This window comes from Phascolarctos cinereus, unplaced genomic scaffold (genome assembly GCF_003287225.1).
Source record: "Phascolarctos cinereus isolate Bilbo 61053 unplaced genomic scaffold, phaCin_HiC Scaffold_5;HRSCAF=322, whole genome shotgun sequence".
Taxonomy (NCBI): Eukaryota; Metazoa; Chordata; class Mammalia; order Diprotodontia; family Phascolarctidae; genus Phascolarctos; species Phascolarctos cinereus.
The window spans coordinates 246,410,370-246,692,541 of record NW_027555958.1 but is presented as its reverse complement, the minus strand read 5'-3'; the positions used below and the strand labels follow the sequence as shown (position 1 = coordinate 246,692,541).

The following is a 282,172-nucleotide window of genomic DNA, read 5'->3' as shown; positions in this document are numbered from 1 at the left end:
TATCTGTGGTCAGGCTCCAGCTCAGAGACAGTCACCTCATTCTGGTCTCCCCCAGTACGCACCATCTGGGGTCTCCCATCCGTATCTTTGTACTGGATTGTGAAGGAATCAAAGTCTCCCTGGGGGATGGTCCAGGAGAGCTTCAGGGAGTCTGGGGTGGCCTCTGTCACTGTCAGCTCCCCAAGTTCAGGCTTCTCTGTGGGCTCAGGGGCCTCAGTAGCTGGCACTGTGGGAGCAGGAGTTTCTTCCTCCTGACTTCTCTCATATGGGGCTGTGAGAACAAAGACACAAAGAGAATTAATTGGACTTGGTGATTTCATTAATAATGAGCCTATACCCCGTTTTTTTGTTCTTTTTTTTAAATTTGGTTAGACAATGGAGTTAAGTGACTTGCCCAGGGTCACACAGCTAGAGTTATGTATCTAAGGCTGGATTTGAACTCAGGTCCTCCTGAATCCAGGGCTGGTGGTCTATCCACTGCGCCACCTAGCTGCCTGTACCTTGTTCTTCTTTCAAGGATATAATCTCTGCAGAAGTTGAAAGGAATTTCTCCATCTCATGTCTAGATTTCCTGGCCTACAGTCAGTCACTAAATTGCCTTAATTAGAATCTTTACATTGGACCCTGAGGAGTTCTGCATGATTAAAAGTAGTGTCTGAGACACATGAACATGCAGAGCTTCCAGTCACAAGAAGACAGGTCTGAGCAAAGGAGAGAACAGTGGAGGTTCTGGTTCTCCCATGATCTGCTTTCATTTTTGACTGAGTGCTAGAGGATCTGTGGAGTTTAACATCTCAGGTGAGGAATCAAACTGGTCATGTGAGTTTCAAGGCCCAGGACATACAGGCAGGAGGCCAACCTCAAAGGGAGACAAACAGGTCCTCATTCTGAGCCTCATCCCTGATGATTCTATTTTCCCTCACTTACCAGTTTTGCCATTGACAGAGACTGGGCCCACACGCTGTTCATCATGGTAACCATAGAGATTCATCTTGTATCTTTGGTCAGGCTCCAGCTCAGAGATAGTCACCTCATTCTGGTCTCCTCCAACACGCACCATCTGGGGTCTCCCATCCGTGTCTTTGTACTGGATTGTGAAGGAATCAAAGTCTCCCTGGGAGATGGTCCAAGACAGCTTCAGGGAGTCTGGGGTGGCCTCTGTCACTGTCAGCTCCCCAAGTTCAGGCTTCTCTGTGGGCTCAGGGGCCTCAGTAGCTGGCACTGTGGGAGCAGGGGTCTCTTCCTCATGTGGGGCTGTGAGGACAAACACACAAAGAAGATAAATTGGATTTGGTGATTTCATTAATAGTGACCTTCTACCCTGTTCTTCTTCCAAGGATTTCATCTCTGCAGAAGCTAAAAGGAATTTCTCCATCTCATATCTAGATTTTGTGGTCTACAAGAGTCAGTCACAGAATAGCCTTAATTACAATCTTTACACTGGACCCTGAGGAGTCCTGCATGATCAAAAGTAGTGTCTGAGACACATGAACATGCAGAGCTTCCAGTCACAAGAAGATAGGTCTGAGCAAAGGAGAGAACAGCAGAGGCTCTGGCTCTCCCAGGATCTGTTTTCATTTTTCACTAAGTGCCAGAGAATCTGTAGAGTTTAACATGTTAGTAAGAAGAATCACAGCAGTTTCAAGGGCCCAGGACATAGAGATAGGAAGCCAAGCCCACGGGGAGACCAAAAGGTCTTCATTCTGAGCCTCATCCCTGATGATTCTATTGTCTCTCACTTACCAGTTTTGCCAATGACAGAGACTGGGCCCACACGCTGTCCATCATGGTAACCATAGAGATTCATCTTATATCTGTGGTCAGGCTCCAGCTCAGAGATAGTCACCTCATTCTGGTCTCCTCCAACACGCACCATCTGGGGTCTCCCATCCATATCTTTGTACTGGATTGTGAAGGAATCAAAGTCTCCCTGGGAGATGGTCCAAGACAGCTTCAGGGAGTCTGGGGTGGCCTCTGTCACTGTCAGCTCCCCAAGTTCAGGCTTCTCTGTGGGCTCAGGGGCCTCAGTAGCTGGCACTGTGGGAGCAGGGGTCTCTTCCTCATGTGGGGCTGTGAGGACAAACACACAAAGAAGATAAATTGGACTTGGTGATTTCATTAATAGTGACCTTCTACCCTGTTCTTCTTCCAAGGATTTCATCTCTGCAGAAGCTAAAAGGAATTTCTCCATCTCATGTCTAGATTTTGTGGTCTACAAGAGTCAGTCACAGAATAGCCTTAATTACAATCTTTACACTGGACCCTGAGGAGTCCTGCATGATCAAAAGTAGTGTCTGAGACACATGAACATGCAGAGCTTCCAGTCACAAGAAGATAGGTCTGAGCAAAGGAGAGAACAGCAGAGGCTCTGGCTCTCCCAGGATCTGTTTTCATTTTTCACTAAGTGCCAGAGAATCTGTAGAGTTTGACATCTTAGTGAGAAGAATCACAGTAGTTTCAAGAGCCCAGGACATAGAGATAGGAAGCCAACCCCAATGGAAGACACACAGGTCTTCATTCTGAGCCTCATTCTTGATGATTCTATTGTCTCTCACTTACCAGTTTTGCCAATGACAGAGACTGGGCCCACACGCTGTCCATCATGGTAACCATAGAGATTCATCTTGTATCTGTGGTCAGGCTCCAACTCAGAGATAGTCACCTCATTCTGGTCTCCCCCAACACGCACCATCTGAGGTCTCCCATCCATGTCCTTGTACTGGATTGTGAAGGAATCAAAGTCTCCCTGGGAGATGGTCCAGGAGAGCTTCAGGGAGTCTGGAGTGGCCTCTGTCACTGTCAGCTCCCCAAGTTCAGGCTTCTCTGTGGGTTCAGGAGCCTCAGTAGCTGGCACTGTGGGAGCAGGGGTCTCTTCCTCATGTGGGGCTGTGAAGGGAAGACATGGAGAAAGGATAAGTCAGACTTAGGAAGGAGTTCACCACTAGTGTTTTCCTCTGTCCCTTCTATAAGCAGGGTATGATTCTCATGTGTTTGAAGAAAGTAGCAGAAATTACTTGATTTCCTTCCTAGCACTAGCTATAATGGAGGTCAAAGGAAGATTTACATGTGATAGCTGCTATTGGAGATGGAAAGAATAATGATAATGAAGGATGAGAGTAGAAATACTGGATCTATTTTGCTTCTGTTTATTTGTCAAGGAAAATGATCTCTGGACTAAGAAGGATGGACCAATAATGATTACAATGTAATTAAAACCCAGGAAAAGTGAAGAAATGTTAAGAAAATATCTGGCTTCTCTCAATGAATGCCATCAGGTCCTGATGAAATATATATCCTTCTGAACCAAAAGAACTCGGTGGATTTGATTTATGGGCTCTTGTCAGTGATATGTGAATAACTACAAGAGAACCCAAGAAGTCTGAAGCACTGTAGGTAAGCAAATATACCTATTTGGAACAAGGAAAAGAAGGCCAGTGAACTTAGCTGATTCCTGAAAAAAATTACAGAATGCAGTTCTAAAAGGAAGGTCCATGAACATTGAGAAAGGGAAGTAAAGAACAGGTTATACTAAACCAACTTTGTTTCATTTTTCATAATGTTTTTAGATTGTTAGATCATAGGTATGGCATGTCTGAATTTTAGCAAGGCATTTGATGCAAGGTCTTTCATGATATCAAGGGCAAAGTAGAGAGATGGGGTCTCAGTAACGGGGGATTCAGAGCTTTATGAATGACCAAACCCAAAGAATAGTAACATCAGCCTGATTGAGATCTCCAGGACAGTGATTTAGAGATTTGTCCTTGGCCCTGTTCTTGTTCAACATTTTTATTAGCGACTTGGATGATCATCAGATTTGTAGGTGATGCAAAGCTGGGAAGTTTAACTCACATATTAAATGACAGATTAAGAAAACATGAGCTAGGCTCATTGAAGTTCAATAGGCTAACCAGATGAAATTTAACAAAGATAAAGTTATATACTTTTATTGAAAAAAATAAATTGCACAAAGACAGGATGGGGGGATGGCTAGACAACAACAGTGCATGGGAAAAAGATTTAGGTGTTTTAGTGGACCACAAATTTGATGTGAATCAACAATGGGATGTGATTAGTCAAAAAGCTAATTCCCTCCTACAACTATAGTAGAAGAAGGGTAGGGTCCAGGAAGTAGACAGTCCCATTGTACTCTCAGACCATATCTAGAGGATAGTGTTCAATTCTAAGCACCACAGTTTAGCAAAGTGAGTGACAAACTTGAAGATGAAAAGTTGTGAGAGAAAAGGAGAAAAAGCCACATGAGGCTAGATGGGGTCAAAGAATTGGGAACATTTATCTTGAAGAAGAGAAGATGTAAGAGGGATAAAAGTGCTTCCTCAAGTGCCTGAAGGGCTTTCACGCATGTGGAACCAGAAGGCAAAAGTAGGAGAAATATGTGGAAATTGTGAAAAGGGAAACAACTTCCTAACCAGAGCTGTCTAAAAATAGAAAGGATGGCCTTGGGAAAGAATGGGTTCTAAATCCCTAAAATGGGTTGATTACTTGTTAGAGAGGATACAGAGGAGTGCGCTGTTTCAAGTACGAGTGAGATTAGAAGACGGCCATGAGATTCTATAATAATAATAGCTATAGGGGGCAGCTAGGTGGCGCAATGGATAGAGCACTGGCCCTGAAGTCGGGAGGACCTGAGTTCAAATCTGACCTCAGACCAATCACTTGACACTTACTAGCTGTGTGACCCTGGGCAAGTCACTTAACCCCAGTCACCTAAAAAAGAAACAAACAGAAAAACCAAACAAATAATAATATCTATATAAATACAATGCTATTTAAATAGCATTTATATAGTGGTTTAAGGTTTGCAAAGTGCTTTGCAAATAGTATCTCATTTGAGCCTCACAACAATGCTGTCAGGAAGAAGCTATGTTTTTCTCTATTTCACAGATAAGGAAACTAAGGCAGACAGAGGTTAAGAGATTCATTCGGGGTCATGCAACTCGTAAGTGACTGATGCTAGATTTGAACCCATGCCTTCCTGACTCCTTATAAAAAGCTTCAATCATTGTACATCCTAGTTGTGAGTCTGGATGCTAGCCAGTCATGGGATGGAATCTAGGGAAGCCTTTACACTGGATTGTAAGGAGTCATGCCTGGCCAGTGTCTCAACACATGTTCTGAATAACGGAGCAAACTTAGACCTCCCAGGATGAGCAGCTTAATGGGAGAGAGAGCAGCCAGGAAAGCAGACATCACAGCAATGAAGTCTCCAGCTCTCCAGTAATCTGATTCTTTCTCTACTCCACTCCAGAGAATTTCTAATGCTTGTTGTATAGGTAGGATGAAACAAAATGGGAACTGTGGCCATAGACAGGGGTCAAGAGAAGAGGGGACAAGCATACTGGACATCACAATTTCAAGAGACACATAGACATGAGGCTTATCACCAATGGGAAGTAAATGAATTCTCATTCTGAGGTGATCCTATCCTATTCACTCACCTGTTAGACCAGCGACAGAGACTGGGCCCACACGCTGTCCATCATGGAAACCATAGAGATTCATCTTGTATCTGTGGTCAGGTTCTAGGCCAAAGACAGTGACCTCATTCTGGTCTCCCCCAACACGCATAATCTGGGGTCGTCCATCCGTGTCCTTGTACTGGATTGTGAAGAAATCAAAGTCTCCCTGGGAGATGGTCCAGGAGAGCTTCAGGGAGTCTGGGGTGGCCTCTGTTACTGTCAGCTCCCCAAGTTCAGGTTTCTCTGTGAGCTCAGGAGCCTCAGTGACTGGTATTGTGGGGACAGGTGTTTGATCTACATCTCGTGGGGCTGTGAAGGGAAACACAGAGAGAGGGAAAGCTAAAGTTTGGGAACTATAAATTTAAGTATAAATTTGTCCTCTACAAATTCATGTTACATAATCTCAACTGGACCTTCACCTCAGTATGACAGTCATTTAATTCCTCCTTAATAGATTCTCTATCCCATTCCTCCTGGAGGCTGCTCTTCTCCAGCCTTCCATGCCATCCCTTTCTCCTTTCCCTCTTAAGTGAGGTCCTTGACCATTCACAATGAGCTTCCTCTTCTCCCTTTCTCTAAATCTCAAAACCCCTTGACATCATTCCTCATTCTCCAATTTCTAATAAAGCAGTGACTCTTTTCCTGACCAAGTCATTTGTTCGCCATCCCATTCTCTCCTACTTTCTTCAGCACATGGTTCCCACAATCGTTCTATCCCACCCGATTTTCCATCTCTTTCTATCTATTAGTTACTTCCTTACTGCCCACAAATGTGGACAAGTCTCCTCCATCCTAAAAAAAAAACACAAAGAAAAGCACCAAACAAAAACACCTCAATAGATTATACCATTCACCGGAGCTACCATCCTATTTATATCTCTCCTCTGTTGCAAAAACTCCTAGCCAAAGCTGTCTACCTTTATTTCCTCTCCTCTCACTCCTTTCTCAGCTCTCTGTAGTCTAGTTTCTTCACTCATCACTCAGCTGAAACTGTTCTTTCCCCAAATGGTCACTTGATGAACACAATGGCCTTTTTTCCATCCTCATCTTTCTCACCCCCCTGCAGCATTTGACGTGGTTTTCCATGCTCTCCTCCTAGAGACTCTCCTTTCTGGGTTTTGTGACCCTGCTTTCTTTTGGTTTCCTACCTGCCTGACTGCTCCTTCTTGATGTCCACTAACTGATTCATTTTCCCATATCATCCTCCCTAACTATGCATGTACAGAAGGCTCTGTTCTAGACCCTCTTCTATTATTTTTCACTTGGGGACCTCATTAACTCCCATAACTTTAATTATCATCCCTATGCAGCAACTCCCAAATCTATATACAGAATCTCCTGAATTATAGCTACATGTCTTTGACTACCTATCAGATATTTCAAACTAGATATCTCCTAAACAATTTAAGCTCAATATGTCCAAAACCAAACTCATCTTTGTCCCCAAACCCAAATTCCCCTATTTCTGTCAAGGCTACTACCATCCCTCCACCAAGACTGACAATCTTGGTGTTATCCTTGACCCCTCATTCTTCCCCTCCCCACACATCCAATTAGTTGCTAAATCCTCTCATTTCTACTTTCACAATATCTCTTGCACCAGAGGACCTTTAGAATGTCGTGCCTCAAAAAGAAATGAGAAAAACCTAGAATGGACAGAAAAGTGGCATCAAACACTAAAGGGAGCGAAACTGATTCTCACCCTGAATGTTCCCACCCTGGGTGCTCTCCCCCTTTCCCTTCCTTACTCTCCACTCCCCTACCCCCACCTTGCCACTGACCTGTTATACCAGTAGTAGAGATTGGGCCCACACGGTGTCTATCATGAAAACCATAAAGATACATCTTGTACATGTCATCAGGCTCTAGGCCAGAGATGGTGACTGTGTCCTCATGTCCACCAATATGTACTACTTTCGGCTGTCCATCTCTATTCTTGAATTGGATCACAAATGAATCAAATTGGCCCTCAGGGACAGTCCAGGAGAGGTCCAAGGAATCTGATGTGGCATCTATCACTGTCAGCTCTCCCAGGCGGGGCTTAGGAGGGGGTTCAGAGATTAGAACTGTAGGGGCTGGAGTCATTTCCTCATCTCTTTCTGGGGCTGACATAAAGAAGGAGATACAAGCAACGTGTTAACATACCTTAAATACTCCCCAGCCATTATTTCTGCTTGAGAGGGGATCCTGGGACTTCTCACGCTAAGAGGATATGTTGACATCAACACATTTAGTGTTACAATTTGTATCCCACAACCAGGAAATACTCCCTGCTTAAGAAGACATAGACATAGACATAGACGTACACATAGACATAGTCATGGACATAGACACAGATAGATAGATAGGTTGAACATATTGTGATAAATGAATGTAATGCAATACTGTTGCACCATAGGAAATAAAGTATGAGAGAAATTCAGAGAAATTTGGAAAGACTGCATGAACTGCACGAATTGAGTAAAGTTTTCACAACCAAGAGAACAATACCCACAATGAACACAATAATGTAAAGGAAAAAATGCTGAAAATATAAAAACTCAGTCATGAAAATAATGAAGAATATTAACCCCAGAGTACTGATAATAACAGCTAGCAAGCATGATACAGTGCTCTAACACTTGTAAAGCACTTTACAAATATTATCTCATTTTAGCCTCACAGCAACCTTGGGGAAAAAAAAGTATTATTATTATCCCCATTTTATAGATGAGGAAATTGGAGCAAGCAGAGGTTTAATGACTTATCTAAGGTCATACAGCTAGTAAGTGTCTGAGGCAAGATTCGAAGTCAGCTAGGTGGCACAGTGGATGGGAGGACAGGACTGGAGTCAGGAAGATTCAAATCCAGCCTCAGATACTTACTAGCTGTGTGACCCTGGGCAAATGACTTAACCCTGTTTGCCTCAGCTCTTCATCTGTAAAATGAACTAGAGAGGAAAATGGCAAACCATCCCATATCTTTGCCAAGAAAACCCCAAATGAGGTCATGAAGAGTCAGGTACAAAACAATTCAACAATAAGAAAAAACTTCCTAACTCCATGTCCAATATTCTACCTACTGTGCCACCTACCTGCCCTGACTAATGATATTTCCTTTTTCATGGTAGAGGGGTGGTAGACTACAGGTGAGGAATGAGGCACAGGCTGTCAGATGTGTTAAAGTGTCAGCATTTTTTGCTTAACTATATTTCTTTTTTAAAGGAGAAGGCTTTATTGGGTAGGGAGGTATTGCCACAATGTAGAAAAAGATTTTTTTTTAAATAATAAGGCATTTTATTTACAATAATTATTGTAAATAATTGCATTTATAATTTTTTTAAATTTAAAGATACACATATTCCTTTAGAACATGGAACTAGGGGGTTTTCTTCTGACTTATGGACTCAATTCTTGGAGAATCAATTACAAATTATGCTTGTTGACATTCCAGGGGTCTTTGGTTGTTGCCTGATGCCCTGATATACTATGAACATGGTTACTGTTCACCTGTGTGAACTGTAGAAGGGGATACTTGACACCAGGCACCCACAGCTCCACAGCTCTGAAGACCTTCTCATAACCTCTTTGAGAAACAGCCTTTCCTTCTTTCCTTCCTGCCTCAAGTCAGGATATCATCCTCTCTTCAAATTCAAGCAGATTGGAGGAATCTCAGTCCTCAGAGAGAAGCAGCAAATGGATCTATGGCCCCAAAACACAGTAAACTTACAGGAAGCAGAATCAGAGACACAGGGACAAAGACCTCTAAGGAAGAAGCCTCAGGTTGTCCCTAACCTGCAAAGCCTGGTCCATAACCGCACCCAAGTAGCCACCCACCTCACTCCTTACCTACCTGTTACGCCAATAACAGAGACAGGGCCTATGCGCTGCCTGTTATGGAAACCATAGAGATTCATCTTGTATTTGTGATCAGGCTCCAGGCCGGAGACAGTGACTTCTTTCTGGTCACCTCTGACACGTTTCATTTTAGGTTGTCCATCTCCGTTCTTGTACTGGATCACGAAGGAGTCAAACTGACCCTCTGGGACGCTCCAAGAGAGGTGCAGGGAGTCTGGAGTCGAATCTGTCATGGTCAGTTCCCCCAAGCGAGGTTTAAAAGGGGATTCAGTGGTTGAAGCCGTGGGAGTTGGGGTCTCCTCCTCAGGGGCTGATAAAGAGATCAGAGAGAAACTAAAACTGACTTTGAGAGAAGGGGGTGGCTTACCCTGGTCACTCCCTCTTTTCTTTAGGCATACTGGTATAGCTGCTAGAAAGAAATACTGAGAGCCCGAAACAGGGAAGGATATCACTGGATTTTAAAGTCAGTTATGGTTGATGATCAGAAAAGTCTTTAGGTTACTCTTAGAGGAGTATGGCTTAGTCAGTCTCTGCCACATTCTGGCCGGGAGATGGGGGCACACTCAAAATTCCTGGCACAAACAGCTCTACTACATGCTTATCACAGTTGAGCAGTGAAAAATTCACGTGTCAGGTGTTTACTTCCCAGCACCCTTGCCTGCACTCATCTCTGCTCCCGGGTCAAACTACAATCCAACTTGCTCCGAGCTTGGTGTTTAGCCCCAAAGGAAAAAGTGCCTAGCACATAGTAGGTGATTAATAAATGTTTATTGACTGATTGATTGTTTTCTGTGGGCATAAGTAATATGGACACAGCATACACTGGACACAACAATAAATGAGGGCCTGGGACCTAATTAGACTTGACAAAATAGTTAATGCCCGCTAGGAAAGAAAGTAAATATTATTCTGAGTCTATTCTACTGATTGTGACTTACCTGTTACACCAATGACAGAGACTGGGCCCACACGCTGTCCATCATAGAAACCATAGAGATTCATCTTGTATCTGTGGTCAGGCTCCAGGTCAGAAACTGTGACCTCATTCTGGTTGCCCTCAACACGCACAGCCTGGGGTCTCCCATTCCTGTCCTTGTACTGGATTGAGAAGGCATCAAAGTCTCCCTGGGAGTTGGGCCAAGAGAGCTTCAGGGAGTCTGGGGTGGCCCCTGTCACTGTCAGCTCCCCAAGTTCAGGCTTCTCTGTGGGCTCAGGGGCCTCAGTGGCAGGCACTGTGGGAGCTGGAATCTCTTCTACTTCCTCATATAGTGCTGAGATGAGGAGATACATAAAGATAAGTTTGAGGATAACATCAGCTCTAGGAACTTTTCATGTTCCTCATATGAGAATAGAATATTTCTCTCTCTAGAGAATATATGGTGAAACAGGTATTTCTGCAACAGGATTTCATTTCTGTGGGAGCCCAGGGACCCCCAAGTTCTCAAAGGGGAAAACAGAACTGTGAGGTACTGGAATGCGATGAGATTGATTCCCTAATTCTTCTTCCTTTACCCTTGAGAAGACTTCTTATTGACCATTCAAGAAGCAGGGACCAGAGTTACTGTGATCAGACTGTGTCTCTCCTCTACCTGTCACATGGGTGAGTATGGCATACTGCAGGAGCTGATCTCTTGGACTGCCAGCTGCCATGTGGCTCAAGCCCTAATCTGAGGTAACTGAGATCAGTGAGGGAGATTAGGGCTGTGGAAGCAACCAAAAGAGGAGCAGAAGCAGGGGAAAGCCCCCAGTACTGGACCATCAGCTCCCTAAAAGTCTAGTGGATCAGTGGGCCAGAGAGAGACAGACTGAGCCCATTTCCAGCACTTCCCCAACCTTTCTTGTTCATACTCTGAGGTCCAGAGCTGGGCCCCAAACACACACACACACACACACACACACACACACACACACACACACACACATACACCCTTCACCTTTTATTCCCTTTCCATGATCTATAGCTGATAGCAGTTCAGACCCCCACCCCAACCCTCACCTCTGCCTGCATTGGAAAGCAAAGACAGGACAGTTGAGAGGAGTTTTGGTAAATGATTTGACAAAGGAATCCCCATGGAAGAATTCAACAAATTTCCTCTTCATTCTGAGTGTGCCTCATAAACTCTGTAGCCACAAAACCTTGATTACCTGATAAATGAAAAAGGTCATTTGACAAGAGAAATTCTACGTGCAGGGTCAGGGCGAAGGCATATATTTCCTGTTTCTAAATGGTTCTGAGCAATGTTTCACATTGTCTCATAGTCTAAGTTCTGAACCTAATCAGGATGGGTTCTAATTTGTTCAGTTATTCACAGCCCCACACCATCATGCCAGGCAACTTCAAGCATCAGAAAACTGTGCCTTCATCTTGACCCAGCATCTTCCACATGGCAAACTGGGAGACTCAGTTTCACCTCTGTGATTCTCTGTTCCGTGAACACTGAATGGTCTGAGGGGTAGTCTCTCTCAAGGGCAAAGGAAGAGAAAATAGGGAACTCTTAGTCCTGTGTGCTCATACATAGATATCATTATATCCTTGTGCCTCACAATTTTATTTCTCTCTGTGGGAATTTTGGGAGTTCCTTGGCTCCCATGGAGATCAAAACAGAAACATCTACCAAAATGGAATTTTTCGAACCCATCACTAGAACTATGAACTCTGGAGTCAGTCATAGCATGTGATTTAGGAAAACTTTGTGTTGTGTTTTGATAAGTCCTATTTATTCAGTATCTGACAAACATTTTTATCAACTGGCAATATCAAGGGACCTCCAGGGTGATCAGCTGAACCTAATATAGGAATTGGAAGCTCAGCAAAAGCCCCAACTCTCCAAAGAGCTACTTGAGTCCTAGGAGATCAATAGAGCTTGAGATCTCAAATGTAAGTGAGGAAAACTGGAAACTGGATCCTAAGAGGCTAAACCAAGTAAGGCATAAGGTCAATGATAAAGAAATGAAGACCTAGTCTGGCTCAGAGACCCACCTCTCAGGATCTGTTTGCTTTTACTCACCAGTAACACCAATAATGGAGATAGGGCCCACCCGTTGTCCATCATGGAAACCATAGAGGTTCATCTTGTATTTGTGATCTGGCTCCAGGCCAGAGATGACGACCGCATTCTTGTCACCCTCAACATGTACACTCTTAGGCTGTCCATCTCCATTCTTGTACTGGATCACAAAGGATTCAAACTGGCCTTCCGGAATGGTCCAAGAGAGGTGCAGAGAATCTGAGGTGGCATCTGTCACCATTAGCTCTCCCAGGTGGGGTTTAACAGGTAACTGAGGGGCATCAGTGGCGGAGGAAGTGGGGACTGGAGTTTCTTCCTCTCGTGGTCCTAGGATAGATATAGGAAGGAGAGGATTGTATTAGACAGAAAAGATAGGTCTACCTTTTCTGAACTTGGTCACGATTTGCAAAGAAACTGAGTCTAGCCCTACGACAACTCCCTTCACTCACTTGGAAGGCTGATGACAGATAAGAAACTCACTATTTAGTGGAGAAACTCTAGCGATTTATTTATCAGGTATCTATAGTGTAACATAACAGCACAATGTAACAAATACTTGTCTAGGGCCTACTTTTTCCAAGCACCCTACTAGGGGCTGAGGAGATAGGAAGTTTAGATGAGACATGGCCCTTGCCCTCAGGAATTTATCATCTACTAGGGATATAAGACGGACATAGATTAGATACACAACAGGACATGCTAAGTGCATTTGAGAGTTAAAAGACAAAATGCTACCTGATATTCTGGGGGGATCTTTAGAGGACAAAAAGACATTTTAGAGATAATCTAGTTGAACCCCCTTAAGTCAAGGGAGATTAAGTGATTTGACTAAGGACACACAGCTAGTGGTAGAACTGGGACTCAGTAAGAGGGGTGGCTTTGAAGTCAGAGGACCTGGCTTCAAATCTAGCCTTAGTCACTTTTTACATGCGTGAACTCGAGCCCTCAGTTTCTTCCTTGGTAAAATGGGCAGAGGGGACGGGAAAGGTTTGTATTAGATACTTGAGGTAAGGGCCCTTCCAACTCTAAATCTACAATCCTAATGAGATTCCTCTGGACTCCTGGTCAAGGGCTTTTTCTCCTAACCCCTCATTGCTTCTCTAGATAGAAGCAGTGAAGTTGCAGAATTCAATGTGCGAGAAGAGAAACTCAAGCCCAAATTCCCTATCCTGGCATTCAAGGCCTTCTGGAATCTTGATCAAAACTACCTTGCCACATGTATCTCCTCACCCCACACTCAGGCCAAACAGGCCCATTTGTTATCCTTTGAAAACATCCTGAGTCTTTGCTCACACCATTCTCAATGTCCAAAATGCCCTTTCCTGTTTCTACTCATTGAAATTCTGTTCATCTTTTCAAAATCCTGTTCAAATGCTTCCTCATCCATCAACATCCCATCCCTTGACACCCACAACCAGAAGTGATCTTTCTGTCCCACAAATTCTCATAACACCTAATTAAATACACTTCTTTTGCACTTTGCACATCCTATTTTATGCTTGATTATTGGTGTGCATGTCTGATATCGCTCATTTTGCTATAAGCCTCACGAAGAAGCCAGGGACCATGCCTTATTTATCTTTATTCCCCCTCTTGTTTGTTGAAGCTAGACCAAGATAAAGAAACCAGCATTCACTGAATTGAGGAACTAGCAAGGAGTGACAAGAGGGTTCATAGGCTCTTGTGCCAGAAGAAAGGGGGTAGGAAGTGCTAGCAGTCTTAATGACTCCCGGTCACCTGTCATAACAATAGTTGAGAGGGGGCTCAGCTGCTTCCCAGAGTAGCGTCCATAGAGGAGCATCTTGTATCTGCGATTCGGCTCCAGGCCAGAAACCACGACTTCATTCTGGTCTCCTTCCACAGGCACCATGTGAGGCTGCCCATCTTTGTCTTTGTATTGGACCACGAAGGAGTCAAAGGATCCCTGCTGGACAGTCCATGATAGGTGCACAGCACCACTGGCCACAGCCACTGCTGTCAGTTTCTCCCCCAAGCGAGGCTTCAGAGGGCGTTGAGTTCCTACGATGCCTGAAGCTGTTGGGCTCTCTGAGAATGAGAGAGAAAGGAGGCTGAGTTGTCTCCAGGAGGCTGGGTAACTTCAGAGAACAGGAGAGGTAGAGGCTGGAGGCCAACACATTGCCTGGATTAGGGCAGAAGGCTTTGGGGGAAGTCTCTGTAGTCAAGGGCCTAAGGGAAAGAGTGACTGGGAAAGGGGAAAGCACTAGGCTTTCCTAAATCATGCAGAAAGGTGAAATGGGAGAAGCTCCTATGCTCCCACTCAAAAGTGGCACCAGCAGAAAGGAAAGGGCCACACTATTCCTTGCCAAGGAGCCAAAATTATAGCAACTATACTTGCATCCAGGTCCCAGATTGGGAATAGAGGCTAAGCATCCATGTTGGGCATCGATACAATATTATACTACACCATATTACACTATACTATACTATTCTATATATCTCTGTCTTCATATTGGACCATAAAGGAGGAAGACTGGCCCTCAAGGACAGCCCAGAAGAAGAATAGGCAGTTCATGGTGGCTCCTGTCACCCAGGCAGGAATCATTTTTGACAGCTGATGCAGACTTCCATATTCCTTCCAAAATGACCTCCATTCTACTCATTTCTTGTTCTGGGTTAAAATATAGACTAACTAGGTATACCACACCTCCATTCTACCTCTAAACAATAACAATATTAGTAGTTAGCATTTACATAGTGCTTTACAAATATTTCATTTTATCCTCAAAATAACTCTGAGAAGTGGGTGCTATTATTATGCCCATTTTAGAGATGAAGAAACCAAGGCAAACACAGTAACTTGCTCAGAATCACATGGTTAGTAAGTGTCTGAGTCAGGATTTGAACTCAGGTCTTCCTGACTCCAGGCCCAACTTCAGGTCTAGACTTGGTTTGGTTAGCTAGTTAGACTTCAGGTCTAACCATTACACCACCTAGTTGCCTCAAAGGCCTAAAAAGGCCGTCCCAGATGCAGACAGATGAAGGTGTTACCTACTCTGAAAGTCATTCGCTGGACAAAGAGACTCTCCAGCTTCCCTCTGGTATCTTACTTCTCTTCCACTCAGTAAGTTCTTGCAGCCAAGTCTTTACCCCACCTGCGAGAGCCCAGTTCCTTAGCAGGGCTTCTTGCAGGTCAGCAGGGGATTGGGGGGTGGGGTGGTTAGCTCCTTCTTTTCCACCCCGGGTCTTGGTCTCTGTATTTATCTATTTCCTTCCTCCCCATTTTCCTTTTCCAGGGCTCTTCCCTTCCCAATGCCTAGAGTACTGAGAAGGGCTGAAAGAGAAGACAAAGGAGGCCCTGACAGGGAGCAGACGCTAGATACCGGAGACAAGAGCTGATCTTACAGCTGGCTATAACTCCATTCCTTGTCTACTTGGACCCTAGGAACCTGAGACCTCGGTGCAGACCAGCTAGGGGTGCAGCTGCACCTACTGATGAGGATGCATTGAGAATTAATTTGGGGGGAGGAGAAGGTGGTGGCAGGAAGGAAGAGGCAAACAGGGGAACTGATCAGGTGTCTGTTACGAGGAGAGTCTTGGGGCCTGGGAAAGAGCTGGCCGGCTGCCTCCCTGGATACCGAGGGCGCTGACGGCATTGTTGTTGTTGAGTTTTTTCTGGCGATTGAGAGCCCCCAGGGGCGGGGGAGGGACTGGCCGGAGCCCCAGGAAAGGGGAGACATCTGGCCTGGGCTGGCCTGGGCAGTAAGCCCTCTAATTCTTTTGGTTCCCAGTTTCCAAAGCCCTGTGGGAGGGAGGAGGAGGGAAGCAGGGAGATGTGTGTGGGGGTGGGGGAAGTGTGTGTGTTGGGGGTGGGAGGTTTGGCCTCTGAGCAGCTAGAGATGGGACTGACAGACAGCTCTGAGAGAAGGGAAGGGGGAGGGCAAGGGAAACAAGGGGAGGCCCTGACAGCTCTACCAAAGACCCCCAGCTTCAGCAGAGCCAGAGCCTTCCTCTGCAGCTCCCAGCGCTGCCCTCACTCCAAGAGAGTGTATAACGTGATCACCTTCCAGAAGGGGGTGGGGGAGGCAATCCCCATGCCAGAGAAGTGTAACCCTCTTCTACACAACACAGTTTAATACTCTCCTGGCCTACTCTATACTATACTGTATTATATTAATCATATTACTATACTATATTTTACCATGCTATACTACATTTACTATACTATACTAATTATACAATACCATACTATATTATAGGAGATAGCTAGGTGGCACAGCCGATAAGAGTGCTGGGCCTGAAGTCAGGAAGGCCTGAGTTCAAATGGACTTCAGACACTTACTAGCTATGTGACCCTGGGCAAGTCACATAACTTCTTTTTGCCTTAATCCATTGAAGAGGGAAATTGCAAACAACTCCAGTATCTTTGCCAAGAAAATCCCAAAAAAGGTCATAAAGAGTCAGACATGACTGAACTACAACAACAAATATTTTATATTATACTATACTATATCAATTAAACTATATTATATTATACTGTTATACTATTTTATACTATATTTACTATACTAATTATATAATACTATACTTATTATACAATACTGCGTTATACTTTATTATGCTAATTATACAATACTATATTATATTATAATATATTTGTTATATTAATTATACTATATTATACTATACATTATTTACTATAGTGTTTTTTACTATATTTACTATAGTATTATACAATACTATATTATCCTATACTTAACTATACTATATTAATTATACTATGTCTATTGTAATATACTATATTTACTATACTATACTAATTATACAACACTACATTATATCATGGGCAGCTAGGTGGCACAGTGGATAGAGTGCCAGACCAGGAGTCGGGAAGACTCATCTTCCTGCATTCAAAGCTGACCTCAGACACTTACTAGCTGTGTGACCTTGAGTAAGTCACTTAACCCTGTTTGCCTCACTTTCCTTATCTGTAAAATGAGCTGGAGAAGGAAATGGCAAATCACTCCAGTACCTTCACCAAAAAAACCCCAAATGGGGTCACAAAGAGTTGTATACAATGGAAAATGAACAACAAATACAAAAACATTATATTATACTATACTATATTAATTATACTATACTATATTTACTATACTATACTAATTATATAATACTATACTATACCATTACTATATTATGCTACTATTCTAGCCTATCCTATAAAAATGTTATTTATGTTAACATGAAGTGGGTTTGTTGTTATTTTTAATGAATAAATATTTTAAAATTTTATCATACTTAATTTTAAATAAATAAAATTAAATAAATATTGGTAGATATAACTTACATAAGCAAAAGCTTTTTGAGGACGTCAATAATTTTTAAGAGTCTGAAGTGGTCCTGAGACCAAAAAGTTTGAGAACCATTGCCTTAGAAGAAAAAGTAGAGGAAAGGAAGGGGTGACAGGTGTTGCAGCAACCACAGAAATGAAAAGAAAGCAAATACAGAAAGAAGTAGGGAGGAACAGTAGGGAAGCAGCATTGATGAGGGCCAGTTTCTCCCACTCACCAGTCTTTGCTTCAACAGAGATGGGCCCATGGTGTTTGCCATCTTTGATGCCAAAGAGAAGGAACTTGTACTTCCGGGAATGCTCTAGACCAGATATAGTAACCTCATCCTGAATGCCCTCTGTGGATACCACCTGTGGCTGCCCATTCCTGTCTTTGTACTGAACCTCAAACGAGTCAAACTCTCCCTCAGTGACAGTCCAGGAGAGGCGCAGAGAGTCTAGGGTCACATCTGTTACTGTCACCTCTCCCAGATGAGGCTGTGTAGGTAATGGGCCTGGAACAAGGAAAGAAAAAGAAAATGATTACACCCTGAACAGAAGGTAAAAAAAGTCGCTACTGGTCTCCCATTGAAGAGCAAATTAAATTTTCCTAAGATGGGGTGGGAGGTTGGGAGGGTGAGTTGGCTTGAGAGAGAGAAGCGCAGCCATCAGAAACAGGAAAGCCAAGAGGAAGACGTGAAACAGGAGCACAGGCCAGTTTGGAAGAGAGGAAGAGCCTGGAAGAGGGCCAGAAGACAGTGAAAAATAGAGGCTGGATATGTCTTTAAAGAGATTAAAAGAACATGGATTATTTGACCCCAAAAGAAAGGGCAAAAACAGGGGGTGTCTTAAATACTTCCAAGCCTCACAAGATCACAAGGAGGAATGCAAGAACCAGATGCATTAAATCACCAGGAAATACACCAAGTTGGCTTTAGGCAGGATTTAGGTTAGATGGGAGAAGGAACTTCTGATTGGGGAAAAGGGAGGCTCCTCTCTGTCTACTCTGAAGGAGGAGTCATTCTGCCTAGAGCAGCTGGCAGGGTGAGATGGCTTTAGGAATGAGGGGTTTACTTTTCCTGAAGAACAAGGGATTCTCTGCTTTGATCCAGACCCTGGGAGGGCGGAGGACTAAAGACACAAAGGAGACTAAAAACACAGTGGTGAGAGAGGGAAATGGTGAAGATTAGGAAACAAGAATGGAGGAGAGTGGGACCAGGGGTATAAGAATGTGTCTGGGCCACTTTCACTTACTTGTTGTGGCAATCACAGAGATGGAGCCCACTTTTTGTTTGCCTTGAAGCCCATAAAGATTCATCTTGTATTTCCGGGAGGGCTGCAGGTCAGAGATGGTAACTTCATTCTGGCCAACTTCAACAGGCACCACTTGTGGCCGACCATCCTTGTCTTTGTACTGGACCACAAAAGAGTCAAACTTCCCCTCAAGGATGGTCCAGAGGAGACGCAGGGAATTCTGAGTCACATCGGTCACTGTCAGCTCCCCCAGGCGAGGCCTGGGGCTCTCAGTGACCAGCTGAGTCTCCTCTTCCCATTGGGGAGCTGAAATAGAGATAGGAGCTATTGGACCCTTTTTTTCTGCTTTAGTGGAAATTATTTTGATTTTTTTAAACCAGGTCTTTAAAATAATTATGTTATAAAATTATAAAATCCATCCCATGGGCAGGACACCTGAATGATGAGTCATCAAAGAAAAGCTGGAGAAGTAGATAGAGCCAGAAAAAGGTTTGGTCAGTCACTGAGCTCAGAACCAGTCATCTCTGTTTGGTAAGTGAGTTTGGAGCTAAGAAAACAACACTGAGTGTCATCCATAGAAAGGCTGATTTCTGACACAGAAAGAATCTAAAAAGTAATTCATTGCCATTGAAAGGAACTAATGAGAGCAATTCAGACAGATTTCAGAGGGGAATGATAGAAAGATGGTGTCCACCATGAAGCAGTCCACATGCCTGCTAGTGAGACTAAGGCCCATATGCTAGTTTAAAACAATAAGCAAGACCAGTCTTAATAATTAGCTACAGAATATACTTCAGGTAATAGAAATAAGACAAAGAGAATTGGGTCAACAATAAGACTTTAGGGTATTAAAGGGTCTAGAGCCATAAAGACCTCGAGCAGGGAGTGAAGAGAAAATGGCAGCATTTATATAGGATGACCTGAAACCCAAGGGAAAAATGAAGGCCCTCTCACTTACTACCTATGTAATCTTGGACAAGACTCTTCACCTTTCTTTATCTTCTGTAAAATGAAGGGGGTGAGCTAGATGTCTCTAAGGTTCTATCCAACTCAAGCGACTGGCTCAAAGTCACACGGACACAAGTAAATGAGCTAAACTCCAAATCAGGTCTTCTGACTCCAAATCCAGTGGTGTTTCCACTATATCTTGAGGAATTCAGGGCACTTCCTAGAAGCTAAATCTAATGGTAGAAATGTCAGGAAGGGTAACTGTGAGGTCAAATAAGTGAACTATAACCTAAGCTGCTCTAAGCAACTGGGACTAGAGCAGAGTTGACCAATCATATGCCTTCATACTCAATTCTCCAGCGGCTTTCAAGCTCCTTCTCTACAGTCAAGAGAAAAAGCCTGAAAAAAATAATCATTCCTTCTATAGGACTTAAAATGCTACTATCTACACAGGTATTTAAATTATAAAAGAAGATGTAAAACAATGATTTGCTAAAAGTAGAATTTCAGGCCTCATAGTGGGAGCTATGTGGGGCAGGGGACCTTTCCTGGCCCCTCCAATATTCATCTATCTGCTGCTAAAGCTGGCCCTGTAATCCATATAGTAGGATTTCTGCCTTTGTGGAGCTGTTGCCCTGAGAAGCTATGGGAAGAGTGGAGATGCTATAGTGTATGTGGGAGAAAATCTTCCTCCAGACTCCATAAGAGGCAGACACGGAGAGGCTGAGCCAGAACAAGAGAAGAGAGGTTAGTGGAAAAGAGATGTTTTGGGAGAAGACAAGCAAAGTTAAAAAAAAATAAGAGGAAAGGTAATTCTAGAGAAAAGGAAAGACAAAGAGCAGGAAGAGATGAGGGAGGAAATATAGGACAGGAGCAAAAAGACTCCATAAGCCAACTAAAGTAGGAAAAATATACTGAGGGAAGGATGGGATTGAGGAATTAGTAAAGAATCTTGGAATTAAAATAACAAGCAAATTCAGAGTCTGATAGGACCTTCCAAAGATCTTTTCTTCTCTGTCTACAATCCATCCATACTACCTTAAATTCAACCTATACTGGCTAGAAGTCAAGAAAAAGGGATGGTCTAATTCATCTTGGAAAACATTCTGGGAAATGCAATTTCATGACCTTTCTTTGATCCTTTGGACAAACCAACAAAAGTGAGTGAGGGGGTGGGATGGAGAGAGAGGAATATGGAAAAGGGAGGGAGGAGTTGAGGGCTGGAGAGAAAGTAACAGAAACCAGACACGAGGAGGTGACTAGGGCCTGAATTGGGGTTTTAATTGTGGCAGGGGGATAGAGAATCAGTAAGTCCAGGAGAAATAGAGGAGTCAATGAGTACAGCTGGACACAGAAGAAAATGGAAGAGTGATGAGGATACAATGGGGAAAAGCTAAGGAGGAATGACTTGGGCAGATTTGGGGGGAGTCAACTCCCACAAATATGGAGAAAGTGAGTAGTTTTCTCTACTGAGAAGTAAAGATGAGGGATTAAAGCGAGAATTCAGAAGGGGATATCTTGGTTAAGGAGGCCTGAATATATTGGAAGGAAGAAGAAGAGGAGGCCAGGAAGGGGTAGAGAATTTGATGATATCTGAGCTGAGAAAGCACAAATGAGAAAAAGTACAGAAACAGACTAGGACTAAAGAATCTCCTGGGACCTAGGGCTTGCTTGGACAAGGAGCAAGGACAGAGTAGGGGAAAAGGAGCCGGAATCAAAGGAGGTAAGAGGCCCATAGAGAGAGGAAGTCTTGCCTATTCTTACTTACCTTGCATGGCAACCACAGAAAGAGGGCCTATACAACGTTTGCCATGGAGCCTATAGAAATTCATCTTATATTTCCTGTTGGGCTCTAAGTCAGAGGCAGTGACTTCATTCTGGTCTCTTCCAAAATGCATGGTCTGGGGTTTCCCATCCCTATCTTTATACTGAACCACAAAGGAGTTAAAGGGGCCCTGGGAGACTGTGCAGAAGAAGCTCAGGGAAGCTAAAGTCATATCGGTCACCATCAGTTCTCCAAGGCAGGGTTCCCCAGGGGACTCAAAGGCCTTTCTTTGTGCCTGGAGTTGAGGAAGTCTATCCTTTTGGGGGCTGGGACAGAGCAAGACAAAAAGTGAGACTGAGCATGAGGTTCCAAGGATTGAGGAGGAATCAGTTACTGCATGAACATATAGAGATTTCTAGGAAGTCCCACTTGCCTGGTGCCTGATCCACCTGCTATGATCAACTATGTATGACCTGTGCTCACAGGTGGGCAGCTAAAGACAGAGATACCATCTAGCACAACAGATGGAAAAACAGATATCCTGAAATCTGGAGAGTGAGGCCAGGGTGTCAGAAACTTGCAGAGATTCCTCGGCAAGATGGTCATGCTGGCCATGGGGTTGGAAAGGGAGAGTGAGAGAACTGAGGATCTACGGGGTTTCATATTGCATCCTTGCTTCTGCTTACCTGTAGTTCCCTCAGCAGAGAGGGGACCATGGCGCTTCTTGCCAATGAGTCCATACAAGATGAATTTGTACCTCTGGCTGGGATCCAGTGGGGAGACAGTGATGGAACGCTCAGGCCCCTCCACAGGAACCATCTGGATCTGCCCATCCCTGTCCTTATACTGGACCAGGAAGGAATCAAACTGGCCCTCAGGGACAGTCCAAGAGAGGCGAAGGGAATCAGAGGTGGGATCCGTTACCCATAACTCTCCAAGGCGAGGTAGAGCTTCTGAGTTAGGGAAAGAAGCTGCGAAAGGGAGACAAAGAAAGAAGGAATAAGGTACAGGTCACAGGGAAAAAGTCTTCTCCCTACTCCAAACACATGCCAGACCGAGGAAATAAAGGAAAAAAGGTAATAGGTTTCTTGTCCTTCCTTCTACGGCAACTAGTCCCTTTCCTTTCTGGGGTCATTTCTTCACAGGAAAGTATCCTTGTGGCACTCCTCCCACCCCTTCCCCCATAGACTCTCATTTCCTCAGCCCTATCAGAATAGGGAATGGGGAAAGAGCCTTGTAACTTCAAGGTCTAAGGCCCTTGGACTGCTGTCTGTTTTCAAGCTGTTCCCTTTTCAGGCAGCTGCCCCTCCCATAAGACCCTATGTATGCCATTGCAGTGGATGGGTGCTCTGTAGATGTTAAGTGACTGGAGTTGAAGGGATATCTGGGAGAGGGGGGGAACAAGAAAAAAAAAAGTAGAATGGGAAGGTGTTTGGGGCTAGAGGGTGGCCAGAAGAAAGAAGCCCAGTCATTCACACTCACGTGTCTTAGCCTCAATAGTGAGGGGGCCATGGCGCTTCTTGCCCACAAGCCCATAAAGGATGAATTTGTACTTCTGGCCAGGATCTAGAGAGGAGATGGTGACCTCATGCTGGAGACCTTCCACTGGTACCACCTGGGGCTTTCCATTCTTGTCTTTATACTGGACCAAGAAGGAGTCAAACTGGCCTTCAGGAACAGTCCAGTAGAGGCTGACGAAGTTCGGGGACACATCTAGGGCCTGCAGCTCTCCCAGTCGAGGCGGGACAGAAAGTGCCCTGGGCTCATTAGCTGTGGGGATAAATTACAATACGCAATAACAAGAGTTTCTCTTCTTTTTCTCCCTTGTCTCCCTCCTCTCTCCTGGACAGCTCCCGCCTGGCCTGGACAGGCCTTCTGACTAGGACCTAAGAGGTCCCTTCTTCTCTAGCAATGACCCCTCATATTCTCTACTTCTTTCTTTCTCCAATTTCTTAATTTCAGTCTTCCTAGGAATCTTTTTTTTTTTAATTGATTTTCCCTCCTTTGGAGCTCCCAGGATCCCTCCTATTGGGTAATAAGCGGAGACACTGGTGGTTTATTTCCTTGAGAAGGTTTCAATACCCTTCTCCATTTCTATCCCCCACCCCTTACCTCTATTAGTTTCAATATCTTTCTCCAATATTTCCTTTGGGCATTGCCATCACTGATGGGTTTAAAGTCCCTCCGTTTTTATTCTTTTCCTTACCCATTCCCCCAAAGGGTACCTGTAGTGAGGTTGGTCCGGAGGGGTGGGGAGAGCAGGCCACCCCACACCCCATAGAGGATGACTGTGTAGGGGGTGTGGGGCCGAAGCCCTGACAGCCTGGCTACCCGCAGGTCCCCTGGCACCGCCACCTCCTGGGGCATCCCTCCCCACCCATGAAAGGGTTCCACCCTCAGCAGGAACTCGTTGAAATGACCTCGCGGTGCTGTCCACTGCAGGCCCAGCTCTCTCGGAGCTAGTTCCACTGCCTGAAGCCCGCCCAGTGCTGGAAGCCTTAGTGTAGGGGTAGTGGGGAATGTGGGGAACGGTTGGAGGGAGTGAAGTGGAGGGCATCACTGGGGCTTGAGCCCCACAGAGGCCTCTCCTCTCCCACTCCTTGCAAGAGTTTCTTGGGGGCAGGATCAGACCAGGTGGAGAGTATAGGAAAGGAAATAGGGGAAGGAACTTAAAAGTATGAGGCCTCCAACCTAGAGTCACGAATCTCCAAATTTCTACCCCCTTCTTCTCTCAAGGCCTCAATTCATCAGCCTCTGTCACTCAGTTTTCCTTTCCTGTTTCCCTAGTACTTGTTTTCTTTTCCCCCTCTCTATTCACCTTCATCTTGCTCTTTCCCATTCTCTGCCTTTCAGTTCCTTTTCTCCTCTCTGACCTCTGTCACTCAGCTTCCCTGGTACATCTCTCTTATACTCTTTTCTTCTCTATCCTGTGTGGAAGAACCACCCAGTCCTTCCTGTCTTCTGTCCTTCAGTTCTGCTCTCCCTCTCCCTTCTGTCTGTGTATTCTCTCTCTCATTATTTTTCAGTCTCTCCAATCCTTCAGTCAGAGGATTTAGAACTCGAATGAATCTCTAAGATTTTCTAGTCCAGAGAACGTTGTACACAGTAACAGCCACGATTTATGGTGACTACCCTTCTCAGCTAATTTCTAACAAAGTCGCATGATGGAAAATGCTATCCACATCCAAAGAAAGAACTATGGAGTTTGAATGCAGATCGAGGCATGCTATATGTTCTTTTTTTCCCTTTTGTTTTGTTTTGTTTCCTCTTTCTTGTCGTTCCTTCTATTGGTTCTAATTCTTCCTTACAACATGACTAATGTGAAAATATGTTTAAAAAAAAAAAGATCTCTTAGTCCAAACCATCATTTTATAGATAAGGGAGCTGAGGTCTGAAGAGATTGAGTAACTTGCTCAAGGATGTAAGAGAATCAGAATTTGAACTCAGATCCTCTGAGTTCAACCAGGGCTCTTTCCTGTATACCCAATTACCATCTTCTTCCTTTTTGTCCTTTAGACCATCACCCAGCTCTCACTTTTCATGTACCATCTCTGACTCTCTCATTTCTTTCTCCTGACATCAGCCCTACTGTGCCCCCTTCTTTCTGTCTCTTTACTCCCTTGTCCATCATTCCCCACTGTGCTGAGATTTCCACCCCTCCTCTGAGGCTCTGTCTGAGGGGCAGTCCCACTTCTTGGCTCTCTGGGCAACTTGTACCTAGAATGCCTTGGTGAATGAGGGGAGCAGTGGGCTACCCTTCAGGGAGGACCCCACGGTGGGGAGTGGAACTGGCAATTGGCCCTGCTGAACCTTTCCCAAGCAGCTGTTTCTTGTGGGGCCTGGGCCATTCAGGCACCAGCAGATGAAGCAAGGATTGGGCAAAGGTGTTAGGCTGGGCTCTCCAGGACACAGCGAGCTCACCTGCTCCATCGGTGCCTATCACCTTGAACTCTACCAACTCACCTGGGCGCTGCAGGATAGGCGCCTGAGCCCCCTGGGTTGTTGGCGGTGGGGTCAGCCCTAAAACAGGAGTCTCATCTGTGGCACCAAAGGGGCCTAGGGAGGATTAATGAAGAGGAGGGGAGAGAAAGAGAGAAAGATAAAGAGATGATAAGAGTAAATACTAGAAAATGAACCTGAGTCCTTTGGCCTCCATTTTCCTGAGCATCATGCCTCATCTAAGTTGCCCTCCTCTGAAAAGACCCTTATTTACCCAGAGACTTGTGCCTGTTCCCTGGTTTCCTTAATTATAACCCAGATTCCCCTACTTCCCCTTTGTTCCCACAAGATGTCCAGGTCCTTCAGAGTCCCAAGAGGTGAGAATACCACCAAGTGCATAGTAGGTGCTGAATACATACTTGTAGAATAAATGGTATCCCCCATTCTCCTAAGAGGCTCTTGTGCAACCTTCATTCCCCCCCAAAATGTCCCTCCTATCTTCCCAGAGGACCCAGAAATCAGCCTTATCCACCTCACCCCCAGGTACCCCGTGGAATCTGGCCCTTCAAAGACCCCCATATCCCCTCAGACCCCTCCCAACTGTGCGTAGGGGGGATCCTGGCCTCCATTAGTGCTGCAGTGAGAAGCCTGGAAGAAAGGAGGAGATGGTGGTGTTAGCGGAGGATGCAGGAGAGAAGGAGAGCAAGAAGGGGTTGGTGGGAAATGTTCCATCCAGGACTAGGTGACATCTGTGCCCTGTGGGGAAAGAAGAGTTCCACCCTACTCCTCATAGCTGCCACAGCTCCCTCCTCCAGGCCCCAGGTATTGCCTGTGGGAGAGAAAGGTGAGAGGAGGGCAGACCAGCCAGCCTGGGATAGGCAGATGAAGAAAAAACAGTAGTTTCAATGCCACCCCAATCAAGGCTAATCTCTTCCAGTGGTCTCGATTTCCCTCTTTTGGTTCAGACCAATCTTGCAGACAAGTTACAACCAGAGATGGACCTGAAAGGCTCCCCCTTCCTTGGCTCATCCTTCCCAGGGTGTCTGCACACCATCGTCCCTGTTCTCAAAGTCTGCTGGCCACACTCCCCTAAAAATCAGAACAGGGTGCTGCAGGACTTGCATGAAAACTGGCAGCCACCTCAACCACGTGAAATTGCCTAGACCTTGTGTTTTTGTTTTTGTTTTTTTACCACAGGCCTGTGTCTGGGCCCTGCTGGAGCCTTTGCCTACTGGAGGACGGTTTGGGGGGGAGGGTATGTTTGTTGTAAGGAGATTCTGGTATCGCTGAACCTGGTGTGATACAGAAAGAAGGAGAAGGGAGTAGGGAGTGATTTGAGGGGCAACTGGTAAACTTGGGCACGGCCAATGCACATTTCACGGGTGTGTAGGCATTTTACAGTTAGAGGAGAAAGATCTGCACTGCTGGGTAAGCAACTTCTGGGTTGAAAAGGCAAGATATGTGGATGGAGGGGGAGGTCCCCAAGGCAGACAACACACACTACCTGTAGTGGTGATGAAGGCGTAGGACTTGGAGGCCTGCCCATCCTGGACCCCATGGACCTCCACATGGTAGGTAGTACCAGGCCTCAGGCCAGGCAAGCGGGCCGTGCGCGTTGCCCCTGGTACTGCGAGTTCCCCACTGGGCCCTTCCATAGGAGAGAGGGGCTGCCATCGCAGCACCACCTGCTCAAACTGGCCACGGAGACCATCCAGGGAGACCAGCAAGGCCCCGTCAGCTGAGCTGCCCAGCACTTCAGGTTTGGGGTGGCGAGGGGAAGGGCCAGGATGTAATGAGGGGAGGAGGGGGTAGTGCCTCCCTTCCACCTGGTCCACACCTTCAGGGTTATGGCCATGGATGACTCTGGCAGAGTTCGGTTTCCTGGTATCTGGGTCCAGATTGGCATTGGGCCGGGGCTTGTGGGACAGTGATGATGGGGGAGCAGGGAGCCCCGTTGCCCGGCGTTGCAGATAGGTATAGATGGAGCGGGCCACTGAGGTGTAGGTCTGGTTGCCACGGAGGGGGTAGCCAGAGGCCCGCAGGTATCGCTCCACATCCTGCACGGAACCCCAAGAAGGACCTAGCTTTGATGTGAGGTTCCGCAAGAACCGTGGTGGGGGTAGCCCCAAGGGCACCTCCCTGGGCTTTGGATCTTCCTCTTCCACAGGCCGAGGTGGCCGGGGGTCCAGTCGGGAACCTGGTCGGGAACCTGGTCGGGGTTGGGGTCGGGGTGGGGATCGAGGGGGTGGGGCTGGGGGACGGGTGTCTCGGTAATTGTGGTGGGCTGGTGCTGCCAGGGGGCAAAAAAGGAGGGGGGAAAGAATGAATCAGTGGGTTGCCCCCACCCCCCAGGTCTCCCAACCAATAAACTCTCAAGTCCCTCCCTTCTCAACCCTTGCCATTAGGGTTGAGAGGCCTGTCCTCCCTCAGCCCGTGCCCCACCTGGAATGATAAAGGAAAGAAAGAAATGTTATTGTTCCCAGAGTCCTTTTCATTTCACACCCCCCCCACCTCCCACCCCCACCCCATAATCTGATGACCCCTAGAAAGAAAAGAAGTCAGTGGATAGATCCTTGAGTCTGGAGGAGGGAGAGGGGGTGAAAACAGATTAGGAAGAGATTCCAAAGGAAGAAGAAATTGAGAGCCACAATGAGGCGGGCTTCCCACCTGCCAAAGGGGAAGAAAAAGAAAGAAGATCCAGGGATCTGTTAAGAGACACCATGTCCCCACCCCTGCCCATATCACCTCCCCCACCAATTTGCTTCCTAACCGGGGTGGGGTCAGAGGTCTCCCCTCTCTTAAAACTAACCAATCACTGACTTCTAACCCTGACTGACCTGATTTCAGCCCCTACCCAATCCAAATTCTAACCTCTGTGACAAATCCATCTCGTACAAAACCTAGGGTTTTGCTGGACCTTTCCCTGCCTCTCAAAAGGACTACACCTAAACCAGGCTACCCAGAGAAGGTGAGACCTATACTTCTGCTCCCGCACCTCCCTAGAGACTTCACCAGTAGTCAATTTTTCCTGAAGTCTAATTAATATCCCTCTTGTTGCCTCTGCTTTCCCTCTTATCTTGCTATACAAATGAGCCAGTGATTGATTCATAGATAGAATATAAGCTTTTTGAGAGCAGGAGCTATTTCATAGATGAATTTGTAGCTCCAGTGCTCAGCACAGGGCCTGGCACATAATAAGTACTTAATAAATGCATGATGATTGATTGTTTAATGGGGTCTGAAAGAAATTAGGCAGTGAAAAAGCACATGAAAGGCAATGTGGCTTAGCCGTGCTAGACTTGGAGTCAGGTTCAAATCCTTCCTCAGATGTTTACTCATTGTGTGTCCCCTGGGAAAATTATTCCTTTTCTGGGCCATAGTTTCTTCATCTATAAAATCTAACTGGACTTATGGTCTCTAAAGTTATGATTCTATGACCTAAATGTGATTCCCTCTCTCCCTTGACCCTCTCACATTCACTTGGCCAGATGGTACCTGTATTGGCCCTGACAGAGGCTGGGTAGCTGACAGCTCGGCCCCTCTCAGCAGTGACGGTCACCACATACTCCACACCAGGCATTAGCCCAGTCAGCAGGGTTCTGTCTTCCTCGGGTGCCACATCCAGCCGTACCCGCTGGTTGCCAGCACTGACATAGGACACCACAAAGCGGTCCACTTCAGCTTGTGGACGTAGCCAGCTTAGCTCCATAGTAGTGGGAGTCACAGCTGTGACCCGAAGATCCTGGGGGCCATCGATCACTAGAGGGCCCCAGAAGAGAATGGAGGAAGGAGGGTCAGGTATTTGGAAGCAGAAAGACTCTAAGTTCCCTCAGCCCCCAACTTTCAAGAATTCAGTCATTCTGCTCCTTCCCTCCACTCCATCATTCCCACTTCCTTCTTGGATGGCATGCTCCCCAGTTGTGCCCTCCCCATTTCAGCTCCATCTCCCCCACCCCAATCCCCCAGCTCTCACTGGTGGTGATGGTCTGGGAGGTAGGAGGTCCCCAGTTAGAACCTCGTAGGGCACGGACGGTGACCTCGTACTCCTGGCCTGGGGACAGCCCCCTCTGGTCATAGGCTAAAGCCGAGCTGGGGACCCGAGCAGAGAAAGGGTGGCCTAATCCCTCTGTCTGTAGGAAAGAGAGGGCCAGCACATGGTCAAGGTAGGGAGCACCTTTATCCTACTACCCAAAGTCATCCCTGCTTTTCCTGTTGGCTTAAATCTCAACTCCACTTAACTACAGAAGGTAGGATGAGGAATCTAGCAAATTTTGGCATGATATTTACTGGTAAGCAGAGTTGGGGATTTTGGTTCCAATTTTTAAAAAAAATTAGGAAGAGAAAAGTGGCTGGTGGGAGGAAAAGAATCAGTTCAGTTTCCTGTTCCATGGCACTCTGCCCTGATTCTTAAGGACATCCTCCAAGAATGTCTGTCACCCTGACAGTCCCAAGAAGTAGTGGGTAAAGAGGCAGCATGGCAGAATGGGTAAAACACTGAACTGTAAAGTCAGGAAGACTTGGGTTTGAGTCCTACCTCAGACACTTTTTAATTGTGTGACCCTGGGAAAGTTACTTAACATCTCTGAGGTTTCCCCATCTGCAAAGCAGAGATAACATCTGTCTCATGGGGCTGTTTGAGGATTAAAAAAACAACATATGTAAAGTGCCATGTAAAGATTAGCTATTACTATTAATCCCACAACTGTAGAGTATGGTGTCCTACTTTCAAGGCCCTATTCAAGTGCTGCCTTGTCCGTGAGCCCAGCTGCCTCAGCCCTCAATGGTCACACCCTGGAACATGTAGAATTTCAGAGCTGGCACCTTACAAAGAAGGAAACAGAGGTCTGTCTCCTCTGAATTTCTGTAGCATTTCTCATGTACTACAGAATCATTCACTGATATTCAACTTGTATTGTTATTTATTTTTTCTTGTATACCTACTTCTTTATCTAGAGATATAAGCTCCTCAGGGGTAGGATCACATTCAGCTCCCCTTACACTCCCAGGATATAGCACAGTGCTTTACATATAGTAGATACTCAAAAAGAATTTGATGACATTGACATGATTCACCTACACATCAGGAAAACACCTGCTAAAGTCACCCGTGATATCCTTGTGAATAAGATAGTAACGTACAGGTCTGGTGATTGAAATATGGAGTATCCATAGCTGGTAGAACAGCCATACCCAAGGAATGTCAGCCCGGAAGGACCACCTCTAGTGGAATGTTTCAAGGATCTGTCACCTTCAGCTTTTTTGTCAATGTCTTGGGCAAAAACAGATGGCAAGCTTTATCTAAACACACAAAGCTTGACGGAATAGCCAGTACTAGAGATGACAGAACCAAGTTGTAAGATGGAACAGAGGCACAGTTATGACCAATGGGTAGAGTTAAAAAGACAAAAATTTTATCCCAGGTGAAAGATGAAAGAACATCCTGGAGCAGAGGATAAAAGCACTGGACTGGGAGTCAGGAAGACCGAAGTTCAAACTGAATCTCAGATATGAGTTGTGTGACCCCCTGGCAAGCCATTTAACCTCTGCCTCAGTTTCCTCAATTGTAAAATGGGGATAATAACACCACCTGCCTCCCAGGGTTGTTGTAAGGATCAAATGACATAATTAAATAGTGGCACAAAGTAAGTCCTATATACATGCTTATTTCCTTCCCTTTCCTGTTCTAATAATTGAGGCTTCCCAACAATGGAATGAGTAGCCTCAAGAGGTTACTGAGTTCCCCGTTACTAGGGGTATTCAACCAGATAATAAATTATTGTCAGGATTCTGTTGCAGGGAGATGATTACCAAGAACCTTTCCAAACCTAAACTCTAGGATTCTCTAACTACCAGAAATAAAATCCAGGTGGAAAAGAATAAGGGCTTGGGACCAAATAATGGTAATGCTTTAGAAGAGCTGATATCTTCTCTAAATGTGGCTTCCCTCCCTCTCCCATCCATCCCAAACCCACGCGCTTTATGTTTCTTACTGTAGGGGTGAATCGAATTTCATAGGCATCCACAGGTCCTGAGGCCCTAGTCCACTCAGTCCGTACAGTTGTTTCTTCCAACAAATGCATCCTCATCCCGGCTATCGGAGGTATCTCTGCTTGGAAGAATAGGAGAGAATTAACCATTATTCCCCCTATGTCCCTTCTCCTTAGAACTCTACCCATCCTTATGGAATCCATGAGCAGGACAAAAAGGGGCGGGGATAGTGTTAGACCCTGAAGCTAAGGAGAAAAAATGCCTGTCCTTGCTTCTAGGGCAAGGATAGGATAAGTGGCTCAAGTTAGAGTAGGACCTGAGGGACCTATTCTCTAATCTTCAGTTGTCCCAAGCCCAGCTCCTACTTTTCTCCATGGATGTGAGTGTTCTTACCCTTCCCTCCTAGTTGGATGGAAGTGATTGAGTGAGGACGAGATCCTTGCTAAGGCTCTGCCTAGGAACTAGGGTCCCACTCAGACTGAAGCACTTCACAGTTCTGGGACCCTATGCCATCTCCTTAACTCCTCTGACGTGACTTCAAATGATTTTGAAGCATTAGGGCAGCGAGAACAGCAATAAGAACAGCTAGCATTTATATAATACTTTAAGGTTTTTAAAGCACTTTACAGATATCTCATTTTATCCTTACAACAACTCTGGGAAGTAGGAGATATTATTATCATCCCTATTTTACAGATAAGGAAACCGAGGCAGGATGAGGTTAAATGACTTGCGCGGGATCACACAGATAATTGTCTGAGGTAGGTCTGAGGCAGAATTCAGGTCTTCCTGACTCCAGATCCAAGGTTCTCTATCCACTTTGCTGTCCAGCTGAGCGTGGAGTCAGGAAAGACCTAGGATTGAATATCATTTCTGACACTTAAGAGCAAGGTGGCTTTAAGCAAGTTGCTCAGCCTGTCTGAGTCTCAGTTTTTTCATCTTTAAAATGGGGATAAGAATACCTGTGGTACATCACAGGGTTATTGTGAGGATCCAGTGAGATAATGTATGTAAAGTATGTTGCACACTGTTAAGTGATATGTAAACATCAGCTATAATAGCAATAACAATATTGATTGTAGGATGAGAAGGAGAAAAAGGAGAATAGATTCTATGAGGTAGGCTCCCAGGAGAGCAGAATCTGCCAGCTCCAGATTTTCAGCCCCTTCTGTTGCCCTGGCTTCCTACTTTCTCTGTTGGCTCCTTTTATCTCACCCTCTCCTGTCTTTCTTCCCTCCAATATGCAGGCTCTTAAGAGGCTTTTGGCATTTGGGGATGTGATTCCTCCCTAGGTCCTCCCAAGCAGTGTTCTACAGCCCTGGCTTCCCCCATCAACTCCCTTTTCTTCTCTGAGGACCCAGACACGCCCTCCTCCTCCCCTCCCCCCTCTAGCCCCTAGCGTTTGGGGCCCCTGGACTCACCCTCCCCACAGTCCTCTCCGGCATAGCCGTCTTGGCATACGCAGCTCCCCTCCTGGCACAACCCACGACCCCGGCAGGCCCCGGGACAAGTCCTCGTGGCACAGTCAGGACCTTCGAAACCCTCGACGCACACACATTGGCCAGCTCGGCAGAGCTCCCGTGGTCCGCAGCCCCCGGGGCAGCTTCCGGCCACCGGCTCCTCGCGGCCACAGTCCTCTCCGCTGTAGCCTTCCTGACACACACAGACTCCCTGCACGCACCGGCCTCTGCCCCGGCAGTCCCCAGGGCAGGTGCGGGTACCGCAGGAGGGGCCCGTGTAGCCAGCGGTGCACACGCAGTGGCCATTTTCACATCGGCCCCGACGGTTGCAGTTCCCCGGGCAGGTCCGCAGGCTGCAGTCTTCTCCTGTGTAGCCCTCCCAACAGTCACACACCCCATCATGGCAGACACCTTGGTGGCTGCAGTCCCGGGGACAGCTTCTTATCCCACAGTCCTCTCCCGTGTAGCCAGCGTCACACACACAGAACCCATCCTGGCACTGACCCCGGCCGCGGCAGTCTCCAGGGCAGCTCCTCTGCCCACAGTCTTCTCCAGTATAAGCCCTGTCACATACACACACGCCGTCCTCACACCGCCCTCGGCCTCTGCAGTCACCTGGGCACCGACGGATCCCGCAGTCGTCACCCGTGTAGCCAGGTTCACAGACACAGTGCCCATCCTGGCACCTGCCCCTGCCTCGACAGTCCCCTGGGCAGGCTCGGGTTCCACAGTCCTTGCCTGTGTAGCCAGACCAGCACATGCAACGGCCATTCTCGCAACGTCCTCGGCCTAGGCAGTCCCCTGGGCAGCTCCGAACCCCACAGTCTACACCACTGTATCCAGCATTGCAGACACATGCCCCATTCTCACAGCGACCTCGGCCTCGGCAGTCCCGAGGGCAGGCTCGGCTCCCACAGTCATCCCCGGTGTAGCCGGGCCAGCACACACAGCGCCCGTCTTCACAGTGCCCACGTTGGTTGCAGTTCTGGGGACAGCTCCGTACCCCACAGTCATCTCCACTGTACCCAGGTTCACAAATGCATTCCCCATCCTCACAATAACCTCGGCCATGGCAGTCACGAGGGCAAGTCCGGGTACTACAGTCCTCTCCAGCGTACCCTGGCCAGCATACACAGCGCCCGCCCACACAGCGCCCTCCATCGCCACAATCCCAGGGGCAGCTCCGATCTCCACAGTCTTCTCCACTGTATCCCGGATCACACACACATCTCCCATTCTCACATTTGCCCCTCTGGTTGCAGCCTCGGGGGCAACTCTTCGCTCCACAGTCTTCTCCACTGTACCCTGGGTCACACACACACTTTCCATCCTCACACCTGCCTCTTTGGTTGCAGTCCTGGGGGCAGCTTCTCATCCCACAGTCCTCTCCACTGTACCCAGGATCACACATACACTTCCCATCCTCACATTGGCCCCTTTGGCTACAACCCTTGGGGCAGGTCCGGGTCCCACAGTTTTCACCAGTGAAGCCAGCCCTGCACATGCATACACCCTGGACACATCGGCCTCGGCCCCGGCAGTCTCCTGGGCAGGCCGGCAAACTGCAAGATGGTCCAGTATAGCCTGAGAAGCAGACACAACGGCCCTCCACACAGCGACCTTGGTCGTTGCAATCATCAGGGCAAGAGGAGGTGGTTGAATGGATTGTGGGATCTGAGCAGGTGGGACCAGTCCAGCCTGGCTCACAAGAACAGGCACAGCGGCCCAGGTCAAACACACCATGCCGGCTACATAGGCTCCGCACATCTGTCTGCCCTGTAAAGATAAGAAGTCACAGAAGAAAATCGGTACATGAGTCTTTCTTCTCCAGATTGCATTGGCTCCTCTGAGATTCCTCCTATATGGCCAGTTTTTTCTCCTGTCTACTCTTCAAATGCCCCTCCTCTCACTAGCATGCCCTGTCCTCCTCACTTGACACCCACTGAGACCACTCACCTGTTACGGCCTGGGCAGCAGCAGGGCAGCACCCCCCGTGGCATTGCTCTTTAAGACCCTTCACCAGCTCTTCTAGGGCTTCAAGCTTCACTCTCAAGGCCTGCACCTCAGAGGCTGGGGCAGGAGGTTCAGCACCTGGGGGGCAGCCACAGTTGGCTGAAGAAGGCAGGTTGATTCTGTGTGTGAATACCACCTGCTTTTCACCTCCTTCCACTGTATGTTCATAGAGCTTAGGGGATGATCCTCCACCTCCAGGACCTGCTGTCCGCCCGCCTGGACGGGGTGGGAGTCGTGAGGCTGTCCCATTGGAACGTGGAGGGAAGGGCCCAGCCCTTGCTACCCCCAGCAGCACCAAGAGGACAAGGCTGGGGACCAAGGAGTCTCTGGTAGATATCATTCAGGGGCCTATGGGGAAAGAAGGCAAGTTGTTAGGGTGGCTTCACAAAAGAACCAATATAGACCCAACTCAAACTGGACATTACTACTACTGTTCCCCATCAGAAACAAACACATAAACCAAACACCTGAGCCATATGAATAAAATTTAGCCAGTACAAAGGCTATACCAAGTGCCAGGCAAATGACAACCAGGATCAAAATTAGGAACAGAACTCAACATCAGCATTAGGGACATAGCCAGGGTTAGGATTAGGCAGAGAGAAAAACAGTTAGCTAGGGATGGGGGAAGGAATAGGATTAGTGCTTAGCATAGTGCCTGGCACATAGTAGGCACTTAATAAATGACTATTCCCTTCCTTTCTTTCCAGGGCCAGAGCCAGTGCTCTATGGAGAGTTATGGTTAGGGCTAGGACAAGGGAAAGGCTAGGGACCACTTAGGATCACGGCCTAGGGTAGGCACTAATGTAGAGTTAGGGCCAGGACCAAGGGTGAGGTCCAAGGTTAAAGATAAGGAAGTAGTTATAAATAGATACAAAAACTGGGGTTATTAAAGAGATAGGGCGAATGACTAGGTAAGGGCAGGGAAAATGTCAAGGCTTAAAAACAGAGCCAAGATTATTCTAGAGCCCAGCATCTTGGTTAGGACCAAGGACAGGGCAAAACAAATTTAAGAAGAGAAGCAGAACTATTAACTGGAGATGGGGAGGAGAGGACAAGATCAGGTTTGGGATTGGGGCATAGCTTGGGACAAGAACAAATAAGAAGCTAGGGGCCAGAGCTAAAGCTATAAAGTAGGTTAGAGCTAGGGTTAAAAATGAAATCAGGCCAGGGCTAGAGGACTGAATAGAAATGAATAAGACCAGAAACGAAGAGTATTGACATAATGAGTCAAGGAGCTGAATAAATATAGGACCAATATTGGTGACCAGGAACAAGATAGGGCTTGAGTAAAGGGTAGAAAGAAGCTGTAGGGCCAAGGAAGAGGAATAATATGGCTAAGATTTAGGACTAAGAACTAAGGAAAGGATAGGAGAAGAGGAGGGAGCTTGCTAAGGAGCTGGGTAGTACTATAGCTGAAAACAAGAATAGTTTATGGGGAATAAAGACCTAAAGAGTGAAGGCAGAATCCAAGGTAGGTGGGAGACAGAGGAAGAAAAAGGAAGACTTTCTCTAGGTTGAACTAGAGAAGGGTTGGGGAAGGACAGAGAAAGGTCATACAGAGATAAAGACTAGGGTATCTTGTGACCTCAGGTACATGCAGTTGAAGGAATAAGGGGACTAGAGCAGTAAGGGAGGGAAGGTCTGGGGCAGCCTGTAAGCAACAGCAAAGGACCATTTACACTTTCTAACATTAATTCCTTAAGAGAAAGTGAGTGTGGTACACAGGCCTGCCCACAAAGTCTCCCTTGGTGAGACTGACAGCAGAAACAAGAAGGCAGAGAAGGGCTCCTCATCTCTCTCTCTAAAGAGAGGTACCCCTGGGACAGCTAGGTGGTGCAGTGGATAGAGCACCGGCCCTGGATTGAGGATGGACCTGAGTTCAAATCTGGCCTCAGACACATAACATTTACTAACTGGGCAAGTCACTTAACCCCATTGCCTAGGCAAAATAAATAAATAAATAAATGAAATAAAGAGAGGTACCCGAGAGAGAAAATCGAGACTTCAAAAATGTCTCTTTTATCAATTCAAAAAACATGGTCAAACAGCTACAACAGTGTAATATGGTGCTAAGCAATAAAGGAGATTATTTTGGCAAAAACTAGTCCCTGGGTCTCTGGACCCCTTCCTGCCAGGCCTATAATGGGAGGTGGATTCAGACGTACAGAATCATAGAACTTAAATAGAGCTGTTGGCAATGACAGCCAAAGATGCTGTCAGATACTCGAATACTTCAAATACTTGAAACCAGATATCATGTCTCCCCTATGTCTTCTCTTTCCCAGGTTAAACATCCCCTATTCTTTCAACTAATCCTTATCATATGAACTCAAGGTCCAGAGGAAAGCAGCCCAAATGATGAAAGACCTTGAGTTTCTGTCACATGAGGATATGTTGAAGGAACTGAGAAGATTTAGCCTAGATCTTTCCCAGAACTGAACACAGGACCACAGATGGGGACTCACCAGGGCAGAGTATAGTGGGACTTATACTTATTCCTAGAAACTATGACTCTCAGTACCACCCAAGATTGCACCAACATTTTTGTCTTAGTTTTCAACCCCTTAACTTGACAACCTTTTTTGTTCCTTTCTCCATATACCCTACCCCAAGATCAAGAAAATAATTTCTTCCTCGACCTAGTCTGGTGCCCACTGTCTCTCATCCACATCCAAGGAGGTCTTTGGGACTTGGCATATGCTTTCTACCACAGCTGATGCTCTTGATAAAGTGTCAACCACTGGAAAGGAGAGGCAAGATTGTTAAGTGGGACTAAAAGTAGTGCCCTCTGCTCTTGACTTTATTGGACCCTATTGCCAAAGCTCAGGGTTGGGGAGCAATCCCCCTCACTCCCTACCCCTGGCTTACCAGAGATGGAGAATAATCCCAAATCACTGGGGGAATCCTGTCTCTTTCAGTATTTGGGTAGACCATAGTTAGAAATATTCTTGGATCACTCATTTTGGCCCTTCCTCATGTAAATTTTCTCTGTAGTTCTGAGGCATCCCTCTTATACTGTGTAAGTGTTGGGGAGGAGTGACATCCCCTTTCTTTACCTCCTTCTCTTTGTTGGAGGGGCCCAGCAAAGGAAACCCATCTGCCCAAGTTGTGACTCAGCTTCCCCGGTATTTACAGTTCATGGCCAATTCTGACACTTTGCTCATCAGGGACAGCAGCTCCCAAGGGGGGGTAGAGAGAGGCTCAAATCAGGGCCATTCCTAGTCCAACCCCATCAAAAATCTGTCTCTCTCTCTCTCTCTCCCCCTCCCCCCCTTCCCAATCCCATTTAGGACTAAGAGAGACAACCAGGTATACCTGGTTCCCAATAGCAGAAGCAAGATAAGTCAAGAGACTCATGGGAATTAGAACATGGAACCCCCCTGTATCCCAGAATAGGCAGGCCTTATGGGGATCAAGCCAGGAGTTAGAGTGAGATGCCTCAGTCCTAAAGATAGAAGCAAGTGGTTCACTGGAGCAGAAATCTGGGGGGATCAAGACTCCTTTTCCAGAAGAGAAATGGGGTGATAAAAGAAAGATCTTCAATGGAAGCAGAATCTGAGGGAGTTTGAGGTAGAATTTGAGTAAAGAATGGAATAAAATTGCCTAGACTAGGCTCTTGATTTGCCAAGGAAAGTGGGACTTGAAGTGGGGAAGGAAGGGAAATGAAGGGAAATGAAGGGAAATCAGGGCTGGGGAAGCTAGGGTGAGGCTGGAGGATCCGGGAAGCGGGGGTGGGGCCAAGAGAGGAAGGAGGGGGTGGAGTGGTGAGTGCTGGACACTTTGGCCAAAGCAGCTGCAGCATTTCCGAGTTGCTTCCCAGTTCCTCTTAGTTCCACTTCCAGCTGTTTTCTAGCCATTAAATTCTTTCCAGGCAAGATAAGGGGGCCCGCCCGCCCCACCCGGAGCTGGCCATGGGGGGGGGAGGGTTGGGTTGGTGAGGGAGTGGAGCGGAGCAGGAAGGGAGAGCCTCAGACAGACAGGAGCTAAGGAGAACCCTGGAAGGGGGATGAAAGGAAGACCGAGGATCCCCTTCACCCTGAGGGCATCTCACTCAGACTTGGTCCCAACCCCACTGAAGCGTGAGTCATGAGTTTAGAGTTCTGGGTCAAGAGCAAGATTTTGGCATTCCCTCCACCCAGAGTCTCCACTCCCTTCCCAAAGAATCAGGGGATCCAGCCTGCTCCCCCCCCACCCCCCGCCTCCTCAACCCTGACCAATTCCTGGCTGTTCCCCAACTCAGCTTCCTTATGAGAAACCAGAACACCACCCCAAGTTCCACAGACCCAATTTTTCCATCTCTCCCCAAACTTAGGCATCTGGTCTCCGCTACCACCAGCTACCTGCCTGGAACCCAGGCATCCACCCTATCCATCCCACAGCTCTTGCTACTTAGCTCAGAAATCCAGCTATGCAGCTAATCCAGCCTCTGGCTCATCGCTCCTCCCAACCTTACTAGCCTCAGGGAGCCAGGTGTTCTACCCTCAACCTTTAATTCCCTCCCATTCTCCCACCTCCCTCCCCGAACCCAGATCCCTGTTCCCTCCTCTGATTCCTTCACAGTTCTCAAGCATTCTTCCACCCAATACCACCCCTTTAGATTTTCCCTGTCCCCCAAAAGCCCACACTTCTATCAAGAATCAAAGTATCCTATTTGCTAATTTTTGCTCCTATTACCTCCACCTCTGACTGAAAATGCTTGTTCAAAGAGGTTCTCTTAGATCACTAGGCTTAGTACAATGGTCAAGGGAGCACCTCAATTCCCCTTTCTTTTTCCTCCCCCAGTAGCACCTCTAAGCAGTGAGGTCCCTCCCTTACCTGGGGGAGCAGGGAGGGTGGCTTGAGGCTGGTTTCTTGAGCCTTTGCACCTGCCCTGCTCTCCGTCCTGAAGGAGGCTGAGGGAAGAGCAGCAGGAGTTTGGGGTGCCTCTGTAGACACGTCACTCTTCCCTTGGAGCAGAGGCTCCCTAAGCTGCGTCCGTCTGTCTCGGCAGCGACAGAAAGAAGGAGGGAGCCTGGCAGCAAGCAGGGGGAGGAGAAGAGGATGAATAACATTAGGTCAGGGAGGGGAGAGGAGATAGGGCAGGTCTTCCCTCCCGCTTTCTCCTCATCCCCTCCCTCAGCTAGCCCCTCCCTAGCCTCTTCTCTTTTGTCTCCCCTCTCCTCTGGTGAACCCCTTATCTTTCACCCCCACATTGAAGTCTTCCACGAGTCCTCCTCTTCTCCTCAATCTTTCCTGGCCCCAAATCTATCCCCCATACTTATATATTCATGCTATCCTTTGCTCTTACTCTTCCCACTGTCATTCAATTCAATTAAACAAACATTCACTATTCCTCTCCTTTTCTCAATCCCAGTTTCTCACTTCCCCTCCTCTACTCCTTTCTCTTTTTGGCATCTTTATCATCCTATAATTTCTTTCCTTCCAACTGGAGGTTCTCATCACATCACATTCCACCTTTACCCTGTCTTTCTCTTCTTTACATTCTTTCCTTCCTTGTTACCCCCCTCTTTCCCTTTCACCCTAACCTCTCCCCACCCAGCCTTCTTAGCCCAAATATGTCCCTCTCTTTCATCTTTCTTCTTACTAATCATTCTATACCTGTTCAAGATTTTCTCCATTTGGCTGACTACCCCCCTAAACACTCTCTCAATCTCTCTCTCTCTCTCTCTCTCTCTCTCTCTCTCTCTCTCTCTCTCTCTCTCTCTCTCTCTCTCTCTCCCCTTGACCTACAATTCCATTTCCATATCTCTTTATATTTTCATCTTTCCACCTCGTGATCCCTCTTCTCTTTCCCCTGTCCCCTCTCCTCCCATTTTTGACTCTCATTTTTTTCCAAGCTGTCTTCCCCCTTCGCTTGTCCTTTCCACTTCTTATCCTGAAACCCACACTACTTTATCTACTTTCCCTCCTCATTTTAGATGCCCCAGAGAAATGGCAGCTGGCATATATGCATTGAGCAAGTCCTGGGACAAAAGCCAGGATATGTAGCACCTGGAAAAGAAGTTGGGACTAAGGAATGACAGGGGGAGAATGACTAGGTCATGAAGGCTTAGGGATGGAGCCAGAAACTTAGGTGCAGATTAGGGTAGCCTGAATTATGGAAGGAAAGAATGGACAGCAATGAGCTTGGGGGACACAGTGCCTAGGTACCCAAGGAAAACAATAATAGCTAGTGTAAATACATACATACATACATATGCATATATACTATAAGGTTTGCAAATTATTTACAGATGTTGACTCATATCATTCTCACAACCCTGAGATATAGGTGCTATTGTCCCCATTTTACAGGTAGGAAACTGCGACAGAGAGGTTAAATGACTTGCCCAGGGTCATACAGCTAATAAGTGTCTGATGCAGGATTTGAACTCAGGTCTTCTAACTCCAAGTCCTGACATAGGAATTGTGGGGAAAGTTGTGACAGTCAAGGGCTAGGGAGCAGAACATCCAGAGCTTAGGAAAGCTGGTACGTGAGAAGGCTGCTTACACAGCCCAGGTCAGAACCTGTCTCTCCAGACCTTGTGGGGTTTCTCTGGCACCATTTTACCAGTTGCTCAAGGCTGGTTCTAGGTGATGCTCTGAGGTTTCCATAGGCACAGAGGCAGTAGTGGGAACACAGAATGGGGATCTTTTCTCATGACAGATTGGGGTGGGGTGGGGAACAAGCCTCCATGCCAATGCTGTTTTCTCTTACTCCATGTAAATATCACATAGGACTTAACATATGCTTATGTCAGTCGGTGCACTGCGTGTATTCACATGTTCATGTTTCTGCTACACATGCGGCTACCCCATATGACCATATGGTCAAATCCACACGTACAAACGTGTTTGTCCACGGGTTCCGGTCAGAACATTCACGGGTACCTCCAAGGACGTGGCTGTAGTCTTGTACCCAGCTTCCCGTGTTCTAGGACATGTGCTTGTACCAGCCTTCTCGTGGGTGTCCCCGTGTGTGTGCCGTGGTGTCTGGGTGTGGATGTGTGTGGATCATTTTTTCCTGGCTATGATAGGAAGGACGAAGTCAGCCTCTTGGCCAGTCCCAGCCTCAGCGTCTTCTTTCCTGCCTGACTCGACTATCAGAGCCAGGGGGCAAGGTGACAGCACTTCCCTTCAACCTTTCCACCCCCATACTATTCTGAGCAAAAAAACAAAGCTCAAGAAGGCAGTCTGGAAGGTGGATTGAGGATTGGAAGCAATATAGGGTAAAGACCAGGTTAGGAGTACCATAATCTTGGTTGACAGAAGCAGGAATTGGGAGGCAGGAGAGGTGGGATCTGAATATATCAAAAGAAAACAATGCCTGAGACAGATGGGATGAAAGATACCAGAGACCATGAAGGGATTTGGGGAAGACACTGTAAGTCTAGGGGACAGAGTACCTGGGAAGAGAATGGGATTTTATTGCGGGAGAGAAATTAAAGATGGAGAGATAGGGAAAGAATGACCAAGTTTCTAATGGATAGCAGGGTTTGGGGTAGGAAGGGAGTCATAGGCTGCAGAGCAGAGGCAGTGCCTCTGAGGTTGAATGCCTGGGTACTTCCAGAGCAGTCACTTCTGGGGTTTGGGATCTGGGCCAGTGGAACTTCCCAGGTGGTTGCTAGACTAACTGGAAGTTGGAGGGGGGGGTGTAGCTGAGAAATTTCATTTTTGCAAAGGACTTCAAGAAATCTCTCTGCAGTAACCTCAATGAAGTAGTCACCCAGCCTTCACTTGCAAAGAGAGCCCACTATTTTCTGAGACAGCCTATTCCACTTTTGGACAGCTGTGATTGTTAAGAAGTCTTTCCTTAATATCAAGTTCAAATCCTCTCTGGGTTGCATGTCTTTGGGGGGCCTTGGTCCAGGGCTCTCCACCCCTGAGATGCCATTGCTGCTAATTTGTTCCCTCCCCCAGACCACCAAGAGAGAGGAAAGTCAGACTGATTGGTATGGAGAAGCAGAAGAGAGAAGCAGAGATAAGAAAAGTGAAGAGATGTTAGAGGGAGAAAAGAGCACAGGGACAGAAGAGGGAAAGGAAAAAAAGAGAGGAACAGGTGCAATAGAGAGAAGGAAGAAGGAAAAGGCCAAAAGCGAAAAATTAAAGGGGAAAAATCCTCCAAAAGGAAGAAGAAATGGTGTGAGATCTCCTAGAGGGTGACTACTGAGATAAAAATAAGGGACCAAAATTGAAAGTGAAAGACTTAAGGACTGAGATGAGCCTGATTAGCAATGACAGAAATATAAAATTAGCTTAAATGGAATGGCTTCTTTTGGGACTGACCCAGGAAAGGGGCCTGGCTGGGGGTGGGGAGTCTGACCCTTATTTTACTTTTTAAAAAAGCAGTTTAAAACTGCTGGGAAAACTGGAAAAGAGTATGGCAGAAACTAGGCATAGACCCAAATCTCACACCATATACCAAAATAAAGTCAAAATGGGTTCAGGACTTAGATATAAAGGCTGATACCATAAGTAAACTGGGAGAACAAGGAATAGTTTACCTATCAGATCTATGGAGAAGAATTCATGACCAAACAGGAGATAGAGAACATTATGAAAAGCAAAATGGATAATTTTGATTACATTAAATTGAAAAGTTTTTGCACAAACAAAGCCAATGCAACTAAGATTAGAAGGAAGGTAGAAAATTGGGAAAGAATTTTTACAACCAGTCTTTCTGATAAAGGCCTCATTTCTAAAATATATAGAGAATTAAGACAAATTTTTAAGAACACAAGACATTCCCCAACTGATAAATGGTCAAAGGATATGAACAGACAGTTCTCAGATGAAGAAATTAAAGCCATCTATAGTCATATGAAAAAATGCTCTAAATCATTATTGATTAGAGAAATGCAAATCAAAACAACTCTGAGGTACCACATGACACCTATCAGATTGACCAACATGACAAAACAGGAAAATGATAAATGTTGGAGAGGATGTGGGAAAACTGGAACGCTAATACATTGTTGGTGGAGTTGTGAAATGATCCAACCATTTTGGAGAACAATTTGGAACTATGCCCAAAGGGCTACAAAAATGTGCATACCCTTTGATCCAGCAATAGCACTTCTAGGGCTATATCCCAGAGAGATCAAACAAATGGGAAAAGGACCCACAGGTACAAAAATATTCATAGCAGCTCTTTTTGTGGTGGCAAAGAATTGGAAATTGAGAGGATGCCCATCAATTGGGGAATGGCTGAGCAAGTTGTGGTATATGAATGTAATGGAATACTATTGTTCTATAAGAAATGATGAACAGGCTGACTTCAGAAAAACCTGGGAAGACTTATATGGTCTGATGCTGAGTGAAGTGAGCAGAACCCAGAGGACTTTGTATACAATAGCAGCCACGTTATGCGATGACTAAGAATGTTAAACTGCACCCTTCTCAGCATTACGAGGATCTAAGACATCTCCAGAGGCCTTGGGATGGAAAATGCTGTCCACATCCAAAGAAAGAACTATGGAAGTCGAATCGCTCTCACTTAATTTTACCTTAAGTTGAATTTTCTTTCATCTTTCTGATGGTTCCTCCTATTGGTTTTAATTTTTACTTACAACTTCACTAATGTGAAAATATGTTTAATGGGTATGTAAATGTAAAGCCTGTGTCAGATTGTATGCCATCTTGGGGTGGGGGGAGAAAAAGGGAGAAAAAAAATTTCAACTCAAAAGCATATGGAAAAAAAAATTTTAAAAAATAAATAAAAGAAAAGAAAAGAAAGCAGCTTAAGATACAGACTCAGTAAGATAAAGTAAAGGAATTGCAAGGAATAGAGAGAAAAAAGATTAAGGGAAGAAAGGGGGGCAGAGATAAGTCTAGAAAAGAGGAGAAAGTGACAGAGAGGGGCAATTTTGGACCCTTAGGATTCCCTTAATCTAAGGAAATGGGTGTGGGGGAGAATCTCAATTTCGTGACAAATGAAAAGTCACACAATTGTTTTCTTCTCTGCTGTGAGGAGGGTGGGCGCTCATATTTACCAGAGGACCAGGGTCGCTGTGGCAACCACACATCTGGGCCCCGGAATCCAGATGTGGTGTATCCAGAGGCCATAGCAGAGCGATGAGACAAACACTGGGCGCCTTAGTCCTGGCCCCCACAGCTGGGAAGGGGACAGGGGATTGGAGTGGGGAGGGGTGGGTTGGGGGAGCAGGAGGGAACAGAAGTGAAGGAAAAGAAACAGGGAAGAACAGGGAAGAGAAGACAAAGAAATGGACAGGGTGAAAGACGATTCACTGAGAGAAAAAAAGAAATTTAGGGGGGAAAAGGGGAGAGGCAGAGAAAGGAAAACTGGTAGGAAAAACAGAGGAAACAGAGATATGAAAAGGAATGGAGAAGGAGACACTGACAGAAGAAAATGCAGGATGGGAGGGAGAGGGAAATCAGAATATCAAGAAAAAGCAGGGAAGGTATGAACTTATCAAGTGATAGGGACTAAAAAGAAGAAAAAGGCAGGAGGGCTGGAAGGAGAGAGAGCACCACAACAGCCAATGAATGTGGGGTGAGGGAACTACACAAGGGGAGAGGATCCCACGGAAGAAGGGAAAGGGGGGGGAGGGCGTGTGCATTACTGCTTCACCTGGCCCGAGAGGGGAAGAGACTTGGTAGGGCCCTGCCCCAGAAAGGGATGAGAATAGGAAGAAAACTAATAAAGTTGTTGTGTGTTCATCATGGGTTAACGCTAACACCCCCCACACTTTTCGTGTACCCTCAAAGTGCCCCCTCTCCCTCCCCCACAGCTTTTCCCTCCAAAAGAACCCAACCCTGATCACTCCTTTCCAAGGCCAACTTCAGTCTGTCATCAACTGGGTATCTGGTACTAATGACTGGGTGAGGGGACAGGAAGAAAGGAAATGGGTTTAGGGAAAGGAACAATGTAGAGCCTAAAGAGAGGGAAGTAAAAGAAGGAGAAAGGGAAAAGAAATGGAAAAGGGAAAAGGAATACAAGGGAGAGTGTTTGGAAGGAAAAGGGCAAGGGGACTATGGGAAAAGGGGTGAGAAGCCAGAGAGGCCTTTCTGAGGGAAAAAAGGTCTAGTTCCTGGGAACCCCTGTTCCAGGTTGCCATGGTTACCCAATCTGTTTTCACCCCAAACATGTATTTTTTTGGGGGGGGGAGATGACGCAGAGGCAGGGCCTGGTTGGACACGTGAGGTCCTGTCCCTCCCCTGTAGACCTGGGCTCCAGTCCCGGGGTGGCCCATGTCCAGTCCTATGGGCTTCCAGCCCAGCCCAGCCTACAGGCTCTTTCTGACCTAGGATAATTCAGCAGGGTCATGTCTCAGGGGTGGTTCATAGGAACAATTGAGTAGAGACCCCCCACCTCCCCATCCCTATCGAAGTTCCCTTTCTCCCCCCTAAACCTCCCCTGACTATATCAGGGCTGACAATGTATTTTGTACCACCCAATTCAGGTCTTCCCTCCCACCCTACTCCTGGGGTTCCAAATCTCTCTGAGTTGAAGTACAAGCCTACCCCACCCTACTTCGAATCTCACCCACTACCCTATAGTGGCCCCTCCTTCCGAGGCATAGATCCTTCTGGCCTGTTTTTAATTGTTTGTCTAGGCAGAAAGGCCCAGGTGACTGTGGGTGGTTGGTGGCTGCAGGACAGGCAGGACCTGTCACAGTGTAGGGGCCCAATAGCTGCTGGTCCCGAGGGGTGGGGAAGTCCCCATTCCATCCTGTTTATACAAACAGTCCAGGGCCGCGCATCTATCAGTTTGTCAGTTCTGAGGACACCCTCTCTTCCTTTCCCCACACCCTGGGTTATAGGCTAGACATAGCCCACAGAAGGGGGGAGGAATGAAGGGGGGTAGGTGATGACATTAGGTCTGTGATGATACACCCACCCCACCCCAGATCCAGCTGTCTTTCTGTTTTCTCTCTGGTTATTAATATAACCCTTGGAATACACTTTTCCCCTAAAGCCCAAATGAAAACCCAGAAAGCACTATTCCTCCACTCCCTCCTAACCATTTATTTAATAATAAAAAAAGAGAACACACAAACTTCAATCGCCTCCCAATTATCCCTTCTCCTCTTTTTTCCCCAATAACCTCCCCACAAAATGTAAAAACTTTGGTCCCACCTGGGGACTAGCTTCCTCCCCTCCCTCCCCCCACCCAACACCAGAGAAATAGCAGAATAAGGGGTATGTGCAGGAGCCCACAAAAAATGGAGCTTACCCAATATCCCTCCCTCAAAGGACATAGGGACTGGGGGGATTGGAGAAGAGCTGAATCTTCTGTACAGAAAAGGGAACTAGGTAGAGGGGACAGTCCCACCCCCAAATAAGTGCCTTATTCATGCCAAGCCCTGGATTAGAGAAATGGAGGGTACACCCCACCACATTCTCAGCTTTAAGTCAGTGCAAGCTAGAGCTGTTAGGGGTGATCGAGGTAGAAGGGCTGGTGAGGAGCTTGCCTAGAAGAGCTGGGTGCTGGAGGAGGCAAGGGGTTGCCTGAAGCATTGCCAGGAGGAGGGGGGAGGCTGCTTTCGAAGGGAGGGGGGCACTGTGGAGCTCTTGATGTGGATGACCCTGGTGTCCATGACCTCACATTCGATCTGCATCATCACCTCATAGTCCCCTGTATTGCCCCGGCCCGACAGGGTCTCTGTGGGAGGAGGGAGGGAGGAGGTTAGGCACTCAGCAATTGGAATTCGAATAATGGAGGGAACAAACAAGAATGAGAAAGAGGAAAAGAGGACAAGCATGTGTGGAGAGAGAAATGGGACAAAACAGAAGGCACATATACTGAGTCACAAAGGTTTTATGAGAAAGACAAGAAGGGAAAAAACAGGTGAGTGATGCTTCCGGTACCCAGCCTGGTACCCAGGCTCCTGCTGTGCCCCTAAGTCATTATTCTGCTCTGTTCTTTCCCCAAGATACTACTCATTTTCCCCTTAGAATCTCATGTCTGCCCAATATTTCTGTTGCCCATTTTCCCCTCACACTTGACAAACTAATCCATTAGGCCCTCTGATTTTGAAGTCTATTCCCACCCAGTTCCCTCCTCTAGAGGAAAGAATTACCATTGGGGGCCATGGCTGGCATCACCAAAGACATCTTTGGGCGAGAAGTCTTGTTGTGGCTGATTGCTGGGAGCAACAGGTGATCCTGGAGAACCATAATCATACATAGCCATTCACTGAATGTCTACTATGTGCAGAGCAAATGAGAAAGGAACAGGCCAGCGCTGGGGTGTCCCGTCTGCTTCTGCCCTCATCTGCCTCCCTTCACTCCCTGCCCCTCTCCCCAGAGGCCCTATCAGACCAGTGGAATGAATGCAGAAGCCCGAATGTGACAATGCAGACCGAGTATGAGGCCATACGCAGCAGTGTGCCTCGAACTTGGCACTCTTACCCTGGTCCTGCCCCCTCCTTCACTTGTGAATAGGGCTGAGACACTCACCCTTCGGAAGGAGACGACGTAGAATGTGTCTTCCCGACGGTCAATGGCATCTAGGAACTCTGGCTGTGGACGTCTGGGGTGGTGATACAGCTGCAGCTGGCTCACAGAGTCCCTGGTGAGGGTGGAGAGAGGACTGGGAATGACAGAAGGACAGCCCAACACAATATTCAAATTCCATCTGAGAGGATGCAAGGGCCTTCCCTTAGTGGCAAGGGCAGACACACAGCAGCTCCCACTCACCTTTCAAGGGGGCCAGAGGGCCGAGGAGGGACTGACCAGGCTGAAGGTGGTTTCTTCCACTGGTGAGACTTCTGCAAAAAAAAAAAAGAAATCTAAGGATACAGGGATGGGCAGAGGGACAGCAGCAGCCCCCAGGCAGCCCCTTGAAGCTGCTACCACCCTGCCCACACTCAAGAGTTCCTGTCTCCAGTCAAATTCCTAGGTCTTTTCCACACTACATGCGGTATTCCTACCCACCCAGAGTTCCCTCATCATTCAAATTCTACTCCCATCTCTCCTGCTTCCCCTCTGCCCTCCAAGATCCCTAGATGCCTCCCACCTGGTTTTCTAAACCACTGCTGCTTGGCCCACTAAAACCTCCATCAGCACATCCATCTCCTACCTGTTTTTCCCTGACCTTCCGGGGCTGAGGACTCTTCTTTCTTCCACTCTGGTGTCGCTGGACCCAGCCACTAAGTTCATCTGCAAGCCTAGGAGGAGTAAGCCAGGGGTCAGATTGAACACCACCCCCCTGGCCCTCCCTTGGAATAAGAGTCCTTGAGAGATTATCCCACTCCAGCACGCCACTTCCTCATCACTCCCCTCACAAAAAAATCAACACACACACACACACACACACACACACACACACGCACGCACGCACACATGCAAAGTCAAGGCTACAGAGTAAAGAAGCCTAGAACAGAGAGTCAACTTTCGAAAAGGGCCAATGAAGAACTTAGATCTGGGAACAATGGGGATGGGCACATGATCTCTCTCAGAACAGGGGAGCCTATTGCTAGGAGGAAAAGAAAGAGATGAAGAGAACACCCAAGAGGGCCTCTGCCCCCCCCCCCCCAAAGAATCTCCCTTACCGGAGAGACTCAGTCCGGTTGAAGTGACGACAGTCAGAGGAGAGGAAAAACTGGTCTAAGTCTCTCAGCAACAGTTCCTTGGCTCCCTTGGGAAAGGTTGTTAGGTTCCTGGAGCAGAGCAGGGAAGGGGAACACAGCTGTGAGCCTGTCACAATCCTACCTCCAACATGAGAGACGGGGGATCAGAGACTTCTAGAACGAGGAGAAGGAAAGAGGCAGAAGGTGGCACGACTAATACTCAAGAAGAGACGAGTAGCTTTGGGCAAGATAGTTTTCATTCTCACTCAGTTGACAGGGCTTCAGTCAATTAACAAACACTAAGCATCTAGACATACCACTGTGCCAGACAACGGGAACACAATGACAAAAATAAAAGTCCCTCCCTTCAAAGAGCTCACATTCATTTGGCAGTGACATATACATACATAAGTATACTTTTGAAATAAATACAAGGCAAATTTTCAGGGGAAAGCACAAATGGGAGAGGGGAAGAGGGGTCAGGAGAAGTCTTGTGCAGAAGATGGTACTTAAACTGAACTGGGAAGAAAAAGTAGAGACTGAAGATGTGGAGGTGAGGGAGGAGCATTTTCCAGGCATGCCAATGAGGAGCATCTTGCTCTCATCTTACTTGAAATGTGACTGGCCAGGGGGCCTAGGCTGTGATTCCTTGTGGCCCAGCGGTGTTCCCTGGGTGTCCTCCCCAGGAATTACCCCTTGCTCTGAGAACTCTAGGAGGTGCCTCTGGGGCCAAGACTCTTCCTTGCCCATCGGAGGTGAGGCTGGAGCTGGAGGTGATTCATTGATGCTAGGGAAGATAAGAAAATAATAATAATGATAATGATAAAGATAATACACATTTATATAGCACCTGAAGATTTACCAAGTGCTTTCCTTACAGAAAGCCTGTGGAGTAAGGGGAGTAAGTATTATTATCCATATTTGACATGTGATAAAACTGAGAGTCACAGAAGTTAAATGAATTGGCCACCATCACAAAACTAGGAAGTGACAATCCAGATTAGAATCCAAGCCTTCTTTAGGGTCCAATTTAGGGAAAGGATCCAATACCCCACTGACCTCTCAAACCTTCCTGTTCTGTATCTATCCCTTGTTATAGCAGATTTGAGAACCATGATGACCTATATCATTAAACTTGTAAAGGACAGAAGATGGACACTATCATTAGCATGAGCAAAAAGGAATTAACAATTATGCCTGAGACTCCTATTTAATTAAATCTAATTTAATTAAATTCAGAAAACAATCATTAAGCCCTTATTATATGTCAGGTAACTATGTCATATGCTAAAGATGAAAAAAGACAAAAAAGAAATCAATTCCTGCCCTCAAGGAACTTACATTGTGTGGGAAAACTTATCTACAGATATATCAATGTAAAATATATACAAAGCAGTTTCAGGGATAAGAGGGAACAACTGACCTGGGAATGGGGAGGGGTAAAGGGGGAATGACTAGAAAGGCACAGAGGTGAAAGATGATGCATGATATATGTAATCAGAAAGTAAGTCCATTTGGTTGAGGGAGGGAGGAGCAGGGCAGACAAAGGGAAATAGTGGAATGGGAAAGGCCAGTGGAACCCCAGCTGTGAAGGGCTTTGAATGCCAAACTGAGGAGCTTATGTGAAATTTTAGAGGCAAAAGGGAGCCCCTGGAGCTTCCTGAGTATGTGAAAGGTGAATGAAAAGGCAGCCAAAAGAAGCCTCCAAGGTACACAGGATGGGCTCTGTCCCAAGGCAAGGGAAATGGGAAGCCTCAGGCCTGTTCCACCTTGCTCAATTGTACAGAACACAAAGCGAGGGGGAAATGGGGCCCTTACCTCACAGGCCCAAAGTTGAAGGCGATGAAGAGGAGGAAGACCATGACACAGACGACCTTCCTATTCCCAGACCCAAACTTTAGTTCACTGTTCTAGAAGGGCAGAAGATAAAGGGGGAAGAGTTAAGTCACCTCTGGGTTTCTGAGGCTCCTCTGGGTTTCCAGGCTCCCCTGGGCCCTAGGACCCTCACCTCTGCCAGCAGCCCCTCCAGCCGTCTTCGGAGAGCTGCATTCTCACGGCGGAGCTGCTGGTTGTCTGCAAGGACCACTTGGAGCCGAGCCTCCAGCCCTTGCAGATATTCCTTCTTCTTCCTCCGGGACTGGCAGGCTGACTCACGGTTCTTGATCATCCGCTGCTGACGCTTCAGCAGCTTTGCCTGGATGTGTGTGTTGAGAGTGAAAAAGTCAGGGACATTCCCTTCTCAGAGACCTCCAGTCCTGCTCCCAAGTCCAAAGAGCAGACCTTCCCAAGACCTCTGACTGACTTGCTTTCTGGCTTCCCTACCCTGGCCACTGGGGGGAGTCTCTCTTCCTTCTCCTGACCTCTCTGAGGGAAGAGTTATTCCCCTAATTTCCCCTTGTTCTGGCTCAGTAGACAGAGTGCTGGGCCCGAGTCAGGAAGACTCCTCTTCCTCAATTCAAATATAGCCTCCAACATTTACTGTGTGACCGTGGGCAAGTTACTTAACCCTATTTGCCTCAGTTTCCTCATCTGTAAGGCTGGAGAAGGAAATGCCAAACCACTCCAGTATCTTTGCCCAGAAAACCTCAAATGGAGTCACAAAGCGTTGGACATGACTGAAAACAACTGACAACAACTCCCAGTAAGAAAAATTCTTACTGCACCTCTAGCTTTTCTTTCTCTACAGCTAGCATAGGGAATTTCTCTTCTGACCCCCTCCTCAAGTTACAAAGCTCAACCCTGTTGTAATAAAGGTCTTTCTTTTTGGCCCTTCTCTTCCCTTCCTCAGAACCACTGCCCATGTGGTGGCAAAGAATTGGAAATTGAGAGGATGCCCATCAACTGGGCAATGGCTGAGCAAGTTGTGGTATATGAATGTAATGGAATACTATCGTGCTATAAAGAATGATGAACAGGCTGACTTCAGAAAAACCTGGAAGGACTTGTATGGACTGATGCTGAGTGAAGTGAGCAGAACCAAAAGAACATTGTACACAGTAACAGCCATGTTGTGTGATGACTAATGACCCTTCTCAGCAATACAAAGATCTCAGACATCTCCAAAGGCCTCATGATGGAAAATGCTATCCACAAAGAAGAAAGAACTACGGAGTTTGAATGCAGATGGAAGCATACTATTTGCTATTTTTTTCCCTTTGTTGTGTTTTGTTTCCTCTTTTTGGTGGTTCCTCTTATTGGTTCTAATTCTTACCTACATGACTAATGTGAAAATATGTTTAATAGGAACGTATATATGTATAGCCTATATCAGATTGTTCGCCGTCTTGGGGACGGTAGAGGGGAGGAAGGGGGAGAAAAATTTGAAACTCAAAAGCTTATGGAAGTAATTGTTGATAATTCAAAATAAATTAATTAAAAATAAAAAAAAAACCACTGCCCACCATGTGCCCTCCACTCCCTGACAGTCTTGCCTCCCTCGACCCTGCATCCCTAGGCCAGGTGTCCATCCTTTCTGGCCCTATTCTCCCACTGCCCTCCTGGTTTTTCTTCCCATCTCTTCCCTATCCTATGTCTCATCTCTAATTTTTTCAACTTCATTTTCTTACAATAGATTTTCTCCCTAATCTGTCACCCTCACTTCTCCCTAATACTTACATCCACCTCTGGAGGACATAGAGTCCCAGGCATGGGAGCTGGCACAATGCTCTTCCTCTCCAATCGGGGGGTGGGGGGAGCTGGCCCCTCCCCCACAGGTGGCTGTACTTGAACAGGGCCCTGGAAAAGGACTACGGAAGGCCCAGATGGGACTGAGTGGAGAGAAGGAATAGAAAGAGTAATGTAAGGTAGGCAGCCTGTACTTTATTCTGAGCATTCCTAGTTCAGGGGTTCAAGAAGTGGTGGCCTTCCTGGATTCAGCCCTGGCTCCCTTCTTCCATACCTGGTGGAGGCTGGCCTAGGGGCTGCAACAAGACTGTGGTGCTAGGAGGTGAATTTCGGGGAGGCAGTGGGACATTTGTCACCATAACAGGCTTCGGTTGCAGTGGTGGCTTCCGATGGGGTGGGGCCTTTCCTAGGGAAGGGACAAAAAGAAGAGTTATCAGGAAGGCAGGCCTTTTAAACCGGGAAACTCGGGAGGTAGGATGGGCATTACCTGAGCAAGCATCAGGGGCTGGACCCACATTAATTTGGACTGATCCAAATGGGGAAGTCAGGACATCCCCTAGAAGGCAGAGTTGAGGGGCTGGTGATTCTGTCTTTACTCCTAACACCTCCTCTTCTACAAGAGGCTGCAGAGAAAGCACAGAGCATAGGTGTAAAGGGAAGGGAAAGGAGTAGGGGGGAGGGGGAGAGCAAGAGGAATGGTTAGAAGATATTCTGGTTAGGAAAGAACTTCTTATACCCAGGGTGGGGGTGAGGGTGTGGGGGTAGTAAATTGGGTGGGGAGAAAGTAAGAAGTGAGGCTTACCTTACTGGGGGATTCTGTGGAGAGCAATGAGGCCTCTGAGCTAAGAGGGGAAGAAGGTGAAATGGGTTCTGTCTTGGTCTGTGTATCTGCAAGGTGGGAAAAAAGAGATTTGGGGGGACGGGTGGTGTGGTTGGACCTACACTTCAGGAAAATTACTTTGGTGGCTGTGTAGATGATGGATTGGCGTGGGCTAAGACTTGCAATCATTTCAATAGTCAAGGTGTGAGATAATAAAAGACTCTGCTAGAGTAATGGCTATGTTAGTAGAGAGAAAGAAGAGTACATACAAGATATTGTCGAAATAGGAAAGATAAGATTTAGCACTTGATTGGATATGTAAGGTGAGTGAGAGACAATTATGCCTTATTCTCTTATAACTTATCCTTTCCATTCCCATCACTGTAAATCTAATTCAGATCCTCATCACCTGGAATCCTGTAATAACCTAACTGGTCTTCTTGCCTTTAGCCTCTTGTCCTTTCCCCTCACTCCACTCCCTCAACTCTTTAAATAAAATCTACTCAGTACTCTACTACTACTACCATAGTCTTCCTCATACACTGCTTTTATCAGCTTCTTCTCTGATCACAATCTTTCCACTGTTTCCCACTAGCTACAGGATAAAATAATAATGACAACAGTCTGTATTTACATAGTATTTCATGGCTATTTAACACTTTTACAAATATTATCTCCTTCTGCCAATCTAGGCCCTTCACAATTCAGTTCAACTCAATAAACATTTTTAAGGCCACAACCTGCTTACTCAACTTTATCTTCTGCTACTTACCCATCCAAACCCTACATTCCAAGCCAGGCTAATGCTTCATTGTTCCAAGAACACACTGTGTCCATTTAAACCTCTGCTCCTTTGGTGATACTGCTTCCCCTAACTAGAAAACCCTACTCTTTCTTCTCTACCTGCTCCAAATTCGCCCAGTTTTTCAGGATCCAGACTAAATTCTACCTCCTCCAATGACATTTTTCCTAGCAATTGCACTTGCAATAAGGGGGGCTTCCTTCCTACAAGCACTATACCTATCCTCTGAACCTGGCACTGAATCATAAGATCCTGTGTAGTATTACTTCAGTGCATTTTCTTCCTTGCCTATCCTAGTCATGTGCTACTACTTACACCATCACTTTACCTCATTCCCATGAACCTCTAGGTTGGTTTTTGCCCAGACATCAATGTTATACCATGCCATACTCCCTACCATTTTCCAGATCCCCTTTTTGTTTCATCTTCCCTAGAATATAAGCTCCTTGTGGGCAACAACTATCTTGTTTGCTTGTATTTCTATCTCCAGAATCTAGCAGATAGCCTGGTACTTAGTAAGCACTTAATAACTATTCTATTTTGACCTTTCCTTAAAGACTGTAAGTTCTTTGAGGGCAAGGAGGGGCAGGTTGCACTTTCCACAGTGCAAGGCACATATTAAGCCCTCCATTAATACTTCTTGAATAATCAATCATGAGGGAGACAATATAGATCACTTAAGAACATTTGCAAAATAGTACACAAATGGATTCTGTAAAGGCTGAAGGAATGCAAAGTAAGATGAGATTCATTACCTGGTTGAATGTTTGGAACATGGATTGGGGAAGGGAGAACAGGGATAGGACATCTACATCTCTCTGGTCTTGTTTTCCTAGACATAGCCCTAGACCTTAATCTCCCCTCCCTGATGGTCCTCTTTTCTAGTTGTCTGCCATCCCCTACTTCTTCCTTGCCATCACACAATGGGTGCCTAGAGAAGGGGAAGAAAAACCAATGACTACCTGAGGGGTCATCTGGGGTGAGGCCCACACTAATCTGGATAGCTCCAAATGAAGGTTTCAGAACATTCCCCAAGAGGCAGTGTGGAGGGCTAGGAGATTCTATCTTCACACCAAGTACCTCTTCTCCCACAGAGGCCTGCAGGAAGTGGAAGGAAAGACAGAGTAAGTCAGATGGAAGAAGAAGTAGGAAAGAAGGCTCTCATACTAAAGATGAATAGCACACAAATAATGTGTGAATGAAACTAAGAAGACTGTTTGCCATCCAGAGTAGAAGGGAAATGAAACTCTCACCTGGCCAAGGGGCTCCGTGGAGAGAAGTGATGACTCGGAGCTGAGAGAAGAGGAGGAGCAAGGGGAAGAAGGTTCTGACTTCACCTGTAAGTCTGGAAGTGAGGGGTGTGTGGGAGGGTGGTGAGTAAGACAGAAATGTCTAAGAGGAGAGCTAAAAGTTTTTGGGAGGATGGAAAAGTAGAGGGGAGAAGGTGGAGTCTTTAATGAAACGATCTTAGAAGCCTCAGGGTAAGGGGTACAAAGAGGTATCTGAAGAAATGGAGGAAAACACAAGGGTTTCTGGAAAATGGGTGGGGGCAAGATATGGTACCTCCCCAAAAGATGATGTCTTGGGAAGAAATGGGATGTGGAAGTAGCTGGAAAGCAGATTCAGAAATCTGGGAGGAGGTGGAACACTAGTAATTAAACAGGCTAAGGATAAGAAAGATGGGGCACAAGGTATCCTTCACCTGGGAAGATGGGCAGTGGGTCCCATGGGGGCTCAGGGGAGGTGATGTCCATGCCCATGTCCAGGGAGCCGCTATCAAACTGTGTGAGGATGAGAGGAAGAGGCATGAGAAAGGAAGAATCCCCAGCAAGATGAGATCTGCCCCAGGACTGCAATTGTAAGCTCCCAGAGGTATTATCGGGGGCTAAGGGTGATGCCCTTGGGTAAGTTACTTCCCCTCCCTTGGCCTGTTTCCCATCTGTAAAACAAGGAGGCTGGACCAGACTCCTAAGGTCCCTTCCACCTGTGACATTTTGTGGCACTTAAATTTACCGGGACATCTTGTTCCAGACATCTGAAGAGCTGAGCTTGCTCCTCAGTCACTTCATCAAGGCAATTATAGAGGGTGCGGTCTGCAAGGGTGAATATGACAGCAATTACCCCCATCCAGTCTCAGTGGTATCATCCACACCATACCCCCCCCCCGCACTCCCTCCCAACATGGTAAAATCCAAAAGGCTCAACCCCCTCCTCGTAAAAGTGGTACAATCTCTGACTCTCTCTAGCCCCCTGCACCTTCCCCACGGGGGGTGGGGTGGGGTGGGGGTGGTTCCTCACCCGTTTCACGTGGAAACAAGTAGAGTGGAACAGTTCAACGGTTTCCACTACTGGCATCCCACAAGGAGGATAACCCGCAAGGGGAAAATAGCCCCCCTGTCTCCGCTCCTAGATAGTTCAGCCCAGAAACCACGCCCCACCCAGGTTCCCGTAGATGGTAGATTCCTTAATGGCATTCCTCATACTAGCCCCTTGTCCCCTCCTCAAAACCCTTCATGGAAACAACACGCCGTATCCTCCTCCACCTCCCCCGACCCCCTTCCCCGCGGACCCCAGTCCTCAGCGCTGAGCAGGTTGTCTGCAAAGAAACGAGCCGGATCGGCGATTTCGCTGAGCAGTAGCAGTTCCGCCGCCATTTTCCCCCCGCCCCCCAACCCCGGAGCCGGTTCGAAGCCCCACCCCCTCCCCAATATAGACCAATCATAATGCCATTATGAACTTTTCCTCCCCGGAAGCCTATCTGGCCAATAAAATGTTCCAATGCTTAGTGGATGAGCCAATAGGAGAAAGCTTCGGGGTCTCGGAGTAATAGCAGGATTAGAAAAAAATGATTAGGAAGGAAAGACTAACTGGCATCGCGCATGTGTAGCATCCCTCAGGGCTAAGAACCTCATTGAAGCAAATATTTTGAATTATAGCTGGGGCATCTTGGGAATTGTAGTCATCTTCCCCCTTAGAGAACATGGAGGAAACCGCAAGGGATTTGGGGTTTGGGGGTCTGAGATCTTGACCACTAGGTGTCCCAGGTATGGGGCTTCGTGGAGGTTGTAGTTTTTAGGTGTCAGAGGTCATTTCCTCCTCAGTTATCTTTTTTTTATGTGACTTCTTGGTTCCTCTGACATATAGCATGTAAAAACACTTTGTGAATTGTAAAGCACTATTTTTTCTTCCTCCTCCTCCTCTTCTTCTTCTTCTTCTTCTTCTTCTTCTCCTCCTCCTCCTCCTCCTCCTCCTCGTCCTTCTTCTCCTCCTCTTCTTTCATTTTCAAAAAATTCTGAGTTGGAAGGGACCTTAAAGGACAAAGTACAACCCGAATCTGTAATTAGAATCAAATAAAAATCCACAAGCTTGGCTTGCAGACCTTCAGCAATATAGGGATTCACTGCCCATGACCTGGCTTCCCTCAAGTCTCAATTAAAACCCTACCTTCTGCAAGAAGCTTTCTGGGTGCTCATTAATGCTAGTGTCTCTTTATAAGATTATCCCTAATGAACCCTGTTTGTACATTGTTGTTTGCATGTCTCTGCATTAGAATGTAAGCTTCTTGAGGACAGGGACTGTTTTTGGCTTTCTTTGTATCTGTGCTTATTGAAATGCCTGACACATGTTAAATGCTTGTTGACTGAGCTAACTTTCCTACCCGAGCTGCCTTCTAACTCAATTCTATAATAATTCCCAAAGCAGCCACTGGGCTACTTTTGGACAACTCTGATCTTGAAAATGTTTACTTATGTTGAAATAAAATCTACCTCTCAACAACTTCCACCTATTGCTCCTTAATTCTGCCCTCTGGAACCAATTATTGCTCCTTATGACTGGTCTTCAGATACTTGAAGATGGCCATCACATCCTCTCAATCTCCCCATAAGTATCGTTATCCCCACATTGCTTCTTCTGTGTGTACCCCACCTCTATTTGTCTTGGGCTTTCTCCCCACCTCTACTGTCTTTAGGCTTTCTACCACCCCTGGTCAGTCTGATCTGACTTACTTCTACAAATACTTATCAAGGACCTACTATGTGCAAGTACAAGTTTATAGTCTAAAACCTTCGAAACGAGCCCTACATAAAGGGAAATGGAGAGATGCATGTTGAGAGTAAAAAAGCTGGAGCTTATAGCAAATCAAGAACTTCAAAGAACTGGAGTAGAGGATGTTACCAGGTAAATAAATATGTAAGTAAAAAAAAAGTAGATTGGTCATGTGGCCAGGGCAAGGGATAGATGGATAGTCTGAATACTCTACTGGCATCTTCTCCATGTTAAGAGAAAGAAAAGAAGGCCCTACCACATTTTGTGGACCCCTTGTGGTAAACAAGGGAAGACATGAAGAGTGGCTCAGGATGGGTAGACATGGATGTTTGTGATCTGCATTACTGCGTGTATGTGTATGTGGGGGGGTGGGTACTAAATCAATAAGATTGCAGATTCTCTTGAATATGTGCAAGGGTCTATGGATACTGACAACAACAAAACAAAAAACATAGCACTACTGCATGTCCACTGATATAGAACTAAAAGATCATTTGAGGAGGGAGAGAGGACTAACAACTAAAGAGAATCTGGAAAGGCTTTGTTGGACATAGCACCTAAGGCTAATCCTTACTATGAAGTTAGTTATTCTAAGAGGTAAAGTGGGAACACATTCCAATTATAAGAATCAGACATCCTGTGTAAAGGGATAGAGGCAAGAGAAAGCATGTTGAGTTCACAAACCAGTTAACAGGCCAGTTTTGTTGAAATATAGAGTTCAAGGAGAGTAATATAAAAATATAAAATAAGTCCAGAAATGTTAGTGAAGCCAGATTCTCGAAGGATTTAAATGCCAAGCTAAGGAGTTTGTACTTTCTCTTAGGGACCGTTTAGGGAGCAACTGAAGACATTTTAAGCAAGGCTATATATAGCATGGTCAGACTTGTGTTGATCTAGAAAAGGGAACCTGAGAAATAGTGAAATAGCTACTCCAAAGAAGTATGATGAACAATCAAGGGAAAATAAAGGATTTTATAGAGCAATGAAGGTTCAGGTGAGATCAGACTAGATAACATAAATTTGCCGTAGGATCAACTGAACATGTGACTAGGAGTAGACAAGAAGAGTGATAAGATGAACCCAGGGCTAGAAAGTAACAAATCAGGAGTGGCAATGATTCAAGTACAAATTAGTAGTATATTATTGAACTGATTGTGATCGGAGGGAAATGAGACCAGAACACAGAATGAAGGGAAAGAATGGAAACTGAAGGGAGGAAACAGTATCTCTCCAGGCCAGCAAATAGGAGAATTGGGATATGAAATGAAACCCAACAAGCCTTTTCTCCTCTAAATCCATGTACTCGAAAGCCTTCTCCTTAACAGCACAGACCACAAATCACATCATTTCTGTTCTCTCTTTTAAGTTCTAATTTTTAATTAGCCAAACATCTTTCGGAGACCCCGAGCCAGCCCTGCATCCTGTTGTCTCCCCCTGATCACCACCCTCCCTAACTCCTCTCTGGCAGCCCGGTTTCCTGGTTCCACCTCCAGCACCCTCCGAAGGTCAGCAGCAGCTCCATCCAGTTCCCCAAAGGCAGCCCGGGCCACTCCCCTTCTGTACAATGCCTTCACATGTCGTGGGTCCCGTTCTAGTACTCGGTCACAGCTCTGAGCTGCCAAGGTAGGCTGCCCTAGCTGCAGCTGGCAGGCAGCTAGATTAGCATGAAGAATGGTTCGGTCTGGAGGGCCAGGTGGGGGAAGAGTCAGCAGCAGCCGCAGAGCTCGGCCATAGCACCTCGCAGCTGCCTCAGGGTTCCCAGCTCTGAACAATTCTGTGCCCCTAGCCCGCTCCTCTGAAGCCAGCTCTTCTTTCTCCCTGACCGACAACTCCCAAGAGTCCTTGCCCAGGGTGAAGGAGGCCAGGGTGATCAAGGCAGGGGGCTCAGCTCCACCAGGGAGCAAGAGCTCTGCCTGTTCACCTGAACACATGGTTTCCAGGCATTTCTCCAAAACCTCTCCCCAAGGACTGTCTCTCCATGGCCCTGATCCCATGGTTAGTTCTGTCCAGCCTTCAGGCAGACCCACTCCAGGGGGAAGCCCAGATACTAGAACGTGGCATTGGGAGCCCCCCTTGGGTTTGTCCAAGCCCTGACCCTGGACCATGATCCTCTTGACAAAGCTTCCATCAGGGCAGTGCCAGAGGATAGGAGACTGGAGTGGCTCAGCAATCTGATTGGTGGATTGGTAAGGCTCCAAAGGATCTCCTCTCATCCCAGCAGGAACTCTGTCAAACCCTTGAGGAGCCTCTGTTTGAGGAATCTGTGAGTCTGAGTCTGCTGCAGAACGGGTTTCAGCAGGCAAGGCTCCAGAATTCAGCCCCATGGGTCTGTCTTCTCTGAGGTGGTCAAACCCCTGCTGAACTTCCTGCTGTTGCATGATGTCCTTCTCTCCTACTAGAATGCCTGAGGACAACTTCATCCTCTCCATCTTGGGTGGGGATTCCAGGTTGAGAGACTGAGGGGTACTCTTTAGGGGCTCGGTCTCAGATCTGCATCTAAAAAGAGAACCAGAGTCATGAATGAATTCAGAATACACTCTTATGCCTCCTTCTGGGCCATGAGCATCTTTTCCTCAAACTCTCCTGCTTGTACTAGCTCCTGCTTCTCTGAAATAACTAGGCTTTCACCTCCCGGTCCAACTTTGGACAGCCTGGAACTACAAGTCCCAGAATTCTCTACGATGACAGTAGCCCATCCGCACAACGGCATGCCGGAAGGGCCAAAAGTCGCAGGGAAAGCCAAGGCGATACGGCCTGGGAGAGAACTGGGGATGCTGGGTGTCCCCACGCAACAAGGGTCTCTACCAAGGAATTTCCCCTGGGTCTCACCTTTAGATGGGATGTAGAGGAGGACTGCTGACATCGCCAGTTGCTTCCCCCCACCTCCCCCTGGTTGCTTACCTAGTGGCTTCCTGGTAACCAATCCAGGACCTGTGAATCTTCCCGTAGTTACATCATCGTGTGCTAACGTCATTTCCTTGGCAACCGGGAGCAACTTAGACCAGCGCCATCGATCACGCTAGACCGAAAGCTAGAGAGGGGGAGGAGCCAACAAGTCAGTGCCAAAAGTTAGAAGATGTTCGCTTTAGTTGTATAGCTGGATGGGGGAAGAAATGACACCTTACTTGGGTCTCTCTTGTTCCTAGTCCTGAGCCCCCTAGCCATGCACAGAGCCCCATTAGAGGTCTGCCCATCATGGCTCCCAGCCCCTGCACCCCCACGTGGCCCTCATACTCAACCCAGTACTTAGCACAGTGCCTGGCACGTAGTAGGCACCGAATAAATGTTAGCTTGATGAGTGACTGACCCCTAATTCTTTCTGTGTAGGCCCAGGGTCTTAATTCAAGGAGGGGCATTGTGTGTAAGTCTTCACACCTCCAGTCTGCAGCCCTACATCAGTAAGGCCTAATCTTCACCCTGGTAGGGACATACCAGCCCTGATAATTGATCACCCAGTTATGTTATCATAGACTTTTAGAGTAGATTGCGCCTGGCACAAGTGTTTAATAAGTTTTTAAGTGTTTAATAAATGTTAATTGATTGACTGACTGATTATAAACCATCTAGTCCAAGTCCATATTATACATGAGGAAACTGAGGCCCAGAGAAGATAAGGGATTTGTCTGCATCGATAAAATAGTACTTGCAGAACCAGGATTTAATTTTCATCTCTGTGTTAATAATTCTAAAATCTATTTGTCCAGCTTTGATCTGTTTTGTATCTCCAACTGTCTATTGAATATCTTGAATTTGTAGACTTCTTAAACTCTACATGTCCCAGCTGGACTCATTATCTTTTCCCCAAACCCTTTTCCTTTCCAAACTTTCCTTTTTACTGCCCAGGGCACCACTATACTCCCAGTCACCTAGTCTCGAAACCTAGGAGTCATCCTCAACTATTCTTTCTCACCCCCCCCATCAGTTGCCAAATCCTGTCATTTATACCTTTGTAACATCTCTTGTATATGACACTTTCAGTCATCTGACATGGCTACCACCCTGATTTAGGCCCTTATCACCATATAACTGGACTACAGAAATAACCTGCTGGTTGTTTTCTCTGCCTCACAACTCTCCTTACTCCAGTCTATTTTTTACTTACCTATCAAACTAATCTTCCTAAAGCATAAGTTTGGCCACGTCACCTCTCTATTCAATCAACTCCAATGGCTCCCTATGATCTCTATTTTTTATTTTATTTTTCACTTTTATTTTTTCTCAATCACATGTAAACAAAAATTAACATTCACTTTAAAAAATTTTGAGTTCCAAATTCTCTCCCTCACTCCTTCCTCCTTGAGAAGGCAAGCAATTTGACATATACATGTGCAATCATGTAAAATATTTCCATATTAGCCATGTGGCAAAAGAAAATGCAGGCTAAAAAACCAAAAATAATAAAGGTTAAAAAAGAAATGGCAGTATTTCAATCTGCATTCAGACTATTATCAGTTCTTTCTCTGGAGGTGGATAGCATTTTTCATCACAAATCCTTTGGAATTGTATTGCTGAGCTACAAACAGTTGATCATCATACAATGTTACTGTTACTGTGTACAATGTTCTCCTGGTTCTGCTCATTTCACTGTGCATCAATTCACGTAAGTCTTTCCAGGTTTCTCTGAAATCATCGTGCTTATAGTTTCTTATAGCAAAATAGTATTCCATCACAATCATATACCACAGCTTGTTCAGCCGTTCCCCAATTAATGGATGTCCCCTCAATTCTTTGCCACCACAAAAAGAGCTTCTATAAATATTTTTGTACATATAAGTCCTTTTCCTTTTTTTTTTTTTATCTTTTTGGGACATAGATCTAGTAGTGGTATTACTGGGTTAAAGGGCATACCCAGTTTTATAGCCTTTGGGCATAGTTCCAAATTGCCCTCCAGAATGGTTGGATCGGTTCACAACTCTAGCAACAATTAGTGTCCCTATTTTTCCATATCTCCTCCAACATTTGTCATTTTCCTTTTCTTTCATGTTAGCTAATCTGATAGGTGTGAAGTAGTACCTTCAGAGCTGTTTTAATTGCATTTTCCTAGTCAATAGTGATTTAGAGCATTTTTTTATATAACTATAGGTAGCTTTGATTTCTTCTAAAAACTGCCTATCCATATCCTTTGACCATTTATCAATTGGGGAATGACTTGTATTCTTATAAATTTGGCTCAGTTCCTTATATACTTGAGAAATGAGGCCTTTATCAGAGAGATTTGCTATAAAAATTTCTCCCCCGTTTCCTGCTTCCCTTCAAATCTTGGCTGCATTGGTTTTATTTGTGCCAAGCCTTTTTAATTTGATGTAATCAAAATTATCCATTTTATATCCCATAATGCTCTCTATCTTTTATTTGGTCATAAAATTTTTCCTTACTCATAAATCTGACAGGTAAAATACTCCCATCTTCCCTAATTTGCTTATGATGTATCTCTTTATGTGTAAATCATGAACCCATTTTGACCGTATCTCGGTATAGTTGTGAGATGCTTTCCAGTTTTCCCAGCAATTTTTGTCAAAAAGTGATTTCTTGTACCAAAATCTTGGATCTTTGGGTTTGTTAAACACTATATTACTATATTCATTTGCCACTGTGTATTATGTACCTAATCTATTCAACTTATCTATGGCAGTATTTCTTAGCCTGTGCCAGACTGTTTTGATGATTATCACTTGGCAATACAGTTGACATTTCATACTGCCCCTATTACCTCTAGCATCAAATATGAAATACTCTGTTAAGGCCCTTTTTAACTTGGCCCCTTTCTACTTTTCCAATCTTATTCTTTACTCCTTACTCTATACTCCATGATTCAGCAATGCTGGTCTCCTTTCTGTTCCTCCCATATAGCACTCCCTTTCCAGATTCAAGGCATTTTCACTTGCTTTTCTCCCATGCCTGGAATTCTCTCCCTCCTCATCTTTGTCTCCTGGTTTTCTTCAAATCTCAGCTAAAATCTTACCTTCTGCAAAAAGTCTTTCCCAGTCCTCCTTAGTCTTAGCACCTTCTCTCTGAGATTAGCCATTAATTAATCCTGTATGTATCTTGCTTATACATAGTTATTTATATGTTGTCTCTCCCATTAGACTGTGAACTCCTTGAGAACAGGGGCTTTTTTGCCTTCTTTGTATCTCCAGTGCTTAGCACATAGTAGGTGCTTAATAAATGCTTGTTGACTGACAGACTCCAAACCCAGTATTTTCCTACTGTGGAATGTAACATACTTATTTCTGAATGTCTCTCTCAATGTCCTTACTTTGGTGGGTCTATGATCATACTGATATTGATATTGGTATTCTCTCCAACAATGTAGATCATAACCTAGCCATACCTGCCCAACCTGGGTGACCCTTGCGGATGTCTTCCCATATATCTACAACAGGAGGCCCACCCAATATGCTGGTAACTTTCCTCTAGATTTTTTGACATTGAGATGATGCCAGTGAAAGAGGACTGACATTTTTCTAAGCATATATTTTTGAGGTGAAGTCCTTTACGCTGTTGCTTCTGTATAATTCCTCATGTGTTTTGATTACATTCATTATGAGCCATTTGCTTTACCCTTTAGGTATTTCTCAACTTCATTTCTTCAGAGATTATGACATGAGATGTGTGTGACATTTGGGGTACTACAGTAGTGGCAGTTATCCAAATCAGCAGGGTGCTTTCCATAATAGGTTAAATTGTCCACCAGGCAGCACTCTCAAACTTCCAGCTTAGAAGCCCACTTTAGCTCCTCTCTGACAAATTGGTAGGTTGTAATATTCCCTCTGGCCACCAGTGTTCTCCACCTGCAAATGCCTGGGCCATTCTCTAACTGATTAGGCATATATCATACTCTTTAAGGTGGTTCTGAAGAGTTTAAACCCATATTGTCTGTTCAGAACCTAGCAAGGGGATGCTATGAAACACTGCTCAAAACTTTAAAAAAAGTATGAAATCAGCAGTTTACTAACTTTATATATACTTTAAATTAACAGCAGTGTATTAACTGCAGATATACTTTAAAGTTAGCAAAGCACATTATGGGTGATTTCATTTGATCCTCACAACAATTATGTGAAGTAGGTGCTATTATTATCCCCATTTTATAGATAAGGAAACTGAGACACAGAGAGGTTAAGTAACCTGCCAGGGTGACATAGCTAGTAAGAGTCAGCAGCTAGATTTGAATTCAGATCTTCCTAACTCCAAGTCTAGTACTTGCTATTGCACCTAGCTGTCTGAACAGTTGCCTCTGTTCTGCATCTGGACTCTCCTTTCTCCAGTCACAACCCCTCATACTCTCAGAATTGGAATTTTCAACATACTATAGCCACATAGTATTGAACATAGCCAGAAGGGAAGGTTAAACACTCCTTCGTGGAGCCTCCATATATGTTGCATGGCAGTTGGGAATTCTAACTTTCAAAATCAGCTGCTGTTTGCCCACAGGGTTAAACTGCCCCTGAATCTGAAGGGCAGAAGAAGCAGAGAAGAAAGAAGCCAACCCTGGGGGCTAGTGACTAATTATCACGCCCTTTTTGTTCTCTGGCATGGCTTCTTGCAAGCCAGAAGCACCATACCGCTTCCAGTGGGGTCATTTATTCAGTCTCCCTCTGTGGGAGCTTCCATAATCTTTACTGATGCAGAAACACCCGTTACTATGGTGGAATTCCATGACTCACAGCCATACAATGACAAAATATGATCGCTAACAACACGGGCCTTTGTTTTAGGGAGAAGCTTGGGGTGAAAGCACTGCTCAATTTCCCAAAGGTATTGCCTCTATTTTTATTTGATATAGTGGTCGAAATGCTAGCTATAGCAATTAAAAAAGAGAGAGAGAGAGATTGAGGGAGTAAGTGTAGGCAAAGAGGAAGTGAAATTATTTCTATTTGCAGCAACATGGTGGTTTACTTAGAAAATCTCAGAATTCCTATCAAACATTTAAAGAACAATTAATTCCAATACTGTATAGACTATTTGGGAAAATAAATGAAGAAGGAGTCTTACCAAATTCTTTTTATGATACAAATATGGTGTTGATACCTAAACCAGGAAGAGTCAAAATAGAGAAAGAAAATTATAGACCAATTTCTCTAATGAATATAGATGCAAAAATTTTAAACAAAATACTAGCAAGTAGATTGCAGCAACTTATCACAAGAATAATACACTATGACCAGGTAGGATTTATACCAGGAATGCAGGGTTGGTTCAATATTAGGAAAACTATCAGCATCATTGAGCATATCAACAACAAAACCAACAGAAACCACATGATCATCTCAATAGATGCAGAAAAAGCTTTTGATAGAATATAACACCCGTTCCTTTTAAAAACACTAGAAAGCATAGGTATAAATGGAGTCTTCCTTAAAATAATAAATAGCATTTATCTAAAACCTTCAGCAAGCATTATATGTAATGGGGACAGGCTAGAAGCATTTCCAATAAGATCAGGGGTGAAACAAGGATGTCCGTTATCACCACTGTTATTCAATATTGTACTGGAAACCTTAGCTTAGCAATAAGAGAAGAAAAAGAAATTGAAGGCATTAGAATAGGCAAAGAAGAAGCAAAGCTATCACTCTTTGCAGATGACATGATGATATACTTAGAGAATCCTAGAGAATCAAGTAAAAAACTACTTGAAATAATAAACAACTTTAGCAAAGTTGCAGGCTATAAAATAAATCCACATAAATCATCAGCATTTCTATATATTACCAACAAAGCCCAACAGCAAGAGATAGAAAGAGAAATCCCATTTAAACTTACTGTAGACATTATAAAATATTTAGGAGTCTACCTCCTGAAACAAACCCAGGAACTCTATGAACACAATTACAAAACACTTTTCACACAAATAAAATCAGATCTAAATAATTGGAAAAACATCAGTTGCTCGTAGGTAGGCTGAGCTAATATAATAAAAATGACAATCTTACCTAAGTTAATTTACTTATTCAGTGCCATACCAATCAAACTACCAAGAAATTATTTTATAGAGTTGGAAAAAATTATAACAAGATTCATTTGGAAAAACAAAAGGTCCAGAATATCAAAGGAAATAATGAAAAGAAATGCAGGGGAAGGTGGCCTAGCAATTCCAGATCTTAAATTGTATTATAAAGCAGCAATCATCAAAACTGCCTGGTACTGGCTAAGAAATAGGGAGGTGGATCAGTGGAATAGGCTTAAATATGCAAGACACAGTAGTCAATCACTATAGTAATCTATTATTTGATAAAGCCAAAGACCCCAGCTTCTGGGATAAGAACCCACTCTTTGAAAAAAACTTCTGGGAAAACTGGAAAAGAGTATGGCAGAAACTAGGCATAGACCCAAATCTCACACCATATACCAAAATAAAGTCAAAATGGGTTCAGGACTTAGATATAAAGGCTGATACCATAAGTAAACTGGGAGAACAAGGAATAGTTTACCTATCAGATCTATGGAGAACAGAAGAATTCATGACCAAACAGGAGATAGAGAACATTATGAAAAGCAAAATGGATAATTTTGATTACATTAAATTGAAAGTTTTTGCACAAACAAAGCCAATGCAACTAAGATTAGAAGGAAGGTAGAAAATTGGGAAAGAATTTTTACAACCAGTCTCTCTGATAAAGGCCTCATTTCTAAAATATATAGAGAATTAAGACAAATTTTTAAGAACACAAGCCATTCCCCAACTGATAAATGGTCAAAGGATATGAACAGACAGTTCTCAGATGAAGAAATTAAAACCCTCTATAGTCATACGAAAAAATGCTCTAAATCGTTATTGATTAGAGAAATGCAAATCAAAACAACTCTGAGGTACCACATGACACCTATCAGATTAGCCAACATGACAAAACAGGAAAATGATAAATGTTGGAGAGGATGTGGGAAAATTGGAACGCTAATACATTGTTGGTGGAGTTGTGAAATGATCCAACCATTTTGGAGAACAATTTGGAACTATGCCCAAAGGGCTACAAAAATGTGCATACCCTTTGATCCAGCAATAGCACTTCTAGGGCTATATCCCAAAGAGATCAAACAAATGGGAAAAGGACCCACATGTGCAAAAGTTGTGCAAGTTGTGGTATATGAATGTAATGGAATACTATTGTTCTATAAGAAATGATGAACAGGCTGACTTCAGAAAAACCTGGAAAGACTTATATGGTTGATGCTGAGTGAAGTGAGCAAAACCAAGAGGACTTTGTACACAATAACAGCCACATTATGCAATGACTAAGATTGTTAAACTGAACCCTTCTCAGCATTACAAAGATCTAAGACCTCTTCAGAGGCCTCGGAATGGAAAATGCTGTCCACATCCAAAGAAAGAACTATGGAAGTCGAATCGCTCTCACTTAATTTTACCTTAAATTGAGTTTTGTTTCATCTTTCTGATGGTTCCTCCTATTGGTTTTAATTTTTACTTACAACTTCACTAATGTGGAAATATGTTCAATGGGTATGTAAATGTAAAGCCTATATCAGATTGTGTGCTGTCTTGGGGAGGGTTGGGGGGAGGAAGGGGGAGAAAAATTTTCAACTCAAAAGCATATGGAAGTGATTGTTGATAAATCAAAATAAATTAATAAAATTAAAAAAAAAAGAAAATCTCAGAATTCAATGAGAAAAACATTCTCTTTCCCTCCAAGTGGCTCCTCTGAAGGAGCTTAGCTGGATCAGTTTCTACCACTAAGGTGCTAGAGGCTCAACTGCCCAATTCCAGATTAGCTTGCTAGTGTTACACAAACCCCACAAAGGTCTGACCAAGTACCTTCAATCCATTCAAATACACTTCCTATAAAAATCCATTTCATCCAACGGCATTTAAGGACTTCTGAGCTTATCAAGGACTTTTCATACTCATTCTAAAGCTTTTGATTGATTGAGTCAACAGAGATGTTTTCGTGTAGTTATGGCACTTAGGTGGTAGTGGTTGGAATGCTGAGCCTGGAGTCAGGAAGACTCCTCCCGAGTTCAATTCCAGTCTCAGACACTTTCTAGCTGTGTGACCCTGGGCAGGTCACTTAATCCTGTTTGCCTCAGTTTCCTCATCTGTAAAATGAGCTGGAGAAGGAAATGGCAAACCACCCTAGCATCTTTGCTGAGAAAACCCTAAATGGGGTCATGAAGAGTCAGACACGAACAATAGAGTGCTATCAGGGAAAGCCTAACTTTTATATATGTAAAGTAGTAGGAAATAAAATAAGCCCACAAAAATCATCTGCCTTTCTGTATATTACTAGTAGAATCCAGTTTTGTTAGAAATAGGTAGGTTACTGGTTTCCTCTTTTTATTCCGTAGACTCAGGAGTCTCTTCCTCTTCACCTTTGCCTCATGAATCTCCTAGCTGCCTTCAAGCATCTTCTGAAGAGCCAACACCTTATAAAAGGCCTTTACTTTTGTTAGTGTTTCCTCACCCTGCCCCCAGAATTACTTTACAAATATGTATATGAGCACACACATATATATATATAGATACATACACATGCATATATATGTTTATACTTTTTCATTTTCCCGTATGTTTCCTAGTGGCATATCCAGTTTAGCTGATGGCAATGTCTATTGAAAGCCAAAGACAGTCTGGATATGGATTCACAGCTCCACAAAGATCCCAGCAAAGAGATTATATTGGGCCCATGGGAAATTGTTTGAGTACCCCCATGAATAAAAGAAAAGTACTTCCAGTAATCTGGAGTTGCGAGTTACCTCTTTACCCCATATACTCGTTAAGGTTGACCTCACTTTCCCCAAGACTCTATATGTACTCATGGGACAGCGAATCACAGATTTTTGTGAGGAGGAGTGGTGTTTCATAACAACTGTTCTTACTGTACCACTTTTCTAAAAGCTGCTTAAGGCTAGTTGACCAAAATGATTCTCAATTTATAGCTTTGGTGAAAGCACATCAGTGAGGGTTCAAATTAGAGAAAGATATCCTTGACCCTTCAGAGGCATCCTTAGAACCCTGAGGGAGAGGTATATCCTGAGAGATGGGAACTGGAACAAGGATCATAAGAGCTTATACTGGGTACACATTGATGTGAGTTATTAAGTCTTTCAAAGTTGTTTTCCTTTATGGTGCTGTGATCATTACATAAAAAGTTTCTATGATTCTATTTCCTTTACTCCAGAACAGTTTATATGAGCTGGACTAGGTTTTTCAGTATCTGTCCTTTTTTGTAATTTTTCCTTTGCACAGTAATATTCTGTTCCATTCATATACCATAATTTGTTTACCCACTTCCCAATTGATGACCTACCACTTTCAGTTCTTTGTTGCAATTGAAAGTTCTTCTATAATTTTTTTTTGTACCTATGGATCTTTTCCCTCTTTCTTTGATCTCTTTGAGAGCATATGTCTGTTAGTGGTATTGTTGATTTGAAGGGTATGAACAGATTAATCCCTTTTGGGGTAGAGATATATATGATGTAGCTGACCATGTAAAATATGAATGATAATATGGCTTAAAGGAAATTTAGTTTTTATAGAACTTGAAAAGAATTATTACAAAATTTATTTGAAGGAATTGTCATGAATGTCAGTGGAAATAACAAAAAAAAGAATAAAGGGAATCTTAGCACTATGAGACTTAAAATTACATCATACATCAGAGATCATCAAAATTCTTTTGTGCTATTTAAAAAATAGAAAAGACGTCAGAGGAACAGACTAGATAGGCAAGACCCAGAAGCAAACAGGGTAACCTAAACCCAAAAATACGAATCACAGAGGAAAAACTCCCTATTTGATGAGAACTGCTGGCAAAATTGAAAAGCAGGTTGCCAAAAATTTCACTTACATATTCCATAAACCAAAAGGAGCTCTAAGTGAATAAGTGATTTTAATAAAATGAACACATTTAAAAAAACACTGCTAGAGAGGAATGGAAAGAAATACCTTTCAGATCTATGATTTGGGGAGAGAATGTATAACTAAACAAAGGATAGGAGATATAACAAAAGATAGAATAGACAATTATAATATTACTTAACTAAAATGATTTTGCATTAACAAAGTTAGTGGAACTAGGATTGAAAAAAACTGTTTTGGAGAAAAATCTTCACATTGATATCTCTGATACAAAGTACCTGGTATGTAGAAAATGTTACATGCTTTTTTATTTGTAAAGATGTGATATCTGAATTTGTGATAGAAATATATTAGACCAATTTCCCAAAGACATTCTAGCCTGATCTTTTTCTGCTGTTTAATTTTTGCCCAGCTCTTTGCAATGTCTAATAATGGACTACTTTTTGGAGTGATTATGGATCTCACTGAGGAAACTCTACAGCGGTTCAAGGCTTGATGCTGTCAGCACAGGACTTTCTTCAAAACAGAGAACCTCAACATTTATGCTCTGTAGGGTGAATATCCCCCAAGGTAGTGGCAAGTGGACATCTCTAAGAGGTAAATGTCTCCCTGTTATATGCCTTACTTGATATTAATGAGCAGAGGGTCAAAGTTATGTGTGGTTATGTTTTTCAAGAACTCTTGTATGATTTCGACATGTGTGTAGGAGGTGCCTTGTCAAAAGGGAGCTTTTTAAGGCAGCATTTTGTTCTACCAAATAAAATGCTTTTATTTGTAGTCAATAAACAGTAAGTATGATAAGATCTGGCATTCTCTACGCCTTTCAGTCCAATGGTGTAACTATAAAGATAAGATCTGTTGTAAAACTTTGTTTGTGAAAGTCTACTTGGTTGTTTTACGATTGTACATGTCTAACCTACATCTGATTGCTTACTACCTCAGGGAGGGAGCAGGGGAGGGATGGATAGAATTTGGAACTCAAAACTTTAAAAGAAAATGTTAAAAAGTGTTTTTAACATGTAAGTGGGGGAAAATAAAATATTATTTTAAAAAAAGAAAGTCTTCTTGTTCCTTTCTCGTTCCTACATTAAGAATGCTCTTGTGTGTACATCAGTGGCATTAAAAAAGTTGTAGAAATGACAGACCATTCTGACTCAACTTCTCTCCTTCAGTAAGCTTATCTTAACAATGGTGTTGGGAATTTGGGTAGCTGGTAATAAGTAGGGCAAAAATTACTAGCTTCTTAGGAAGCTTCATTTGACCCTTTTCCGTCTTGCTCTGAGTTGACTGAAATAGCAACCAGGGGCATAGTGGGGGTCAGGAGGAAGCGGGAAGGAGCTGACAGGATTTTTACCACCCCAGCTTTATTCAGTTCCATTGCAGCAGAGTTTCTAGCATTATTTGGTGGGGTCTCTGGTGAGCAACGCAGGAATATGAAAGGAGTTAAATGGAATTTGAGATCATATCTTAGATAAAAAGATAGACTAAGGAACTCCAGTATCAGGAGGAAAAGAATTCAAAATATAGACTTTAAAATGCCTCAGGGCTTCTCTTGCTAGCCAAGGTTCTTAGATGGTCCTTGTAACCATAAAGTTAAGGAGTAAGTAAATCTTCTCCAGATGAAGAAGAAACCAAATTTTAGCTGAAACAGTAAATTAAGGTTTGGGGGACTTAATTGGTCTTTCTTATCACTTAAAAGTAAGTATCCTCTAAATGGGTTTCTTTTGTCCCTCAGTTCAAAAAGTGCAGAGGTCCTAGGTCTAATGTGATGAACAATTGATTTCAGCAGTAGCTAAGCGGTCAAGATAAAATGTAAATTAGTGCCCAATCAACAAGCCCACATACTTCTTTGTATTCAGACAAAGTACAGTATAATCCTCCCAGTACCAGTAAATACCACGAGTCATGCTTCATTTAATCGGAGTGACTGAATTGATGAAATAAACTGCAAACAAGTTTTTTTTAAAAAAAAAAAAAGGAAGAAAAGGCCCAATACAAGAGGCTGACTAGTCACTTGTAATCCACCAGATGGCAGCAAAGAACCCAGAGGCAGCCTCTTAAGACTTAGCTGAGCACCAGCAGAAAAAGGAAACGAGCATTTATTAATCACCTATTATTTCCAGGCACTTTACAAATATTACCTCAGGTGATCTTCGCAATAATGACTTGAGGAGGTAGGTGCTGTTATTAGCTTTACTGTACAGTTGAGGAAACTGAGGTAGAGATTGAATGTCTGCTGCTAGTGAGTGGTTGAGGTCATAGTCGAACTCAGGTCTTCCATGATTCCAGGGTTAGTGCTTTATCCCTGGCACCACCTACCTACCTCTAGCAGAGCGGTGGGGCCATGAATTTCAAATCTCTGTTTAAGGAGAAACCTCAGCTCAGAAATCTCATGTCTAGCCTGGCTGCCCTACTTTGGGACTTTGCTTACTGACTTCTGTACCATGCCCCTTCTTTGGGTACCTGCCCTCACTTTTCAGCTTCCTTTCGTGTTTTGACTTGCCCCATTAGATTATAAGCACCTTGAGGACAGGGATTGTATTTCTTTTTGTATTTGTAGACTTTAATAAATGTTTATTGACTGTAAAGGACCTTTTGTCTTTTATGTCCTACATTTTACTGAGATTTAAGTGTTTTTTTGTTTTGAACTCCTTTTTCTTCTGGTTGGCTTAATAAGATCACATTGGCTTAATGAGCACATCGGTTGGCATTTGTGAGCTATAGTTTTCTGGGGGCTAACTCACAAAGTTCCCCTAACCTGGGGTGGCTTTCTAGGGCCCCCTTTGTAGGGGCCCACCCCAGGTACAGTAACAACTTACATTTACTTAGTAGTAAACTTAGGGGCAGTAGGAGATAGCAGATGATGAGCTGGCCTTGGAACCAGGAAAACTTGGGTTCTAGTCCTACTACTGCCACCCATTGGTTCTGTGGTCTGACCAAGTCAGTGTTCGGTGCCCCCCAGGCAATTCTAAAAGAAGATGAGGCAGAGAAAATGCAGATCTTCATTGGTTATGCATGCGTGCGTAGTTCTACCACCTAGAACTCCCTATGAACAACAACAGAAAAAAAATCCAAAAAATCAACCTTCAAAACACCCCAAACCTTAAAAGTGCAGTAACTCTATGAGGTAGGTGGTACAGGCATTATTATTTTGCTGAGAGGAAACTGTTGCTCATTAGTACAGGAGCAGAGATCTGGACTGCAAGTCCAGAATTCTTTGACTTTTGCCACATTGCCTCTCAATCCTAACTGTACCTGCTCTCTGCCTTAGTCTGTGTCCCTTCAGCTTTCATGACCCTGTACTATTTTGTACTTAATGTATTACTTTGTAATTGTTCTCATTTTGTGTGCTTGAAGTTCCCTGAGGATAGAGATTTCACCTATTTCAGTTGTGTCCCATTCCCTTCATCCTCCAAATGTTTAATTTAGGGCTCTGAACACTGTAGATGCTCAACAAATCTTTTAAGATTAAATTAATCTTTACTGTTCCCACTTTCCTTTTCTAGTCCAGTCCCCTGCCCTTTGGCCTAGAGGATTCTTTTCCCTATGGCTATTATCAAGAATTCAGGAAGAAGTCAGAGAAAAGAGACACAGAACCTACCCTGAAAGCCCCTAGGGCCTCTTAGAGCAGAGATAGAGAAGAAGGAGGAAGACAGAATGAAGAAGTGATGGACTGAAAAAGGAAGAGGGTACAGAAAGAATACATGCTAGCCTAAGCACAGGATGGAGTCTTAGGGGAAGATTAGGCTCCCCCTTTTCATTTTTCTCTTTCCTCCAACACTTTCTCCTTAAGGTTATGGGAAAAGCAGAGTTAAACAGAGGAGTTTATAATGCGTCTGTTTCCTAATAAGATTGGGGTCTGAGCCCTTCTTCTTCCTCCCACCCTATGTCCTTTTGTTCCTTTTTATTTCAAATTTTAAGATTGATTAATTTATTTTTAGTTTTCAACGTTCACTTCCACAACGTCTTGAGTTCCAAATTTTCTTCTCATCTCTCCCCTCCCCCTACCCCAAGACAGCAGTGCATTCTGAATACCTCTTCCCCCAATCTGCCCTCCCTTCTATCACTCCCCTCCCCTTCTCTTATCCCCTCTCCCTTCTATTTTCTTATAGGGCAGGATAGATTTCTATACTCCATTGCCTGTATATCTTATTTCCCAGTTGCATGTAAAAACAATTTTTAACATTTGTTTTTAAAACTTTGAACTCCAAATTCTCTCCCTTCCTTCCTTCCCACCCACCTTCATTGAGAAGGCAAGCAACTTGACACAGGTTATTCGTGTGTAGTCATGCAAAATACTTCCATGATAGCCATGTTGTGAAAAACTAGCTATATTTCCCTTCATCCTCCCCATACCCCATTTATTCTATTCTCTCCTTTGACCCTGTCCCTCCTCAAAAGTGTTTGCTTCTGATTACCCCCTCCCCCAATCTGCCCTCCCTTCTATCATCTCCCCCTCTCTTATCCCCTTCCCCTCTATTTTCCTGTAGGGTAAGATAGATTTCCATACCAAATTGTTTACTTCAAATTTTAAAGGACCTGTTTCACTAATTCCCCTCAGAAACTGAATGGAGGCTCCCAGGACAAGAGATCCACTCCTCATACATTATGCCAACCCAACATAAGGTGAGGCTGAAGGAACAGACCTCTAGACAAAAGGGAGTCAGGAGGATATCCGAAAGAATGGGCAAAATGATGGGGGAAGAATTAATTCTATTCCACGTGTGGCTTAAAGGTATCAGATCCTTCTTTCTGATGCAACTGCCTCCCCAAGGTCATAGAACTGAATATTGACGTTGTGCTTGAAGAGCTGGGAAAGTAGATAAGACATCTGGGTCCCTGACTGGGAGAAGGAATAGGGTTTGTCCCTCATTGTGTGTCTCACTTTTTGGGTAGGAGAAGAAAGATCTCCTTCTGGCTAGGTGACCCAGACTTCTAGGGTCCTTTGAGATTTTGGGGTCTACTATCTCTTTACTTGGGACCTGACCCACCTCTGATCAATCGGATGGGCAATGCAGGAGGGTGATATGTTTGAGTTTTGGTTTTGTTTCTTAGTGTGAGTATACCTAAAAAGCATGCAACACCAACCTCAAGCTAGAAAGAGGCCATAGCTTATCTTGCTTTCCCATTCTAGACTTCTTCTACCAGCCCCAGATCATTTCTCATCTTCCCTATCAACCATGACCACTCTTGTTCCAAGTGCTTCTCATGTATTTCACCCTGTGTCATGTTTTACGCTGAGCTTAACAGAAGGGACAGATCTCTTTGGGTGTCTTGGGAGTTTTGTTCCCCCTTCTGTGTGCATTTGGCTTTTGTTTGTGGTTTTCAGTTCTGGGATTTGTTTCCCACAGTCCGCCTGAGAAAACGGAACAGAGGAAGGTGGATTGTTCCATTTATTGACTGGGGGGGATCCATTTGCTGAGAAATAGGATTAAACCATATCAGTGGTTGGTGGAGGAAAGGAGGAGCTCTTAAGATGTACTTAGAAAAGAGGGGAGGGGAACGTGCAGAAAAAGCCAGAAAGAAATAAATGGAATTGGATAATTTCTCTCAGAGAAGAAAGTGCTTCACTGAGACTGGGCTAACCCATTTTTCCACTCTGCTGATATGCTTGTGTAATAAACTAGATCATTTCAATAGGTTGGGGTTACTGAATGCCAACTGCTCTGACTGTTGGAAGTTGGGGGTGGACTTTATGAAAGGAAGACAGTGGAAGCCATGGTGACTTACTTCAGTTCCTTCCACCCCCCATTTCTCTTCTTTCTTTTTGTCTTGGATCTTGCTCTCTCTTCCAGCCTAGTGAACATCCGGGGGCTCCCGCTCTGGTGCAGCTGAGCCTCCTGAGCACAATGGATGCGATTGCTGGCCCTCTGGCCCCAGAACCTGGGAAATAACTGAGTCAGTGCTTGTCAGAAGGGTTTGGAAAAGGCCATGATGTCACCTATTTCAACCTAGTCTTTCGGGAATTGACTTGAAAAGGCTACACAACAAATTGGAGTCAAAACTAAAATCCATTGTTTTCTGAATGCCTTCCCATCCATTTGTTTTATTCTATTTCACTGCGCATCTGAGAACTCCATCACCAACACTTTCCCCATGTTAAATTTTAGCTTCCCTCAAGATGCTTCTCACAGAGTATAAACCAGTACAAACCGGGGCAGTAGGCATCCCTGCCTTGCCTTCCCTTCCTACCTGCCTTCTGAGTGGGTCTTCTGCCCCTGTACCCACACTTCCTCTACAGGAATAAAGTCCTGAGCACTCACTGGCTGATGGAAGAGCAAGCCAAGGTTTCTGCTTGTTTAGCACACAGGAAAACTAGGGACACATCCAGAGCCTCGCCTGAGAGGAGAGAAATTAAATGATACCATTTTATGGAAACACAGTATCACTTTTCTATGTATAGAGATACATTCAGGAGAGGAGAAGCTTAAGGCACACAGTTCTGATGAGGTCTATGTAGGTTCAGTGAGTGAGTTGAAGAATAGCATCTTCAGTCAGTCAGAATACATTTATTTTTTATAATGTGCCAGGCCCAGCTCTGGGGAAATAAAGACAAAAACATAGCCCCTGTCATCAAGAAACACATTCTAATGGGAAGATCAACATGCAAATAGCTGGTTGTGTGTGGTTGTGTGATTTATCCTTCGTTCTTGAAGAAGACCATGACATCAGGGAGATGATGACATGACTTACATTGAATCAGATTTGAGTGAGGGAGGGCTGTGCAAATAACTATGTACCTGCAAGATATATAGACTAGATGGAAGATCATCATAGAAGAAAGAGAGGAGGGGCAGGAAAAGCCTCTCATAGAAGGTGAGATTTGAGCTGAATCTTGAAGGAAGCCATGGGAGCCAGGAATCAGAGTTGAAGAAGGAGAACATTTCAGTTATGTTTAGTTCATCTCGAACTGGATATTCAGCAGACATTTTAAGCACAATAAGTGAAAAACAGAACTCATTATCTTTTTCCCTAAACCCTCCCCACCTCCTAACTTCTCTATTGTTGTAGAGGGCAACATCGCCTTCCCAGTTCCTCAGACTCACAACCTAGGAGTCATCCTGGATCCCTCACTCTCTCTCACGGCCCCCTCCCCCCATATGCAAGCTGTTGTTGCCAAGGCCTGTCACTTTCACCTTTGCGACATCTTTTAACTATGCCCCCTTTCCCTCTCTGACACTGCTACCACCCTGGTGCAGGCCCTCATCCCCTCATGCCTTGATTACTGGAGAATCTGCTGGTGGATCTTCCTGCCTCAAGTCCCTCCCCACTTCAATCCATTTTCCTAACATGATTTTCCTAAAGCACAGTTCTGACATGTCACCCCTCTACTTAATAAACTCTAGGGGTTTCTTATTGCCTCCAGAAGCAAATACAAAACGCTCTGTTTGGCACTCAAAACCCTTCATAGCTTATCTCTCTCCTACCTTTCTAGTCTTCTTATACCTTACTCTCTGACATATACTCTTCAATCCAGTGAGTCCCTTGGCTGTCCCACAGACAAGACACTCCATCTCTGGGCTCCAGGCATTCTTTCTGGGTGTCCCCCATTGCTGAAACACTCTCCCTCCTTCATACTGACTATTTTTTTGTTTGTTTGTTTGTTTTGGTTGGGCAGTGGGGGTTAAGTGACTTGCCCAGGGTCACACAGCTAGTAAGTGTTATGTGTCTGAGGCTGGATTTGAACTCAGGTCCTCCCGAATCCAGGGCCGGTTCTCTAGACACTGTGCCACCTAGCTGCCCCTATACTGACTATTGATCTCCCTGGCTTCCTTTAAGTCCCAATTAAAATCCCATCTTTTACTGGAAGCCTTACTCAATCCCTCCCTGTTAATTATTTCCTATTTATCCCATATATAGATTGGTTTCCATATATGCATTTGCACGTAGTTTCCCTTATTAGACTCTAAGTTGCTTGGGAGCAAGGGGCTGTCTTTTGCCTCTTTTTATGTCCCCAGATATCAGCCTAATTGTTGTTCATTTGTTTTTCAGTTGCATGTGACTCTTCATGAACCCATTTGAGGTTTTCTTGGTGGAAATGCTGGAGTGGTTCAAAATTTCCTTTTCCAGTTCATTTTACAGATGAAGAAACTGAAGCAAACAGGGTCAAGTAACTTGTCCAAAGCTAGTAAGTGTCTGAGGCCAAATTTTGAACTCAGGAAGATGAGTTTTCCTGACTCCAGGTTCGGTGCTCTATCCACTGTGCCACCTAGCTTCCTCTGCCTGGCATATAGTTGGTGCTTAATATATGTTTATTGATTTGTTGATTAATTGAAACACAACACACTGTTCCTGAGTGGTTCAAAAGAAATACAAGAACTATAAGAGCAGAATTTATGTCCTGCTCTTCAAAAATAATGGGCAGCATAGAAAAACTGGAATCTACAAAGGCAAGGCTCACCAAAGAAACAAAAGAGAGAACAATAGACTGGGAATACAAATACACAGAAGTGAGGGTTAATTTGGAAGAAGAGAAGCAAAAAATATTAACATTAAAAGAAAATACACTCACCATGCAAGCAAAACATGCTGATATTGAAGAGACGATGCATAGAGGCAACCTAAGGATCATAGGTCTCCCAAAAGATGACAGGCCAAAAAAATCTTAGCGCCATGATAAAGGGAATAGAAGAGAACTGCCCAGAACTTCTGAACATAGAAAATGAAACACTAATTGAAAGAATTTACAGGACACCTCAAGAAAAAATCCTAAGGCTGCAAATTCCAAGACACATGGTGGTTACATTTAGCAATTTAACTCAGAAACAACAAATTTTGCAAGCAATTAGGAGAAAGAGCTTCAAATATAAAGGAAAGGACATTAAAATAATACAAGACTATTCTATACCTACTAGAAAACATGGGAGGGAATAGAATAATGTGTTCCCAAGAGCAGTGGAACTCAGGATGCAGCTCAGTGTGATCTACTTGGGAAATCTGAACTTAACCTTACATGAAAAAAAAAAAGATGGATATTCAATAATAAAGAGGCATTTGAAACATTTTTAGAAAGAAAACCAGAACTGAAGAGATAATTGGCTTCTTAAATACCCTAATCAACAGAAATGCAAGAGAACTGGATAAATACAACAGCCACAGTGACAGCAGAGAGACTACTATGAGACTTCTTTCTAAATGTGTACAAGGAGATGGGGTGAAGGTAGAAATGTGGTAGAGGTAACAGTGAAGAGGCAGACAGGGGACAGAACCTGGTGATACCCTGTTTACAGGTGAATTGATTTTTTTTTGTGGGGTTATATTACAAATGGGAGGGTACATGAAAGGGAAGTAGGGAGATAGAAAGGAATGTGCGTTGTGCTTGGGTCAGTCAAGGTCTAGCAACGAGGGAAAGGTGATTCCTATGGTCTCAGAAAGAGAAGACACCATAGGAGAATGGAGGAGGAGGATCAGGGAAGGATTGGAAAGAATAGGGGTGGGGGAAGAAGAAGGCCTTACTTTGGTGGTGGGAGGAGGTTCCACTTATGGATGGTTCTGTGGGCAAAGAGAGATGGTCTGTATAGGGAGAACAGTCATCTAGGGAAGACCAATTTTGAGGCAAAAGGAAAAGAAAGATGACCATAATGCAACAAGAATAGTACTTGGTTGAGGGACAATAAACAAAATATGAATTAACAATAAAATCTTAAATAATTAGTATGTCAAAGGACAATTCATAAAAATAATTAATAACTATGTAAAAGAAAATGATAATGATGAAACTACATGTCAAAAATTAGGCCTCAAGCAGAAAACTACATCCTTACAAACATAAACTAACAATATAGAAAAAGAGAGAATTAGTGAACTGAATAAATATTTTTAAAAATTAGAAACCCAAAAAATAAACCTAAAATAAGCACAAAGAAGAAGATGTTAAAAAATAGAGGGGAAATAGCTAAGTTAGAAACCAAAAACCGCATAGAAATGACAAATTAAACTAAAAGCTGTTTCTTTGAAGAGACTTTTTGTTCAGTCATGTCCAATTCTTTGGGACCCCATTTGGGGTTTTCTTTGCAAGATACTGGAGTGGTTTGCTATTTCACTTTCAGCTCATTTTACAGATGAGGAACTGAGGTAAACAGAGTTAAGTGACTCGACCAGGTCACATAACCAATAAAATGTCTGAGGCCAGATTTGAACTCAAGAAGATGAGTCTTCGTGACTATAAGCCCCACACTCTATGCCCTGTACCACCTAGCTGCTCCTTGAAAAAGAGTAATAAAGTTGATAAATTCCTTAACTAATCTGATTAAAAAGAAGAGAGCAGAAAATCAAATAAGGTAGCAAATAAACAAGGTAAAATCATAGCAAAACCAGAAGAAATAAAAAAGAATAATCAGAACATATCATGCACAGTTATGTGCTAACAAAATTGAGAACACAAAAGAAATAGAGGAACACCTTTAAAAATATAAACTACTCAAATCATCAGAAGTCCAAATATAGATCTTAAATAATCCAATTTCAGAAAAAGAATTAGATCTAGCTGTAAAGAAACTACCAAAGAAATGAAAACAAAAACAAACAAAACAACTCCTGGTCCTGATGGATTCACAGGATAATTCTGTCCAACTTTTAAAGAAAACACACTTCACAAATATTCTCAAAAATTGAGAAAGAAACTTGATACTTTTTTTCTTATTTGATAATTCCTTATTTGATTAAAAAAATCTGCTGGGAAAACTGGAAAACTGTATGGCAGAAATAAAGCTTAGATTAGCACCTCACACAAAGCTCTGGGATGAGAAGGCAGAGGGATATTTGGGATAACTATGGTGATATAAGAAACATAAAATATCTATAAAACTTATTTTAAAAATAAATACTCAAATTCAAGAGGGAAGAAATTAGGGATATGAAATGTTGGCTAAGAAGGAGATTAATACATAGAGATGAACAGTCACAAATAAAACAAGAAAAAGGAAACCATTCCTGCCCCCAACAGGGATCCTGAAGGGATAAAATAGACAAAAAAGAAAAAGGAGAAAAGAACTAAAACTAAGGGCTGTGGTGGTGGTGGGGGTATAAAGAGAGAGTATGCTTTAGATTGCCTTCTAGATGACTGAGGAATATTTGAATACACTGGTATGAATATAATAGAACATTAGTGAAAGAAATGACCAATTCAGGGACTGACATAGAGTGAAATGAGCAGAACCAGAACAATTTATACAAGAATGCCAATATCATAAAGAAAAAGAAGTTCGAAAAGCTTAAGCACTTTTATTAATGCAATGATCAACTATGTGTTCAGAGGACCTATGGTAAAGCATTTTATAAACCTCCTGGTAGAGAGGTGATATAATACATAGACACACACAAGTACAGAAACATACACTTTTGGACACGATTATTGCGTGGGTTGGTTTTGTGGTTTTTTTTTTCTTCACTATGTTTATTTGTTACAAGGATTTTTTCTCTCTCAGTTTTTAGTTAGGTAGAGGTCAGAGATGTGTGTGTGTGTGTGTGTGTGTGTGTGTGTGAGAGAGAGAGAGAGAGAGAGAGAGAGAGAGAGAGAGATTATTAGCAATATAGATTAAAAAAAAGGGCCATCATAACATTGTTTTAAATGCACAGAAGACAACAGAAGAATGTTCAGAAGGAATCACAGGCAAGTAGGACAGTTTTGAAAATAGCATGTAAAATTTGTTACTTACTCTGTTCTGGACAATAGCATGTAAAATTTGTTACTCTGTTCTGGACCCTCTTTTCCATATCCTGTCCCTTGGTGATTTTGTTAACTCCCATTGCTTCAATGGGTCATCCAGGTGGAGACTTCCAGGAAGTGCTGGTGATGCAGGACTAGAGCTCAGGAGGGAAATTAGGCAATCATCTGCAAGAGATGATCATTGAAGCAATGGGAGGGAGTTGATGAAATCACCAAGGGACAGAGTGTGGAGAAGAGCACCCAGAACAGAGCCTGGGGGAGATCTCCACCACTGTTTTGAGTGTGAGTCAACTGAGGTTGATACAGCAAAGGAGACTGAGAAGGAAAGGTCAAACAGGCAGGAGAACTAAGAGTGACAGTGTTATGAATTCCAAGGCAGGAGTGTTCAGGAGGATGTGGTGGTCGACAAATAAGAGCAATAAAGAGGTCAAGTTGAAGACAGAAAAGAGGCTGATGGATTTAGCAACTAAGTAAGTGGTCATCAGTAGCCTTAGAAAGAGAGCAATTTCAGTTGGTTTGTGGGGTCAGAACTGCATACAAAATTGATAGAGCAGTGTCAGGTAAGGGAAGAAATGTCTTTTTCTAGGATTTTTTGTTATTAAAAGGAGAAAAAATATAGACCTTGAGGGTATAGCATGATCAATTGAAGGGCTTCTTTGTAAAAAGAGTACACACACACACACACACACACACACAAAGGGATTATATATAGGTATATATACACACATGTATATATACCTATATATAATCCATTTATATATGTTTATGAAACACTTTGTAAACTTTAAAGTGCTATATAAATGTTACCAATAGTATTACAGGCCACAGGAAAGAATCTAGTAGATTGGAGGAGATTGAAGATATAAAGAATGATGTAAGGGAAAAGTTCCCAGAGGACATAGGAAGAGATGGGATCATGGACACAAATATGAAACACAGGTTCCTCTTTTGCCCCTGATGTCTCCAAGGCCTGGCTTCCCCAAGGAGTTCCCTTTGTTGAGTTCTGGGTGAAGAAACGGATTGGTACAACCCAACTTGACTGAAGAATCTTCAATCCCACCTAACTTTTCCCATCCCCCAAGCCTGTGGTAAGAGTCGCCCATACAAACCCCAATCCTACTCTTAATCCATTCTCTCAGTGGCCTGTCTTTCCCCTGCTCTTTGATGTATCCTGATCCTCACTCTTCACTTGGAAACATCTGTATATACCCTAATCCTCTTCTCAGCTTCAGTGTTACTACTTCAATGTTGGATTTATCCACTTTTGACAGCTAGTCCAAGAGATCTTGGGCCTGCATTGTACATCTTGTCCCCCAACAAGCTGTTCGCTGATGGATAGGGGATAAGGAAGGGAAGGGAGAAATTCAACTGGAACCCTGAGAACATTAGACAAACTCTGCAAGTACCAGCTACTTCCTCCTTTCCCATTCCTGTTTTAGATTCATAGAACCATACGTAGAAGGTTCCATAGAAGGCTAGAAGGGATTTAAAGACCAACATCTTACAAAAGAGAAAACTGGGCTACAGAGAAGGAAAGTGCCTTGACCAAGGTCACACAATGACAGTATTAGCTCTCCTTCCACTGAAATACTCTTTCTAACATACCACTACTACTTTTTCTCTTTGTTTCAGATGAAGTCTATATCTCTCTCTTTCAGCCTCTTTCTCTTATTCCCCACTGATCTCTGTCTCCCTCTGCACTGTGAGGGTGGGAGGTGAGGATGGGTAGATTCAGTAATGTTTGTCAGGGAGGGAGTTGTAGGTTGATGAGTTCAGCAGCAGTCTCCAGAATTTGGGGCAATAAAACCACAAGATCTCTTTAATCTCATCTTTGGGAATATCACACCATCTTTGAGACTGTACAGTTTGTCAAACGCTGTATGGGTAAGGGTAGGGAGCAGCCCAAGCAGGTGGCGGGGAGATGAGGACTGGAGAGTCGGGGTCCTCTGAGGAAAAGAGAGTGGATCCAGGTCTAGCCCTAGGTGCCTGGTTTCCCCTGCCCAGAGAAAGGGAATAAAGTTTATGGATTTTCCTCACCTTTTCTGGCTCCTCTGCCTGGGAGATAAAGGGAGCTTAGTCCTTGGGGTTAGGCTGGAGGAGGTTGAGGAGCCAGAGACCCCAGCATCTCAGTCCGCACATAAAAGGTAACTCAAAGTCTGGCAACATGAAGGAGAAGAGGGCCTCCCCGGCTGTCATGGGAGCTTGGGGGCTCTACAGACATACCTAGAGTTGGCACAGGTCCCCCAGAAGGTGGGAAAGATCTGAAAAGCAAGTGGAGTATAATACCAGGAGCCAAAGGAGAAGCTTTGCTAAGGGCTGGGGGCAAACCATGTAGGGGATTGACCTCTGAGGCTCAAATTAGCCCAGAGTGATAAGGGAAGTTTGTATGCTGGACCTTGGGGAGGTTGTGGTTCCTGATAGGCTGAACCAGTGGGGAGCTGCAAGCTTCTGTATCTGACTGCAGAGGTTCTGAGGCTCAAGGGAACTGGGTTTTGGAGATTTCCTAAAGGCCATATTTAGGAAATTCCTGGGGATCTGGACTTACGGTTTCCCCTAATGGAAAACATCCTGGCCAAGTTTAGGGGTGTTTCCAGCTTTGGAGGCTCCATGGGCTGGTCTGGTTTTGGGGGGAGGATAGGGGGATTGGAAGGTCATCACTAGGGGAGGGGAAGGGGTATCCCAGGAAATTGGATTTAAGGAGTCTCCAGGCTGGAGGAGGAGGGAAGTCCCTAAGGATCCCAGTCCGTGTCGTGGTGCTGCGCAGCTATGATGATAACCACTGTGAGAATGGTACAGAGCACCATGGCTGCGATGCCCACGGCCAGGGAAATGAAGGAGAAATTCCGAGCCTCCCGAGATGCGATCTCCGCTGACACCATGTCTCCACGGGCCACAGCGGTCCGCACCTGCATGAGAGGGAGGAGGAAGGCCCGGGGTCAGGGAAACATCCCACAAATGCCTCATCACACAACTTTGTCAGGTCCTGGACGAGAGAAAGATGAATCTCCTCTCAAGATACTCTCAGTTTCTCAAGTGCCCAGTCTTTGGCCTCTCTCTCCCCATGAGCCGTATCAGGCCTGGGAAGCGACAGAGAAAGGAGCCAGAGCTTGCACAATCCCTAGCCCAACCATCTCCACCGTAGCATCTGAAGTAGCCACATTCCTGGCTACTTCAGTCCCAGCCCCTCTACCTACCTTTCCGCCCCCTCCGGATCCTACTCCACACTCTTTCATTTCTACCCCTCCCCTGGTCCCTTTTACCTCCACCCCCCTCACCTGTACCGCCTTGAAGATAGCTATGATGCCGGTTGGCCAAAAGCAGCAAATTGTAGTGAGCACGGCTATTGGCAGGTAGTCGTGGGGCGGGCGCCTGGGCTCTAATAGGGCTAGCCCAGGGCCCAAGGGTGGAGGGGAAAGCGTAGGGGTCACTCCAGTCCCTCCCGGCGCTCCTCCTGTGTATGGCTGAGGAAAGAAAGGGTAGGGAAACGGGGTCACAGTCAGGACCCTGACCTATCATATCCAGTATCCCTCCCCTGGCCGAAAGAGTGTGCAGTTTGCAGTCAGCAGACCGATCATTTTAAAGTCACTCTTTCTAATCAAAACTATTGTAAATAATGTAATCCTTTGTTCCTTAAGGATCTGCATCCCAGCTATCCCCAGTTCCTCCACATCCAGGCCTCTTGGGTACCCCCTCCAGTGCCTCCCACTCATATTCCCCAGTGCCCCTCTTCCATTTTCTTGAGGTGCCCCTTTCCTTTTTTTTTTTTATTCTTCCCAGTGCCTCCAAGCCTTCCCCACCACCCTCCTTGTGCCCGCTTCTCTTGACCCCTTACCTCCTCTCCTTGTTCGGATGCCCTCCATACACCGCCCCAAGTTTCCCCTTCCCCTTTCCCTTTCCCCTATCTACCCTTCTGCACTCACGGCGCCCACAGGATAGACGGGCAGATAGGCGGTGCAGGGCTGCAGCTGCAGAGGGTACCCAGGGGCCACGTAGCCTCCAAGGGGCAGCGTACCCACGGTACCTGGGTGTGTGGGCACCACAAAACCCTGTGCAGGAGTGGGAGGAGCGGGCGCAGGTGGGGGCGGGGCGGCTGCTGCCGGAGGGGGAGGGGGCAGCGGACCCTCAAAGCGGGTCTCCTGGAGGTAAGGGTCTGGGGGCAGGCGGGGCAGGGTAGCGCACCCAGGAGGAGGAGCCCCAGGGGCAGGTCCTGGGGGGGCGTGGTGAGGAGGGCGGGGCAATGTAGCGGAGGACGAGGGGCCCCGTTGGGCAGGGGCTGCTGGAGAAGCTAGCCCACCAGCCCCTAATCTTGGGAGTGTGGCGGTACCCGACTGGTGGTAGTGGTGGTGATGGTGGTGATGGGAGGTGGAGGGCGCCTGAGGAGGAGGGGCAGGGGGGTCGGCTGGGGGCTGGGGGGCATTGTAAGGGGGAGGAGAAGTATGAGGAACCGAATCCGGGAGACCTGAGGTGGTACGGGCAGGTGGAAAACGGTGGAGGAAGATAGAGACAGAAGGATACGGAGAGATGCAGACGACACAGGAATCAGAGACAGAAAAAGATAGGCAGACCAACACAGATAGAAACAGGGTCAGGGAGACAGGGAGACAGGAAGAGAGGAAGAGAGAAATAAAAGGTGTAAGTCTCCATCCTTCAGCTTGGGAGTGGGGAAGGGGGTTAGTTATATTTGGGCTAGTCTCAGTCTTCTAACAAAACCCCAGCCCACCCCAGTCAAAGCCTCCTCTTTTAATCTATTTTTTAGGTCACTGTGCACTCCTTCTTATGATAACATTCCCATTCCCCCAAAATCCATCAGTTGCCAAGGTTCCTACCTCATTCACCTTAATGTACCTTGCCCATCTTCTGTGATGTTTGTGAAAGCCCTTGTCTGTATGTTTGTGTGTTAATATTAGTATGCTTGGATCTGTCCATGTAAGGCCATGACAGCACATGGCAGTTTATGTTTTGCATGTGCTCAACTGTCTAAGTATGTCTGTCTCTGTGTGGTGTGCCCTTACCTGTCTGACTCTAGGAGGAGTTGAGAAATTTCTTTAAAGGGAGAGAAAGAATGCTGGACTTCTCTTTTCCCCATCTGAGAATGTATTTATGATTCTCCATGAGTGAATGTGACTGTTCATATGCTAGGGTATCTGCATAGCCGTCATTCCATGTTTTGATACATGTGGTATATACCCTTTTATATCTACATCTGAACACCTGTGGTCCTAACTATCTTTCCCTCAGTCTTCCTCCATTCCTCCTCTCCCCTCCCCCCACCAACCTGGGGAAGAGAAGGGATAAAGCAAAAGCGGGCAGTAGGAAAGGGAAGAGGATGGGGGTTAAAGCAGAGAACCTGAAATGAGGAGAAAGAGGAAGGAGAGATGGAGGAATTAGGGAAGCAGAAGGGAGGGAAGGATGTATCCAGAGCCAAGTCTTGGATACTAAGGGAAATGGGGGGGAGGGGAACCTAGGCTGTGGAGGTCAGAGAAGGCAGGATGATTTATGTGCTGGGGGAAAAGCCAGAGAAGGAGGATTTTTTTACCTGATTTTTCTGATGACATGACTGTGGGTTCTGGAGTGCTGCGATTTGGAGTCCCTTGTCAGTTTGGGGATGCCAGCAGACAACAGAGGCCGGAAGCACAGATGGCGCAGCCTGAGAGAGCAGAGGAGAGATGGAGAGATGGGAGAGATGGAGAAAGGGGGAAGGAGGGGGGCGGAGGAAGAGGGGAGAGGGGAGGGGGAGCTTAAAGGGACAGAGTTGGAAGGGGGCATCCTACAGACATACCCCTACTCAATCTCTCTTGGCACCACCTCCAATCCTGCCTCTTTCTTCCTTTGACCCCCTGGGGGAACCCAGTGATTCTTGGTCCCCAGCTTTTGGTCCTCTGAGGTTGCCATGGAAACAGACTAGAACTAAAGCAGGTGGGATAGAAGGAGGAGGGAACTAGACTTTTCAGTATTGCTTCCCTTTCGCAGTCTCCAATAATACACTGAAGTAAATGAGTTTGGAACAAGGAGGGGAAGGGAAGAGGTTGAGAGAAGATATGATACATACATACACACTGTATATTTATATAGAAACATGTGCACATTAATAGACAATATAATAGAATACATATGTTTCTATATAATATGTAATGTGTAATAAATCTATATCTATATCTATGTATTTCCCCTACTCTCTTGCCTAAGCTCCAGTACTGTATCATGAACTGTCTACTGGATATTTAGACACCTATAGGTGTCTCAAATTTAACTTGTCCAAAACTGAACTCATCCCCCAAACAGACCTCTCTTTCAAATTTTTTTAAACTCCGCAAAAGGTACTATCTTTCAGTCACACAGGCTCATAACTTCAGGAGCATCCTAAAATCCCTTCTCTTACTCATGTCACACATATCTAAGCTGCTGCCAAATCTTGTGGTTTCTACTTCCACCAAATATCTTGCCCCTGTTCCCTTCTCTTCACTTATGTAGCCACCATCCTAATTAGGGACTTCATTACCCTTTGTTTGGACTATTGCAATAGCCACCCAGCTGGTTTCTTTGCCTCAAATCTCTGTCTACTTCAGTCCATTCTCCATACAGCAGCCAAAATGTTTTTCCTAAGGTGCAGTTCTGACAATGTCACACTCCCTTAACTCGATAAGTTCTAATGGCTCCCTATAACCTCTAGGATTACATAAAGATTACTGTTTGGCATTTAAAAATATTCACAAGCTGACCCCAACTTACCATTTTAGTCTTATATACATCATTCCTCTCCATGTGCTCTAGAGTCCAGTCTCAAACTGACCTATTTGTTGTTCTTCAGTGATGACACTCTGTCTCCCACAGTCTATCTCTTTGACTAGAATTCATTCTCTTCTCAGCTCAGCCTCTTGGAATCCCTGGTTTCCTTTAAGACTAAGCCCAATTGCCACCTTCTGCATGCCACCTCTTTTTAAATTTTTTTCCATGAACAAAACTTTATTTTCTGCCACTCCAATTTAAAAAGAAAAACGGTTGTAATGAATATGCATAATCAAACAAAACAAATTCCCACCTTGGTCATCTCCAAAAATATATATATCATTTTGCATCTTGAGTCTGTCACCTCTTTGTCAGGATATAGGTAGCATTATTCATCATTGGTTCTCTAGAATCATGATTCATCTTCATCTTTGAGTTCTTAGGAACTTTGTAGCTGTGTGTGTGTGTGTGTGTGTGTGTGTGTGTGTTTTTAACAATATTATTGCTATTGGACAGGTAGGATGTGTACGTATTGTCTGTAGGTTATGTATGTCTGCCCAAGTTGTCTAAATGTGGCTTTCTGGGAGGCAAGAATAAGTATCTTTGGAATCTAGCCTACCTCTATCTACAAGGGAGACTTTGATTCTTGCCTGGAGGGGAACAGTGGATTGGGGCCACTAGGTTGGCTATTCTTTTCTCTTCAGAAGGGAGGTATCATACTAGAATTATATCTATCTGCTCATTCCTTAAATATTTCTAGGGGAAATTATTTTTAGGTTCAAGCTGCTTCCCTGGTTGCTATCCCTTAAAGGGGAAGGAGTATCCCGGGCTTATATCCTAAGGTTTGATTGCTTCCCACCAAATGATAGTTTTTACACACACACACACACACACACACACACACACACACACGCAACATCACAGATAGTGAATACTGAATAAACCCATTTATCCAAGCAGATAACAAACAGAAATCTGAAAAGTTTTACAGATTAAAATATACCAGATAATACACAGAGTGAATGAGCTTTCCTACTGGGAGCAGAGAAATAACTCAACTTAACTCAACCAAGAGAGTCCCTGATCTTATCTAAGGGGAAACCTCCTAAAGTCTCTTGGGAGGCAACCTAGAAGTTAAAGATATGTTGGAAGGATTGGCTTTCCCTTATGCACCTGTCTTTCAAAGCCCATTTTCTTTCTCTCCATACTTCTCCCAGAAGAGAGTCTGGAATCATGTGTCTTCCCTTAAATGCAAAATCGGGAAGAAGGCTTCTCTCTTCTCACAAGCTCTTAAGCTGGCTTTACTTTGAACTTGGGTTCTTGGTTCAGGGTTCAATCAGTATCCTGTGTACCAATAAGAAGAGTGTTATGCAGACCTGACCCCAGGTCATATAAAAATTGTTCTCCTCATTCTAATCACTTCACTCTGCATCAGTTCATAGAAGGCTTTCCAGGTTTCTCTGAAACTGTTCCTTTGATAATTTCTTATGGCACAGTAGTATTCCATTACATTCATATATCTTAATTTGCTTAGACATTCCATAACTAATAAGCACTCCCTTAGTTTCCAGCTCTTTGACACTACAAAAAGAGCTGTTATATAAATATGTTTGTACATATGGGTCTCTTTCCTCTTTCCTTAATCATGAAGCCTTTCCTGGCTCCTTCACTTATTTCTCCCCTGCAGCTCCCTAGGTTACTTCATATCTGTTTTGTATACACTTGTATATGTATATGTTCTCTTCTCCATTAGGATGTAAGCTCCTTGGAGGGAAGATATTTTTTGCCTTTTGCCTCTGTATCCCTCTTACATTGTACGTTGTTTGGCACATAGTAGGTATTTAATAAATGTAGTTGACTGATGGATAATATCTAGTAACTCAAATCCCCTCCAACCTTTTGCAAAGGTGAAATTGACAGGCCTTGACAACAGATTGGATGTGTGGGTGGGATAAAAGATAGTGAGGAATAGAAGATGACACCAGGGTTTGAGGATGAGGGTGTAGGAGGATGGTGTTGCTCTCTTACAATAACAGGGAAGTGGGGGAGGTTTTTTTGGGGAAAGATAATGTTTGGTTTTAGGCATATTGAGCCAGAAATGTTTATACCTGGGGCAGGGGTAATACTACAGAGACAAGAAGAAAATCAACTTAGGTTTCTCTCTTTGGCATTGGCTTTCTGGGTTGTGCAGGGAGTAGGGGTAGAGTCAGTGAGGTTCTCAAGTAATACCTGAATCACTCCTTGAGGCCTCCCTCTCCCAACCCCCACTTCCATCCACTGTGTTGGGTCAGTTCCATTCCTCAGGATACAGTTCCATTTCTTTAAGGATCTGCAATGCTGCAAGTTCCATATTGCAAAGGCTTTCTACAGTTGGTCCAATGTATATCTTTTAGATAGAGTTTATTTGTTTCCTGGCTTGCCTACTGGAAGGGTTAGAGAGGAGGGGGATGGCTGTGGGGGTGGTGATGTTTATAGAGAGAGCTCAGAAGTGGCATTGTAGCTCGAGAGCTCTCTCTCTCTCTCTCTCTCTCTCTCTCTCTCTCTCTCTCTCTCTCTCTCTCTCTCTCTCTCTCTCTCTCTCTCTCTGCCCTCCAGAGGTTCCTGTCATATCTCAGAGGCCCCAGGACAATTCTATGACCACTTTAAATGTTTCTCCCCTAGGTTCAGCAAAAATTATGATGCTCACTCTCCACCAAACACACTTCCATCACACTGCCCCTCTCTTCAAATATACCCTTTCCCCTTTACACAACTTGGAGAGGAAATTGATTTTATTTGGAGAGAACATTTTGCAAAGAACTTTTGCAATGTGACTTCGACATCTTGCAAAATCAACATGTTTTCTTAGACGCTTGCACCTTTCCCTAAAGGCATGTGGGAAGCGAGAGGTAGTAATAAACCTGCTTTCTAAAAACAGAACAGAAGATTACAAGGAAAAGGAGTGGACTGGCAGGCTTGGTAAGAAACAAAGTACCAGGAGAGGGGCCCAGCCCAAGGGCTGGACTGGGTGATCCGGTAGGGATCACAGAATTTTGAGCATAGGGGCAGCTGAGATGAAAGGGCAGGGAACAACCGTCCCGGTAGCACACACAGTGAGTCAGCTAAACGCTTTAGGGCCTTCTTGGGGGTGGAGTGGTATTTGGGGTAGGGGAGGTTGTCCCTGAGGTGCTGATCAGACCGGTCTCCGTACTCCATTCAAGGGGCCTCGAGGACTCTCAGAGCCACTAGAGACTGTAGCCTGACATCTACTCAAGGCTGAAGAGGTGTAAGGAACTGACCCCAGGGCAGGGGAGGGGGTGGGTGGGCGGTGGAGGAAGGAGGAAAACTGGGTCCAGGAAGTACTGGCTTTGGTTCCGAGTTCTCTCCGCCAGTCCGACCCAACTTTTCTCCGCCAGTCCGACCCAACTTTTCTCCAGCCCTCCTGGCGAAGGTCTGGCTGAGTGACAGTATGCGGCGGGTACTGGCAGGGAGGGTAGATGGATGGATCCTGGGAAATGAGTGAAGGCAGCCAGGCCCTGAGGCTCCTCAACTGGAACCAAACCAGGAGCTATTCTGGTTCTTCTGGGTCACCAAACTTCCTTCTCTCAGATTCCATGTTCCTTCCCCAGATGGATCGCCCCACCTTCTCCTTTCCTTTCCCCCACTTTTTTTGGCAGAGATGGAACATTCCAATCCGTCCCTGTCCCTCACCCTGACCAGATCGCCCAAAAGATTGCTAGGGACGCCTCAGGGTTGCGAGGGAAAGCCCCGGACGTGACGCTAGATTGTCACTCAGTCCCGAGCTCTCACCCCCATCCTTTCTGAACGAGGACGCCTTCCCCGCCTCCCGCCCATCCCCCACCTCTTCCTCCACATTCTCCCCCCTCCCCCCAGGCTCTGGACTAGGGGGGAAGTAAACAAGGGGAGGAGCGAAGCTCACAGATCCAGGCAAGGGGGGGTGGGGGTGGTGCGGACTGGGGAGCTTGGGGGGCGAGCGCGGAACTTGCATATTCCCTGGGGGCCCGGACTGCAGCTGAAACTGCAAAATGGGAAGGGGGTGGGAGGAGGTGGGCGCATGGAGCATCCTTGGTGGGGGCCTAGCTAGAGGAAAATGCAGGACTTGAAACAGAATGGGGCTGAATGGAGCCCAGAATTGAGTCGTGGCTGGGAGAAGAGTTGGTGTACATGGCTGGGAATAGGTTGCAAAGTGGGGTGCACTGGATCAGGAACCATGGGCAGAGTTAGGGGAGGACAATGCTGCGAGAACGCCAGGGTTCTCGAGGCAGGAGGAGAATGATCTCTTTACCCACTATTGCTGACGGTCCATCTTGTCCTCCTTCCCAGGCTGGAGCATGCTGGGGTCCTGGGGGCCCCGGCTCCCCTCGCTGGGAGTCGTGTTCCTATTGCCCTTGCTGCCTCTCCTGTTGCCTGCGGCTCCCGAGTCCCCCAAAGTTCCCTACAAACCTATCATCATAGTGCATGGACTCTTTGACAGCTCTGCCACCTTTAGGCACCTGCTGCAGTACATCAACGAGGTGTGGGGGCGGGGCGGGTCAGGCAGGGAGGGAGGGAGGGAGGGAGATAGGGCATCTTGGGTGCGAGGGAACAGCACACCGGTTCTTTCCCAGCTCATTCGGGGCCTTTTTTTGAGTTCCCCACCGAGTTGATGCTGATGTGGAGGAAGGCAGGGAAAAAAAGGATACTTGGGCCCAGATCTTGAGATGAGAGATCTAGCGATGGGAATGTGTAGTGGAGAGTTTGTCTCATACTGCCTTATAGGTGGCCTGGTTTTCTCTTTTACTCTAGACACATCCAGGGACACTGGTGACAGTGTTGGATCTCTTTGATGGGGGAGAGAGTCTTCGACCACTGTGGGAACAGGTGCAAGGGTTCAGAGAAGCTGTGGCTCCTATCATGGAGCAGTCTCCCCATGGAGTACATCTCCTTTGTTATTCCCAGGGTATGATTCTTTTTGTGCCTGACTGCTAACCCTGCCCTCCCTAACTTGTAACCATTCTTCCTTCACTTCCCACCCCATCTCTTACCTCTGAACTCTACTGTTGATGATCTCTGATGCCAATGAATGGCCTTTTAGGGCATTTGGTCTCATTTTGGCTACTCCAGCCCCCCTCTATTGACCTAGACCTTCTGACTGATCATTTATACCTTCCCTTCCTCCTCCTCCCTACCCTAGACCTACTAATGTACTCAGATTGTATTGTTTCATTTTGTCCTTGACCCTGTGCATCTTTTGCTCCCCCAATTTCTGTATTCTTTCCTGTTTTTGGATCAATGAGATGACTTCCCCCTCCCTTCCCCCACCGTGCTATAGGGGGCCTCATATGCCGGGCACTACTGTCTGTCATGGATGAACACAATGTGGATACTTTCATCTCCCTCTCATCTCCACAAATGGGGCAGTATGGAGGTTAGTAGAGGCTCCTGATGCCTTCATCTCTGAGGGGGAGGGTAGAGTGGGAACATCTGGATTTCCCAAGTCCTTAAAGAGAACCGAAACTGGAGAGGATGTGAATCTGGGCTGGATTTCCCAAGTCCTTGAGCTCCTTTCTTCAGGTCTATGAGGAGCTGGGCCTGGGGAGGGTGTAATCAGAGGGCTGTTCCCCTTTCCCCAGCTCTCTGAGGAATATGGAGGGGACAGATGCCTCAATTCCACCTGGCTGTGGCTTTCCCTTTCCAGACACAGACTACCTGAAATGGTTGTTCCCTACCTCTATGAGGTCTAACCTGTACCGAATCTGCTACAGCCCCTGGGGCCAGGAATTCTCCATCTGTAACTACTGGCACGGTGAGAGGAGGAAAGGGTACTTGGGAGAGTGGGTTAGTAGCAGTGAGTGGAAGGGACCAACTCTTTGTTTTTGACTCTATTTTTCTGTTTGTTTCTCCTTTTATGTATCTGTTTATATCTTAAATTCTTTAAAGATCTGTAATTTCCCTAGGTGTGGATACCTTTTTTCACCAACTCAAATGGAAATCCCTCTATGACTTAGTAGATGTTTTTGCAGAGTTTGTGTGGCTGAAAAATTCAGTAGGTTGTGGTTGACTTGGTGATATTTCTCTTTAATATAGACATATGAAGTATATATTTTATACGTACACATTTATGAACAACCGTCGTGTAGAATATTTGTATATATTCATATATTTTATTACATAAAGATTTCTATTTCATAGCCATATCTTTATCAAGGGTGGGGAACCTGCAGCCTCGAGGCCACATGTGGCCCTGTAGGTCCTCAAGTGTGGCCCTTTGACTGAATCCAAACTTCACTGGACCTTTAATAAAAGGATTTGTTCTGTAAAACTTGGACTCAGACAAAAGGCCTCACCTGAGAACCTAGAAGGCCACATGTGGCCTTGAGGCTGCAGGTTCCCCACCCCTGGCCTACATCTTCTCTGCAACTTACAGTCAGAGTTGCCTAGAGAACTGAGAAGTTAAGTGACTTGTCCAGGGGTACTCAGCCAAGATGTGTCATCAGGATTTGAACTCAGGTCTTCCTGGGTCCAAGGCCAGATCTCTATCCACAATACCATAATGCTTCTTATCAAACAAGTGCATACAACACACACTCACACACACACACACACACACACACACACACACACACACACACACACACACACATATATATGAAATACATATACCTTTTCTGTCTGTCCCCAGATCCTCACCACTCTGACTTGTACCTCAATGCCAGCAGCTTTCTGGCCCTAATCAATGGGGAGAGAGACCATCCCAATGCCACTGGTGAGATACCATGACTGCAACTCTGCTATCCCTCTTCCCAACTTGCATCCTCATCCCCTTCATATTTCTCTCTTCCTTTCAAGGCTTCAGCCCTATTTCCCTCTGGCTCTCTTTGATTCCTGCATGCAAACCTAACTTCCCATTTTTTTCTTTCCTGGGCAGTGTGGCGGAAGAACTTTCTCCGTGTGAAGCGTGTGGTTCTAATTGGGGGGCCTGATGATGGTGTTATTACTCCCTGGCAGTCCAGGTTGGAAACAGTGGAAAGAGGGAGGGTATGGTGGGACATGGGGTTCTGGGGAGTAAGGGCTAATTGAGGGAGAAGTTGCCGGGTGCAAGAAAAGTAAGGAGAACCTGTGTCGCCTAAGGAAGAAAATTAACCAGCTTTTCTTCTCCCCCCCCAAAAAATCTTTTCAGTTTTTTTGGCTTTTATGATGCAAACGAGACAGTACTGGAGATGGAAGAGCAGCAGGTAAGAACCCCTTGTGACTCCTGTTCCCCTGATTCTCTCCTGAGAGAAACTCTGACACTAAATTTCCCCTGCAATGTGGAAGGAAATCCAGCCCTGGGACCATAATATCTTTCCCCTCACATATCTCCCTGTGTTTTTCTCCTTTGTCTCTACCTCTGTTTCTTTTCTGCCCAAGGTTTATCTCCGGGATTCCTTTGGGTTGAAGACCTTGTTTGCACGAGGGGCCATTGTAAGGTGTCCAACTCCTGGGATCCCACACACTGCTTGGCACTCCAACCTCTCGCTCTATGAGGCCTGCATTGAACCTTGGCTTTCCTGAGCCCCATCTTGGACAACCCAAGAACTCTAAACCTGGGGATGTCAAGACTGGAACTCTTAAACCTGTCTTTTTGAAGATGCAGCAATGAGCTCTGGCTCTTCTGTTATCACCTGGCTGCCCGACTTCTACCAAGCTGTCCCTTCCCCTAAAAGAGGGCTCCCAGGTCTACCTTTTCCTGTATCAGTTATAAACTACAGCCTCCCAGCTATCTTCCCTTTCTCATCCCTATATCCTCTCATTTCTGGGAGGGTGGTAGAAAATTAGGATTTTAATCTCTTGGCTGCTGCTGTCCCCATACTCTGGGGATGTGGAGGGAGAACCCAGCCCTTTTCCTCACAATGGGGGTTCCCTCTGACTCAGGACATTTTTAGTTTCCGTTCCCCATGTATTCCCTTTCTTTCCCTCCTCACCTCAGCCCCCAGGAGGACAACCTGGGGTAGGAGATCTGGGGTCCCCCAATGGGGTGGTCCCAGGGACAAATATGTTTTTGAATTGTCAGTATTGGGGTATCTATGGCCGATGAGGCCTGTCTCAGGTTTGGGGTAGCCCCTACCCCCTGTCTTCAGTGTTGAGATCTCCCCTAGAAGCAGTTTCTCTGAGGACCCTACCCCATAAATCCCACCTTTCTGTAGAGGGGATGTTTTCCTTGTATTTATGGAAATAAACTTCCATTTGCTCAATATAATCTGACTCATTTCACCAGTTATTGGGGCTCAATACCTAGATTCTTAAAAGGGGTAGAGGCAGAGAACCTAATGGTAGGGTGCCCGGATGCCTGGGTCCTGGGTGGAGGCCGGCTCTGTGTTTCCGCCCTCTCAATGCCCATTCTGTATGGGTTCCTGATTCTCCCTAGGCTTTTTCCTGTTGAGGACAATTCTCTTCCTGTCTCAGCCCTGGGACTGGGGGACAGGGCTAGAGGCACCAAATGCCTGGGTCCAAGGAGCTTGTCAGCAAGGCTGAGGCCTTCTGGGTGGAATGTCTTTTTCCTTATCCCCGCAGGCTAGACATGGAGGCTGTGGGGTGGGAGTCAGGGTGGGCATCATCTGAATCCCTTCTCGACCTTTGTGGGGTTGGGCTGAGGGGGGTGGGTTGGCACTAGACAATAAGCCTCCTTTTCCCCCAAGCAAGGAATGTTGATCAAGACAAAGGGGCCCTGTCTGCTCTGGAGTGGGGGGCGGATTGACTCACAGCTCTTATGCACCCCACAAATGCCAGAGGGAGCTAGAAACGTTTCCCACTGGGGACCTAGCTTATCCCCATTTATACTTTGAGGGGGCATTTTCTTTCTCAAATTACCTTTCCCCTGTTTCCCACATGCTGGCCCAAATTTATTCCCCTTTTATATTTCCATCTTCCTCTGGTCAGGTCTATTTATTTACCTGCCCTCCTTTTTTACCTTTACACTCTCTCTTAACCTCCTAATACAGTTCTCAGTCTTACAGTTGGGAAGTGGGGACTTAGGATAGAGTATCTCCTCTATTGGACCCTGAAGAGATGCCAGAAAAGGGGGCCTCTGGGGCCATAGGGAGGATAAAGGGTGGGGTTGGAGAAAGCTTTGCAAAGGTTTGTTGCAGCTGAGTAGAAGATATGTGAAAACTAGAACTTAGACTTCTTTTGCTGGTGCTAACTCTTCACAGAATCTCAATCCGGTGTGGGAGAGGGAATGAGGAGGAGGCGGGGAGAGAGTAGAGATGGGAGGCCCCTCTGTCTAGCCCAACCCCTTCTGTCTTTGCTTTCCTCCTTGTGCCTGCCTGTCTGAGTAACTCTTGTCTGCAGCTATTCCTAGTGTCCTGAGGGAGAGAGAGAAAGCCCAGGTGGGAATGGGTACAGGGGGCAGAGGACAACGGAAAGGTGTTCTGAGCGGGCTTAGGGATGAGTGTGAGTTAGAGGTGGTGGGTGAAGAGTGTTGATATCATGCAAAATTGTAGTATGAAACAGGCATATGTAAAAGATGTAGGTGTAAGGATGTCTGTTTAGGGCATTTGCAAGACCTAATTCATTTCCACAAACACTTTTCAGGATGCTGTTATGTGCAAGGAACCAACCATTTAAGATATGGGTCTCCGAAGAAGCATTATTATGTCAGGAGAGAAGTGTCTGGGGGATGAGGAGCTTATGGACATAGGGTTTGAGTGTAAGGGAAGAATAAACATTACAGGAGTCCATAGAGAAATATATCAAATAAGGGATATGTGCATGTGTCTGTCTCTTATGTATCTAGGTAGCAACCCCATGTAAGGAGAGAGAGAACAGTATTAAGGGCATGTATAAGGTTCAGGGTATGTTGACAATTATTAGAGACATATATGACTGGAGACAAAAGGTGAAGATTGCTGCAGGTAATGTGAGTGAGTGGGCCTCTGGGAAGGTACACGAATAAGGGATGCCTGGGGTTCTGAGCCACTGAGAGCAGACAGATAGAGGAATAGATGGGAGCACTCCTCCATTAACCCCTTTTCACTCCTTTCAGGATAGCAGCGGGTGACCCCTGATGTACAAGTGATCATGGGGTCCAGGGTCCGGGTTTTGCTGTGCTCTCTGCTAGCGGGATTCTCGGTCCTGCTGTTTCTGGGGGGGGCAGAGGGCAAATGGGGATCTTCCATACAGGTGAGGATGGTGGGTCCTTAGCAAGGGCGGGAGTAGGGGCAGTAGGTGGAGCATTCTTAAGGGTGGGTGACACTGAGGTCTGGCCAAGAGAAGGAAACTTCGTGAAAAGCACTCTCTAGGGACTTGTCCATTCTGAATCTCCATCCCCTCTTCTTTCTCCACTTGAGTGCAGTAAGGGAGTCTGCTCCAGGCAGACTTTGGTGGTTCCTGTTCGGTACAACGAATCCTACAGCCAGCCAATATACAAACCCTATTTGACACTGTGTGCAGGTCGACGCGTCTGCAGCACTTACAGGTGAGTGAGTGGGTGGGTAATGGGGTACCTGGACGCCCCAGTCCTGGAAGAGACCTTGAGCTGCAAGGGATGGAAATTGAGTACTTGTGCTTAGGAAGTGGGAAGGGGACTACAGCTTGAGTCATTGAGGGGAGCCTGGGTTGGGATGAGATTGAGAATGACCTCAGGGAACGATGTGCCAGAATCTTAAGTCAGTTGCCCCCCCAGGACTACCTACCGAGTGGCATGGCGGGAGGTTCGGAGGGAGGTGCAGCAGATTCATGCCATATGTTGTCAGGGCTGGAGGAAGAAGCACCCAGGGGCGCTGACCTGTGAAGAAGGTGTGTGGGAAGGAGGGGAGAATGGATGGTGGTAGGGTTGTGAGAGCCTGCCGGGGAGATGGAAGAGGGGAGCTCGTTCTCTACCCTGACCCCATCCCCTTCTTCCCATCCCCAGCCATCTGTCCTAAGCCCTGTCAGAATGGAGGTATCTGCGTCCAGCCTGACCAGTGCGAATGCACCCCAGGCTGGGGAGGGAAGCACTGTCACGTGGGTGAGTATAAGGCTCCCTTGATTTTGGCTCCTCATCCACACTCTCTGACTGCCTGCTCTGGGGAATCTAGAGCACGGCATCTCCGGGCTTCTTTCTCTTCCTTTAGATGTAGACGAATGCAGGACTGGCATCATTCTTTGCTCTCATAGCTGTTCCAACACCCTGGGCAGCTTTACCTGCAGCTGCCCCAAAGGTCTAGCCCTAGGGACGGATGGAAGGACTTGTGAGGAGGCCCCCCCTGAGCCACTTCCCAGTCCCAGTATCCTTAGCTTGACAGGTAAGAGAAACACTCTATCCTTCACATTGCCTCCCCCCTTCTTATCAATTATCATGAGATGTGAAGGACCTCCTGGGGTTTGTGACTAGAAAATCCTGGGATTCAAGACCCCCTCACAATCTGGCTCCTACCTTGGGAACCTTGTTTCATATAACTCCATCCCCATTCTCCTTCTCCTCACCCATTGTCACACTCTTATTTCCATCTTCTCAAAACTTTACCTTTTTTTTTTTTTAAAGACAATTGGGGTTAAGTGACTTGCCCAGGGTCACAGAGCTAGTAAGTGTTAAGGGTTTGGTCTGAGGTCACATCTGAACTCAGGTCCTCCTGACTTCAGGGCTAGTGCTCTATCCACTGCACCACCTAGCTGCCCCAACTTTACTTTTTTCAAGTCCCAACTTCAAGTACCTGATAACTCCCCTCCTCTGGACTAGATGGCTTTTGAGGTCCCTTTGATTTTATAATCCTTCAGAAAAGAGGGGACTCTTTCAAATTTCTCATAGCATTTTATAGGATCATAGATTTAGGGCTGGAAAGGATTTCAGAGGCTCATCTAGCTCCATCTCATTTTACAGACAAGGAAACTGAGGTTCACAGTTTCCAGTTAGTGTGAGATGTAGAATTCGAATCCAGGTTTTTTCCTGACTCTAAATCCCTGACTTCCAAGTCCCTCTATGACATTTTCCTTTTTGCAGTTCTTGCTCTCCTTTATCTTAATTATTTGCTCATGTCTTACCTTACTCTCACTTTTGACTGTAAGTTCCCTGAGACAGCAGTGTCATCTAGTATAGTGCCCTTAATATTTGCTGAATTATACTCTCCAGTTCGGGAGGCGGAAAAAGAGGAGCATTCCCTGAGGCAGGAGGTCCGAGAATTACGTGGGCGGCTGGAGGTCTTGGAGCAGGTGAGACCACTGGGAGCTCTTGGGGAGGGGTGGGGGCATCCCAATAGGTAAATTTAGACGCAACAGGCTATCACTGGACGGGCCAAGGAGCGTGGCCTCCCAGTGGGCTAGGCGGTCATAGCAGCTCCTTTCGTATCTTTCTGCAGTGGGCAGCACAGGTGAGTGCCTGGGTTCGAGCTGTGCTACCAGTGTCTCCTGAAACGATCCGGCCCGAGCAAGTGGCTGAGCTGTGGGGGAGAGGAGACCGGATCGACTCGCTTAGCGATCAGGTGCTGCTTCTGGAGGAGAAACTGGGCGCCTGTGAGTCCGCTGCTCCACTGTACACACTCGCATACACTTGACCCTCACCCCATACATATTAGTATCTGTTCTCTATGCAGCCTTCGATCAAGTCATACCCCTAATTAAATTTTTCCTACCGTTTATTCTTACGTGTTAACAACTCTCTCGGGTTTTGCTTCTAAATCTTTTCCCCTATAGGGCAGAGGTCAAATTCTCCGAGGAAGGCTTGGTGTTTATCAGCGCTCCTGCCCTCACTCTCCCAACGCTGAGACCGAAATCAGCTGTAAAAGGAGAGTAACTTTCGCCGGTCTCCACGTGTCTTTTAACAGGTTCTTGTGAGGACAACAGCCTGGGTCCAGGTCTCAACCGCCGCAGATAAGGGTTATTTTGGACATCAACACCGTCTTATTTCCAACGCCTGCCCCTCTCCACCCCCCACTTGGTAATTTACATTGAAATCCACTAATGCGAAGGAGACTAGATGCCGGGATCACCAAGTTGATGTGTCGGGAGTAGCTGAAGGAATGAAAACAGCTGCCGAGGGGACCGGCAAGAACATTATTCGCCTCCTGCAATCCCCCTCCCCCTCCCTTTTAGCTTAAGATAGCGTTTGGGCCACCGAGATCCCTTTCCCTCAACAAGGTACACAAACAGTCGGAATCTTTCCATCTCTCTTTATTCTCCGTATCTCGCTGTTAATCCAGATAATAAAAACCATCGGAGCGGAGCAAACCCTTGGACTGCTCCCTTCATCCCCTCCCTTCAGACCTCTCGAGGGGGTGTGTGTGTGTGTGTGTGATGGGGAGTGTTTGGAGAGGAGGAAAGGGCAGTCCTGGTACCCGTGAGAGGGGAGGAGAGGACTGGAATACGGAGACCCAGCTAATGCCTTGGGAGGAAAAGCAGAACTGGTTGGGAGAAAGAAAATCCCGGGGAGTCCCCTCACCTCCTCGGGTCACACTGGCCTGGGTTGGGGGGGAGGAGAGTGGCAGCATCAAATAGCCCTTCTTTCCCCAATGCCCCACCCTCTCATTAATGCTCCTTAGGCTGGGGGAAGGGTGTCAGCAAGACTGGCTTCCCCCAGAGAAGAATGGGGTTCTCTTGGCCCCTCCCACCCCAATGGGGATGTGCTACTTAAGGCTGGGATCCTCCTCTACTAGGCTGGAGATGGAGGCAAGGAAGCCTAGGTTTGGCAGGGTCTCTCTACCCCTTTTTGTAAACAGACTCCCGCTCCGCCAAGGCGCTGGGGGTGATTCTCCCCCCCCTCCCTTTGGACTTTTAACACTGAGAGCGTTTGGCTGCCAATCGGGACGCAGGGAGGTGGGGGAAGGGCAGCTCCAATGCAGCAAAAGGAAAGAAAAATAAATAAAACCTACTCCAGCCTCCTCTAACCAGCTCTCAGCTCTTCCTACCCCACCTCCAGGAGTAAGAAATTAATGCAGCACCTGTAATTCCACCCTTCCCTGGTGTCTGGGCCTAATGGTACAGCCTGAGGCCTAGGGACTGTGTCGGGAGAGGGCTGGATTGGGCTGGTCTCCCGCTACTCCAGGGAAATTTAAGAGTGTACTACCACTGGAGTGTACCACCCACTGCCTAAGGGGAGAAGGGGGAAGAGGAGGAGTGGGGTGGGAAAGAAGAGGGAATTCTGTGGAGACCAGTTTATGTGTGGGTCAGTGTGTCACAGGAAAGAATGGGCCGGGATGAGTAAGAATAAGGCAGGTTAAACGGACTGTACCAAGGAAAGAGAAAGGTCCAGGTCCCTGGAAAGAAGACTCCACATATATCCATTGGGATGGGTGGGGAGGAAAGAGAGGCTGGGCTGGGCTGCAGACCGGAGAGGAAGATTGCAAAGAGGAGCTGGCTGGGTCTACTTCCATTCCCGAGATGGGTCCTCCCCACCCCCACCCCCCAAGTCGGATGAGTCCATTTGCATCCACAGAGTTGGGAGGTGCGTAGGTGAGAGAGAGCGGGGTGCTTCCACAGAGGTGGATGACTCCACAAATCAAGGGTGGGGAGGAGAGCCACAGAGGAAGCTTCCACTTAGTGTCCACTATGGGGTGGGAGTGGTCCATGTCCAGTGGAACATACCACTCAGGAGACAGAGAGGGGAGCAGAATGTTCCACAGACAAGATGGGAGGCATGGAGGGAGCGTATAGGCTGCACCAAGACGGTAAAGTCCACAGAGGAGGGTTTGGGAAGAAAGGGAAAGGGCTGGAGGAAAAGCGCTTTGTCCATGTCCACTTCAGAAGTTGAAGATTCAGAGTAGAGAATTAGTGGGGTGAGGAGAGGCTTGGCTGTACCACAAAGGATAAATGGGATGGGAGAAGTGAAGAGGGGAGTCAGGCCCAGTCCAGGGACCACTGGGTTGAGGGAGAGGGAATGTGGAGGAGTGGTAGGAGGAAGGCTCAGAGGCCAGCCTCACCAGCCCCACCAGGCTTCTTTCGATAGTCACCCCCTCCCCGGCTGTCAGTAGAGATCTCCCGGAAAACTGTGAGCATGGAGTGGCGAATTCTGTCAGCGAGGTCGGGCACGTTGTCTGGGGTCAGACCTTCTGTGGCCACGGGGGGCAGCACCCGTACCTGACATGTCCCTAGGGATGGGGAGACACACAGGCTATTATTCCAGGCCTTTCTTCAGTTTTCCACAGGCCCTCCTAACTTCCCTTTTTCCAGTTTTATCTCCCATTACACTCCAAAAAAGCTTTTGCTCATGCCACACTAGCCAGCCTATACATTCCTCCCAGCAGACGTTAAGTTTCTCCTTTCTGCCTCTTTGTCTCTTCTATCTTCTCCCCTCTACCTCCAGCAGAACTCATTCAAAGAACCACTGGATGTCAGAGCTGGAAGGGACCATTAAGAAAATCAAATCCAGTGCCCTCACTGCACAGGGGAGGAGAAGAGGGGAAGAAAGCAACTTGCCTAACTTAAGTCAGTGTGAACACTGGAACTGGAACCTACAGCTCCTGACAGCTTAGTGTATTATTCCTTCTACTGAATGGGGACTGCGTTATATCCGTTATCAATTCATCCAATAACCACAAAGGTGGACGTATTTTTCAGAGGCATTGTGGTTTAGTAAAGAGACCAGGATTCTGGTTTTACTAGCTATGTGACATTGGGCAAGTCACCTCTGTGCCTCAGTTTCCTAATCTGCCAAATGGAGATAATAATAATTCATTACCTACCTTACAAAGTGTTCAAAGTAACTGAAGCTTTATAAAATGCTACACTGCCCTGTTACTCTGGAGCTGTTTCCTCTTCTATAAATTGAGATAAATATCTACAGAGGGGGTTACCTGACCAGGGTTATCTAAGGTGGTCTGTGAAGAATCCTATAGAGAAGTAAAAGCAGAGAGAAGGTGGAGGGGCAAGGAGGAAGAGGTGGGGAAATATCGTGATACCTGCCCAGGAGAAAGAAAACATTCAGAATGGTTCAAAATTTTCTTCAGAAAAGGAAGAAAGCATGACCTTCTAGATGACTGTTAAGGTCACCCAGAGAGTTAGTGGAAGGCCATTACTAGAACCCAGATTTTCGGTCTCCCAGGCCAGTGTTTTTCCTTTCAAGGCCCAGCTCAAATCCCATCTTCTCTTTGAAGTCTTCCCTGACCACTCTAGCCCAAAGTGATTCATACTTTCTGCATTCCATAAACACCAACACCTTTTTCACACCTTGTAGTATTAGCTATTTTTTCATACATTTATGCCCTGTTTTCCCAACTAGATCATAAGCTCTTTGAAGGACACCTTTGTGCCCACCGCAGCATTTGGCATAATGACTTACATAGTAGATATTCTATATTTGTTGAGACTGATTTCCAGGGACTTGTCTAAATGGTCCAGCTCTGATGTTCTATGGTTCTATGACTAAATGATTTCCTGGCCTCTCGAAGACTCACATTTCATCCTTCCCCCACAACCCCACTGGCCACTCTACTCTCTCCCCACCAAGTCTTCCTGACCAGCACTTTGGTCCTCTCACCCGAGGTGAAGCGCCGTTCTTTCTTGCAGTAGAAGTCTTTATAGGAGGACATGACAATGGGAATAATGGGGACCTGCAGGCGGGGAAAGGGGGAAATCAGAGAACAGCCTCACTCCTCAGCCCTCCTCCCCTGGTAGTCCCTTCATCTGATCATCTCCTGGTGAGCTTCTTCTCCTTCTCATCAGCCCACAGATAGTTAGCTGAAAAGTTTAGGAGAAGGGTAGTATGTCAGTGGTCAAATGGGGAAATTGAATTCTGACCTGGGCCTGAACAGCAAGGTGGAAGGCGCCGCGTTTGAAGGGAAGCATAGAGCCATTGTGGTTCCTGGTACCCTCAGGGAAAACCCAAACTCGGACCTAAGGGAGAAACTGGATCAGAGATAAGAAGAGACAGAGAACAAGCCAGAGCTAGAGCCAGTGCAATACAGAGGGAGGAGTCAGTGCCAGGGAACAGACAAAACCCCGGGACATCAGAGGTGCTTCTGTATGGCCATCTAAATCCCTTATTCCCGATGGATGTTTTTCTTTTTTGGGGCAACTCACATTCTGGCTGAGCAGGGTCTGCGCAGCCTCAGCCATGACACTGATTGCATCCCCAGTCCGTTTCCGGTCAATGAAGATGACTCCAGCCAGCCAGCACGCTAGCCCTGCTGGCCCTGCCCACAGCAGTTCCCGCTTGGCAATGGGTACACAACGACCTGGGAGCACCTCCATCATTCCTGGGGCAGGGAAGTGGAACCAGGGAGTATGATATCAAGAGCAGGAAATAGGAGGTTATGGGGCAGTAAAGAAAGATGCTTTTACTTGATGGGAGGGGGAATGGAATGACGAGAAAGTGACATACCAAGGATGTCATGGACATTTTCAAGGTGAGAGAAGTAGGCTGGAGGGAGATTTACCTCCTAGGGAAGGGAGACTCAGGGCAGAGAGGGGTGGGAGGGGTAGGACAGGAGGGACCTGAAAGGTGGGAAGGAAGAAGAGAAGTTCCTGATATAGATGGGGAGGAAATTCTCAGGGAGGAAACAGTGGGGAAGAGGGGAGGAGGACTTCCTAAGATGAGAGGTTCTAGGAATATTTCCTATTGAGACCCAATGTATCTGGGGTGTGGGGTAATGAATATCTCTGGGGTAAAAGGCTCCCTGGGGATGAGAGTTTTAAAAGCTAGAAGGAGAAGAGATACTCAAGGAAGAAATATTCCCATGGTTATGAGAGAAGGCTGTCTTACCTAGTAGGTCGAGGGAGCTCTGGTGGTTGGAGACAACAACATAGGGCTGGGAGGGGGGAAAGTGATGGGTCCCTCGAACCTCCAGTCGGATCCCGTATAGGTACTTGATGTGCAGTAGCATCAGCCGAAGGATCCTACAGGGACAGGCCCAGGATACCACATTTGGGAGTTTGTCAGAGAGGGTCACATACTTCTTCCACATATTTTCCCAATATTCCTCTAATACTACTCCCTTCCTTGTGCCATCTGTCTTTTTCTCCATCTCAATTTTCCCTTCTCTATCTTTTTCTGTTTCTCCTTTGCCTTATGTCTATAATCCGATGGGTCCTTCTGTGTCTTCCCCACTCCTTATTCCCTTGTGCCTGGCACCTCTGGTAATCCATCTTCCCCACCCTCTTTTCATTTCCCATTCCTTGGGTTTCCCTCTCACTTCATGTTCTCCACGTTTCGCCCTCGAAGGGCACACACAGGGATGGCCAACACTGCCAGGAAAAGGATCCAGCCGTTGTAGAATGCCATCTTGCAGAAGTACTTGGCACTGGCGCTGTAACCCCAGAGCACAGGCACCAGCAGCAAAAGCAGCAGCAGAAAGAGCAGCAGCATTGTCCATGGCCCTGGCCACAGCTCCATGCTGGCCACCTGTAAGGAGTAGGGGGGAGGGAGGGGAAGGATAGTGGGCCTGAGGCACTAGAAGGGAGAATGTTGGGGGGAGTGCCCAAGAGGGACCAGAGCAGAGAAATAATAGGACAAGAGTACAGATGGAGAACAGGAGTTAGAAGGCTAGATTGGGGGGCAGGGGCAGGGGCCTTCCATTCCTAGATTCCCACCCACCTGAGACACTCCAGAGAGGTAGTAGGGACATAAGAATTGAAAACTCCCTCCCTCTTCCTTTGGCCCCCAAATATATACATAAAAAGACATATATAGATGGTACACATATACACAGAGATATTTTTTAAAAAGACATGCGCATAAGGTATATCAGAATATGGAGTGACAGAGGAAAAGCAAGAGAATCACATCTATGAACAGTCTGATAGACACATGCACACGTACAAACATACTTGGACATATATGGAGAAAGACAAATATGGATACACAGGGATAGGGACTAGCTCTATACTTTCATTACTATAGGGAACTCCCAAGTGAGCAAATTCCCTTTACCAAGCTAGAACACCACTTTCAATACAACTCATAGTTTTTAAGAGTTACCTAGAGCTCTGAAAGATTAAATTACTTGCCCAGGGTCAAACAGCCATATGTGTCAGAGGCAAGACGTGAACCCAGGTCTTCCTGGCTCCATGGCCATGTTGCCTCTAACAGAGGCAGAGAAAGAGAAACATGTCCAGAGAATCCCCATTCCACCCAAACTTTTCCCCTTATCCCCCTAAAAGTATACAGACAAATCTAAGGACAAAACAGACAGATACATACTGTCCCAGGGACAGAGAGCTATGTTCCTCTTGTCCTCTGCCCCCACCCAATTTACACCCCTCAACAAATATTAGAGGACACATGGTGAGGGTTACATAGGTGATATGTAAGAATCCTACAGAACTGTAAAGAATCCATAGGACTATGGAAACAGAGGAAGGGTTATATGTGTGTAAGATCATACTACCTGCTTCAGGAGGAAGAAACAGCTCAGGAGGAAAAAGAAGACAATGGGACGTCTAAGTAGTGGACACAATTTATCTTCCTTCTCCTCCCCCCATTCTCTGCCTCATTAAAGGTAGACAGTGACTGACTTGAGTGTCAAAGGTAAAGGAAGAGATTATCTCATTGGCCAAGTGTGATAACATCACCAGGAAGAAACATGTGACAAACACATACACATTTTCAAATGGCCTAGCAGAAAAGACATCTCTGAATAGGAACACATACAAGATGCTTACAGTACATTACCTACCCCTCTTCTCTTCCCTAAGGATGATTAACATGAAGATAACATGCACAGGATGGTAATAATGCTCAGCACACAATACCATTTTGCTTAATTGAGTCAAGTATGATAGTAGCACATTCTGATTTGGGACACACAAAACAGACACTTAAAAAGCTGACCACAAATGGATAAGGCAAGTAAGGGACAAGGTGGTGATAAACAGGTCAGAGAGTAAGTAGGCCTTGGGAATGAAGAAATGGTGATAACAGAAGTCAACCCCTATGTGTAATAATCCTCTGAACACACACACACACACAGCCACACACCCACATACACCATGTGAAGAAGACAAGAATGAAGACATGCTCATGCTGTTGATAACAAGAACAACAGATATTTAATACAGTGCAGCCCTAGGAACACTGCTTCTAACAAGGAATATGATGGACTCCAAGCACATGCCCAATATGCCAAAGGTATAACATGCTATCATCAGGAACAGAGAGATCATGTGGATGTCAAGACCGCTGGTGAGGTAATGAGAAAGTACACAGGGGAAAATTCAATAATGTGAAGAAGCAGAAGGGTAATAACTTAATAAGAGAATGAACACAGCAAATGTAAAAATCACATGGAGATAACATAAAAATGTAGTAGAGAAACATACAGAGTAGTAATAACATGCCTGGGGTGAAAATAACATGCCAAATCATTAAACATGCAAATGATAGAAGCATTGGGATTAATGTTCAACATTAATAAAAACATGGACATAGATGGGAGTGAAACCTGTAACATACATACTCATTCACATGTCATATGAGTACACACTGACAAAATACAGTAGTAGTATGGACATGTCATGTAGAACTATGGTCCAGGTCAAACATGGGAAGGACATACAAAGACATTTGCAGAGATGGGTTTTCTGTGTGTCTGGAGGTCCATTACCCTCTACATGGGCTATGTATACATGATTCCCTAGGAATACACATATCCGAGGACATTCAATCACATGAGACTGCCAGATGCGTTACACAAACATGGTTTACGAAACATTACAGGAAGGAAATGGTGAAATGAATGTTATTATATGACCAGAAATGCTATGCTAATAAAACATGAAATGTAAGTGCTCAAGCAATGCTAGGACTTCCTTAGAAAAACACGTGCAGTAAATGAGGTTAATACAACATGAAGACATGTGTTAAAAGTAAATTAAATCATGGAATCAGACACCTGAAGGCAACCCTATGGGGCAATCATCACAGGTACAACATATGAACCAAAACAAAACATGCCATGGGCACAACATACATACGTAACATGTGAAGACAACTACTTTGGCAGTGACGGTCATGGGCAAAGCATATGAACATAAACATACAACTAATATGCAATGGAAAGATCTGAGAAGGCAGGCAACATTTGAATATACAGATGCATAGGGTATGTAAATTATACTCCAAATGGATATTACACAAGGGACAGGCTATATTATACTATGTGATTGGACAAATATGAACTTAGGAAAACAACAGTACTACAGTCGCCCTTCCCAAGGGGGAATGGATACAACATCCAACTAATGTGAGCACATCTGCCATGACCATGGATCATATGGGAACATAATTCAACTACACAGGCCACTGTCTAAAGCATGCACACTCAATGGAGAAAACAAGGTAATACACAAGACACATATATATCAGGAAGGGCCTACCTAACACGCACATATGTAGAGACCTTAGGCTCTGTGCATGGAAATAGAGGGGTGTCCTGGTATGATCCTAGAAACCAATATTCTCTTGGAGGAGGAGTCAGGAATGTAGTTTATAATCTACACTCCTTCCAAGGATACAAGGGGCAGAAAGAGGAACTCGGGGGTGGAGGTGTAGGAAATTTCTCTCTCCCCTCACCAGCACACCTCAACCTCACCCCATCACTATTCCCCTTAATCTGGCCAGACCCCCATTCACCAGGTCTCAGTCCCTCCCTCCTCCATCCCTTTTCTCTGTCTGGATTCTCTCCATCTTTCCCAGCGGCTCCTCTCCCAAGTCTATCTTGCACTCTCTCTCCCCAGACCCCATTCTCCACCTCCATGACCTCCCAGCTCCCTCCTCCCCCAACCCATCTCTCATCCCCCCTCCCCAGTTCCATCCCTCCCCCACCTCCTTGGGGTAGGGGGCCTAGGGGGCCGGCCCCCTCCCCAGCCAGGCTGCGGCAGCGGTGGTGCGGCTGTGTCTCTGTCTCTGGTGGGGAGTCGGTGCCAGGGGGCCCTCAGGGTTTGGGGGTGTCCTAGCCCCGGCTGGTGGAGGGGCTGTGGGAGTGGGGGGCCGGACCCATAGTGGTGAGAATGGTGGGAGGGGGGGTGTTCCCCCGATCTCTCCCTCCCTCCCTTACTGCTGTCTCTCTCTCGGAGGGCTGGGGCTGCCGAAGCTGCTGTTGCTTGCCCCCCCCCCCCACCAACGCCTGCTTGTTTCCGGGGCTGGCCAGGAAGTGGGGGGTGGTGACAGGCGGGCTGTCTTGCCAATAGCCTGGACAGGGACCCAAGCATTCCCTCCCTCCAGCTTTTGGCCCACCCTGCCTCATCTTTTTCCTGCTAGCTCCTCCTGCTGAGGCTTCTGCCGTACTCCTTCCAGCTGTCTCTCTTTCATAACCCTTTTTTTTTTTCTGGCTCTGGTTCCAATACTTTCTGGCTTTCCCTGGTCTTGTATCTCTCCCTCCTTCCATTTCTCTCAGCTTTCTTCTCTCTGCTCTTTAGGCTCCCTTTCCTCTTTCCCTATTTTTCCATTCCTCTGCTTCTCACTACTCATCATTCCTTTTCATCAGTTGCCTCCCTTCAACTCCAGCTTAGCCTCTCCCATCCTTATCTCTCACTGTCTCTCCTAATCTTTCCATCTCTATCCTGTGGCTGTCCTCTTCCTTCCCTCCTCCTCATTATCTCACCATGGTCTCTCAGAACACTAGCCTTGTTCCTCCCCTTCCTTCCTCTTGCCTCTCTCTGATCCTCCTACCCTCATTACCGTCCTCCTTCTCTTCTTAATTCCCCAGTTCCCTTCTCTCTTCTTCTCCTAGCACTTTCCCTATAGGGTCTCTCTTCTTCAGCCAGGCTGGGAATTGCCCCTTCACCCCAAAGATGAATTGTATATGCTTTCCCCACCACTGAGATCAGGTCATTGTTATTCCTTCTTCCTGAGGGTATGGGCAGACCATGCAGCTTGGGGTGCAATGTGGAGCAGACCCTAACTCCTTAAGGTTGCCATCTCCAGTTTCTAACTCTTGTTTTCTAGCAGCCCAAGCCCATCCCTGGCCCTGGCTTCCCACACTTCTTCCACCCCACTTGGCACTCCTCTACTGACTCAGTCTCATCCCTTTCACCCAACTCTCCCTCCTATCTCTTTCTAAAAAACATTACCACCACCACCTTCCCTTCTTTTCCTTGCTGTCTTGCCTGGCCCTATTTTCTCTCTCCCTAATAAGTTCCCTACCTTCAACTAACCAGCTCCATCAACTTGGGGGTAGCCCTTTCCTGCTCTCCCTTTATTTTCCAGTTCCCCCCAGACGCTGGGGCTCTTCTGGGTTCTTCCCCCCCCAGATGTCTTGGTTTCTCTTTGAGGGCCCCTGTCTGGTCTGTGTTCTCCCTCCCATAGAACCATAGAACATAGAATGTCGGAGCTGGAGGCAGCCTTGGAGATCACCTACCCTCGTTTTACAAAGGCCCAAGGAAACTGATGCCTAGAGAGACAACAACTGGGTGGAGACCATAAGCTTCTCTACTACCTCTCCCTCTCTATCCCTCCAAATCCCCGCCCCCACAGTTAACCTAAGTCTCTCACTGGCCAGGGCTGGAGGACAGACTGGAGGTGGAATGGGTGGGAGTAGGGGGAAAAAGGGTAGGCTATTACCAGGTTGCTGTGCTTGGGCCACAGAGGAGGGAGACTCACTGCTCAGGCCTGGCTGCCTGCACCAGGCACCTGGGTCACGCTGAGCTGTAGCGGGTAGGGGACGGGCACCCTGGCCAGGAAGAAGACCCCAGTTCTGCTTGGTATGTCACAGGGAGGAAGGGGCGGGTCTAATTCTAGCTCTGCAGATCATGGTAGAAACATTAAGAGTATGAGAACTGGACAGGACCTTGGAGATCATCCAAAGCATGATGGAGACAAGACCGTCCAGCCCCTCTTTCCACTGATGACGAAGACATTAGGATCTGAGGGAAGTCCAGTGACTTCTGGGGTCCCCCAAATAGGCAGAGGCTGGGCCAGGGTTTGAACCCAGGTTCTCTCACTCCAAATTCAGCTCTCTTTCTCCACGGCACCACACGAAGTGAACTAGGGCTAAACTCGTTTCTGCTGTGTGCGTCATCGAAGAAAGGAACCTGGAGAGTCGACGTCCGCTCAGTGTGTCGGCCAAGACTAAGGGGGATGGAGTGCGTGTGCGCTCGTGGGGATGGGGGTGGGGAGGGAAGGGTGTTATAAGCCTCGCGACAGATCTGTGACGTCAAGGAGATGGGGCCAATCGCCATTCTCCTGGAGACATCATTATAAAGGGCGCTGGGAGAACTCAGATTCTGTTTCTTACGTCACCAAAACGGCTAAAGCCATTTTGAACCCCGGTGACTGTCATACGCCTCTTTGCTCCCAATCCTAGCTAATCTGCGAGGTCTAGAGTAGCCAATCAAATTCGAGGGTTGGGTGGAAGAGGTGAGCGGAGAAGGAATTTAAAGCTGGGGTGGTGGCCAAGCCGGGACCAATTGCGATCCGGTCGCTATAGCAACGAGAAGGCGGAGAGGAAGGGGCGGGTTCAAGGAAGCACAACCTCCTCCGGATAGGCCCGCCCTATCCCGTACACGCACCCTTGCGACCATTTCCCAGCCAACCGGCTGCTTCGGAACTTGCGCGTTCGTAGTCCAATAGGATCTCGAGTAGTCTCCAGAAGAGGAAGTGAAGAAAGGACGGGGGCGGGAATTGACTGGGTTATTAGTAAGTAGAATCTGTGTCCTGGAGCCAGTTGAACACGACACTTAGCAGTGAGGGACAAATAGTGATGATGACAGGGTGCGCCCTCCTTCACCGCGGACAGTAGGGTCTGCCAGGGCACATTTTACGGCTAATCCTATGACGCAGCATCTTGACTGGCGACTGCTTTGGCCAATAATCACAGTTCAAGGGCGGGGCAATACGTGCCTCTCCCTCCCCAGACTGTCGCCCAATCGTTCCTTCCGAACGCGATGTGACTGGTGGGCAGGATCACCAATGGAGTCTCGAAGACCTTGACGGATGACCAATGGGCACGAGCAGGGGGGCGGGCTTTTCGGACCATCGGGGGTTTGTGTATGTGTTTAGTGGGGGAAGACCTGGGTTGCGGGGGCAACAGTTGAGGGGCCATGGCAGCGTCCAGGAAGGAGGACGGGGGCTCCGAAGGGCCAAATCGCGACCGGGGAGGGGCAGGTGCGGCCTTCGAGTGTAACATCTGTCTGGAGACAGCGCGGGAGGCGGTGGTCAGTATGTGCGGCCACCTGTACTGGTGAGAGCCCCGAGACACACCCCCACGCCCCACCCACCCACTCCCACGTACTGGTGAGAACCCCAGGACTTGTACCTCCACCAGAGCCCCGGGACGGACACACACACACAAACACACAAACACACACACACACACACACACACACACGCGCGCGCACATTTCCCTACTCTTGTACCAGTGAGGGTCCCAGAACACCCTTCTCCCCAAACCCCCGCCCCAACTCACCTATTTACTGGAGAGAACTCTGGGACACATACATAGGCCTCTGCCTATCCTGAGCCCCAGAAACTACCCCCTCCTCCATTCCCAACATACAACCACTCTGGGACACATACACACACACACACACACACACACATACACATATACACACACATATTCCTAATGGAGAGCCCTAGGAGACAGACATATACCCCTCTAACATGTACTGGGCACACTGTCATTAGTCTTATATTGACACAAGATTGCAGCACACCTACAACACGCATCTCTTCTGGTACTGATGTGAGAACTCCAGAAACAGAGACACATATGTATGTTTCTGTATTAGTACTGATGAGGACCTCAGGATATTCCCACCCAGGGTTTTACCTGTATTGTCAGCAGCCCCAGGATACCCACCTACAGATTTTATACCTGTGTTGGTGAGAATATCATGAAAACACATACACATATACACACACACCTATACACCCTTATACTGGTGTGATGTGTGTATATATATATATATATATATATATATATATATATATATATATATATATATATATATATATATATATATATATATATATATACACACACACACACACACATATATATATGTGTATGTATGTGTGTGTACATATATATGTATATATATAGATATAAAAGTATATATGTAAAACATATTCTAAGAGATATACCCTACTCCCAACTGCACCCCTATCTATACTGCTGACAGCCTCAGTAAGTGCATACACACACACAGACATTTTCCCAGTGCCCTGGGACATTCACACATACTTGTCCTACTCACAACTTTTGGGATCACACATCTGTGCTATTGATAGCCAGGGGATACAGACATACACACACCTGTGTCCCGTGGGGGGAGGGGAATGGAAAAAAATGACACACCTGTGCTGATGACACCTGGGCTGTACAACCAATCTGTATTTATAATAGCCCAAGAAGGGACAACAACTTAGTAAATAATTATTAAATGTCCACTATATACAGATCAACATGTTAGTAGGTAGGTGTTGGGGGAGATAGAAAGTTTAGATAAGGCATGATTCCTGACTTCATGGATATAACATGCACACAAATAATATGTGAAATAATATATAAAATAATATATGAAAAATGCATGAGAGGTTCAAAGCAAAGTGCTATGTGAATGTGTTATTGTTGGAGGGTGACAGTAAGGGAAGGGTGGTGTTGGGTTTAAAAAATAAGTAGACCTTCTAGTAATTGAACTTAGAGGAGGGGACACTCCAGGCCTATCTGATGTGGTGAGCAAATGTATGGAATTGTGACCACTAGTAGTCCAGTTTAGCTGGAGAGTAGAGTACATGGAATGAAGTGAGATTAAATTGGAAAGATAGGTTGTTTCCCAACTGTAGAGATCTTGGATTCCAGGTAGAGGTTTTAGGGAGCCACTAAAAATTTTTGAGCGGAAAAGTGACTTGACCAGTATATGGAGAAGATTGGCCTGGTAGTAGTATGAGTATAGATGGGAGGAGGTGGGAGGGCAATCTGTATTGAGGGAAGTAGTGGGAATAAAGAGGAGGGCATTGTTGAAAGAAAAGATGTAGAGGTGAAAGTTAACAAGACTGTTAACTGATTGGATATGAGAGGTGAAAAAAAGGAAAGAATAAAAAAAATGCTAGTTTTGAATATGGGAGACTGTATGAATGATGTTTGTTGCCATTGACAGAAATAATGAAGTCCAAAAGAAGAACAGGTTTGGGGGGAAGATAGGATCATAGGATTTACGCTGAAAAGAACCTTAGAAATAATTTAGTTCAGCCTCATTTTACTGATAAGGAAATAGATACAGTTAGGTCAAATGTCTTGCCCAAGATTACACAGGAAATAGGCCAGCACAGATTCAAACCTGATTCCTTTGACTTCAAATCTAGCAGTGTTTCTCTACATAAATGAACTTAGATTTAACTGAATTGTTGAATTTGAAATTTTGGTCTGATAGCCAGATGCAGAGCCATTTGTGTACTTGTAGATACAGTTAAGGAAGAAGACGCCAGGGCTGGAGATAAGGATTTAGGGGTTTATAGAGGTGATAGCTTAAACCATGAGAGATTGAGATTGCTAAAGGAGAGAGAAGAGGACCAAGAACAGAACTTACCTTGAAGGGTTGGGAAGAGGAGCCAGCAAAGGAGACAAAGAAGGCATTATTAGAAGTAGAAGGAAAACCAGGGAAGTGTGGTGTCTCTGGAGTCAAGGGAGGAGATACGTATCTTAAAGGAGGAGTTACTCAGTGTAACTGAAGCTATTGCATTTTTTAACGTCACGTTGAGAGATCAGTTTGATGTGTAGTGGTGGGGGCATAAATCAGATTGTGAAGGGTGGATGCTGAGGAAGTGACACAAAGTATGGGGAAGACTTAGAGCATTTGGGATAATATGAATTAATTTTAAAGTGAGAGATCAGATACGTTGAAGAAGACTGAGAGGTTAAGGGATGTGTGTGTAGTATTGAGTGGTGAGGGGAGCGAGGCTGGGAGGCAGTTGGGGCCTGGGGCCTCTGTATGTCTTCTATCTGCAGCTATTCTGACCTCTGATCTCTCCTCCCAACAAGCTGGCCTTGTCTCCACCAGGTGAGTGGATGGAGCGGGATGGGAAGTGGGGGATGGGTACTGAGAAATGGAGAGTGCTAGGGAGTAGAAACCCCCACCTATTTACTTTATACTCCACTTCTCTCCTCAGTGGTTGGAGACTCGGCCTGAAAGACAAGAATGCCCTGTTTGTAAGGCTGGGATAAGCCGGGAGAAGGTTGTTCCTCTCTATGGGAGAGGAAGCCAGAAACAGCAGGATCCTAGGTGAGAGGGAGTAAAAGAAGGAAGACTCAGGCTCTGGAGATAAGGCCTTGAGAAGAGGTGGGTGAAAGCTTCCTTTTGTAATCTTTCTTCATCTCCAACAGATTGAAAACACCGCCACGTCCACAGGGCCAGAGGCCTGCCCCTGAAAACAGAGGGGTGAGTATTAGTTTTTCCCATCGTGGCTCTGTATCCAAAATATTTTTCTTTTGTCACTCCTATCTACCACCTCTTCATCTCAACAGGGATTCCAGACATATGGGGATGCTGGAGGCTTCCACCTTTCATTTGGTGTTGGCGCCTTTCCCTTTGGTTTCTTCACAACTGTCTTCAACGCCCATGAGCCTTTCTACCGGGGCCCAGGTAAGAGCCTTCTCCCCAGAGGTTCCTTTTCCCCAGGATGAGAGTCTTCTAGCCCCTTTCCTTGGGACAAGAGATTCTTTTCTGCAGCTCTTGATTTTCCTTATAGGTGTAGACCTGGGACCCGGACGTGCAGGCTCCAGCTGGCAGGATTCCCTCTTCCTGCTTCTCGCCATCTTCTTCTTCTTTTGGCTGCTCAGTGTCTGAGCTGCCCCCTCTTAGGGCCCTCCCCCAACAAGAGGGAGAATCAGTATTGGGGGACCCCAAAACCTTTTCTTCTAGGTCTCTACTCTCTCCTGGCTGAGGCCAGATACAGCCTACTCCAACCTCATCCCTCGAAGTGTGAGGGAGGGGGAATCAGCTGGATACTGAGAGGGAAAGCTGGAAAGCCTGTTCCTCTCTGGTTGCTGAGCTCAGATGCAGCTTCATTCTCAGCTTGGGGGAGGGGGTGAGAAGATGGGCTAAGGGGACTGTCTGCTTTCTCTCTACTTCTTCCTGAGTTCCCCTATTTGGGAGGAAGAGGAAGTGCTCTTTAATTTTCCCCATTTTTGATTTAATTTAATTTTCTCCTCTATGCCTAGGATGGGTTCTGTCTCCTTGCCCTCATCCCCACCCTCACTCCATAATTTGTAAGGAATTCAATAAAAAAAAAAATTGAAAATATGTCTGTGAGAGCCTCCCAAACCCCCGTCCCCCCATCCCACTGCTTCCTGCTTCTCAACAGCTTTTTGACACCTTTCCTTTGAGGTTCTTAAGCTTGTGAAGGAGTGAGACACACACAGGGGATAGGATTGTCAGATGTTTAATAATCATTGTTTGGATGAGTGGGCACAAGCAGGGAACAGGCTGAGCTCTCAGTTGATGTGAGAGAGGTTGACTTTTTAGGGGAAGTAGTGGAAATGGGGAAGGGAGGCTGGGGTCAGGAGGAGTAGCATCAGGGCAGGGGAATGGGAAGAAGATGGAAGAAATCAGAGTACCAAGGGTTGCTCAGGGCCCCCCTGCATTGCTCTCAGCTGTTTCCTGTTCTTCAGGTTGATTTAGTTCTGTCCGCTGTTCCTCTTCTTCTGGGCACTCAGGAACCTTTCTACAGGAGGAAGATGGGAGAGCTGTGGATGTTGGCTCCTGCCCTCTGGCCCTAGACTTCCCATTCCCCTCTTCTTCCCATTACCTCTCTTCTCTGTGGAGCCGCTGCTGTCTTTTCCACAAAAGGATTCCCACCAGCAGGGCAGCTAAGACCAGACCACCCAAAACACCTACAACAAGGGCCACTAAGCCTAGTCCTGGGCCTCCCTCAGGGCCTATGGGGAGATGACAAAACTTAATGACAAAGAGAGGGAGGAGCTTCTGTGTTACTCCCAATTTGCCTCACCGGCCACCCACATGTCCATGATCCTACCTTCTCCTTGGCCATTTTCTCTAGTCTCTGAAAATCAAAGTAGGTTTTAGTCAGAGGGGACAGAGCTGGAATGGGGAGAAGGGCAAGGAAGATTCCCACTGAACTTAGGACCTGTTTTTTTCTCCATCCCTCAGATTTCCAGGGAAGAACTCCTTTATCTGCCCTCCCCTCCCCCCTTGCTCTTTCTTCCCCCTGCCAAACACCCTTGCAACTAAGGATGCTTTTCTGGCAGTGGAGCAGGAAGCTTGTTGGGCAGAGGGGCCTGTACAGGAACAACCTTCTGGGGGTAGTGTGGGAGGTGGGAGCTGGGAAGGGGTGGAGAATTAAGACCTGGAGTTTGGCCTCTCAGTCTGTTCTGGGATTGAGGAATTGGACAGGAGGACTTCTCTCACCAATGATGCTGACACTAACACCAGGACTTTCTTTTGACCTATGACCTTGGTCAGTGGCTACACAACTATATATTCCTTGGTCTTGGTATCCAACTTCAGGAAGGAACAGTACAGAGCTGGGGGCAATGGCTAGAGGAGAACCCTGGGAAAGAATAGGGAAGGAGAGATACTGTGTGGTTACTAGGGTTTCCCCTCACCATATATTCCCATTTCTTTATCTTACCCCCACCCAGAGTTTCTGTAACTGCTGCCACCCCTTCCTTTCCCCCTACCCAGTCCAAGTCATTAGTCTCCAGCTCTTTCACCTCCCATTGTTTTAGGTTGCTCTCCTTTTCACTAAACCCACAGTACCACTGAGGAACTGGGTCACTCACATCCTTGAGCCAATGGATTTGTGGTGGGGGCTGGGCAGAGGCCTCACAGGTCAGGGTTACTGCCCCTCCAGGGGCCACTGTTCCACCCTCTGGCTCTACTACTAGTTGAACTTCCTCCAATGGCAAGGGCTCTGGGGATGGGAACGGTAGTTAGATCCCCTCTGCAGCACATTGCTTTCCTTTTTGAGATATGCATACATCCCACCCCCTTCCACCAAAGACCCTCCTTGTCAGTCTGTGAGGTCACAGAAATTTCTCTTCCACTCAACTCTCACCCCAAACACTGGGCTGTATAGGAGCTGTGTGGAGGACCCGACGTCCAGGAGCACTGGGACTGAGGGTAAGACTGCAAGAAAAGGTGGGGTTCAGAGGGCCTCCTCGGGCTGGGGTCATCGTCAACTCCGACTGTACTGTGAAAAGTCCTGTGTCAGGATGTCTTCTGGTCTCTTCCCTCACAGATACTCCTGATGGGGAAAGAGGACAACTATCATGTCCCAAAAAGTGGAGGACAAGGTGTGGTAGGGGAAAAGTCCATGGTGAAGAAGAAGGCTTTTAAGATGGTGGAGATTACAGGGAGAGGAAATATTATGCCTTAGGCTACAGAGGAGGTGGTTTTCTTAAGGAAGCACTCACCTTTCCCATCAGGCACCAGGGCTTTTCCATCCAGATGCCAGCTAAGAGTCCCTGCTGGGTATCCCCCTTCTGACAGACATGTTCCTACCTGGTATACCAGAGTGACCTCGTCACCCTCCGTTTTTACCATCTGGGGTGTCCCCTCCAATCCTTATGCTCCATTCCCCATCTTGGTTCCCTCTTCAATTTTCCTACCTTATTGGGGATTCCAGCAATGAGTTCAGAGGCAGGGTCCACTATTTCTGGCTTCCCTGGAATCTCTAGAGGGGAAAATAAGATCAAGGGCCCTCAGGGGATGGTTCTCACATCCTAGGTGGAGGGTGCTGTGGGTGTGGAAGAGAAAGCCCCAATCGAGGATACTGAAGATTACAAAAGAAATTCTTTTGTGTCCTTACGGTAGACACGGAGTCGGTAGTTGGACTTGATCTCCTTCCCATGGTGGTTTGTTGCCCTGCACCTGAATGTCCCTTCATCCTGGATCCCAACACCTGGCAGGAGGAGGGAGCCATTGGGGAGGACTCGAGCCACACTCTCCCAAGGGTCCCCTTCAGGAGAGAGGACTTTCCAAGCTTCAGTCCGACCTGTGTTCTGGGAAAAGAGTTTAGGAGGCTTCAGACCTTATGCAGAGGATGACAAGTAATCAAACTGGAGAGAAAGTTCATATGGACTAGAAAGCAAGAAGACGTAAGAGAGGACCCCTACTTACCAGTTTCCATTCAAGTTGCTGAGGCGGTTTCTTAGGGGCCCCCTTACAGGTCAGCACCAAAGGCTCCCCAATTCTGGCTGAGATGTTCTGACTGCCAACCGCTGCCCCCAAGGAGAAAGCACGATATGTTGGGGGTGGGGATGGGGAAGGTCAGGGCTATGGAACAGAGCCAGGACAGGGTTGGGGACCACTAATGAAGTAGGACCAGGCAAGGAAATAGGGAAGGAGGACATGAACAAGTCTGGGAGGTAGGAGAGTTTTTGAAGAGGAATAGGGATGATGAGGGAGTTAGTAGTAGTTGGATGGAGTAGCAGGGGGCATATTCAGGGAAGAGGGGGAGTACTTAAGGTTAGGGGGGCTTGTCAGGAGGAGTCCCTCACCCCCTAGGCTAAGGATCAGCACCCAGGCTCCTGTGGATGTCAGAGATGCCATCCTGTCTTCTCCCCAGCCTCCTGGCTGTTCAACCCTCTGTTTTGCCACTACCTCACATAAAGCTAGCACCCTGTCTCTCTCCTCCCCTTTGTCTCCCAGTCTCCTCTGTCTGGTCACCAGGGGAATGCCAGGAATCCAACTAGGTTCTCAACAAGTGCCCTTGACGTACCAGAAGAAAATTTGTGTCCCTCAACCCAGGCACTACTGACTCTTAGCAAGGCCACACCCATGGGGGCTGGGGAGAAGCATGCTCTAAATCTTGGCACCCTCGACCAAAGCCACTGAGGAACAATGGGCATACCTGAGCCTGTCCTAACAGAGAGGCTGCCAGATAGTAGGACTATGGACAGGCCTGTTCTCCTTGGGAGAAAGGGTATTGAATTGGAAGAAACTAGGAGAGAAGGAAAAGTGTCAGGCAAGGGAAGTTGGATAACACTTTTAAATAACATTTACATATTGATTTATGGTTTATAATTTTTTAAAAATTTGTGGCTCTTATGCATACGGTTTATAAATTTTTTACCTGTGAGGTAAGTAGTGCTATTTAATAGATGAGGAAACTAAGGGCCGAAGAGATTAAAATGGCTTGCCCAAAGGTCACATAACTAGTGAGTGGTGAAATCAAGTGTCCAACTCAGGACTCCTGGACTCCAGTCCAGGGTTTGTTCTACTAAACCATGATGATACCAGATTCTCACATGTGTGAGGAAGAATGTAAAAACCTAGGGAAATTCAAGTTCTCACATGTGTGAAAAAAAATTCTCCACCAAACCCAGGGAAAAAAGAAATTTCTTTATTTAAAACTGCCATTTGTTCTGTGAAACTACAAGTTTACAAGTGAGGAGATAACTGCCCCCCAACAATCCCCTTTGCTCCCTGACCCCACCCCAGATCACCTTTAATGGGAGGAGTCATCTCATCCCAACACACACACCAAATCCTGAGGATGTTTGAGGGGTTTAGCCAGGAGGGGAGAGGGGTGGGGATATGAGACATTTCTAGTATTCCTTCCCCCCCACACTTGGCCCCTGTTGCCCTCCCATTTCCCCAGAACCCCTGATTTTGGGATGAGAATAGAAACCTCATATCTGGGGAAACTTAGGGAGATACAACAAGTGTACCCTCCTCTTTAATATATTTGGCAATGAGCCCCCCAACCCCCCCCCCCTCAAGCTAGCATAACAATAAAGAAAAATGCAAAAACAGATATTAAGATGTGTTAATCCCTGGGAGAGGGGGCAGGTGATTTTACTTTTTCCTTCTTCAAAGTCACTAAATCCTCAGCTCTGTTAACCCACACTCCAATTACTTTCCTGGGAAGGGATACATGGGAAGGTCATTTAACCCCTTTAGTCATCCTATTACCAAGCATTTGGGAGACTGATTTGCACAAGCAAATGAAAAGCCTCCAGTACTCAGCAAGGTCTGAAGGGAGAGGTTTTTCCCTCCTCTTTCAACAGACCCTGCTGATTAGGCTCCCTGACTGACCCATTTGGGGAGTGGGGTTGGCTGGGTCCTCTTTGATTTGTTTGCTCATCCCTCCTATAACAGGACACTGCTGGCTATTAACTCTAATATGGGAAAGGAAGAAACCAAAAGAATCAATACACTTACCACCCCCCCCTCCCAAGGAAAAAAAACCTAAAAATAAACAAAACAAAACAAAAAAGCAGATGAATCCCAGGTTTTCTTTTTCTTTTTTTTTTTTAAGAAAAAAAAAATCCAAAGCCCAGTCAACATTTCTCTAAAGTAGCAGGAACTCCCTCCGAGGTAGATATCTGAGTCAGACACTCTTGTCCACCGAGCGATTCTATTGGTTTAAGATGAGCTGCATATGAGGTAATAAGAGCTGTCTTAGGGGGCAGGGGGCGGGGTGCACAGGGGGCATGGCCTGTGTCCTCTGTCCAGAAATTTTGTCCCCATTTTTGGCGTCACTAGGCAGGCAGGGTGGCGTCTCTGCCCAATTCTAGAGTAGATAAGTGGGGTGGGGTGGAGTGGGGAGGGCAAGAGAATAAGTCAAGTTTGAGAGAGAGAGAGAGAGAGAGAGAGAGGAGACTTAATAAGAGGAAGAAAAGAAATAAGGTAGAGGGCAGGGATAAGGGGGAAAACAAAGAAGGGTCCCTTGGGAGAGCCTTCCCACCCTGTGGTTCGCACCCCCAGCACTGAGACGCCTTCTTCATGAGGAAAAACCCCATTTGCCTCCCTGCCTTGTGCTTCTCCTCTGGGTGGGGTGTGTCCACTGGATGTCTGGGGCCTCTCCAAAAGTCACCCCATGTGCCCCCACCCCTGAGACAGAGACTGGATCAGTTGGACGTGTCAGAGTGAACGCTCCCAGGTCCCTCTGTTGGGGATGTCACTGAAGATGGGGTCACTGCCTCTTGCCAGCCACCATTAGCCTAGGAAAGAAGAAAGACAGGATTGCAAGGGAGGAAGTTCTCATGTTTTGAGAAAGGGTGTGGAAGCAGAGTGTAGGGTACATCTCTCCAATCCTGGGGAGAGTAGGGGTGGTTCTATACACAGACTCACCCTCATTTCCCCGGGGGCTGTACATCTGGCCTCCCCCAAGGCTATCCCCGTAGCCCCCAGTGCCCATTGAGTGACGGAGCGATTCCACCTGAGAGAGGCAAAAGTAGGGGTGAGGGGGAGAGGGAGCTGCAAAAGAAAAGCTGCCAAAAGCCATTTTCCCATATGAAAAGGGAGACCAGGGCAAGAGAAGTGGTTCTTACACCCTAGAATTACAAGATGAAATGCATGTGGGCATGTTCCAGCGTGGGGGGGGGGCGGGCAGGCGGGGGAAGGTATTGAGAAGGAGACTCATGGCCTTGTGCAACTAACCTGGGAGCTGGGGTAGGAGTCTCCATTGAGCCCGGGCATCCCTAGGAACATGTCTCCAGATCCTGAGAGGTTGAAGGAACCACCAGAGCCTATGAGGAAGCAGAAAAACAGAGAGGAAGATGGGAAACTCACATATCTAGATTCCATTTCTTCTACCTAGGATCTCCCAGAGTACCACAGAACTATTTCCCTAGGAGGTTTACCTCTAAGGAAGTAAAGGGATTGGTGAAAAATATTGTCAATACAGAAAGAGAAGATTTCACCTTCTCATTCCCTCCAAATGGACCCTTCCTATGGACCTCCTCTGCTAGAAGAGAAGGCAAGGGATAAGTTTTCTAAGATGGCTTTTACTATATGCTGTGATATGTTCCAACCTCTGTCTCATTTTGGTCACCCTCACCCAGGTAGGGTCCCTTTCTGCTATGACTTGGATCAGGCAGGAAAAGGAAGCAAATTCAGGGAGTGCAAACCAATGGAACAGGAATGATGAGAGGTCCAACCTGCAGAAGAGGGAGGTGTAGGGGAACTGGCACGGCTATGTCCCCCTTGAGTGACAGACACAGCAGTTTTCACTGCGTAGATATTTGCTTCTTCCTGGAACTTCCCAATATTCTTCTTGTATCTGATCCGCTTGTTGCCGAACCAGTTGGAGACCTTTGGAGTACAGGGTCGAGGAGAGGAGAGGACTAAGGGAGGGTAGCATTCTCTGATCTCCCTCTACTTGACTGCCCTCTTTTCTTCCCTCCCTCTAAGAGTTGACAGGCTTCCCCTCAGTTTACTCTTCTCTTACAAACTCTTCTGTCTTGGGATACAGGAGCCCTTCATTCTACAGTACGTGACACCATTACCTGGGAGACAGTGATCCCACACTTTTTGGCGAGCTCCTCCTTGGCCTCTTCACTGGGATAAGGGTTACTCAGGTGGGAGTAGAAATACTCATTTAAGACTTCAGTGGCTTGTTTGCTGAAGTTACGGCGTTTTCTTCTGCAGGGACAGGAAGAGGGTTTGTGAGAATACTGAAGCCTCTAAGAGATGGATTTGTGGTGGTGGGGAGGGGTATGGTTGGTAGTGGTCAGTAAGGGGAAGAGGGTAAGTAAAAGAGGCATGGGCTGGGATCCTAGATTTCAAAATCCCTACCTGGCATCCAGGAAACGTGAACGAAGGATCATGACGGCTTCACATGTACTCTGTTTGAGCTGCATCTGAATGGCACTGAATTTTCGGTGGATGATGCCAACCATACGCTCCATTTCCTTGGGAGCCACAGGCCTTGTACGACTCTGCTCTCGAAGTAGGTTCATCACATGAGTAGTGAACTCGTTACATGCCTGGGATGGTGACCAAGAGGTGAGATTGGTATGTGGGGGACCCCTTCCACAGCCTCCCAATGCCCTTCTCCTTGACCTGGCCCAAGGGGGTTCTCTGTACCTGTTCATACTTCTCCAGCTCAGAATGGTAGATATGGCGGATTTGGGCCAGTTTACTTCGATAGTCAGAGTGCTCAATGGAGTTGTCTGGAGATACTCCACCCCCTGAAGCTGCTGCTGCTGCGGCAGCGGCTGCAGACCCTCCTCCCTTCTCTGGTCCTGCCACCCCTTCTGCCAGAAGCATGTTGTCCAAACGCATCAGCTGTGGGTCCACGGGCTCCTCCTCCTGTGAGCTTCGGATACTGAGGCCTGCCATGCAGGATGAAACATTGAGGCTTTAGGGTGTGGGTTCAAATCCCATCTCCAACACTACTATCTGTATAACTTTGAGCAATTTCATTTAACCTTCCTGGGCCTTGGTTACCTCATCTGTAAAATGAGGGGGTTGGGACCTCCTTTTAACTTTAGGTCTATGGTATCTACCTAGCAGGCTTTTCTTTTTTTTTTCCTTGGGTAAACTCTGCATATAGTCCTCAGTTCCTTTTCTACCCTCCTACTCTTCAAGGACCCAGACATCCCCCTGTTCCTCTTGCCTCTATTGTGAGCTGGATTTCATTCCCAGGAAAAGGGTGTGAAGAGGAGCATACATACCAGTCTTCTCTTTGATCTCACATAGGACACTGAAAAGAGCAGGCTTCATTCGGTGGCAATTCAGGGCATGTTTCCTAGGGGGGGAGGAGGAGGAGGAGGGGAAGAAAGAGGGAAGGAGAAAAAGATAGGAGAGTTACTGCAAGAAATATGTGGGAGTTGGGGAAGAGGTGAAATAAGTTGAGGGACAAGAACAGAGAGAGAACTCCATGGAAAAGTAAGAAAGGTAGAAAGGAGTTGGGATGGGGATGAAAGAGGGACCAGGGGGCCAGAGGAGGGGACCAGGTCAACCAGGGATGGGGTGTGTGTGTGTGTGATGGGAGGACTAAGAAAATGTCTCTACAGATTGAAAAGTGTTCTGGGACATAGGGAAATGAGTTCAAAAGGGGTATGGAAGAGTTTCGGAGGGTCACTTAGAGTTATAGGAGAGATAAGTGGTATTAGGGGGCCAGGAGACAGATTGAGGCTAGGAGTTTGGGGGGTCCCTAGAAGGAAGTTAGAGGGGATCTGTGGGGAAGGGTTAAATACAAGGATAGCTTGAGGGAGCTGAGAGTAGAGGAGCAGGGGAAGCTCAAGTGGGAAAGTTTGGGGATCCTGGAGTTTAGATAAAATGATAGGGTGGGGGTGGCCAGGAGGTTGAGACCAAGTGATTTGGGGACAGTTGTGGGTGGGGGTACTAGAAACTGTAGATGAGAAAAATCCCAGACTGGGTATTAAAAGGAGGCCTTGGAGGATTGGTTATTTCAAGGGGTTTAGGGGTTACTGAGAGGTCAGGTACGGGATTGAGCACTTAGGGAGTTCACAAGCACCTAAAGACATTGTGGAGGGCAAGTCTAAGGGGGCCCAGCTAACTAGGAGTTCCTTAGAGTAAGGGGATGGGAAGGAGGTAGAGTAATTGGGGGGACTTAGGATGGATCAAAAGACAGTGAGAGGACTGCAGGGGGTCAGGGATATGGGGAAGGGTCCCAAAAGCCCGTCTGTGTGAAGAGGTCTTAGATTTGGAGAAGGGTTTAGGGGGGGGACTCACTTGGCCTGGGCCTCATCCAGGCTTTGGTCGGTGATGGTCATGATCTGCTGCAGGATGTCCCCGATGTCCTGCTTTCCCCGTCCTCCTGGGACCCCCCCAGCACCCCCTCCCGGTTCTCCACCACCGGGAGGTTCCCCAGGTCCCCCTGGCTCCCCACCTACTAGCCCCAGGCCTCCCCGGCTCCCGCCTGGAGGGGGTGGCCCTAGTAGCCTTTCGTCCATGGCTGGGGGGGGCCCCCCTCCCCCCGGAGCCCCCTCCCTGATCAGCCCCTCCTCTCTCCCGGGTTCCCCCCCTTTTCTTGAAAAATTGCTTAGGCCGATGCTCCTACTGCCACCACCCTTTCCTGTCTCCCCCTCTCAGGGCTCCCTGGGGGGCCCCTGCCTTGGGGGGAGCTCTGGGATATGGGCTGGGCCCCCCCCAGAGGAGACCCTGGCCCCCGGCGGCGGAGAAAATGGAGCCGGAGAGAGAGGAGGCCCAGGTCGGGGGTGTGTGTGAGAGAGAGGGAGGGAGGAGGGGGGGAGGCTGGGGGAGGGGAGACTAGGAGGAAGAGGAGGAGAGAGGAGAGGAGGAACAGGGAGGAGTTGTGGGCGGAGAGACAGACCAAAGAACGGAGACCAAAGAGGAGGAGGGGAAAAAGAGAAGGGGAAGGAGATGAGGGGAGAGGGAGAAAATGTGGGGAGAAGGTTCTTTTGGGGAGAAGGATAGAAAGGCGAGAACTGTGGGCCTAATGCTTATTTTGGTCCTTTGGGAAGGAAACCAGGGGCTGGAGGGGGAGGGTAGCACTTGAGTCCTGAGAAGGGAAGGGGCTAGGATGCCAGATGCCTGGGTTCTTGGACAGCGCCGTTTATATTTCTTGTCCTAAAGACTCCCCTCCCTGTTCTACTTAATTAAGACCAGGAGAGTGGGAGCAGAGCGAGGAGGGGAAGGGGTGGGCATGTAATTAGGGAGGTCTCCAGCTGATGCTTAATGAGCCAGTAATTAACCAGCCTGGGAGGTGAGCTGGCTGGCAGCCAGACAAAGGAGAGAGCTCCCCAGCCCTAGCCTCAGGCCTTTCCCCTTTGCTCCTGTCCCCAATGATCCCACCCCCCTCTTACTTAGCCACCAGTCTTCAAATGAGAAGGAAATTAAATTTATTCACAAAATTGGAACATCAAGCACTTGGGGAGGTGGGGTGGAGAAGAAGGGGCCTCTGTCCTTGGGCCTCCCCACTCCATCCTGTTCTCTCAAAGGATGAGATGGGGGGTAGGGTGTAGGGGCTGGAGGGTTCTAATCTCTTCCCTCAGAGTTCCCAAGCCTTTCCCCTCACTGAAGGGAAAGGTGGATGTTGGGAAAGGGGCAAAGAGGCCACAGCTGTTTATCCAGGGCAGCACTCTATCCTCTCAAAGGTCCTGGCCTTTTTGGAGGCAGGGAGGGAGTGCGGATGGAAATTGGTCCCCTTCAGGGGGCAGTGATGTGTGTGTCTTGGGAGTAACCAGGGCTAAAGTATAGAGGTGCTGTCCCATTTGCACTTCTGAGAGTTTCTTAGGAGGGCAGAGAAACCTTTGGGATACTGATATTGCTGGCAGTACATGTCTGATTGGATCTGGATAGTCTCTGTCATTCCTTAAGATTTAATTCTGTTCTGACCGCAGCACTTCAGATCCAAGTGGGACAAAGAGGGTAGGTGCCCTCCAGGGACGGTTTCAGTTACCAGGATTCCCCCTTTTCACTCCCTCGCCCACAATGCTCTTATCCTCCTCTGTCCTTCCTATCCCTACTCTTGATTCTCCTAGAGAATGTCCTGGAATTCCTCAGTGGGGAAAGTTTAGGGGTCTCAGCATCAGTATACCCACAGAGAAGAATGGAGGTGAGGAGTTGATTCTGAGGTGTTCGCTGCCTTCTGCAGTCCCTAGTGCCCCCTGGAGACAGATCTGCACTGAAACAATTCTTTGCCAGTGTTCTCAGTCCCTTACTCCACCACCCCCAACTTCAGGAGGAGAGGGGGAGAGCTCAGCAGGTATGTGTAGGAGGTCTGGACCTTTGCTCCTCCATTCGGCCACCTCCCTGCACCCTCAACAGCAGCTCCAGGAGCTCTTGCCCTCCTGGTGGAAGGGGCGGGTCTGACCGCTGAGCTTCAATACGCTGGCACTGAGGAGAAGGAGGGAGCAGAAGTAAGGTGAGCAGGTGAGCGGGAAATTGGATGCCTGAGACCCTGAGGGAATGGTGTCCTGGGGTTGGGTGGTTGGGTAGGGGAGCATTCAGGAACTGGGTGGGGCTAGATACCTGATTTTCTCTCTGAAGACAGCAAAAATTGGGATAAGGACAGATAGGGGCAGAGGGGGTGGGGTGGTACAGATTCCTGGGCACATGAGAGGAGTGGGTGCTATGTGAAAGGGAACCTGGGGGCCAAAGGGCAGGATGGGAGCTGGATGGCTAAGGGAAGTTAGGAAGGCTCTGATCTCACCTGGTGACTGAGGATGGTGCTGTAGAGCTGGTCTCTATCCTCTGTAACCTGGACTTGGGCGGAGGCTGTGGCTAGAGAGCCAGGGGGAGTGTGGAAGATGGCTCTCTGTCCTTCCAGCCTTTTGGACTGAGCTTCTGCTACCAAGTCCAGGAAGAGTTCTGTCTGCAGGGAGAGCATGGAGGCCGAGCGGGGTCCCAGGGCTGGGGGAGTATGTGTAGGGGTTATGGTCAGAGATTTGGAGGTTGAGGAGTTAGGAACATGAGAAGCAGTAAGAAATATAGTGGGGAGGATTGAATATTAGAGGGCTGTAAAAGACATACTTGTTACAGCTAGGGAGTGGGGTGATAGGGAGACTGCTAGTTAGAAGTGAGGCAGGGGTTAGGATTGAGTCTGAGATTAGTACTAAGGCCAGAAATAAGGATGGGGTCATGAGAAGTAATTACAGAGAAGTAATAGTTGAGTTACCTGTGTTTTGGTCCCTGGAATGGGGAGGGGTTGAGGGTGCAGATCTCCAAGGTCTGATAGTATTCAGAGAGGGCCAGCCCTGATCATCTGGGGGAAGGCTCTGAGAATGATAGGTAGGGTCACAGATAAGCAAATCCCAAGGCAAGACAGAGTGCCTGGCTTGGTACTCCAACCCATTCTGTTTGTATGTCTCAGTCTGTATACTCTGTCTTTCTAAGAGTCTTAATTGTTCTCTTGTATCTATTTTCCTCTTTATGCCTTTCTCCCAACTTTCCCCTACTCACCTGCTCAGTCTCATCTTCGTCTTCTTCCTGGAGTCTCTCTGTCTCCATCCCCTTTAGTAGGGGAGGTGGGAAGGGGGTTGTAGGCAGTAGTGGTGGTTGTAGACTTGGACACCCTGAGCCCTTGAAAGTAGCAAGAGATGGAATGGGGTGAGGGGGGTAGAGCTTGAGGGACAGACGCCTAGGTTCTAAGGAGGAAGCTGGGTTCTGGGTTAGCACCCCTCTCCATCCTAAGCCCCACCCATCCCTCTTAGTGACGCTATCCCCCACACACCAACTTCCTCCTGTTCCCCTTTCCCACCCTCCACTGCCCTCAGTCTCTTATCCCCAAGGGAGTATGAGGGATACAATAAAACCTACTTTTCTCACTTTGAGGGTGCTGGGGAAGTAGATGTTGATGAAGAGAAATAGCTATTGGGGTGGACTCCATCAGCCTTCAGCATTGCTCCTCCTTTCTCTTTACCTCCCCCCCCCCATAACAGGTTCTATTCTTCCTAGCTGACTCTGTCAACACAGGAACTAGCTGTAGAGGAAGTGGTTTTACTCCTCAGGCTGCCCCCCCACCCCAGTCCTTCACCTCCCCTAGGGAATAGCCCTGACCTTATAGAAGATTCTGTCTCTGTAAGCCGCTCACCCCCCACCCACCCTGCCCGTATCTACCTTGGCTTGAGGAGGTTCTTTCCTGCTAGGAGGCAGGAGGGTATTAATGGTGATACCTCACATTTATCTATCATTTTCGTCATTAAAAACCAAAAATAAATCTTGATGTAGGCAGTACCAATATTATACTCATTTTACAGATGAGGAAACTGAGGTTTGGAGAGACCAAGTGACTTGCCAGAAATTCTTCTGTCTCAGAACTTCCTGCTGTCCCCTGGATGCCTCCAACTTGAATGAAGAATTCCAACCTGAGAACCTTCTTCATCAGTTAATTAAACCACAAGTATTTACAACGTATATAAATGTAGCACTTTGGTAGCACAAAAAAACTCTGCCAACAAGCTTCTTCTTGAAACAAAGTCCAGTCTTTTTAATACCAATTTTCCAGAAGTGTTGTATGGTTGTGAGTCATGTGAGATGATGGTTTCCAAAGAATTGAAAAATGAGTTTTCACTCAGAGGGCAATGGAGAAGTACATAGTGGATGGGAGCATGCTGTAAACCCCATTATAAGTAGAGGAGAACTGAAGTGAAAATGTTATCAAAGAAATATATGAGCAGGAAAAACAAAAAAGGATGATTGAGATAGCAAGAGTGGTCAGCCTGCATGCTCTGTTGATGGTCTCTCAGTGTCAAGAGGAAACAAGAATGGTCTCCTGCATGTTTGGGAGATCCTCTGTGGTGAATGCAGAGGGCATGGGCAAGAGTAGCAGAGAATAAATAGGAAGACATGAATGGATGGTCATCTGTTTTACTGAAGGGATTTCCAACCAATGAAATAACAGACCCATTTAAGTTTCTTCAGCATAATATGGGGAAAAGACACTGACTTTGGAATCACAGAACTTGTGTTTAGATCTTACTTCTGACCTGTGTGTCCTTCTACCTCCCTGTGTATCTGGGATTAGCTTCTGAGGTACCTTTTAGTGCTAGATCTATTATTCTGTGATACTGGGACTAAGGTATCTCTAAGGTCTTTCTTGGCTACCATCCTAATCCTATTTGTCCAATCCCATGCTAAGGATACAAAGATATACAATATAAGATAGGATGGTCCTTGCCCTCAAAGAGTTGGAAAGCCAAGGCTCGGGAAGGATCGAGTTTAGGCCTTGGGCAGGGGCAACTTCTTGGGAGTCAGGGATAAGAAACTAGGAACAAAAAGGAGATGTGACAACACCTCAGAATCTCTTTTGCAAAAAGAAAACCCTTATATGTGGAAGTCATCATATGATGGTAAGCAGGGTTGGCACTGATCGAGAGTAATGGCCTCATGGACTTGGGTCCCTAAGGACATAGTTTTCCAAAGACTCTAATATTAGGTAGTCTCTAGTTCTTGGACAGGATAACTATAATGCTGAAGACTAGTAGACATCTCCTTTAAGACATTCAATACACTTCCTTCCCCTTATCTAAATTGCACAAATTCTGCCCTTTAAATCTGTCCTAGTGGTTATTTAAGTGGCTACTCTGCATTTGTATTAGATGTCAGCAGAGAGTTAAGATGGCATTTGAATTCCTTCCCTGAGTAAAGTTTGGGAAGAATTTTACATCTAATTGCTGTGATTGCAGATGACTTAATTTCCCTAGGGGTGACCCTAGGTCAAGCCAAAGTGACATATTTTTCCACATGCATTTGAATTGATCATTCCTAGACAAATTTTTTTTTTTGTCTGTGGGGGGTGAGGTGGGGGGGGGGAGAAGTTCCAGAAGCCTAGCCAGTAGTCACTTCAGTACCGTGCCACAGTCCCACCACCTTCCCTACAATCCTTCAGGCCCAAGAGAGAACAAGAAACAGGTGAAATCTGAAGTCAGCTTTATTAGGAGATAACAATACAGTACAACATCAGGAATAGTGGGGAGATGGCTGGAAGAGTTGAGTGCCTCATCCTTAAGTGATCTCATCTAATGGGGGAAGGGGAGAAACACAAGGAGTCATTGGCTCTGAACTGGGACTTCTCCAGAGGCAGGCTCCCATTGGAAGCTATCTGTACAGGGAAAACAATTTCATGTCCTGTCTTCCTTTCTCTTGGGGGCAATCCTCACTTCAGTTTTGGCGATCTCCCAGCATCCCTGCATTTTGGTTTGCTTGTCTCCTTTTCCACTGTTTCTGCTCCTCATCAGTCCTATAATCTTTCTTGGAGTAGTGGTGGTGGTAGTGGTGATGGTATGGCCCCTCCCTCTTTGGAGGCTGTAACTTTATCCCAACGCAGTAAAAGGTCCTCCCCCTTGTTAGGGAAAGCATTGCTCATTCAAGGGGGCAAAAACTTATTTTAGGAGCAGACACATCCTTCCATGCCATTGCGGGGGAGGATCTTCCTGCACTTGAGTCTCTTCGTTCTAGAATCTGGGGGATCCCCAGACTGCTGCTTTGAGCATCTATCTCCCCAACAACCACCACCCTTATCTCGGCTTAGGGGCATTACTTCGATGGATCGGGTACCCAGGCGGCTTGGGTGGAACATTGCTCAAGGGTGGGAGTAAGGCAAGGGGGCGGGACCGGAGTCCTGGGGGTGGGGCCACAAGCTCCCAGAGCCACCCAATCATAAGACCAGCCGCCCGTAGTAGCGCTGCTTCTGTGTCCCCGGGATCGATCCAATAGTAACCTAGGGCCGTGTCGAGCTCCGCGCATGCTTGCTGGGGACCTCAGGCCGCGAAGGGGAGGGGCTCCACCTCCAGAGAGGCTCCGGCTACGAGGGAAAGCCGCGCCCCCATGCGGGGCCATGTCCATTGACATTGTTCGGCCAGGAGGGTAAGCCCCACCCCCGTGCGGGTTGCCTCCTGCTGACGTCATCTGGCTGCGCGGAAAAGCCCCGCCTCTAGGTAAGGTCCTAGTGCGCGGGAAAGCGCCTTTCTCGGTCTTGTCTCCACCCACCGAGCCTAGGGAGGCTTTGTGACGCAAAGAGGGCCGGGACTCCGGAAGCCCTTCCCCTTCCAAGAGCGTCAGCAGGTCCCAGTGTCCGCGCTGACGGGCGATGTCTTGGGGTCCGAGCCCCGCCTGGTCCCGCAGTCCCCGGGCCGCCCCCGCCTCCAGGAGTAACCGGGCCACTTCCACCGCCCCTTCCCGGGCAGTCAGGAAGAGCGGCGTTTGCTCCTAGGGGAGGGGAAGCAAGCAGGTGGGGTCAGGGAAAGGCCACGCCTCAGGAGGTCCTTTTCTCCCCGGCCTTCTCTCTCCTACGTCACGTGTTGGCTCCGCCCAGTTTCCCTCCTCTCCGACTCTGGTTCCTTCCCCTCTGTCCCCTCCTCCTCTACCCCCTCTTCTTCCTTCTTCCCTCTCTTCCCCTCACCCCCACCAGCCGCCCTTTGAACTTGGCCTCTCCCGTAAGAGACTTCGCGCAGTCTGACCCTACTGTCCTGAGCGTCCTTGTCGGCTCCGGCCTGGAGCAGGGCGCTGGCGGCCCGAGCATTGTTCACCGCGGCGGCCCAGTGTAGGGCTGTCTTTCCTGGGGAGGCAGAGGCAGGGCAAAGAGAGGTGATTCTAGGGTTTGGGAAACGGATGCCTGGGTCCCTTGGGGGGGAGATGTCTGGGAGAAGTTTCTCACGGGATTGGGAGTAGGAGAAAAGAGGCCAGCTCAGGCTGGCATGGGGACCCCTCTGCTAGTCAATGGTGGGAAGCGTTACCATGGAGATGGCAGCCAAGGGCAGGAAGCTTTGCCCCGGTGACGTCACCCTTAGAGACAATGGGGCATTGTTCTGTGGCCTAGGGGACAGGGACCGCTCCCTCCCCAACCCCCCGTCCACTTCGCCCTCTCCAGTCTGTTCCCACTGCTTTCCCTGCTCAGATGGACTTCGGCTGGCAGATTGTGTGCTTACTGGAGGCATAATCCCCTGGATGTGCCTCCGGTCCAGTCCTTTAGGCAAACCTTCACGTGACCCTGCCACTAGCCCTGGCTGTATTAATTATTATCCCTTATCTCTTTCAAAGCTGTTTACACTTCCTCACCTCCCACTCTTCAATTCCCTGCCATCATACTTTTACCCACACCACTCCAATGAAACTGTACCCTCCAAGGTTACTTATCTCTTAACTGCTAAATCAACGTGTCCCCCCCCCCCCAGTCCTCATTCTCTACCTGTAGAACATTTGCAGCCTTTCTTCCTAGAGACCAGTCTGTTTTCCTCCTCTGATCAGCTTCTCTATCTTTGCTGAATCATCATCATCCATGTTCTGCTCTCTAGGCATAGGTCTCCTCAGTCAATTCTTTGGCCTAGGTTCCTACATTTTTCCTATATTTTCTCTGGGTGATAGCATCAGCTCCCACAGGTTCCATTATTATAAAGGTGGCTTCCATATCTATATATCCAACCCTAATCTCTCCAGAACTCCAGTTCTTTAATTGTCCACACATGTCCATTGAATCATGGACCATCACTGGCATCTAAAACTCTTTTTTTCTCTTCAGGCGCTTAGTGTAGAAATTTCCTGCACTAATACAGAGCAGCAGCGTATCCAGTCAGTTGCCATATCATATTGATTCTGTCTCCACAACATTTTTTTGCATCTGTCTCTTAAATTAAGGCCATGATCCTAGTTCAGGCTTTCATCACTTCTCTCCAGTACTGTTTTGTAATAGAGTCCTAACTGGTCTCTGATTCCATCCTCTTCTCACAGAAAATCAGAGATACAAAGCATCTCAGTGGTCATCTAGTTCAATCCACATCTATTGGATAATGGGGGCAAACCCACTATCTCTTGAAGTAGCTCATTCTATTTTGGTCTTTCTCTAATTAGGAAGGTTTTCCTTCTGTGAAGCCTACATTTGCTTTCTTGAAACTTTCATCCATTGCTCTGAGTTCTACCCTATGGGGCCAAATAGATAAGTCTAGTTTCTCTTCCATAGGCAGCTATCTTGTTCTCTCCAGGGTTTTTTAGCTTCTTCAAGCTAAACATTCCTGTTCTTTTAACCCATGTTTACTCAACATGGGATTAAGGCCCTCTTCACCATTCTATTTTCTTTCCCAGCTTATCAATTTCCTTCTTAAACTGTGGTGCCCAGAACAGAAAAACAATACTCCAGATATGCTTTGACTAGATGGACTATCATTAATCCTCTGAAACTTTGCCTCCCTTAATGCAATGTGAAGTCATACTCTCTTTTTTATTTAGCTGCATGAATCACATGGTTGATTTGTATTGAGCTTGCAGTCCATTAAAACATCCAACTCTTTTTCAGACAAAGTGCTATCTAACCATCCCTGGCCTTGTTCTATCGAAGTTGATTTCTTGAACCCAAGTATACGGCTTTACATTTATTCCTGTTGAATTTCATCTAGTTAGCTTTGGCTTCATGTTCTAGCCTGTCAAACTCTTTTTTGAGATCCTGATTCTGGCAGATGACACAGAGGTAGGAAACATAGGAGTCATCCACTGTAGACCTCCTTTCACGTTGATACCACCTAGTACTGACCACTCGAGTCCAGGAACTCCATCATTTCCAAATCCGTCTCACTGTATATCTAATCTACATCTTTCCATGTTTTTCACAAAAATAGCATGATTTACTAAAATCTAGGTAAATTGTATAGCATTTCCATTATCACTCTGTCACACTGCTGTTAAGATAATCTTTCTAAGGCATAAAATTTATCATGTCATTCCTTTGCTCAAAAATCTTCAGTTGCTCCTTAGTGTCTCTAGAAGAAAATACAAACCTCTCAGCCTAGCAGTTCAAACCTTCCACAGTATTTCTCCAACCTGCCTTTGCAGGCTTATTTCATATTATTTCCTTTAATGTGCTATATGTTAGAGGGAAGCTGTTCTATAATCTCCTCCCCAAATATTGATATTCCATTTCCCATCTCTGTGCCTTTTTTCAGACTGTTCCACATGGATTCTCTCTTTATCTCTGCCTCTTAGAATTCCTAGCTTCCTTCAAGGCTCGGTTTAAGTGCAGATTGCTCTGCCCTCGAACTGCCTTGTATTTACTTTTCTGTGTCGGTGTAGCATAATGAAGCTTAAAGTCAGAGACTTCCGTTTTTGTCTTTGAACCCTTAACAACGTCTTATACACAGTAAGTTCTTAATCACTCTATTGAATTGGAAGAATATCCTTGGCATTCCATCTCTATGGAAAACTGTCTTGTTTCCTGCACCAGTTATCCCCAGTTCACCAGCCCCTACATCTTTAGAAGCCATTTGTCCCACTAGGTCCTTACCCCATTTATCTCTGGCTCCCACATCTGCTTGGGCCGCAATCAGTTCTTCTACCAGGTCCTCTACAGCTAGCCGGGCAGCCAGCATGAGGGGTGTTGTCCCATCCTCTGTTCTAGCATCTACTGAAGTTTGCCTGCTCCGAAGCAGGAGCTGGAAGAGGGTGTTGGGGGTAGGCAGAGGACAGTGGAAGGTCAACAGTGAGGCTGTTTGAATTCCCAGCCTCGAGTCCCATACAGTCTTGCTTTGCCTAACTTCCCTATCCTTTTCTTCCCTTTCTTTTCTCACTCATACTCATCTTTATTCCACTCTTCTCTTCCTTTCATTTTTCTTCCCCACCCTTCTCTCCTCTTTTTCATATTCCAAACATTTCTTCCTCTTCAACTTCAAACCCATCTATCTGTGGCCACCATCTATCTGATCTCCTGATGAAGGAAAGAAAAGCATCTTTGTTATTAACTTTGGGGATGATCCTTGTGTTGAATTATTTTGATGGGGAAAACCTTGATAGCTCATTTATACTCTTATCTATTTTGGATCAAGTTAGTTAGCTAAGCAATTACATAGCAATATAGGTGAAACTAGGACCTTTTGACTATTTTAGCTAATTATTCCTACTAGATTCCAAACCCTGTTGTTTTTAACTGCCAAAGACTTGCAAAAAACTGTCTAAATTTGTTGTCCTACACTAATTATGGTTTTTGGTTTAATATATAAAACCTACTCTAAAGGTTTGTGATTGGTGGGCACAAACCTGGGAATGGGAGGATGACCCAATGAACTTAATCCAGTGGATCTAAGTGAGCTCAGAATGGGGTGGGGGTGGGGGGAGCAGTTTGCTTGGGTGTTTTTGCTGTGAGGAAAGAGGAAATTCTCCTGGAGGAAGTGGAATGTCATGGGATGGGGGTCCTAAATAAATAGATGACATCAAGGCCCCTACTAGCCTAAAGAAACTTTAAAGTTTAGGTTAGAAAATTCTTAATGGTACATATTTTGAGACTAAAAGGTTTTTCTTCATGTGCACTTAAATTTACCTTATTCTTATATATTTTTTGTATTTATTTAATTTCCCTTGCAGCAAAATCCTAGAGAGTTTACTCTTGTGATCTGGAGTATGTGTAAAATTATAAAAGGGAAGAGGGAAATGGTGTTAAAACTGGTTACTTAGAGGTGGTTACTTACAGCAGAGGAAGTTGAGATCAGATAATGAGGTTTCTAATATTGCAGATCACTAAATACAGGTAGTGAAGGTAACTTAGTATTCAAGAAACTCCAGAAGGCTCTGTGCTTGAACTACAGTTCATATATCAGGAAAGGTTTACAATATAGTCCAAGTCCCATGGTCCATTTCCAAATAGAGGAGCCCTGGGAACCTGTCATTAAGGTCAGTGAGCCATAAGGGCTGGATCAAGGCATTGTAGTCTCTTGTTCTGTTCCCCTTTTACCTGTCCTGTGTGGGTAGATTTTGCTATTAAATTCCTAGTTGTGCTTACTATCCCTTTCCCCTAATCTCTGCTCCCCTTAGGGGCCTGACCTGGCAGACTTCTCGGGCATCAGCAGCCACAGCTGTGTGGAGGGGAGTACGCCCCATTCTGTCTGGCTCATTGGGGTTGGCACCAGCTTCAAAGAGGCGTCGAGCAGCAGGTAGACGGGAGAAACGGGCTGCTAGGTGCAGTGGGGTCTCCCCTGACCCCACAGTATGGGTTTGGGGGCTTGCCCCACCACCCAGGAGTGGTTCCCATGGCTCTGTTCCCTGTGGCCCTGGGCACAGCCCCTCCTGTGTTCTAGGTTCTGATCCCCCACAGCACACAGCTGACATCAGTGGGGTTACCCCATCTGCAGAGGAGAGGATTCAAGGGAAAAAAACAAACCAACAACAGGAGAACAAAATGACAGATTTGGTGGTTTGGAAAGATACTGAGGAGTTAGAAAGGAGAAATGCTATTATCTAGCTATTATGACCTAGGACAAAGCACTGGAATTCTATGGGCCTCAATTTCCTTATCTGCAAATGGGGGTGGGGTGGGCATTGGACAAGAAGATCGCTAAGGTTTTTCCCAGTCCGAATATTCCATAATTCAGTGATTCTAAACATTGATGGAGGGTGGGGAGTTGGATGCTTGTTTTTTTTTTTAAACATTGAAAATTATTTACATACCAGGTCCACAGGCATCTACATCAGGGGCTTCATTATCAGGTTCCTGGGGAGGGGTCAACATGGCCACCTGGAGACATTCTTGTCCCCTTCCACTCAGAGGCCAGAGTTGGCATTTGGATGGTGGGGCCCCTTCCTCAGCCTGGAGGTGAGGCAGAGTAAAAGTAGGCAACAGAGATGGACTCTATATCCCTCAATTCCACTCTAGATCCCGAACTGCTTCTTGGCCCCATCTCTATCTCATACCCCTTACCTGGTATATCTCCTCTCCCTCTTCAAGGCCTGAGCAAATCACAACCCCATCCTCATCAGCCTCAGTCTCTGGTTTCAATGTCCTGGGAGAGGGGAAGGGACAGGGAATGGGGACATGTGATGAGAGTTAACATGAAATTCTCAAGAATCGTGGATAACCTCTGTCATTCAATCTTGCATGCTGATTTCATTCCTTCTGCCTTTAGGACTCATTGTTTCTGTGAAATCATTACCCCTTTTCCCCCTTATTTTCTCTTTCTGTAAGCTTTCCCTATTCCTCCTTGCCATTTGGGGGGTCTCTCCTGCTCTTACTTGAGTCCAATGCTATCTTCACCCAGAGGGGGCCGACGTCCACGGGGGGCAGGTCTTGTTCGAGGTCGAGGCCTACTAGAGAAACCAGGGGGCAACCAGAGAGCCCCATGCTCCCGGCGCCTTCTCCGGAGAAGTTGGAGGACCAGGAGCCCACTTAGAACCAGGAGAATCACACCAGCTACTGGGGAAAAGAACACAGGCCAGGGGAGCTGGGGTGCTGGGGGTTCTGTGGAAGAGAAATGAAGACAAAGTCAGAGATCCAGAAAGAGATATGTGAAGCAAATTTGTCAGCTTTAGAGAAGATGCATCGAATATAGAAAGTGTAGAGACCGATAGGCAAAACGTATAGGGATAGGAGGAGGGGCAGAGGATCAGTGAGGGAGAATAGCCTCACTGATAGTCATCCTGTTCCCTCTTCTGTAAGTGATGCATAACGGGTAGTCCTGGGAAAGGCTGTGGATGAGTATGGGATAAGATTCAGGTAGTTGAATACCTGTACCTGGTCCAAGGTAAGGGGAGAAAATTTCAAGGGAAAATTAAGAGTTGAGGGTGATAGCATCTACCTGTGCCTTCCTGGGGATGGGCAACTAGCAGGGGCCCAGGCAATAGGGTCTCCAGGGCCCCAACAGCGGCCATTGCAGCTAGGAAGCGGAGCAGGAAGCCTGGGTCCCATGGGCATCGGGGGGTGGAAGGAGCAGAGCCACAGCGGGATGAATCCATACCCAGCACCACCACAAATCTGTATGGGTAGAGCCATGAAGACCTAGTTATCTGGTCACTGGTTTGCTGTCCTTGGCCTTAGCCCTACTTTCCCTTAATCTTCCTTACCCAGCAGGGAGGGTATCAGTCTCTTTGCTGGAGAGGTGGATGGGGGGTGCTGTTCTTTCTTGTTGAGGGTTGTTCCTATTTCTGCGGAGCTCTTCCTCAGCTTGAGGTCCAGGGTAGGGGTATACCATCTCTCTGCCTTCTAGGTCCTTCCTCACCCATAGCCCCACCCTCAGCACCAAGGAGAGAACCCGGGCAAGGGTGGGTAGCTGCTGGTCTAGGTTAGGAGGGCTCAATACCACCAGCAGCGCCAGGGAAGGACCTGTTTCAGGGTCGGAGGCTGCTGTCCTGCAGTCCCCCCCATCCCAGCCACACTCTGCAGTGTCACAACCTTTCTCGCAGTGTCCATTGTGGAAGTGATCCCGGCAGTACTGGTCGTAGGCTGGACTGAGAGGTGGGGAGAAGAGGGTTCAGGACCTCTCCTCCCACCAAACTGTGCTCTCCTGCTGGATCCTTCCAGGTATCACATTCTCTGCCCCCAACTAAAGATGTCAGTAGCTCCACAGACTATTCCCCTCAAAGACTTTGACTGTCAAATGGGAGAACCTCATCAATAATGGTGTCTAATGAGTCCTGGTCATCTCCTGGAGGCCCAGAACTAAGGTTCCTCATATCTTCCTCATTTTCTGACCCCCAAAAATTACTTCTTTGCCTAAACTCTTGAGATAGGAGCTGTAAGTTCCTTTCTCTCAGTGACTCTATTTGTTGGGAATAGGATGAGGTGGAATATACTATGTTCCAGTGGGGCCTAGTCAGTTAGGATGCTCACAGTACCCAAGAGGAGCCCATAGGTCTCTATTTTCTGGGTTCCATTAGTGGCTTCTGATGTCCTATCTCCTTCTGCTCCTAAGATTCCTTCAGCTCAGAGACCCTTTCTTTCTTCCCCTGACTCCCAGCTGATGTTGTAAGCGGTGAAAGTACAATAGCGTAAGAGGCCTGATTTAAGATCTGAGACCTCAGTCCTGGCTTGGCTTGTTATGCCACCCCTTCTCTCCCCAAGTGTCCCTCAGGAGCCTCACATGCAGGTTTGGGGGGTCTCACAGTCGTAGCCATCAAACAGACACTCTTCAGTGTTGCACTGTGGGTGACACTGCCCATCTCTGAAGAGGAGCCAGCATCGAGCATGGAGAGGGCAGCCCCTCCAGGGATCTGGGATCCCCAGGGAACAATCTCCCCCATCCCAGGCACCATCAGGGCTACTGCAGTCAGGATCACAGGCCCCATCTCCACCTCGACCTTTACATCCCTCTGCCTCAGATGTTTGGCATCGGGGCCCCAGGAACCCAGGGGGGCAGGAACAATGGAAACCAGAGCCACCAGGGCCCTTCACTCCATGGGACTCAATGCAGCTGCCATTGTGTAGGCAAGGGGAAGGAGATCCACAACCCTGAGGGACTGGAGGAAGCAGGCAGTCAGGGCCCCCATAGCCTCTGAGGCAGGCACAGTGAGGGACAGAGCCTGGCTGGGAAGAAGATAGACAGAAGCCCCCATGATGGCAGTGGTGGGGGCCACAGGAAGGGGCACCATGGAGGCAGGTGGGACCCTCAAAGCCCTGGAAGGAAAGAGAGAAAAAAATTAAGACTAAGAACTCTGGATAGCTCACTCCCACTATAACCTTTTTCTACCTCCAAAACACCTATGATCACCTCACATTTCTATGGTACTCTAAGGTTTACAAAAACACTCAACAGTAGTCTTGTGGGGTGGTAAGAAAGTTTTGTTATGCTCACTTTACAGTTGAGGAAACTGAGGCTCAGGAGGTGAAGTGACTTGTTGCGGTCACATAGTGTTAGTACCAGGATTTAAGCCCTTTGGGATTTGTGACTACTTGTCCAGTGGCCTTTCTAGTATACTATGCTGCCAAAATGTCAGAGTTGGAAGGGACCTAAAGGTTGCTTAGTCCAACTTCTTTATTTCCTAGGTAAAGAAGCTGGGTCCCAGGTAGATGACGTGGACACAAAGACACCTTCTAGGGAGCGTAGCAGATAGGACACAGGGCTCAGAGTTAGGGAGACCGAACTCAGGCACCAGTTGTGTGGTCTGTCTGAGCTTCAGCTCCCTCAGTACAGTGGAGGTAATAATAGATAGCACCTGCTTTATAAAGGAGTTGTGAGGATCAAATGAGGTAATATAGGAAAGTGCTTTGTAAACCTTAAAGTGATACGTAAATATTCATTATTATTGGTTGCAGAGCTGAGACTAGAACTGGGGGCTTCTGGCTTTCAGTCACAGAACCTCACTGATTAGTAATGTGTTCTTCTGATCATCACTGTCCATTTGCTCATGATTTCCTGACCTCTCTATGCATTAGATATATATGTTATAGGTATCCATATGTTACTGACTGACTCTTGAGTGCTTCCCCATAACTTCCTCCCTGAGGACCTGACTTTTGCTTCCCACTGCCCAAACCTCCTGCCCTTTCCTCTTGTGCCTCTTCCTGGTGTTCCCCTCCTATAGTTATGTCCTGACCTGGCTGTTTGCTGTTTGTAGTGAAAGTGACCATGGTGAGCTGTGTGTTGAGTGGGAGATGACTCACCACGGGGCAGTGGCAGGTGAAATCAAGGTGACTTCCAACTACAACTTCACAGGTTCCACCATGGGAGCAGGGCTGACTCTTGCAAGCATCCAATTTTTCCTCACACCGCTGACCTGGGGATGTGAGGATGACATCCAGTGTGAGGAATTAGTGCTTCTCACACTTCTTTCCTTTACTATTTACTGCTGGGGACAAGAGTAATGGGCAAAGGAATTCATGATGGTGGTGATAGAGTAGAATCTCCTTCCCTGGAAGAGAGGAGGATATATGGCATGGAACCTGGGGGGAGGTAGAAAAAATGATTTTGCCAGCCCAGCAGTGGGTTGTGTGGGGTAGAAGGGGATCCTGCTTTGTTCTCTCTTGCTCCTTAGCTGTGCCTCAGAGATACCCACACCCCAGTTTCCCTGTCCTTGACTTCCACCCTTAGTCTCCATTCATCACCTGTGTATCCTGGGAGACACTGGCAGAAGAAGGCATTGGCCAGAGGATGGCAGGCCACAGTGCCTGCAGCGTAGCAAGGCCGGTCCAGGCATTCATCCACATCACCCTCACAGCGTAGGCCCACAAAGCCAGGGGGGCAGGAACAGTGGAAGCCACCAGGGACTGAGGAACAGGTGCCATGATTATGGCAGGGTTGGGACTGACAAGCATCCACCTCTGAGCAGTTCTGTCCGTGATAGCCAGGGGCACACTGTGGGGTCAGGAGGGTAGCTCAGGCTGAGGCAGGGAATTTGAATCTGTGATTAGCCCAGCACAAATCACTACAACCAAATGTAATTTAACGCAGTTCAACATAATTCAGTGCAATTTCACAGATTTCAGCATGGATAGTACAACTCATGATTAAAAACAGTTTAACAAATGTATGTATGGAAAAGGCACCAAACTGGAGTCAAGTCAAAGGGGACTTGAATTATAATATTGGCTGTACTGATAACTTGTAGTGTGACTTGAGCAAGTCCCTTTTATCTTTCTTGGCCTGTTTCTAGATCTGTGGAATGAAAGGAGTTGGACTAGATGATCTTTGAGGCTCTTTCCAACTCTAAAACAAAATATTTTTTTTACCCATATATCCCCACAGCTCAATTGTTCTTCTCTTTATTCAACATAACTCACCACCATCAATTAGTTTCAACTCAAGATCCAGATTTAGCATTACTCCATTCATATTGTTATAACCACAATACATACAACACATCACTATTTTATGCACCCGAACTTCAGGCAGCACACTTCCTTGTCCCCCTCTTTAACACTTTTAAACAACCCCTCCAACTCTGTTAGCTTAGAGTCTCTTCCCAAATCAAATATATCTTCAGTGTCCCTGATGTGACTGTATTCCCACTCCTCCAAGCTCCCTGAATCTTCCTTGCACCTCAGTCCCTCTCACCTGGCAGAAGTACCCATTGGGATGGGCCATACATGTAGCCCCATGCTGGCAGGGCCCCAACTCACATACATTCACTTTGTCCTGGCATGAGCTGCCTTGGAACCCAGGTGGGCACTGACAGAAATGGGACATACCATTGTCCATGCAGAGCCCTCCATTCTGACACAAGGAAGAGACCTCTATGCCTAGGGAGAGAGACATGGGGGAAAAAAGAGGGAGGGATATACATAGAAGGGGAGGGGAAGGAGGAGGGGGAGGGGGAGGAAAGAAGTGAGGAGAGAGCAGCCCAATAGAATGCTCAGATAAGAGAGAAGAGAAAACCTGACTAGAAAGGAAAATAATCCTTCCTTTTTGTGTCAGTTATATTCCTAGTGTAAGCAGAGGATCTTCCTGAGTCTGAGGAACATTGGCAGGCAATAGGTTAAAACCACAGTCTGCCCATTCTCCCTACTACCCTCCCCCCTTCCAAGATTATGAGACAATGATAGATAGTGTCTGTTAAACGAAGAATTTTCTATAACTCCAAGAACATAGGTTGTAGTTATATTATGTTAGGCAATTTACAGCTGAGTTTGACGTGGTTGACTATGGTTGAGCTGTGTTGAGAGTAACTGAGGTGTATTCAGTAAGTGGTTGCTTTGTGTTAAGTTGCACTGAGTCAGAATGCTATTAGCTGGGTTGGTTTGGGTTATCTGGGTTGTACTGAGAGAGTCCTAGATTTAGAATTATAAGACCTGAATTTGAATCCTATAGTTCCTGCCACTAGCTATCTATATGGCCTTGGGATTTATTTTTACGATGAGGGTGTTGAATCAAGTTAATTTTAAAGGTCTCTTCCAATTTTAATATTTTGAGTTCGGTTGTGTTGAGTTGGAAATGTCATTGAGTTGTGTTGTGTTGAAGTTTGTTAGGTGTGGTTGAGTTGTATCCAGCTGCTGTGAGTGCACTTGAACCATGTTGGTTAAAGTAGAGCTGTGTTAAGCTGTAGTGTATTAACTGTGTGATAGTGGAAAGATTGTTGGGCCTGAAAACAGTCATAACTCTTAGCCAAGTGATTGTGGACAAGTAATTTAATCATTCAGCTTCAGTTTCTTCATCTGTAAAATGGAGTTAATAATATTTGTATCATCTGCCTTAAGGATCATTGGGAAGAAAGTGTTTTTTAAAACTGAAAGCATCATATAAACATGACATTAATAATAATCATCATCATCTGTGTTGGTGGATGGGTAAATACCTAGGCTAGCTCTCTGAGTATGGGTCCCCTAAGTTGATCTTAGGATAGATACCTTGGTTCAGAGCAGCCACTTGGCAGAGAGAGAGAGGCAATTCACAGAGAGACCCTGTCCAGCCCCCAGGGCAAAGACATTGGAAGGAGGAGCCAGTCTTGAGGCAGTAGGCATTATGTTGACAGGGATTTGGAACACAGAGGTCTAGGGGGTTCTGTGAAGAGGCAGAAGAAGCATTAAGTCTAGCCACCTTCCATCTCCTGATTCCCACCTCCAGAAAACACTCTCCACCTTCAAATGCATTCACAATGTACAGCCTCAGAAGTCTCCCACATTCCCTGGGATACTCCTAATTCTAAAAACTGCCTCCTATATCTGAAATCCCTCTTGATCCTCCTCTTATCTGTCCCCCCTCTAAACCTAGATAAAATTAGCCTCCTGACTCCTAGACACATCTCAATATGTCAAATTCATGTGGATACTAATTCCCAGGTTATCATGGTTTCCATAAATCATAATATCTTAGTTTCTCTGATAGAGTTTCTCAGTTGAAAAACCTCCTTTCCCCCCAAATCTCCCTTTTGTCAGCTTCCTGCCATAGAATCCCTGTGACCTCCTCACCTGGCATCTGTCTCCTGTGTAACTATGGGGGCAGAGGCAATGAAGTCCCTCCAAGCCATCTTGGCAGGTCCCCCCATTCCTGCAGGGTCTGGATAAGATGGACACAGGGAAGATATGAGAGGGAAGGGTGGCAATGGTTTCAGGGAAGATGTAAGACAAGGAGTGAAGGCATCAGGGAAGCTTTCAGAAAATAGAGGGGGAGAGAACCCAGGGTCTGGGGGGAATAGGGAAAGGGAGAGTTGGAAAGGGTAGGAAAGTTCCCTTTCCTAACCTCCACCACTCACCTGTCTGCACAGTTTGGGGGAGCTTTCTCTTCACAATATGTCCCTTTGAATCCCACGGGGCAAAAGCAGGTAAAGGTACTGGTTTCATCCACACAGGTGCCCCCATTGAGACATGGGACTGGGAGAAGGGGCATGGAGAGAAGAGTGGTGAGGATTTTGGTCTTCACTTGGCTGTCCAGAGGTAACAACTTTATTTACTTCACACCCAGGTCAATGTAACATAGCGTCCCTCATTTCCATTCAACATAAATCAACACTTAAATTGTACTCAGCACAAGTTGAACCCAGCCAATGCTACTGTGTCCCACCCAGCCCACAATAGACACTCACCAGATGTGCAGTGGTCCCTGCTGGTCTGACAATGGGATCCGGTATAGTTAGGAAGGCAGGTGCAGGAGTAACCTTCAGGGGTAGGACTGCAGGAGCCACCATTAAGACATGGTCTGGAGTCACACTTGGTCACCTCCTCACTGCAGGTGGGGCCTAGGATAAATGGACAAGGGCCTCACCCAGGGGACTCATTTCTTTGCCTTCTCTTTTTGCCTCTTCGTTTCCTTCCTTCTCTGTAGTCCATCTCCCCCCTTTGTATCTTCCTTCCACTCCTCTTTATTTCCCCATTTCCATGTCTTCCATCCCCTTTGTGCTCTTTTCCATGCTTTCCTTCCCTCCCCTCCCTTCCCTTCCCCCTTCCCCTTCCCCTTCCCCTTCCCCTTCCCCTTTCCCTTTCTTTCCTCCCCTCTGTGGTAGCTAGGACCCACCCCAGGTCCTGAGTTGGGCAATTTATTTTTAGGTTGTCACAGGGGCCTCACCTGTGTATCCAGTGGGGCAGGTACAGTTGTAGCCATGGAACTGGGGGTGGCATGTACCCCCATGGGCACAAGGCTCTGAAACACAGCCCCCCAGCTCCTCCTCACAGTCTTGCCCTGTCCAACCCACATCACACACACATGTAGATCTAGGTGTGAAAGGATAAGTTTGCATATTGGGTGCATGTGTGTGGGGACTTGGCTCCTTCATTTAGATTCCACCCCTACCCCACTTTCCTCTCCTCCCGCATATTGACCATTTGTTTCCATTGGCTTTGAGTTATTGACCTCATTCCCTTTCCCTTTCCCAAATGATCTCAATTGAATGACTGTTTATCCCCACTGACTCTAGAACTAAATGATCTTTTCCACCATCAGCTCTGACTCAGCAGATCTTTCTTCCTCATGGCAGAGGCAGCATGTGTAGTGCACAGATTGCTGGGCTTGGAATCAGGAAGAACAGAGTTCAAATCCTGACTCAGACAGTTCATAGCTGTGTGACCCTGGGCAAGTCATTTAACCTCACTGAGCTTCAGTTTCCTCATCTGTAAAGTGAGGCGGTTGGACTAGCTGGGGTGGGAAACCTGCAGCCTCGAGGCCACATGTGGCACTCTAGGTCCTCAAGAGTGGCCCTTTGGATCCAAACTGGACCCAAACTGATTTGTTCTGTGAAGTTTGGATTCAGTCAAAGGATCCAAACTGATTGGTTCTGTGAAGTTTGGATTCAGGCAAAGGGTCACACTTGAGGACTTAGAGGGCCACAAATTCCCCACCCCACCCGTGGACTAGATGATCTCTAAGGTCCCTTCCAGCTCTTTGGTCCTTGGCAGTGTCCACATTTGCAGGTACAGATGGTGGGAGGGGAGAGGTGTGAGGTGGCACAGCTTGTTTTCCACTGGGATAGTGGCAAAGGATTTCCTCTGTCTATGACTGACACTGTTTTTCTATTTTTTAGGCAATGGGGGTTAAGTGACTTGCCCAGGGTCACACAGCTAGTGTCAAATGTTTGGTCTGAGGCCAGATTTGAACTCAGGTCCTCCTGACTTCAGGGCTAGTGCTCTATCCACTGTGCCACCTAGCTGCCTCGGGCACTCTACTTTAGAGGAGTTTGATAGGGGCTCACCAAACTGAGATGATGTAATCTTAATTAATCTGGTTTAATCCAAGACATTTCCTGAACAGGAATTACAATTCAACCTTCTCAGTCAGGAACAAGTTGACAATTTTGCCCTTTATATAAATAATTAGAGTGCAAGACAGGGAGAAATTGAGCAGAATAAACAGAAAGGATTTTAAAAAATGAAATCTATTAATTGTTTATCCTAAGCGTTGGTCCTGGGATGCATCTATGGAGAAAATAAGCTGCAGAAACGAAAGCATATGAGACATTGATGTTATGAAATCATCCTCCCATTCTGCTCACCTTTGGTCTTTCCCTTTCTAAATATGTAGCCTGGGGCCTGAGAACTTAAAATATGGAAAATTTTAAGCACTTTAGAGGAATCAAAAAAGATGAATAAAGGAAAAAAAGGACCTATGAAGAAAATCTAAACATATTGGGATGATAATGAAAATTAAAGGGTCACCCAATTATGACCTTCAAACATCTGAGAGATTATACCAAGGATGGAAAATCTCTGGACATAGCTTAGGATTTCACTTCTTACTGGCAATTAGTGCTACCCATTCTCTCACTATTGATCATTTCCCATTGTTCCTCTACTGCCTGTGTTCTCCTGTCTCCTTCCCTTCTAGTCCCAATTGAAGGGAGTGTCTAGAGGTAGAATGTGGGGAGGTATTACTCTTGGCATTGTCCATGTTTGCAGGTACAGTTGTCTTTGGCAGGGGGGCAGCTGGGGTTTCCATCAGGGCAGAGGCACTGGCTTTCTGCTTGACATCCCCACTTTGGAGGGCACAAGGAGGCTGGGCACAAGGAGAACTCACAGAGTTGTCCTAGGGTGAATCAAAAAATAAGACAGAAGGGTCAGCCTCTTAGAGTCCTCTATGTCCTCGCTGAGAGAATCTCTAACCAAGTCTATTTAAATACCCTAGAGGGCCCCCAGCCACTATACCCTTAAGAACTGCCCCTTAAACCCAGTCTTTCCTAGCTGAACCCTGGGCACAACAGATGACACTAACATTGACCCCGCAGTACCTTTCATCCCTGAAAGTGGGTCATTCTGAAAATGTCCTCCCTGTCTTTCCCCACCCCTCATACCTCAATGTGATTCAAATATTTATCCTTTATTTCTAATCCAATTCCCTGTTGACCTGTAACATTTGGGGGGCAGCTGCAGGAGAAGGAGCCAGGGAGATCAAGACAGGTAGATCCTGAGGAACAAGGGTCACTGAGACATTCATCTATATCCACCTGGCATTGAGGACCTTCAAATCCTGGATGTATGGGGAAAGAAGGGAGGGAGTTGGGTAAGTTTGAGACCCTTTGAAATACACACACACACACACACACACACACACACACACACACACACACCAACCTTCATACAACTTTAAGGCATCCTAGTACCCAATCCCTTCCTCCTCTGCCCCAGCTTTCACCTGAAGGACACTGGCAGTGAAAGGCCCCAGGCTGGTCTTGGCATTTTCCACCATGAGCACAGGGAGAGCTGGCACATTCATCTACATCCTCCTCACAATGGGGGCCAGTAAAGCCTGGTATGTAAATGTGGGAGAGGGGGGTGAGTCAAAGATCAGGGAAGTAGAAAGACTTCACTCCTGACTATCTGGTAGCAAAAAGGTGTATCTGGGAGGGTTTCCCAGGGGATGCAGACATAAGGGGATGGCCTTTAGGGAGGAGTGCTGTTCTCAGAATGTGTTGGGTGGTAGGGAATGGAGATAGCATAAGACAGAGGGAAGGCTGGAGAAGCTGGGGGAAGGGATAAGGGCCAGAGAGGAGGTGCAGGCAGAACTGAGAGAGGAAATTAAAGGGAATGGAGGTGGGGAAGGAGGGGGAGAAAGAGCAGTAACTTAAGGAGATCTGGAAGACATGGAGGTGGTTAGAGAATGGAAGTAAACAAATATTGGTGACATAAGAGTTTGGGGAACAGAGGTGACTTGTAAAAAGGGCAACTTGTGGTCAGTGGTGGGGTGGGAGATTTGGAGGGGCTCAGGGATTTGGGGATTGTTTTGTAGGGAGGCAGGGATTGAGGCTGTATGGCTGTAGGGAGTTCAGAGTATTTAGGGGACTCAGGGCAGGGGTAGGGGTGGTGGTACAGGTATGAGGTACTCACCAGGAAGGCAGTCACACAGGAAGCCACTCAGTTGATCATGACAGATGCCCTGGTGCTGGCAGGGTTCTGACTTACACTCGTTTATCTCCACCTCACACAGTGGTCCCTCAAAGCCTACAGAACACGAGGTTGGATTAATCAAGTGAGTTCATGCATCCCCTCCAGTTTGGTCCATTTGGGCCCTTGATTCCCCTCTACCCAATTTGGAAGAACAGAGGTTTTGTACTTCTTGTTTTCTCACTGGGGAGGGGAGCATGGGTGGGAGAAAGAGAATGGGAATCTGAAAATAAACTAGATTACGTAACCTGAGTTCCAAAACCCATTTGGTATACTTCCCGTTACTTCTCTATGTTCAGGGACAGACATAGCTGTCTGGTCTCTTTTATACTATGCAAGTGACTCTGACCCTGATCAGCTGCCACATCAAAATAAATGGTATTAGCACCCCAGTACGATAATTTTTCCATTTTCTTCTAGGAACAGTAGAAATGTGAAAGAGAGCAGGGGCAGAGCCTTCCAATCTGAAAGAGAGATTCTGGCTTTCCAGTGAGAGACTGAAGAAAGCCCAGGAAATTAAGAGACCGAACAAGAGGTGAACAGCATAAAAGCCTGCGGAAGTCAGGCGGGATAGTGAATTTTGCAATCCGCTCAAGAATATTTGATATTCAGCTTGGAACGTTTGATTTATTACTTAACATCTCGGGAGTTTTCCTCTGTCTGTTCTATTTGTCACTAGTAGTAAATATCCTTAGAAAACCTAAGAAAACTTTATGTTTCCTTGAGGGGCTGGTAGGAAAAGGGGAAAAGAATAGCATGAGTCCTGGATCATTTGAGTTGAGAAATGTTAATTCTGAAGTGGAAGTATTGTGTGGTGGCAGTGAGAAAATGAGAGGACCAGGCTGGGACCCAAGAGCCTAGGGAAAAATATTTTCAGAGTAGGTGGTCTGAGATTTGAGTATAGCAGTGGGATCTAAAGATACTTGGGCACATACTTGGTGACTTCTGGGAACAGCTGAGATCCCAGCTCACAAGAGGAAGGGAGAAGCTAGATCTCTCAGTGCTGTGATGATGGCTGCAGAGGAGTAGAGTTCATGTGGGCAAACTGTTACAGCAAAATTGGATAGCACGCAAACCCTGGAGCTGGTACAGGCAGCTGGAGCTCAGATCTTTTGGTGTGGAAAACATGCAGAAATTTTTTTTGCCATGTCCGAGAAGATGGCTCTGAATAGTAAGAAGCTTTGGATGGAGGCAATGTCTAAAGACTCATCTGGCCAAGGCTGGAGATGGCACGGAGGTAGAGGATATTAAAAAAATGAAAACAAAACAAAAAATAGTAGTAGCTTTAGAGAGGGCCGTGAAACAATGTCTAGAGAGATAAGTAAGAGAATTAAAGGCAAATAGATTGGCCAGCAATAAAGGCTTAGCTCAGAGAAGGCCTCTGATGGGTTATCCTAGGCAGAGGAGACTTGGAAGGCCTTACCATGTCCAGTAATATTTTGTCCCCCAGAGACAGGAGTGACTTTAGGAATGGACTTTGGTAACAGAAGAATTCAGTTAAAAGTGCTTACTATGTGAATGGAACTGTGCTAGGCACTTGGGACACAAAGAAAGAAAACGTGGCTTTGCCTATCCTCAAGAAGCCTTACAGTAATACTGGGAAGACATAGCATGTACACAAGTATAGTACAAAAAATTTAAAAAAAAAAGGTGAGAGCAGTAACGTCAGAAAGGCTTTAGGGAGGAATTGGCAGTGGAGCTGAGCCTCAAAGAAAGGCAAGGATGCTGAGAAGTAGAGATAATTAGTGGATTCCAGGCCTCGGGAATAGCTTGTGTGTGAATGCTAGGAGGAGTAGATAAGGGAGTGGAGTTCAGGCAATGGCCAGTAGTCCAGTGTAGCTGGAATATAGAGTTCATGAATGGAAATTGTATGAAATGAGGCTAAGAAGGTAGATAGGGGAAATCTTGTGGAAGGTCTTAAATGGCTGGCTAGGGAGTTTATATTTATCCTAGAGACAATGGAGAGCCACTGGAGGTTTTGGGGCAGTTAGTCAATAAACATTTATTAAGTGTCTACTATGTGCCAGGCCCTATGGTCAAACCTCTGCCTTAGGAGGATTATTTTGCCAATTGTGTGGAGGATAGGTTGGAGAGGGGGAGAGGATGGAAGCAAGGATAATGATTCAGAGGCTGCCAAATAGTTCAGGTGAGAGGTGATAAGGGCCAGAATTAGGGTGGTGGCTGTATAAGTGGAGATGAGAAAAATTGTGTTGGTAGAGTTGACAAGTGGAGTTGGTAAATCTTGGCAACTGCTTAGATATAAGGGGTAAGGGAGAGGGAAAGGTCATGGACCTAGATGACTGGGAGATTGGTGATGTTCTCAGCAGAAATAATAGGGGAAATTTAGGGGAGAAGATAATGAGTTCTATTTGGGACATGTTGATTTGAAAATATTTATGGGACATCCAGGTAGAGGTCCAGTTGCAAGATGGTGATGCAGGACTGGTGCTCAGGAGGGAGATGATGGCTGGATATATAGATCTGGGAATCATCTGAATAGAGATGATACTTGAAATCATGTGATCTGACTATTGGAAAAGTCATAATTTGCAAAAATTAAAAACAAACCAACCAATAGTCAAAAACACCCAGCCATAGTAACATACAAGTAAGTATATACCCTTCTCAGCCTCTGCATTAAAATAACAGCTAGTTTCCTACTTTAGTCATGTCCTGACCTCTTAGTCATATCATTGCCCTCCTAACTGCTTTAGCACAGGTTTGGTGATCTGTGTGATGGCCTAAAACCCTAGCCTAGAGCAGCAAGAAGCAGGAGGAAGGTGGAGCCAGAGGCCATATGATGATGGTCACAGGTGAGGGAGTTGAGGGAATCATGGGAACTGAGTGAACAATACCGACTCCATCTTGTGACTCAATTCTGGGCTTAGCTCAGTTCCTTTTCTATTCAGTTATGGATCTGGTTCAATTTCTGTCTTGTGAGAAAACTTTATTCAACCACGGGAACTATGAGAAAACTTTATTGCATTGTTTATAACTAGCCCTGTGTAGCTGGGAAGCCGGGTCACCTCTATCTGTTGATTAGAGACAAAATTTGTTTAATGCTTAACTTAGGGCTTAGGTTATACTGGCCAGAAACTCAATCAGATCTGAAGATTGATGCAAGGAGTTTTCTCACAGTTATATATCTCAAGCAATCTATGTCTTTTCTGAAAACTGACCCTGTACTGGTCAGTTACTGTTTCCTTCTTCGTTTGATTAAATGAAGACACTTGGGGAGGAGTGGGACACCTCTTTTTCTGATTTCAGAGAATTGCACCTGTTAGCTCTCCCCCTCCCAATTTGGAAAGCCACCTAATCCCCTAAATCCCTAAATCCCCTAAAAATCCTCTAAAGTCCCCTCCAATTAGAAATCAGATTACCTAATCTTGTATAGTGGTTTATATATATCCTGTTGATTGTTTTCTTTTAATTAATTGGTCTTATTTGATTAATTGTTTTTAATACATAAAAATCTTTCTCCCCCTGTATTTGGGGTCCAATGCCAAAGCTGAGGAGGCTTGGTACTGATTTGTTATACAATTGGCATGTTGTTGTTTAGTTGTTTCAGTCATGTCTGACTCTTTGTGACCCCATTTAGGGCTTTCTTGTCAAAGATACTGGAGTAGTTTGCCATTTCCTTCTCCAGCTCATTTTACAGATGAGGAAACTGAGGCAAAAAAGGTGAAGTGACTTGCCCAGAGTCACACAGCTAGTAAGTGTGTGAGGCTGGATTTGAACTCAAGTCTTCTTGACTCCAGGCCCAGTGCTTTATCCACAGTGCCACCTAGCTGCCCTACAATTGGCATGCATTGCTTAATAAATTGATATGATTTGTTTCCTCAGTCATTTCAGATTCCACTAGCCACCCAGGACAAGCAGGGCGGACAGGGGGAGTTTGCTGACACTGGAGTTAGTGCAGAGGCTCAGGTAGTTGAGACTCAGGTAATGGAGAATATACATTTGTATATATTTGGTCCAAAGCCTATTCCCTTTTCAGCAGGCATTGGAGTATTGGGAAATCCTCAAAGGATAGCACATACAGTTTCTAACAAGCTGCTTGCTTGTTGGGACCTTCCTCAGGGATCTTAAAATACTGGTTTGTATCCTATTCAAATTTAGGCAGAGATTTTTCTGGAGAAAACAGTGCATTTTGACCCATGGAGGATCAGTCATTCACTGTGGTGCTATTGCAAGTGAGAGAGACTTAGTTAAGAAGGCAAGTTTGGCCAGACCATACCTAATGTGTGTAAAGGAGAGTGGAGTGTAGTAAGCTTGGGAAGGTATGTAGGGACTGGCTTATGAGGGGCTGTTAATGCCTAACAGAGGATTTTATACTTGATTCTATGGATAATTAGGGAGTCAAGTTTATTGAGCAGGGGAATGGCATGGTCAGATCTACATAATAAGGAAAAATCACTTTGGTAGCTGGGTAGAGAATGGATTGGAAGTGTGTGTGTGTGTAAGACTTGAGTCAGAGAGACCAAATAGGAGGCTCCTGCAGTAGTCCAGGTGAGAAGGTGATGAACCCTCTATTGCCACCTGGTGTGCTGGACTCGTCAGGAGACATGGGTCTAAATCCAGGTTTTTGTACTTACTAGTTCTATGACCATAGGAAATAATTTTACCTTTCTGAGCCTCAGTTTCTTCATCTATAAAATGAGGATAATAATACCTGTACTACCTATCTCTCAAGGTTGTGGTGAAGAAAGTACTCTGTAAACCTTAAAATCAGTCACTTAACATTTATTAAATGCCTACTAAGTGCCATGCACCATACAAAGCTCTAACCAGGAGTTATTTATTATGCCATTAAACTTAGATCAATTCGTAATTGCAGTGAATCCGGACATGATTAGTTGTATACATTCATGCAGCCCCCTACAAGTATGGATTTTTGATCAGGTGGTCCCCTACTGAAGAATTAGATGTCCTTGATCTTATCTAGTATAATCCTCCCATCTCACAGATGAAGAAACAAAGGCCCTGAGAAAGGAAGTGACTTGTCTTAGCCTTTATAGCTAATAAATAGAAATAGCAGGATTAGAATCCAGGTCTGGTGATGCCACATCCAATCTTGTTTATGGGACAACAAAAAAATTTTAAATCTTAAGAAGGTATATTATATACATAGTTAGCATTTTGGTTGTTTACCCAAAGCCCCACTTGGCAAAAAGAAGCAGGTCCCATTGAGATATTCCAGTCCAGACCTCTCTTTTTACTGATAAGGAAACTGAAGACAGAGAGGGGAAGTGAGTTGTTTAATGACACATAATGAGTCAATGGCGCAGACAGGTTGGGGTTAAAGAGTGTTCCGCCTCCTTCCAATGGCTACTGAGAGACTTGGTTGTCATAGCGTCTCTCTTGGTTGCACAAATGGATTTTTTTCTTAACTCAGACACGGATAGACTGTTCTCTAGGTAATTCAGAAAGCTGATAAAACTTTTCAATTCAAGATTCAGGGACCTTTATTTTATAAGCTTTATCACCATGAACTTTTCATTGTATCTAGGGATGTTCTCTGGCCTTGATTACCATCTACTTTATGCCATAAGTTTAAATCCTTACAAAAACTTAAAAGGATATTGTGCTAGTTGAAGGGCAGTAGGGAAAGGTGTAGGGGAGATCAATACTGTGTTTAGAATCTGGGCAGAGCTGCCAAAGGTTAAGTCCTAGTTGGAACTGTTGGGTGGTAGCAATGAGAAAGTGAAGGGACTAGTTTGATCTTGGATCTCAGGAAATAAATGCTTTGGGGACATAATTTATTTACGACTGTAGGACCCGGAAAGTACAATGTCTCAGCTGCATTCTTAACATACCTTCCCCCACCCTCAATCTTCCATTCTCATTTTGTCTACCTCTCTCCACATAGAAATCCCCCCAGTAGGTAATTAGGTTTGTGCCTCAGGGGGCCAACAGTGGTTCAAGTGAAGTACCTGTCGCATCTACCTTCCCTAGCCCTAAGGATTGGGAGTGAGCTCCTGGAAACTGACCTGGGATCTGCTCAACTGAATGGAGAGTGGATTCCACTTTGCTTTTACCCTTCTGCCTGCTGTTACTCTCCTACCCAGAACCCCCCACCCCCCTTGCCCACAGGCTATCCAGTGTTGTTCCATACCTGGAGGACAGAGGCAGTGGAAAGTAGCCAGTAGGTCAATACAGGTGCTGCCGGGATGACAGGGTTGAGATAGACACTCATTATGGTCAGTCTCACATCGGGAGCCGGTGTAGCCTGGGGTGCAGAGACAGTTGAAGGAGCCTGGGGTGTTGACACAGGAGCCACCGTGTTCGCAGGGACTAAGGCTTTGGTGGACTGAGAAGAGAGTGGGATGTGTCTTAGGAGACCAGGAAGAAGATATATAGAGATGAGAAGAAGGGCGTATGGATAGGGGATTGAAGATGGAATATATTTGCTGTAGTGGAAAGCACACTGGATTTTGGGTCAGAGGATCCAAGTTCTGTCACTTACTAGCAGGGTGATTCCACTTAACTTAAGCCTCAGTTTCCTCATCTGTAAAAGAGGGGGAAGGATTAGACTAAATGACTCTCTGAACTTCCTTCCAGTTCAGTCTACAATGCTAATAATAACTTTTGTTGTCATTGAGTCAATTGAGTTGTGTCTGACTCTTTGTGACCCCATTTGGCTTTTTCTTGGTAGAGATACTGGAGTGGTTTGCCATTTCATTCTCCAACTCATTTTACAGTTGAGGAAACTGGGGGAAACAGGGTGAAGTGACTTGCCCAGAGTCACACAGCTAGTAAGTGTCTGAGGCTGGATTTGAACTGAGGTCTTCCTGACTCTAGGCCCAGAGCTTTATCCACTGTGCCACTTAGCTGCCTTAACCTCTAAGAAATTGTGACTTGTCCAAAGTCCATCAGCTGGAAGAGCTATGTCTTCTGCTTCTGACTCCAGAATACTTTCCGTTATACCACACTGGCTCTGTGGGGGATAGGGAAGAGGGGATGTATCTATAGGGGACAATGAAGGATGGCATCTATAGGGATGTGAAAGGTAATTTCCATAGGGGGTTGGACAGCAGAAAATCAGAAGGGAGAGTGTAGAATAGAGATGTGATGGCTTGGAAGAATTCTAGAAATATTCAGAAAATAAAGGTGTTATGTAATTCCCCCCTTGGAAAATTGGAAAAACCTGAGGAAGTATAGGAAAATCCCATTTTCTACCCTTTCCCCTTCCACTTGGCTTTCACATTTCTCTTGTGGGACACAGGGTGAATAGGCTTGGTTGAAGAGTTAAAGACTGGGGTTCCTCACCCATCTGACATTCATCCAGATCCTGGTGGCAGGTGGGGCCAGAGTAGCCAGGCTGGCATAGACAAAGTATAGCTCCTGAGATGGGGTTGGTACTGCATTGGGCTTTGGGGTGGCAGGGCTGACTCAGACACATATCCTGTAGCTGGCACAGAAGACCTGGGTAAGGGAGAGAGAGAGAGAGAGAGAGAGAGAGAGAGAGAGAGAGAGAGAGAGAGGAGAGAGAAGAGAAGAAAGAGAGTGAGAGAGAGAATAGAATGAGGTCCCTGTGTCACTCTATATCCTTCCCAGAGGTTTCTGTGTCTCCCTGCTTCCTCCTTGTCACTCTCTATTTTTAATTTTTTCTATTACTCCCCCCTCCAATGTCTTCTGCTTTTATATTCTGCCATCTTCCCACTTCTTTCTTGTGATTTCCCTGTGACTCCTTGTATAACTTATTATCTTTTCCCCTAAATCTACCCTTCTTCTCAACTTCTCTATTCCTGTTGAAGAAACCATTCTTTCAGTCTCAGGTTTATGACCTCAGTGTTTTTCTCAAATCTTCACCTTCAGCCTTTGTTGCCTTTTACCTTGATTACTGCAACAGTCTCCTCATTTTTCTCCCTGCCTTGATTTCCCATTCCTGTCTATCCTGCACACTGCTGCCAAAGTGATTTTTCTTAAGTGCACATCTGACACGTTACTCTCCTATTCAATCAATCTCATTGGCTCCTATTGTCTCTAAGATCAAATAGCTTTTCTGTTTAGTTTTTAAGACCCTACACAGCCTGGCCCCAACCTATCTTTCTAGACTCATTGGGCATTACTCCCCTTCCTGCATGCTTCAGTCTAGCCAAACGGCCTTTCTCCCTGTTCCTCACATGCAACACTCCATCTTCCCACCCTCCCTTTTGCATTGGCTGTCGCCTTTGCCTGGAATGCACTCCCTGCTTAACTCTGCCTATTAGAATCTCTCTTTGCCTTCAAGATGCAATTCAGGTACCGCCTTCTGCATGAAGCCTTTCTTGATCCCCATCAGCTGAGTGCCCTCCTTCTCAAACTTCTGTTGTTTTTGTTCAGTGGTGTCCAACTCTATGTGATGCAATGGACTTTGTCCATGGGGTTTTATTGGCAAAGATACTGGTGTGGCTTGTCATTTCCTTTTTCAGCATGTCCCCATTTTATAGATGAGGAACTGAGGCAAATAGGGGTTAAACGATTTGCCCAGGGTCACACAGCTAGTGTCTGAGGCCAGATTTGACTCAGAACTTCCTGACTCCAGGCCTTGTGCTCTATCCACTGTGCTCCCCAAACTACCTTGTGCTGAATTATTTTGTATCTGTTCTCTTTACATTTATTCTACATATGCTTATCTGTCCTTGTCAGTCCTTCTCTTTGTGATGTGTGCTTCTTAAATGTAGGAACTGTTTCCTACTTATTAACTGTCTGTACAGCATCTATTACATAGAAGGTGCTTAGTAAACACTTCGTTGATTGGTCAATTGTTTTTTCTATTCACTCCATACCCTTTATATTCATGTATTCCCATGCCCTTACCATTGTCTCCTGAGTTTAGTTTTCCCAATGCCTCTTTATCAATCGATAAGCATTAGGAACCTACTATGTGCCAGGCAGGGTTCCTGTCACATCTCCTGTGCTTCCCCCATATCCTCATATTTCTATGTCTCTTGCAATGGGATGGAAGAAAGGAAAAAGCATTTCTTAAGAGTCTACTCTGTGCTACATTGTGCTAATAATGGCTTTCCAAATATCTTATTTGTTCTCTAACATGTACGAGTTCCATCTCCCCCGCTCCCACAATGTCCCTTCAGTCTCCTACCTGTGAGACCTGGGGGGCAGAGGCAAGTGAAGGAGCCCACCCTATCAATGCATGTAGAGCCCTGGGCACAAGTGGCAGAAGCACAGTCATCCAGGTTCTCCTCACAGTCTGGGCCACCCCAGCCACTCACACACACGCAGTGAAAGCTGCCGGGGGTGTTCTGACAGGTGCCTCCATTCTGACATTGTGGGGGGCTAGCGGCTCCACACTCATCCACATCCTCTGAACAGTCCTGTCCTATGGAGGAGAAAGAACAGAGCTGTGCTACTTAATACCATGGTTTCTGAAAGTTAAGAGAGATTGGACGTGAATCCCAGGTCCCAGAACTGAACAATTGGGTCATAGGTCTTACCCTGTGACCTCAGTAACTCACCTGCCCAGGTCTCAGGGCACAGACAGGTGTAGGCATCCAGTCCATCTTGGCAGGTGCCTCCATTCTGACATCTGTGTCCAATGCAATTGTCTGGATTCACTTCACACTCCCGGCCTGTGAAACCTGCACAAGAAGCGTGGAGATCGTTTGGGTAATAGGCATCTTAAAGGAGAATGTCCTTATGTCTTGATGGAAAAGGCATGGGGGAAAGGCTGTCATAAGTACTCACCTGGGTGGCAGAGGCAGTGGTGGAAAGTGGTGGACCCAGGTACTAGTTGGCAGGTGCCCCCATTTTGGCAGCCTGTAGCAGGGCAGGGCCCCACCTGGAATTCACACTGGGGCCCGTCCTGTCCTGGGGGACAGAGACATTTGTAGGAGCCCAGTAGATTGTGGCAGGTGGCACCTGTAGGGCAGACCTCTGAGTCCTGGAAACACTCATTGACATCATGTTGACAGCTATTGCCCTCAAAGCCCTGGGGGCAGTCACACATAATATGGGGATATGTGGCCAGACAGACCCCTCCATTGGCACAGGGGTTTGCTTTACAGAAGTCCTGCTGCTGGCAGTGCTCACCTAGGGTGTGAGGGTAGGAGGATAGAGAGGAGAGAAAAGGAAAGAATTTTACAACCTGCATGAGTTATAGCCTATTTTATATCGTTTATAACAGACTTTTAAAATCTCACGTTCACATTAATTTTTACAACCTTTATTGCTTAAGTCTCTTTTCTCTGGTTATATACCTGTATATTTGTTGTTTAGTCATTTCAATCATGTCTTCGTGACCCCATTAGGGTTTTCTTGGCAAAGATACTAGAGTGATTTGCCATTTTCTTCTCCACATTTCATGGATGAGGAACTGAGGCAAACAGGGTTAAATGACTTGCCCAGGGTCAACACAGCTAGTAATTGTCTGAGGGCCAGATTTGAACCGAGGAAAATGAGTCTTCCTGACTCTAGGCCCAGCACTCTATCCACTGTACCACCTAGCTGCCCAGATATACGTGTTTATATCTCAGTTTTTAAATAATCTTTTAAGTTCTATTCTACTTTGCCTGAGTAATCATAATCACTTACCCTAATCACACTTAACTGGGTTCTATCTGTCACACCTCATCCTATTTTGATCACATCTTGTCTGGGTTGTATTGTATCCTGCTTAGATTGTGTGTCTCCTGCTCTTGGGTTATATAGCACACTCTGCTTATATCATACGGACGTTATATCACATTATCATATCTTACCTCTCTTATATCATATACTTTAAGCTTTCAAAGATCTGGGGTTTCATCCATTAGCAAGCATTTATTCTATACCTACTGCTATATGTACCAGGTACTGGAGAATACAAAGACAGAAATGAACTAGTTTCTCTCCTCAAGGAACTTATGTTCTATCTATTAGTGTGTATAGTCTTTTCATTGATGAAGATTACTGCCCCTCTGAAGCTTAGTTGGTGATCTTTGAAAGTTGCTTTGGCCAGCCTTCTTATGTAATAGTGGTGGTGGTGGTGGTGGTGGTAGTAGTAGTTGTAGTTGTAGTGGTAGTAGTAGTAATTCTCATAATATTCTGGAGAACAGACAGTATTACAATATGGGAAATGGACCGTCATAGACCAAACTGTTGCATAACACTGGCCCACAAAAAAAACTTAAGAGAAGTGTTTTGATAGATGTCACCATTCCAGATATTCACAATCTCCAAGCTACATGGAACAAAAAGCATTCAAAAAGCATAGAAACCTGACAGAGGAGATTAAAATCATGTGGAAATAGAATAATTTCGCCTCTGTTATCCCATCTGCTCCTAGAGTTGTACCAAAGATGTTTTCAGTGAACTTATAGAGACATTTTCATTTTTGCTGAATGATCTGCATGTGCTGATCTTACATCCTTATGTTTTTAATCAACTACAAAGCCAATTATTTTATTCTTCTTTGCAGTAGTCTATATGCCACTAAAAATAAAATCATAATAGTAAGATAGTTACTTGTCCCAGTGCTGTTTCTAGTTGAAATCCTATCAAAAAAAGATGAGAATTAAATGATAGTGCAGTAGATAGAGCACTGGACTTTGAGTCAGGAAGAAAGAGTTCAGGTCCAGCCTTAGACACTTAACTGTGTGACCCTAGGCAAGTCATTTAATCTCTACCTGCCTCAGTTTCCTCATCTATAAAATGGGAATAGTAACACTTCCTTCTTCACAGGTGTGGGATGATCAAATGAGATATTTGTAAAGCACTTTGCAAACCTTAAAGTGTCATATAAATGTTAGTTATTACTGTTATTGTTATCATTATTTTATATTTATATTCCATTCTACTTTTCTGCCTGTTGAAATTCTTCCTTCCTTTAAGGCTTATGTATAAGCTCTTAGCCCCTCCATGAAACATTTCCTGATCCCTGAAAATAGAAGTGATTTATCATGCCTCAGTTTTCATATAGAACTTTCCCTCATCACATTTTACTTTTCATTATGCTATTTATGAACATGCCCTAGCCTCTTATTGGATTGTAATTTCCTTGAAGGCAAGCAGCTACTGTATTGCACGTAGTAAATGCTCGGTAATTACTTGTTAAATAAATGAAGTATTTGATAATTGAAGCAAAAGACATGGTCCTTGCCCTTGGGGAGGATCCTCTTTCTCCCTTTGTATTACCAGTATTAGATCACAGAAATGTGGAGAGGAAGGGAGGGGAAAATAGGAAGATATTGGCAGGAAGAGGCAAAAAGAGATAGGAAAAATGAGAAGGAAGAAGAGGAACAGTATAGTCCATTTCTCCCCTTCCTGGCACTATTCCATTACCTGTCCATCCAGATAGGCAGTGGCATCGAGGCTGACCAGAAGGTAAGACATGGCATCGGCCATTATGGTAACAGGGATAGGACAGGCAGGGGTCTTTGAGTTGGCACCGTGATCCTCCAAAGCCAGGGGGACAGGAGCAGAAAAAACTGGGAGGGTGGGATGAGGGCGTGCCCTGGTGATTGGGGAGCAGGCTCTCACAACTGCCTCCATTCTGGCAGGGCCTGGCATTCTGGCAGGGATCTGGAAACTGGCACCTCTCACCCAAGAAGCCCGAGGCACACCTGGGAATAGTGGCGAGATGAAGAGGAGACCCATCCAAACCTCACGTCTTCCCCTTCCTGCCACAAGTCTTTCTCCCTTCTTGTTTCCCCAAACCTTGTCTTTCTTTCTCATTCCATCTCTTTCCAATCCCTCCTTCCCATCTCCCCATGTCACCTCTTCCCTCTTCTCTCTCCTCTTTCATCTTGTCCTTCCTATCTCTCCCTACTTCTTTCAGTCTTTCTTCATCTCTCATTCTCCTGCTCTCCACACTTGCTTCTCCCTCCACATCCCTCCCACTTCCTTTTACCCAGACCCAATACCCAACACTCACTGACAGGTTTCTTCACCCTGGGACGAACTCAGGCAGGTGCCCCCATTGGCACAGGGCTCTGGGAGCTCCTCACATGATAGTCCTAAGAATTAAGGGACAGGGGCTAGAATATTGGGGAAAGCACTACGCACCTGGACTCCTTTCCATCCTAGCTTCTGAGAACTTCTGTTTTTGAGAATGAGAACCTTCTTCCTTATGACCCCCTTCATGGACTCTTTCAATCCCCATCCCTTCTAGAACAGTGTACTTTTCCCAATGATACCCTTTCCCCCACGCTTGTACCCCCCTTCCCCAATTGGACAGCATCCCAGATCCTAGTCCTCTCTGCTCTCAGTCTCCCCACCCCCTTCCTGTTTATTCCCTGGCTTCCCAGCTCTGTGCTCCAGGCTTGTCCCTCGGAAGTAGATGACAAGGCTAGGGAGGGGGGCCGAGAGGGACCTAGGAGGTGAATGGTTGAGACACTAAAGGGATATCCTACCGGAAAGGCCCAGGGGTGGGGACAACAAGAATGGGTTAGGGAGACCTTGGATTATCTGTCTTTCACATTCCCACCTCCTTGTCCCCCTCCAAATTGTGTAGCTGGAGAATCTGTGGGTAAAAGTTTCTGTAGTTTCCCAAACAAGACTCTCACCTTTCTCTGTTCCTTCTGGGCAGAGGTCAGTGGGTGGTAGGGTGGGGGGGGGTGAAGTGGAAGGTTTAGGACCTCACCTTTGCAGCTCACATTTCCTGTGACTATCTCACCACCTCTACAGGTGCAAGACCAGTGTATGCTGTGGCTTCTCCTCAACCTTCCCCCTTCCCCCTTGCTGGTTCTCACTTAATCCTTGCAACACCCTGCACCAGCATTCTCTTCCCCCACTCATTTCCGAATCTCAAAGGAGAGAGGGACTCCCTGCTCCTATCCATCCCAACATCCTTACCTCTGGTCAGTGGCAAGGAGATCAGCAGCAGCAGCATGGAACGGTGCTGCATCTCTGACACTCCCCTGGGCTCCTCACCCTCCTCTCTTCAGGAGGGGACCCCCCAGAGTCTTTGGTTGGTTGTGGTAGGAGAATCTCTTCTGTTCCCACATCCCCTTCCTCCTCCTCCTTCAGGCCCAACGTCTGAACTGTTTCCTGAGACACACAATGTCCTGGACACCCTTGGGATGGGGGGAGGGAGGAGGAGGGAGTTGGGACCAGTGAACATGGTGGGGGAAGAGGGGAGGGGCCTTCTATTCCTGAAACCCCCTTGTCATGGGTGGGGATGAGAGGTTGTATGGTGGTCAGTGGGCATGGGGGTTCAGATGGAGAGGGGAACAGAATACATGGAGAAATTTCTTTAACCCTCCCACCCCCAGGGAACCACACGTCTTTCCAGCTGCTCTGGTTGGCTGAAGAAGCCCTGAGATCCCCAAGGCCGAGCAGAAGCTAGGATTGGAAGAAAAAAGTTATGAGAGAGTGGTGAAGGCTCCTTTTTCCTTTAGGGGGCTGCTACCAAGACAGAATGCTTGTTTCATACAGCTAGGATGGACACCTCCCCTGGGCCGACTAACTACTTTCAGCTATGGTATAGGGGTCGAAGGGGGCTTCTGGGGCCATCAAAATCCCTCTAAAGGTTTCCAGGAAGGGAACAAGCATTTATTAACCATCTACTATGTACCTCTAAAGGTTTCCCAGAAGGGAACAAGCATTTATTAACCATCTACTATGTACCAGGCAGTGTTAAACACTTTGCCAATACTATCTTATTTGATCCTCACAACTATTGCTACTGTTGTCCCCATTTTACAGTTGCGGAAACTGAGACAGAGGTTAAGTGACTTGCCCTGGGTGACACAGCTAGTGAGTATCTGAGGTTAAATTTGAACTCAGATCTTCCTGACTCTAAGCCCACTGTTCTATCCACTAAACCACCTAGGTACCTAGATACTTCTACTTTTTTTTTTTTGGCTAGGCAATGGGGTTAAGTGACTTGCCCAGGGCCGCACGGCTAGTGTCAAGTGTCTGAGGTCGGATTTGAACTGACTCCAGGGCCAGTGCTCTATCTACTGCACCACCTAGCTGCCCCAGCCTAGATACTTCTAACATAGGCATAAGGATATTTAGTATTTCAGGAAGCAAGTGCCCCCTGCCTTTTGACAGCAGAAGTAGCCTGCTGTCTTCTCCACATCTAACTGAAATCAAGATTAGAGTTACAGGGAGCAGAGGTAGCACAAGGAGAAAGAAGAGAGGGATGAGTAAGAGGAAAGGAGGGAGAGGTTGTTTTGGAGTGTGGGTGTCAGGGGTGACCTAGGATAACTTTCCTATAATGGGAAGATAGATACACTAAACACTTAATAACTTGTTGATGTGAATTACTCTCATTGGAGTCATCTGTAAAAGAAGGGGGTTGAATTAAGTGATGTCTAAGGACCCTTCCGGCTCTACCTACCTATGAGCTTATAATTCTATGATTCCTTTGGGTACCCAGAAATAGCACCCAGAAACAATCACATTTTTACCGGATCAAGAGAGAAAACCAAAGGGTCCCAGGAGATTCTTCCTGGAGTATAAAAGAGATGTAGAAGCCTCTAGCAGGGAGATCTCTTACCTAAAAAATAACTGAGGTGATAAAAATAGGCAAGAGATCAACCCAAGCTCTCTTTTTAACTCCAGTGAAGACCATCCCTAATCATGAGACTTCCTTAGATTCCTTGCAACTTTGAAAACTTTCCCACACTTGTTTTTATTTCATCTCTGTGTTTTCCTTGTCTTATCAAAGTATTTTGATGGATATGTGATGTCAATGATACAAAATCTTCCACTGTTGTCTCATCCTGTGAGAATGACTCACAGTGAAATCCTTTAGTAAATCCTCTGTAGAGATCTACGGAGTGCATGAGAGGTCTTCCTGCGCTCCCTTTTTATGTTCCATGGAGACCCAGGCTAAACTCTGGTCACATTTGCTGTCCTACACTTATGACTATATCAAGGCTGCAAGATGTTAAAATGGATAGGATGCGAGGGCTGGAGTCAGGAAGACCTGAGCTCAACTCTGATCTGACACTTAGAGGTATGACTCAGGCTAGTCACTTAACCTTTGTCTGTCTGGGTTTCCTCAGCTGTAAAATGAGGATAATAGTTGCACCCACCTTCCAGGCTTCTTGTGAGGATCCGATAAGATAGTACCTAGCACAATGTAAAGTACTTAGCACAATGCCCTGCACATGACAGGTTGTTTCTTTCTTTCCTATTCTGCCTTCCTTTCTTGACATATACATGCTCTATGATGTCTTTTATTTCTCTTCTTGGTTGCAAGTTATTTTTTTATGACTATGCCACACATAGCCTGGAGCACTGGTTAGAGTGTTTGGCTTGGAATCAGGATGATCTGAGTTCAAATTCTGCCTCAGATACTAGCTATGTGACCCTGAGTAAATTACTTGACCTTTCTGGGCTTCAGTTTCTTCATCTGTAAAATAAGGTAATTGGACTCAGTGGCCTCTAAGGTCCCTTAAAAAAAAAACCAAATAGAGTTTATAACAGAATTCAGGGAAAATACTGAGACTCTGACCCATAGGCTTCTGCTACTAAGTAAGTAAGGGTCCCGGGAGGTGTGGTTTCTAGTGTGGCTCCTGCGTATATGATCAAATGAGAAAACATGTATAGAGTGCTTTGCAAACTTTGAAGCCTCATATAAAGATGTTAGCTGTATGTCTTCTACTGAGGTTCTCCACGGTTCCAGGAGGGTGGCATACCTCCAGGGCCATGCCTCATCAATGTTCCTGTTCATGGCTGAATTGATCATTAATCTGTGAAATTGTGTAATTGTGAAATGGGGGCAGGCGTGCCTGGTTCTTTGGGCACTTGCCAGGAAAGATCACAATCGGCAGTTGGAAACAGGATGGCAATCACACTTTAATAACCACAATGGGTGTAAAGGTGAATGGCACAGGAAATACAGAGCAATGAAAAGTGGGGATACAGAGGTAGATGATATAGGGATGCGGAAATGGGATGGGGAAGGAAGTTAGGGAGCATGGGGAAGAGGAAGGAGAGGGGATGAGTCACGTGGCAACCTGGGAGCACCTGAGCAGCAGGGACCCTTAGGAGATGGAAGAGTGCCTGGGGCAGGGGAGGGTAGGAATTTGAGGTCTCATTTTCATGTGCTTTTTTTTTTTTTAAAGGAAACAGACCGACTTCTCTCTGTGCCACCTTGGGGTTAGTTCATTAACATCCAAATCATCTCAAAGTTAGTACCTTTTTGATATGCTGCTGGTCTGGAACTGAAGTTTGGATTTTGTCTGGACTTTACATATCATTGGACCAGACACCTTGATAAGCAGCGCTTAGATGGCTTCCCCTGATTCATCATATAATATCAGGATGTGAAATTTGGTTAATATATGATATGATTTGTAAATTGTGCTCCTTTGATCTTTGGGATGTTTTGTACATGACTTCCAGGTTGCCCTTTGCAATCTTATTTCCTGCTATTGCCCCTTTATACTGGCCACTTATAAACTTACTATACTGACTAGAAGTCGGGGACAAGAACAAGATAAAATTTTAACAAAAGAGCTCTTCTGGCTGTCTGCACAATGTAGTTCTTTACACAGCCTGCAGGTTTCTGCACCTCCCAGAGGATGACTTGGGCTGTTATTCCCCATAGCCACTTTCTATCGTGGTACCTCTGCTACTCTCTGAAGTATTACTTCATCTTCAATTTTTCAGCAGATGACATTGATCCTGTTCTGTGACTTTGTGAGAAATAATAATACTAAGAAGTTAGGTTTTCAGCCAAAAATGTCCATTGCCATTGTTTCTGCAGCTCTCAGACAGTCAGAGGCCACTTCCATAGCACCAAGGTACCCCAGAGCTCCCTTGTCTTGGCCAGAGACCCTTGGTCTCCTTGTGTCCAGTTCTAATGTACTGTGAAATGAAGGACCACATTCTGGATTTCTCCCGTGAGGTACCGATCTGCTGACCTGGAAGGGTCCCCAGTGGTCAGGAACACTCTGCCCTTTTCAACTTCCAAGTAGGTAGCTTTTCACAGCACCAGGCTGATTCAGAGTGAATTTTATAATCTAACATTCTCTTTCCCCCAGCATTTGCCTACCCCACCAGCACCACCCATGGGTACAAAGCTTCTTATGAATCCCTGCTTTCCTTCCAATTGTCCCTTCTGACTAAAGGGCCTAATGCAAGGAGACAGATTTGGCTTCAGTATCATGGAGACTTCACAGGATGCAACCCATGACTGGAATATCACTTCGTTTGGGTATATCTTATTCAGAAGAATAAGAATAGATGAAAGGGAAGGTGACATTGTATTGTATATCAAGAAGAGGTACTAATAGGAGAAAACCCAGAAACCAGAGGGTAGGTTCATGATAGGAAATTTGGTAAAGATCAATGGTGGGAAAAACCCGAAGTGAGAGTAGAGTACACACACACCAATTAGATAAAAAGAGGAAATAGATATTCAGCAAATGGATTACCAGACTGGCACAGAGGCTTAATATGGTAATGATTGGGGACTTCAGTGTCTCTCTCTCTCTCTCTCTGCCCTAGGAGCTCCCCCTCTGCCAAAAGGTAAGAAACTCAAAATGCATTGGCTTGTGTTAATGATCATTTTATCTTTTGAAAGGGAGAGGAATAAACAAAAGGAAATTCCATTCTTGATTTTGTTCTTATTAACAGAGAGGACCCAGTTGCTGGGGTGGAAATGATGGGAAAATTGGGGGAAGTGACCATTACTTCTTAAGAGTTTGTGATTGAGGAGAGGAAAGCTGAGCATAATCTCATATGCACCATAGATTTTTTGGAGAGCAGATTTCAAATGTTTTAGAGGAAGGTTGGGCAGAATCCCATGAGCTAACATTCTACAGACTTCCAAAGGACACTTTTAATAATGAAATTCTGAAGGCACAAAAGGAAATCATTCTCAAAAACAGTAATTGTCTGAAGAGATCTATGTGGATAACTAAAGAACTCACAGCTGGTTTAGATTTTTAACAAGGCATATTCAGAAGTTGGAAGCAAGGGAAGGTACCAGAGGATGAATATGAGAATACCATGATGCTATGAGGACATTATGATGATTGCTGAAACTCAGGCTGAGCTCAGGCTGGCAATGACACACATGAAAAAAGGATTTTGTTTTTGTTTAGCACTATTAGGGGAAAGGGAAGTATAATGAGGGGTCTGGTGTATGCACAGACCCCATCAACTTACTGATACAACCAATGTGGAGGATGCTAGGAGCAAAAGAGTCACTGGGCTCACCCAAGAGCAACTGAGGCAAAAGAGTGATGGCTGATGCCAACAGGCCTTTCTGAGTGCTTCAGAGGCCAATCAAAGAACTTCCCCTTCACCACTTGGTTAGCTGACTGGAGCCAGTTCTATAATGTCTATACATGCTCTACACCCTTACACATCAGCACCATTCTTCTTGAAATGAACTCCTTAGTGCCCTCCTTACGGAGAGGTTGCATCAAGGAAGCACATTGATGGAGCCTGCCTATGAGCCAGACTCCATATACAGAAGGGTCAAAGAAGGATAGGTCTGGCCTTTAGGGTGGATAGGACAGGGATAACTAACAGTAGAGAGAAGATGGAGCTGCTACATTTGAATTTTTCTTCTGTTTTCTCTGCCAAGGACAATGACTTTTGGATGGCAATAAACAAAATAAAAAATGGCTAATAGGAAGTTGATAGCTAATATAAATAAAGAGATCACAAGAAAACACCAGCTGCTTGTGATAAATTCAGGTCTCTTGGCCCAAATAAACTGTATCCTTAGTTACTGACAGAATTAGCTGGAGTGATTCCTAAGCCATAATGATATATGAATGAGTATGGAGGGAAAAAAAGAGTACAGAGAAATGAGAAAGATATTACAGGACTGCAAAATAGGGCAGATGTCTTAACTTTCAAAAAAGGGAAAAGAATATTTAAACCATTGGTCAGTAAGCTTGGCGTTGATTCCTGGCAAAATTCTGGAATGGATGATTAAAGAGGTGGTTAAAGAACTAGAAAAGGAAGCAGTGATCTTACAGAACCAGTATAGCTTTATAGGTCATACCAGGATAACTAGGATCAAGAGAATACTGTAGCTATAGGTTTCCTAGATTTTAGCAAGCCATATGGTTAAGTATTTCTATTTTTTTAGTAAGGCAAGTGGGGTTAAGTGACTTGCCTAGGGTCACACAGCTAGTAAATGTCAAGTGTTTGGTCTGAGACCAGATTTGGACTCAGGTGCTCCCAACTCTAGGGCTGGTGCTCTATCCACTGCGCCACCTAGCTGCCCCTATGGTAAAGTATTTCATACTATTCTTGAGAAAAAGATGGAGCGATGTGGGCCAGATTATAGTATAATTCAATGGATGAGGATCCAGTCAAATAACTGGCCTCGAAGTATCATGGTTAATGATTGGATGTCAAGTTGGCAGGCACTGTTTACATTTCTATCAATGACTTGGACAAAGACATAGATAGCATGCTTAGGAAAGGTTAGCACAATGGAGGGTAGAGTCAGCATCCAAAATAGATCTTGAGAAATATGACAGAGAACTGAATTTAATAAGATACAATTTAATAAGAATGAGTTTAAAATCTTACGCTTAGGACCAAGATAGACATGCCGAGAATAAGATAGGGGAAGCACATAGCAATATAGCAGTTTGTCTGAAAAAACAAAAAAAAAAACACTTAGGGTTTTGGTTGACTGCAAACTCTCTATGAGTCAGCTGGGTTACATAGCAGCTAATGTGATACTGGACTACATTTAAAAGGACATAGTTTCCAGGAATAAGGAAGTGATTATTCCTCTGTACTCTATCCTGGTCAGATGATGTCTGGAGTATTGTGTTCAGTTCTGGGCATTACAGTTTAAAAAGACATTGTTAAGCTAGAAAGTGTCCAGAGAAGGGCACCTAACATGGTGAAAGGCCTTGACCTTATAAGGGAAGGGAAAAAGCATTTATTAAGCATCTACTCTGCTAAATATTTTGCAAGTATGATCTCATTTGATCCTCACAACAACCCTAGGAGGTCGGTGCTATTATTATCCCTACTTTACAGTTGAGGAAACCAAGGCAGGCAGGTTAAATGACTTGTCCAGGGTCACACAGCTAGTAAGTATCTGAGGCCAGATTTGACCTTAAGTCTTTCTGACTCCAGGCCCAGTGCTCTATCTACTTTACTAATAGTGAATAATAGTTGAAGGAAATAGGGACATTTAGCCTGGAGAAGACTCATGGAGGCATTATAGAAAGTATCTAAAAGGTTATAATGCAAGAAGAGTAATTCTCCTTTCTCTCATTGGCACCAGTAATAATGGGTTGAAGTTGCAAAGAAGGAAATATGGGTTTGATGTCAGGAAAAACTTCCTAGGAATTAGAGCTGTCCCAGTAGGATGGCTGTCTCAGGAGGTAGGGAGTTCCTCCTTAGTAGAGGTCTTTGAGCAAAGCCTTTATGACTCTTTGTTTGGTGTGTTCTAATGGGGATTCATTTTTAGGTGTGGGTTGGATTAGATGGCTACTGAGCCCTGAACTCCATTTCCAAATCTGAGATTCTGAGATTTTGTGAGTCCATCTGGAGCCAACTGGGTGAGGTTATTCAAATTTCTGGGAGCTTCTCCTGTGCCATTCAGGTGGCTTGGGAGGAAGCCAAGTACACCCTGGCATTGCTGTGCGTGGGGAAAGGAAAAGCATTGTAGTTCTGCCCCCACCACTCCCAACCCTTACCAAAATATCTGTTCCATAGATCCCCATGGCCAAAGGATTCATCAGCTAGTGACCAACCTGCTGGTGATGAATCTTTCTATACTTAGGTAGTCTTCAGGTAACAGAGAAACCAAATGTCTCTCTGACTCTGCTCAATGCTCCTCCAGTTTGGTATGATTTGTCAAATCTTGTCCCCTACTTGAACAGCCTTGGAGAGCCTAGGGTCATTTCCATACCATTACTAGAGGTCAGGGCAGGTTTAAAAAAATTTCTCAAGAGTAATTTACTGTAAAAATCCCCACCCCCAATTTAGAAGAGGCTGTGTGTTTGATTCATGGATGTTGACATTTGAATAATTGGATTCTCTAGGCAAGAATTACTCCAGCCAGATTCTAATCTTACCTGAGATCCTGGGCCAGGGCTGCCTGGAGCTTTTTGGCCTACTTTTTCTTTGTAATTATTATTATAAAATAACGTAACACATAGTATTTATGATTATAAAATATTTTATATATGTAGCCCAAGGATCCCTTAAGAGCTATTCCAACTTCAAGAATCCCTATGGATGTTTCTTTTACCAGACCAACCAGAAGATAGACTGGTTCCAAGCAAAAGACATTTAATTAAAAAGCATAGCAAAATAAATATCGAGGAAAAGCTCCTATATATGCTAGGGTACAGGCTTCTGAAGGTGGCCATGCCACTGGTGGAGGAGGGAACACACATAAAGGAAACATCTGTGTCAAGGGAACAAGCCTGGGAAATACGTGTGGGGAAGATATATGGCTAGGTGATATATGCAAGAGGGTACGTATGTAGGTTAGTGTTTCCAAATTTTTTGCATATTTTATACACATAGTACATTAGTAAATAAATAAATATGCATGTGAACTCAAGTCTTCCTGACTCTTGGCCCTGTGCTCCATCCACTGTGCTACCTAGCTGCCCCTAATTTGATTTGAAAGTCTAGTTCTATGTTCAATTTATTTTTATATTTGGTTTAAAGGCTCTCAAATAGATGTAATAGTGATTACTTTCGTCCCTGTTGCCTGGGACAAGGAACTAAACATGTTCTTTTTCACTCTTCAGCTAGAGCTCTCTAGTGCCCTCAAGGGGGTTTGGGAGTGTCTGGCTCCCTTACTGTGATGGAACCTTTAGTTCATAGGATCCCTCTTACCCCAATGCTGCCATGAAGAGAGAGCCGTTTCGCTCTGGTAGTTTTAAAGATGTAGCTTGGTCCCCTTATGAAGCCAATGGAAAGAAGTTATTCCCTCCCACGTAGTTTGAGAGCAGGATGACTTCTCCCAAAGCAGGTCCCTGTTGTCTCCTATATGGCTCTTCCATTTCAGATGATCTGGGCATTCTCAAAGCCCAGTCACATAGAAAATATAACCCACAAAGGTAGGTAGATCCACATGGAAGTACATGGTTGGCCATGCTTACAAAATCATGTTGCTTACCTTTCAGTTCCATCCACCAATTATGCAAAAGTTTTTGTGAAAATTTGACAAGTACATTTTCATCTTTGCTAATGTCAGTCAATTCTTCTTGAAAACTAATGAGAAGGTGATGCCTTTTTTATATTTTTAACAAATGAGTTCAAAGCTCACTGAGACTCTTTGGAAGGTTTTAAAATCAGGTTAAACATTCTCTAAATTAAGTGTGATATGAGCAGACGTGAATGTTTTTGTGGGTGATAACATATCACTTTCAGCAAAAATAGACTGATTTTTAAATGTCTTACTAGTTGTGGTGCTTCATACTATCATTAGGTAATATCTTTTTTAAAAAAAATTTTTATTGTTTTTAGGCAATTGGGTTTAAGTGACCTGCCCAAGATCACATAGCTAGTAAGTGTCAAGTGTTTGGTCTGAGGTTGGATTTGAACGCAGGTCCTCCTGACTTCAGGGCCTGTGCTCTATCCACTGCGCCACCTAGTTGCCCCTGTTTAGTTATTTTTCCAGTTGTGTCTGACTTTTTGTGATCCCTTTTGGGGTTTTCTTGGCAAAGATACTGGAGTGGTTTGCCATTTCCTTCTCCATCTCATTTGACAGATGAGGAAACTGAGGTAAATAGGGTTAAATGACTTGCCCAAGGTCACACAGCTAGTAAGTGTGTGAGGCTGGATTTGAACTCAAATCTTCCTGACTCTAGGCCCAGTTCTCTATCCACTGTGCCACCTAACTGCAGAACATGTACAGCCAGGAAAAATTCCTCCAGTAGGCTTTACCATAAATTTGTGTCTCCGACAGTGTTGCTTAATATTCCCCCTTGCAGATCGAAATGATGTCATCCAGCTGGTCTAGTGATGTCATCTAGCTATAGGTTATCCTCTCCATTGCTTGGCTACCTGCTGGTCCTCCATGGGTTGCTCTCTTCTGCCATCTTGGCATTCTACCTCTGGTACTCTATTTGACACAGTCAATAAGCTTTTCTTAAGTGCTTACTCTGCTCTGGTTTACAGAAAACAAGGGAAGCCAGAGAGGCTGAGGTGAAGAGGGAAAGCATTCCAAGCATGAGGGATGGCCTTTCAGAAGGGAAGGCATTAGGAGATGACGGTCTTGTGTGAGGAACATCAAGGTTGCCGCGTTGTAGAGTTCTTGGAAGGGAATAAAATGTAAGAAGATTGGAAAGGTAGTAAGGGAGCAAATAATGAAGGGCTTTAAAGGCCAAACAGATGTTACATGTGACCTTAGAGGCAATAGAGAGCTACTGGAGTTTATAAAACAGTTGGGACAACATGGTCAGACCTATACTTTTTTTAGGAAAATCACTTTGGCAGCTGATTGGAGGATGGACTGGAGTGGGGAGAGACGTGAAGCAGGGAGATCAGCCAACGGGCTGTTATTGCAATAGTTCAGGGATGAGGTGATGAGGGCCTACACCAAGGTGATGGCACTGTCAGAGGAGGGAAGGGGGTGCATATGAGAGATGTGAAAGCAGAAACCACAAAAGACTTGGCAACATTGGGTGTGTGGGTTCTGTGTCCCCCTCTGCTGCTATCTACTACCACCTGCTGGTGTTCTAATGAAATGCCACTGCTACCGAACTTTTCCCTTCTCTTTATTTCAAGGAGGGCTTTTTAGCCTATTAACAAAAATCCAGAACTATTTCTTTCTTTTGTAATCCAGACTTAAAGGCATAGCCCAGTATTGGTCAGCAGAAATCCTCCTGCTTAAGTTAAACTTGTCTTTTCACTTCCTTTGATGCCTCTAAGCTGGCACTCTGAGTTTAATCCTTTATATGGTTTAGAGCAGAGGTTTTTAACCTTTTATGTCATGGACTCCTTTGACAATCTAGTGAAGTCCACGGACCCCTTCTCAGAATTAAGTTTTTAAATGTATAAAGAAAATAAATTATATTGAAATATTGTTATCAAAATATTTTTAAAAGTTCATAAACCCCAGGAATAGAACCCTGGCTTTCCAGGGAGTTATTTATTTCCTTTCAAATTCTTTCCCTTTCCATGCTACAAATCCTGGTCCATACCGATCACATCCCAGAGCTTCAGTTAGTTACACTGGAGGGAAGGGCAGAGCTAGCAATTATGTGTCTTAAAAAAAAACCACCCCAACCCCCTCCCCCCCAAACAACCAACCAACCAAACAAAAAAACACTGTCTTGCCTTCACATACATTATCTCATTTGATGGTTATGACAATACTGTGAGGTAGCAAAAACAGGTATTTCTAGTACCCCTTAGAGCTATGCCCTCCTCCTCCTCGAAATCAAAGGTTGTGTACCTAGGGAGCTACCACTTCAGATTCAAGCGTACTCTGTGGGTCCACACTTTGAAAACTAGAACTCATAAGTTCCCATTAGCATATTGACTTTTACCATAGTCAGCCAAAGAACACAATTATTTCAAGGCAAAGGCATTTACTGAAGGACCCAAGTGCTTTGGGGCAGATGAAGTAATCTCTTTATTGGCGGCCAAAGTAGGAAGAACTGCTTAGTGGATCTTTGAAAGGGATTGAACTACCCTTAGTTGGTCCCTTACCTCTCTTTGTAGCTTCAGAGTTGTAGGGTTTATCTGACTCTCTGCTATGAATGTTGAAAAGAAAGCTCTTCATTTGGGATTTCACCCTGATTAATGAGGCGAAGCTCTGGACAGAGAGAATTAAAAAAAGTTTATTATAGGTACATCAAAGCAGCAACACAATGATGGTGACTGGCTGATCACTGAAGATCGGCAATGGCTTCTGGGTGGGGCCAGCTTTTAGAGGTAACTTAAAGACAATTCAGATAGGTCCATCTCAGCAGAAGAGGCTGGTCTTTGCATCTCAGTTCCTCTCCAAGGGAGCAAGAACATGACAATTTGTAGGTAGGGGTACAAAGGTCACAAGTAGGGGATGACTTGGCTATGACCAACACCAGGGGACTGGGCGATGCCTCCCCCCAACACTGATTGACTAGCAGGACTGGGAACAATAGGAGACTGAGTCAACAGATAACTTTCAATATGAGGAGTGGGAGAAGGTGCCATCGGAATATGTGAACACATGGTAGCTAAAGTGTTATGTCCTGCTTGGGTATAGATCTAAGGGCCTTAGTTGCCTGCTTTGTGTTTCTTTGCCTGATTGTCAGTGGTGTTGTTCAGTTGTGTCCAACTCTTTTAAAAAAATTTTTTTTTTGGGGCAATTGGGGTTAAGTGACTTGCCCAGGGTCACACAGCTAGTGTCAAGTGTTTGGTCTGAGGCTGGATTTGAACTCAGGTCCTCCTGCTGTCAGGGCCGTTGCTCTATCCACTACACCACCTAGCTGCCGCTGTGTCCAACTCTTTGTGACCCTGTGGGTCATATGGTCCATGGGTTTTTTTTTTGCCAATATTTCTGAAGTGGTTTGCCATTTCCTTCTCCAGTGGTTTAGTTACCTAATGGAGGTTAAGTGACTTGGCCAGGGTCACATAGCTATAAGTGTTCAAGGTCAGATTTGAACTCAGATCTTCCTGACTCCAGGGCCAGTTCTTTAATCACTGAGCCACCTTAGCTGGTGAATAAGAGCAAATCCTGACATAGACATTTCTAATCTTATGAGTTTAAGGGCTCCCGAGGTCCTGGGTCCTTTGGTTGGAGCTGACTGGAAGCAAGAGGGGTTTCTCTATTATGGAAGATGCCACTGACATGAGGAGAAGCTCAGCTCTGGTTAGGCTTGCTAGAAGACATGAACTTGGAGGGTATTGTTTGGATGCTGCAGAGCCAAGGTGAAATGGTGAAATATCAGTTTTACAAGCCAACAAATTGCTTTGTTTTGATGGTTTTAAGTATCAATCTCTTGGGGGAGAAATCTTCAATGTATTTGTGTGTAGATAAGGTTGGGGAGGTGAACTAGGGGAATGAAGACTGCATAAAACTTTGCTTTTTTTTCTTTTTAATTTGTATTCTTTTAAATTAAAAATACTAAATAAAACGAGCACTTTCATGGACATTGTAGAGTAAGAGATTGTACCTGATAGAGTGAATCTCTGTTATGTAGAGCTTGCTTTGATTTTTAAGTATAAAATAAATTCATCATGTAACTTTCAAAGCTGTCCTAATTTGATATTCCTTCAGGCTTTCCTTCTGTTCTTTCCTCATATTTTTTGGGAAACCTATCCCTATCTCCCCTCACTCCTACCTTCTCCCCTCACCGCCTAGCCTGGAAAAGAAAAAGACAATTCATATAACAAATCTGAATAGTTAAGCAAAACAAATTCCCACATTGGTCATGTTAAAAAATGTATGTCATTCTTCAGCTTGAGATTAAGCTTAAAATATGTTGGATGTCCTTCCTTCCTCTTTCTTTCCTTCTTTCCTTCTTTCCTTCTCTCCCTCTCTCCCTCTCTCCCTCTCTCTCCTTCTCGCCTTCTCGCCTTCTCTCTCTCTCTCTCTCTCTCTCTCTCTCTCTCTCTCTCTCTCTCTCTCTCTCTCTCTCTCTCTCTCTCTCTCTTTCTTTCTTTCTTTCTTTCTTTCTTTCTTTCTTTCTTAACATTTGCCAGCACATACCTAACCAAGTCAAAATCTAGCAGTATCTCTGATAATAAGTAAAAATGTACCTAACCCTGTGATCAAGGTTTTTCTTTTTTCTTTTTGGTGAGGCGATTGGGTTAAGTAACTTGCCCAGGGTCAGACAGCTAGTGTCAAGTGTCTGAGGCCACATTTGAACTCAGGTCCTCTTGACTCCAAGGCCAGAGCTCTATTCACTGTGCCACCTAGCTGCCCCCAGTTAAGTTTTCTGTATTTTATTCTGAGCTTTGGGCAGCAGATTGCTTGGGACTAAAAGAATAGAGAGAAAGTAAAGAGGGTTTTGCAATTTTTAGTTTGAAGCTGAGCCTTATGTGGTTTTGAAATCCCCTAGTAACTATTTATTCTCTTAAATTTTCTTTCATTCAAATCATCTTGATCCAAGGAGACTTTTCCTCAGAAAATGTAACTATAACAATTTGGGAAAAGGCAAAATTTCATTTTAGGAGCTTTTGAATGATTTGATAGAATTTAATTGCCCAGATAAAGTAGAGGTAAAGTCATCTAAAAGAATTTAGAATAAACCATGCATTTTCAAGTTCTTAAGTAAGAAGCCAAACTGGAAATGTTTTATTTGGCAAAATGAAAAACTGTCTGCAAACCTGGAAGTTTCAGCTCTGGTCACCTAAAAGCTAAATTTTTCTTTTTTTTTTCTTAAATTTTATTAATTTATTTTGATTTATCAACAATCACTTCCATATGCTTTTGAGTTGAAAATTTTTCTCCCCCTTCCTCCCCTGCCCCAAGACAGAGCACAATCTGATATAGGCTTTATGTTTACATTCCTATTAAACATATTTTCACATTAGTGAAGTTGTAAGTAAAAATTAAAACGAATAGGAGGCATCATCAGAAAGATGAGACAAAATTCAACAGAAGGTAAAAATAAATGATAGCGATTCGACTTCCATAGTTCTTTCTTTGGTTGTGGACAGCGTTTTCCATCCCGAGGCCTCTGGAGAGTTCTTAGATCCTTGTAATGCTGAGAAGGGTTCAGTTTAACAATCTTAGTCATTGCATAATGTGGCTGTTATTGTGTACAAAGTCCTCTTGGTTCTGCTCACTTCACTCAGCATCAGACCATATAAGTCTTTCCAGGTTTTTCTGAAGTCAGCCTGTTCATCATTTCTGATAGCACAATAGTATTCCATTACATTCATATACCACAACTTGCTCAGCCATTCCCCAATTGATGGGCATCCTCTCAATTTCCAATTCTTTGCCAAAAGCAAAATTTTTCAATGAGCTTGAGATGCATAAGGAAACAGTGCTAATTTGCAAAAGAGATTCAATAAAAAAAGGAAATGATCTGAAAGCAATTTGAAACATAATTTGAAAGCAGGGAAGTATGAGGTTAAGAAATTAACACTACTAGAAAGTGAAATGCTGAATCAATATACAAAGAAATGCAATTCTGTCATTTGCCAGGCTCATTTTGGGTTAATTATAACCAGTAAAAAAAAAATAGAGAATGAAAAAGGAAATAAGAAATGATTTACATTGACAAAGGATAGACCTGAAGTTCATTTCAAAGATAAGTCACAAAGTTGTTCTTAAAAGTAGAAAATTCTGAAAACTCCACCTCTGAATACATAGGCACTAAATTCATCTAGAGCCTAGGGGAATGGTTTCAATTCCTCGTTTCCCAACTGCAGAAAATAGAAGCAGTGATTTTTTTTAACTCTAACAAGATGCTAGAAGGCCCTCATTTTGCCAGCTATCAGGTTCTACAGTAAGAGCCAACTTAGAAGAACAGCAGAGGGAAAAAAAGCACCATGATTTTGGAAAGAAGAAATACGACTTTAAGGAAGCTTTAGGCCTCATCAAGATACGATGAGAATGACAAAGTGTCTATTCCAGTAATGCCGTGAAATGCCACTTGGAGAAATGCTTATTTCCTCCTCAGGAAGTTGGAGTTAGTGTTTGCTGATTTTCAAGCTTAATTTCACAGATTATGGATGATGAAAAGCAGCTGGAATTAAGTAGCAATCTGTAAAGTTGAGTAGTTTAAATTTGGACTTATACATGTTCAGATAAATTAATTGGGGAAAATTATTATTGATAGCATGGTTGATCTATGCTCTGAATAGTAACTGTGGGTGTCATGCTTTTGGAGCTGTGATAGCAAGTATGACAGCTCTATATAGTACAGGTTTCTGAATTCAACTAGTATAGAACGTCAGTGTTAGTAGATGGGTGAAATGGTTTTTCCACGTGGATGATTTGCGGATACGTTCAACTGAATTCATGTCATTGGACTAGCAATACGTTTTATTTTGTGTTTAAGTTGATGAGATTGTTTTATGTTAATGTTAAGTTATAAGTTTCTTACATTGTGACTTAGGAATTATTGTATAGAAGTACTTTTGATTTTGGAATGATATGTAATGTGATTTATTTTAACATTGGTAAGTTAGATCCTTCTTGATCAGAATGCTGTGGTTGATTTATGACTTAGGATCTATTACATAGTCTGGCAGACCAGTTCTTTTCTGGTAATGATAGTCTTACGTATTTAAATGTATACTCTGAGTTGTCAGTTTGTATTTGATAAATATTACTGCAGACTTTAGGAAGGTAGAAATGCTATTAAACCTTCAAAATTGTACTTCCCTTCTTCTTTGGGATTGTTAAATTTGTGTCTGTGGGCAATGACTGTTGTAAGGAGAAGGATATGAGAGTGACAGGCAAAGTGTGGTGCAGAGTCCTGGACCAGTCATAGACTTATCCTCCTCAAGCTATTCATTCATGTTAAACAAAAGCAGCATTCCCAAGGCAAGACTACTACGAGAAGACTTAATATCAACAGATTAGAATGCTTCTCCATGGGTGAACAGTTTGTTGTTAGCTCGGAGGGGAAGCTGAGCCAACACACAGCTGGCAACAGTGGAAAAGAAAAGGAGTGGGCAGCTTTCAGAGACTTGGTATACAGCACTGTGTTTCCTCATCTGGGCCAGAATACTCACAAGCACCAGAATTGGTTTGATGAAAATGATGGGGAAATTCAGAAGCTGCTGAAAACAAAAACCAAGAACTCCTTCGGGTTTATCAGCAGTATAGTCAGTCCATCTCTAAGAAGGCAGTGTTTAACTCCATCAAAAAGTGCAAATGAAGCTTAGAGAGATTGCAGGATTCTCCGCTCAGTAAGAAGGTAGATGAAATTCAGTTTTATGCTGATAATAATGATCCAAAGCACTTTTATGATGCCCTGAAGGCTATTTATAGGCCAAAGACCTATGGTGTATCTCAATTAATCAGTGCAGATGGAGCCACATTGATTAGTGACAAGGACATGATCCTGGAGAGATGGGCTGAACACTTCTATAGGATTCTCAACAGACCATCATCAATGCTGAAGCTATTGCTCATATATCTCAGGTTGAAGTCAATCCCTCTCTATCCAAACTTCCAGTTGAAGAAGAGGTTTTGAATGCCATTAGGCTCCTCTCCTGTGTTAAAGCACCTGGTGCTGATTCTATTCCAGCTGAGATTTACAAGGCAGAGGGTCCACTGCTCATACATAAGCTGACTGAAATCTTCTGGGTTAAAGGGCAAGAGGATGTTATCCTCCAGGAGTTCGAGGATGCCTTCATTGTTCATCTCTATAAAGGGAGAAGGAAATAGGGTGTACTATGACAATCACAGGGCAGGGGTGGGGAGTGTGGTCTCTCTCTTAGTCATTGCTGGCAAGATTCTTGCCAGAGTCCTCCTTAATAGGTTGTTCCTTCACCTGGAAGATGGTCATCTACTCAAGAGCAAGTGTGGCTTGAGAAAAGCCAAGGAATGGTCAATGTAGTGTTTGCTGCCCAACAACTCCAGGAGAAATGCCAGGAGCAGAACAGAAGTCTGTACACAATGCTCCTGAGTCTGACCAAGACGTTTGATACTGTCAGGTCATGAGGGCTTGTGGAAGATCATGGCAAAATTTGGCTTCCTGGAAAAGTTTATGAGTATTGTACACCACTTCCATGCTGGCATGTTTGGGTTCTGGATAATGGACAATGCCCTCACAGTTTCCCAGTCATCAGTGGAATGAAGCAGGGCCATGTGCCTTCGATAAGGATGAAAATGGCATGAAGGTCAGCTATCGCACTGACAATAAATTATTTAACTTGAATAGATTATAAGCCAAGACTAAAGCGGAGGGAGCATTGGTGTGCAACTTTTTGTTTGCAAGATAATTATGCGCTGAGCATAGCCCCTGAGGCTGAGATACAAGAGTGTTGATTGATTCTCTGCTGCTTGTGCTAATTTTTGCCTGATAATCAACACCAAAAAACAAATTCTCCACCAGCCAGCACCATACCATCCATATGTAGAACCATCAGTTACAGCAAATGGAGAAATTTGGAATGCTGTGGATAAGTTCACTTACCTTGACAATATGCTTTCCAGGGATGTTCACATAGATGATGACGTTGACTCATGCATTGCCAGAGCTAGCTCAGTGTTTAGGAGGCTCTGAAGGAAAGTGTAGGAGGGAAGAGTTATAACCAAACTGAAGGTCTATAGAGCAAGCCTTTGTTGTATGCCTGTGAACCCTGGACAGTATGCCGGTACCATGCCAAGAAATGGAATCACTTCCATTTGAATTATCTTAGGAAGATTCTGAAGATCACCTGGCAAGATAAGGTACTGGACACTGAGGACTTTCTTAGCTGAACTGACAATCATTCAAACTCTACTTTGGGGAGTACAACCCTGATGGACTGGCCACATTATTCAAATGCCAAGTGTACATGTTTACCTAAAAGACTATTTTATGGAGAACTTGCAAAAGGGAAGCACTCACCTGGAGGTCAGAAGAAGTGATGTAAGGGTACTCTCAAGGTCTCTCTGAAGAACTTTGGAATTGATTGTGAGGCATGGGACATGTTGGCAAAGGACCACCCAGCATGGCATGCCTGCATCAAAGAAGGTGCTGTGCTTTATGAGCAAAACAGAATTTCAGTAGTTTAAAAGAAATGAGAGATATGCAACTTTAGAGACATCTCCACTCCAGATATTCATATGCACTATTTGTGCTCGACCTGTGGTAGAACCTTTCCAAGCTCATATTGGTCTGATCAGCCACAGTCGAACACACTGTATATTGACCCTGACATGGTGATGTCATTTTGGTTCTCTTCCAGCACAAAGGACAATAACCAAATAGAGTAGCAGCTTAGGTTAGGCCCTCCCCAAGGGACAACTCTCCTGTCCTTGCTTTTCCTCCTCAAAGTTAGGGGTGGCTTGGTCTCTGAGGGGGAGGCCAAACTGGGGGCAACCTGATTGAGATGGTTTTTGTTTTTCTAGCCAAGATTGCTAAAGGGATTTGGGTCTCATATTGTGGCTAGCATTCCTCAAGTGTCAGAATGGGGTAATCAACCACATCTGAAGGCCAGCTCACTTTCCCAGCTGCAGACTAATCCTATCACTTGAGATTAAGTAATGGGGAGGAGCTAATTAAAATGTCTACCAATTCGAATTGTCTTGCCTTTGCCAGGGGAGATCCAAATGATGTATTGTCCGGCTATCAGAAGGAAGACACACTTAAGTTCCCTCACTCTAGGTCTTTGGTTACGCAGAGAAGCCACTGTTCTAACTTATTGGTTATCGATAGCCTAACTAACAAATTGATCATGCTCAAGTTCCTGGCTTTTTGCTGAGGTGCCAGCATGACCTGTTTTACTAACAGTAGGTATCTTGCCCCAGAGAAAACTGCTATTGGATAAATTTTATACACTACAGTTTTGGGGGCTTGTCCAGGATTTTGGGATGAAAGCCAGGTCCCCCAGACCCCTTAGAAGAATTTCTTCCTTCTTTGGGCCCCATTGGACATTTTCCATCTGATAGGAGGGTTTTTCTTCTAGGGAATTGCTGCTGTGATCTGACTCTTCTCTGAAATCCAAGGTAAGGAGGCAAGTACCCCAGTGGGGATATTTCTTGAATTAAAAGTTGCAATGTTGTATATACACTTGGAAATAATTGGCAATAAAAACTTGGGTATGTTCCCTGGACTGCCTTTGAAGGGAATTGTTTCCTGCAAGTAAAATCTCTCCAAATAGGATTGGGAGATAATTAGGGGATCAACTTGAGTGTGCACCAAGTCTTTGATGTTTTCCAAATTTGAGAAACTGAGGGAGTCCTAGTTTCCTATCAGGAAAGTAAATATTATTTTTCTTCCATTGGTGCTCCCCAATATTTTTGGAGGAGTTGGGAATAATATTTCTATCTGGAGAGTTGCATTGTGATTGCTATCAGTGTTCCTTTTGCTTGGTAAATTAAGGAAGCTAGTGAGATATCACTATCTGGTCTCCTGGTTCGGATCCCTGGGGGAAGATGGAGTGAATTGATTTATATCCCAATATTGGGGTAAAGGGGATTTGTGTGAGTGTGTGTATATGAATGAGCATAAAGCAAGTTGCTTTGTTCCCTTATGGTCTGATTAGCCTCTCTCTCTCTCTCTCTCTCTCTCTCTCTCTCTCTCTCTCTCTCTCTCTCTCTCTCTGTCTCTGTCTCTCTCTCCCCCCTTCTCTGTGAATAATAGCAGCATGCTTGTTTTTCTTTTAATCACTGGTGCTGAGTGACAACACCCCTTTAATTTGTTTAAGGAGAGAGATCCGATCCCCCTTAATCTTGCCTTCCATTAATTTATAAACTGGGTCCTCAGGCATAGGACTGAACCCATTGACACTGACACTTAAGCGAGTATGGCACTATGAACCCTGTCTTAGAAAGCAAAGGTCAGTGGGGGAATCTTACATCTCCCCAGGAGGTTCCTTTTGTATCAGAAACACCGACATAACCCATGGGTTTTTTTTCTTAGCCAATAACTGGCCACCAGTTCTGGTGCTGAAAAACTGGCATCCAGTTTTTTTTATATCCTGAAAGGTCAGGAAGGGATTCCTGCTAGGAACTCTTGAGCCCCGATTAGATTCATAAACTGAGCATCAGGCCTGTGGCAAGGCTGTGGTCCTTCAGGAGGGTTTCCTGAAATGATTAAAACCTCAGCTAGTGCATTCTTGGAGCCTTTCTCCATAAGTATCCCTCCTAGATTGGAAATTGGGCCAGTAAAAATATTTTTAACTTCTCCAAGCAGAGGAGGTATTTTACCTAACAAAGGCTACCCACTAAAGCCTCAAACTACCTCATATTTGTCTGGTCTGTGGTTTTATGCTACTATGTGGTAATAATTGTAATTAGTTTTGAATACCTGGGAATGCCTCAACAAGCCCCTTGGAGAAATTGGAAAACCCTATGAACAGTAGCGGTGGGCTGTGGTCCACAGGGTCACAGAGTCAGACACAGCTGAACAAGCTACCTGAGTCATAATTCTTTGTCTTTGAATTTAATTCAGAAATTCAGCTGTCCTGTAATGAGTTAAGTTTAGAAATTCAGTTCTGCTAATCACTCTACTATTATTGCTTCAAGGAAATCTGTTACTCTTGAAAGAGACAGGTAGACATCAGGGAGGCAGGCCTAGTATCTTTATACCACTGAGCCATCCTTCAAAGATGTCTGATTTGTTATCCAAAGAAGTCTAGTCCACTATTTCTAACCTTGCAGGTGGACTCAAACAGTGAACATTTCTTAGTCACAGGAGGGTAGGAGGGGGAGTTGTTGCTAGCTCCTCCTTCCCAATTTCCAACCAATCAGGTTGTCTCCCCCCTCCCTCCATAACCATGTTATCTACTCTGTAACCAATTGCATTGTCTTCCCCACCTACCCAACTCTGTTCTTTTTTCTCTTGTACTTTCCAAAACAGGCTAGTAAGCCCTACCTCAGGGTCTTTGGTCACTGAGAGAGGCCATTGACTCACTTTTTGGTTACTGCTAGCCTAATTAATAAATTGATTATGCTCAGACCATTGTCCCTCAGTTTACCTTAATTTTCTAATGTAATAGTACAGTGCTTGGCACATAGTAGACCCTTAATAACTATTTATTGACTGACTGACCAGATTATTGGTTTTTTTTGGTAAAATTTTTTATTCATTTTAAACTTAAGTACAAAACAAGAAAAGAAAAAAAGAACATTGCCACGAACACAGCAGAACATAACAGGATTCAATATAAAACAATAAATTTCCATTATAAGAAAACCTGTATAATAAATATTACTCGTTTTCAAAGCTACCCACCTTTTCTTTGCTTCCTTGTAGGTTTTCTTTTGTTCTCTGCTGTGTACTTTTTTTTTCTCCCCCCCACCCTAAAGAAGGCTACAATTAAATGTAGATACACACACATGCACACACATACATAGATATCTATAAACATATATATGTACATATACACGCATATATGTAACACCATACTATGCATATTTCCACTTGTCATCTTTTTCTCTGAGGTGAACAGCATCTTCTTTGATAAATCTAAATCTTTCCATGTTTTTCTAAATCAGCTCATCATTTCCTACACTACAGCAATATTCCAACCTAATCACACCCTGAGAGACTGTTTATGAAAGTTTTTTCCCCTCAATTTTCTGCATTCCTTCTATTCCTGGCTACATTGTTTTTATTTATACAAGCAAATTATTGCTAAAAGTCAGTTGTTGTTTAATTGTTTTTCAGTGGTCTCTGATCCTCCGTGACCTTATTTGAGGTTTTCTTGGCAAAGATACTGGAGTGGTTTGCCAATTTCTTCTCCAGCTCGCTTTAAAGATGAAGAAACTGAGACAAACAGGGTTAAGTGACTTGCCCAGGGTCAGACATCTGGTAAGTATCTGAAGCCAGATTTGAAGTCAGGAAATCTTCCTGACTTCAGGCACAGTGTTCTATACATTACGCCACCTAGTTGAAAGTCAGTACTGAAAGTCAATACTAAATTCATGTTATAACAATTATTCACTGTTATAATAATCTTCTGTTTCTATGGAGTTTGAGGCAAAAGGACAGGGGTGACAAAGAAGAGCATGTACCCTGTTCAAAGAAGAGGATGAATCATTCCAGAGCAAAAGACTGTATTTTGTGGTAGAGTATCTACCACTTCCAGGACAAAACCTGGGCCAAACAAATAACTTTGTCCCGGTGACCTGGGTAGCTCCCCAAGACTATAGAACAGTTACCCCTCTACATTGTTAGAGGGAATTTCCTCATGGAAGTTCCCTATACCAATGAATGTACAGGTTCATACTTAAAAAAAAAATCCCAAACTGGCTTAAAATTGGTAAGGAGGTAAATATTCCATAGTGTGTATAGTTCCCAATGGAGGGATAGTCAAGGAATATGGACAGACATTTCATGGTCAAGGAAACACAAACTATAAATAATTTCTCAAAAAACCCCCACTGAATCATTAACCAAAGAAATGAAAATTAAAATAAATTTGAGTTGCTTCCACACATCCATTAGAAATAATTTTAAAAAACCCAATGCTTGCCGAGTTGTGGAGAGACATTTATACTAATACACTGCTGGTTGAAAATGTGTGGAATCTTTATGGAGAATGAACTGGTAACATAATGTAGAAGTTATAAAAATTATATTCTTTGACATGTATGTCCCATTTTCGATGATCGATATCCTCAGAATATAAAAATAACAGAAAGAGTTCTCTGCTCAGAGATGGTTACAGCAGCATTATTTGTAATTTTCAAAAACAATGGAAATAACCTTTAATGCCTAATAATTGGGGGAATGAGTAAGTAAATTTTATTATATCAATGCTGTAGAATACTGTAACACATTTAAGAGTGATAAATGTAAGGAATATAAAAACACATTGAAAAAACACTGATGAGATGATGCAAAGAAAATAGAACCATAAGAATAGAGTATATTCTAAGTCTATATGAAGGGAAAAATGGACATAAGAATATATGTTCATGGGGCAGCTAGGTGGTGCAGTGGATAGAGCACTAGCCTTGGAGTCAGGAAGACCTGAGTTCAAAGCCAGCCTCAGACACATAATACTTCCTAGTTGTGTGACTCTGGGCAAGTCACTTAACCCCAGTTGCCTCACAAAATATATATATATATTCATGAGTAGGTAATGAAAGCTGAGGAGGAGACAGAGGGAACAACTGATAAATGGCTATAGACCTTTTTACATGTTGACATTTATTTTTCTAAATGTGAATATTTGTATGAAATATTAATTGTTGATTTTATCAAGGTTTTATTGATGTTTAAAATTAAGTTCATAATAAATTATTAAAATATGTGAAGAAATAAAGATCATTTGTCATTTCTCAGTATAAAGGAGTATATCAAACCCCTTCCCACCATCTTGGCTGGGAAGCAAACCCAGTGTATCTACGTGGGACAAGAAGGAATCCTGTGGTTGGGAAGGGGCCTTAGGGTATAGGGAGGGGACATTCCTTACTCCACACCCTCTCTAGTGACTCCAGTCGTGAATGTGACCCACCGTGATGAAAGGGTCACTTGGAGGTGCCAGGCCTGTGGCTTCTTCCCTCCAGAGACCTCAATGACTTGGTTCAGAGATGAGGAAGAAGAAATTCAGGACGTGGAATATGTGGTGACATGACCGGCAGGAGGTGGAAGCTTCCAGAAGTGGATGTCTGTAAACGTTCTCTAGGGAGAGCAGTGGAGGTACTCCTGCCGTGTGCAATCCCCGGGGGCTGAATGAATCCCTCAGCCTGAAATGGGGTAAGATAATAGGTGGAAGGTAAGAGGGACACAGGGGATATGGAGGACCAGGACCATTCCTAGGGGTGCAAAGCAGGAAAACAAAACTTTCTGCCACATCAACATTTGTACCCAGGCAAAATATAGTAAAAATGAACTTTGGGGACAGCTTTGAAAGAAAAAAGATAAGTCACAAAAGGAATGTGTGGGTAGGGGCATTTGTAATGACTTGAACCATGATGTAAATTATGTGTTGGTGCTCAGTCTAAGTTTAGAGACTCCTTTAATGTAGCAGTGTAATATGGTGGCTTTGCCAGAAGTCTCCCCTACCTTGGGAGTAGCTAAATAGTTGGGGACAGTTGTCAGTTTGAATTTAAGGGAGTGAAGAGCTCTTAGTTCATGCCAGTGCCTATGAGCAAGGAGGACAGGGTCTGTACTGTAGTGGAGATAGTGTTACACCAAGTTAGCAGACCTCAGTTCTAGTCCCCACTTTGCCATTGTCTGAAAGGTCTGTACTACTGTAGTGGAGATAGTGTTACACCAAGTTAGCAGACCTCAGTTCTAGGCCCCACTTTGCCATTGTCTGACTGTGATCTTTGGAAACTCACTGTCTCCTTCCCTGGATAGTGATTGGCTCCTCTATAAAATCAGGGGAGTGGATTAGAAGGATGGTCTTTTAGTTCTTTCAGGAATCAGCATTGACATTCCATGATTCTAGCTCAGGTCCTGTCAGTCAATTATGAACAGAACCACAAAATTTTGCTTCCAGGGCAAGAGGCACAAACCTCACCTGTGACTGTGTCACCATCACAAAACAGGACCTCAGTGGAGGGGGGTGGAGATGATAGAGGGGTTGATGTTGTTCAGTCAGTTCCGAATCTTTGTGACCCCATTTGGGGTTTTCTGGGCAAAGATCCTGGAGTGATTTGTCATTTCCTTCTCCAACTCATTTTACAGATGAAGAAAATGAAGCAAATAGAGTGAAGTGACTTGCCCAGAGTCACATAGCTAGTAAATGTGTGAGGCTGGATTTGAATTCAGGAAGATGAGTCTTCCCGACTCCAGGCCAGGAACTTTATCCACTGGGCCTCCTAGCTGCCCTTTTGACAGCTTCCTATTTGTGTCCACATGGGTCTCCCTAGATGTGGCTATCAGGGAGGCAAGAACAGCTATCTTCTCCCTTTAACCTTCTCCAGGGGGTACTTTGATTCCCTCTGGGGGATGGGAGCAGCAGGTTGGGCACAGAAACTTGGCTATTCTGCTATCTCAGAGGTGCTACCGAGCCAGAATTATATCTATCTGTTCCCTAAGGGAAGCAATTTTTTGGTTTAGGCTAAGCTCCTGATTACTATTTCTTAACAGGCAAGGAGGGCCCCAAGCTTCATATCCCAGGCTTGACCTTCCCACCAGATACTGGTTCTACAATGAACACACATAGAAAATAAAACCACTTATCCAAGTCGATAGCAAAACAGAAATCAGAGAAAGTATACATAAGGAGAATATATATCACAATGCTCAGAGTACATGAGCTCTCCCTTTGGGAGAAAGAACTCAGCTCAACTAAGAGAGAAAATCCCAGATCTCACTCAGGAGGAAATTCCCTGAAGTCCCTAGTATAGCAAGCTGTGGGTAGGGGCATGGTAGGGACCGCTAGCTTCTTTCATGTTGACTTCTTCCCAGAGTCTCTCTCCTTTCAGCAACCTGAAGAGAGGTTGAAAATCATGCACTTTTTCTCTCAAAGCTAAAAGCTGAATGAGTCAGGATATCTGATATTGAGATATCAACCTCAACCAAATGAGGAGAAAGTCCCATTCAACTGGCCCTTTTAGTCAAGTAACACTATTTTAACTAATAATTGTTGCTAAATAGGTGCTACAGTTTGTTATAGCTAGGCTGTTGGAGGCCTGCAAATAAATTCCACATGCTGATATATATTTTCTCCCTAGATTTGGCTCTGGCTAATTAATACATAATTGAGGGCCCGAGGCAGTGCCAGGAAAACCAGCAGGATTAGCTGACTGTAAGAAATCTTTGGAGGGATTTTTGAACTAGAAATGGAATTGATTTTATGGGTGGAGGAAGGAGTAGGAATATTGCCTAGTTATGGGTGATTTGCTGTATCCCTGGAAGGCATGCCCTTGGGCAGGACTTCAGGAGCTTCTGTACTGTAACAAGGAGATGAGGACAGGGGGCTAAGTCCTGGAAGCAGAGCTAAGGTAGCTCACTTCACCTCATCTCTTTCCAGCTTCTCACCTCCCAGAGCTGCCACCATTTCCTCACCTGCAGGGTTCGGAGGCTTCCCTGCCCGCCTTCCCATTTGTGGGACTCATCATTAGCCTACTAGTTGATGTCTTGTTCTTAGAGATCATCAGAATGGTGACCTGGTAGAAGAAGTAGCAGGCAAAGATGGGAGGGAGAGAGGCTAAAGTAGGGGTGCTTACAACATGTCTTCTACATTCTTTCTGTCCTCCCCTTTCTTTCCCCCAGGGTCTCTTGCAGGGTTTGGAGTAAGCATGAAGTCTCAGCAGGGATATCAGAAAATGGCTTGTTACATATTTTTTCTCAACAGGAACCAATGGGACCTTCAAAATAGTCGCTCTATCTAGTACCCCCATGACCATGTCCTCTTCCTGCACTTCTTTCCTTTACAATGACTATTTCCTGGGACTTCACCTCCTCTCCTAGTGAATACATTTTTTCCATTTCCCTGGTGACAGATTTCTTATCCCCACCTTGAGGTTTGAAGTAGCTACTCATCTGTCTCCTCTCTGACACTCCCCCCATATCATTTCTCTGATCAGATTTCATTTCCCCCCACTGTGACTTTATCCCTATTTTCTCAGCTCCTATCTTCTATCACTGAAGTGACCCCTATATCCTCCCCTGTGTTATCTTCTCTCCTCCTTCCCGCGCCCCCCCTTCCCCCAAACAACTTTTGACGTGTGGTATCAGTCATTCATCAAGTCTCTCTCTATATCTGATTGCCCACACCTCCCAAGGCTGAGGCAAGACATTAGCTCTGGGATTGCAGCCTGTCTTTGGACTCATATATCAGTTCACCTGTGGATTAGTCACAATTTTTATGATTCACAGGTTTTAGGTTCTCCAGATTATAATTACAGCAGAGTGCCTGAGACTGTTTTTCTCACTTCTTGTGTCCACAGCTGTAGGAATGGAGGCTGAGAGACTGGGTGGGTGGGAAGAGGGATTGAATGGAGAATGTTTCAGCTGTATCTGGAGCTCAGATCTTCCCTCCCTCACAGCCAGCAGGGGCATCCTGTTGTTCCCTCTTTCTGAACAAGGTATGGAAAATCCTTTTCTCCATTTAAAAAAAAAACTATGTAAATGGTTGAGTTTTTCATGTATTTCCTGTCTTCCCTACCAGATTATTTTTTGTGTGTCTCCCCTTGTCCATGCTGAGCACAGATGCTTAATAAATTCTTCCTGTCCTAACACATGAATGTTTGAGCCCTGTTTTTCTAACCTGATCACCTTATGACCTTCATCAGACGGACAGAGGTTAATATAGCATGGTGAATGAAGAGCCAGGCTTAAAATCAAGATAACTTGGGTTTAAATCCTGCCTCTGATGCTTATTAGCTCTGTGAACATGAGCACCTAAATTTGCAAAACCTCAGTTTCCTCATCTGTAAAATGAAGATGTTGCACCTGATGACCTCTAAGATCCCATCCCACTCTAAATCTGTTTCTAAGTTTCTCAAAGCAGAAGAGATGGGCATTTGTGGAAATGGAGACTGAAGAGTAGAAACAGGGTAAACCTCAGTTACAAGATCCCAAGCTACTGCTTGACTTAAAACAGAAAACCAAAAACCTTAGTGCATGAGGACAAGCTTGAGGGAATGTGGCTTTGGGGACCAGTTGGGAATAGGAGTGACTTAGGAAGAGATGCTCCCCTATCAGAGAAGTGGATGTCACCTTATCTCTTTGGGCCTCATTTCCCTTATCTATTAAATAAGTGCATTCAGCTAGACAGTCTCTAAGATTCCTTTCATCTCTGACATTCCCTGGTTCTCAGTTGCTGAATTCCTCCAATTTTTTTTGTGGCAGAAACTCCGGCATGATTTTTTTTTTTCTCCAGCACAAAAGTCAGGGCCTTGAGGTCTGGCAGCCACAGGAGGGCAGAAGAGGTACATAGAGGAAATACCTGGGAATTGGCCTCATTCACTGAAAAGGTGTGGTGTGTTTATGCATTTAAGTTCAGTCAACTTTTCATGATCCCATATTTGGGGTTTTCATGGCAAAGATACTAGAGCGGTCTGCCACTTCCTCTTCCAGCTCATTTTACAGATGAAGAAACTGACTTGAATAGGGTTAAGTGGCTTCCCCAGGGTCATACAGCTAGTAAATGTCTGAGGCCAGATTTGAACTCAGGAAGATGAGTCTGCCTGATTCCAAGCCCAGCACTCTATCAAGTGCACCACCTAACTGCCCTGTAATAAACACTACATAAATGCTAAGCTATTATTATTATTATTATTCATAGCAGCTAATTAATTAATATCTTTTGGGTTGATAGAGGCTCCCACAGAGATACTAGACTAATCCAAGGAAATGATTTTAAGTTGCTTTAATCAATACTCTATTTCAGAAAATCCTCATTTCTTCCTGACTGAATAATATGAACATGAACTTATAAAACAGATATTTGGAACCCGAGATTTGTGACCAAGAGAACTAAAAGATGAAACCTCTGAAGGACTTTTTTCAAATTACACACAGAGTAGTAGAAAGTTAGTAAATTCACAGAATGTTCTTATCCTAATTGATGACTCAGACAGGAAACAGGTGAGAATTTTGTAGTAACACTGATCATTTCATTTGGGTCACTTTCTCTTCCTTAACTTACCCCCATTAGCTTCCTTTAAAAAAAAATGTCCTTGGATTTGACTTTTCATCTTCAGGCATCTCTCAGCCTTCCTACCTTTCTGCTTATTCTCTAACTTCCCCCCTCCCCCCACAAGTCTTCTCCTTTGTCCTTGACCTTCAATTTCTTGCTTTCATCCTATTTTTTGTTCTTTTATACATCATGCTCTTTTCTTGTTCTGTTTCCTTCTCCTTGTCCACTTTAGCCTTCCCATCTTCCCTTTCTTCCTCTTCAAGGAGAACTTCATTTCTTTCCTTGGTTTTATTTTTGCTGGCTTCCCCCCCATTTTCCTGGAAGCATTCCTCTTCAAAATAGTAGATTTTTTCTTCTCCTAAGTCAATGCCATCTTCAATTGTTCCTTGTAACCAGATATCTCCGTGGATTGTATTTGGGGTATTTTTAGCCAAGTAACCTGAAAATTTAATAAAGCAAATAATGTGAAATATTTCTTCTCTCCTTTCATTTTTTTTTTTTTGTGAAATTGAATCCCCATGCTTCTACCTTATACCTGAGGATACAACTTGAGATCTTGATGGCAATTGGGGGGCAGCTGGTGACACACTATAGAGAGTGCTAGGCCTGGAGTTAGAAAGATCTGAGTTCAAATGTGTACTCACATACTTACTGTGTGACCCTGGGCAAGTCATTTAAGCTGTTTGCCTCAGTTTTCTCAACTGTAAATCGGGGGATCGTAATAACACCTATCTCACAGCATTGTTGTGAGGATCAAATGAGGTAATAAAAAAAGTGCTTAGCTCAGTGCTTGGCACGTAGGAGGCACCATACAAATCCTTATTCCCTTTCCCCCTTTCAGTACTATAGGACTCAATTTCTCTAGATCAAAAGACTTAGAGTCTTTGACAGTAGCTGGTGTTCTCATAATCTTCTCATTGTTCTCGGGCTTCAGCCCCCACCTAGTTATGGAAGTTCTGTCTTTTTTGGCCAAACATTATCCTTGACTGAGATGAAAGAGAGATAGGGAGAGGGAGCGCTTTCTAGTCCTTGTAACTCCTGAATTGGGTGGCCACGAAGACAACGAAATTACTATTAAGATAAAGAACTTGAATTTGCTGTTGTCGGGGATAGCGCTTTAAAGAAAAACCCTTCTTCCCCCTAAAAAAATCCAAATAAAACAGGTGTAACCACAGAGAAATCAGAAGTGGTTGCTGGGTACAAGAACAACACAGGTCCTAGGGAAACTTTAAGGGGAAAACATTAGAAATGGGAATCCCACTAACACTGATTTCTCCTCTGCCACCCCAGCCAACCCCCAACCCATATCAGCAACACAGCAGTGAGGTGGAGACATTTAATGTTGTTGGCTTTGATGAGGCAGCCCTGGGTCATAGGGTGGCATCAGAAGCTTCTCACTCCAATTCACCCTGAAAAGGGTAGGGTAGAAGCTCCTGTGCCCTTTCCCTTTCGGTAGCTACTTCTTAAGAATGAGACTATCAAGTGTAATGAGAATCATCCTGGCGAGGTGAAAAACATACTGATTTACTGTCAGAGGAGCTCTCTCTATTAAAATGTACCTCCAATACTTTACTACTCGTGTGATTTTTTTGGCCAAGTCACTCAAATACCCCCTCCCTCTGGTGCCTTAGTTTCTTCATCTGTAAAATCTGTGAAGTAGGATTAGATAGTTTCTCTAAGGTCACTTAAATCCATGAACCCAAGATCTCATTTTAACTAAACTTCATTATTGTCCTTCATCTTCTCCCTCTTGTTTTACTCCCTCCCCTTCCTCTCTTCTATATTTATTTCAGAATATCCTCCAATTTTTTCTTTTTTTTTTTTTTTACTGACAGACCACCTTATAATGGATGAGATCCATAAGGCCTTCTGTGAGTTCCATTAGAGGGGTAGGGATAGGGGTACTTCAGGGGTCTTTCTTCATGGTAATCACACAATCTACAGAATCAACAATAATTTAGGGCAATCTTGGATTAAAGAGAGACATGAGAAGCTGAGTCTTAAGCCCTGAACCTCAGAAAAGAAAAACAGAAAGGATAGAAAAAGATCTGTAGAAGGACCTGAAGACATTTAATGGAGAAATAGATAAGGAACTTACCTGGAGGAACTCCAGTTAAAAGACAAATGCATAGAGAGACACCAATGTAGGCTGTCTAGCCCAAGGAAAACAGAGCTATCACTAATGACTTTCCAGGGGAGCACATGCAAAAGGGGAATTCCTGTGTTGTTACATGTCAGCTTTAGTGCATGGAGGGGTTGAGGAGAGATTCAACATATCCTGTTGTTAGCTCTGTTAAGAGTTAGTTCTGTTTCCTATCAGAAACCTTGTCTTCTTTTTATTTTTAAAGTTATTTTGTGGAGTGTTTCACTTCTCCCAGTCATTAAGTTATGAGGATGTGGGGTGTAAGAGAGGTAGAAGATTGCAGGGGAAAGAGTCTGAGGTCTAGTTTAGATCCCAGCTCTGTTATTTCTTAGCTGTATGACCTTGGATAAATCACTTAACTTATAGGCCTCTTTTTATTCATTCTTAAAATGAAGGGATTACACTTAGGTGATCTTGAAGATAACTTACAGATTTAGATCCTGTGGCCCTGTAAGACTGACCCTTAACTGGAAAGCAAGAGAAATGAGAGTTTCAAACCTCTCCCCTCCCCTTCCACCTTCTGCATCTTACAAGAAACGGCAGACCAGAGAATGCTCTCTCCTACCTCCCCTACCCAGTAATTCCCACATCCACACATACATCTCAGGAGATCAAAGGATACTAATAAGGAAGAATATTTACAGCAGTTTCCTGAAGAATCAGCTGAAAAAGGAATAGAGAAATCCATGAGAATTATTTGGCACAAGAACCAAGTTCCCCCAACACATTTTTTGGAGTGTCTGAAATGGGACTCCTCTGTCCTGCTGCTTCCACGCTCCTTAGTTACAGTGCAATTACGTGGTTGATCAGTTAGAAACAAGAACAGCAACAAGGGGCAGCTAGGTGGCGCAGTGGATAGAGCACTAGCCTTGGATTCAGGAGGACCTGAGTTCAAACGCAGCCTCAGACACATAACACTTACTAGCTGTGTGACTCTGGGCAAGTCACTTAACCCCATTGCCTAGCCAAAAAAAAAGAAAGAAAGAAAAGAAAAAAAAATCTAAGAACAGCAACAACAATAAACCAACAAAGCAAACCAAACACTTATTAAGGACCTACTATGTACCAGGTACTATGCTAAGCAGTGGGAGTACAAAGAAAGGCAAAAGATGGTCCTTACTCTCAAGGAGTTCATAGTCTAATGGAGAGATAACATTTGAACAGCTGTGTACAAAGAGACAGACAGTGTGGGAAAATGTGGGGAGAACTTCTGAAGGAAGGCACTAAGATTAAAGACTGGGAAAGACTTCTTGGTAAAGGTAAGACTTTACCTGAGACTTGAAGGAAGCCAGGAGGCAGGGAGACATGGGGAGAGAGTTCCAGGGATGGGGGACAGCTAGTGAAAAGGCTCATAGTTGGAGATGGAGTGTAGCATTCAAAGCAAGGAGTATGGGATCACTGGATTACAGAATCTGTGGAGGGGAGTAAAGTATGAGAATACTGGAAAGGTAGGGCTTAAAGCTAAAAAGAGGATTTTATGTTTGATCCTGGAAGTAACAGGGAGCCACTGGAGTTTACTGAGTAGGGAGAAGTGTGTGTGTGTGTATGTGTGTGTGTGTATGCTTTAAGTCAGACCTATGCTTTAAGTCAGACCTGTGCTTTAAGATCACTTTGGGAGCATCTGAATGCTTGCTGGTTGAGGGTAGGGGGTGGGGAGCAGCAGAGGAGCTGAGTGGCTGATCCAAGGCCATTTCCCCTCCCTCTCCTCCCTTTCCTTTTTTTTTCCTCTTCCCTTCCTGGCCTGGCCTGGCTCCAATGGGTGCCCAGGTGGTATATATCTGCCTGCTAAAATTGGGAAGAGGAAAATAACTTTTTGAGTAATAAAGATGCCTTTTCAAGAGCCACCTAAACATGATGATGTCACTGGTTCCATGAAAGGTGAAAGGAGAAATCTTTTTGGAAAAAGATTCAGATGAAGAAGAGGATTTTTTTCCTAAGGGGCCCATGTGGCCCAAAATTTGGACCTTGGAACAACAAAATTAGGCCAGTACAGAATCAGGTGGATGAAGTAATTGATGTCATTGGAGAGAAGGCCTTCATGGCTTTGTTGTTATTCTTTTGCTGATGATTATCATTTCTATTGTTCTTGATTCGTCAGCGACCAGAGATCTACAACAAAACAAGTCTGGGAAAATTAAAAAAAAAGAAGATTGCTACACAATTTAATGAAATTTGTATATGACTTTCAAAATTTTTTTTTCACAAGAAGTAAAAAGAGACAAGTGTCCAATTCGAATTGGAACATCAGTTCCCGATTGGCCTCCTTCCCTTCACCAAAATATGCTTTCATTAATTTATTTTTAAAACAGAAACATCTATTTTACCATCTTCTAGGAGTCTAATTTGAAACTAGATTTTTGCCAATACATTATTTACATATAGAGTTAAATGATATGATATTTATAATTAACACAATTTCTTACTGTAAACTAGAGAGGTGGGGATTATCGCATTAAGTTTAGGGATAGGGTGGGAGTTAAGAAGTATGTGTAGAGAGATGAAACATTATGTAAAAAGGGATGGTAACCATTCAGTTAATGATTATAAAATGTATAATTGTTCTCGTGTAAAAATTAGGTCTTGGAAATTGTTTCCATATGTTTATGGAGAAACCAATGTTTTCAATACTGCTACTTTCAACTGTGACTAAAGACATTCCAGTAAACCTATTTTGCTTGTATGTGAATTTGTGACAATTTTTTTTTTAAACTTTGGGGCTATAGTCGTGTATTCTCATCAATCTTAAATCACAGTCTGGCACGATTAAGGCAGGAAATGAGATTGAAGGAAAGGAAAGCATCAGTGGAGTGTTTGGGAATAATGACTCCTACTTATGTAGGGCACATTGCAATAGACATCAGCCAACTTTCATTTCTCTTCAGTAATAGGAGAGAAATTAAGAGATCATGAATAAAGGAAATCCATTTGTTCCAATATTTGCCCTCAACAAAACCTCTTTCCAGAGCAGCTAACAAGTAACAAAAATCAGCTGCTTTGGGTTTGACAGCCTCTCCCTGGTTACCATCTGTCCTCTGGTAGGAGTGCTAATTTGCCATGAGACAGCCAAAAGACAATCAACAGGACATGGGAGAAGCCCCCAGGAAACTGAGTAATCCACAAATGGGATTATTTGGTCCTGAAAAATCATATTCTGGCTAATGCTGAAAGTTTAACATATTTCTTGACCTATTTTAACTTAATAAATAATTAAAGGGGAAAAAAGGCTCACTTTGTCCAATGAGTGTAGGATGGACCAGAATGGGAAGAGACTTCAGGCAGGTAGGCCAGTCAACAGGCTACTGCAGAAGTCTAGATTCAAGGTGATAAAGGTCTATACTAGTGTAGTGGCAATGTCAGAAGAGGGAAGGGGCTGTATTCAAGAGATATTTTGAAGGTAGAAGCAACAGGACTTGGCAGCAAATTGGATATGGGGAGTGAGAAAGAGTGAGAAGCTAAAGATGACACTGAGGTGGTGAGCCTGGGCAACTGGGAGGATGGTGGTGTCCTTGAATAGTGATGTTAGGAAGAGGGGTGGCCTTTGGGGGAAAAGATAATGAGTTCAAATTTTAAACGTGTTAAGTTAAAATATCTATGGAGCAAACAGTTCAAGATGTCCAGTAGGCGGTTGGGTATGTAAGACTAGATATTAGGAGGCAGGTTATGGCTGGATAAATAGATTTGAGAATCACCAGCATAGAGATGATAAGTGAATTTATGGGAACCAATGAGATCCCTAAATAAAATAGTACAGAGGGAGAAGAGAAGGCAGCTAGGTGGTACAGTAGATAGAGCACTGGACTTAGAGTCAGGAAGATTCATCTTCATGAGTTCAAATGTGGCCGCAGATACTTATTAGCTGTGTGACCCTGGGTAAGTCACTTAGCCCTATTTGCCTCAGTTCTTTGTTTGTAAAATGAGCTAGAGAAGAAAATGGCAAACCGTTAAAGTATCTTTGCCAAGAAAACCCCCAAAAAGGGTAACAAAGAGTTGGACACAACTGGAATAACTCAACAACAACCTTCATAGTCAAATCCCAAAACTTTTTGTTTTGGGGGCAGCTAGGTGGTGCAATGCATAGAGTGACAGGCTAGAGTCTGGAAGACTCATCTTCCTGAGTTCAAATCTGGCCTCACACTTCTTAGATGTGTGACCCTGGGCAAGTTACTTAACCCTGTTTGCCTCAGTTTCCTCATCTGTAAAGCGAGCTGGAGAAGGAAATGGCAAACCACTCCAGTAACTTTGTCAAGAAAACTCCGAAAAGGGGTCACAAAGAGTCATACACAACTAAAAATAACTGAAAAGAAGAGAAGAGGGCCCAGACAGAGCCTTGAGGGACACCCACAATTAGTGGGTGAGATTTGGATGAAGATCCAGCGAAAGAGACTGAGAAGGAGCAACCAAAAAGGAGAAGAGCCAGGAAAGAGAAGTGTCACAAAAACTTAGAGGTCAGAGGCTAGATGGTGCAGTGGATAGAGCACTGGCCCTGAAGTCAGGAGGACCTGAGTTCAGATCTGACCTCAGACCAGACTTGACACTTGCTAGCTGTGTGACCCTGGGCAAGTCACTTAACCCCAATTATCTGAAAAAAAAAGAGAAAAAAACCCTTAGAGGTCAGGAAGAATAAGGATTTAGGAAAGGCCATTAGATTTAGCAATTAAGAATAACTCTGGAGAGGGCATTTCAGCTGAATGATGAGGTTGGAGGCCAGATTGTAGAGAGTTAAGATTAAGAAAGCAATAAATGGAGGCACCTATTGTAGATGGCCTTTTCAGGGAGTGTAGCCAAAATAGAAAGGAAAGAAATGGGATGATAGTGAGCAGGGATGGACAGATCAAGTGAGGAATTTTGAGGACAGAAGAGGTACATGTTTGTAGCCAGCAGACAGGGAGAGATTGAAGATTAGTGGGACAGTAGGGGAGACAGAGAGGCAATCTGCTGGGAAAGATGGGGTGGAATGGGATCACTTGTGCACATAGTGGGGCTTGCCTTGGCAAGGAGAAGGGCCGCTTCTTCATGAGAGACATGAGTGAAAGAGCAGGTAGTGGCAGAAGTCATCTAGGCAATATGAGGAGGAGGATGGGAAAAGATGGTGGTTTTGGTGAATGGCCTTGTTTGTCAGTGAAATAGGTTCTCAGCTGAAAAAGCAATAGAAGAGGGTGAGGGGAAGGGAGAGCGTTGTGAGTTTTGAGTGAGGATGAAAAGGTGGTGGTGAGGAAGCCATTGTGCTGAGTAGAAGTGAATTGATTAGGAACTTGTAAAAGTATTTCCTTGCAAATTGAAGGTCTAGCTGAGACTATGTTACCTAGATTTTTAGTGGACCCAGTCAGTATGGCTTGTGATTTTTCTCCAGTTTCACTGAGCAAATGCAGCAGACGGTGGGAGTTAGTTACACAAGACTGAGATTTGGCAGGGCAAGATTGGTTAGATAAGAGGGACTGGAGAGAAAAGGACAGTACAGAGCTGAACTAGAGACCTTAGTAAGGATGAACAACAGGGTCTGGACTTTCAAGGCAGTGGAATGACAACAAATGATGGCCAGGTAAAGGATTTTCCTTTGGTCATGAACATGGCTGTGGAATGCTTGTGGGTGACAGTTGGCAAGATCAGGAGGAAGCCTGATGGGAAGATTAAGCATCACCCACTATTGTTCTGCGGTTTCATCCCACTGCTTAGTCTGAGTGGCTTATAGGAGAAAGAAAGAAGAAAAAAAAACCCAACAGCATTTTAGGAGTGGTTCAGCTGTCTTAGTTTCAGGCACTACATTTTCTTTTCTTTTTTTTTTTCAGCCAAAAACTAGGTTTATTAAAGATCTACCATATTAGCCAGACTCTTAAGGAATCTGAGCACCTGTGAGCTATTGGCTAGATTGCAAAAATTTGAGCAATGGCTAGATTATAAGCAGCAGGGCCCAGGCACTAAATTTTCAACCAGCTTCAGGGGGCTAGCAAGATTTCACTCTGTCCTAAACAGTGCTGTCTTCATTTCCCTTCTCTTCATTCCTCTTTTATAAACACCACCAGGAACTGCTTTTTTCTAATTTTTTAAATTTATGTTAAGAGGCAGTGTAGAATACTGGATAGAGAAAACTGGCCTCAGGGTGGGGAAGACTTGGCTTCAAACACTATCTCTGATACAAACTGACTCTTTGACCGTGGGCAGCTCTCTAGGATAAAAGTTGCAGAGTGTGTGCCCATCTGCACTGGTGGAAGGAACTTTCTCTGTGGGAGACCTTGAAATCCAGGAAATCACATGTCAGGTTTTATGTTGATCTCTGGAGCTCCCCAGATCTATAGTTACCTATGAACTTTCAGGTTAAACTTAGCAGGGCTGAGAAATGAGAGTCATGTTTCTTGTATTAGGTAATCAGTAAAAGAAGTTGAGGAGGAGCTGGAAAACCCCTGAGTCACCCTGTCAGAAGACAACAGTAATTGTCCAAAGCCCCTTTCTCGCTGGGGTCATGGTCCTCTTTGAGAACGAAAGACAAACCACAACTTGTAAGAGAGTTTGGTTATCAACTGGCTGCTAATTCTCCAGAAGTTTCTCAGTGCCTCTCCCACCCCCTAGTATTGAATCAGCAGCAGAGAAAGTGCCCTGTTCCCTCTGGGGTTCCGGGGGGTGCTTAACTCTGTCCAGAACTCTAGCCTTGTGTCCATTCTCCCCGACTTCCCCATCATCTCCCTTCAATAAAGCTGGCTTACTTTACTGAGCTTGCTTGCTTTCTTTCTTTCTTTCTTTCTTTCTTTCTTCTTTCTTTCTTTCTTTCTTTCTTTCTTTCTTTCTTTCTTTCTTTCTTTCTCTCTTTCTCTCTTTCTCTCTTTCTCTCTTTCTCTCTTTCTCTCTTTCTCTCTCTCTCTCTCTCTCTCTTCTCTCTCTCTCTCTCTTCTCTCTCTCTCTCTCTCTCTCTCTCTCTCTCTCTCTCTCTCTCTCTCTCTCTCTCTCTCTTTCTCTATTTCTGTCTTTCTTATCCTGAACTTTCCTAAATCTTAATTAAGACACACTCCTGAACCTCCCCAAGCCTGCATTAAGACTAACTCCCATAAGAGAAAGGAAGGGAAAGGTCTCTCATTCACTGTAGGTGATGAAAGGATATTGTGTGAAAAGCAAAGAACTCACTGATGCTTGACTCAGATATGGCTAAGAAAGAAATCAAGCAAATAATTCAGTAGTGCTGACCTAGCAGAGAGATCTCACATTGATACCTTCTCCTAGGAGCTTATAAAATTCAAAGGGATTTGAGAAGTCATCTTATACAACTTCCCACTGGACAATGCAGGAATTCCATTACAATATCCCTCAGAAAGGTTATCTAGTTTTTGCTTGAACACTTTTAGAGATAGGAAGGGGGTGACACACTAGATTTTGAGGTTCTACTGTTGGGATACCTTTAACTGGTAGAATATTTTTAAGTGAAATTTACCTCACTGCAAACTTCAAGTTTGGATCCATGCTTTAGGGTCTTTGTGGCCGTGTCTTTTGGAAACAAATTCCAGCCTCTTATTTCTCTCATCTCTATTGTTTTTTTATTATCCCTTCTCTCCTCAGCCCCTATTTTCTTATTGCAGAATATCCTTTATGAGTTGTTGAAAAAGCCAACATATGCTAGGGGATACCAGAAAAATGTATATGTATATCTACATACATATACACACATGTACATACACATATGTATGTGTGTACCAGAATATGTAGTACACACATATAGGTTTACTGATTCTTTCCTCTTTATGTTAATCAGTGAAGTTTCCATTTTTTTTCCACAGAATTTGCAGTAACTGTATGTAATACTGGGTAATGGAAAATAAGAGAAACAACCTTGAAATAGAAACAGGGCAGATGCTGTAAGGGTAACAGAGTAAAGTAAAGGCAGAAAAATAGCTTACCCACCACTCCCAGAGGAATAGCTGAAAAACAAAACAGAGAAATCAGTGAGAAATTGCCTGAAGGCAGGGACTGTCTTTTGCCTCTTTTAGTATCCCCAGTGCCTAGTGGAGTGCCTGGAACAAAGTAGGAGCTTAAGAAATGTTTATTGTTTGGGTAATGTAGTGGATAGAGCAGGGGTGGGGAACCTTCAGCAGAGAGGCCTTTTGACTGAGTTCAAGTTTTACAGAACAAATCCTTTTATTAAGGGGATTTGTTCAGTGAAGTTTGGATTCTCTCAAAGGATCACACTTGAGGGCCTAGAGGGACATATAGCCTTGAGGCTGCAGGTTCCCCACCCCTGGGATAGAGCGCTGGGCACTGAGTCAGATAGACCTGAATTCAAATTTGACCTCAGGCACTTACTGGCTGTATCACCCTGCACAAGTCATTTGACTTATGTCAGCCGAAATTTCCTCAACTATAAAATGGGGATCAATAGAACTTACCTCCCAGGGTTGTTGTGAGATCAAATGAAATAAACACTTAGTGCACTGTCTGGTACATAGTAGGCACCAGATAAATGTGTATTCCCTTCCCTTCCCCTGATGGAAAGAGAACACAGCTCCAACTGATGTTTTCTATTGAAGACTATCAGAAATTGTACCCCCTAGTAATACTAAGCCCTCTGAAGCAGCTGCAGTGCAGAGCGGTGGGAAGTTAAATATCCCCTGCTGTAATGATGCAGCTCTGGGCAGTACGGTTACTTCAGAGGTCTCTGAGCCTCGAGGAACTGAAAAGGATAAAATCCAACCTGGGCTACAGATGTTTGGCTCCTTGCTTTCCCTGCCCCTGCTCCTCTTCTCCCCTGCCCCTGCTCCTCTTCTCCCCTGCCCCAGCTCCAGACCACTGAAACAGAGGAAAACTCTTGAGGGCACTAATATGATCTTACTCTGGCTAAACCTCATTGCTGTCTTTGTTTTAAAATCTTATTCATGCCTCCTGTTTTTAATCCCCCTTTCCCTGCTCCCGCTGTTACTTCAGGACATCCTTATTGATTGTTGACAAGCCATCTTAATTACTATCAGGAAATATCCCACTGGTCTTTCTTCTTTATGTTCATCAGAAAGGTTTCCACTTTATATAGACTCAGCAATATTTTTGGGTAAGGCTGGGCAATAGGGAAGAAAGAGAAATGAAACCTCACTTTTCTGATTTATCACTTAGAAAACAGGAACAGGCATGGTGGAGAAAGGTCCCCCTGACGCTGTAGGAAAAAAAAAAATCACCAGAGTAGAAAAGAGAAGGAAATAACTTACCAATGACTGCATGAGGAAAAGCTAAAAATGAAAACAAAAGAAAACAAAAAACAAAACCCCAGAAATCAATGAGGGCATGTCTGGTAGAAAGAAAAAAACAACATCTAAAATGTTTTCAAGTGAAGAACATCAGAAATGATACCTCCATTAACTCAAAGACCTTTCTATCAGCTATGGTGTGGGGAGGTGGGCTTTAAGCATCCCCTGCATATGATAATGAAGCCCTGGCTGTTTCAGATTCCTCTCAGTCCACTACAGGGTATGGGCATCTGGGACCATTCTTTACTTTCCTCTACTTGATAAAATGGGTTGAAATTCTTGAGGGACCTATCAAGATTTTATTATGGCTAAGCCACATTCCTGCCTCCATTTCTTTAATTTTTCTTGTTTTTAGTCTCCCTTTCCCTCTCTCTGTCATTTTAGATTATCTTTCTTGGTTTTTAATAAGCCACAAAAATTGCTAGAAGGAAATTTATATTTTTTGGGGAGTGGCAACTCTCATTTTGATCCTCACCAAAAGACTGACCCAGAGCTAGGGAAGATGCATTTTCCTTTGGAAATGGAACTTTCCACTAATGTCAACCCCTTTGTATTAGCAAGTTACAGGGTGGGTGGGGGATTGACCATCCATGATGATGATGATGATAGAATTCTGGGAAGAAAGGTGTGATAGGCTTGAAAATAAGGGGTGGGGAATGAACTGCTAAGAAAACTGTACTTCCACAAAAGGAAGGAGAATGGGTTTTTGAGAGAAATCTATGCTTCCTTGAAGAGAGTTGTGAATTCCTTCCTAGCCTGTGAGTTACAGCTCAGTTTGCCTTGCTCAATGGTGCCACCTGGTGGTTACATGTCTTTGTATTAATTATTAGATGTGGAAACAGGAATAGGCAGGGCAGAGAAAGCTCCCCTACTCCTATAAAAACACCAGAGTAAAGAAAGACAAGGAGGTAATTTACAAATAGTTTCTGGCGGTAGAGCTAAAACAAAAAACAACACCAAAATTTGTGAGAGATCGTTTGTCAAGAGGATACAGTTCCCACTCATATACTTCTTGTAGAAGAATATTCAAAATAAGATTCTCAGTAACCCTCAGGACCTCTGTATCAGCTGCACTTCATGGTGGTGGTAGATCAAGCATTACCTGCTAAGAAGATGTAGCTCTAGTTGTAGAGTTGTTACACAGTCCTCCTAATTTAGTGAATCTGAAAAGGGCAGGTTACAGCCAAGGCTAGAGGCTTCTATCCCCTCTATTCCCTTTCCTCTATTTACTGAGAAAGATAGACTCTCTTGAGGGCATTACTGAGATCTTACTCCTGAAAACATTTCGTTTCTGTTTCCATTTTTCTCATGTATCCCCTCTTAGTCCTTTTCCTTCCCCATTATTTCAGAATATTCTTGTTGGTTGTTGACAAGCCAACATTACCAGAGTGAATATTCATTAGTTTTTTCTCTTTTGTCAATTAGCAGATTTTTCATCTTTCAAAAAAAATCAACAGTAAGTTAGGGCAAGGCTGGGTAAGGGAAGAAGCCAGAGAAATTGAGTCTCACACCCCCATGTCACCTGGAATCAGAAACAGACAGGGTATTGCATTGTAAGGACACTGGAAAAACGAAAGAAAAGGGCTACTTTCCCTGAACTAGGGCCAAATAAATGCAACCCATGAGAGACTGTCTGGCAGGAGATCACAGTTTCTCCATTTATACACTTTTCATAAAAGAACATCAGAAGTGGAATTCTAGTAATGCCAAACTCTTTGTGTTAGCCACAAAGCAGAGTGGGTGGGGATGATTCAGCGCTGGGCAGAAAAGTTGTTTTAAAATCTCTGTCAGACCAGTGCAACTAAAATGCATTAGGTGTAACTTACAATTCAAGTCATTTGGTTCTCCTTATTTATGGAAAAAGAGTGACATTCTTGAGGGTAGCATCCATATCCCACCGCAGGTAAACCTGTCTTCATTTCTTTCATCTTTACCCATCAGGTTAATAGGTCTAGAGCTGGGAGGGACCTCAGAGGCCATCTAGTACAACCTCTTCATTTTACAGAGGAGGAAACTGAGGACCAGGGAGGTTAAGCAATTTGCCCAACTTTTATTCTGCCTTTCCTCTTCCTCTATTATTTCAGAACATCCTTGTTGGTTATTGATAAATTATCATTACCACTGCCACAGGGATATTCCATTGGCCTTTTTTCTTTATGTTAATCAGAAGGGTTTCCATTTTCTACAGACTCTAATAATTAGGGAAATGCTGTGTAATGGGGAAGGCAAGAGATATTGAGCCTGAAGCCCCTGTATTGCCTGGAAATAGGAACAGGCATGGCAGAGAAAGGTCCCCTTTATACTGTAGAAATATCAGAGTAGAGAAAGACAAAGAAATAACTTACCAATGGCTCCATCAGGAGGAGCTAAAAAACGAACAAATAAACGAAAAATAAAATAGATAAGTCATTTCTGGTAGAAGACAGTTCTCACTCTTTTGCTTTTCATAGAAGAACATTGGAAATGGAACCCTCAGTAACCTGGAGCCATCAGTATTGATACTGACGTGATATGGAAAGGTACTCTTGACACTAACGATTATTATAATGATGAAAGAAAAAGAAATAACTTACTCGTGGTTTCTTCAGAAATAGCTAAAAACAAAGCAAAACAACAGAGAAATCAGTGAGGGATTGCTGGTCAGAAAAAGAAAACTGTTCCTACTGATGTGCTGTCCACTAAAGAAAATTAAAAAATGGAACCTTCAGTAACACTGAGCCCTCAGTATCAGCTGCAGTGCAGGGTTGTGGAGGAGGAAGCATCTCTTGCAATAATGATGCAGCTCTGGGTCATACATAATATTGTTTCATGGTCTTCTCAGACCAGGGAACCAGAAAAGGGTAGGTTTAGACCAGGCCAGAGGCTTCTAGGTCCTTTCTTCCCCTTCTATAATATCTTAAAAAAGAATAAAATTCTTGAAGGCACTTTTAAGACCTTATTTTAGCTAAATCTCATTTCTGTCTCTGTTTCTCTCATTCCACTTGCTTTTACTCCCTCCACCCTCCCTACTGTCCTTAATGGTTATTAACAAGTCATCATAATCATTGACAGAGGGATTATCCAAAGAAAAACATTTTTCACGTTAATCAGTGCAGTTTCCTTTCTCCATAGATTCAGCAATGATTTAGGTGAATGTTCATGCAGCATATTCCTCATGTAGCAATAGGAATGTTGTGTGGCTCGAAGGTAGGTGGAAGAGACATTGCTAGCCTCTTTTTCTCCCCTCTCCCCACTCTTCTCCAAGTGAGAATTTATTTCCTGCCAGGAGAGGAAGCAGGAGGTTAGGGCTAGATTGAGACTGGAGATGCTTTCCTCTGGGCTTGAATTTGCTTCCTTAAAGATTATTACTTTAGGGGGTGTGGTTTTTAGGTTTAATTTAAACTTCTGATCATTCTTTCTTAATGGGGAAAGGGAGACCCCAACTTTATATCCAAGGCTTAATCCCTTCCTACCAAATACCAATTCCACAATGAGGACACAAAGTAGCAAAGAAACCCAAATATCCAAGTGAATAGCAAAACAGGAACCAGAGAAAGTATACATTAGAGAATATACACCAGACAACAGAGCAAGAAAACTGCTCAAAACAAGAGAGTCATAGATCCTATCCAAAGGGGACATTCTTCAAAGCTTCTAATGTAGCAAGCTGGGGTAGGGACATGATGGAGACTGCCAGCTCCTCTCATGTTAGCTTCTTCCCAGACTTTTTTCCTTCAGCAACCTGAAGTGCAGTTGACATCTTCCATTTTTTCTCTTGAAACTGGAAGACAGAACCTCCTGAAACTTCGGAGCCTAAAGCCTGAAGAACCCAAAGAAACTGAAGAGATTCGAAAGCCTTTTGCTTTTTACCAATTCTGCCTCATGCCTCACACAGGTGTGGGATGCTGTCTGGTGACTACAGTGTCCAAAGCCTGAAGAACCCTAAGAGACTCAAAGAGCCTCACTTCTCTCTTGCTCTTGCCAACCCTGTCTCACTCCTCACACAGGTGTGGGGCATTAATCTCCACCAATGAGGACAAAGTCCCATACTGAAGGTCTTTGGAACTTGGGTTACACTAGGGTAATGGGGAAGCAAAGGAAACTGAACCTCAAGTCTCCACATCACCTAGAGAGAGAAGCAGACAAGATAGGGAAAGGTATTCAACTTAGCAAAGGCATTTAATGATGAAACTGAAAGGGGAAAAATAAACAGTTAAAAGATGGAAAAAATGTACAAAGATTTTTATAGCAAACTTTTTTCCCCATCCAGTATAGTGGAGCCATTACACTTGGATTCTAGTATCACCATCCCAGATATGTTTACAGAGGGGGTAGAGATAACCCTGAAGAGAGCAAATGTGGGAAAAATAGATGGACTAGATTCTGTATACACAGAAGAGGCCTGAATTGGAGGTTATACAAATGTGAGGGCATTGAGGTATCGAGTCTCATGAATCTGAAGGAGAAGTTGCCAAAGGCATTAAAATAAAATCTCAGTTTTATCCCCCCCAAAACGCCTGAGAAAAACAACTACTGACTTACATGACTATTTTCCTTCTATATAAAATTTTTATTAGAACACTCCATCCACATATTAAGGAACCTTAAGAGCATCCTTGCCAAGTTAGAGGAGAATTGATACAATTTCAAAAGTGGAGTTCCAAAGTCAAACCTATTAGTCACCATAGAATTAACTGAAAGATACAGAGAATTCAAGATCTTACTATACTTGTTTGTTTACTATACAAAAGCATCTAATCTGATTGGTCACCTTAAATGCCTTCCTTTAACAAGACAATCCCATGCGTATATCAAAATTATTTAAGAATTCTTGAAAGAAATAACAAAAATGACCTTGTTTGATGACCCTGTAATCATTACTATCAGAGGAGGTATGAAACAGTGAGATGCAAGCTTCCTAAGGTGTTTGCTGCTTTTGTGGAGGAAATTCAGCATAAAGCCCATATCACAGAGGTATTTCCTACACATAGTGAGGTGTTCCAGATCTTTCTGTTAGCGGACGTTGTACTGGTTTTATTAAGTCCTGGAACATTGCAGAGTTTCCTGGATGAGAGCCATAACCACCCAAAAGAATTTGGTCTGTAAATAACAGAGGGAAAAAAACCCAACAAGAGGATAAAGAATGCCTATTGTTCAGACTGTTGACTTTCTTACTCTTCCTAGCAGGACATTTCACCTGTAATCATCATCATCATCATCATCATCATCGTCATCATCATCATCATCATCATCATCTAGTATTTATATGACTCTTTAAGATTTGCTTTATGAATATTATCTCATTTAATGTTCACAACAACCCTGTAAGGTAGGTATTATTATTATCTCTACAGATGAGGAAACTGAGGCTGAGAGAGGTTAAGTGACCTGCCCAGGATCACGAAGCTAGTAAGTACCTGAGGCTGGATTTGAACTCAGATCTTCCTGACCCTAAGTCATTAGCTAGCTGCCTCCATGCCTTTGTACTAGCTGTCCCTAATCTCTGGAATGTACTTCTCCCCTCTGCCTCTTAGAATCCCTTGTTTCTTTCAAAACTGCTCAAGTGAAACCTTCTATATAAAAGCTTCCTGTTCCTTCCCTTCTCCCCCTCCCCCTCCCCCCCTTTACTTTGTATGTACTTATTTATGTACATGTTTTTCCTCCTAATAGAATGTAAACTCCTTGAGGGCAAGGGCAGTTTCATTTTTTGCTTTTGTATCCCCAGTGCTTAGCATTATGCTTAGTTGGTAATAAATCCTTGTTGGTTGATTGACTATGATATACAAATTTCTGGATGACATAGGATGATGGTGCACCAATGTATTTATCTTAGACAATGTATTGATCCCAGAATAGAAAAAGAGGAAGAAGAGAGTGAAGAGATAGCCTTTGTGATATGGTAAAATTATTTTAATGACCCCCTCCCCCAACTTTTCCCTGAAATGAAGGCCTACCTTTATAATACCAGTATTTTACCAGTGTTGTTATATGGCTGCAAGTCATGAAACACCATTGTCTCTAATGAATTCAAAATCATGAATATCACACATAGGACAATGGAGTGGTGCACAGTGGAAATAAGAAAACCACAACACATTATGAGCAAAAACTCATGATGGAGATCTGGAGCAATGAGGCATCCTAGTAAAAGAACTATCCTGGTATAGTAGAAAAAGCTCTGGTGAGCCCAAGAGACTACAGAAGACTTAGATTCTAGTCTTATCTTTCAACCTCCTCTCTGTGGCCCTTAGGCAAATCACTTAACCTATCCAGATCTTAATTTCTTCATCTATAAAATTTAGGGATAGGATTACATGATCTCTAAAGGCCCCTTTCATCTCTGAAGTTCTAGGAAGGTGACCAAAGGAGATCACATATTATAGCAGCAATAATAACAAGGATAGGCTACTTTCTTCTTCTTCTTCTTTTTTTTTTTTTTTGGCTAGGATAGGGTTAAGTGATGTGCCCAGGGTCACACAGCTAATAAGTGTTATGTCTCTGAGACCGGATTTGAACTCAGGTCCTCCTGAATCCAGGGCCGGTGCTCTATTCACTGTGTTGGGGACAACTCCTTTCCCTCTCACCTCTCAATTAGGGCACTTAGAAGACAGCCCAGTCCTTTCTTCTGCTGTTTCTCATCTACTCTTAAAGATATAATTTCCTCTAAGGAAAAGAGAGAGCCTGGCAAAAAAGAAAGATTGCTGACTTTGGAGTCTGAAATCCTGAGTTCAAATCCTGTCTTTGATACTTACTACCTGTGATTTTGGGCATTCCACTTTAACTCCTTTGCTAGGCCTTGGTTTCCATATCTGTAAAATGGAGGGGGGGGAGGGGTTGAACTAGATGGACTCTGAAATCCCTTTTAGCTCTGAATTTCAAATGCTATGACTATACTCAGGTAAAAGGAATATCCTTATAAGGGAAGCTAGTTGGCTCTGTAGATAGATAGTAGGGCTTGAAGTTAGGAAAATTAAAGTTTTACATGTGCCTCAGACACTTACTAGTTTTGGGACCCTGGCAAATCACTTTACCTCCCTGTGTCTCAGCTTACTTGTCTGTAAAATGCGAATAATAATAGCTACCTACCTCACACAGTTGTGAGGATCAAATGAGTTAATATATGTAAAGTACTTTGTAAACATTAAAGTGCGATTTAAATTATGTTATTATCCTTCTGATTAGTTTTTATAGTTTTTCTTAAGGATGAGAGTGGGAAAGAGAGAGGTCATGTTCCTGGGTAGACAGTCAAGGAAAGGTGAATAGCACATGACCTTTCTCTATAACTCCTTAATTTATGCTTGGTGGTCATTTCAGTTGTTTTTCAGTTGTATCTGACTCTTCGTGACCCCATTTGGGGTTTTCTTGGCAAAGACACTGGAATAGTTTGCCATTTCTTTCTCCAGTTCATTTTTACTGCTGAGGAAACTGAGGCAAACAGATTTAAGTGACTTGCCTAAAGTCACACAGCTAGTAAGTATCTGAGGTCATATTTGAACTCTGGTCTTCCTGACTCCAGGCCTGATACTGTATTAACTGTGCCACCTCGCTGTCCTTTGGTGGTCATAGCAGAGGGTTTATTCCTCCAATAGTTTTATGGTTGAATTCAGGAAGGAGCCTGTACTCCATCTTTCTCTACACCTTGAACTGAGCCTTTGGGTTGTGGCCACAGGGAGAGGGAATCGCACCTTGGTGCTGCCTGGTTGAGGGGGTCCTCTTGATCTTGAACATTCTTACAAACACTAATGGGCAATTTCTTTCCCTGGGGTCAGTTTGTGGGCTTCTGTACTCTAAAGTACTACTCCTCTGAACTACTCTTATGATTGGAGAGATCAGGCATGGGGAACCCGTGTCCCCAAGGCCACATGTGGCCCCCTAGGTCCTCAAGTACAGCCTTTTGACAGAGTCCAAGTTTTACAGAACAAATCCTTTTATTAAGGGGATTTATTCTACAGAATAAATCTTTGGATTACAGAAAAAAGTTTGGATTTGGTCAAAGGGAGGGCCGCACTTGAGAATCTAGAGGGCCACATGTAGCCTTGAAACCACAGGTTCTCCATCCCTGCTAGATCCTCCACCCTTTAAGGAGGGCACCCACAGAATTCACTTATTGCTTCCCACTCAGCTACTTTCGTGGACTTCATGATCCCCAGAAACCCATCACTCCTCAAGGTGGAATAAATCAACTCTGATTTTTCACTTTCATAGATCATTTTCCACCCAGGTAGCAGGATTTCGTCTAGCTCTGGGTAACCTTCTCCCCTAGCCTTCTCTAGCTTTTTAACTTCTCTTTAGGTATTCTCTCTTCCATTAGACTGTGAACTCCTTGAAAGCAGGGACTGTCTTATGCCTGTCTTTGCATCTCCGGCAGTTAGCACGGTACCTGGCACACGGCAATTAATGTTTATTGATTCTGACTCTAAGCTCCTCAGAAAAGAACATTTCTTTGGGAACTTATCTCCATTTGATTTAGAAATAGCTAGTCACAAAGCCAGGTATGGGTTGTCTACAGCTACATAAAAGGCTCCCTTAGGCTTAAAGCACACATCTGCCCAACTGGTGGTGTGATTAAACATTATAGGTGTCATTATAGGTCATTAAAAACTGGGACATCTAGTTTCTTAATTTAAAGTTTGATGTCTCCATTTCCATATTTTTTCTTCCTTCAATGAGTTTTACCCTTTACTTCTTACTTACTCCCTTTCTACTTAAAAAAAATTTCTTTGTGGTTACCATCTTACTAGATCTTACCCTTCCTTCTTTTCCTTCCTTCCTGACTTTTCTTTCTTACCTCTTTTTTTCTCTTTGTCTTTCCCTTTGTTCACCCTCTCATCTTTTTTTAAAAATTTATTAAATTTTTCAAAAAAATTTTTCACCCTCTCATCTTATTTACCCTTTCTCCTTCCTCTTTCCCCTTTCCCTTCTGTCCCTCAATTCTTCCTTCTTTTCTCCTTGTTCTCTGATCCTTTCTACATCTTCCCTCTTTCCCTTGCCCCTTTTCAATTCTGGGAAGCCCTGTAGTTGTTAACAAAGCATCCTTTATTCTTATTCAGTACAGTGCAAAGTGTATTTGAACTTGGCCACATTTTCCTGGAAATGAAAGTGGAAAAGCAGTTTCACAAGCATCCTTTTATTTGATCCACACCAATCCTGTGGAGGTAGGCCAGATAAGCAATGTTCTGATTTTATAGACAAAATTTAAGAGGACTTTTAGAGGTTGGCTGGCAAATTGGGAACCATCCCACTATTTAAAGCATTGTTTCCATAGGTAAATGTGTTCAGAGCTGCTCCCTTCTTCAGCGTCAACAACAACAACATCACCATCATCATCATCATCATCATCATCATAATCATCATCGGCAACAACAACACTTTTAGGGACAAAGAAGCTGAGGCTAACCATGCAAAGAAGTTGGTTTAAAAAACTGGATGATTACTATTTGTTTTCCTCTAAGAAAGAAAAATACAAATGAAACCTTAAACTATGATTAGGAAATTCAGGGAAAAATGGCTTTTATAGATGTGAAGCAAGTAGTTTATGTGCCAGAAATATCTTTGGTTTTCATTACTTAACTTGAATCACTCTAATAAAGAGATGTTTGTAGCCCATCTGAGAACTTAGTAGCTGTTATATTCCATTTTTTCACTCAGTTTGCCTAACTGCTTGAAACTTCAAGGTCATTTCATTTAACAAACAATGATAATTCTTTATCGCCAGAGCATGTAGAATTTTGCAACAGAGTAGTTGACTAAGGACCAAAACAAACAACCCCCCCCAACTTCACCACCCTCCAAAACCCCCAAAACAAAACTCAACCAATGAAAAAAACAAACAAACCAAACCAAAACCCCAAACCAGAGGTGAAGTTCAATCATAGAGCCATTAGAGGAAAAAACCCTGTGTTATGACTACCAAGCATAAACTAGGGAGTTATGTTGAAAGGTCACTAGCTGTTTATTTTTCCTTGACTGTCTCTCCCAGGAACATGACCTTTCTCTTCCCCACTCTCATCCCTAAGAAAACCACAATATGGGAAGACCTATATGAATTGATGCAAAGTGAAGTAAGCAGAATCAGGAGGTCTTGTACACAGTAACAGCAATATTGTAATGATGATCAGCTGTGAAAGACTTAGCTACTCTGATAATGTAATGATCCAAGAAAATTCCAAAGGATTCGTGGCAAAAAATGTATCTATCTCGAGAAAAAGAATTGATAAACTCTGAGTGCAAGTTGAAGTATAGTTTTCTCACTTTTTCTTGCTCTTTTTTTAGTTAAGACTAATATTGAAATATGTTTTGCATGATTTCATTTGGATAATTGATATCATATTGCTTAACTTCTCAATAGGTGGGGAAGAGGCAGGAAGGAGGGAGAGAATTTGGCATTCAAAATTTAAAAAAGAATGTCAAAAATAAGTAATAAATATTTTTTAAAAAGAAAAGCCATGATAACTAACCAAAAGGATGATAATATAATAGCTATCATTTATACAGCACTTCAAGGTTTGCAAAACATTTTATATATGCTAACTCATTTGTTCCTCACAATAAGGTAACATAGGTATATGTTAGGGACAGGTAGCCACTTTAAAACTGGCCTCCTGGTCTCCAGCCTAGGGGGTTGTGGGTAATGGAATCACCCACCAAATCTGAGACACATGGATTTTAGGAAAATTGCACAACTACAAAGAGATAAATATAAAGGTCAGAGAAGGATTTTGGGGATTGTAAGGGAACAAATGATACTTAAATTGAGACATAGGCAACTTACAGAATTTGTTTGTCTTCTGAGGGAGCTCTGAAAAACAAAAGAAGTCAGGGTGTAATTTCTGGCTTGAGGAAACTGCCTCCCTAATGATCAATACACTCAGGGTCAGGTATGCTGAGATCATTCATTATCTCCTATAACGGTGCCATGGTTTTCACTTTCCTCAGTTCTTAATAATTTAGAAAGATTCTGGGTATTGAGGAAGTAAGAGAGATCAAGGAAATAGGAACTTCAAAGAACTGCAGCTAGTATAAGGCTCGGGTCCTTGCAGATACTGGAGGAGACTCAAAGTCAGGCGACTTGCAGGGGGATTCTGGGTACTGAAGAATCCTGAGAGACCAAGGAATCATGAGCCTCAAAGTCCTCCAGCTAGGATAGGGGAAGGCTCCCTTCAGATTCTGAAGGAGACTGAAGCACTAGAGTAATAGAACAAACAGCTTACCGTTGGATTCCTTAGGTCCAGCTAAAAGGCAAATACAAACAGAAAAGTCAATGAAGATGATCTGCTATAAGAAGGATACAGTTTTTCTTGGGGGGCTGGATGTCAGTTAAAATATCTCTCAAATGGTACCCTTCCATGTTAACTTCAGTATAATGAAGTGGGATAGATTCATCCACTGTTATTAGATCAATCAGTCAGCATTTATTAAGCACCTACTATGTGCCAGGCATTGTGCTGACCGTGGCTTCCGCTCCTTGCTTAGTCTGAGATGTATATAGGAAAGGGGTGGCTTATTCTTTCCAGAGCCATAACTAGGCTGAGGCAACTAGGACTTTTTTCCAGGGCAACACATGTAGATGGTGTTGATGGCGCTTGCAGTCTTTCAATAAGGTAGAAACAACAGAACTCAAGCAACTTATTTAAAAGAATAATTAGTTAAAATAAGAAGCTACCAGGTGGCATGTAGGGGTAATCTCCTTCCCCAGTCTGGGACAGAGCCAACCCAGCAGTGCTTTCAAGCTTGTGTCCTGGGGTTTGGTTTCACTTCCCTGAGGGTAGTGCTTCATTGCACCTCCCCCTTGGTGTTTGCTTTCCTCTGCTGTGCTTTGCCGTGTTTGCCCTGGACGCAATACTTCTAAGAATAGATTTTTCTTTTTATTGATTGCATAGTCCCAAAAACCTTCACGGGGTGCTAAAGTTACATTCTAACTTAAACGGTGCTGCCTTTGTTTTCCTCCGAATCCTCTCTCATTTTCTTTCTTTTCTTCTGACCTTTTCATCAATTTAAAGAGTCCTCACTTGGTGAAAGGCAACATTATAAACTACAGTTAGGAGACTTTTCCTCTGCTCTTTGTTTTTTATGTTTGTATTTTCTCCCAAATTGGTAATAGTTTAGGAGAATGCTGGGTGATGGGGATCAAAGAGACTGATGGAATGACCTCTAAGTCCCCGCACCTCTGGAAATGGAAGCAGCAGCCCAAGAAGTCAATCCTCCTAATACTGTAGAGATTACAGTAAAAGTAAGAGTTGAGTAATATATGGACTTTATGGATGGGTGCTGTGAAATGCACTGGAAAATACAAACAAGAAAAAACCCAAACTCATCAGGGTTTGGCCTAAACAGAGACACTTCCCGAGGATAATCCTTCTAGTGCAAATAAAAGAAACAGACCCACAGGGAGTTCTAATTCCTTTTCTCCACCACCCCTTAGGTCCACCACGAATACAGCAGCTACATCAAAACTAGTAAGTACATATGCTTCCTGAGGGTCATTTTTCCAGGTCTGTTTTAATGTGGTAACCTGAGGGAGGAAGGAAGTCCTGGGCTGCAGAAAGGGCAACTCCCTTCTCCTTTCCTGTACAGGGCACTGAAATCCTTCAGAAGACAGGTAAGAGTCTATTCCATTTAGATGCCTTCTTTTCTTTCCCTCCAACCCCACTTTTTTTCTCCCATCCTTTCCCTCTGGATTTGCCTATTCCTTTGTCTTTTCCTTTATGTAATCCTTGCCCCCAAACCCTGTTGATTGGTGGAGATGAATGCCATGCTCACAGAGGGCGGGGCAGAATGGGTGAGAGGCCAGAGAGTTCCAATCTTTGCTAGTTCCCTGTTGGGGGCTCTTCCAGGCAGTGAACTGGGGTTTCACTTAGTTTGGGAAAATCCTTTAATATTTACCTATCATTTGGACCATTACGAAGGCAACATTGCTAGGACTATGATTCTTCGTATTGGACGTTCTTCAGTGTTTCTAAGCTCAACAGCAGTATGTATAGTATAGAGGGAATTTGCCAGATGTCCTCTCGGAGCACATTTGAAATAGCCTGATTGGTGTTAGGGGTGGAGGAACTGGCTGTAAGACAGGAGGGAAGTTGAAGGAAGGGACATGCTCACACACATGCAGTTTTCACAACTCTTTGGGGAAATGAAAACGGTAAAGTTTCCTCACAAAAATTTAGAGATTTTCTGAGTTAGTTAAGTACTGAATGAATGAGGCAGTTAGGGAAAAATAGGAGCCTCCGATTTGGCATCCCTGGAAATGGGAGCAGCCAGGGATAAGAAAGCCTCCCAGGGGACTCACCTGCACTCTTAGAAATGAGAGGAGATCAAGACATAGCACGATTAAGAAACTGAAGAGGAACTTACTTTTGGATACTGCAGTTTTCAATAAAATACAAACAAAAAAAATATCAGTGGGGAAATAATGGCTCCTAGTGATGTGGATTGGGGGTGGTGGGTGGGAGGAAATATCAGAAATGGAACCCTCAAAAACATCCAACCCTCCATGTTAGTTACAGCTGAAACTTGGGAGTCAAGCCATCCTTTGCTGGGGTTTTGCTTCCCTAGTCTTGATTTTTAATTTATGAAAATTTCACAAGTTTCTGCTTTGCCAAACTTAATTATCTTAGGAAGGACTCTTGGGAATGCAGAAAGAGAGAAGATTGGGAAGCACCTAGACTATCACAGACTGGGGAAAAGGGAATGAGAAGAGCAGGGAAAGCCCCTAGACTCAACAGAAGATGCGCAATGGAACCGAGGGAAAGCCAGAAAACTTACACGATGATTCTGTTTTTTATACTTCTTTATGTCATCCACAATAAAATAAAGTATTATGCAATAAGCCTTTATTAAGTGTCTAGGAGACAATGTGTTAGGGATTGGAAGGTGAAACAAGACACAAGTGCTATCCTCAAGGATCTTATAGTCTATCAGGTGAGATAAATACACAGATCTGAGTCATAGGACTGATCATAGGAAATTTAAAACTCAATAAATCCAAAATGGAAACTAATTCCCTTCCCTTCTAAACCCACTCCTCTTCCTAACTTTCCTATTCCTGTTGAGGGCAACACCATCTTTCCAGTCACTCAAGTCCCCAACCTCAGAACCTCATCTTGTCCCTTCCCTCTCCTTTCCTCACCATATCCAATCAGCTGCCACATCTCATTAATCCTACCTCTATAGCATGTCTTAGAGGCATCCCCTTTCTCATTATTCACATGACTACCACCCTCATTTGGGCATTAATTCTTGGAATATTGCAATAGCCTCCTAATTGTACTCCCAGTTGCTATTTCCCTCCTATTCTAATTCACCCTCCACAAAGCACCCAAAATAATTATCTTGAAGTACAAGTCTGACTCTGCTCAAGAACTTTCAGTGGCTCCTTTTATTTCTTTAGGATTAAGTGCAAGCTCCTTTGCTCAGCATTTAAAGTTCTTCCTAGTCTGCCTCTAGTATATCTTTACAGGCGTGAGGTTTATTAGTAACATACAAAGCAGCTTTTTTTATCCTGAACTGTATTTTCTGGCATAAATACACACACATGTATTCTTGCACACATGAATACATAAATACACACATATACATGTACACATATCTATATTTATATCTTGATATAATCTATCAATGTTGATACCTATATCTATATCTAAGTGATATTTATGTCAATAACCATATCCATATCTATATATCTTGATATCAGCTATTTATCTCTGTCACCCACATAAATATCCATATTTGTATGTCTATATACCATTTATATTAATTTTTATATCAATATCTATATTATAACCATATCTTGATTCATATTCATGTCTAGATGTGTCTATCTATATTTATCATATCTATCCATTTTCATCTCTCTCTTTCTATCTCTCTCTTCCCCCTCCTCCCTTGTGACCACTTCCTCATTTAAGTCACCATGTATCAAGGTATATATTGAGTTGGAGAGTCTTGTAAAGTTCTTTGTTAAATTCTCAATGTCTTCACTCTCCGCAATAAATATTGTCACAGAAACTCCCTTAGCCTCTTGCTAATCTTTCTGCTTAAAGTTAAACTCATCATAAGAATTTCAAGACAATACAAAAAAAAAGAATTTCAAGGTAAGGTCATCAACACTGACAACTCCTTTATTTGTGAGTCATTTAGCTGCAACTTCTTTATGTCTTTTGGCTACATTTATAGCAAGAATATGTGAATATCCCTGTGCTGCATTTCCTCCAATGACATCATTTATCACTGAACAAAATTCTCACACCTTGCATACCTGTTGACAGTTAATGTTTGTAGGTGGTCTAAAAAACTTTGTGATTTTTAAATAAATTATTCTTAGCATCCTCTGCCACCCTTTTTTGTCCCTTTAATGTCACTTCAGAAGTAGGCATGGGACATGTGATATTGAAAGCCATTTTATTCTTTTCTTTGTTTTGTTTTGTGGGTTTCCAAGTCCAAAGAATTTATCACCTAATGGCCAATCTGTTGGAGATAAGCCCCTACTTGCTTCGCTAGGTACAATCTTTCCAGTTTGAGTGACCCTGTCAGAGCTTGTGTTCTATCATACTTAGGTCATTTTTATGTCACAATGTAGCACTGGAAGACTATTGTGGGAGATTTTTTATAGAATTGTATCTTTAAGATATGTTCTCAGCAAGGGGATCACTGGTTCAAAGGATGAAATCAGTTTTTACTCTGCTGTCAAATTGCTCTTAACAACAACAACAGCAACAAATTGTTGTTTAGTTGTTGAAAAACTGAGAAGTCATGTCCAACTCTTTGACCCCATTTAGGTTTCTTGTGTGTGTGTGTGTGTGTGTGTGTGTGTGTGTGTGTGTGTGTGTGTGAAGATACTGGAGTGGTTTGCCATTTCCTTTTCCAGCTCATTTTATAGATGAGGAAACCAAGGCAAACAGGGTTAAGTGACTTGCCCAGGGTCACATAGCTAGTAAGTGTCTGAATCTGGATTCCAACTTAGGTCTTCCTGACTTTGAGACCTATGCTCTATCCACTAAACCACGTAGCTGAAATTTTAGAATTGTACCCACAATTTATGAAGGTGTATGTTTCCCTAAAGCCCTACTGATTTAAAAAATAGAGTTTAATTATTTTTGACAACGTGATGGGTATAAAATCATACTACCCTATTGTTGTTCAGTTGTTCAGTTGTGTCCAACTCTTTGTAACCCCATGGACCATAATACACCAGGCCCTTCTATCCTTCACAATCTCTCAAAGTCTGTCCAAGTTCATGCAGTCCCCTTTTCCTTTTGCCTTCGATCTTTCCCAACATCAGAGTCTTTTCCAGTGAATCCCATCTTCTCATTATGTGGCCAAAGAATTTAAGCTTCAGCTTCAGTATTTGATCTTTCAGTGAATAACCCAAATTAATTTCTTTAAGTATTGATTGATTTGACCTCCTCGCTGTCTAGGGGACTCTCAAAAGTCTTCTCTAGCACCTCAGTTTGAAAGCATCAATTCTGCAGCACTTAGCTTTCCTTATAGTCTAACTCTTAGCGCCATACATTGCTACTGGAAAAACCATAGCTTTGACTATATGGATCTTTGTTGGCAAGGTGATATCTTTATTTTTTAGTATGCTGTCCAGATTTGCCATAACTTTCCTTCCAAGTAGCAAGCATCTTTTAATTTTATGGCTGCACTTGCAGTCTGCAGTGATCTTTGAGCCCAACAACATAAAATCTGATACTGCTTCCATTTCTTCTCCCTTTTTTCCCCCCAGGAAATGATAGGACAAGTTGTCAAGATCTTAGTTTTTTCAATCTTAAGCTTTGAGCCAATTTTTATACTCTCCTTTTCCACCTTCATCAAAAGGCTTCTTAATTCCTCTTCGCTTTCTGCCATCAGAGTGGTGTTATCTGCATATCTAACATTGTTGATATTTCTCCCAGCAACCTTAATTCCAACATTCAATTTATCCAGCCTGGCATTTTACATAATGTACTGTGCTAATAAGTTAAATAAATAAGGTGACAATAAACAGCCTTGTCATACTGCCTTTCCAATCTTAAACCAATAAGTTGTTCCATGTTCAGTTCTAACTATTGCTTCTTGGCCCGCATACAGGTTCCTCAGGAGACAAGTAAGATGATCTGGTACTCCCATATCTTTGAAGACTTGCCACGTTTTGCTGTGATCTACAGAGTTAAAGGCTTTAGTATAGATGTTTTTCTGAAACTCTCTTGATTTCTCCATAATCCAGCGAATGTTGGCAATTTGATCTCTATTTCCTCTGCCTCTTTGAAAACTAGCCTGCTCTTCTGGTAATTCTTGATCCATATATTGCTGAAGCCTAGTTTGCAAATCTTAAGCATAACTTTGAGAGCATGAGAAATCAGTGAATTTGTTCAGTAATTTGAACATTCCTTGGTATTGTCCTACTTTAGGACCTGGGACATAAACTGATCTTTTCCAGTCCAGTGGCCCATGTTTTCCAAATTTGCTGGCACATTGAGTGGAGTACTTAGCTCAGCTGTAATTCTATCACATTTACTAGCTTTGTTGTTGGCAATGCTTCACCCTTCCAACCTGAGGACCTCATCCTCCAATATAATCTCTTTTATCATTTTAGTGTTGTCCATGGGGATTTCTTGGCAAAGATACTAGAGTGTTTTGTCATATCCCTCTCCAGTGTATCACCTTTTGTGATCCACTATGACCTATCCATCTTGGGTAAGCCAAGCCCCTCCACTGTGACAAGGCAGTGATTGGGGATACAAAGAAAGACAAAAACATGGTCTCTACCCTCAAGGAACTCATATTCTAATGGGAGAGACAACACATATGGCCTATTGGAGATGTTTTCTGTTTTCCATATTTGTTCAAGTGTGCCTTTGAGTCCTTTGTGTCTTGGGCATTTTCTGTAAGGTATCCCATACCTGCCAGTATTATTGTATATAAAATATTCTTGTGAGAGGGGATCCTGATACCCATTTTTTTGGGGGGACCCTCCTAGAAATAAGGCATATATGCTGTGCTTTCAGAAATTTTCTTTCTTTCCTTTTTTTTTTTTTAAAGACAATTGGGGTTAAGTGACTTGCCCAGGGTCACACAGCTAGTAAGTGTCAAGTGTTTGGTCTGAGGCCGGATTTGAACTCAGGTCCCCCTGACTTCAGGACTCTATCCACTGCACCACCTAGCTGCCCCTAAAAATTTTCTTGTAGTTACTTTGAGGTGGGAACAGCATCAAAAAGAGAACCTGACTTGTGGGGTTCAGCTTCCAGGATGGGACCTGGTCCATGTGAGCTCAGAGTCTTTAGCAGTCTTTAGCATGAGTATATACTTTAATGATGATCTTTTACTTTGGAAGAAAATGCTTGAGCTTGCTTAGATTCTAGGCTGTAGGCCCATTCTTGTTCAACTAGAAACTATATAATCAATTCTAACTTAAATTTTGTCATCATTCCTTCTCCCAAATAAATTGGTGAGATGCTAGTGGAAGCTTCTGGATATGATTTTTCTTCTTTCTGAAAGTTTGATAATTTTTTTCTTTGTATCTGTAATTTTTTAATTTGGTGTTATGCTTTGGAAAGTTGAATTTTAAAATTCTTCTTATTGGAATGTTGTGGATTCTTTTTATTTATAGTGTTGTTTTTCTTGGTATTTGTGGTGTTTCTTAAATGAATTCTTACAGTATAATGCCCTGCTTCCTTTCCTTTTCAGTGTGTTCTAGGACACCAACAATTCTAATCTTTTTTCTTCTAGATCAAATCTCTAAACGAGATAAATATTTTTCCTTGAATTGCCTTTGATTAAAAAAAATGTTTTATGAATTTGCTCTTACACCTGGATTTGTCTGCTGTTCTTTGCATTTATTCTAGTTTTTTTCCTACTTCCTATCATGTTTCCTTTAGTAATTAAAAAAAGTTTCTTTCATTGTCTTATTTCAGGATATTTTAGTTGCATTCATGGTTGAGTTTAAATTTTCATATGATTTTGTGTGACTGTCCATTATATTAATCAAGCTTATCTTGTCATATTTCTTAGATTGTTTCTAGTATAAATTGACAGTCTTGTCAAAATTTCAAATTTGTCAAATTGTCAGATTTTCCTTTTGTTTTCTTAAACAAAATAAAATTGTTTCAGAGACTTTTCTCAGATTTGTTCATTGTCTTTCAGACGCATTTTATTTTGTTGTTATGACTTCTAGAACTTAAAAAAGCCTTTCTGACCATATTTAGAGGGACTATGAGGAGAATGGCTCCTTGGCATCTTCTTACTCTGCCATCTTTTCAGGAGTCCTGTGATTTTTCATGTTAGAAAAATTGCATATACTCAAGGCTTTTTTTTTAAACTCGAGCTTTTTAGTCTTTTAGGCAAACGTGTGCATGGCATTCAAACAACGTGGCCAGCTTGTTGGAGTTGCACTCTCTGCAGTAGAGTTTGAATGCTTGTTGGTTCTGCTCCAGAAAGGACCTCAGTGTCCTTATCTTGCTAGGTGATCTGCACAATCTTCCTAAGATTATTCGAATGGAAGTGATTCAGGTTCCTGGCGTGTCACTGGTATACTATCCAGATTTCACAGGCATACAACAGTGAGGTCAGCATAATTGCTCTGTAGATAGTTTATTCTGATCTCTCATATTTTCCTGATCTTTCTTTACCCTTTTCCTCTTTACCTACTTTGTCCATTTCATAGGATCATAAATGGAGCTGGAAGATAGCTTACTGGTTATCTAGTCCAGTGGTTCCCATTTAGTGGTTCTTTAATTCTTTGGGAGTTAGTTCGTGTTGATAGTACAAGGGATTCCCACTAAATTTTTTAAAAATACTTCCTTAAGCTGTAAATAATTACTCAATCATGTTATGAATGTATTTTTCCTCTGTGACAATAAGCATATGTGTGTTTGGAGAATTAGAGGTTTGTTTCTGCAGTGATCTGAAACTTTCATGATTATGTGCACAATGATTTTGGTGTTTGAATGCAGTGATTGCAGCAGTCTCTCACAGCTTCTAAACTCATATGTAGCCCCTGTCCCAATTGGTAACGGGCTCTTTCCTTATTGATGGAGACAAATGAAGGGCAGAGCAGAGTTGGTGAGAATGGGACAGTTCTGTCCTGTCTTCTTTGGGACTCTTCAGCTTCAGGTCTTCTTTGACCTTTGAGTTGCTTTGGGTGATTCTGGCTTCCAGATTCTAGATGGAAGAAGGAAGAGGACAAACCCGATTCAGGTTGCCAAAGGAAAAGACTCTGGGAAGATGTGGGAGGAGCTGGCAGTCTCCATCATGTCCCTATTCCTATCTTGCTACACTAGAGACTGCAGGGGGTTTCCCTTTATATGCAATCAAGGATTCTCTCTTGGTTGAGATGAGCCACCTGACTCCCAATAGAAGAGATAAAGATTTTATAGTCATCTGTACAGAGGTGGTAAATAAACAGAGACATTAGAAAGGAGATGAGATCTTTGAAGGAGAGAGAGTCTAGAACAGAAGTTCCCAAACTTATTTGGCCTACCATCCCTTTTTAAAAAAATCCCCACCTCCTGGAAATCTATTTTCTTTAACTCTTTAATGGCTTTTTTGGGGAAATTTGTGTCATTTCAAAAATATATATTTTTAAAAATGATGCATCTTAAATTTAATAATTTATTATAAATTTGTGATTTTTTTCTTGCATTGAAATTTTGATGATGTGATACTGCATTTGTAACTGTATAGTATTATATTGTAAAAAGTCATTACATGCACATATTCCTGACAGTGCATGCTGCACTTCCTGACAATGCATGACATGCTCACCTGCCAACACTTGCTTGTTAAGACCTGTCAGTGGACTTGACCACTGATTGGTTATAACTTGTATTTTGTATGTTTATTTGGAAAATAATGTAATCACTATGACTTTAACTCTGTTACACAACAGATGAAACACATATGGAAGGTTTTTCAAAATTTTCTTCTCTTTTCTTCTTTCCTTATGCTTCACTGCCACCTTATTTTTATTCAGCACCCCTCAACTGCACCTGAGCCAACCCTCTGGATTGTTCCAGCACCTGCAGGGGGCAGTATTGCCCACTTTGGGAACCTCTGCTAGAACAAGGGTTCTCAACCTGGGATCTGCGAATTTGTTTTTATATTTTAATAACTGAATTTTAATATAATTACTTTCCTTTGTAATCACGTCTTTTGTTGGGGCATAATGAATAGAGCACTGGGCCTGAAGTCAGGAAGACCTGAGTTCAAATCTGGTCTCAGACATTAGATGGGTGACCTTGGGCAAGTCACTTAAACATGTTTGTCTCACGTTTCTTCAAATGCAAAATAGGGATAATAACATCTCCTATCCCAGGGTTGCTGTGAGGATCAAATGAGATAATATTTGTAAAAAGCACAGAGCCTGACACATATTAGGTGCTTAATAAATCTTGTGGCTGTGGTAAGATTTGAACTCAGCTTTTCCTGACTCTAAGTCTGGCTTTCTATTCCTTGCACTACCTAGCTGTCTTACTAAAATGTGATACTTAGAACTGCATGCGGTACTCCATATGTGGTCGGACTTTCAAAATAGAATACTGCAGGACTATCACTTTCCTTATTTTGGGGATTATTCTCTTGTTAAAAAAAGTATCATTGATTTTTTTTAACATCTTAATTTCCAAATATATACTTTCTTTTCTGCTGCTCCTTCAGCCATTCCTTGTATCAAAGAAGAAAGGGAAAACCCCCCCAGCTCAGCAAACAAAAAACCAAAACACATTAACTGAGTATGAGAGTGTTCTACCTCTTCAAAGAAAGGATAGAGATGCATTTTCTCATATCATCTCTGCAGCTAAGCTTACTTATTATAAACTTGTTTTTGATCTTTTCATTTATGTTATAGTCATCATGCATATTATTTTGCTGGTTGTGCTTTCTTCATTCTGCCTCAGTTAATAGTCTTCCTATGTTTCTCTGAAATTTTCCATTTTATTGGCTTTTATTAATGTTACTAATATATGTTATATAATATAATAATATATTAATAAGTAACATTCCATTACATTTATGTATCACAATTTTTGAGCCATTTCCCAATTGATGAGTCATATTCTATTGATGCAATCTCATGTCACATTAGCTTGTTTTGACTGCTGTTTCATGCTGTTGGTTAATGTACGAAATATCTCTAGAGGATGCCCACAGCTAACTGGGACTTGGTTATTGAAGCTGACCCAGTGAGAGGCTTAATAGAGGTCTCCTGAGAAATGAGAGGTGAGAAGTTCAGGTTGGAGCTGGAAAAGAAGAAATGAAATGAAATCGAAGAGAAGAAAATGGCAGATGTGCTTTGTTTTCCAGCATTCTGTCTGAACCTTAATCATGATGGTGATATTGGCTGCTCCTAAGAACTGCTCTGGGGTTTCAGGGGTCACTGGCTGCAGCTGTGCTGAGAAGGCAGCTGTCCTAGGGGACTGCTGGTGTTGAGAAGTAGGGCAGAGAGTGATTCTGAAGCTGACTTTAGACACCTAGCTCTAAGTTACCTATTGTATGAAGCTCTAGATGTGAGAAAGAGGATGTAGTTTTTGGAAAGGAGTGGAGTGCCTGCTGCCTTAATTAATTCCTTGGATGTTTACTTTGCATCCATTTGTAAGCAGTAGGTGGCGCAAGTGAGCTAGGTAAGCCGAACTTTCAATTTTAGGAAAGTTGGTTTTCTTTACCAACCTATTCATTTCTCCTCCCTTCACAGGGGACAGGGCATTTCAAACCCACCAACGGCTACTGCTAAGAAAACTAGAAAAGAGGGAAAAGGAAATGTTTGATGACTTGAAATTGTCTTAGCCTCATTGGTAGAATATTGGCATGAAAATTAGGGGCCTTTGCTCCTTTGAGAAGTTTGATGTCATTAAAGAAGCTTTGCAGATTCCAAAAGGCAAGCTAGGTTGCATTCAGGGTTCATCAGTTTTCTCTCTAAAGGTGGCTAGCATTTTTTCATCACGAGTCTTTTGGAATTTTCTTGGATTGTTGTATTGATCAGAGCAGCCACGTCTTTTACAGTTGATGCATCATTGCAACATTGCCATTATCTCCTCTCACTTCACTTTGCATCAGTTCATGTAGGTCTCCTAGGCAAGTCTCCTCATCTCTCAGTCTGTACTGGCAGAGAGTTTTCAAGACTTATCAAGAGTTTTCTATGCCGATAAAGTAATAGGTGATCTCTACTTCTCTCCGAATAGTTGAGCAAATATCTTGTGGTGATGGTGGTGGTGGTGGTGGTGGTGGTGGTGGTGGTAGTGGTGGTGGTGGTGTGGTACAGGGATGGGGGGGTGGCACAGCTAGGTGGCACAGAGTGCTGGACCTGGAGTCAGGAACATTCATCTTCCTGAATTCAAATTCAGCCTGCTTTAGTCTCATTTTTTTATGGCAAATAATTTTTACAACAAATAAATATTTAAATAAATAAGGTTAATCAGTGATTCTCCTTTAGGCAGATAGGTGTTTTAAATGGATAAAATGCTAGGCCTGGAGTCAGGAAGCCTGAAGTTCAAATCTAGTCTCAGACACTTACTAGCCATGTCATCCTGGACAAGTCACTTAAATGTTGTTTGCCTCAGTTTCCTTACCTGTAAAATGGAATAATAATAGCTTCTACTTCCCAAGGTTGTTGTTAGGATCAAATGAGATAACATTTGCAAAGTGCTCAGTACAGAGCCTGGTACATAATAAGTACAGTAATAATTATCATACAAACATTAGCTATTGTCATTCCTATTCTATGTGCTCCGTTTTCCGTTTTTAATTTCTATTTATTTGTCAGGTATGTAGTTGTTTCAACCACAAGTCATCTTTTTCTCATTTTAGTTTTGCAGTAATTTCAACATTTGTTTTAACGCCTTGGTTGTCTGATTGCACAGTAGTACCTGTTCAGGAATCACTTGTACATCTGTAATGAATTTTTCTCGTCAAAGTATAATTTCACTTTTGGTGATGCTTGGTGTTTGTTGTACCCAGTGCCTTCTGATTTTTTTTCTCATAGAAACTATTCTAATCTGAATGCAAGGGGTTCACTGCCTGCTTCACCATCTTCCTTTCCTCAGCTATTGCCGCTATCATAGAGTACTTTAACATTCGTGTAGATGCTCCTCCCTCAAACTCCCCAGCATCCTATTTCCTCAGCCTCCCATGACCTAGTCTTTCCCTCCACCTCAGCAACAGTATTGGTTTGCTCACGCATTAGCTCTTGCCATACCCATAAATATTTCACTTCGCTTATGAGAAAGTCTGACATTTCCCTATATGACCATAACCTCCTATCATTTTATCTCCCCATGTTTCACCTGTGCTGCATATATTAATTTGAGACCTCCAACCTTCAGTACTTTCTCAAGCCATTATCTCTGCTTGATTTCATTTTCCTTGCTCTCTAATCCTAACCCAACAGTTAGCCATTTTGATGCTACATTGGCCTCTACTCTTGAATCTCTTGCTCCCCTCCCCCCTTTTTTCTATCATTGTTTCTCTCTTGACCAATCACAGCTCTGGGTTGCTGTCACCATGTGCCTTTTCTGCTACTACTCACAAACTGTGAAACACAGCTATAGGAAATCCCATAACCATATTATACAGCCTCACCTGGGCCCTCCCTGCAGCAAGGTGGTACTATTATTCCTCTCTGTTTTATTCCGTATCTCACTCCCCCACAGAAGGTTTCCAAATCTATTCCCTTCTCAGGCCTCTACACCTTCCCTTCCCCTTTCCTTAGTTAAGGATCTTACATCTGCTGAAAAAAAATTGAGACATCCGACATGAGTTACCTCTTCCCCTGTTCCCTTCATCTCAAAACTCCTTGATATCATCTCCCAATTATTCTCTTCTCCCTTCCCTTCAGTTTCTTTTCTTCTTGCCAAGACCAATCCCTCTATGTGTTCTTTTTTTTTCTTTTGTGAGGTAATCGGGGTTAAATGACTTGCCCAGGGTCACACAGCTAGTAAGTATCATGTGTCTGAGGCTGGATTTTAACTCAGGTCCTCCTGACTCCAGGGCCAATGCTCTAACCACTGCGCCATCTAGCTGCCCCCCCCTACATGTTCAATTGATCCCATGCCCTCCTAGAATTTGTAGCAGATTGCAATCTTAATAATGTCTCTCAAATCTTGTCTCTTCCTATCGACTGGTTCCTTTCCTATTGCCTTCAAACATACTCAAGTCTCTCCTATCCTTAAAACACTTTCACTAGACCTTACCATCTCCTCAAGCTGTTATCCCACAGCTCTCTTCCCTTTCTCAGCCAAATTCCTTGAAAAAAGTTGTCTATAGTCTCTGCTTCCACTTTTTCTCTTTTCACCCATTCTTCAATCCTTTGCAATTTAGTTTTCAATTTCATCATTCAATTAAAACTATTCTCTGTAAAGCTACCAGAGATCTCTTAATTGCCTGAACTGGTGCGTCTTTTCTCAGTCCTAATCCTTTGCTGTATGTGACATGGTTGACCATGCCTTCCTCCTGGATGCTCTCACTTCTCTGGGCTTTCATATCACTACTTTCTTTGGGTTTGCCTCCTGTCTAACTGCTCCTTCTCAGTCTCCTTTGCTGGTCCATTATATCACACTCCCTAACTACATGTAAGTGTTCCCTAGGGTTTTCCCCTCCCTGTGCCCTCTTCTCCTTTTCCTTTATATTCTCCCTCTCTTTTGATAGCCGTATCATCTCCCGTGGATTTAATTATTATCCCTTGCAGACAATTTCTAGATCTATATATCCAGCTCCAATCTTTCCCCTGAGCTTCAGCCCCAGGTCATCAATTTCCTATTGGACATTTCAAACTGGATGTCTTGTAGTCATTTTAAACTCAACATATTTAAAACTGAATTCATTACTTTCTTCACTAAACCTTCCTATCTTTTAATTTTCTTATTTGTGTCAAAAAGACCAGCATCTTTTAAAGGTCCCAGGCTTATGATCTTGCCATTATCCTGGACTCTTTACCATATGATGAAGTATCCTGGACTCTTTTTTTTTTTCCATTTTTTTTGTTTTTTGGTGAGGCAGTTGGAGTTAAGTGACTTGCCCAGGGTCATACAGTTAGTAAGTGTTAAGTGTCTGAGGCAGGATTTGAACTTAGGTCCTCCTGACTCCAAGGCCAGAGCTCTATTCACTGCGCCACCTAGCTGCCCCTATCCTGGACTCTTTACCCACATATCCAATCAATTGTCAAATCTTGCTGTTTCTACCTTCACCATGTCTCTTGAATCTGACCCCTTCTCTCCATTCACACAATGACCACTCATCACCTCTTGTTTAGATCATTGCAATAGGGCTCCCTGCCTCGGGTCTGTCATCACCCTGGTCCATCCTGCACACTGCTACCAAAGTAGTTTTCCTTAAGCACAGATCAATCGTGTGACTTCTCTACTTAACTAATTCCAGCGGCTCACTATTGCCTTTAGGATAAGATATTAACTCTTCTGTTTAGCTTTTTTTTTTTTGGCAGTTGGGGTTAAGTGACTTGCCCAGGGTCACACAGCTAGTTAAGTGTCAAGTATTTGGTCTGAGGCTGGATTTGAACTCAGGTTCTCCTGACTTCAGGGTGGGCGCTCTATCTACTGCGCCACCTAGCTGCCCCTTGTCTAGCTTTTGAAGCTTTTGAAGCTTTTGAAGTACCATGAAAAGGCCTGGCTGCCCCTTCCACCTCATGCCTGGAAAGTGCTCCCTAAAGAGTGAGCATTCTTCCTTTAAGATGCAGCTCAGGCACCATGTTTTGCATAAAGGATTTCCTGATCTGCTCAACTGCTAGTGTCCTCCCTCTCAATCTACCTTGTATTTAACTACTTTGTGTGTGTGTGTGTGTGTGTGTGTGTGTGTAAATACACACATATATACAAATACATATGCATTTTATATACATGTATTTATATTTATTTCTCTACATGTACATATACATATATATTAACTTTATATTTTTGCTCCCTATATTTTTATATGTGCTTGTCTCCACTGTTAGAATGTAAGTTCATTGCAAGAAGGGTTTTTCTTTTTTTCATTCTTTCTACATCTACCCCCATTGCTTAGCTATGCCTGATACATAACAGGAGCTTAATACATGTTGATTCTGTGTAATTTTCACATCTTCAGTTTCTCTCACACTTAATTCCCAAATCATTATTTTCCAGAAATATTTTTGTTGCCATCTTCACCTATTTCAGCCTTTGCATTGAAGTCACCAAGTATTCCTGTATATCTGATTTAATTTGGAGCGTCTTTTCACATTCTTTATGGGGCAGCTGATAGAACACTGGGCTTAGAATCAGGAAGATCTGAGTGAAAATCTGGCCACACACACTTACTAGTTGTGTGACCATGAACAAGGTTGTATGGTTGTGGTTTGTCCTTTGTTCTTGAAGAGGAACATGACATCAGGAAGATGATGACATGACTTGCAAGTGAATTGGATTTAAGTGAGTGAGGGCTGTGCAAAGTCACAAGCTCACTCTCTCCTCCAGAGCCATCTGGGTTCAGTGACCAGATGTAGATCAGGACAACTGGAGATGGCCCAAGATGCAGTGGGAGACCTTGGCCTTTTTAAGTTAAGGTCTTTCCAAGTTCTCACTTTGATTGAGGCAATGCCCATTCAGTGATCAGGCCTGTTTAAGGAGTCAAGGAATGGCCCCTGTAATAGTAATAATAATAATAATAATAAAAAAATCAAACCGAGACGGGAAGAACCTCAGAGTTGCTGGTCAAAAGAGAAACAATTACTATTTGCATTAACTCTGAGCCATATTTGCCTTAGTTCCTCATCTGTAAAGTAGGGGCACACTGGAGAAGGAAATGGCAAACCATTCTAGTATCTTTGCCAAGAAAACCCCATGGACAAGTCCATGGTGTCATGAAGAATTGGACATGACTGAACAATGAAATGTTGCATTTTTTGGAAAATTTCTCTCTTTATCTTCTTCAATAGATAGATTGTAATTGTTGTCAGGTTAGTTTTGTGCAAACTTATAAGCACTGTAATACGAGGTAATGAAATATCCCATGAAATGATGTTTCTTATTGCCTTTGCATATTAGATAATATCAATTCCACCAATTTCTTTGTTTCTGGGTGTCATCTTTCTACTTAGCTGTGACTTCTGTCTTCTGTTTTCATTAAGAATAAGAATGTTAAGATTGATACAAGCCAGCGCTTCTAGTAGTGTGTCCTTTTCTTGGTCAATGTACAAGGATTTCACATTTACCGACAAGTAAGTTAGTTTGTGGTTGGTCTAAAGCCCGCACTTCTGCCTCACTTTCCACTGCTGCCATTACCACTGCAGAAGCAGAGGGGATCACGGAGGACTGAGGGCCATAGGTTGCCAGTGCCAAGTTTATCAGCAACAAGTGGTGATGAGATTACTAAGCCAGGACGGCCTTAGGAGAGCAGACTCAATCTGTTGCCAGGGACATACTGGAAATCTTTCTAAGATGGTAGAACTTGCCAAGAGTTTGATTTCCACTGGTGCAGCCATTGAGCAGCCATGGTAATCTTCATGACATACAGGTGTAGGACTTTCTGGAGGTATTACAGATATCACTTCTATTATAGAGACGGGGATATTGATGCTTAAGGAGATTAAATGGTTCTAGTCTCCACAGACTTCCTCTACTATGCCTTAGAAGTCTCTTTACCTTGGAATTTCACTCTATTCTTGGACTTCTTACAACAGAAGTATAGTTGAACCCTGTAGCCACTTCCTCTGATTGTCTTGTTCTTCCCAGAACCTCCATTTTGAGGAAATTGTCTAGGCCAGCCATGGCTTCATTCTTCTCTAGACTCCACTCCATTCCTTTAGATCTTACTCTCTGGACTTTCTCTACCATGACTGTGCTAATACCTTCCCCCCCCCCCCCATTTACCCACCCTTTCGATTTCCTTTTGTGCATCATCCATTCCTATTAGGAATAAAGCTGTTCCCCTTTATATCATCTCCGTGTGTTTTTGCTCATACAAACACACCCACAAACCCACACATACCATCCATCTGTCTATCCATCCATTTACAAATTGTGTCTGATATACATGTACCACAGACTTTCTCCTCACTGGGCTACTGTGTAAATGGACTGTGGATACAAGATGAAATGCTATAGTCTTTGCCCTCATGGAGCTTAGGGGAGATGTTATATGTATGAATAACCCTAATGTAAATTTGACTTCATCAAATTAAAGGGCAAGATCCCAAGAAAGTTTCTATTTTGCTCCAAAATTTCCTCAGCCCCCTTTTTCATAGGTATTGCATGTTCTAAAGATCTTAGACCAGCATTCATAAGTTCTTTCAATACATTTCAAATATTGGCATCTGTTGACCTGGAAATCTGGAACAGAGGGAAAGCAAAGAGCATCAAGGTCCCTGAACATGTGGAAACTGAAGTAGCTGAGGTAGGGAAAAGTTGCTGGATTGTGTAAGAGATCCAAGGACATCAGAATGGAGAACTTTTTGGGAATTATGTAGAAAACAAATGAATAGAAGCAAATTTTTCTTCCTTCTCCACTTGCAGTTTAGAAATCCATTCTGGTTGGTGTTGACAAGTCATAATGAGTCCTAGCTGACCTTTGTCTTTCTTTAAAAAAAAAAAAAGACAGACATCCTGATACTCTGCTTGAATGTTGACATTTTATCCTAACCCTCTTTGCTCTTTCTTCCTGCTCATGGGAGTTTCACTCTGAATAGTTAAGCATAAAGCTCTGGGAGTTTCGAAAAGAAAAATAAAAAGAAAAAAGACAGTGGGTATTGTGATTAGAGCATTGCGCATACCCAATTCCTGCTAGTAGGAAATGGGCAGTGATCTGTCTTGAATATGTTACATGCAAGGTAGTTTCTTTCTAGTCATGATAAGCTAGAACAACAGTGTCGCATGAGAAGCTAATGTATGGATTGGCTAACAGGTCTCATAATTGTCTCAGAGTAATCAGCCTTCCCAAAACTTGTTGCCAGTGTCTGAGTCATTCCCATGAGTAATTTGCCTTGCTTCCCCTTCTGTAACTTGGAAGCTGTGTGAGGAACTGAGAACAATCAGACTCTGACTCGGAAGTAGTGAGGGAAGGTACTGACTCCAGCCAGCATGAGTTTGTGTGTGTGTGTGTGTGTGTGTGTGTGTAGGACTGGAGATACAATGGGATAGAGGAGATGGTTTTGGAGTTGAAATAAAAGTAATGGGTATTTGTTGATACATTATACAGCATGTCCCAAAAGTCTTAGTGCATTTTAAGAGCTATTAAAGCTTAAAAATACACTAAGGCTTTAAGGACACCTTATATTATATTGAATGATGATTATAATCCTTTACATTACTATGCTTTTCTTTTCTTTTTTTTCTTTTTGGCTAGGCAATGGGGTTAAGTGACTTGGCCAGGGTCACACAGCTAGTAAGTGTTATGTGTCTGAGGCTGGATTTGAACTCAGGTCCTCCTGACTCTAAGGCTGGTGCTCCAGTTAGCTGCCCTAACTATGCTTTTCTTAATCTAACACTTATGTACAAGTGCATGAATGCATGTGTATGTGTGTTAGAGAGAGAGACAGATAAAGAGACAGAGAGATGAAGAGAGAGACAGAGACAGAGAGAGAGAAAGAGAAAAAGAGAGAGAGGAAATATGATGTGACACTTTGCTTTTAGTTATTATTTGAGGTTTAAATAATTTGTTAACAACAGTCATATCTAAGATATAGGAGTTTCTAGTGGGAGAAGTGGCTGAAATAATGTAGACCATATTGAATCTATTCTTGAGTAGGTTCAGGAATAATTGGAAAGGGAGAATTCCTATAAATCCCTGAAGAATCTATCAAATTTTTGAAAAAAAAAGTGAATTTTCCACTTTCTAAAATTTCATCAATAACCCAGAGGTACACATGCTGATAATGGGGAAGGAAAGGAGGGTGAGAAACAGAAACCTTAGGAAGTAGCAGTGCATGTACCCCTCCTTCTTTCCCCTCCTCTCAAAGACTGACAGAAAAAAGAGATGATAAACAGATTAAAAAAACCTTACCATTGTGTCCAGCTAAAGGAAATAAACAGAAAGAGACAGATCAGTAAGTTGATTTAGCACAAAGACAGAGAACATACTTTCCATTCTTTTCAAGTTACCACTTCTCAATGGTCCAAACTGTCCATTTTGCTCAATGTGAAATGGGGTGGGGGATTGAGCATCCTAGTAGACCTTAGTCCTATGGTTCAGGTCTATGAAGATCTGTTAATATGGTTGTGAGCATGTAAGAAAATTCCCTCTTCCCTGTTCTCTCAGCCTCTGTCCAAAAAAGATGCATACTCTCAGGAAACTGGAAGAATTTTACTTTTAAGAACTTTTAACACTTCTATTTTTATCCCTATTTTTATTTTTTATTCTGTCCTTCCTCTCCCTCTCTTCTTACCTTCTCCTGTTCTTCCTCCATCTAGATTGGTATTAACAAGCCCTCACAACCAGGGCCAGAAGACTTTTGTCCTTCTCTGAATTCTTTTCTATAACCAGTGAAGCTTCTACCTTCTGAAAATCCATCAATAAACCAAGGAGTACTGGGAGATGGGGAACATATGAATGTGGAGAAACATGAACTGCAGATATGGAGATATGGCAGTAAACGGAATCGGGCAGAGCAGGGCAAGCTCTCCCCAGACACTACAGATTATACTTGCCAGAATGGAAAAATGAGATAAGGGACTTACTAAGGTTCAGTTAAAAAAGAGCTAGACAGTTTAATGAGGCTTCTGTGGCTTCAGAAAAGTTTATTCTTCAGAAATACTTCTAGGGGCATTTTCATAAATGGATCTTAAAGGGGCAGCTAGGTGGCACAGTGGATAGAGCACCGGCCCTCAAGTCAGGAGGACCTGAATTCAAATCTGGCCTCAGACCAAACACTGGACACTTACTAGCTGTGTGACCCTGGGCAAGCCACTTAATCCCAATTGCCAAAAAAAAAAATGTTCATAAGATCATAGATTTAGAACTGGAAAGGACCATAGAATGAAGTACAACCCCTTTCGCTTTATAGAAGAGGAAACTGAGGGACAGAGAAGATGAATGACTCAACTTAAGGTGGGATTTACAGCCAGGACTTCCTGATTCCAACTCCACTGTCCCATCACTAGACCACACTACCCTTGTAGCTCAGGTTGTACTGTTAGCCTCAGTATCTGCAATGTGGACGGCTTGTTAGAACAAGGTTCTAACAAGCTTAATTAAGAATATCCTTATTAAGAATAAGGAGGGCATAGGCCTTTGGCTAAATTTCACATAGAAAACTTTTAGTAGCCCCTTGAAGTTTTTCTGAATTTGGGAACTCCCTGTATTTTCTTCTCAAACACTTCTGAGGTCTGGAAACTTCCATGGGATTGAAGAAATCTTATTGAATTTAAAATGCTGCCTACATTTGCCTTTCTAATCCTTTATCTCCCCATTCTCTGCTGTCTGACTCCTGGTCTCCTTTATTTTTCTCCTACTCATTCTGTATTTTATCTTGGAAGATACTTCAGTTTGAAACAGACCAATTAATTAATTAATTGGTTGATTTATATCAGACCTGTGATTTCATACTTAAAGGAATCCTGGAGGATTCTCCAGAGGAAAGCCCCTCTGCTGGTGTTCATTCATTCTTATATGTTTAAAGTCTTAGGGATTGGCCTGGAACACGAAGTGTTTCCTGACTTGCCCAAAGTCACATAGCCAATATGGAATTTGAACGTAGTCCTTCCTGATTTCGAGACCACTTTTCTATCTACTATACCTTGCTGCCTGTCTTTGATATTGATAAGCTAGAAAATAATATTATCACCAAAGTGTTTGCCTCTGTGTTTTCTTCTTCATTTTATTCAAAGGGATTTATGCTGTGTAAAAATTTGTCATAACTTAGAAGCGTGAGCTCTACGTTTCATAAGTAGAAATAGGAAGAACCAGTGTAGGAATATTTCCTTTAGATATCAGAATAGGTCAAAGGATACGATAGTGGAGAAACAGATAAGGAATTTACTTAGGCTGGTTGAAGATGTTGCTAAAAAAGAAACACAAACATAAAAATCAGTGTGGCTCATTTGACATAAGGAGAACACAGTTCACACAAACATTCTATCCAGAGAAAAGCATCAGAACACTCCACTGTACCAGGTACCATGGAGGTACCACACCCTCCATGTAAGCTTCAGTGAAATGTGGATGATGGAGGTGGGAGAGAAGGAGATGTTTAGAAAAGTGATTTAGAGTTACCATGTCTTCCTCCCCTTCTTTGGAACACTCCTACCAAAAATTATGGAAAAAAATACAACCTCTAACAATACCAAGAAAAATGAAAATAATCCTTAAAAAAATCAAAGGCACTTTAAGAAACAGGAAAGATACTTAGGAGTTAATCAAGAAAAAAGGGCAATGCTGTATAGTGAAAAGAGAAGGAACTTGGAGCTGACAAGACCTGGATTTGAATCTTTGCCTTGCCACTTATTCAATTCAACAAGCGTTTATTGAACACTTTCTGCGTGCCAGACACTGTGCTAGGCACAAAGACCAGTAGCAAACAAACCCCTAAACAAGGCTATTCTTACCCTCAAGGTACTTAAATTCTGCTGGGAATATATAACACATGCTTGGATAAGTAAATACAATATTTATACCAAATAAATATGAGTAATTTTGGGCATAGGAACATTAACAACTAGGTGAATCAGGAAAAGCCTCTTGTAGGAGATGGCACTTGAGCTGAACCCAGCCCTGCTTTGAGACCCAGTCTGACTGAGCCAGCCCTTACAGGCAAAACTTATCCTGATTTTTGAGATTTGAGCCTCATACATAAAGGGACATCCTAGGACTTAGGGTGGAAACAGGTATGACCTTCAGCCCCTGAATTGCGGGAGGGGGAACCCCACAGACACTGTAGTACCAGAAGATACCAGAGTTTTACACACACACACACACACACACACACACCCCTTACCTGGAATGTTAAAGGAGTCTGTAGATTGTGCTATTCAAATAAAAACAGAGAAATCAGGGTGAACTTTCTGTTACAAGAAAATTGCCATTTCTATTGTTACTTTGTCCAAGTGGGAAACCTCAGAAATGGGTGCCTCAGAGAGTACCAAATCCTTTGTGACAGAATCATGGAATTTGAGATTTGGAAGAGACCTCAGAAACTATTTGATCCAACACATAAAAAGTATAACTATAATTATATAATTATGATATAATTTTATTTATATATTTATTATCTAATTATATTTTACTTTATTATATATTTATTTACATATTATAGCTGATAAGACCAGCCTCTGCTTGAAGACCTTCAAGGAGAGGGAACACATTTCCTTGAGTCAGTCCATTCCACGTTTGGACATATCTAATTGTTAAGTCTTTTCCTGACATCAAATCTAAATCTGCCTCTTTGCAACTTCTGCCCAATGCTTCTCCTTCAAATGCTGAAAGACTATGATGTCCCCTCTTAGTCTTCTTGTCTCTTGACTAAACATTAGTTTTCATATGAAATGGCCCCAAGGCCCTTCATCAGGTTGGTTGTCCTTCTCTGGATATTTTCCAGCTTGTGAGTGTCCTTCTTGGTATTTTTTTTTTTTTTAGGCAATTGGGGTTAAGTGACTTGCCCAGGGTCACACAGCTACTAAGCGTCAAGTGTTTGTTCTGAGGCTGGATGTGAACTCAGGTCCTCCTAACTTCAGGGCTGGTGCTCTATCCACTGAGCCACCTAGTTGCCCCCCGTGAGTTTCTTCTTACATTTTAAAGCCCAGAATTGATCACAGGTCTCTGCTCCTGGTGAGCAAGCTTTCTTCCTTGAAGTCCACTTATCTGGCTCTCCATCACTTCTTACCTCCTACTTATACAGTCTAACTCCTTTAATGAAGAGTCTTGTCTAATTATTTAATGATGATATCTTGGCAAGATCCTGACCACCCTCTTGAGCAGGATCATGAACTGGCAAATCTCTCAACTACTTCATAGGGTTACATTTCCAGTGTATGTTCCATAGAAACCAATGTTTCATCTTAGAACTCTTCTCTTCCTGAAGATCCTGACAGTGAACTCAAGCCTCATATTGTCATTTGTTTCTAACATAGCTATTCTGAGCTGGGGTCATGCCCCCGTGGTAGGGCCCAGTTAGCTAATCTCTCAGCTGAGAGATGTATTGATTGTGAGTCCCCACATTTTCTCCATCTTCTGAGACTTCAAAGCACAGGAGGCAAATGTAGCTCTCTCCCAAACATCTAGACCTGTTGTAAATATTGTAGCATTATTCTTTGCATCATTGCTTGCATGCACTAGGAATACCATGTTTGACTCCACTGAACTTTCCCTTCAGGTCACAGGGTTCCTTTCATTTTACATATTGTATGATCAAAATGCTATGGGTCTCCTTGAAGGTGGTAAGGTATGGTTCTAGATTTCTTGAATCCTGACAAAGGCAAAATCAAGGTACATTTCTCTGAAAATCTCTTTCTTTGTCAGAGTAGAACCTGGTGGGGACATATACATGGAAATATTTGTCCTGCAATACCTTAGCAATTATAAAAGCTTTCTAGTTAAATGGTTGGGCATATTTGTGCACATTTGGGTGAAATGGGGCCTGTCATTACTAGAATGTGGCTTCTACTTCTCCTGTGCCCTTCCAGAGACAAAAATTATGTATAAGCAAACTCCAAAGGCTTGCTAGTACTTGTAGTTTCCAAGCATAAAGCATGAATTGGTAGAACTCCTTTAAATGCATTGAATATAAGCCTCACGCTTATAGATATCTGCTGACATTTTGGGCCAATAGAATTTGTTTCTTACTAGTTCAGATGTTTTCTCTTGACCTAAACATCTAAAGCTGTGATGTGGTACTTTCATGGCCAGAGAGCAAAATGCTTTGGGTAGCAAACAATTGCTTCCTGGAACCACACATGGGACCAGTCATAGCATTGTGTAGCACTCTATTGCATAGCTCCTATGTTTGCCTTTGTCTCAGCATTAAGATATCTTCTAGGGAATGAAGCTTGAGTCTCTGATGTCATGCTCTCACTTTTTAGCTTGTTTCACTTTTCATAGTGCTTCATCATGCAATTGTCACCCCCCCCCCAGTCATCTAAGATAACTGAAGCAAAGGGATTGGTTCAATGACACCCTTTTCAGTGGACGTTCAAGATTATCAGCTGCACTTTCAAGTGGCAAAGATCAATCTTCCTGCATGTCACAAGAGGATCACTCCTTTTATGAATATCACCACAGTTTCAGTGACACATAGCCTATGGGACAAGACATCTCAATATGCATTTGTCTTCTCTAAAATGTAGTGCACAGTGAACTCATTGTTGGCTAGCTCCACTATCCATCTCTGACAGCTAGTGTCCAGCTTCATTCTGGTCAAAATATAAGTTAGTGGATAGTTGCCAGTCTACGCTTGAAATTGAGCTTCATAAATACAGTTTCTGAGCTTTTCAGTAAAAGCCTACTTTATAGTCATGAGATGACCAGCCTCATTCAGTAAATTCTCTACCAGAAAATGCAATGGATTGATCATTGGTTGTTATTACTCTCTTGGTACAAGACCACTTCTAAGCCTTCCAGGCTAACACCAAGACGTAGCTTGTGTGGGTCTGCATAGAGCAATACTGCTGTATGCATGAAGTAGTTGATCAAGTCCTTTGAAGCCTGTTCATATTTTTCCATCACAATGATCTCTAAATGGAGTTGAAGGGGTTGGGTCAGCTTGACCTGTCTTGCTCCTGTGCTTTTGAGTCCTCTCAACCATATTATATACCGACTAGCGAGATGGTATAACAGTAATGATGATATAATTCTTTACAAATTTTTAAGGTAGCTACTAATCACTAGAAGAGTCCTTAGTTGGCAAAGACTTTTTTGGACATGGCTAACTGGTGAGTATGTTCCTTTTCCTTTGATCACTGCTCACTATTACCATGACCTCTGGCCTCATAATACTTTGTCTTTCAGGGAAGATGGCTTTTGCCCACTCTTCTATGTTTCAGAAGGCTTTCCCTTAGATTCTGATCTAGGTGATTGTAGGTGACCTCCTATCATTCTCCTGTTGCACATATGTGAGAAGATTCCTTAGAGTCTTGTTGCAGGCCTCTCTCCCTCCCTCTCTCTCTCTCTCTCTTTCTCTCTCTCTCTCTCTCTCTCTCTCTCTCTCTCTCTCTCTCTCTCTCTCTCTCTCTTTCTCTAGGCAATTGGGATTAAGTGACTTGCCCAGGGTTACACAGCTAGTAAGTGTCAAGTGTTTGGTTTGAGTTCGGATTTGAACTCAGGTCCTCCTGACTTTAGGGCCAGTGCCCTGAAGTGCCATTGTGCCACCTAGCTGCCCCTAAAAGGCCTCTCTCTTTTCAATAAGCTTCCCCCCACCCAAATAACTTTATTGCTTCCAGTAGTTCATTACATCTAATGTGTGGTATCACCCTTTCAAGTCCAATCAGGCACCCTTGTGTCTGTGGCTACCTGGCCATATAGTTTACTGCTTCTCTGGGATAACTTGACAGTATCTACTTCTGGCTCTGCTGCTTTCTTTTCTATTAACTCTTCATGCAGGATGTTTGTACATAGCATGAATTAAGGAACTGGACACAAGCTCATTGTGAGATTTCTGTTTTGCCAAACAGCTTCTCTAGACTTTGCAAGCCTTCTAACCATGTCACAATAAGGTGCTCTGATTTCAGGCTACATGCAAGATCATGAAGTTTGAAATTTTCCATTAGCCTCTGTCTTTTCTCTACTTTACTCACCTGCCACTGCTGCTGGTTGTCGTCCTTCATGCTGGAAGAGGACCAAAGTGACATCATTACGTTGAGGTCAAGGTGTCTGACTTCGGCTGATCAGACTAATATGAGTCAGAAGGCTCTACCACAGGTTGGGCACAAATAGTCCATATAAACATTTGATGTGGAGATGTTTCTAAATTTGTGCATCTCATGTTTCTTTTGAGCTACTGCAATTCTGTTTTGCTCTTGGAGCTCAGAGCCTTCTTTGATGTGGGCAGACCATGCTGGATAGCCCTGTGCCAGTATCTACCATGTCTTACAATCAATTCCAAATTTCTTCAGAGAGACCTTGAAAGTGTCCTTATATTGCTTCTTCTGACCTCTGTGGGAGCATTTGCCTTGTGTGAGTTCTCCATAAAGCAGTCTTTTGGGCAAACACATGTTTGGCATTTGAACAATGTGGCCAGCCCATTGGAATTTTGCTCTCTGTGTTAGAGTTGAATACATGGCGGTTCAGCTTGAGAAAGGACCTCAGTGTCTGGTACCTTGTCTTGCAAGGTGATCTTCAGAATCTTTTAAAGACAATTCAAGTGAAAGCAATTCAGTTTCCTAGCATGGCGCTGGTACACTTCCAGGTTTCACAGGCATACAACAATGATTTCTGTACAATGGCTCTCTAGACGTTCAGTTTGGTAGGCAGCCTAATCCCTCTTCTCTCCTATACTTTCCTTCAGAGCCTCCCAAACACTGAGCTAGCTCTGGTAATGCATGCATCAACCTCATCATCTGTACACCCCTGGAAAGTATACTGCCAAGGTAAGTGAACTTATCCCCAGTATTCAAAATTTCTCCATTTGCTGTAACTGATGATTGTGTGTGTAGATGGTGTGGTGCTGGCTGGTGGAGCACTCGTGTTTTCTTGGTGTTAATCATTAGGCCAAAATTAGCACAAGCAGCAGAGCATCAATCCATGCTTTATTGCATCTCAGCCACAGAGGCTACACTGAGTGCACAATCACCTACAAATAAAAAGTTGTGCAACCAACTCTCCTTCCAATTTAGTCTTGGCTTGTAGCCTTTTCAAGTTAAATAATTTGCCTTTAGTGATGTAGCTGACTTTGATGCTGTTTTCATCCTTGTGTTTTTTTTTTTGCCTTTTTTTTTTTTTGGTGAGGCAATCAGGGTTAAGTGACTTGCCCAGGGTCACACAGCTAGTAAATGTCAAGTGTCTGAGGCCAGATTTGAACTCAAGTCCTCCTGACTCCAGGGCTGGTGTCCTATCCATGTTTTCATCCTTGTTAAAGGCATCTGACAGCATCACTGGAAACATTGTGCTAAAAGACCCAGGAACAAGCATGCAGCCTTACTTCACTCCATTGGTAAATGGCAAAGTGCGAGAGCATCCTCCATTATCCAGAACCCATGTGAGTATGACATCATGAAACTGGCATACAATACAGCCACTGTGATACTGTTTAATGTCAGGTCCTATCCAGAACTCAAATGGTTCCGTTCCACATGGCCTCAGCATCTCTCTTGAGAAAGTGTGTAACTTACAAAGTGGCATTTTCACATTGGCTTATATCCAGTGTGTTCTCTATCTCCAGGTGCTGATTTTCTCTTATACATGGGTCTCACAGCATCCTCAAAGAATTCTTCACTCTATAGCAGTGTCTTGAGCTTTTTTTGTTTCTTCTTGAATATATATCTCTCTTTCTCTCTCTGTTTTGGTGTGATGATCTAGTGTTGAATTTACAGATTGTTTTTACAGATTTTTTTCAAACATTTATTTCTCCATATGCTACTGATTCAACTAACTTATATATTACAGAGTGCCCTGTTTGCCTACTTGTGATGTTGAATAAATATTCTGATCCTCTATTCAAGGAGTCATGAAGGACATCCTTAATGTCTTTTCCCTTAGTACTTGGATGCACTTCTAATATCAAAAATTCTTCATTGATACTTTATTCTAAAGTCTTTTAGCAGTGCTCCAAAATCTGCTTATTTTACCTAAAATCATGGCTTCAACACAAAATCGAGCAACATAATAAGCGAGACGGCGCAGTAATAGAATGAAATTAGAGGCAAGATTAAATCCAGCAGTTATATTCAGAATGAGATTCCCAGTAGGAACAATAAACAAAGAAAAATTCTTGCAAAGAAAATTCTAGGTAAATACATAGGCTGCTCTAAACTTATTTAAAAGCCCATGTTCCAATAACAAACAAACTAATAAACAAACTCATATAAAGTCCAATCAGGCGAGCAGCTAGGGGATTCTATGACCACTGGCTGACCTTGGACCTCAGCAAGGAGCAGGTGCTATCAAATGCTTATTCCACCTATAATGCACACCACCTAACAACAGAGGGTAGTCTGGGGTAACTTTACACTCTGGCTTCCAGATAACTGCTTTCTCATCTTCCCTTAGTTCTGTCCCTTTGTAATTGTGTGGTTTATTATGTGTGGATTACCCAATCAAATCTCATGGTCTTAATCGTCATCCTACTGGCTTCTTCCTTTCATTATGTCACTGGCTGTGTGCTTCATTGATTCAGTTACAAAATATGCCATAAAAATATTCACCAGAATATCAGAAATAAATAAAGTCAATGATATCAATGAGTCAATCCACTGCAAACAAGATCCCCAAGCCACGAGATCTTCCTTCAATCAGACAGCAGCCCTCTGCAATAAGCAGGCCCTTCCTTAAACTCCCTCAGTTCTCTCCACCCCACCCTTCCCTGCTGTTCCCTTTGGGAGTGTTCTTTTCCTGGCCTCTCCTTCTGATCATGACAAAAACTCCGATGTTCCAAATTGTTGAGAGTGATTGAGGAACTCACGGGGCTTTCTGTTGCTCCCTCAAGGTGGCCCAGGCACCTTGATTGCAGACAGACTATGTCTGTCATTCAAGCTGCCCTTGACTTTGGACCTTGATCCAAGGCAATATTCAGGATCATTCCTGCATTATGAGGAGATATCTGTTCCTTTCATACCAACAGGTGTTAGGGAGAGGAAATTTCCTTTATGGGGCACAAATAGCCTGGGCCCCACAGTCTTGCCCAGGCCCTTGGGGGAGAAAAAAAATACCCAGGCTGCCCTAGTGGACCATGCCCTCAATCCTTCAAGCCCTTTTAAATCTGCTTTGGCGTTTCTGTCATGGCCCAGCTAGAAGTTTTGTTGGGAGAGGCAGGGGCATAATACTAGCACAACTCTGATTTTTATACTTTCTTGATGCCATTTCCCCCCCCTCCATTCCTTTCTATTTTTATTTCCATTCCTTTCTCCGTTGTTTTCTGAGAGTCATCAACTTTTTGTTGAAAAGCTACAATAACCATTTGCAGCCAGCAGATGTCGCCTTGGCACCGTTAGATAGTCTGGGAATTTTTTTGTCTCTGTAAATACTATCGATATCTGAAAGTGGGGGTGGGGGGGGAAGGTGGGCTCGTGTGCACATGTGCATGCATGCAATGATCAGTGACAACTGGTGAAGCCTTTAGAGCTCTTCTCAGAGTGATGTTTTCAAATATAAAAAAATAGAATTATAAAGAAAACTATATTCAAATACATTTATCAAAGTATGTATTTTAAAAACATTTCCTGGGCCCGAGATTAAGAACTACTCCTTTAGGGTAAGGCTGTTGAAGAAGATGGGTCCCATTCTAGCCTGGGAAGGGGAATGTGTATTAGGAACAATGTGGGGCATAATTCCAATCTGAATGAAATCAACTACAGTAGCTGTTACAGATGAAAATGGGACCTGGTCTTGGAAGGCAGGAAATCCCACAAATGATTTAGATTGGGGCGGCTGGGCAGTAGAGAAGCAAGAGGCTGAGGCTAAAATCCTTTTACCCAGAAATGAACATGGCCAGTGTCAGCAAAGCATGCCATGTTCTCTGGGGCATTGTTTCCCAGACTAAATGAAATTATGGTAAAAAAAAAATTTTTTTAAAAATTTATTTACTTCAGACCATGCTACACCCAGCAGCTTCAGCTCTGTGATCTGTAGACCAGCAAGGCCTGGTGGGGAGGGACCTAATGCAACTGAAGGAGGGAGGAGCTCAATGCAAGAAGAATCAGTTTTCAAACTCATAGCTCTTCAAATTGGCTTTGGTAGTCAGTCTTGTTTGGAATAGGTAGTTGGGAGACACTAGATGCCTAGAGGTAATAAAGATAGTAAAACACTTACCGATGGATTCCTCACATTGAGCTAAACAAACAAATAAACACAAAGATACACATTAAGTGAGTTGTAAGAGACAAGATGAATGCAGTTATTTCTAGGAGTGATGGAGGGGACCCTTTGGAGAAACATGTAAACTGTAGTACGTTGAGAAATGGAATGTGTGCTTTTTTTGGGGGGGGGAGTGCTTGGTCCCCACCTCTCTCCCTCCCCCAAGATAACATAAGTAATAAATGATATAGGTTGATGAAGTGCAAAGTATTGCTGTTACTTCTATATTAAATGTAAAGATTTCCCTCTGGTAGATTAAAGGATCACTGGCTATTGGCCAGATGTTAATTGGCCATGCTCCTAACTCTATCTGCTAGTGCCCTATTCCCCAAAATTTTACATTGCATTTATTTTGCATCCACTTATTTATGTACATGGTTCTCCCTTGATAGAACAGACAGGGGAGGAGAGGGAGAGAATAAAAATCTGTAGTGCCTACTACTGTGCCAGGTGCTTTATAAATATTAACCCTATAACAACCCTGCAAGGTATGTACAGTTATTATCCCCATTTTTATAGTTGAGGATACTGAGGCAAGCACAGGTTGAATGACTTGCCTAGGGTCAAAAAGAGTCCAAGGCTGGATTTGAACTCAGGTTTTCCTGACTACAAACCTAGTGCTCTATCTACTGGGCCATCTAGCTGCTAGGTCAGGAGCTACTTCAATTTTGTTTTTGTATCTTTACTGCTCTCATAGTTCCTGGCACTTAGTAGACACTTATAAAGAAAGGTTAATTGTAAGTCCAAGATTCCTTCTAGGGATGTGTAGAAATTTGGCTTTTCTGTAGAGGAATACATAAGCCTTTCCTATGAACTGATAGATGTACTGATGAATATTTTTTTTAAGGCAATTGGGGTTAAGTGACTTGCCCAGGGTCACACAGCTTGTAAGTGTCAAGTGTTTGGTTTGAGGCCAGATTTGAACTCAGGTCCTCCCGACTTCAGGGCCAGTGCTCTATCCACTGCACCACCTAGCTGCTCCTGATGAATATTTTAATAGACCCACACTAATCTAGCAAAACATGTTGCAAAGGAAACAATATTTTATTTTGTCCTCTGGTGCACAAATGCTTCATTAGTCACCTATCAGTTCCAAGTCTGTTTACCTTTCTGATCCTGGCACTTCAAAAGACACTCCTCTGAAAAAGAGAGATGAGATTCCATTATTTTAATTTACTCAACATAACATGTAGAAATGAAGTCTACATTTGTCTATACTAGTGAGCTTTATTTAAGACATACAAAAAGGAAAAGAACTCATTCATGTAGTCCTTTATGTTTACAAAACCTTTTACACATGCTATCTCATTTAAATTTTCCTACAACTCTGTGAGGTAGGAGTTCAGGTGTGATTGTCTCTATTTTACTCATGGAAAAATTGTCTTGAAAGAATTTTTTATTCAGTCTTTTATTCGACTTCATCTTCTCATTGGAGCTTGCTCATCTCTCAGCTCCTGAAATACTATATTACTCTGATTCTCTTCCTACTTTTCCAACCAATGTTCTCCTCTGTTGTTTTTGCCCCCAGATTATAGGGTGTTCCTCAAAACTTGACCTTAGTTCTGTAGTCTTTGCCTTAGAAAACTTATCTATTCTCTTGGCTTTGACTCTGACTCACAAATATTCCATTCTTTTTTTTGGTGAGGCAATTGGGGTTAAGTGACTTGCCCAGGGTCACACAGCTAGAAAGTGTTATGTGTCTGAGACCAAATTTGAACTCAGGTCCTCCTGACTCCAAGACCAGAGCTCTATCCACTGCACCACCTAGTTGCCCCTTTCATTCTTTTTTTTTTTTTATAATTCAATAAGCATCTTTTCCATTAGTACTTATTTTTTATTAATTTATTTTGATTTATCAATAATCACTTCCATAAGCTTTTGAGTTTTAAATTTTTCTCTCCCTCCCTCCCCACTTCCCTCCCCAAGATGGTGTGCCTGATATAGGCTCTACATATACATTCCTATTAAAAATATTTTCACATTAGTCATGTTGTAAGGAAGAATTAGAACCAATAGGAGGAACCACCAGAAAGAGGAAACAAAATGCAGCAGAAGAAAAAAAATGGCAAATAGTATGCTTCGATCTGCATTCAAACTCCGTAGTTCTTTCTCTGGATGTGGATAGCATTTTCTATTATGAGAGCTTTGGGGATGTCTTAGATCCTTGCATTGCTGAGAAGAGCTAAGTCTATCAAAATTAGTCATTGCACAATGTGGCTGTTACTGTGTACAGTGTTCTGGTTCTGATCACTTCACTCGGTATCAGTCCATACAAGTCTTTCCAGGTTTTGCTGAAGTCTACCTGCTCATCATTTCCTATAGCACAATAGTATTCCATTACATTCATATACCACCACTTGTTCAGCCATTCCCCAATTGATGGGCATCCCATCAATTTCCAATTCTTGGCCAGCACAAAAAGAGCAGCTATAAATATTTTTGTACATGTGGGTCCTTTTCCCATTTGTGTGATCTATTTGGGGTACAGCCCTAGAAGTGCTATTGCTGGGTCAAAGGGTACACACATTTTTATAGCCCTTCAGTCGTAGTTCCAAATTGCTGTCTAGAATGGTTAGATCACTTCACAACTCCATCAACAATGCATCAGTGTTCCAATTTTCCCACATCTTCTCCAACATTTACCATTTACCTGTTTTGTCATGTAGGCCAATCTGATAGGTGTAATATGGTACCTCAGAGTTGTTTTGATTTGCATCTCTGTAATCAATAGTGATTTAGAGCATTTTTTCATGTGACTATAGATGGCTTTAATTTCTTCACCTGAGAACTGCCTCTTCATATCCTTTGACCATTTATCAATTAGGGAAAAATATTCCATTCTTGACCTCTCCTACAACAGGATATTTATACCTCAAACTCAACCTGACTAAAAGTGAATTTATATTTCCTTCAAATCAGTTTCACCTCCTAGCTCCCCACTTCTGTGTTACCATTCTTTTCATAGGCATGGGATTTTTTGACTCCTATCTCACTATTATTCATCCCATTCTTTCAGTCACTGGGACATCTCCTATTTTCCTTTTTCCCTATTATTACCCTGGCTTAAGTCTTATTATCCTATAACTTGGATTTTTGTAGTTATCTCCTGATTGGACTCTGTTCTCTCTCTTGCTACTTCAACCCCTCCTTTGCACCACTGCCATATCATTCCCCAACTCCTCATTTCATCATGTAATTTTTGTACTCCAAAAATGGAATGTGTTGCTTGCCTCAGTAACTAGTGAGATCTTCTGGCTGACACTGAATGATGAACTGCTATGAGATGCACTGCTGTAATGCATGTTGTGGGAAGCAACATTCACTGAGCATCAGATATACCCTCAACATTGAACTAGGCAGGGTGGATGGAGGGGTACAAAAGGAGAGAGATGGTCCCTGTTCGGGGACACAAACAATTCATGGATGTGAAAAGGTATTTGAGCATTTATGAAGCAATGTCCAGGTGTATGCAGAAATAAAGAAACATGATATCTAGGTCATACCACTTATTCACTGTGTGACTTGGTGCTAGGGAAGAAAGCACTGTTGTCATGATTAGTGCTATCTGTGTAGGAGCAACACTGGACAGGGAAATTCTAAGGAACTGAGTCACCCTGACATATTTGATAAAATGTAGGATCCAAGAGTCAGGTCATAAAGGCAGTAAAATATAAGGTTTCAGACTTCAAGTGGTAATGTTTATACCTTAGAAAGGATATTCCTTTTTCAGATTTTGAGTTAATTCATTTGAACCTTATAAATTGCACCCTCGCAACCTATAAAGGAAGTATTTACCCATTTTTTAAAAAAATAGATTTTTCTGATTATCTTATGTTTTGATATTGCCTACATTTCACCCTGTATCCTTCTCCCCTCTTTCCAGAGAGTCATCCTTTATAAGAAAGAAGAAACAAGAGATTTTTATTTTTAGAAAAAGCAAGAAATTCAGAAAAAAAGCTCGTAGGAAATGTTTCATATCCATGGACTTGGGCCCACCTCTGCAAAGAATGTGGGGTTGAGCCACTTCTAATGATAACCTGTTTGGTGCCAGGTTTGCTCTTTAGAATTTCAAATCATCCAGTTTCAATTGTTTGGGGTTGTTCTTCCCATTTACCTTGTAGGAAATGCACGTTGTTTTCCTGGCTCTGCTCACTTCATTTTATATCAGTATATATAAATCTTTCCATGTGTAATAAAGTAGATGAATAGAGGCCCAGTCCCTGGAACATACTCAATCTACTCTGTCTAGTGGCAACCCATATGGGGAAGGGAATAAGATTTATATTGTACCCAACGTATGGAAGCACTGTGCTAAGTGCTTTTTACAAATATAATCTCATTTCATCCTCACAACAATCCTGTAAAGTAGACAGTGTTATTAAGCCCATTTCACAGTTGAGGAAACTGAGGAAAACAGGCAGGTGCTTATTGGACAGTTTGCTTCTGAGCATGCATGGCCTTCCACTTTGGAAGACATGCAAGTATGCCCTAGTTTCTGTCCTTTTCCTCTGTGGTGAAGAAAAACCTTTTAAGTGGCTGTTAAAAAGCCACATTCATTCAAATGGCATGAGCAATTTAAATATTCCCTTTTTCCTTCCTGTTGGCCATGAAGTTAAGGATGACTCTGAGCTCCAGATGGGTGATAGGGATGAGGTCGCTATTCTCCTGCCCATGGATTCATGGCTTCCTAGGAAAACTTGTATCTAGGATGGAGCCTCTTTCTGTTTTGTGTCTTCTTTCCTTTGGAACAAGGCCATGTGAGATTTTGAGAGGTTGGAAACCATCAGCTTAGAGCAGCTCAGTCTAGGAAGTCCAGCAGCTAAGCCCAGCAAAGAGCCAGCTCTCAGGAGTTAACTACTTAACCCATCCCAGTAGTGAATCTGCTCAGTAGCTAAGACACTGTGCCCTGAAAGCAGGGGAGTGACAACTCTGTTGTAGGTTGGAGCCCATTCTCCCCAGGGACCAAAAAGGTAGAATGGATAGTGTGACTGAATCTGGGGGGAATACTATATCTTTCAGGCAGTATCTATTTATAAAAGTTAACTGGTTAATTGACATGGAGCAGAGATCAGCTGGTTAAATTGATAGTGAGACACTAATCAATCACTAGTTAGACAGCTAGATGGCACAGTGGATAGAGTGCCAGGGCTGGAATCAGGAGGACCTGAATTCAAATGTGGCCTCAGACACTTATAACTGTGTGACCCTGGGCAAGTCACTTAACTGTTTGCCTCAGTTTCCTTATCTATAAAAATGAAGTGGAGAAGGAAGTGGCAAACTGCTCCAGTATCTTTGCAAGAAAACCCCAAATGGGATCACTAAGCATCAGACACAACTGAAATGACTGAACAATCACTAGTATCAGTGATGTTGAGATTTTTAACTGGCGCTGGACAATTGATAGTGAGGGGAATACATATTGAATTAGGGCTTGAGCTAATAGCATTAGGAGAATTGCACCGTCCTTCAGGGGTACCCCAGAACCTTGAGGAAGGATGTAGGTAACTGTACACAGGGTAACCAACGTACTAGGAATGTATGAGTTTAAATAATAAGTTGAGTCTAGCTACACATACAATTCTATATTCATCATATTCTGAATTTCTTACAACAGAATCATATTCCATTAGAGTCAGATATCACAATTTGTTTAGCCATTCCCTGCCCTTCCTGCCACAAAAAAGTGCTGCTATAAATGTTTTGGTTTATATAGAGAGCCCTTCTTTTTTCTTTTGTCATTGATTTCTTTGGGTCATGTGCCTAGCAGTAGAATCTTTGTGTTAAAGAGTATGAACATATTGAAATTTTATTTGAATAATTCCAAATTGCTTTCCAAAAAGGTTGGGTAAGGTCACAGCTCCACCAAAAATGGCTGTGTCTGTCTCTCCCCGACCACCCTTCACCTCCAATGTTGACTATTACTATCTTTCACCATCATTTTTGATTTTATGAGTATGAAATGATTGAGTTGTTTTGATTTGCCTCATTATTAGTAATTTGGAACATTCTTTCATATGGTTGTTAATAATTTGTAATTCTCTTGAGAACTCTTCTTATTATTTGACCATTTCTCAATTGTGAAATGGATTTTGGTCATAGGTTTTGGTTAGTTGCCTCTATATCATAGATATCAAACTGTTATTAGAGATATTTGATACAAGAAGGTTTTTCCCCAGTCCATTACTTCCCTTCTATATACATTAATTTTGTTTGTGCAAAACTTTTCAGTTTGATATATTCAAAATTATCTTTTAAAAATCTTTTGTAATTGCATCTGTCATTTGATTGGTTAAGAATTTATCTCCTACATGTACATGTGAAAGGTTTATATGCTTCTTTTATATTTTTAAAATATATTTATCTTTAATATTTAGGTTACATATCCATTTTTAATTTATTGTGGAATTTAGTGCAAGAGGTTTGTCTAAGTCTAATTTCTGGTATTTTTCAGTTTTCCCAGCAGTTCTTATCAAATATAAGGTTTATTAAATAAGAGTTAATTAAACATTAGGTTACGGTGTTCAATTACATCTCTGCAACCTGGACTTCTCTGGGTATGCCTAATTCTAACACGGAGATGCCCTTGAGGGATCTTTTGAGCATGCCCCATTTGCCTAACAAGCTGCCCAGTGAATTCCTTACTGTGTGAATGAGGTAGCCATATATATATATGAATATATGTATATTTTTTTGGCTGCCTGTATCATTAAAACTGGTGAGGCTCAACCATTTACCTTTTCATTTATTCATTCATTCATTCATTCATTTATTCATTTATTTATCTATTAATTAATTAATTAATTAATTAATTTATTCATTCATCTATTTTTTCTGCATTCTTTTCTTATTGCCCTTTTCACAGCTGCATTCTTTTTTGTGTGTGACTCCTATATGCTGGCTGGTCTGGACTTGCTCAATTCAGGTAATATGGAAGCATGCATCTCCTATCACACGGATGAATTGGTATTTTCACCTTCTGCCAAAAAAGAGAGTGAATGAAAGAAAAATGTAGCAGAAAAAAAAGGTCAGCTGGATCAGTCTCACCAGTTTTAAAGTTGCAGGCAGCCAATCAAAGGAGGCCACTTCTTCCTACATAGTAGAGGATGCAGTGGGCTCTAAATTAAGCAACTTAGACATGTTCTAAGGGCCCCTCTTGGGTGCCTCCATGTTACCTGAACTGGGTATGCCTAGACCAATCTAGTTTGCAACTGAAATTCTTCCACCTTTAGTCTGTTTCACTGATGTACTTTCTGTTTTTTAAACAGTACCAGTACCAGTAAATGATTTTTGATGATTACTGCCTTATAATTACTTTGAGGTCTTGAAGTGTTCTTCCCTTATTCCTACATTATTCAATAATTCCCTTTATATCCTGTATCCCTTGTTTCTCCAAATGAAGTCTGTTATTATTTTATCTATCTCTGTCAAGTATCACTTTGGCAATTTCAAGGAGCCATATTGCAATAAATATAGCACTAAGTATAGCACTAAATTTGTAAATTAACTTTGGTAGCCTTGTCATTTTTATTACATTGATACGGTCCAATCACAAGCACTGAATGTTCGTCTAGCTATTTAAGTTGCTCTTAATTTCCTCAAAGAATATTTTGTAATTGAATCTATAGAGGCTTTGAATGTGCTTTGGTTGATTCACTAACCTATTTTGTGCATTTTGTAATTATTCTGAATGAGACTTCCCTTTCTGTTATTACCTCATTGATTTTGTTATTAGACATGTGCCCCTTTTTTTTTTCTGGGTTTATTTTGTGGCCTGTTACTTTACTGAAGCTATTATCTAAATTTCTTTGTTGCTTCTCTAGAATTTTTAAGTAAGCTTTCATGTCACTAGAAAATAGGGATAATTTATCTTCCCTTTGGCTATTTTTATGCCTTTAATCTCGTTTTATGGTATTGCTAACATTTCTAGGACTATATTAAATACTGTCAGGGAGAATGGGCATCCTTCTTTTACCCTTGTATTTATTGGGAAAGCTTCTAACATATTCTCATTGCATATATTTGCTTTTAGTTTTATATAGATACATTTTATGATATTAAAAAAGTTCTCTCTTTGCCTATACTTTGTTGTAAGTTTTTTTTTTTAGCATAAATGAAGATTGTACTTTGTCAAAAGCTTTTTCTGTACTTACTGAGATAACCATGTAGCTTTTGATGTTTTTGTTTTTAACACAATTAATTATGTTGATTGTTTCCCTAAAGTTGAACTATCCTTGAATTCATGATAAAAATCCAACTTGGTCATAATGAATGGTTTTTTTTGGATAAATTCTATTCTGTTTATCAGGATTATATTTAAGACTTTTGAATCAATATTAGTTAATTATATTGCTCTATGTCAAAGAAAACTTTCTTTGCTTTATCTGTCCCTATTCTTGGTATTAAGAATATATTTGCCATGTAAAAGGAATTTAATAGGTTACTTTTTTTCTGAATTTAAATTTTTTTTTCTGTAATATAGATATTAGTTTTTTTTTTTAAAGTTTGGTAGAATTTTCCCACAAATTCATCAAGACCAATACTTTCCTCCTCTGTGATAGAGCCTTTATGGCTAGAAATTTTCTGGGATTAGATTATCGGTGTTCCATTATCTTATTCTAAAAGTAATCCTTTATTTCATTTTTCTTAGTTTAGTTGACATATGTAAGTTCTAATAGTCATGTTTCTTATTTTTTGTGTTTTCCCTTTGTTTACTTCTTATTTTATTGATTTGATTTTCTTCACCTCTTTTAAATCAAATTAGCTAAAGGTTTATCAATCTTGTTAGGTTTTTTTCAAAGAACCAATTTTTAGTTTTATTTGTAAATTCTGTACTCTCTTTCATTTCCAATTTATATATTTCTTTTTTTCTTCCTTCCTTCCTTCCTTCCTTCCTTCCTTGCGAGGCAGTTGGGGTTAAGTGACTTGCCCAGGGTCACACAGCTAATGAGTATCACGTGTCTGAGACTGGATTTGAACTCAGGTCCTCCTGACTCCAGGGCTGGTGCTCTATCCACTGCACCACCCAGCTTCTCCAATTTATATATTTCTCCTATAATGTTCAAGATTTCCTTTCTTGCTTCCCCCCCCAGTTACTTGTGTTTTCCAGATTAAAAAAGATATTTAATGCATTAATCCTCTTTTTTCTATCTTGTTAATATGTTCTTTTCTGGATATACTTTTTCCTCTTAGGATAGCTTTATAGCAGCATCCTGGACATTTTGGTATATTGTCTTATTGTTTTGCTTTAAAAATGTTTTTATTCTGAACTTTACAAAAGACAAAAAAAAACCACCTGCATAAATGTCGTAGAACAGAAAAAGTAGATTATACAGGAAACTACAGATCTCTATCATATGCAGCTTACTTTTCTTTTCAGGTATATAGTGAGTACAATCTGTAGCTTTCAAAGATGTCCTGTTTGTCTTGCTGCTTTCTGGCCTTCCTTCTATTCTTTACCTTGAATTTTAAATAAATGTTTCCACAATCCTCTTTTCTTCCTTTCTTTTTTCCCTCTCCCTTATCCCTATCCACCATTCCCCTTCCATACTCTTACTCCCATTGGAAAATAAAAAAGAAAAACAAGCCCTTTGTATTAAATATGCATAGTTAATCAAAACAAATTGCCATATTATCTGTGTCCAAAAATGTATGTATTCTGCATTTTGAATTCACCACTTCTCTGCCAAAAAGTAGGTAGCATATTCATAATCTGTATTCTAGAATCAAAATTGATTATTGTATTTATCAGAGTTTTCAAGTCTTCCAAAGATGTTTTCCTTTATAATGTTGTCAGCCAGTCAGTCATCAAGCATTTATCAAATGCTTACTATGTGCCAGGTACTATAATAAGCATTGAAACTACAAAGAAAAGCAAAAATATGGTCCCTTCAAGCAGCTTCAGTTCTTATGGATGAGACAACATATAAACAACTATGTACATTCAAGGCATATACAGTGTTAAATGGGGGGTAATCTCAGAGGGAAGGTCTTAGCAATTGTTGGGGTGGGGGAGGGAAGTGGATGACTAGAAAATGCCTCTTTTAGAAGATGAGATTTGATCTGAGTCTTGAAGAATGCCAGGGAATCAAGGAGTCAGAAGTGAAGTGGGAGTGCAGTAATATTTTTGTATAAATTATTCTCTTGGTTCCGTTCAGTTCACTCTGCATCAGAGTTCATAGAGCATATACTTGGTTTCCCTGAAACTGTCCATTTTATCATTTCTTATGGTACATTAATTTTCTTTCATATTCATATGAAATTTATTTTTTGGGTTTCCCTCTTTTAGGTTAATTCTTTCCTCCCTAATATTCATTATCATTAATCTACTTTGATACACCCCTATTCCCACAGGTTCCCCTCCTCTACTTGCTCCTTCCCTTCTGTTTTTCATCCTTTTCAATAGTTCTGGAGTTTCATTTCATTTATTGATTTCTTTTTCTTTCCTGGTTCCTTGGATGATTCCTGCAAGTATTAGGTGGGGAATGTAGGACAGAAGAAGCTATCTGGAAGAGAATTTTGAGTTAAGTTTTGAAGAAGGAAATATGAAAGTTAAAGGTTATCCCAAACTTTGAAATAGGTAACCGGGTATAAAAGATAAATTGGGAAGGGATGGTATTTTCTAAGGGAAGGAAGTGGGAAGAGTATGTTTAGTTTCCATTATGACAGAGTTCATATATTGGCAAGAGATTCCAGTGGATATATCTTGTGTACATATTGTAGGGATAGTGCTAAACAGTAAATAACGGCCCACCTGACCCATCACTTTCTCTTGGATATAGATACTTACGTTGTTCTGCACTGCAAGGTCCAAACGCTAGGGAAAAAACAAGGAAAATGTTTTTGTTGGCCACTTGCTTGTGGTATCTGATGCCTGGAGCCACCCCCATTGTATAGTGTGTTCTTTGCTCCAAGGGTACCTACTTTCCATCCCTTCTTGTCCCCTGCATTTCCTCTCCCACCCCCTAACCCAGAACCTGTTCCTACCAACTCCCTGCATTTCAGTGAGTGAAGAGAAGGACTTAAGAGTTAATGGCAGGGTGGGGATTCAGGTGAGTAGGAGTACATGGGTAAACACCAAATCTTAGTTCAGGAAATTAGTACCAATGCCAATTGGTTTAAGTTGTTTCCATGGTCCTTTCTTTATAGAATTATACAAACATAGAATGTCAGAACTAGAAGGAACTGTAGAGACCAATCCTCTCATTTGCTGGAGGTGAAAACGAAGGTCCAGAGAGGGGCTCAAAACCACAAGATTAGTATGTAGTGGATCCAAGAATAAAACTAAGGTCTTCTGACTATCAGCATTGTGTTTTTTACCCAATACCATGCTGGTTAATGCTTCTCATTAGTCTATCTGTCTCCTAGACTCTTCCCTCACCTTTTAAAATTCCTGCAATTGCCCCTCTCTACACAACCCTGAGCTGCAGCTTTTAGTTTTCTTTTTGGTCTGGACCTTATTGCTATAGGGAATTCCCTATGAAGAAACTGAGGAAACTTCCTTTGCCAATAAAGATTAGCCAATCATTCTGCCATTTATAGTCTTAGAGGGTTGCCTGGGAGCACTGAGAGGATAAGTGACTTTCTCAGTGTCACTCAGCCAGGACATGTCAGAGATTGGGCTTGAATACAAGTCTTTCTGATTCTGAGACTGGCTTTCTATCCACTGTCATGCTGTTTCTCTCTATATCACTAATATAAAGGTCTTCCTCTTCTTCCTATCTATTCAAAGGATTTCTTTTTGATTTAATTTCTCCTTAATGGTATTATTTGTTGACTGTGTGCTGATTTTTTGTCAGCCTCAATTGGGTAATATTTCCTTCTGGGTTGACATAATTAATCATAGTGAGTTATGAGGTGAAGTGATAACAGAGGAGCGAAAAACCCAGAAGTCTCAGGCCTTTGCACTAGTACTAATGTCCAGGGTATGGAGACTAGTTACCAACTAGATATATATGGTCACAAGGAAAGATACATTGAGAATCTTTGCATCCCTCCCTCCCTTCTTCCCTGCTCAGTTTTTATGAAGATTGTCGTCCTATCACGACTCACATTTTTTCTTGTGTTGTATATATTTCAGGACTAGAACTGCCACTGTGGCGAATGCCAGAATGATGAAGATCAAAGACAGAAGAATTGCTGAAAGAGAAAATCACCTGAATTCACCTGATGACCAGGCCAGGCCATCAGACTTATGTCATTTCTATTGGCTTCCTGCACCCTTCACCAAATAAGGCCTATAGTATGAGAGACATTAAAGAAAATTGTAACACGTAGATGATCCTTGCACTCAAGAGGCTTCAGTCTGTGGAAAAGAAATCCAGTGATCCAAATAATTATAACACTAGCCACTATGTGGTAAGTGTGATGAGGGAGGTACAAACACAGGGGCATGTTATCTGCTGGGGAATCAATGAAGTCTTCATGGGGAAGATAGAATTTGAGTTGAGTCTTGAAGACTGGGTAGGATTCCAATTGTTTGAGACAACAGAGTCAGTATTTTTGGTGGAGGATAAATCATGATCCAACATAGAGAGGCAGAAAAACATGAAAGGAGCAGGACATACAGTACAGTTTGTCTGGAGTTCAGATATGTGTCAAGAGGCAAGTTGGGTGTCATAATGGGTAGCTCATTGGACTTGGAGTCAGGAAGAACTTAGTTTGAATTATGAGTCAGATGGTGATTAAGAAGAAAAGAATGATCAAGAGTGTCAAATATTATAGGGATGGCAAGATGAAAAGAATTGAGGGAAGACCATTGGTGACTTCTAAGTTACAATTTTCTGTAAAATGATAGGGTTAGAAATCAGTTTGTAAGGGTTTAAGTAGTGATTGAATAGTGAGCAAATGGGGATGGTTACTATAGATTATTTTCAAAAGTTTAGAAGTGGCAGTAAAAGGGTAGAGTGAGAGAGAAGGAGACAGAGAGACAGACAGAGACAGAGAGAAAAAGACAAGCAGAGATAGAAACAGAGGGAGGATGGTGGCTTGGCTTAGAAGGGAAGTAAGTAGAATTTAGAGATTTTTTTTTTAAAGAATAAAGGAAGCCTGAGCATATTTGTAGGGAAGAAAGGAATGTGATTGAAGATGTAAGAAACATAGGGGTTATTTGGAAGAGGCAGTAGGAGGGCAGTAAGAACAAAGGCACAAATGAAGAGGTTAGACCTTTAGAGACACTTTTTCCTCTGAGAGTAGTGAAAAGAAAGAAGATTGATAAAATGAGGAGTCTGTGATTTGGAGGATGGGAGATGAGAAATTTTCTGAAGAACAGACTTTCTCCAGCAAAGATTGATACCTGGAGTGGGAAAAAGAGTGGAAAAAGTGGCTGATGAGAGATACTCAGAGTAGGGAATGAATCATGTTGACTGGGGGATGGGATAGAAGAAACAGGTAAAAATGAAAGGAAATTTCATAATAGAAAAGAAAGCAAGGGAAGATGAAGGTTTGAGTTTAGAGAATGAAGGTGAAGGTGGCTTTGAAAAGAAGAGCCAAGAAGTCTAAGAATGTCCAAGAGAAGAAATTTGTCCCTACCTGGAAAATTCCACCCCATCTTCAGTCTTGTGTCTGAGAGATGTCAATGGTCAGTTTCCAGTGTTGCCCCAACCATTATCCTACTCTTTCTGGTTGTATGGTTCTGGGAATGACCTAGGCCTGGGAAAGCAGTAAAATAGAGGAGAGCAGAGGAGAACAGAGGTGTTGCAGGTTGAAAGCAGCTCCCTCTGACCAGGTTGAAACAGAATGTGGGCATGTGACTTCAGAACTTTCTAGAGGCTATGCCACAACAAAGGACTAGAACCCTAAAAGTTGAAGAGCTAAGCAGGAAAGTGCCAAGAAACAAGGCAGGTTTGAGAATTCCCTTTAGTCACAAGAGGACTCTATCCTCCTTTCCTCATCTTCTCTGACTTCCTGCAGCTGAAAGTACTCTCTTCCCCTTCATATTTTCCTGGAGCCCTTTGTATGAATCATTCCTTTTACCCAGATTATTTTCTAACTTGTATTACACTTATTTATTTTAAAGTTTTATCACTCTTCCTCCAAGAGTGCAAGCTTTTGGAGAGTAGGAATCACATCATTAAAAAAAAATTATCCCTATTGCCTTGCACACAGTAGGCACTTGATAAGTGTTTATCAATTTGATTTGAATTGTCAGGATGCTGGAGTTGTTTAAACTAGATCTCTTGGAATATTTCAGATCTTCAAGAATATCTAGAAGAGAGAATCCCTCCAAACATCTGAAAAAAGGGCCCTCAGAGTAAATGAGAGTTAGCTCAAAGAAGAAGATTCAATGGTGCTCTCTAGTAGTAATAAGATTTCAGCCAGTGAGAAAAATTTCCTAAACCTTTGTGCTAAAAAGGGAAATGGAAGAAAGCAATCAGTTAAAGAGCTGTTCTGTCCTTGGGTGTCACTGTGAACAACCAGCTAAATAGATAGGAAATAGGTAACATTTCTAAAAAGGAAAGAAAGAGAAGAAAGATATTTCCTAGAAGGTAAATGTAAAGCTTAACAAAATGCAGTATCAGAGAAGTGCTGATATGTCTCGATTCTGCTTCCTTGTAATGTCAAGTTGATCTCCTTCTCCCATTTCTTCCTGGCACAACTCTAGTTTGGGCTCTCATTACTTGACTACTGTAAGCATAGCCTCCTACTTTGTCCCTGCCTGAAGTCTCTCTCCTGTTTAATCTATGCTACACACTGATAACTTAATAAATTTGCTACTGAATGAATCTGATTATGACATTCCATTGCTCAGAAGAACTTCAGAGGATCCTCATTGACTACCAAATAAAAAACAAACTTACTACCTTAGTGTCCAAGGAGCTCCAAAGTCTGGCTCTATCCAGCATTTCCAACCTTATTTCATAGTACTCATCCAATTCAATTTAACAGTAATTTAAAACAAAACAAAACAAAACAAAAGGCTTCTATAGGCTTGGTTAGGTGTTGAAGCTGCCAACATCATCCACTGCAACCCAGGCCATCGCCAATCATCTTGATTATTGTTCTGCCACTGTATTCTGATGACTCTGGGAGACTAAGACTGATGACTTTCTGCAACTCTGCCTCATTTAAATCCAATTCATGATCAAGTCAACACATCACCATGATGTCATTGGTCCTCTTTGAAAATGAATAGTGAGCAACATTTGTATCCCCAGTGCCTAGCACAGTGCCTGGCATGTAGTAGGCACTTAAATGTTTATTGACTGTTGTCAGGGAGGGTGAAATAAGCAAAGAAGTTCAGGCAAGGAAAGATCACTTATACCTAGGATTGTAAGGGTCAGGGAAGGCTTTATGAAGAGGGTAATCTGAGTTGGGCCTTGTAAAAAGGAAGGGGCTTCAACAAGGATAGGGGCAGAAGAGCACATTTCTGTATTTAGAGGCAGTATCAGCAAAGACACAAAACTATGAGAAGATGGGATGAGAACAGGGGATAGAGAGTAGCCCAGTTTGATTGGAATACAGATAACATGAAGGGGCGTAGTACAAGACTAGATAAATGATCTTGGGCCAGATTCTGGAAGGCCTTGAATACCAGTTTTTGTTGTTGTTCAGTCATGTCCGACTCTTTGCGATCCCATTGACATAGTCCATGGAGTTTGCTTGGCAAAGATACTGGAGTGCCATTTCCTTCTCCAGTGTGTCCCCATTTTACAGATGAGGAACTGAGACAAATAGGGGCTAAATGACTTGCCCAGGGTCACACAGCTAGTAAGTGTCTGAGACTACATCTGAACTCAAATCTTCCTGATTACAGGCCCAGTGCTTTATCCACTGTGCCACCTGAATGCCAGAGTAAGAAGTTAATAGTCTTTTCTGTAAGGGGTGGGGAAAACCTTGAAGTTTTTTGAGCAGAGGAGTGTCATTAGGAAGGTTGTGGAAGATGGACTGGAAAGGGCAGAGCAGCATGCCAATTTAGGAGATAATTATGAAGCTTTAGGCAAAAAATCGAAGGCCAAAGTGACACAGATTTTGTTTTCCACATTGTTGTCCCACTGAAGGTACACCTCTTGCCTGTACAATGTTGGTAAACTCAAATTTTCTCTCTCTTTGGTGACCACGAGAGACACAATATTGTGTAATGGATAGAGAGCTGGTTTTAGATTCAGGAAGATCTTAGTTCAAGTTCTGTCTCTGATACATCCTTGCTGTGTTATTCTGGGCAAGTAAGGCCCTCTCCATCACTCAGGTAACTTTCTAAGATCTGCATTGATGGGGTTACCTATGCCAATAAATTCACAGGTAGAGATGAAGAAGGAAAAAAAAAACATGGTGATCAGGGTCTTCCTATCATAACAACACCCCCAATTACGATACCTTCCTCTCCCCTTACTGAATGTTCTGTTGCCAAGGGTATGACTTTTTTTTTTTTAAATAATATTTCCCGGAACAGCTAGGTGGCACAGTAGGTAGAGCTCTGGCCTTGGAGTCAGCAGAACCTGAGTTCAAATCTGACCTCAGATACATGACATTTACTAGCCGTGTGACCCTGGGTAAGTCACTTAACACTGACTGCCTCATCAAAAAGCCAAAAAAGATATTTCCCCCTCAATTACTTGTTAAAATTTTTTAAACTTTTTTTTAAGTTTTGAGATTTAAATTCTATCGCTCCCTTCTTCCCTGCCTCCTTCTCTGAGAATAAGCAATCCTATAATGGGTTATACATGTGCAATCATGTAAAACATTTCCATATTACTCAGTTTGTACAAGAAGACTCAAACAAAAACAAAAAAGAATGAAAGAAAGTGAAAAACAGCATGCTTCATCTGTATTCATACAATTTCAGTTATTTCTCTAGAGGCAGATAGCGTGTTTCATCATGAGTTCTTTGGGATTATCTTGGATCATTGTATTGCTGAGAAGAGCTGTCTATTATAGTTGATCATCATACAATGTTGCTGTTACTATGTACAATGTTCTCCTGGTTCTGCTCACTTCACTTTGCATCATTTCATGTATGTCTTTCCAGGTTTTTCTGACATCATTCTCCTTGTCATTTCTCATAAGCACAATAATAATATCCCATTGCAATTATAGAGTATAGCTTATTTTAAATTAATTAGATTCTCTTTTGACTTTGACCAGATATATAGAGGCACTTTAATCTCATCATTTATTGTGGGATGTAGAACTGTGGGGGTAGGTTCCTTAAGGGGAGGTTTCTTGCTACTATGTGGAAATCAGACAATCCTTTGTTTTGCTGGAGAGGTGGTCTTTGAATGTTAGACTTGGAGCCCAACCTTGGACATCTATCTTTAGCTCCCCCTGGTGACGTTTATTAGCTGTGCGGCTGTGAGTATATCACTTAACTTTCTCTGAGTCACATCTATAGCTTTCTTCAGACTTATCTGCTGAGTTCTTTTTCACTACACCCAGAAATCATAACCCAAAGTAAGGTGGTCCACAAAAGATCTGTGATTTCATAATGGGGTTACATAGACTACATCGTGTCTCTAGCTACTCACTCCCTGTTTGAAATAAAAAAGAATCAGCAATTAGAGTTACTGGTGGACTTTATTCCTCCCACACCCTATTGATAATAGAGATATATATTTGGGAAGTCGGAGTTCTCTGAGAAGGTAAATGCCCTCAGAATAGTTTACAGCATCTGAAGGGAATAATATACCCCTATAAAATGCTATCTGTTTGTAAAGTCCTTCCTGTCCCATGCTAAGATCTCTTTGGTTGGAATGTAATTCAGTCTGAAGCAATTTTGAAGTACCCTTGATAAAATGGAAAGATATTTCACAATCTCCTTCAATAAAATAGCTGTCTTTGGAAAAATGTTTTCTAGTTACAAACTTTTTTTTTAAGGCAATTGGGGTTAAGTGACTTGCCCAGGGTCACACAGCTAGCAAGTGTCAAGTGTTTGGTCTGAAGCCGGATTTGAACTCAGCTCCTCCTGACTTCAGGGCCGGAACTCTATCCTCTGCGCCACCTAGCTGCCCCTAGTTACAAACTTTTAATAGATGACCTCTTAAGTACTTTCCAGCTCCATAGGTTTATGAGTCTATTGTGACTTTTGGAGTCTTCTCATCCCCTATACCTTATCCTGATAGCAGCCTGCTTTATTTGTATTAGTATTATGTGGAGTGGCAATAGCGACCTTCGGAATGATTTTAGGGTGGAGTGACGAATAGAAGCATGAGTTACTAATATTTTTCAGAAGTTTACTAATCACAGCTATAGATAATTATAGGCAGGAACCCCATGATCTCCCCCTGCTCTTCCCACCCCTCAAAGGTGATACTTCTGATCATTCTGAAACACTCAGTGAAGGCCAGGACCAAGAGGTTCAACTGAGTCTCTGCGGAAGCTGATAGATGACAAATACTGCATGTGATTCTCTTCTCAGATCTGGGATAGGAGTGAGATATGATTCCTCCGAGGGATAGAATCTCCAAATATCTTTCTTTGAGCACAGAAAATCTTGACTGAGATATGCCACAGTTTCAAGTATTTGGCAAATTAACTTCCCTAAAGGTATAATGAAGCTTCTTTCCTTCCTTTTCCTCCTGGTAGGTTGCAGGGTGGATAGAATGTTGAAGTTGGGATCTGGAAGACCTGAGTGGAAATACTGCCTCTCACTCTTATCTGATCCCAGGCAACTCACCTGGGCAACCTTTTCTGGCCTCAGTTTTCTCATCTGTAAAACAAAGATAAAATAGCACCTAGCTCTTGGGATTGTTGTGAAGATCAAATGAAATAACGTAGGTAAAGTTCTTTACAAACCTTAACACACTAAATAAATGCTAGCTATTATTGTTATTGTTGTTACTGTCAGGTGGTGTCAGGTTTAATCTACTGTGTCTCCCGAGGTGGGAGATAGGGAAACAGAACTATCCTTCAGCTCATGTGTAGATGGGGTGAAGAAATGGTCAAGTGTTTCACTGCCTCCTCTAATATGTTTGTAGTAGCTGGAAGGAAGGAACTATGCTAAAGCCCTTTGGGTTTAAATTGTCCAAACTCCGGCTTGGGGCTGTCAACTTCCTTATGATGGAGTCAGTTTCCCTAGTTCTTGTCCTCTGAGTGCAGGCCACATTGCTGGCATTTTCTGCTGAGAAAACTTTGTCTCATGACAACAGTCTATTCCAATTTGGCTGGTATCAGCTCAGGAACACCCCTAGACACCTCTGTGAGTGCTGTTCCCTCTCTCCTCACTTTATATTCTTTTCCAGGTTGGTATCTCATGAAGTACTCTGTGTATAAGTATGAGGATAATGCCATGTAATTTCTTCCAATGAGCAGCAGCATTCTTGCTTCATCATTGTGGGCACTTGAAACTAGACAGGCGCCCTCCTCTATTAATAAAATAATGTGCTATTATTATATGTATAACTGGTTGATAAGGGAGACTTTCAGCTAGAGTACAGGGTCCCCAGATTTGGTAATGCCTCCAATGGCCTCACTGATCAGGTGTCACATGGCTTCTAGCAAGATCTGTGACCAGAGTGAAAGCTCTGGAGGGTCTCACCAAATGAGACAGCTGCAGGTGGAGCCCTTGGGCAGTCTGGGAGTCTGTTGTCTAAAACAGCCAAGCTAAAAGTAAGGAGGCACAGCATCAGAGGGGTGAAGTCTTCAGGCCACAGTGACTCATCACAACTGTCTCCCAAAAGCAAAGGGGGGTTATTTTTGGACTTCCCTAACACAAGAAACCACAGACCTATCTTAAGTTTTGAAGTAAGTTCTTAATCACAAAGTACTTTAGAGTCTATAAATTATTACCCATAAAACAACTCTGTGGGTGAAGCATTTTTAGCCCCATTTTACAGATGAGCTAACTGAGGCTTAGAGGAAGAGTCATTACTTTATCTATTTTACCCAGGTATTAAGGTCACGTGGCTAATAAGCAGCAGGTCAGGGTCTGGAAGTAAATCTTCTGACTTCAGTTTCAGTACTGTTTTCACCACATGCAACTGATTCTCTTGACAAACCAACTTCAGGTCCCAAGAATATGGCCAACAGCCATCAGTGTGAAGATGTCTCCCAGCGTTCAAAGGCGTTATGTTCCTAGGCAGGCCGGCTTGGATGCCAGGTGGGGAGGCTGTAGCAAGTACCTTGTGGTTCCAGGATAATGCTAGGCCCATACTAATTATTCAATAAGTACTTCCTGAATTATATAGAGTCTGGTCTTTTCCTCTGTTCTTCTCTCAGGTAATTTTAATTTATTATAATCAAGGTCACCAAGGTCACTCACAGGCCATTTACTAGTTTGCAGTTAAGATTTAATTAATAGTTGTGTGGCCCTAGGAAAATCATTTTACTTTTCTGTGCCTCAGTTCCTTCATCTGTAAAAATGAGATAAAGGTATTTACCTTCCTCATAGAGTTGCTTTGAGGAAAATGCTTTAATGATAATAGCTAAAATGTATACAGTGCTTTAAAGTGTTTTGCAAACGTCTCATTTTATCAATCACAACTCTGTGAAGTAGGGGCTATTGTTACTTCCATTTTACAGATGAGGAAACTGAAACAAGCAGAGGCTAAATGACTTGCCTGGGGTCACATAGTAAGTAAAGTTGACCTATTATCAATATTAATGAAAGAGTTGTGGCATTCTGAGGGGTTGAAGTAGTGAGCTCCCTCTTAGAGGGGGTGCACCGTGATTGGTTGCTAAAGAACACATTGGATTCAATTTCCTAAGTTCCTGTCTTCTGAGTACGGGCTATGGGTACTGGCATCTCCTGCTTATTAGACTTCTTCCCATGGCGATAGCATGTGGGCCAGGGGTGGTGGAAAGCCCTTGTTTCACGGTTGAACTCAGAGCTCATCCAGGTAGAGACCTAGGGATATTGTACAGTGTGACTCTGTAAGCAGCTAAGCATAATGTGAGAGTTCGGCTCAGAAAGACCAGAGTTCAAAGCCTGCCTCAGGCACTTAACTAGTTTTGTGGGCAAGTCACTTAACTTTTCACGGAATTAGAGTCCTTATCTGTAAAATGAGGATAATAATAGCATCTATGTCCTAGGACTGTTGTAAGGATCAAATAATATGTGCAGAAAGTGCTGCGCAAACCTTAAAGTGCTATATTTGTTGTTGAGTTGTTTTTCAGTTGTGCTTGATTCTTCATGACCCAATTTGGGGTTGTCTTGGCAAAGATACTGGAGTGGTTTTGCCATATTCTTCTCCAGCTCATTTTATAGATGAGGAAATGGAGGCAAACAGGGTTAAGTGATTTACCCAGGGTCACATAGCTGGTAAGTAAAGCTCTATTTGTGACAGCTATTATCTCTACTTGTGTTCAGACTGGAGTAGATGACCTCTAAGGTTTCTCTCTAGCTTATATGATTCTGTCATTGTTCAGTTATTTCAGTCATGTCTGACTCTTCGTGCCCCATTTTGGGTCTTCTTGGCAAAGATACTGGGATGATTTTGCCATTTCTTCTCCAGCTCATTTTACAGATGAGAAAGCAGAGGCAAACAGGGTTAAATGATTTGCCCAGGGTCACACAGCTAGTAAGTATCTGAGGCTGGATTTGAACTTATTTTCCCAACTCCAGGCCCAAAGCTTTATCCACCATTCCAACTAGCTGCTCTATATGATTCTGTGATTGACCATTAAGTACAGACCTTGGTCCTGCTGGCCTCAGATTAGCAATTCGTACTTAGCAGTCTCATATTTTATTAGAGTAGTTAACAAAACATGTCCAGAAGGAATTGAATTGTGTTGTTTAACCTTCATGAGAATAAATCAAATAGGGTGATACAGAAGTGGAACATGAGCAAGACTGATTTCAACAGGGTAAGCCCCTGAATTCACCTTGTGCCTATACTAGTACTATGCACTGGGTGGCCATAATTTGCCCTAGCCATGATTTCTTATCATATGCAAAGAAGCTAATGTTCCAGTCCTGAATCTTTTTCTTTTCTCTGCATCCTCTGGTGAGAGAATTATGAGAACTTAGATTTAGAGCTAGAAACGATCTTAGAAGTAATTTAGTCAAACCCCTTTACTTTACAGATGAGGAAACTGAGGTCTAGAGAATGACTTAGCCCAAAAAGTTCACACAGGTAAAAGTGGAAGAAATGAGATTTGATCTCAGATCCTCTGACTTCAAGCACAGTGCTTTTTTAAACTGAAAAGTGTCACTATATGATATATTTGTTGAATTGAGATGACTAGAAAGCTATGTGTATTTTGAAAGTTGTTTCTTTGCCAAGAGGTGTGGTTTGAGTACAAAGTCCATCAGTCTTAGGTCTTAGAGTATGTAGCTGGAAAGGCCGGAGCTTTCAGAGGGCCCCTGTGACAACACTGAAGCTGACTGTAGAAGGGCTCATTCGGAAATACAACCTTCCTAGGAGAGTGGTGGAGGATCTAGAGCCCCCTGAGTCTCCCCACTGAGATGTGTGTGCTAAGTCTCCACCTGAGCATGAAGGGAAGAGTGCAACACGGATTATGAAGGTGATCCTGTGATAAAGTGGGGTGAAAACTCAGGTCCTGTCAAGCTCTAGAGCTACCTGGAGTCCAAGTGAGTAAGGTGCCCCGAGGATTAAAGGAGATTTTTTTTCCTCATCAAGTCTAGAGGAGAATACAGCCTAGAGGGGAATGGAGACATAGTTATCCTGGGCATCTTGTTTAAAATGGAGATTCTGGGAGGAAGCAGCCAATTAGAAGGAGAATCTACAGAGGAAGAGGGTACTTTCACTGGGAGTAGTTCAGGGGTGGAGTCAGCTTACAGGGTGAAGAGGTTTTTATGCTATGGTAGAGAAAGTTCTGTAGAGAGTCAGGAGGACATCATTTTCGGTGCTCGTTTCTAGATTTCTGATTCCCTGAAACATTTTGGATCAGATATAGGAGTTAGCATACTCCTTACTCCCTATTTCAGATTCTCCCAATACCACACTTAACTTGGAAACCTCTTCTTTGGTTTTTATTCCCACAGTCCACATTGCCCTCCTCCGTTTCTGGCTGCTCCCTTCACCCTCAGCCCCATTCATATCTGTGTGGTTGTAATTTACCAAAATCAACCTCACTATCGCTCCTTTGTCAAGGAGTTCAGGACCCACTTCACAACGTTCCTTTCCTTCCCAAACTAGGTCCACATACTTAGACACTCTGGTATATTTGTTGATGGCCCCTTGAATCAATCAATCAATCAATCAAGTATTTATTAAAAATTTACTATGTGCCAGGTAGCATAGTGGGTAGACAGCTGATTTCAGAGTCAGGAAGAACTGGATTCAAGTTTTACCTCCAACACATACTAGTTGGCTGACCCTGGGCAGTTCACTTAACCTCTAAGTGCTCCAGGCAATTTCTTAAGACTATAAATTGAAGAAGGTACTGATCTGCATAGAAAGAGGAAGTTTCTCCTGGGAGCTTCCTACTCTGATGAAATAATAGATCCGGTTCAAAAAGAAACACTGGGTCAGACTCTATATACGTGTACAAAAGTGAGGTGGTCCTGCCCTCAAAGGGCTTACATTCATTAGTGTTATGTAACATGTTATTATATAGGGGTAAGGTATTGTCCAGGGCAGCTAGGTGGTGCAGTGGATAGAACACTGGGCTTGGAATCAGGAAGACTCATCATCATGAGTTCAGATCCCAGCTCAGACACTTACTAGCTGTATGACTCTGGGCAAGTCTCTTTACCCTGTTTGCCTCAGTTTCCTCATCTGTAAAATGAGGTGGAGAAGGAATTGACAAGCCAACTCCAGCATCTTTGTCAAGTGGGGACACGAAGAGTCATACAGGACTGAAATAACTTACCAACAACAAAATGTATTGTCTATTTCTTAGGTGGATAATTTAATTAACGAAGGGAGCAGAAAAGGGACATTGATATAAGAAACACAGAAAAAGCAATTCAAGGAGAATAACAAACATTTCTAAGGGAAAAGTATCCCTTAAGACAAAAGTACTAAAGAAGAGACACATGACGTTCTGAAAGGACTGAAGTGAAAGCATGCCCTTCAGCAACAAAAGAACAGGCACATTGTAATGATGGCTGCATTGGATTGTTTCCCAGAAGCTAATTTACATATAACTGTTTTAGACTTAGAAGTTCATTTCTTGGAAACTGAATCAAAGAACTACTTGGGGATTATGGGAATATTGTAAAATTGGATATGTATGTATGTATGTATGAATGAATGAATGAATGAATGAAAAAGCACTAAGGTTATAAATAGAAAATCAAAATAGTTCTTGCTTTCAAGGAGATCACTTTCTAATTTGTGACATCTACAAGAAGTCCTGGTAGACCTTTGGGTATCTCAGTTATAATATCATTCTTTAAAAGGTAGAAAAAGAGGAGAAAGAAGCTATTCTTCTGGATGAAGTCTGATCAAGAAAGAGTTGGTTGCTAAAAGAGAAATGATAGGAGAGTTGGGTGGAATTGATTACTTCATTTTTAGAATTTGCAGTAAAGAAGATAGGGAAAGTCTTGGTTTTCAAAATAGGCAAGAGAGTGAGTCTCTATTTGATTTTGATCACTAGTAAAATTCTAGAATGCATTGTTAAAGGAATGATTTGTGACTATTTAGAGTGGGAAATGGAGCCACTTTCATGGCTTCTTCATAGATAGGTCATACTAGCCTAATATTATTTCTTTTTCACTTGGGTTATTAGATTATTAGAGCAGAAGAATTGTATAGACATAACATGATGTCAGCAAAATATTTGTTAAAACTTTTCATTTAGGTTGAATGACTGGATCTTAAGAGTAGTTATTGATAGGTCAATGTCTACTTGAAGGGAGAACTCTATTGGAGTGCTCAGGGATCTGCGTTTGGCCCTTTGCTGCTTAACAATTTTATCAAGGATAATCAAGGATATCAAAATACATATGATATACTTATCAAAGTTGCATATGACACAAAGCTGGGAGGGATAGCTAATACATTGGATGGCAGAGTCCTGATCCCAAGGAGTTTGTCAGTCTAGTGGGTGAATCTAAAAGGATGACATTTAATAGGGACAGATATAAAGTATCACATTTGGCATTAAAAATTAACTTCCCAAGTTCTTTTCCATCTTTGTGTCTCCCTTGGTGCATGGCACAAGTTCCCTATCCATATTTCAGTAACTTTATCAAGTGACTTAGCCTGGGAATTGGCACATAGTTTGGTACTTAATAAATGTTAGTCGACTGACTCATTGAATGGATGAATGATTGTGCTCCTTGAGAGAGATGCAACAGAAGGCTAAAGCACAGTTCCTGGAGTGTCTCCTTCTTCAATTTTTATGGATTGTTTATTATACAGTCAGAATGCAGTCAAGTAAGTAACTGGTATTTGATCTCAAAACACATAAATTATTTTAGGACGTGGAGATACATCTAATTGTTTTCATGGGTCTTTTTTAGCTGAAATGATTACAGACTAACAAAATAACAGAGAGGTAACAGGTAACATTTAAATTTAGCAACTGGAAGCTATGTGTATAATTCTTTTTTTTTTTTTTTGGTGAGGCAATAGGGGTTAAGTGACTTGCCCAGTGTGTATAATTCTTTGCATGAAAAGCACATAGTTTGAGACTACAGCTAAGAAAGTCCCCTATTTCACTGAATGACCATTTTTTCCCCTGAAGGATTATACCCAGTTCTGCTGGGTAGGTGATTCTTGGTTGTAATCCTATCTCCTTTGCCCTCTGGAATATTATATTCCATGCCCTTTGTTCCTTTAATGTAGAAGCTGCTAAATCTTGTGTTATCCTGACTGTGTTTCCACAGTACTTGAACTGTTTCTTTCTGGCAGCTTGCAATATTTTCTCCTTGACCTGGGAACTCTGGAATTTGGCTACAATATTCCTAGGAGTTTTCTTTTGGGGATCTCTTTCAGGAGGAGATCTGTGGATTCTTTCAATTTCTATTTTGCCCTCTGGTTCTAAAATATCAGGGCAGTTTTCCTTGATAATTTCTTGAAAGATGATGTCTAGGCTCTTTTTTTGATCATGGCTTTCAGATAGTCCAGTAATTTTTAAATTGTCTCTCCTGGATCTATTTTCCAGGTCAATTGTTTTTCCAATGAGATATTTCACATTCTCTTCTATTTTTTCATTCTTTTGGATTTGTTTTACAGTGTCTTGATTTCTCATAAAGTCACTAGCCTCCAATTGCTCTATTCTAATTTTTAAGGAAGTATTTTCTTCAGCAATCTTTTGGACTTCCTTTTCCATTTGGCCAATTTTTCTTTTTAGGGCATTTTTCTCCTCATTGGCTTTTTGGACCTCTTTTGACATTTGGGTTAGGCTATTTTTTAAGGTGTTATTTTCTTCAGTATTTTTTTGGATCTCCTTTAGCAAGCTGTTGACTTGTTTTTCGTGATTTTCTTGCATCACTCTCATTTGTCTTCCCAGTTTTTCCTCTACTTCTCTTACTTGCTTCTCAAAATCCCTTTTGAGCTCTTCCAAGGCCTGGGACTGATTCATATTTTTCTTGGAGGCTTTGGATGTAGGAGCTCTGACTTTGTTGTCTTCTTCTGGTTGTATATTTTGATCTTCTTTGTCACCAAAGTAAGATAATATAGCCTGACTCTTTTTGCGTTGCTTGCTCACGATCCTGGCCAGTTACTTGACTTTTAAACTCTTTGTTAAGGTAAGAGTCTGCTTCCAATATGGAGAATGTACTGTCCCAAGCTTCGGGGGTTTATATAGCTGTTTTCAGAGATACTTGTAGGGACCTGTAAATTTTCAGTTCTTCCAAGGTGGTATGATAAGGGGTGAGGTGTTTACTCCTTTCCTGGCCTGTGCTGTGGTCTGTTAGTGACCACAAACATGCCTTTCTGTCCTGGAACTGTGAGGAGGGTTTCCTGTCCACAGCCACTACAAGCTCCACCGTGCCAGTGCTCCTCCTCACCCCAGGACTGCCTCCCAGAACTGTGACCCAGATCCAAGCACAGGCAAAGCAAAAGACTGCTGCCTCAGCACCAGCAGAGAGATCCCTGCAATCTCCCTCTGATCAGCCACTCGATTCCCCCTCAGTCTGTGGGTTGGAAGCTCGGGAAGCAGCTGCCTCCCTCAGGGCCATGTTCTCAGGGAATGGAGCTGAGACCCTCCTTCCTTTTTCAGCACCGACAGAAACAGACTTTTCCCACTGACCTTCTAAGTTGTCTTTTGCATTCGTGGATTGAGGAGTCTGGAAACTGCCACAGCTGCCTCTGATTCAGTCCTCTGAGGCCTGCTCCAGGTTCTCTGCAGCCTGTGCACCCATGCCGCACGGCACTGTGCTCCCAGCCTGGAGTGATAGACCTTTCTGATCAATCATCCAGGTTGTCTTGGGCTATAGATTTGTTTCACTTTGTCTTTTTGTGGGTTCTGCTGCCTTAGAATTTGTTTAGAGTCATTTTTATAGGTATTTGGAAGGGTCTGGGGGAGAGCTCAAGCAAGTTGCTGCTTTCACTCCACCATCTTGGCTCTGCCCCCTCCCCCACTGCAGCTAAAAAAGGAACAACTAGGATAAAACACCTGCCTGTGGTCTCCTTCTCTCTAGAAATGTATTCGTTACAAGCTGGCTTTCTCTTCTCAAATAATTTTCTCTCTCTCTCTCTTCCAGTTAGCCTCCTTTGGTCCCACCATAAGTGTTAGATTTGATATTCTGCTAAACAGTTAACTTTACTACTTATTGTATGGGCCCTCTTTAGCCTGTCTCTTCTGGCCCACTTCCCTACACCTGTTACTAACAGGGCCTCTGACTCTCTTTTTATTTTTTAAAAAATATTTATTTTTAGTTTCCAACATTTTTTAATAAGATTTTGAGTTCTAACCTTTCCCCCCTCTCTCCTACCCCCTCTGCAAGACAGCATGCAATCTGATATAGACTATACATGTACAATCATATTATACATATTTCCACATTAGTCATGTTGTGAAAGAGGAATTAGAACAAAAGGGAAAAACTGTGAGAAAGAAAAAACAACAAAAAACGAGAAAAGAGAAAACAGTATGCTTTGATTTGCGTTCAGACTCCATAGTTCTTTTTCTGGATGTGAATAGCATTTTCCATCTTGAGTCTTTTGGAATTGTCTGACTCTCTTTTTAGCGACCCAATTGTCCTTCCCTCTTTGCTTAGAGGCTATAGTCAGAATCCTGAGAATGGCCCACTCTGCAAGTGCCCTAAGCCATTCCAAAGAGTGACTAAGGGGAAGAAAGGAGCTTTAGTAATAATAACTCACAAAGTACTTTTCTCATAACAATTCTAAGAGGTGGAGGGAAGGAAAGGGAATAAGCATTTCCATAGCACCTACCATGTATTAATAATAAATATTAGCACTGGCACTGTGTGCTAAGTGCTTTTTATAAATATTATCTCATTTGATCCTCACAACAACCCTGGCAAGGTAGGTGCTGATATAATCCTCATTTGTAATAGAAAAAACTGAGCCAAAGTTAAATGACTTGCTCAGGATCACACAGACTGTGAGTCTCTGAGACCAGATTTGAACTTGGATATTCCTGACTTCAGGCCTAGTGCTCTATCCACTGCACCACCAGGACTATTACTAAACTTGCTTGAAGATGAGTAAGCATTGAGAGAGCAATTGTGTGCCTCCTTTGCCTTTCTCATCTGGCCTAACTGCTTCCTAGATTGCTTGGGAGCCACTACTCTTCATATCTAGGCAAAGGATATGAGAACACTTGGTAAAGCTGAGGTCCCAAAACCAAAGACAATTTTGCTTGAAAGGCTTGCTTGAGAGTGAAAGAGATTTAATGAAAATTATGAAGCACATAGGCTACCATGGGAAATTATTAAATCAAGAAAAATTTTCTATTAAGCATGTAGTCTACTGAAGGACCTTCCTACTTCAGGACAAACATAAAAATCTGTTAAAAAATGACTCCTATATGAAATGGAACCCTTAACAATATCTTTAAAATTGAAGGCACACAATTATCACTAGAAAGAAAATTGTTATAAATTATTACTTGTACTAGGCACAGCAAGGCTTAGATATGAGGCCATGAGGACTTCCCAGCTCTTGGGTGTTGGGGGATAGATAGAGGAGAAATAAAGTGGAGAGAAAGAGAGAGAGAGAGAGAGAGAGAGAGAGAGAGAGAGAGAGAGAGAGAGAGAAAGACAGAAGAAAAGAGGAAAAAAATAAAATAAAATAAAATGCTTCACCATTCTACCCGCCAGACACTTAGTATTTTAAAAAATTTGAATGTTAAGGAGGTGTCCATTCCTTTCTTTATCAAACTGTAGTTAATCTAGTCCCCAGTGGATCATGGATTTAATAAATAAGGAAAATATCCCCCTGTTATTTTTCTATTCTTTCTCAGTTTCTTTCTGAGAAAATAATAACTTCAGTTTGTCGCACAGGATTACTCTTACATTTTTTTTAAAATTCAATTTTATTTAATTTTCAGTTCATAATTCTCTACTTCCCCCTTGCCTACACCACCCATTAAGAAAATGAGAAAAGCAAAACCAATTATAATATACATTGTCAAGCAAAACAAATTCCAGCATGTCATTTAAAAAAAAGGGTGATCTATACTTCAATCTGTACTCCTTTTTAGTGCAGATTCACCAATTACCTCTTTATTTGGAAACAGCATGTTTCATCATGGCTTCTCTGGAACTGTGGTTGGTTTGATTGTATTGTTCAGTGTTCCTAAGTCTTTGAAAGTTATTTGTTATTATAGTATTGTTATTATATAACTTGTTTTCCTGGTTCTGCTCACTTCACTTTGCATCAGTTCATGTAAGTCTTCCCAGGTTTTTCTGAAAACATCCTTTTCACCATTTCTTACAGTACAACAGTATTCTATTACTTACATGTACTTTAGTTTGTTCAGCCATTCCCCACTTGATGAGCAATCCTTTAGTTTCCATTTTTTTTTGCCATCATGAAAAGTGTTACTATAAATAGTTTTGTACATATGGGTCTCTTCTCTCTTACTTTGACCTCTTTGAGCTGTAGGTCTAGTAGAGGTATCACTGGGTAGAAATAGTTTAATAGCTTTTGGGACATAGTTTCAAGGCATCACCCTTAAAAGTCTCTCTCTGAACTAACTTCTCACAAAATTCTCTTTATAATATTTCTTAATAAAATAAATAAGGCAGTTCTAACAAGAAAAAAAGTTTTTCCTCCTCTTTCTGTTTTCTCCTTGGCTTATCTTATAGATCCTCATGACTCAAGGACAAAGTCATGTACAATCTTCTTGATTCCACAAAAAGAAACATCTCATACAAAGATACAACTGGTGATGTTCTGATAAATATTTGATAACAGGCTCTCTGAAAAATAAATGTACTCATGATATACTTTTAAATTTAATCTGTTACTAATATGCTCTCCATTTCTTTAAGTCTAGACAATCAACAAAACAATAAATTAAGTTCTGATTTGTTTTTGTCTTTGTTGTTGTTTCAGTCATGTGTGACTCTTCATGACACCTTTTGGGAATTTCTTGGCAAAGATATTAGAATGGTTTGTCATTTCCTTCTCCAGCTCATTTTACAGATGAGGAACTGAGGCAAACAGGGTAAAGTGACTTGGCCAGAGTTACACAGCTAGTAAGGATCTGAGGCTACTCTATTCACTGAGCCATCTAGCTTATTTCTGAGGTTTAAATGTTTATACTGAAAATTTAGCAATTGCCTCTCTTGAGCCTGTATTCTAGTACTGGCTGTGTAGAACTATACCTCTTTTTAGCTTTTCTAAGCTAAAGAGATAGTAAATTTCTATTTCTTCTGTAGGAGAGGCTTTTGGAATAGGGACTACAATTCCATACCCTGTGTTTGTACTCTGATTCAACTTGGCCTCTTTCCATCTATACCAAGGATATCTCGGTCTGTGACAAGACAGCTAGAAAACCAACCAGACAAGTCTCAGTAAGAACCTTTTCTCATTTTCTCCTGCATCTTCTCTCTCCAACTCATAGCCTTTGGCTTTCTTAGGGAGCTGCCCCTGTGTGAAGGCATTTACAAACTTTTAATGACTAGGATAAATAATGGAGAGCTCAGTGGAACTAGTGTGCTGATTCTGAAGGCAGCCTGTCCAAATGACCAACTTTGAACGCTTGAAAACCAGCCCTCTTTGGGCTCTGGGTTACCATTCCGGTTGTATATTTCCCTGTTCCTTGTTCCCACATGCTTCTGCCCCTAGGTATTTTACTTTGAACCCTGAGCCTCTCTTTATATGACTTAAAAGAAGCAGTAACAAAATAACTTGCTTTATATATTACTAATATGTCTGATTTTTTTTTTGAAATGAAATGTTCTGTCTCAGTCCCATAACTGATATTTAGTACTAGGTTGCTCAATTTGTTGGTTTTATTTTTTCTCTTTTGTTAAAACACATGTTCGGAAATATTCATTTTCCTTTAAGGACCACTTTAGCCACACCCCACAAATTTTTAGTTTATTATTTCAGCTGTAATTTTCTACAATCATTTATTGTTTCTATTACTTTTTCTTTAACTTACCCATTATTTATCACTGTGTCTTTTGTTCATATTTACTTTAAAAATAATTTTCATTGCATTATTGTCTGTAAAGGATGTGCTTACTTATTTTGACATTTTTTATTTTGTAAGTTCTTTGTGCTCCAGCACATGATCAATTTGATCTATCATGTCTAATTTGATCAAGGAAATATGGGTCAAAGTATGGGGCAGTGTCAGAAAAAACCATATCATCAAGAAACTGCACACAGACCTGGAAGAAGCATATGTCCCAGCAAATCCAGAGAAAGAATTGAAATGTGGTCTTAGATATGCTACTCAAAGTTCTGGAACCCGAGATTTCATTAGGACAGGGTACAAATGCAATGATCACAGAATTTTAAATTTTTTGGTAGTTTTTTTTTTGATGGGAGAAGGGAGGGGACATATAGAAGATGGAATTTCCCAATTAAAATCTTCTTTTCCTGTGTAATACAGGAATAAAAGTAGCCATTGCCTGAATCTCCTATGCTGTTTTCTGGCTTTTGGTTTTCACAGACATGTTGGATGCCACATCCTGGACTGTGTTCAGTGTCACTGTTAGCATAGTAAGCTTTCTTGGAATTCTGGTCATGAGACCTTCAGGTGAGCATTTCTCTCTCTTTTTTTGGGTTCTTCAAGTGAATGGAACAATTCATAGTCAACCCAGTCAAGAAAAATTTTTCCCACTGGGAAAACTCAAGGCTTCCTGACTGCTCAGCATAGCAGATATGATCCCACTCCTGGGTACCATATGTAGAGATCAATTCTTCCACCCCATTGATAAGATCCATTCACAGGAAACTAGTACATAATGGAAGAATCTTAGGCTATTCTGTCACTGGTGTGGTTTTCTTTAGCTAGGTGTTTGGTTTTTTAACCTTGAATCCACACCAACTGTTCATATCAGTTCTTTCAGGGTTGACTAAGTCATGGGGAATTAATTAATAGTAAACAAACTTCACAGTAAATGAACTTGCAAAGCAATCACTAACTTATCAATTGATTTTTTTCTTTCTCAAAAAATTAAATCTAATAGATTATGATGGATATCTTTTGCATCAATGTAACCTAGCCTTCCCTCTGTATTCGTCCTCTCCTCTCTTCCAAGAGAGCCATCCGTTATAGCAAAGAGTTTAAAAAAGGAAAAAAAGGAAAAGGAAAAAGAGAGTAAATAAGAACAAGTGATCAATTGATCAAAACAATCTGACATTATATCCAGTGTTCCACACTTGTGGGCAATGCTTACCCCATAATACCTCTGAAGAATGGTTGATGGAAGAATCTTTGCATATTCCTTCTTTGGGACCAAGCTTGTTTCTTGATATTTGACAACACTTACTTTTGATATGTGTGTGTGTGTGTGTGTGTGTGTGTGTGTGTGTGTGTGTGTGTTGATCTTTCCATTTGCATTGTTGTGGTCATTGCTTATATTGTTTTCCTGGTTCTTCTTACTTCACTCTGCATTAGTTCATGTGAGTTTTTCTGTGTTCATTATATTCATTGTTTCTTACAGGCCAGTAATATTCCACTACACTCACATACTACAATTTGTTTAGCATCCCCAATCTATGAGCATCTACTTTATTTCTAGTTCTTTACTACCCTCGAAAGTGTTATAAATATTTTTGTGTTTATGGAGTCTTTCTTTCATCATAGACCTCCTGGGGTATATACCTAGCAGTAGAATCTCTGGGTCAAAATGTATTGCTATTTTAATTATTTTATTTAAATAATTACAAATTTGCTTTCCAGAATGGTTGTACTGATTCATAGCTCTGCCAACCATGCATTCAGTATTCCTGTCTTCCCACTCTCCTCTGTATCATGTCCTTGCCTGAGGGTGCTCTGCCCAAAGAAAGGTAAACTTTATAGGCTGAAACCTACCTTGATATCTTGGGGTTCACAGGCTAGATTTCTTTCTAAAAGGCTATTCCTCAAAACCAATTCACTCTGGCTCTCATTGATTGGCCAACAATAGGACCCTGCCCAAGCACCACTTAATGGTTATTTTTTGGGCCCTGATGGCTCAGAGTGAATGTAAATAGTAACTGTTTCTCTTCTGGCCACTTTAATTTTTTTCTTCCCCTCTCACTTTAATTTTTTTTTTCTTTTTCTTTTTGGATTAAAGGGACCATCCCTTGACTCACTTTCTAAACAACCCTAATTTCTGAATTGGCAATGCTTCAGTCAAAATAAGAACTCAAAAAGAACTTAGCTTAAAAAGGCCAAGGTCTCCCACTGCATCCTGGGCCATCTCCAGTTGTCCTGATCTATACCTGGCCACTTGACCCAGATGTCTCTGGAAAAGACAGGGAAGCTGGTGACTTTGCATAGCCCTCCCTCACCTAAATCCGATTCACTCGCAAGTCATAGCAATGTCTTCCTGATGTCATGGTCTTCTTTGAGAACGAAGGACAAACTACGATACTCAGTCTGCATTATTTGAAGTCCCACATTGGACTGGAACCAATTACCATATTTTATATAATTATAACTTTGAATAGTGCAAATATGAATATAGGCAGGCATAGCAGGAGATTAATTATTTGGAACCTAGCTGTATTGAAAGCACTATCCTAGGTGCTGGAGACACTCGGGCAAAAATCAACACAGTCTGTGCCCTCAAGGATCCAATATGTACACAATATAAGTTGAAGAAGAAG

The 282,172-nt window shown here is 43.6% G+C and overlaps 13 protein-coding genes and 4 long non-coding RNA genes across 34 annotated transcripts in view; 6 read left to right on the top strand and 11 right to left on the bottom strand.

The window, feature by feature from the left end:
• Positions 1-39,982, bottom strand: part of TNXB (tenascin XB) — a 66,837-nt gene extending 26,855 nt beyond the window's left edge. Inside the window, exons 1-22 of one of the 2 annotated variants that reach the window (XM_078155458.1) lie at positions 39,794-39,982; positions 34,919-35,323; positions 32,924-34,738; positions 31,505-31,620; positions 29,488-29,644; positions 29,010-29,273; positions 27,019-27,804; positions 25,539-25,631; positions 23,058-23,345; positions 22,262-22,546; positions 18,863-19,168; positions 17,848-18,123; positions 14,059-14,367; positions 12,322-12,648; positions 10,252-10,584; positions 9,309-9,623; positions 7,259-7,582; positions 5,457-5,786; positions 2,560-2,886; positions 1,744-2,070; positions 928-1,254; positions 1-271 (exon numbers count right to left, since the gene is read on the bottom strand). The exon at positions 1-271 is cut by the window's left edge and continues 68 nt beyond it. In XM_078155458.1, coding sequence (XP_078011584.1) covers positions 1-271; positions 928-1,254; positions 1,744-2,070; positions 2,560-2,886; positions 5,457-5,786; positions 7,259-7,582; positions 9,309-9,623; positions 10,252-10,584; positions 12,322-12,648; positions 14,059-14,367; positions 17,848-18,123; positions 18,863-19,168; positions 22,262-22,546; positions 23,058-23,345; positions 25,539-25,631; positions 27,019-27,804; positions 29,010-29,273; positions 29,488-29,644; positions 31,505-31,620; positions 32,924-34,738; positions 34,919-35,315 — 7,973 coding nt within the window. In that variant the 5' untranslated portion in view covers positions 35,316-35,323; positions 39,794-39,982. The remainder of the gene's footprint in view (positions 272-927; positions 1,255-1,743; positions 2,071-2,559; positions 2,887-5,456; positions 5,787-7,258; positions 7,583-9,308; positions 9,624-10,251; positions 10,585-12,321; positions 12,649-14,058; positions 14,368-17,847; positions 18,124-18,862; positions 19,169-22,261; positions 22,547-23,057; positions 23,346-25,538; positions 25,632-27,018; positions 27,805-29,009; positions 29,274-29,487; positions 29,645-31,504; positions 31,621-32,923; positions 34,739-34,918; positions 35,324-39,793) is intronic. The other variant, XM_078155459.1, reaches the window with a different exon arrangement.
• A 6,939-nt stretch (positions 39,983-46,921) lies between these two features.
• Positions 46,922-57,416, bottom strand: ATF6B (activating transcription factor 6 beta). The gene is given in 19 exon segments (XM_020974277.2): positions 46,922-47,444; positions 47,446-47,582; positions 48,001-48,085; positions 48,380-48,491; positions 48,620-48,690; positions 49,002-49,089; positions 49,474-49,581; positions 50,102-50,278; positions 51,310-51,401; positions 51,500-51,685; positions 53,107-53,258; positions 53,390-53,521; positions 53,603-53,738; positions 53,918-54,003; positions 55,700-55,835; positions 55,991-56,082; positions 56,440-56,518; positions 56,751-56,830; positions 57,307-57,416. Coding segments are annotated over 19 exon segments (2,127 nt in total). The 5' UTR covers positions 57,392-57,416; the 3' UTR covers positions 46,922-47,351.
• Positions 57,417-60,143: 2,727 nt separating this feature from the next.
• FKBPL (FKBP prolyl isomerase like) lies at positions 60,144-61,773 on the bottom strand. Of its 3 annotated transcripts, none has more exons than XM_078155456.1 (2): positions 61,682-61,773; positions 60,144-61,280 (listed from the first exon to the last, which is right to left on the bottom strand). In XM_078155456.1, exons 1-2 carry the CDS (start codon positions 61,756-61,758, stop codon positions 60,164-60,166), a joined length of 1,194 nt encoding a protein of 397 aa, XP_078011582.1. In that variant the 5' UTR covers positions 61,759-61,773; the 3' UTR covers positions 60,144-60,163. The 3 variants fall into 3 exon arrangements, with proteins under 3 accessions (XP_078011582.1, XP_020829940.1, XP_020829939.1); XM_020974281.2 differs by having other exon boundaries at positions 61,686-61,766; XM_020974280.2 differs by having other exon boundaries at positions 61,614-61,699.
• Positions 61,774-85,910: 24,137 nt separating this feature from the next.
• Positions 85,911-89,149, bottom strand: PRRT1 (proline rich transmembrane protein 1). 2 transcript variants are annotated; one of them, XM_078155455.1, is made up of 5 exons: positions 89,046-89,149; positions 88,803-88,913; positions 87,187-87,725; positions 86,542-86,727; positions 85,911-86,172 (listed from the first exon to the last, which is right to left on the bottom strand). In XM_078155455.1, exons 2-5 carry the CDS (start codon positions 88,819-88,821, stop codon positions 85,996-85,998), a joined length of 921 nt encoding a protein of 306 aa, XP_078011581.1. In that variant the 5' UTR covers positions 88,822-88,913; positions 89,046-89,149; the 3' UTR covers positions 85,911-85,995. The 2 variants fall into 2 exon arrangements, with proteins under 2 accessions (XP_078011581.1, XP_020829942.1); XM_020974283.2 differs by lacking the exon at positions 89,046-89,149 and having other exon boundaries at positions 88,803-88,956.
• Positions 89,150-93,170: 4,021 nt separating this feature from the next.
• On the top strand, positions 93,171-98,210 carry PPT2 (palmitoyl-protein thioesterase 2). Of its 2 annotated transcripts, none has more exons than XM_020974285.2 (9): positions 93,171-93,257; positions 94,316-94,506; positions 94,778-94,931; positions 95,304-95,399; positions 95,670-95,777; positions 96,654-96,737; positions 96,900-96,984; positions 97,152-97,206; positions 97,382-98,210. In XM_020974285.2, exons 2-9 carry the CDS (start codon positions 94,324-94,326, stop codon positions 97,523-97,525), a joined length of 909 nt encoding a protein of 302 aa, XP_020829944.1. In that variant the 5' UTR covers positions 93,171-93,257; positions 94,316-94,323; the 3' UTR covers positions 97,526-98,210. The 2 variants fall into 2 exon arrangements, with proteins under 2 accessions (XP_020829944.1, XP_020829943.1); XM_020974284.2 differs by lacking the exon at positions 93,171-93,257 and adding an exon at positions 93,802-93,919.
• Positions 98,211-99,233: 1,023 nt separating this feature from the next.
• On the top strand, positions 99,234-103,662 carry EGFL8 (EGF like domain multiple 8). Its single transcript, XM_020974292.2, is given in 10 exon segments — positions 99,234-99,339; positions 99,996-100,096; positions 100,098-100,132; positions 100,305-100,427; positions 100,635-100,747; positions 100,863-100,958; positions 101,065-101,235; positions 102,060-102,139; positions 102,286-102,439; positions 102,751-103,662. Coding segments are annotated over 9 exon segments (888 nt in total). The 5' UTR covers positions 99,234-99,339; positions 99,996-100,030; the 3' UTR covers positions 102,801-103,662.
• Positions 103,663-103,754: 92 nt separating this feature from the next.
• AGPAT1 (1-acylglycerol-3-phosphate O-acyltransferase 1) lies at positions 103,755-114,172 on the bottom strand. 5 transcript variants are annotated; one of them, XM_020974287.2, is made up of 7 exons: positions 113,644-114,172; positions 108,052-108,260; positions 107,622-107,755; positions 106,940-107,115; positions 106,658-106,753; positions 106,398-106,470; positions 103,755-105,009 (listed from the first exon to the last, which is right to left on the bottom strand). In XM_020974287.2, the coding sequence occupies exons 1-7, from the start codon at positions 113,662-113,664 to the stop codon at positions 104,825-104,827; spliced, it is 894 nt and encodes a 297-aa protein (XP_020829946.1). In that variant the 5' UTR covers positions 113,665-114,172; the 3' UTR covers positions 103,755-104,824. The 5 variants fall into 5 exon arrangements, with proteins under 5 accessions (XP_020829946.1, XP_020829948.1, XP_078011580.1 ...); XM_020974289.2 differs by lacking the exon at positions 113,644-114,172 and adding an exon at positions 113,418-113,636; XM_078155454.1 differs by lacking the exon at positions 113,644-114,172 and adding an exon at positions 111,681-112,036 and having other exon boundaries at positions 108,052-108,308.
• A 343-nt stretch (positions 114,173-114,515) lies between these two features.
• Positions 114,516-119,098, top strand: RNF5 (ring finger protein 5). Its single transcript, XM_020974293.2, has 6 exons — positions 114,516-115,035; positions 117,838-117,856; positions 117,966-118,078; positions 118,180-118,234; positions 118,321-118,438; positions 118,545-119,098. Exons 1-6 carry the CDS (start codon positions 114,896-114,898, stop codon positions 118,640-118,642), a joined length of 543 nt encoding a protein of 180 aa, XP_020829952.1. The 5' UTR covers positions 114,516-114,895; the 3' UTR covers positions 118,643-119,098.
• A 123-nt stretch (positions 119,099-119,221) lies between these two features.
• On the bottom strand, positions 119,222-123,050 carry AGER (advanced glycosylation end-product specific receptor). 3 transcript variants are annotated; one of them, XM_078155452.1, is made up of 11 exons: positions 122,670-123,050; positions 121,937-122,037; positions 121,626-121,818; positions 121,426-121,490; positions 121,231-121,318; positions 120,873-121,061; positions 120,598-120,728; positions 120,224-120,365; positions 119,832-119,858; positions 119,604-119,733; positions 119,222-119,519 (listed from the first exon to the last, which is right to left on the bottom strand). In XM_078155452.1, the coding sequence occupies exons 1-11, from the start codon at positions 122,815-122,817 to the stop codon at positions 119,423-119,425; spliced, it is 1,311 nt and encodes a 436-aa protein (XP_078011578.1). In that variant the 5' UTR covers positions 122,818-123,050; the 3' UTR covers positions 119,222-119,422. The 3 variants fall into 3 exon arrangements, with proteins under 3 accessions (XP_078011578.1, XP_020829799.1, XP_078011579.1); XM_020974140.2 differs by lacking the exon at positions 122,670-123,050 and adding an exon at positions 122,317-122,632; XM_078155453.1 differs by lacking the exon at positions 119,222-119,519 and having other exon boundaries at positions 119,640-119,752.
• A 95-nt stretch (positions 123,051-123,145) lies between these two features.
• PBX2 (PBX homeobox 2) lies at positions 123,146-129,031 on the bottom strand. 2 transcript variants are annotated; one of them, XM_020974143.2, is made up of 9 exons: positions 128,246-129,031; positions 127,222-127,295; positions 126,632-126,879; positions 126,341-126,531; positions 126,052-126,187; positions 125,704-125,857; positions 125,204-125,292; positions 124,887-124,982; positions 123,146-124,764 (listed from the first exon to the last, which is right to left on the bottom strand). In XM_020974143.2, exons 1-9 carry the CDS (start codon positions 128,464-128,466, stop codon positions 124,672-124,674), a joined length of 1,302 nt encoding a protein of 433 aa, XP_020829802.1. In that variant the 5' UTR covers positions 128,467-129,031; the 3' UTR covers positions 123,146-124,671. The 2 variants fall into 2 exon arrangements, with proteins under 2 accessions (XP_020829802.1, XP_020829801.1); XM_020974142.2 differs by lacking the exon at positions 124,887-124,982.
• Positions 129,032-129,358: 327 nt separating this feature from the next.
• Positions 129,359-131,911, bottom strand: GPSM3 (G protein signaling modulator 3). Of its 2 annotated transcripts, XM_020974146.2 has the most exons (5): positions 131,795-131,911; positions 131,438-131,557; positions 131,154-131,253; positions 130,689-130,888; positions 129,359-130,372 (listed from the first exon to the last, which is right to left on the bottom strand). In XM_020974146.2, exons 2-5 carry the CDS (start codon positions 131,483-131,485, stop codon positions 130,235-130,237), a joined length of 486 nt encoding a protein of 161 aa, XP_020829805.1. In that variant the 5' UTR covers positions 131,486-131,557; positions 131,795-131,911; the 3' UTR covers positions 129,359-130,234. The 2 variants fall into 2 exon arrangements, with proteins under 2 accessions (XP_020829805.1, XP_020829803.1); XM_020974144.2 differs by lacking the exon at positions 131,795-131,911 and having other exon boundaries at positions 131,438-131,663.
• LOC144457616 (uncharacterized) lies at positions 130,325-132,453 on the top strand. The gene is made up of 2 exons (XR_013487080.1): positions 130,325-130,408; positions 132,235-132,453. It is a non-coding gene; the product is annotated as an uncharacterized LOC144457616 (long non-coding RNA).
• A 1,436-nt stretch (positions 132,454-133,889) lies between these two features.
• Positions 133,890-165,818, bottom strand: NOTCH4 (notch receptor 4). Its single transcript, XM_020974041.2, has 30 exons — positions 165,735-165,818; positions 164,815-164,896; positions 164,223-164,503; positions 161,649-161,993; positions 161,420-161,542; positions 161,047-161,283; positions 159,231-159,386; positions 158,077-158,271; positions 151,905-152,018; positions 151,213-151,326; positions 150,925-151,047; positions 150,456-150,606; positions 148,657-148,802; positions 148,178-148,330; positions 147,848-147,965; positions 147,564-147,651; positions 147,003-147,156; positions 145,714-145,898; positions 144,765-145,014; positions 144,324-144,436; positions 142,804-143,336; positions 141,788-142,171; positions 141,523-141,698; positions 140,960-141,185; positions 140,649-140,730; positions 140,399-140,537; positions 139,775-140,076; positions 138,246-138,393; positions 135,436-135,533; positions 133,890-135,184 (listed from the first exon to the last, which is right to left on the bottom strand). The coding sequence occupies exons 1-30, from the start codon at positions 165,784-165,786 to the stop codon at positions 134,513-134,515; spliced, it is 5,940 nt and encodes a 1,979-aa protein (XP_020829700.1). The 5' UTR covers positions 165,787-165,818; the 3' UTR covers positions 133,890-134,512.
• LOC110199285 (uncharacterized) lies at positions 135,131-179,029 on the top strand. Of its 5 annotated transcripts, XR_013487079.1 has the most exons (9): positions 135,474-135,562; positions 139,766-139,884; positions 147,944-148,028; positions 150,945-151,080; positions 151,206-151,329; positions 152,005-152,046; positions 152,382-152,496; positions 164,441-166,362; positions 168,962-179,029. It is a non-coding gene; the product is annotated as an uncharacterized LOC110199285 (long non-coding RNA). The 5 variants fall into 5 exon arrangements; XR_002321965.2 differs by having other exon boundaries at positions 164,441-179,029; XR_002321968.2 differs by lacking the exons at positions 135,474-135,562; positions 164,441-166,362; positions 168,962-179,029 and adding an exon at positions 135,131-135,206 and having other exon boundaries at positions 152,382-155,207.
• A 15,625-nt stretch (positions 179,030-194,654) lies between these two features.
• Positions 194,655-237,615, bottom strand: LOC110199364 (uncharacterized). The gene is made up of 9 exons (XM_078155690.1): positions 237,595-237,615; positions 217,487-217,550; positions 217,048-217,074; positions 208,871-208,891; positions 208,643-208,663; positions 206,259-206,279; positions 204,963-204,983; positions 197,725-197,745; positions 194,655-195,378 (listed from the first exon to the last, which is right to left on the bottom strand). The coding sequence occupies exons 1-9, from the start codon at positions 237,613-237,615 to the stop codon at positions 195,086-195,088; spliced, it is 510 nt and encodes a 169-aa protein (XP_078011816.1). The 3' UTR covers positions 194,655-195,085.
• A 1,395-nt stretch (positions 237,616-239,010) lies between these two features.
• Positions 239,011-261,769, bottom strand: LOC144457614 (uncharacterized). Its single transcript, XR_013487077.1, has 7 exons — positions 261,672-261,769; positions 260,193-260,279; positions 258,931-258,957; positions 249,251-249,283; positions 248,100-248,120; positions 240,142-240,171; positions 239,011-239,208 (listed from the first exon to the last, which is right to left on the bottom strand). It is a non-coding gene; the product is annotated as an uncharacterized LOC144457614 (long non-coding RNA).
• On the top strand, positions 244,616-262,864 carry LOC144457615 (uncharacterized). Its single transcript, XR_013487078.1, has 3 exons — positions 244,616-244,723; positions 245,212-245,331; positions 260,221-262,864. It is a non-coding gene; the product is annotated as an uncharacterized LOC144457615 (long non-coding RNA).
• The last annotated feature ends 19,308 nt before the right edge of the window (positions 262,865-282,172 follow it).

Excerpts from the sequence above, each read along its gene's own strand:
- FKBPL (XM_078155456.1), bottom strand. The coding sequence starts at position 61,758 with ATGACGTTAGCACACGATGATGTAACTACGGGAAGATTCACAGGTCCT. Across the intron at positions 61,281-61,681 it reads ACCAGGAAGCCACTAGGTAA|ATGCAGATCTGAGACCGAGC; the intron begins GCAACCAGGGGG and ends TTCTCTTTTTAG.
- PRRT1 (XM_078155455.1), bottom strand. Across the intron at positions 86,728-87,186 it reads CCGTCTATCCTGTGGGCGCC|CCATACACAGGAGGAGCGCC; the intron begins GTGAGTGCAGAA and ends TTCTTTCCTCAG. Across the intron at positions 86,173-86,541 it reads CTATCTTCAAGGCGGTACAG|GTGCGGACCGCTGTGGCCCG; the intron begins GTGAGGGGGGTG and ends CCTCTCATGCAG.
- PPT2 (XM_020974285.2), top strand. The coding sequence starts at position 94,324 with ATGCTGGGGTCCTGGGGGCCCCGGCTCCCCTCGCTGGGAGTCGTGTTC. Across the intron at positions 95,778-96,653 it reads CATCTGTAACTACTGGCACG|ATCCTCACCACTCTGACTTG; the intron begins GTGAGAGGAGGA and ends GTCTGTCCCCAG. Across the intron at positions 96,985-97,151 it reads ATTACTCCCTGGCAGTCCAG|TTTTTTTGGCTTTTATGATG; the intron begins GTTGGAAACAGT and ends AAATCTTTTCAG.
- AGPAT1 (XM_020974287.2), bottom strand. The coding sequence starts at position 113,664 with ATGCTTTGGATGATCTCCAAG. Across the intron at positions 107,756-108,051 it reads CGAAACGTGGAGAACATGAA|GATCCTTCGGCTGATGCTAC; the intron begins GTGAGAGGGAAA and ends CTGTCCCTGTAG. Across the intron at positions 106,471-106,657 it reads ACCTTGCTGTTCAGGCCCAG|GTCCCCATTATTCCCATTGT; the intron begins GTCAGAATTCAA and ends CCCCGCCTGCAG.
- RNF5 (XM_020974293.2), top strand. The coding sequence starts at position 114,896 with ATGGCAGCGTCCAGGAAGGAGGACGGGGGCTCCGAAGGGCCAAATCGC. Across the intron at positions 118,235-118,320 it reads CTGCCCCTGAAAACAGAGGG|GGATTCCAGACATATGGGGA; the intron begins GTGAGTATTAGT and ends TCATCTCAACAG. Across the intron at positions 118,439-118,544 it reads GCCTTTCTACCGGGGCCCAG|GTGTAGACCTGGGACCCGGA; the intron begins GTAAGAGCCTTC and ends TTTTCCTTATAG.
- AGER (XM_078155452.1), bottom strand. The coding sequence starts at position 122,817 with ATGTTATTTAAAAGTGTTATCCAACTTCCCTTGCCTGACACTTTTCCT. Across the intron at positions 122,038-122,669 it reads CTCTGTTAGGACAGGCTCAG|CGGTTGGCAGTCAGAACATC; the intron begins GTATGCCCATTG and ends CCTTGGGGGCAG. Across the intron at positions 119,859-120,223 it reads TGTTAGTGTCAGCATCATTG|AGACTAGAGAAAATGGCCAA; the intron begins GTGAGAGAAGTC and ends TTTGATTTTCAG.
- PBX2 (XM_020974143.2), bottom strand. The coding sequence starts at position 128,466 with ATGGACGAAAGGCTACTAGGGCCACCCCCTCCAGGCGGGAGCCGGGGA. Across the intron at positions 127,296-128,245 it reads CTGGATGAGGCCCAGGCCAA|GAAACATGCCCTGAATTGCC; the intron begins GTGAGTCCCCCC and ends CTCCCCCCCTAG. Across the intron at positions 126,188-126,340 it reads TCACGTTTCCTGGATGCCAG|AAGAAAACGCCGTAACTTCA; the intron begins GTAGGGATTTTG and ends CTGTCCCTGCAG.
- GPSM3 (XM_020974146.2), bottom strand. The coding sequence starts at position 131,485 with ATGGAGACAGAGAGACTCCAGGAAGAAGACGAAGATGAGACTGAGCAG. Across the intron at positions 130,889-131,153 it reads TTCCAGGGACCAAAACACAG|CCCTGGGACCCCGCTCGGCC; the intron begins GTAACTCAACTA and ends ATACTCCCCCAG. Across the intron at positions 130,373-130,688 it reads GCACCATCCTCAGTCACCAG|TGCCAGCGTATTGAAGCTCA; the intron begins GTGAGATCAGAG and ends CCTTCTCCTCAG.
- NOTCH4 (XM_020974041.2), bottom strand. The coding sequence starts at position 165,786 with ATGCAGCACCGTTCCATGCTGCTGCTGCTGATCTCCTTGCCACTGACC. Across the intron at positions 161,543-161,648 it reads CCACTGCCTCTGCCACCCAG|GTTTCACAGGCCGGGAGTGT; the intron begins GTGAGTACTTAT and ends CTTCTTGTGCAG. Across the intron at positions 135,534-138,245 it reads GGGAGCCAGAGATAAATGGG|GAAAGACAGCCCTACACTGG; the intron begins GTAAGGACCTAG and ends CTGCCTCCCCAG.
- LOC110199364 (XM_078155690.1), bottom strand. The coding sequence starts at position 237,615 with ATGGAGGAAGAACAGGAGAAG. Across the intron at positions 217,075-217,486 it reads TGGACCTAAGGAATCCAACG|AGCTCCCTCAGAAGACAAAC; the intron begins GTAAGCTGTTTG and ends TTTGTTTTTCAG. Across the intron at positions 208,664-208,870 it reads TATTTCTGAAGAAACCACGA|CTCCTCCTGATGGAGCCATT; the intron begins GTAAGTTATTTC and ends TTCGTTTTTTAG.